The 244950-nt window shown below is 39.8% G+C and overlaps 3 protein-coding genes and 1 non-coding gene across 10 annotated transcripts; 2 read left to right on the forward strand and 2 right to left on the reverse strand.

Annotated features, from left to right (window-relative positions):
- The first annotated feature begins 9744 nt into the window (after positions 1-9744).
- Positions 9745-25550, forward strand: THBS1 (thrombospondin 1). 4 transcript variants are annotated; one of them, XM_069596012.1, is made up of 22 exons: positions 9745-9917; positions 10471-10566; positions 10824-11383; positions 12296-12371; positions 12664-12863; positions 12975-13097; positions 14120-14213; positions 15628-15804; positions 16114-16290; positions 16603-16776; positions 17008-17135; positions 17239-17391; positions 17813-18031; positions 18527-18634; positions 19171-19330; positions 19480-19598; positions 21225-21459; positions 21656-21883; positions 22052-22323; positions 22726-22823; positions 22927-23066; positions 23456-25550. In XM_069596012.1, the coding sequence occupies exons 2-22, from the start codon at positions 10500-10502 to the stop codon at positions 23461-23463; spliced, it is 3516 nt and encodes a 1171-aa protein (XP_069452113.1). In that variant the 5' UTR covers positions 9745-9917; positions 10471-10499; the 3' UTR covers positions 23464-25550. The 4 variants fall into 4 exon arrangements, with proteins under 4 accessions (XP_069452113.1, XP_069452111.1, XP_069452112.1 ...); XM_069596010.1 differs by having other exon boundaries at positions 9765-9917; positions 12661-12863; XM_069596011.1 differs by having other exon boundaries at positions 9765-9917; positions 12661-12863; positions 15631-15804.
- Positions 25551-27088: 1538 nt separating this feature from the next.
- Positions 27089-237131, reverse strand: FSIP1 (fibrous sheath interacting protein 1). 4 transcript variants are annotated; one of them, XM_069596017.1, is made up of 12 exons: positions 236963-237131; positions 229414-229546; positions 218847-219030; positions 213921-214075; positions 212545-212638; positions 191433-191531; positions 188692-188816; positions 187131-187241; positions 177920-178078; positions 167615-167755; positions 42836-43346; positions 27089-28198 (listed from the first exon to the last, which is right to left on the reverse strand). In XM_069596017.1, exons 2-12 carry the CDS (start codon positions 229537-229539, stop codon positions 28152-28154), a joined length of 1752 nt encoding a protein of 583 aa, XP_069452118.1. In that variant the 5' UTR covers positions 229540-229546; positions 236963-237131; the 3' UTR covers positions 27089-28151. The 4 variants fall into 4 exon arrangements, with proteins under 4 accessions (XP_069452118.1, XP_069452117.1, XP_069452120.1 ...); XM_069596016.1 differs by lacking the exon at positions 236963-237131 and adding an exon at positions 236570-236741; XM_069596019.1 differs by lacking the exons at positions 218847-219030; positions 236963-237131 and adding an exon at positions 236570-236741 and having other exon boundaries at positions 213921-214037.
- On the forward strand, positions 78461-80440 carry LOC138444358 (heterogeneous nuclear ribonucleoprotein K). Its single transcript, XM_069597790.1, has one exon. The coding sequence runs from the start codon at positions 78642-78644 to the stop codon at positions 80031-80033; it is 1392 nt and encodes a 463-aa protein (XP_069453891.1). The 5' UTR covers positions 78461-78641; the 3' UTR covers positions 80034-80440.
- On the reverse strand, positions 226180-226251 carry TRNAC-GCA (transfer RNA cysteine (anticodon GCA)). The gene has a single exon. It is a non-coding gene; the product is annotated as a tRNA-Cys (tRNA).
- Positions 237132-244950: the final 7819 nt, after the last annotated feature.

Below are 244950 nucleotides of genomic sequence, written 5' to 3' on the forward strand. Positions count from 1 at the left end.
TGGCTCTGTAGTATTATCTTACCACACAAGGCAAGAGAAGCCAAGAAAGAGTTGAAAGAACTGCTCTTCCAAAATACACCGGGGAGAATAAAAAACACAGATGTTCCTCTCCAGGGCCCTTGGTCAGAGCCTTCTGCCCAGATTCTAAAACAGTTTAGTGAAACCAAAAGTGGTGTCTGTGAATGTCAACACATCAATTGGTCTTTCCTCTTTATCCAAAGACCCAAGCCTTTCTGAACAGTCTTCCAAGACTAAGCTTAGATACCATTTCTTCATGAAAACCTTCTGTGACCTCTCTACCCCCTACCCCACTCACACAACAGGCCAGGAGAGGCCCCTTCTCACTCCCATGCATCCTTGCTTACCCCTCATAGCTCATCCCTCAATGTCAGGGTTGTGGGTCTGTGGGTCCCCTCCCTCACAGACCTGGTGGCTAAATAGACACAGGTCTTTGGCACAAAATAGACATTTAAAAATGACATATACTTACATAAATGATGAAATTTTCAGAGCATGCATTTACAGGAAAACATAAAAAGAAAATACTCATTGTGTACATTTAAATAATAAAGACTACACTAAGGCAGTTTACACTTATAAACAGAACAAAATCTGGCACATAGAGGATAAAAGAATGACCTGTCCTACAGGGTATATGTAACTCACACCATCTTCTAAAATACCTAAAGGGAGAAATCAGCCTAAAGGCAACTGTAATCACTGAAGACATAGGGTACATTATTTTTAATAGCGGGAAGCATTTCAGAACAGGATGTTGACACACAGGCACACTGAAGGCATCATGAGTTAAGCTACAGAAATCTTACACCAAGGAAAGCTTTAGCTGTTGTTCACTCATCAAACTTTGCAAGATTACTGCACGTAGAGAGTATGTGAGGTTACAATCAAATAAACAAGTTACATGGAAATGTGAATTGGTATACGTAATTATTATTCTGCTCCACAATAGTTAGGTATCAGTGGTAAGCAGTTCATGTAATTATTATAATAATTAGCACAGCTAAATTGTACTTTCCTCTCCCCCTCTGGCTTAATTCATTCTCCGCTATGTGGAGAAGCACCAGTGTCCGCAGTGTTCCTGAGTGTCTACAGCGGTCCACAGGGTCTACAGTGCCTACCACACCCGCACATGGGCACAGACACCAAAACACAGACACCTGTGCACCCAGCCCTGAGCGTCTTTCACAAAATGGCCTAATATTGTTCAGTGTGGTGCTCATTTTTCTCCCTATCTAGTCTCCTTCTTGGAGAAGGCAATGGCACCCCACTCCAGTACTCTTGCCTGGAAAATCCCATGGGCGGAGGAGCCTGGTGGGCTGCAGTCCATGGGGTGGCAAAGAGTCGGACACGACTGAGCGACTTCACGTTCACTTTTCACTTTCACGCATTGGAGAAGGAAATGGCAACCCACTCCAGTGTTCTTGACTGGAGAATCCCAGGGACAGGGGAGCCTGGTGGGCTGCCGCCTATGGGGTCGCACAGAGTCAGACATGACTGAAGCGACTTAGCAGCAGCAGCAGCAGTCTCCTTCTTATGCCCCTCAACCAGGGAGGACTCAACTTAGGTTGGGCCTGAAAAGTATACAGTTTAGAGGGTTTTACTTAGTTAAATAATATAAAATTTCAAATTCAAAGGTAAAAATGAGTAATTACTTAAAATGAGAAAAGTCACAACAAATTATAAAATACTTAAAGTGACAAAAGCCACAAACATCACAAAATCAGAAAACCTGTCTCATGCATTTCTCTAACACTTTCCATAGACTACTCTCTGACCCCATACATGTCAACACGTGTTTCTTCTTCACACACACACCCACACCCACATCAGACACTACATATGCCATGACACCACCTTTAACCCTACACCTTCCCGTTAGATAACAGCTGGGCACTAGGAATTCTCCCGGAAGCCATCAAAGGGCAGGGACAGCTAGTCATTACTTCACTGTATGTAGAAGGGACTGCAAACCATATAAATAGATCTCTCTTCTATGTCCCCCTTTATTAGATCCAGAAAATTCCTGTAGTCACTCTAACTCTTCAACATGAGAGGGAGAGTGACTGAAACAAGTTAGAATGGAAAATTCAGTGGACTTAACCAACTGCAGTTAAAATATCTTATTTTTATAAATGCTACCAAGCATATGACCACGTGAACATACCAGTAGGGCCCCTCTATGGCCTTGGAAGGAACCCAGGCACATGAGGAGCCCTAAAACTTAAGTTCCATCAACTTGTTGGTAAAAACACCTCTGCCCTCCTCCCATGCCCCATGCCCCATCCCCCATGGAATCCAATTCCCAACCTACCTACAAGGCCATGAGGCTCAAGACACCCAGCGCCATTCTTAGAGAAGGACAGACAGACACATAAGGGAATCAGGAAGGGTGAAGCCACATAGGTGCCCTCTGCCTTGAAGTCTTGGGACAATGAAGGACAGAAGGAGTGGTCATAGAGTTCTGAAATAAGCCAAACTTCTGAACTCAAAAAAGTAGACTCCAGGTCATTTAATAATGGTGAACTAAGTGCTTGCCTGGTGGCTCAGATGGTAAAGAATCCACCTGCAATGCAGGAGATCCGGGTCTGAACCCTGGGTCAGGAAGATCTGGAATGGCAACCTACTCCAGTATTCTTGCCTAGAGAAGTCCAAGGACAGAGCGCCTGGTGGGCTACAGTTCATGGGGTTGCAAAGAGCTGGACACAACTAAGCCACTAACACTTTCACTTGCAAGTGCCTTCCATGTGTTACTGCAGTTCATCCTCACTAAATCCCTAAGGAGAAGTGGAAGAAAAAAGGAAGAGGAGGAGGATGGAAATGAAGAGGAGGAGGAGAAAAGGAGAAGGGGATAAAATAGGAGAATGGAAAGGGAAGAAAAGAGAAGGAAGGAGGCTGGGGATGGGGGTGGAGAAAGAGAAAGATGTCCTCCCTGTACACCTCTTCCCTGGGAAGCCATAGTGCTTATCTTTGGTGTCATAATAAAATCAAAAGCTCTTCTCAGACTACACACTCATCCTCTTAAATTAGAAAGAGTGACAATTCCCTTGGCTCAGTTCTACAAAGTGCAAATTGTCATGATCTCACTATTAAGAAAGGGATCAGGGAAAAAAACAACCTCCCAAGAGATGGATATCACTTAAAACAAACGCCCGGGTAACCCAGCCATTTGGGTGCTGGCCACATTTCCCAGTGTCATGTGAGTCTTTCATCCAGAATGAAATTGGATGCCAATCTCCATGTCACATTTACTCTTCAAAATTCTTCACACAATAGTTGGGGTTTTATTTGTGCCTGTCTTACCCTTTTAACTGACACTCATAATGTTCTCCCAGAGGGAGAAAAAATAACGATAAAAAATTTGGAAATATCACTTAATCTGGACTGCACATGGGATAATTGTTCAGAAAATTTGAAAAATTATCATTAATAAATGGGTGGTGTGAAATAGAACCTCAGAAAAGCTAAATTCTTTAGGAGGAATGTGTTTCATTAGCGTCAGACGCCAACTCCCTCCAGTCCTGGAAACTCCATTGTGTCACAGCCTGGCAGACTCATAGACTTCCTTAGTGACAGGGACCTCTGGAGGTCATTCCATTCCAGACTAACTACCAAATCCATACTACTGGTGAAGACAACCAGAAAATATTTCACAATCTATCTCAGGAACATTCTGATGCATTATCATTCTCACATTTAGGAAATCCTTCATCATTTCCAAATATACTGGTCCTGCTCCACATTCTTTGTGAAAGTAACAGGATCAACACCTTTACAATTTCAATACCAAAAAAGGCACAGAATTCAAGCACATTCTACTCTTCTGCAAGCTAACTTGCCTATTTTATTTTTTTTAATCTTTAACCATCTCTATGGCTCTAGTACACAACCAAGGTACTCCCTGGGCCTTTCATTTGTGGTCAGAACGACTAAACATCTCACCCTACAAAAGATTAGGTTGGTACTGGGCAGAAGGATTATGTCACAATCCCTAGAAACCCTGGAAGACCAGATGCTTCAGCTTCCATAAAACTTGCTTGAGAATCAAAGTGATTCTTCATCGTGTCCTAGGCTGGGTAAATCTGAAGTGATATCATGTTTCTAAACACACGTTCTGTTTCTAAAGCAATTGACAATCCTGACTTCAAGCCAAAGTGTAACACTCTCCTGAGAGCAGCGGTAAGCATTTCAGTCACCTCGAGAGTGGGGTCCAAGAGGACTGGGACTCCAGTTGAAGGGAAGAGAAGGAAATACATAGTGCAGGTGGGCCTTTGGCTAACAAACTAACATCAGTTTCTTCTGCTGTCTTCCCTTCCTCTCTCTTGCCTAGCCCTCTTGCCTCCCTCCTCTCCCAATTGTGGGCACATACCTTGCTGTTAACTGGGAAATTGGGAAGGATTTCTGATTTACTATTAAAACATTTTTGAAATCATATGAAATGAATTTCAAAGAGTGAAACCCTATGAAAGCCAAGACTTTCAGCTGGAGGTACAAGCACTTGAATTGTTTTCTGGACTTCCCCCAATCAACACGCTCAAAAGTCACATCACCTCCTTGAACCAACCTCTTCATCTGTTAACTGAGAAGTTGGACCAGAAGGCTTTTTCTGGCTTAAAAAAGTTCCAAGGTTTTATTTTGGAGGAACTTGAAGTCCTGGTGGAAAGAGAAGAAACTGGGATGCAGGAGGTAGGCTTTGTATGCCTTAAATCAAGTCCCAAAGATGACTATGCTTTCCCAGCTCCCTTCCCTATTAGTAAGTGCCTATGGATGTGTGGTCTTCTTGCAGGGTGACAAACAATGAAAAAAAAAATTTCTACAATGAAACTCAAACCAGCCCATCCTTATTGATGCCCCAAGTGGCATCAAGATGATAAAACATAAAAAGTTGAATAGAGAATAAAGTTTGAGGAGCTAGTGGATAACACAGTGACTATAGTTGATAACATCATATTGTATCGTTGAAATCTGCTAAGAGTAGAATTAAACGTTCTCTCTCACCCACACAAAAATGGTAGCTATGTGAGGTGATAGACGTGTTAGTTAACCCATGGATGGAATACTTTCACAATGTATCGTATCATCACATTGTATGCTTTAAGTATTTTACAAGTTTATTGGTCAATTACACCTCAAGGAAGCTGGAAAAACGTTACATAGAAGAGTATGAAAGGGGAGTCAGAGAGACTGGTCTCAAACGCAGGGCTTTCCATCATCCACCCTGGCCAGCCCTACACCCCTAGGCTCAGGTCAAAAATCTCATCATTTCCTTTGTCCATCCTCTTGCCCCATATCCTCAATTTCCCAACAGATCAATTTCCCAACTGCTTCCCTCCGATAAGCTTATTCTGGATACTCTTTCCTGAACCCACTGGACTATACCTCCCAGTTCCCCAAAGAAGGGATGCAAAGACACAATAACTTCAGAAGTCATGCTCTGTCTCTCCAGTCAGCTGTGAGTCATGCTTGGGGCTAGCAGGGCCTGCTGGCAAAAGGACAGGGGGAGAGAGAACAGTGCAACTTTTCTGGAAAGCACCTTAATAATATACGTGAAGAGTCTTTGAAAACATTTTTATCCTATGACCTGTTCTTATTTCTCTTACCCTAAAAAATTCAGAAGAGGTTAAAGCAAAGTGTGTGAAAAGACAACCTAAGCAGAGGGAATTTAAAAGCTTCATGAGCTACAATATTTGTGGCTCTAAGTAACAGAAAAACAACAACTTGGCCTAACTAATAAGCTTCCCTAGCAGCTCTGACAGAAAAGCATCCACCTGCAATGCAGGAGACCCGGGTTCGATCCCTGGGTTAGGAAGATCCCCTGGAGAAGGGCACAGCAACCCACTCCAATATTCTTGCCAGGAGAACTCCATGGACAGAGGAGCCTGTCTGGCTACAGTCCATCGGGTCGCAAAGAGTTGGACATGACTGAGTCGGACACACACACACACAAAGTACATATCCAGAGAAATCTAGAGGTATCATGGCCTTTAAGGTTGGCAGCTCAAAAATGTGCTCTGACTTACAGTTCTGTTCATCTCCCTGCTCCACCTTCTCCAGCATCTGTCTCACATTAAGTCTGGCTCCCCTAAGAGCACCCAACGTGGCCTGCCAGCATTCACACTCAAGTGGAGATGGAGAGAACCTGACTTCACGTGGCTCTTTCTTCCAAGTAAGAATGTCTTCCCAGAAGCCTTCAGCAAAACTCTCATTGGCCAGAACTGGGTCTCATGCTAATCTCCAAATCAGTCTCTGGCTGGGAAGAGGGAGACGGAGGCAGGGAACATAATTACCATTAAAGTGATAGTCCTACCTCTTCCCACTGAGATCAATTCCCCAAGAGTATTGCTTCAATTCTGTGGGGAAGGGGTGCAATGTTTTGGGGGGTCTATCACTTCAGCTACCCCAGGAACTCAGGCATAACTGCAGGAAATGCTGGAGCTGGTCTGAGAGCTGGTGGGTTTCCAGTCTTTCTGGGCCATAAGCTGAGTATAGAGGGATTTGGAAATTCAAATATTGGAGCGCTTTCCAAGCCCATACCTTTGGATACTTACATTCTAGTCCTTATACATCTGGAAATAAAATCCATTTTGAAAAACTAAAGAATGGAGGGTGATGAGTAGTGTGTAGAGAGAATGCATGTTTCCAAAGAAGAAACAAGTCAATTTAAAGCTGCAGGAGAACATCTCCTGAAGGAGAGGGAAGCCTGAGTTGATGTTTGATTGAAAGATAAGAAACACCTGTTGGTAACTCCCCTCTGGTTCTGACCATCCAGGTGGCTGAACTAAAGCAACTCTGAACTGTGATCTAGGGAAAATACACAGAGGGAATGAATACCTGATGTCTTCATTTCAGAGATGCTAGGATTTTGGTCCATTCTAGAATACAATAGTTGGCTGCTGTTCACTTCTAGGAAATTACTAATAAAAAGGCTGAACATTTCTAGCATTTTTTAAAATTCCTACACAAAATACAGCACACCTTGCTTCTCTTTGCTAGGTAAGCAAATTTTTCCTCAATTATCCTCCTCTTTTTAATCACATGCAGTTTTTAAGATAGATAATACAGATAGTCCTGTTCCTCCTATTCATGGGCAATGGTTTTAGATTAATTCCATATCCAATTAGGGGGAACTTTAAAAATAAAATCTTCTAGAAAAATGTCATATACTTAACAACTTTATTTTAAATATGTAATCCTCAATGATGACAACTTAGCAAAGCAAGAACCAGATCCTGTCCCTGGAAGGCCCATCCCTTGAGTCCATGTCAGATTATTGGCCTGAAACTAATCCCAGAACTTGCAGGTCGAGGATACACACACACAAGAGGGAAATATCACCCATATTAAAGGTACAGTTTTTCTTTCCCCTTTTCCCATCCTGCTTCTCCAAGAAGTATTTAGGTTTCTGAGGAATATTTTCAGCACAGGTTGACTAGCAGAAATGTGGGAGCGCTCCTATCAGTGACCCAGCCACCCTTTCCCCTGTGATCCTTCCTACCAGAAAAACTGGAGTACCACAGCTTGGGCAAGGCCTCTATGTTGGAGGGCCTCCGTGAGCTTTCTCTGACATGAAAGCTCTTCCCTACTACCGTACAGATCATCTTCCTATTTCCAGGGTATATAGCAGGTTGTAGATGTCTTCTTTTGTTGGAAGAAGCCAAGTTCCAAGAAAAGTCCAGAGGAATGCAGGATACATTGTAGGCATTCCTTCAGTTCTGGAAGTGGCCCCCTGAAGGGTCATTCCAGTAAGCTTCTGCTCTGTCCCTTCAGCTAAGCCTATAGGAGGAGATGATCTAAAGCGGGCAATGTATCCTGCTTTTGTGCCCCTCTTGTGGCCCCTAAACCCTCCATTCATCTATATAAAATTAACAAGTAGGCCAGAGGAACAGGGGACCATTAGGCCATCTTCTGAAACTGTTCCTAAGTACCTGGTATTATCAGTAGCAAGTGAAAAAAAAAAGAAAGAAAAGAAAGAAAAGTCACCTTTCAAAGAGCTAACAGGGTGCTAGGAAGGAGAAGGAAGGGGAGGGGCATGTATGGCTGCTGACTCTGGAATTGTCAGATCTGTTTGATGAATCATTACCTATGACTTTCACGACAGGAATCCGATTTGACTAATCATCCAATAGAGGTTTTTATTTCTGTCTCCCAGCATGTGAAATCTGTCAGGTTTAGCAACTACTTAAGCAACAAACAAACAGCTGTCTTAAGAACATACTTGTCATCTTCTAGAGGTGTTTGCTGTGTACTGAGTAACTAGTAAACACTCCATCACCCACATGACCCTTGTCACACAACACTCCCACCCAAGAAAAGTGAAATTGCCAGTTGGATGAATGTTTACACACTTGTGGGTGTTGGGAATCCGGCCAGGTGTGAATGCTAAGGAGGGAAGTGAACCCTAGGGATTCCCCTGGCCGGTGACTGAGATCCTTATTTGGTGAAGCTACTACCTGCGCCCTGGGTCCCAGGGCCAGCCTGATAGCCTGGGATCACAGCAGGGGAAGTGCGGCTGCTGACGTCCCAGCCGAAGAGATGAATGGAATTCCAGGCAGCTGGAGTCATGCTGGCTTGGGACGGTGGCTTGGACACCAAACTTCCAATGACAGAAGCATTAAGCAAGCGGCAGCACTCACGGCAGTTGGTGCACCCACAGAAATGCAACCCACACCTCAGTTTCGGGAGCCTAAAAATGAAAAGAACGTTCAGGGAGGAGGGGGGAAGGAAATAAAATGATAGGAAGAAGGTAATTTATTACTCCATGAGTCTATTCTGTAAATAGTTCAAGACCCTGGAGCCAGATGGTGCTGCAAATCCTCCAACCAGGAGTCACGTTAAGCAGCACGAGTGGGCACAAAAAACTGTTTTTCAAGACACAATTTCCAATTTGGCTTTAGAACAGTGGGTAAGACTAAGTTTCCTTAACATTCCTGACTAGAAAGAAGCTGTCCGCTCACGTCCCCTTGATCAGAATTCGCACATCGCCCCCAAGCGGCCAGCGGTGGAAGCGCCGCAGCAATTGGGAGATGGCACTTTCCCGGGGACTCGGGCGGCAAGCCCCTGCGGAAAGGCTGCCCCGACGCACGTGGGAAGCCGAGCCCGGTACCCGCACTGCTGGCCAGTGCGACACCCACTCACGTCCATCGGGGGACAGGCGGAGGACAAGCGCGGGGCGAGGGCAGGGGCGCGGCGCTAAGCGGGTTCCGTGGTCCCCACCCCACCTGGATGGATGGACGAGGGTCAACAAGTACCCAAGAGGGAACTCCTTCAACTACTGATTCCCTCTTGGTCCCATTTACCCCGTTGGGCTTATTTTTTTCTGTACAAACGGGTTCGCTCCCCAAGTGTCCACCCTTCAGCCGTCGCGCAGGCATTCAAGGGGACGAGTTTGCCTGAAAGCCTCTCTAAGGGTCTTGGGCTGGGTGGCTAGGGCCCTGTCGGCTCGGGATGCGCGCACAGGGTTTGGGCAGCTCGGCGCCAGAGCCGAAGTGCTGAGCCCGTGAGCGCCAAGGCCGCGTGGGCGGGCACCTATTTTTCTGAGAAGTTCCAGTGCTCCTAGGCGCCGACCCCCGCCGCCCCCCTTCCACCTTCTAGCTGGAAAGTTGTGCGCCAGGCAGCGGGGGGCGGAGAGAGGAACCCAGACTGGCCCCCCTCCCGCTTCCTGCCCCGCGGCCTCCCATTGGTCAGAGGAAACCCCAGGAATGTGAGCGCCCCTTTAAAAGCGCGCGGCTCCTCCGCTCCGCCAGCCACTGCACTCGGGCCGGCCGCTGAGAGCCCACCCTGGCGAGCTCTCCCAGCCGCAGCCTCCGAATCCACGGCCTCCACCCCGCGCCTCTCCAGTTCTCTATCCCGTCGCTGCGCCCTTGTTGCTGGCCCCGGCCGCTACATCCGCGTCCGCACAGGTAGGACTCCCGGGCGGCCGCCGAGGACGAGTGCTGCCCTGGCCAGCCACCTGGAGCTCCCAGGCTTCAGCGCCTCCGGAACCCCGGATCTAATAACTTTCTGCCTTCCCCGTACTGTCGCTCCCAGCCTCTGGGGACTCTTGTGGAAGGGCGCCAGAGCCATCCTCTCCAGCCTTGGGGTTCACAGACTAACCCACCAGAACACCCCAAAATTTTCTTTTCCCCAAGTCCTATCAGTGCTCTAGAAAAGGACTGTGCCTCCCTGCGCCCCTAAACTGCATCTCCTGGTCTAGTGTTTACCCTTAACTTCTCAAGGAAAAACCCCTCTCCAGTGGTTGATCTTGCCCCCACCACCTCTTTAAAGCGGTAATCTCCCCTCAACTCTTACTTTCTTCCTGATGCTCTCTCCAAAGTAAATACGGTTGCCCCTCCTTCCAGCAAATGTGGGCCCAAAAGGGGATCCCCAGGGGCCCCAGCCCCAAGGCCAGCCAGGTTTTGCCCACACTCCCTGCTGGGCAGCCTCTGACCCTGGGCTCTGTGCTCCTTGCTGCAGGTTCCTTGCTGGGCACAAATAGCTCCACCATGGGGCTGGCCTGGGGACTCGGTGTCCTGCTCCTCGTGCATGCCTGCGGCTCCAACCGCATTCCAGGTGAGTCTGTATAATACCTTGTGTGGGGGGAGGGAAGAGGAGGAGGTCGGGTTACCCCAGGTGCACTTCCCTCCCTGTGTACTCCTCTCTCAGCTGCTTCTCCCCTGAGCCCTGACCAAACCTCAGGCTGCTGGTTTCCTCTGACTGCCCTTTATTTAGCTCTTCCAGTGGCTGTCAAGAGCTTTCATTCCAGCCCTCTGCCTCACCCCCTCCCCCAACCCAGGGCGCTCACCATGTGTCCTGCTCTTGTCTAACAGAGTCTGGGGGAGACAACAGTGTGTTTGACATCTTTGAACTCACCGGAGCTGCCCGCAAGGGCTCTGGGCGCCGACTGGTGAAGGGTCCTGACCCTTCTAGCCCAGCTTTCCGCATCGAGGATGCCAACCTGATCCCCCCTGTGCCTGACAAGAAGTTCCAAGACCTAGTGGATGCTGTGCGGGCGGAGAAAGGTTTCCTCCTCCTGGCTTCCCTGAGGCAAATGAAGAAGACCCGAGGTACCCTGCTGGCTGTGGAGCGGAAAGACCACTCTGGCCAGGTCTTCAGCGTGGTCTCCAATGGCAAAGCGGGCACCCTGGACCTGAGCCTGACCGTGCAGGGCAAGCAGCACGTGGTGTCGGTAGAGGAAGCACTCCTGGCGACTGGCCAGTGGAAGAGCATCACCCTATTTGTGCAGGAGGACAGGGCCCAGCTGTACATCGACTGTGAGAAGATGGAGAATGCGGAGCTGGATGTCCCCATCCAGAGCATCTTCACCAGGGACCTGGCCAGCATCGCCAGACTCCGCATTGCCAAAGGAGGCGTCAATGACAATTTCCAGGTGAGGCCGCTTTGATTCCTGATCCACGGGGTCAACTGCTAGGCAGCTTATGACCAGGAGCAGCAGGGGTTCCAGTATAGGAAATACTGCCTGTGCACTAAAGCAGTGGTTCTCACACAGTAGGGAGCATCACAATCACCTGGAGAGCTTCCTAAAATGTGTACCGCTACATCCCACCCCTAGAGTTTTGGATTCAGTAGGTCTGGGATGGGACCTGATAATTTACATCTCTAAACAGTTCCAAGATGAGGTTGGTGCTAGTGTTCTAGGGATCCGACACTGAAAACCTCTAAAGGAAACAAGAAATAGTTTCCCTGTAACTGCCTGTTCAAACCTTAAATACTCTTTTGCTCTTCTCAAGAAAATAATTTCAAATGCATTGCACCAATTATAATATTGCTTGAAGTGGATACTTTTTATGAGCAGGATAAATACCACTTGGCTATTTGCTTCCTCATGGGGATGTAACCGATCCCAAAGAAAAGATTAAAATAGTGGCTATTTGCTGCTATAGTGTCTTCCTTGCTTAAACCTCTAGATCTTTGGGTCTGTGGCTTTGAAACTCCCACATTTAACTGACACTGGAGAGTGTCATTGTATCATCCGGTCTCAATATCAGATTCCATTTCCTGTATCCCCAAGTAGGCCGATAACTGAATTCTTTGTAAAAGACCGCAGACTTGGCAGAAGATACAATTAAGATTTTTGAAGCTATTTTGCAATTCCCGTGAATTTGGCAATTCACCAACAGTTATTTGGTGTGTTATTTTGACACGGTGATCTTGAAAGGGAGTTCTTTTCAAATTTTAGAACATCTGTTGTGTGCTCCTTCTAGCATAAACAGTCCCCCCTCCCACTGACCCCCCGGCCCCTACCAACACTCTACAAACAGTGTGTATCCTCTGCTCACAGGGGGTGCTGCAGAATGTAAGGTTTGTCTTTGGAACCACACCAGAAGACATCCTCAGGAACAAAGGCTGCTCCAGCTGTAAGTATCCCTCTGTTTTTAGGGCATATGGGAAAGTGAGGGCATTCCACCCAAAATAAGCTGAGAAACTTCAGCAATGGTGATTGTGCATAAATTACCCCAGGTAACATAGTTACCTTTATATAAAGGTGACCTCAAACAGTTTTCCACACTCAACAGTCCCCTCCTTTTGCATCCCTCACCCAAAATGAAATGTCTGTTACAGTTAGGGTGCCTAGAGGCTGGCTGGTGGGAGCATCTACTTGAAGATATTCTCCTACTTTCCTCACTGTGTTCCTTTGTTCCTTAGCAGCTACCAGTGTCTTTCTCACCCTTGACAACAACGTGGTGAATGGGTCCAGCCCTGCCATCCGCACCGACTACATCGGCCACAAGACAAAGGACCTGCAAGCCATTTGTGGCATCTCATGTGACGAGCTGTCCAGCATGGTCCTGGAGCTCAGGGGTCTACGCACCATTGTGACCACGCTGCAGGACAGTATCCGCAAAGTGGTCAGTAGTCTCCACCCACCGCCTGTTAGCAGGAGCCCCTGCATGTGATGGTGATGATGCTGAGGGACTGAAAGTGAGGCTCGATGCTAATAACCTTTCTCCCCCTTTTAGACCGAAGAGAACAAAGAGCTGGCCAATGAGCTGAGGAGGCCCCCACTCTGCTACCACAACGGAGTCCAGTACAGGACTGGTGACGAGTGGACGGTGGACAGCTGCACTGAGTGTCGCTGCCAGGTAAGGCTCTCGACGGACTGAAACACAAATGGATGGCACACTCTCTGAAGAAAGAGCCAGATGGCTGCGGAGGCTCTTTTCATGTTCCATGGCTGGATACCCAAGTGGTGTCTTTTTCTTAAGATGCAGTTATGACATCTATAAAATCATTTAAATGCTCAGAGTTTTTCAAAGTCTTAATTATACCCCAGGCTAAGAATAATATCTAAAAGAGTATATCTATTTAAATATCTCGGTAACTTACCTGCTTTAGTTCAAGAGCTAAGTGTTGAATATCAGGTAAGTAAAATCAAGTTGGAACCCCCCCCCCCCACAACCTGATTCATATTTGGCTATGACATGGAGATTCTTTAATACAGTACTGATTGCTATTCAAATCACTTAGCCCAACATCATTAGAACTATCCACTTACCTCAGATGGTACTGCCTGCAGTGTATGTGTCCTTCTGGCTCACCCCCTACCCAACGCCAGGGGCAGAGGGGTTTGGGGGGTGTTGCTGGCTCATTGAGCAAAGTCAAGCTTAAATACAAATCATGGATTGCCGGATTTGGGAGCCACCTTTACTAAACTCCCATTTTTGTCCAATATTATATAAAGCCATATTTATATATGAGAAAGTAAGATGCTCATTGATCTTCTTTTCCCCATAAAGATGTAATTTAAAATTTTTAAAGTCCTGGCTGAGTTTCAGGAGTTTGATTTTAGACACAGAGTAACAGATCTGACTCATGATATTAGGTGGTTCCAACTGCATAAATTCATGTTGTTCTGTGCATGAAGAAGTGACTAAGTGGCAATTGAGACGAATTCTAGAGGGATGGAGTGACAAGTAAGCAGCCCTTGAACTGTCTCTACAGTACTGGTGGCTGCCAAAAGACAGGCAGAGCTTCTATTAAAATCATTCCACTAGAGCATTTATAGCCCAGACGACATTTCAGCTTGTAATTGAAATGGTTCAGTATGTAAGCTTCTGCTTGCAATATGCTTAGTACCCATTTCTCCTTCACTGTTGCCCTGCAGAACTCAGTTACCATCTGCAAAAAAGTGTCCTGTCCCATCATGCCCTGCTCCAACGCCACAGTTCCCGATGGAGAATGCTGCCCACGGTGCTGGCGTAAGTTCCTAAGATTGTTGGCCATGCTTCAGTGACTGGATTGATTGTACATAATGCTGGAATACCAGTCCCATCTCTGTCACATGTTTTCATTCAGTTTCTTGCTACAGCATCTGGTTAGCTAATGGCTTGTCTGCTGTATACAACCAAAAAAATGCCATTATGACTAAACTTAATTACCCCCCTAATTGTGGTGTAGACAATAACCTTAGTATAGTTTATTGAGTATGATTCTGTGCTTTGAGAAAAGATGAGATGAATTGGTAGCAGCAGTAGCTTCAAGTTAACTGGATTTAGAATCTGACCTTGTGGCCTAGAGTCAGTAAAAATCTGCTCACTGGAGAAATTGATGGACTTAACTGGGCCTGAAAGTTCTACCCATTTTATCTACAGGCGTAGGAGACCTAAGAAAAAATAGTACTTTGAGTCTCAGGGCTCTGTAAGAAATTGTATTGTTTCATGGTACCCAGTCCCTGGGTTTTGCTGCCAGTATAATTAATCACTTTGCTGAGACACTGTAGTAAGTACAAGTCATAAAGATGATTTATCACAACTAAGATGCATAAAACAGGAAAGTAGCACTCCCCCTTCACATCCACGCCCCCCACACTCCCTGTTTCCTACACACACGGATCACAGCTCAGAAGAGCCAGTTCCCTTCAGAGATGTCAGTGACATTGGAACTGTCATAATCATTTGTACATTGCTTTCTGTTCAGCATTCACTTCAGATGTGGGTTAAAGGGAACAAGGCTAGCTAGGGACTAGCAGAGTGCTGAATTTTGAGTCAGGGATTACTAGGAAAACTTCGAACTGATGGCAAGAGAAAACAAAGTTCTCTATCTCCTGTCAGATACAGGACGTGATTGTAGTCATGGCGCCTGGGCAGATGGTAAACAAACACACTTCCCTCTTATGAAAATATGTGCAGAAAAGGCCCCAAATGCTAGGGTGAGAGGAGCAACCCGCTGACTGACCTCATGACTGATCCAGGGCCAGAGCCAACAGCGGCTCCGCTGCCTTCAGATTCATCTGCCAAACATGTGGGTCTCTGACTCTCCTGAAAGTCAGAAGTGATTCCTATAAGTTGCCTAAAACCCAAGTATTCTTGGAAGCCTGGGGCTGGAAATGCCTACCAAGACATCTTAAGTCAAAAAAGGGAAACTCATTTAAAATGCAGACTTGGAAGAAGGGGGCGAGGATGACTAGAAACATATGTGGGGGAAAGGTTCAGCTATACCGACCCAGGCAAAGCATGCAATTACCCCAAAGCTGTGCACAGAATGACCGCTTGGCCATTGGCCTAACAAATATATTGCTTTTCACTCTCTGGCATGGGAAGAAAGTCCAGAGCAGAGCAGCCCAAAGAATAGCTTGTTTTCATGATAACACACTAAATGCACCCATTTGCTCAGCAGCCAGCGACTCTGCAGACGATGGCTGGTCCCCATGGTCTGAGTGGACCTCTTGCTCTGTGACCTGTGGCAATGGAATCCAGCAGCGTGGCCGCTCCTGCGACAGCCTCAACAACAGATGCGAGGGCTCCTCTGTGCAGACGCGGACCTGCCACATCCAGGAGTGTGACAAGAGATGTAAGTGTTGGGCCACTTGGGGATGTGGAGACCTGACTTGTCCTTGTTGTCACCAATAGCAACTTCAGAGCACAGAGGTTGAGGGCACAGGTTCTAGACTCTGATCTAATCCCAGTTCTCTGCCTTATCTGTGCACCCTTGAGCACAGCTATCCTCTCTGAGGCTCTTATCTGTAAATTGGGGGTAAAAATAGTGTAAAGATGTTTAGTTTGGCGAGTTTGAAGATGTGGTTTAGAGGATGCATTTAAAGTGTTAATGTAGAGCTTGGCTTGTGGGAAGCACCATATAACCATCAGGTTTGTCCTTTAGTTAAACAGGATGGAGGCTGGAGCCACTGGTCCCCGTGGTCATCTTGTTCCGTAACATGTGGAGATGGTGTGATCACAAGGATCCGGCTCTGCAACTCCCCCAGCCCCCAGATGAATGGGAAGCCATGTGAGGGCAAAGCCCGAGAGACCAAAGCCTGCCAGAAAGACGCCTGCCCCAGTAAGTGCATGCATCACCTGGCATGATGCTGGCAGCTCCACCCCGCTAGCTGCCTGGCATCCGTGGGTCATGGATGGGGGAAGATTGCTTCCTAGAGAAACAAACAGAAGCACAGCCCTGCAGGGCACAGCAGCTTCTTCTAACGACAAATAGAACCATTTCAGACTCACCCTCTTCCCAGACATCCTTACCATGTGTCAGGGTCATGGAGGTTTCTTGAAGGAGAAGTCTCAGGACTCAGGAGAGTCTCCTGTGAAGGTAAAGTGTTTGGAAATTGGTCTTAGCTTTGGCCTGTGGTTAATTTTCTTACAGTCAATGGAGGCTGGGGCCCCTGGTCACCATGGGACATCTGTTCTGTCACCTGCGGAGGAGGGGCACAGAAACGTAGCCGGCTCTGCAACAACCCCACGCCCCAGTTTGGAGGCAAGGACTGCGTTGGTGATGTAACAGAAACCCAGATCTGCAACAAGCAGGACTGTCCCATTGGTAAGCCACACAGCCCAGGCAGCCCAGGACAAAACCACCTAATGGCACACTCAGCTTTCATGGGGGTTCAGTTTCGATGGTCCTGAGTGGTTTGATTAAAATGCCAGATGGACAGCATAATCTCAAAAGTTAGTAGTTACACAGACCTTACAATATTACACCCCCATTTAAGTGACCAGAATGGCAGTAACAGCAGCTGAGACCCACGTTTGCCTGTCACTCCTATTTCAGATGGCTGCCTGTCCAATCCCTGCTTTGCTGGTGTCCAGTGTACCAGCTACCCTGATGGCAGCTGGAAGTGTGGTGCTTGTCCTCCAGGCTATAGCGGAGATGGCGTCAAGTGCGAAGATGTTGATGAGGTGAGGAGCTGGGAGCTACCAGACCTAGGAAAGCATCTCATCTGCCTTGGTCATTTCTTGTGGCAGTGTTCTCTAAACATGAACAAACCTGTTTCTTCCACAGTGCAAAGAAGTTCCTGATGCCTGCTTCAACCACAATGGAGAGCACAGGTGTGAGAACACAGACCCCGGCTACAACTGCCTGCCCTGCCCACCACGCTTCACTGGCTCGCAGCCCTTCGGCCGGGGCGTGGAACATGCCACCGCCAACAAACAGGTAGAGCAGAGGGGACTAGTAGATGGGAGTGAGGGGGGGTGTCCTTGACTGAGCTAGCCATCAAAGCGGGGAATGTCCTCTCACACCCTTCAAGGAAAACGGGGGAGGGGGTGAGTGTCAATCTAGCTTTTAGAAACAGGACTAGAAAATGAATTGTTCATCCAGCAGAGAAAATTGGTCCATCACATTTAACCATGCTGCTCTGGAGTGAGTTGTGAGTGGATGGACTTGTAAGTGCCAGGGTGATGTGCAAGTTCAAGGAAAACAAACATAAAGCCATGTCAGCCTATAACCTGGCATCAACATTCCCAGGGCAGGATGGGGGGTACTCATACTCTTCCCATGGATCTCTGTCCAGAGGCAATGGGGAGCTGGGGACCCTCCAAGGCTCTGCCTTAACGTCAGAATGTTGTACCCGCAGGTATGCAAGCCCCGAAACCCCTGCACGGACGGGACACATGACTGCAACAAGAACGCCAAGTGCAACTACCTGGGCCACTACAGTGACCCCATGTACCGCTGCGAGTGCAAGCCTGGCTACGCCGGCAACGGCATCATCTGCGGGGAGGACACAGACCTGGACGGCTGGCCCAACGAGGACCTGCTGTGCGTGGCCAATGCAACTTACCACTGCAGAAAGGTAGCCCCGCCCTCACCTGCCTCCAGAAATGCTTATCAAGGGGATGAGCTGAGGAATTGCTTAAACTTGGGGAATGGAACTGAAAGATCAAATCATCCGAAGGCAGAGGAACACTAATTCTTATTAAATCACTTGATGCCAAGAACATGAATGGGGCAGGCCCTTTGGGCAGTTGTGTCCCACAGTCGATTATGTTATCCAAAAAAAGTTCACTTCTCTACCAGATGCCAGCAGAGCATGACCCGTGTTCCCAGTATATATAAAGTTTAGAGCATTTATACAAAGTATTTATGTGTGTGTGTGTGTGTGTGTGTGTGTATGTATGTATGTGTGTATATATCCTCCAAGCAAACTTTTTTGTCTTCCCATTGAAAGTACCTGCTGTCACAGAGTAGCATTCAGTTCTGTCTGCAGTGTTTTTTCAATGCAGTCTCTAGTGCATGAGCTGAGCAAAAGGCTTGCAAACTACAGCTGTAACGTGTCTTCTCTTTCCAGGATAATTGCCCCAACCTTCCCAACTCAGGGCAGGAAGACTATGACAAGGATGGAATCGGCGATGCCTGTGATGATGACGATGACAATGATAAGATTCCAGATGACAGGGTAAAATTGTTTTCCATTCCTCTCTCAGCTTTTGTGTTCAGCAACAGCCTGTAACCCTTAAGATTCAACAAAATTACTGATATCTAGTCATCAGAAATTATTCATTGTGATCCTGTAGTTTTCAGACATAGATGTTGCCAAGAGAATTTTTAAATGAGGGTTTTGTTTTTCGTCACAGCCTGCCTTTCCCCTAGTTGGAGCAAAAAGTTACAATGTGTGAACAAATGACACTTTGCTCCCCATATTGGTTTCAAATGTCTTCTCTAGGTCACAGTAAGGTTATCTCTGCTTGCACTGAGAGTGGAGATATTGAGTTTCTATTTACATCTCACTGACTCATAACCAACAGAAATTCATTTTTCATTCATTATGTCCTGGCTTTTAACTTTTGCAGTGGTCATTTTACAGGGGACTTAGTATATCCACCAAGTAGAAAATGATGGCTGCAGATTTTCAGTTTTATATATATTATGCATGTGATCTGAGGCTAGTTTCGTCGACCAAGTTGTACAATGCTCCGCTTCTTCTCTTGGCAGGACAACTGTCCATTCCATTACAACCCAGCCCAGTATGACTATGACAGAGATGACGTGGGAGACCGCTGTGACAACTGCCCCTACAACCACAACCCAGACCAGGCTGACACAGATAACAATGGGGAAGGAGACGCCTGCGCAGCTGACATTGATGGGGACGGTAAGGTGCTCCCTGATCCAGCCAGCCCGTGGGCAGCTATGACGGCATTCAGCTCTCAGCCTTGGACAGCGCTGGCTGTTAGTGTGCAGTCTGGTTGAAACAGCTGAGGCTGAAGATTCCAGCTCTTATCTGTCCCGTGTTCTCTGCAGGTATCCTCAATGAACGGGACAACTGCCAGTATGTCTACAATGTGGACCAGAAAGACACTGACATGGACGGGGTTGGTGACCAGTGTGACAACTGCCCCCTGGAACACAATCCAGACCAGGTAGGTAGATTCCTTTCAGAATCTTTCAGGAAACTGTTAGCATATCCCTTGCTAAGCCTCTTTAAAAAACAGAAGAGTTTAAGTTCAAACACTTTCATTACCATGGCTATCAGTGATCTCATAGCCAATTACAGCATTTTCATGTGAACAGTTTGCCTGACCTAAGCTCTTTGAAGAGTTCCTCAGGTCTTTAGCATGAGTCTTGTAACTTCAATCTTATCCTCTATAAGAAGCCCACATGATTTGCTCAGTGGAATCTACCATTGTTAAGATAAATTATACAAAGCAGAAATCTGTGACTGACAACTGTACAGGAATATTAATCATGTTTGAAACTAAGAGATGGAAGAAAATATCCCTAAGCAAGATACACAGCCATTTTCATGGCTCATGATATAATCTGACCGCAGGAAAACCAAACTAAAAATATTTCCCCACACTGGAGAAATCCCTGTTTCTTTGTCATTCTTCAAGTGTTTTGGCATTGCAAACATAATTCTGTACCGGTGCTAGGGAGTGCTGCAAACAGACATAGCCAGAACAAGTTCCATGTCTGGAGGTGTTTATTTTCTAGTGTAATCACTCATCATCATTTTCTCGATGTGAAACTTAAGGCTTTTCTTTTCCCTAAAAGCAGTTATTCTGGAAATTTAGAAACCACCTTTTTATAAATGCAAATATTTTTAAAAGATTCAAGAAATGATAAATCCAGCTAATTTCTGGAGACATCCAGAAACTCTCCTAATATTTGCTCTTATGACTTTCTCTAAAACAAAAAGCACCAGGATGATTAGCTTTGGGGAAATAGGGGAAAGCATGAATGATTTGGGATAGCATTCTTGATCAAATGGCATTGAGGGTCATCTGTTTTGAATTTTAGTCTTACTATAAATTAAACCTCAGTGCCATTTAACCTCCCTGGATAAGGTGTTGGTTCTTCAGATAATAATAAAGTTTATAACAATTAATGAATCATGTAAAAATCTTAACAGCAAAGAGCATAAATACTGGCAAGCAAAATTGCAATTTGTATGTAAATAATCTGTAAGCATTCTGTAAGAATTCTGTACTGAATACTTTAAAAAAGGTACTCTGAGAAATATGGTTTTGAAAAAAATTAGAATTTTGAGTTTACCTGAGCCAACACTGGACAATCCTTATGGACTAGATGGGTAAAACCAAATACCTAAAAGAGAAGAAAATGATTTATCCCAACATACGGTTACCCAGGAGGTATGAAAAGCAGTGACATGTTGCCATGATTTAATGACCTGGAGTAGAAGTTGACGTGTCAACAATTTCCTAATTGAAAATTTGAATAGAACATATATTGTACCCAGAGCATTCAATTCATCATTAAGATATAAGTAGTTAATATGGCATTCTATCCTTAGTGATGAAATGATGCTTTCTATTTAATTTTATCTAGAATGTTTTCTATTTTAAAAGAACTTTCAAATATCCCTTTAAAAACTGTCTAATACAAACAAGGATCAAGAATAAAACACTTAAGACCAGTGAGGCTTCGCATCTATATTAACAAATCTGACCAGACACTGGAGCATCTCCGTAAGCTTTCTTTAGCATCAGTAATTCACATTCCAGCTTACCCTCTGCCTCTTTCAGCTCGACTCTGACTCGGACCGCATTGGAGACACCTGTGACAATAATCAGGATATTGATGAAGACGGCCACCAGAACAACCTGGACAACTGTCCCTACGTGCCCAATGCCAACCAGGCCGACCACGACAAGGATGGCAAAGGCGACGCCTGCGACCACGATGATGACAACGATGGCATTCCTGATGACCGGGACAACTGCAGGCTGGTGCCCAATCCTGACCAGAAGGACTCTGATGGTGAGTCACTGGAGCCACTTTTAAAGCGAGTGACTGAAACCATGGCTGTCTGGATTGCGGAAATTTAAAAAAAAAAAAAAAGCTGAATACATTTGAGGATGAAAAGACTAAATGTTAACTTTGACAAGACAGTGAATTTTTGGCACCAGTAATGGTATTTTGGAATTTCACTGAACTCTTGCCTTTTTGCCTTTAGGTGATGGTCGAGGTGATGCTTGCAAAGATGATTTTGACCAGGACAAGGTGCCAGACATTGATGACATCTGTCCCGAAAATGTTGATATCAGTGAGACTGATTTCCGCCGATTCCAGATGATTCCTCTAGATCCCAAAGGGACATCCCAGAATGACCCTAACTGGGTTGTACGCCATCAGGGTAAAGAACTCGTCCAGACTGTCAACTGTGACCCCGGACTTGCTGTAGGTGAGTAGAGAGTTCTTCAAATGAAAGGCCAGTGTGTACAGGGGAAAGAAGCCAGTGTAAAAGCAGGCAGTTGCACGTGTCCCCGTGAGTGCTAAAAAAGGCTGGGAATGTGACAGAGAACCTCCGGAAGGCTGCAGGTTTTAACCTGGGCATGGCCTTCTTTTCCAGGTTATGACGAATTTAATGCTGTGGACTTCAGCGGGACCTTCTTCATCAACACCGAGAGGGATGACGACTATGCCGGCTTTGTGTTTGGCTACCAGTCCAGCAGCCGCTTCTATGTTGTGATGTGGAAGCAAGTCACTCAATCCTATTGGGACACCAACCCCACGAGGGCTCAGGGATACTCTGGACTTTCTGTGAAAGTTGTGAACTCCACCACGGGGCCTGGCGAGCACCTGCGGAATGCCCTGTGGCACACAGGAAACACCCCTGGCCAGGTGAGAACAACATCCTGCAGGAGGGGAAGGGATGCTGTGTTTGGCCCAGCCTCCCACCAGGGAGTCTTAGACATCAAGTTCCCGGCATCACCAACTGTAGCATTAAGCTCTGCATTGTAAAAACCATCCTAGCGTCTGAGAGGGTAGCTCACTTGAGATCAAAAGGCTAAAGCTGTTTGTTTTAGCCTCTTCAAACAAACAAAAATGTCAATGTCCCTTCTCTTTGCTGATATGCACATTCAAGGTTACATAACCAATAAAGCCCTTGGGAAAAAAATCCTACAATGCAGCCCTCTAATTTAGGTCAACTCAGTACCTTTTCAAGTACCATTCCATTTCATGGAATCTAACATAAGTCTCATAATTAAGCTGTTTCAACCTTTGCTTTTGCTTTTCCTCCAGGTGCGCACACTGTGGCATGACCCTCGTCACATTGGCTGGAAAGATTTCACTGCCTACAGATGGCGTCTGAGCCACAGGCCAAAGACAGGTTTCATCAGGTAAGATTGCCCTGATTAAATATCCCTTAAGTCATACTGACAGGCAGGGAGGAGAGGACCAAAAGTAAGGGTGGCACTAATGTGATGTCCTTCTTTCCCACAGAGTGGTGATGTATGAAGGGAAGAAAATCATGGCTGACTCAGGACCCATCTATGACAAAACCTATGCTGGTGGTAGGCTAGGCTTGTTCGTCTTCTCTCAAGAAATGGTGTTCTTCTCCGACCTGAAATATGAATGCAGAGGTAGGAGCAAAATGACAGTGAATATATAGGTGAAATCCCTAGTTCCGACCAGTACCAAGAATGTCAGTCATGCAAGAGGCTGATTTAAAGGCTATGTAAGACACAGGGTTATTTCTATCTTGCTGTTGAAGACACAATGATAAAAATGAAATAATGAAAGCCTTAGAAAGCAGAGCATAAGTTCTGGAAGGTTATGCTATATCAAACACCTAGCAACAGTGTTCAAACACATTAATGTGTAATTTTATAAACTACCAATCTTAAAATATACTTTTGCCATTATAAAAGGAGAGCTGTGCCAAGATTGTTAATGTATTAGTGGATATTAAGATGACAGTGCCTCAGTGAATTAGTTTATGTATTTATGTGTTTATATATTTATTTCACAGATTCCTAATCATCAAACTGTTGATCAAAAGACTGATCATAACCAATGCTGGTATTGCACCTTCTGGAACCATGGGCTTGAGAAAACCCCCAGGATCGCTCCTCGCTGCCTGCCTTTGCTCTCTGCTTGCATGAGTGTGGACTCCTAGAACATGTGACTTGCCTCAAGAAAATGCAATTTTCCAAATCAGACCCTGCATTCAGCCTCTGACTGAGAAGAATCTTCCAAGGAGACAAACAATGACTTTGGTTGGCTTTTGCAAAAGCAAAAGCATCCACATGCTTTGGTTGGAAGGTGCCTGTCCCACTCTGCTTTTGTCAGAGCAGAATGCGACTGAGAGGCCAGCTCTGAGCAGTGGACTCCAAAGTGTTTTCAGGCATGTGAGAGAAGGGAGGACTCACTAGAATTAACAAACAAAACCAGCCCTGACCTACTCCCTCTGGAATGGGGCGGGGGCGGGGGGCCAAAGCCCAAAGGGGAGGACGCATACCCAAGAGACGATTGTATGAAGAAAATATGGAGGAACTGTTACATTTTTGGTACTAAATCATTTTCAGGGGATTGAAAGACTATTGCTGGATTTAATGATGCTGACCAGTGTTAGCTGATTAACCCACATAAATAGGCACTTAAATAGGAGCAGGGAAGGAAGGAAAAGACTGGCTTCTGGACTTCCTCCCAGATTTCCACCCCTTAACACATCACCTGTAGTGACCAGAATAGGGAGTCGGAGTTAAACCATCACAAGCCAGTGCTGGCTGCCGCAGCTTGGTTCTATTGAAATTGTCAGTTGTATTCCAGATGTAGCTTCTGCAGATGTAGCAGGAAAATAAGAAAACCCACCATCTCAGTGAGCACCAGGCTGTCTCCCAAGGGACGGCAGCCCGTGCTTGTATTTTTATGGTTAGAAAGGCACAAAATTATCAACTAAGACATTCCTTTTCTTCTTTTTTCCTGAATATCATGGAGTTTTCCAGTTGTCTCTTTTGGACTGTAGTTTTTGGTGTTTTAAACAAACACTTTACAATGTAAACTATTTATTTTTTACTTATTCTGGGGGATCTGTCTGAAAGACTATTCATGGAACAGGAAGAAGCGTAAGGACTATCCATATCATCTTTGCTACAAGTCATTATGACTGTAAGATTGTAAATACAGATTATTTATTAACTCTGTTCTACCTGGAATCTAGGTTTCATATGGAAAGTGTCTGAGAGCAGGTAGTTGAGATTGATCAGCAAATCTTTCACAGGAATGGCACAAGGAAACCAGCATAGCAAGCTGCTCTTCACTTTGTGCTTAGACTGAATGATTTGGAATTCCTTTTTCCTTTTTTTTTCCCAAGTGGAATTACTTGGTTGTCCATTTGCAAGTGTTTTTAGTTTGCAAAGAAACCCAAGAGGCCATTAATACTGTCTTATCCCATCCCTTGTGCCTATTTCCAGGGAGATGAAAAGCATCTACATTTATTATTTTTGCCTTTTTCCAAAAGAAAAAAATGACAAAGGTGAAACTTGTATACAAATATTACCTCATTTGTTGTGTGACTGAGTAAAGAATTTTGGGATCAAACAGAAAGAGTTTAAGTGTCTAACAAACTTAAAGCTACTGTAGTACCTAAAAAAAAAAATCAATGTTGTACATAGTATAAAAATTCTTTGCAGAAAAGTATTCCCAGTAAGGAAATAGCATTGAAATGTTAAATACGTTTTCTGAAAGTTGTTTTTTTCTATCATCTTGTATACCGTTGCTTTATTTTTATAAATTATTTTCTCATTGCCTTTGGAATAGATATCTCAGATTGTGTAGATATGCTATTTAAATAATTTATCAGGAAATACTGCCTGTAGAGTTAGTATTTCTATTTTTATAAAATGTTTGCACACTGAATTGAACAATTGTTCGTTTTTTGTTTTGTTGATTTGTTTTCTGCTTGTTACCCTCCTCCCTGTTTTTACTATTTGCCAATACTTTCCTAGGAATGTGCTTTTTTGTACACATTTTTATCCATTTTACATTCTAAAGCAGTGTAAGTTGTATATTACTGTTTCTTATGTACAAGGAACAACAATAAATCATATGGAAATTTATATTTATACTTACTGTATCCACGTGTATTTGTTTTCTGGCCTTATGTCATGAGGTATGGGTAAACTGTATCCGTAAACAATAGAGCATACATAAAAAGAAATCACAGTAACAGTGACGTTCACAGTTCCTATACAATTTAGGAAGACTGAACTGCTTAGATGACATTTTTGCTGGATTTGTGGAATAAAAGAACAAAACAAATTAGCCTGTCATACTAAAAACAAGCAATGAGAAATGACCACCCCCACAAGATGTGGGACTCAAAAGGATACAAGTTTATATTTTACTAATGTCACTAAATGTCATTTATTGAATCCTTTTCAAAGCCCAGTTCTGTTCCTGAAAACAAAAAGGAAAACAGGAGTGAAGCACATACTCACAGCTACATCTTCTGACCCATGAATGAGGACACCAGGCTGTGAAGAAACTTTAGAAACAGTGAAGGGCGAACTGTCCTTGAAAAGCTGGGTCAAATGCTATAGATACCACATTTTGGAGAGTGACTATGCCTTTGGTCAGAAAGATGACTTAAGAGGGGAGAATTGGGAATAAATCCTAATAAATCCTAATATATATGTACGTATATATTAGGAATAAATCCTAATATGTATATATACATATATATATACATACAACATATATATATGTACACACAACATATATATATGTACACACACATATAAAATATCAATAAGCAGAACCTGAGCTTCAGGTGCACTAACCATGAATGTAGAATACAGTCCAATTTTTAGTTGTAAAAAGAATTTTTTAAAATTATAGAATAAAAATTTTTATGAATAAAGATCTCACTTTGATGTCCATTAAACAAAAAGGACAGGCTGAGTGAGACAGAATGTTTTTTTCCCCTTATTGACTTTTCTCTCTCATTCTAGAAACATATATAAGTATAAATTGCATAGTCATATATAATTATAAAATGCCAAATCACGTTACGGTATCTAGGTGAAGAATCAGGAACTGGAAGGTGTTGGTTATAAACTCTGGAAAACTGATTTGAAAGAAATATTCTTTGAAACATGACATCATTCATTCTCAGAGCAGCTCAGCACATGAAGTCTTGGGAGAGAATTCTAATTCACTTTTAAGTAACAGAACAAAAGTAACTGATAGTATCAGGATGGGACAGAAGAAACTGGGACCTGGAGCTTTCTTACCAGGAATGCTCCATATGCACTCCAAGACTGACCTTCGAATCAGGTTGTACTGAAATAAAGGACTTGTTAAAAATTAAAACTACGCCATCAGGGTGATAGCTCTCTCCTTCTATAGGAGTTTATTGTCATGCATTTCAGAGTTGGATTGAAGGGCAATAAACTCTAGGTCCTATGGGAATTTACAATAAAGCTGGTGCCAATAGTTTTCTTGAGGAGTCATAAGTAAAAAAAAACCCTCAAATTTTAAGATCCCAAATGTATTCCCAAAATAAGTTAGCTCTTGCTCTTTCATACTTTTTCTCTACCTTTTCTGGGGGCAAACACTCAGGTCTAGAGGGAAACTTAAAAACACTGCTTTTTAAAGAACATTTTCTTTCTTATCAAGGTAATCTTTCATTTAATTTGGAGCCTTCATATTGAGTATATTATACAAATTCAGCTTGCCAGTTCTTTGTTAGAGGTAGGTACCTTCAGTTTACATGTTATGGAAGGGTCTCATTCCTTTCAAGGGTAAAATTAATTACTTAATCATTCTGCTTTCCTACCCTCTGTTAAACTTTTGTAACATAAAGGTCCACTATGCCCCAAATACCATTTGGAGAAATATACTATAAAGCCATAAACTATCTCCTCGCCATCTATCTCCCTCTCCTCTTCTCTCCCTCCCTCTCCCTCTCTCTTTCTCTCTCTCACACACACACATACATATCAATAAAACACCAGAAGCACATGGGTTTGGAAAAGACATAAAAGGTTCTCATAAATTCAGGTTACTGACTTGTAACTAACAAACCCTCCCTCTTAAAATAGTAATACAGCTTTTTAAAAACCAGCTGATCTTTATTTGCTGAATTCTAAAAGGGAAACTCTGAAAGAAGATAACAAACTAAATGTCATATATGAAATAATTCAGTCAAACTTCTGCTTATGAAAAGTACCACTACTAATAAGATAGTAAGGATAGCCTAACATTGTTTTGTTGGGAAAATTCATTTCTCTTCACAGCAAGCTATACTTACTTAACAGGCATAGAGAGAAGGAAAGAAGGGAAATCAGGGCAAAACTACAGGTCATGGTCAACAAACCTGTGTAAACCCCAATAATGCAGTAATGTGTAATATTAAATACAAAACAATCATAAAACTTCAATTAGTTTTACCATAGCACACATACATAAAATGTTGGTTTCTATAATGCAATAAAAAACAATCTTCCTGGGAATTTCAATGAGGAAAAACCAGTGAGCAATTTACCACAACAAGTTCCAAAAAATATCAAAAAAATATGATCCAGAAAGAGAGAATCTAAACATTAAAATCATCATTTGAGGAATGGCCTCTATAATGCATTCACTGAATTAAAAATTTGGAAAAAATGTGGTTTAACTTAATTTACCAACTCTCTTAAAAGCACAACCCAGCAAGTCACTGCTTAAGATTCTTTACATTCTTCTGTCACATCTTCAGTCTCCTGTTCATCTGCACATTAAAAAGAATAACCAAATTTGTCAGATATCTGTGCATAATTAAGAAAAATTATCAGCCTATGTTTTTCAAACATTAAATCCTTATACACATAAGATAAGCTGCATTCTTATTTAATATTTATCATACAATCATCACTCTGCCACAAATATTAAATTTATTTCAATATTTATTGAATATTAAAATCAATATTCAAAATATCCAAAATCACTGCAGACAGTGACTGCAGTCATGAAATTAAAAGACACTTGCCCCTTGAAAGAAAAGCTATGACCAACCTAGACAGCATATTAAAAAGCAGAGACGTTACTTTGCCAACAAAGGTCCATCTAGTCAAAGCTATAGTTTTTCCAGTAGTCATGTGTGGATGTGAGAGCTGGACTATAAAGAAGGCTGAGTGCCAATGAATTGATGCTTTTGAACTGTGGTGCTGAAGAAGACTCTTTAGAGTCCCTTGGACAGCAAGGAGATCAAACCAGTCAATCCTAAAGGAGATCAGCCCTGACTATTCATTGGAAGGACTGATGCAGAAGCTGAAGCTCTTTGGCCACCTGGTGCAAAGAGCTAACTCACTGGAAAAGACCCTGATGTTAGGAAAGATTGAAGGCAGGAGAAGGGGACAACAGAGGACGAGATGGTTGGATGGCATCACTGACTTGAAGAACATGATGGACCAGGAAGCCTGGTGTGCTGCAGTCCGCAGGGTCGCAAAGAGTCGGACACGACTGAGCGACTGAACTGAACTGCACAGCCACCACAAGCTGCACATAAAATTTACAAGAAGTGGTGGAACATAAGGGGCTTGCCTTCATTGAGCTTACAGCTATGGGATAGTTTTTTGGGTTCTGAATGAAAATGGTTATGAATTTGGAGACATAAATCAAAATCATTATTATCATTATTATTTGCTTTGTACTAAGATTCCAGGAAGCTGAGTGAAACAAAAAGTAAATGTGACAGTTACGGTAGATAAGAACTGATCGCCTTTCATTTCTTCAATGTTAGAAGCAAATGGTGACACTAACCGAAGTGGAATGTAAATATGCTTCCAATCTTAGCAAGAAGCCTTTCATATAAGGTAGAATGGACAATAGCACCAAATAAAAGAGAATCAGGAGAAACTGGGACCCCCAAACACTGCAAGTGGGACTGTAAATGAGGCAGCTGACTTGGGGAACATCTGACAGTTTCTCGAAAGGTTACCATAGACCCAGCCATCCTCCTCCTGGGCATATCCCCTAGAGAAATGAAAACATGTGGGAGCTCAATCCCTCAGTCACGTCTGACTCTTTGTGACCCCATGGACTATAACCCGCCAGGTTCCTCTGTCCATGGGATTTTTCAAGCAAGAATACTAGAGTGGGTTGCCATTTCCTCCTCCAGGGGATCTTCCTGACCCAGGGATTGAACCTACAACCTCCTGCATCTCCTGCACTGCAGGCAGACTTTTTTTTTTTTAACTGATGGCTGAGCCATCACAGAAGCCCCAAATGGAAATATGTATCTACCCAAAAACCTGCACACCAAGATTAATAGCAGAATTACAAATAACAGCCAAAAAGTAGAAACAACTCAAATGTCCATCAGCTAATGAATGGATAAGGAAAAAGTGGTAAATTCACACAAAAGAATATTATTCAATAATAAAAGAGTAAAGTACCGATACAAGCCACAACATGAATGAATCCTGAAAACATTATAATAAGTAAGGGGTCAGACACAAAAGACCACATATTATATGATCCCATTTATATCAAGTGTCCAGACTAGGCAAATCCATAGAGTCATAAAGTAGGTTAGTGATCACCTAGGGCTGGGGGTTGGGGTAAATGGGTAGTGACTGTGAGTGGGTACAGTATTTTTCTCTAAGATAAGGAAAATATTGTAAAATTTATAGTGGTGATGAATGCAAAATTCTGTGAACATTCTAAAACCCACTGAATTGTATGGTATTCTTAAAAGGTTACCCCAGAAAGGTTATATCCACATGCTAATCCCTGATGCTAAAGCTGAAACTCCAGTACTTTGGCCACCTCATGTGAAGAGTTGACTCATTGGAAAAGACTCTGATGCTGGGAGGGATTGGGGGCAGGAGGAGAAGGGGACAACAGAGGATGAGATGGCTGGATGGCATCACCGACTCGATGGACGTGAGTCTGAGTGAACTCCAGGAGTTGGTGATAGACAGGGAGGCCTGGTGTGCTGTGATTCATGGGGTCGCAAAGAGTCGGACATGACTGAGCGACTGAACTGAACTGAACTGAACTGAATCCCTGATACCTATGAAAGTCATCTCACTTGGGAAAAGCATCTTAGAGATATAATTAAGGATCCTGAGACAAGACCATCCTGGATTATACAGGTGGGACCTACATTAATGAACAAATGTCCTTATAAGAGACAAGCAGAGGGAGATTTGAGACACATGCAGAGAGAGAATGTGAAGACAGAGTCAGAGACTGGATGATATGGCCACAAAGCAAAGAAGCCAAAGAATGTCAACAGCCGGAGAAAGTGGAAGAAGCAAGGAAGCATCCTTCCATAGAGCCTCTAGGCAGAGTGTGGCCTTGCTGACATCTTGACTGCTGACTTCGGCCTCCAGAACTATGAGACGATAAATTTTTGTTGTGATCATGTGTTGTGGCAACTGTAGGAAACTAACACAGGTGTTCAGAGTAGATGTTGATAAAGCGGTTACTTTAAAAATCAATCTAATATTTAACAACAAATGATTTGGAGTTTCAGAGTACAATGGAAAATGTAGTGACATTGTCAATGCATGGAGAAGAAATATTAGCATGGAGAGGAAGGTGGGATGTATGAGAAGTGCACCTCAGTATCTCACATGTGAGATGAGGAATGGTAAGACCTCGGCACCACATCTTCATAAGTGCTAGTCCTTCTATCTGGAGTGCGCTCCTTCTCACCCACCCAGTAAGTGACCACTCATCCTCAGAAGCTCAATTCAAATGCCACCTCCCCATCTCTCCAATCGTCCGTCATTCCCTCTAGTGTCGACAAATACTTTGTCCAGAAGTTCTTATACTTGGCCCCATATGCTGAGATTGTCTGCTTAAGTGCCTGCCTTCATCAATATCCTATGAAATAATTCAGAGCAATGATCATTACTCACCTGATAACCTAGGAAGAGCATCCTTAATGAATGAACACAATGGAACCCTGGAGCAGTGGGTTTTAGTCATAACTAAACAACAGACTCACCCAGACCCCATTCTCAGAAACTGGCTTTAAAAAACACAGATGCCCAGAGCCAACTCCTAGAAATTGATTTAATTCTGGAATAGAAACAAGGTATTAACCTGTTGTTAAATATCACCTGATGATTCTAATGTGCAGAGATAAGAAGCATTGTCTAAGGGATGGACTCAGTATAGCTTTACATGCCAGGCAGACCCGAGGCAGATGCCAAAGAGGGAGAGATCTGAAAATCAAAAGTACACAAAGTACAGATGATCCCATACCAGCTAGGTATGTCTCCAAATAAAATACTAGCCATGAAAAAGTAGTAGAGAGCTAAAGAGTAGGACTAGCTTGCCCTCAAGGAGAAGGCAATGGCAGGCCACTCCAGTACTCTTGCCTGGAAAATCCCATGGACAGAGGAGCCTGGTAGGCTGCAGTCCATGGGGTCACTAAGAGTCGGACACGACTGAGCGACTTCACTTTCACTTTTCACTTTCATGCATTGCAGAAGGAAATGGCAACCCACTCCAGTGTTCTTGCCTGGAGAATCCCAGGGACAACAGAGCCTGGTGGGCTGCCGTCTATGGGGTCGCACAGAGTCGGACACGACTGAAGCGACGCAGCAGCAGCAGCAGCAGCAGCAGCAGCACACTTCAGTGTGCAGACAGCTACTGGAGGGCATCTTGTTAAAACACAGAGCCTAATACAGTAGGTCTGGGACTCTGCAGCTCTAACAAGCTCCCAAGGGATGCCAATACTGCTGGTTCATAAAGCTACTCTACAGTCATGATCTTCAGTAACTCTTTCATGTTTTCAATTTATTCAATTTGAATGACGCAGTGGAATCAGAAGTTCCCAATACTTGACAAAGTGATAAGTTCATTACAATTAAATATCAAAACTCTCCAACATGCCATTGTTCACTTTATACTACTAAATTAACCAGTAGAGAAAGTGTTATTTTATGGTAGAGAAAATAATCAGGGGGAAATATTTCTATGAAGTCTACCCCAAGAAGAACTGAATTAGGGAACTATAGTCAATGTTTTTTTAATTAACTATAATGAAAAATAATTTCAAAAATAATATATGTGTATATATATAAATGAATCACCTTGCTATGCACCTGAAACACTGTAAATCAACTATACTTCAACAAAATATATATTAAGAAAAAAAAAGAAAATTAGTTGAGAGTAACTTGAAAAAATAAAATCACCAAATATAAATTTACTATATACTAAGCTGGTTTTAGAAAAGGCAGAGGAACCAGAGATCAAATTGCCAACATCCACTGCATCATCAAAAAAGCAAGAGAGTTCCAGAAAAACATCTATTTCTGCTTTATTGACTATGCCAAAGCCTTTGACTGTGTGGATCACAATAAACTGTGGAAAATTCTGAAAGAGATGGGAATACCAGACCACCTGACCGGCCTCTTGAGAAACCTATATGCAGGTCAGGAAGCAACAGTTACAACTGGACATGGAACAACAGACTGGTTCCAAATAGGAAAAGGAGTACGTCAAGGCTGTATATTGTCACCCTGCTTATTTAACTTATATGCAGAGTACATCATGAGAAACGCTGGGCTGGAAGAAGCACAAGCTGGAATCAAGATTGCCGGGAGAAATATCAATCACCTCAGATATGCAGATGACACCACCCTTATGGCAGAAAGTGAAGAGGAACTAAAAAGCCTCTTGATGAAAGTGAAAGAGGAGAGCGAAAAAGTTGGCTTAAAGCTCAACATTCAGAAAACGAAGATCATGGCATCTGGTCCCATCACTTCATGGCAAATAGATGGGGAAACAGTGGAAACAGTGTCAGACTTTATTTTGGGGGGCTCCAAAATCACTGCAGATGGTGATTGCAGCCAGGAAATTAAAAGACGCTTACTCCTTGGAAGGAAAGTTATGACCAACCTAGACTGCATATTAAAAAGCAGAGACATTACTTTGCCCACAAAGGTCCATCTAGTCAAAGCTATCGTTTTTCCAGTGGTCATGTATGGATGAGAGAGTTGGACTATAATGAAAGCTGAGTGCCAAAGAATTGATGCTTTTGAACTGTGGTATTGGAGAAGACTCCTGAGTGTCACTTGGACTTCAAGGAGATCCAACCAGTCCATCCTAAATGAAATCAGTCCTGAATATTCACTGGAAGGACTGATGCTGAAGCTGAAACTCCAATACTTTGACCACCTGATGTGAAGAATTGACTCATTGGAAAAGACCCTGATGTTGGGAAAGATTGAAGGCAGAAGGAGAAGGGGATGACAGAGGATGAGATGGTTGGATGGCATCATTGACTCAATGGGCATGAGTTTGAATAAACTCCAGGAGTTGGTGATGGACAGGGAGGCCTGGCGTGCTGTAGTCCATGGGGTCACAAAGAGTTGGACACAACTGAATGATTGAACTGAACTGAACTGAGAACTTGTTCTGAGGACCCTAATAGGATAATGTAATTAGTTTTCTTATATATAAACTGAATGCCATATTTCTCAAATATACATAGCAAAATCTTGTGACTTGCATTAATTTGACAGATTGAGCACTCCACACCAGGGAGCCTGATTTTAATAAGTCTGGCTAGGGCCTTGGACATTATAACATGGGATGGATATCATATGGCCCCAAAGGGTCAAGCACATGAAGTAGAGAGGGCCAGATGGGGCCACGTTTTCCAGCAGAGTACATGCTCCTAAGGGAAATATCTACTATTCAGCTCTCCTCCCCAAGTGTAAGACCTGCTGATTTGCCAAAAAAGTCAGAAATCTAGGCTTTTATGAGAAATCTGATGAAATGTTAAGTACTATGTAGGCCTTCCAAGTCCAATCACTGCACTAATCATTTTATGTGAGTTTTCTCACTTGATTCTTATTACATTCCTAGAGGATAAGTACTAAAGCCATATTATCTTATAGATAAGGGAACCAAGGTAGAGAGGAGAGAGAGATTAAGTAATTTGCACAAGATCATCTGCTAAAAGTCAAGCAAAGATTCAAACCGAGGTCTGTCTCACTCACAGCCCACAGTCCTAACCCCTAAACCAATCACGCTGGTGGGTGGTTGAGCCAGGCATCTCTGCTCATCTACGTTCTAGCCTCGAATCCTGATACTTAGCTGGACTCTGTTAACTTTATCCTTTGGGTAATTAATTTTCTCCTTGATTTTATGTTCTCAGTTTCAATTTAGAGTGACCAACCTTCCCAGTTTGCCAGAGACAGAGGGTCACCCAAGACAAGGGACATTCAGTGTAAAGTCAGGAGACTCCTGAGCAAACCAAGACAGTTGGTCTCCTTAGTTTTCACTTAATGGTGTTATGTTAAAAATAACCCTATCTGATTCACTGTTACATTTGTTATAGAAATTTTAAAAAACATTATTCAATAAGTGGGTCCTATGGGAAATTTCACTGTTTTCCTCGAAAAATTAGTGTGGTCTTATCCCCCTTTTTTACTGTGTGATTGACTTTGTGTCCCTTTATGCCTTACTCTATCTTTGTTATTTGCCAATCATATTTTCCTCTTAGTTACATGAATTTGTTGATAAGCAGCTCAAGTGCTTGATTAGAAAAAAAAATACTGTACATGCATAGATGCCTTTTTGAGTATCTAGAAATCAATTCAGCATAAGAAGCTTTGATTAAGTACTGGACTAACCAGAGACCTGCAGCACTAGTATACCTGGCAGCGTCTCCATGGTTGATGTGATCAAGGACCACTTACTCCTCTCACACATCCATGCGGAGGAACTTTCAGTGGGGATGCATCCAGCTTTACCCCCACCATGGGAAAGAACAGTCAGTTATCTGATTGGTGAGCCTAGGGGAAGAAACAGCATGCTCAACTCATTCCTCTCTCCAAGGGGGTCACCATTCTCTGCCAGGGTGCCCTCTGCTCCTCGTACTACTGATCCACATGGACAGGTGTCCATGGGTGAGGCTTGATGATCTTCACCTCTGCCAGAGTGAGTAGTAGGTTTATCTTGAGGGCATAACATCAAGAAGACCATTTGGCTACCTACCCAGATGACATCAATCCCCTACTTTTCATCAGCAATAAAGCCAACCTTCTAATTTTCATTTGTCAGAATCTATACCTCTCTCAGTTGGTTTGATAGGAATCGGGAAGAGAAGACGCTATTTATCGGTCTTCTGAAACCCCAACAGTAGGTGAGTGTAACACTGAATTTACTGGATCTTGTATCCAAAAAGTCAAATAACAGTAGTTACCACTAAGCTTAAAACACAAAATGAAAAATGAAGTATTTCAGGAGGGGGCAATCAAGGTGGCAGAGTGAAAGGACATGAAGCTCACCTTCCCCCACAAACACATCAAAAACACATCTAATGGCAAACAGTTCTCTCTGAAAACAAACTGGCAGAAGGACTCATAGAGCCAAGGCTATGAGAAACATACACACAGAATTAGAAAGGGAAGGAAAGCAATCGGGACAGGACCTGGGCCCCTGGGAGAGGATTCAGATGAAAATGGAGATTACTCAAGCAGACACCTGCCCTGGGGAGTGAGCAGTTCAAGCAATAGGTTGGGTGCTCCAGTCTGGGGTCTTTTGGAGGAGAGAAAAGCCCCTTGGCTTGTTGGAGGACCTCTGGAACAATTAGAAGGGTTATGGGAAGCTTAGACTGTTCGTGTAAGGGGTGTATACACACTGGCTAGCCCTAAGGCAGGACAGAGAGACATTTGCTCTAGGAGCAGCTGGTTTTCCATGCCTGCCTTGCCATGTGCCCCAGCCAAAGCTCCAGCCTGCTCACCCCATGCCATACCATGGCACTGAATCTGAGGTGCCCATGACCAAGAAATGATTCAACTGCAGGACACAAAGGTAATCCAGTCCTGAGGTGGAGTCTGGGTGGGATGGCAGTTGCCATTGTTGGCATTTACTTAAATGGAATCTCAGAAACTGCTCAGATCTCTGACAACAATTGCTCCACCACAACTCACCTCCTGATACACATCAAGACCCCATATGAGCCCCAGTCAGCCCTATAGAATGGTTCCACCACAGGGCAGGGGTGGTAGAAGCTGGGGGCAGTGATCAGTTGTGAGGGACAAAGGTTACTAGCACTCAAGCCTGCATCTGAGCAAAGACACAGCTGCCTCCATAAGTAGCACATCAGACTTCTGTCTGTGCATGGACCTTACTTATTTCAGCAGCCCCCTTCTCTGGGGCAAGAGTTTTGAACAGGGAGAGGGAAAAACACACACTTAAAAGGAGCAGAGTCATCTCAGAAAGGAGGAGATAATAAAGATCAAAGAAGAAATAAATAGGGACAAAAAACTAGAAAAGATCAATGAAACCAAGAGCTGTTTTTTTATAAAGATAACAAAAGGGAAGGGAAGCAGTAAAAGTCATATTTGTAGATGACATGATACTTTATATAGAAAACTCTAAATTCTCTACCTAAAACCCATTAGAACTAATAAATAGATTCAACAAGGGAACAGGATATAAGATTAATACACAGAAGTCTACTGTTTTTCCATATACCAAAATACTATCAGAAAAAGAAAATTTTCCCTTTTAAAACCAATCTCTTTTTTTTTAATTTATTTATTTTTTTAATTTTAAAATCTTTAATTCTTACATGCGTTCCCAAACATGACCCCCCCCTCCCACCTCCCTCCCCACAACATCTCTCTGGGTCATCCCCATGCACCAGCCCCAAGCATGCTGCATCCTGCGTCAGACATGGACTGGCGATTCAATTCTTACATGATAGTATACATGTTAGAATTCCCATTCTCCCAAATCATCCCACCCTCTCCCTCTCCCTCTGAGTCCAAAAGTCCGTTATAAAATCACATCAGAAAGAATAAAATATGTAGGAATTAACTTAACCAAGGAGGCAGAAGACCTATACTCTGAAAACTATAAAACATTTATATAAGAAATTGAAGATGATACACAGAAATGGAAAAATATCCTGTGCTCTTGGATTGGAAGAATTAATATTGTTAAAATGGCCATACTACCCTAAGCAATCTACAGATTTAATGCAATACTTATCAAAATACCCATGACATTTTCCATTTTCCACAGAACTAGAACAAATAATCCTGAAATTCATATGGAACCACAAAAGACCCCAAACTGCCAAAGCAATCTTGAGAAAAAAACAAGAACAAAGCTGGATGTATAACCCTTTTAGACTTTAAACTATACCACAGAGCTACAGAAATCAAAACAGCATGGTACTGGCAGAAAAACAGGCATGTAGATCAGTGGAATGAACAGAGAGCCCAGAAATAAACCAATACACCTACGGTCGATCCATCTATGACAAAGAAGGCAAGAATATGCAATGGAGAGAAAAATTTCTCTTTAATAAGTGGTGCTGGGAAAACTGGGCAACTACATGTAAAAGAATGAGGTTACAACATTTCCTCACAACATATATAAAAATAAACTCAAAATAGATTAAAGACATAAATGTAACAACTGAAACCATAAAACTCTTATAAGACAAAATAGGCATAACGTTTTTGACATATGTTGTAGTAACTTTTTTTAGTCTGTAGCCTAAAGCAAAAGAAAAGCAAAAATAAACAAACAGAATCTAACTTAACCGCAAAGCTTTTGTGCAACAATAGAAGCCATCAATGAAACAAAAAGACAACCTGCAGAATAGGAGAAAATATTTGCAAATGATATGACTAACAAGGGTTTAATATCCAAAATATATAAACAGTTAATACAACTCAATATCAAAAAAACCACCCAATCAAAAAATGAACAGAAGATCTGAATAGACATTTTTCCAAAGAGGACATGCAGATGACTAACAGGCACATAAAAAAGTTATTCAACATTGTAATTATCAGAGAAATGCAAATCAAAATAAAATGCAATATCACCTCACAACTGTCAGAATGGCTATCATCCAAAAGTCTACAAATAATAAATGTTAGAGAGGATGTGGAATAAATGGACCCTTGTACACTGTCTGTGGGGATGTAAATTGGTACATTCACTGTGGAAAACCATATGTAGTTTCCTCAAAAAACTAAAAAGAGAACTACCATATGATCCAGCAATTCCACTCCTGGTTCTATACTCAGGGGAAAAAAAAAAAATGAAAAGACTAATTCAAAAAAACACATGTGTCCCAAAGTTCTTAACAGGACTATTTACAATAGTCAAAATATGGATACAATCCAAGTGACCACCAACAGAAAAATGCATAAGTGACATATCCATCTATCTACCTACCTATAAAGGAATATTGCTGCTGCTGCTGCTAAGTCACTTCAGTCGTGTCCAACCCTGTGCGACCCCATAGACGGCAGCCCACCAGGCTCCCCCGTCCCTGGGATTCTCAAGGCAAGAACACTGGAGTGGGTTTCCAGTTCCGTCTCCAATGCATGAAAGTGAAAAGTGAAAGTGAAGTCGCTCAGTCGTGTTCAACTCTTAGCAACCCCGTGGACTGCAGCGTACCAGGCTCCTCCGTCCATGGGATTTTCCAGGCAAAAGTACTAGAGTGGGTTGCCATTGCCTTCTCTGATAATAGAATATTACTCAGCCATAAAACGAATGAAATTCTACCATTTATAGCAATACAAATGAACCTAGAGTATATTATACTTAAATAAGTCAGACAAAGAAAGACAAATACTGTATAATATCAATTACATGTGGAATCTAAAAGATAACACAAATCAGTGTATACAGCAAAACAGAAACTGACTCACACATAGAGAAAACAAATTAATGGTTTTCCCAGAGGGGAGAAGGAAGGAGAAGGGGCAAGTTAGTGATATGTGATTAAGAGATACGAACTACTATGTGTAAAATAGATAAGCAACCAAAATATATTCTATAGCACAGGGAATTCTAGACATTATCTTGTAATAACCACTAATAGAGTATAATATGCAAAAATATTGAATCACTATGCTACACACCTGAAATCAATACTGTAAATCAACTACACTTCCCCCAAAATGAGGTACTTCACACCGGAAACTTCTAATACATCTGTGAAGCAAATCCTTATCTCCAATACCACAACTGAAATTGGTCCTCAGTGTCACTAGATTTGGACCCCAATGCTTTTGAACTGTGGTGTTGGAGAATACTCTTGAGAGTCCCTTGAACTGCAAGGAGATCCAACCAGTCCACCCTAAAGGAGATCAGTCCTGGGTGTTCATTGGAAGGACTGATGCTGAAGCCGAAACTCCAATACTTTGGCCACCTGATGCAAAGAGCTGACTCATTTGAAAAGACCATGATGCTGGGAAAGATTGAGGGCAGGAGAAGAAGGGGACAACAGAGGATGAAGTGGTTGGATGGCATCACCGACTCAATGGACATGGGTTTGGGTAAACTCTGGGAGTTGGTGATGGACAGGGAGGCCTGGTGTGCTGCAGATCATGGGGTCGTAAAGAGTCAGACACGACCGAGCGACTGAACTGAAGTTTTATCTGACTCTATCTTTTAGAAGCAGAATTTTAAAATTCATAACAGACCTCAGCTCATGTAGGAAAATAAAACAATATATTTGCTACTTAAAGAGAAAATGATGAATGATTCTTCTTATTTTCTTCCTGTCTGCTTACAGAAATCTCATCTGAACCATACATTCACACATATCTGTTTCCTGAGAAAGAGAGGGAATCTAACATAACAGCTGAATACACTGTAATTTCTGATTATAATTACATCTTTAAAAGGCTTTTTGCCAGGAAAACTGGTTTAGCATCTAGTTTGGGGGTTCACTTTTGCATAAATAACATAATGTCCAATTTGGTATTTTAGAATAAATTGATTAACAAGTTATTTTAATAATTATAAATGTTGAGGTTAGTAAAAGAAAACTCCCAGGTTCAGATAGGCTGACAAGCATCCAAAATAATAATGTAGGATTTATTCCTTAAAGTTTATCATGTAATAAACAGAAAGTAAAATATGGTTCATATATTCACATCTATTCTATCTTAAACCTCCATAACCACAGGGTTGTTTTAGTCAAATACTGGGAATATCTAGAGCCATCAGAGGCATGTTTTCAGAAGTTAAAGCTAAATCACCATAGCTTCTTTCCATTATGTCATATTAAATTCTAGTTCATTCCATGTTTTCATGTTCTACTTGGCGACAGATACACATCAGTGTGACTGACATTCACATGGAAGTAATGTCATATCCCAGTAAAATGCTCTTCTTAACCCCCACATACTGATTCCATGAGAATGAGACCCCATACACAATAAATCCTCATACCCACCTGAATAAGTTTTTATTACAATTGACAAAAACGAAATCCCAATACTTTCTTCCTAATAAAACCTTTTTGTCCAAAAAGAAAAATACACTGCAATTTTAGAGTAGAACAAAGTTTTTACAGTCTATTTGTTAAGTGAAGAAGGTTGGCAGGAGAAGACAGACCACACTCATTTAACTGAATCATCTGCTGTAAGTAAACTCTGCTGCTAGGTAAAAAGAGTATAGTTTGTGGAATTTCACTAAAAAAAAAGAAGAAAGTTCCAAATCTTTATGTAGAATATCAGGCTTGCATAATTCTTAAGCAATACCATGTGCTTTCATTCATAATGTGAATAATAAATGTGAACTGCATTTTCAGTGTATTATTCTAAAACTAGGGCTTCCCAGATGGTGCTAATGGTAAAGAACCTGCCTGTCAATGCAGGAGATATAAGAGAGGTGAGTTTGATCCCTGGGTTGGGAAGATCACCTGGAGGAGGATATAGCAACCTACTCCAGTATTCTTGCCTGGAGAATTCCTGGAGCCTGATGGGCTACAGTCCATAGGGTCTCAAAGAGTCGGACATGACTGAAGCAACTAGCATGCACTCACACATCTAAAACTGGATAATTTAAATTCCTTTATTTATTAAACAGGCACTTGATTTAAGGCAGCACTTTGGACATCAGAGAAGATCTAACAACGAATCAGAAGATAGGACCTCTGTCCTCAAAAAGGTTACATAGTTCTAAGGAAGAGTATATGGGTGTGTGTGCCTAACAATGCAAGACTGTGTAAATGATGTGATAGGGGACTAACACCCTTGGACATTCAGAAGAGAAGTAAAACTTTTAAAACAGAGGAGCAGGGAAGGTTACATAGACAGGATGGGGTTAGAATTCAACTACCATTGAAGGTATACCTGCACATTCCTGAGAAGAAATAGTCTTGAGCAACATAGAGAGCACTGTGCATCCTGAGCCCAAATAAGCTATATAACCTGAATAACATTTAAGGCACTACATAGAGACTGATTATGAAGACAACTTCAGGTCAGATTCTGAAGGTCTTGAACAGCAAGTGAAGGAATTCAAATTTCATTCAACAGACAGAGGAGAGCCGTGGAAGCTCTTTGAGCTGGAGAGTATGTTCATCAAAGTTGTACTTTGGGGGAATAAGTTTAGGTGGTTGACAATGGCTGGAGAAGAGACAGCAGAGCAGGCATGTCTGATCAGGCTACTGCACTGATCCAGCCGAGAGGGGAGGAACAGCAAGGGAGTGATGGACATGGCAGGCAGTGCAGAAGCAGAACGAACAAGATTTGAAGACTGGAAGTGGGAAGCGAGGCAAAGGGCAGAATCAATGATGACTCTCATTTTAAGCCTGGGGGACTGACGAAATGGAAGTCAAGAGGGAAATCTGAGTTGAGAGGGAAGGATGAGGAAATTAGTTTGAGTTCACATCCAGATGGCAGTTAGAAATACAGGGCTAAGGAGTTAGTTCAAAATTAATAGATGATAGATTTAATAGGTAATAGGTATAGATTTAATAGGAAATATATTTTAATCTACATGAGAGGAAAAGTTGAAGCTATTTAACTTCAAAGTTTGAGTTTATAAACTCAACAAATATAATACAGACTATGTTAAACCTCTAACATAAATAATTGAATATTTGTTTATATCAAAAATTGCCCATAGTATTGGTATTTTGTACCATTGGTAAGATACAAAAAAAAAAAAAAACCTGACAATATACAAGTAGCTGGGAGGGGAAGTTTGTACACCGAAACTAACAAAACCGCAATGATACACAGCATTCCACAAATTCACTCCTCGAAACAAATATTCATCACTGATATTTAGAAGTTAAAATACTAAGCAAATCTACTCAAATTATTTGTAGCCATTCAAACTAATTTCTCTTTTCTTCTGAAATCAACACTGCTTTCTGGATAACCATAACTACCATAACTAATAATGGCATTAGTTATTAAAAATAATGTATTTTATAAAAGTACTAATCCCAACAATGATCTGATAGAAACATTAATAAATATGTTCTTATGTTAGCATGCTCTTAACTGACCCATCTGTGACTTTCAAGGATATCTCCTTATCCTACTATATTTTGAACTGTATTACCTTTATATTGAAGTGTTTAGTAAAGATTATTTTCAGTGTATTCTCCAAGCCTCACCTGGTTTGAGTTTCTCTGGAGGGCTGAGTTTCACATGTTGGTCTTCAGATGAAAGGCTCACACTGACGCCATACAGTGGATCGTCCAAGAAAGAGGGCCTTTTCAGTCTCCCAATGCCCAGAGTCTTAGACATGAAGTAGTCTTCTGCATCACCAATAACCTTGTCCTCAGAAAACTGAAGGCACTTCACATTCTCTGCTTCAAGGAGAAGAGCTGGTGACATGTGATGCCCAGTCAAGGCTTTGGTGAGAAAGTAGCCTCTGGATGTTTCACATTCTCCATTCTTGGGCACATTTATGTCCTCCACTTCAGTGCTTCTAACCTTTGTTTTTGACCTGTTTAATGACTCAGAGAGAATAGATCCAGAAAGTTGGGGGAACTCAGGTGTTATATCCTCAATGTCTTTCTCTTCTCTTTCTGGAGACAGTCTAACTGTGGACTTTTGTTTGGACGAGCATTCATCCAGAAGACACCTTAACTGTTCCTCAGAGAGAAGTGATGTTGAATCTAACTGATGAGACAAACCAAAAGTTTTCAGTCAGTTGAATGAGTAAACACATTTATCTTTGGTAAGCTTTCAGTAATACAACATAAATGCAAGTAACAGAAAATCCTTTACACAAAACACCCAAACAGTACAACCATTCGTTTTAAATCATTCAGAAATGCAGGGGAAATGTACAACACACCTAGAGAAGAAGCTTAGACTCAATCACACATTCTAAAATTCAGGAAAAGTCCCATGACACCGATGGAAACAAATTATTGCACCAAACTAACCACTAACACTCTACATACAGTAATAACCTTGGGCTGAAATGAAGATATTAGAAAAACCCTTCAATTTTTAAGTCTTGGGGCATCAAGCAGGGTAGTAAGTAACCACTTCTTTGATAGAAAGAAAGAAATTCTGCCACAATATCTAGCTGGTGTTTCTCTGTTTCCTCCATTTCTGGGTATGAACCCTATCACCACCTAATTCCTTAACTCAGGCAAACAGGGTGGATTAACCTGCCCCTGGGGATTCACCACTCCTATGTCTGTCTACAGCTTTCAGTGCACAATACTACAGAAGACAGAAAAGGAAGGGAGAGGGGGTGATGCATCCTGAGATGTGCAGTGGCTTCCGTGCCACAGGTCCAGACAGAGGCCAGGGGCATTCCAACAGCAGTGCACTCTCGGAGGAGGATTTGATCATTTAATCTCTGTTTGTAAACATTATCAGGATTGATTGTTTCAAACAAGATATTAAGGATTTAAAAACTGTTTTTTCTCTTCCAGTAATGTTCTCAGGAAATAAAATTAATCAAACAAAATTAAAGAGCTATGTGTTGTACAAGAATTCAACTGAACAGCATGCCACTTGAACTGCAACAGTGATTGGAAAGGAACATGACTGAAATATATTGAAAGACACTGAAAAAAATTCTCCTTCTTTAAAGAATTAGCACTGTACCTGATTTATATAGTAGATTATCTAGGATAACATTAATCCTCCTTTACAGGGGAGTGAATTATTTGACAACAAGAAATCCAAATAAAAAAATTTAAAAAAAGAAATCCCAATAAGAAAACCTAATCATGACTTGTAATGACCTTAACTTTTACTTCAATAAAGTAAAACAATTTTATTGGTCTAATCTGTAGTACACAGTAAGAATTAACTGAATACTCTGCATTTACAAAGTATTGGTGGGGAGCTATCATGGAACTAGTACAGTTAATTCCCCATAATTGTGTAATGCCTCTAATGTAGCTAACAAAAAGTAGCATGTAAAAAGAATGTCATATCATGCTTTTAAAATATATCATATGTTTTAAAATTATATTAACTTCCATATACTAAAAACCAAGTTTCATACTGGCAAGTACCATTAGGAGTTTGAAAGTAACAAGAAATTATCCGGGAATATATTCTTAATAATCATCTGGGATTCAAAATTCAGGTAATTCACCTTAAGGTTAATGTGCATAACAACAAAAAAAGGAGTTATAGCTTTTCTAAAGAAAAAAAAAAGAGTTGTATCATATATTAGCAAATCCTACTTTTAATCACTAGACATTTCAGGTATCAGGATGTAGCACTTTATCCATTAGTAGCAGCATTTCCTTCACCCAACTATGTAAAGCTAGACAGCTAGAAAATGAGAACAATCCTTATATGGTACCAGGTAACTAAAATACACCTTCAAAAGCTGCTTATATAAAATTCCTTGCAATGCATAAACAATTCGCTAGGATCTAGAAACGGTCCACTGACTGTTATCCTCAGCAAACATCAAACCAAAGGCTTAACATAGGAAATTTCCAGACCTTAGGAAAAAAAAAATCAGTCCATCCTGGAGCAAGAGGGTGAAGGAATATGGAAGGAGGTATCTGGGAGGAAATAAAAGAGGGGGCAGTGGAAAATTGGCAGATTATCTGATACGTTTGATCACGTCCCCAAATAATATTGATAGGATAAATGCTTAGAAGTTCCAAAGATTTATTTAGCTAGATACACAGAAAATTAAGTCAAAGGAAAAATAATTGTGAACTCTGAAAAAACAAGAAGCTATATGAAAAGAAAGGAAAGGAAGTTTTTCAGAGAGATTACAGAAAAATAAGCAAAAGAATATAATTATTAACTCTACGACAAACAAAAACAGAAAGGATACTATAGAATACTACTTACAAGCACTGAAATTGGAGCTGTGATCAAAAATCTCCCAAAAAACAAAAGCCTAGGACCAGATGGCTTCACGGGAGAATTCTATCAAACATTTAGAGAAGAGCTAATGCCTCTCCTTCTAAAGCTGTTTCAAAAGACTGCAAAGGAAGGAACACTTCCAAACTCATTCTATGAGACCACCATTACCCTGATACCAAAACCAGACAAAGACAACACACAAAAAAAGGAAACTACAGCCCAATATCACTGATGAACATAGATGCAAAAATCCTCAACAAAATTTTAGCAAACAGAATTCAGCAACACATCAAAAAGCTCATACACCAGGATCAAGTTGGGTTTATTCCAGGAATGCAAGGATTCTTCAATCTACGCAAATCAATCAATGTGATACACTACCTTAACAAATCGAAAGATTAAAAAACATATATGATCATCTCAATAGATGTAGGAAAAGCCTCTGACAAAATTCAGCACCCATTTATGATTAAAACTCTTCAAAAAATGGGCATAGAAGGAACCTACCTCAACATAGTAAAGGCCATATTTGATAAGTTTACAGGAAACATTATTCTCAATGGTGAAAAAGTGAAAGTATTCCCCCTAAGATCAGGAACAAGACAAGGGTGTCCACTTTCACCACTATTATTCAACATAGTTCTGGAAGTCCTAGCTACAGCAATCAGAGAAGAAAAAGAAATAAAAGGAATCCAGATCAGAAAAGAAGAAGTAAAGCTCTCACTGTTTGCAGATGACATGATACTGTACATAGATAACCCTAAAGAAAGTATCAGAAAATTACTAGAGCTAATCAGTGAATTTAGCAAAGTTGCAGGATACAAAGTCAATAGACAGAAGTCACTTGCATTTCTATATAGTAACAATGAAAAATCAGAAAGAGAAATTAAAGAATCAATCCCATTCACCACTGCAACAAAAAGAATTAAACATCTAGGAATAAATTCACCTAAGGAGACAAAGGAACTATACACAGAAAATTATAAGACACTGATGAAAGAAATCAAAGATGACATAAACTGAGATATCCTGTGTTCCTGGGTAGGAAGAATCAATATTGTGAAAATGACTATACTACCAAATGTAATCTACAGATTCAATGAGATCCCTATCCAATTACCAATGACATTTTTCACAGAACTAGAACAAAAAATTTCACAATTCATATGGAAACACAAAAGACCCCAAATAGCCAAAGCAGTCTTGAGAATAAAGAATGGAGCTGGATGAATCAAGCTTCCTGACTTCATATTATACTACAAAGCTACAGTCATCAAGACACTATGGTACTGGCACAAAAACAGAAATATAGACCAATGGAATGAGATAGAAAGCCCAGAAATAAACCCATGCACCTATGGGTACCTTATATTTGACAAAGGAGGCAAGACTGTACAATAGGGCAAAGACAGCCTCGTAAATAAATGGTGCTGGAAAAACTGGACAACTACATGTAAAAGAATGAAATTAGAACACTTCCTAACACCATACACAAAGATAAACTCAAAATGGATTAAAACCTAAATGCAAGACCAGAAACTATAAAACTCTTAGAGGAAAACACAGGCAGAACACTTGATGACATAAATCAAAGCAAGATTCTCTATGACCCACCTCCTAGAGTAAAGGAAATAAAAACAAAAGTAAACAAGCGGGACCTGATTAACTTGAAAGCTTTTGCACAGCAAAGGAAACTATAAGCAAGGTGAAAAGACAACCCTCAGAATGGGAGAAAATAATAGCAAATGAAACATCTGACAAAGGATTAATATCCAAAATACACAAGCAGCTCATGCAACTCAATGCCAGAAAAACAACTAACCCAATCAAAGAGTGGGAAAAAGACCTAAACAGACATTTCTCCCAAGAAGACATATAGATGGCTAACACATGAAAAGATGCTCAACATCGCTCATTATTAGAAAAATGCAAATCAAAACCACAATGAGATATCACCTCACACCAGTCAGAATGGCCTTCATCAAAAAGCCTACAAACAATAAATGCTGGAGAGGGTGTGGAGAAATGGGAATGCTGTTGCACTGTTGGTGGGAATGTAAATTGATAGAGCCACTATGGAAGATGGTATGGAGATTCCTTAAAAAACTAGGAATAAAACCACCATATGACCCAGCAATCCCACTCCTAGGCATATACCCTGAGGAAACCAAAATTGAAAAAGACACATGTATCCCATTGTTCACTGCAGCACTATTTACAATAGCTAGAACATGGAAGCAACCTAGGTGTCCATTGACAGATGAATGGGTAAAGAAATTGTGGTGCATATACACAATGGAATATTACTCAGCCATGAAAAGGAATGCATTTGAGTCACTTCTGATGGGGTGGATGAACCTAGAACCTATTATACAGAGTGAAGTGAGTCAGAAAGAGAAATATCATATTCTAACGTACATATATGGAATCTAGAAAAATAATACTGAAGAATTTATTTACAGGGCAGCAGTAGAGAAACAGACATAGAGAACAGACTTATGGACATGGGGAGAGGGGAGGAGAGGGTGAGATGTATGCAAAGAGTAACACAGAAACTTACATTACTGTATGTAAAATAGATAGCCAATGGGAATTGGCTGTATGGCTCAGGAAACTCAAACAGGGGCTCTGTATCAACCGAGAGGGGTGGGATGGGGAGGGAGATGGGAGAGAGTTTCAAAAGGGAGGGAATATATGTATACCTGTGGCTGATTCATGTTGAGGTTTGACAGAAAACAGCAAAATTCTGTAAAGCAATTATCTTTTAATAAAATATTTAATATAAAATATTATACAAGGAAAAAAGAGCTGGTTGGAATTTCATTTTAATATTTCAAATTATTATTTTTAAATTAGTTTTATTTAAAATTTTGAATAGCACTTTTATTTTTATATTTTAAGTTACTTTAAATTTTCTCAAAGTAATAAAATGCCAAAGAAATAACTGTTTAAATGTTTAAGCAAATATGGTAGCTCCTTGTCCCATTTATCCCCACTCTTTAGTTTTGTTTTTCAGAGTCAACCCCTTTTAATTCCTTAGAAGTTTTCCCCTGCCATTGACTTTATATACTGTTTCTTAATAGTTTTCTTTCCTAATTGATCAGTTTTGTGTCAATACCTCATATTTCATATCAATCATACAATGCTAATGTATTATTACATCAATTATATGCTGACTTATTTTAACAGTAGCCAAAGATTAACTTTGTTACTTCAAATATCCCTTCTCTTTCCTACCATTTTTCCAAAATAGTCAAATCACAATTTTTGGTTACCCTGGTCATCACTATTTATATTAAGACTTGTGTTTCCTATTAATTTTCTGTTTTGATGATCTGTCTATTGGTGTGAGTGGGATGTTAAAGTCTCCTACTATTATTGTGTTACTGTTAATTTCTGCTTTTATGTCTGTTGGTGTTTGTCTTACGTCAACCAGCTATATCTTTGGGTATCAGAAGCCTATCCAGATTTCAAGGAGCCTGAAATTTATATAATCTTGTAGCAGGGGAAAGGTACTTCTTTAAGAAAAATAATACAAAAGTACAAATAGACAATAGGTACGAGAGTGAGTTTCTTTTTCTTTAGAATGTGAAAAGATCACAGCATCTTAATGGAGGCTTGGAAAATCAAGTTCATCTCTTATGTTATCTCTTTGGATCATTTACCAAAAATGCTTATATAGAAATGTTTCCTGATTACAACCTAGCTTCCTCTCCCCACTCAAGGTTCATACAAGAGAAGGGCCCTGGAGCTTAAGCCTCCCTGGGTCCATAGTACATCTACTCCTGAGTGCTCCAAGATAAAGCACAGAAATCTGGAGGAGGGCATGGCTACGCACTCCAGTATTCTTGCCTGGAGAATCCCATGGACAGAGAAGCTTGGCGGGCTACAGTCTACAGGGCTGCAAAGAGTTGGACATGACTGAAGTAACTAAGCACGTGTGCGTGCGCGCGCGCGCACACACACACACACACACACACACACACATACACACAGAGAAATAAGGTCAACTACAATCACCCTGATCCTCTGTGGGAAGCAGTTCAATGGGAAAGAAAACATAGAAGACTTGAACTTGGGCTTGAGTCCAAGCTTTCCCACCTTGTTCTTGTCACTTAAGGACCCATTTCATACAGCTATGAAACAGGGAACTGAAGAACTCTGCATTAACTTCCAGCTCCAAAATTTCTTTTTTGTGAATAACCACTCCAAAATTAAAAATAAATATAAGAATGAGATGTTCAATTGTACCTCAGAATGTGACCTGGATAGAATTTATGAAGACAAAACATCACAAAAAGGGAACTTTTATTTCTTGAATTTCTTCACAATACCAATCTTGAATCCAAAAAAATGAAAAATTCTCTAGTCTCAAAACATTATAAGTAAAAGTGAACCAAGTATATTAAGCCTGCAGATTAAATTAAATTCATCACAGTGTTTCTGAGTGGTAATATAACAGACACAACACAAGCCACCACAAGCCACCTTTCTCATCTTTCGATTCTCTGCAGAGCCTTGCCCATAATCTAAGCTCAGTAAATCAGTACTGTGGGAATCAAATGAATTAAGGTTGCTGAGTGTTTTGAAATGGCTAAGTACTACGTTACTATAAGTTATTTACAAGTGCTGAATGGGACTAAACTGGGTCTTATAACAAATATCCCTAATGACCCTTGATAGTGCAGGGGCCATAATCCATATCCTTCATCAGTTTGCTTTGAAACTCTGACCTAATGAGCTCCATTAGCTGAATGACTCACTGTGCAAGCACAGTCAAGTAACCATCTGTTCAAGTCCTCACCTCAAAGTATTCATCTTTCATGCCAGCTCTAATTTTCCAGTATTTCATAAACAAGTTATTTATTCATGCTATTCCTGTCCTTTATGAAATTCACCATAGAGCATTTCAGTCTTCATTTTTCCAGACCAGAGCCCAATCTATTTTCTCTCCTTCTATGAAAGCCCCTCTTTTCCCATCCTCATTTCAGTAGCCTTTTTATGGATCTTCTTTCTTGTTTTAGTCAAAACAGACACACTCCAGAGTCAAAGAGTAAATGTACTCAATTTTCTCATTAGAAAAAAAATACTATAGACCACTTGTGGTGTTAGTTCTCAAGCATCTTGCTGGTCTTGTTGGCACCCCAGGTGATGTCTTACAGAATAATAACCAGCATTCACTAAGCACCTACGTTGGGCCAATACTGCGCTATGCACCTTACATGTATCAATTCCTTAACTCTTCATAACAAATCTATGTAGATACTATTGCTATTCCCATTTTATAGATGAAGAGCTAAAGCAATAAGAAATTAAGAAAACTGTCCTTGGTCATACAACTAGTAAATGGTGGAACTTGAATCCAAGTAGTCTGGATCCGCCTGTATGTTTAACTACCAGGCTACACAGCCTCTCACCATAAATGAGTTCTCCCTCTACCATTCTCCACATGTCCTTTTCCAAACTGAGCTTCCTTCTTCAGTCCATTCCCTCAGATATTAAAAACTCTTCCTGTAGATTATTTCACTTAACTTTGGATTTTATTACCCACACTAGCTTAGTATCTTACCCAGATTTACACAGTGTCCTCTCCTTCAGTTCATTTCAGGGAGAAAAAAAAAAAGACAACTTCAGCTCCATTCCCAGGGTGCCCACTGTTTACACTTCTCCACCCATATAAACACCAGTTTGGTGTAGGAGCTAAATCTGATGGGGAGTGCAACTTGAAGTTGCTGGAGAGGGATCACAGACTGTGGATTACCTCACCCTCATCCCTGCCTCCCATGCTATGCTCTGTATCTGGAGTTTCCCCAGTCATAAAAATCTCTACTCATTTCACACTGGATTTATTGACAAGGCAATCAAGATAACGTCTCCGGTACAGATAGCCAGAAAGTCAAGCATTATAAACTAGCAAAGGCGATTTTGCCCTTTGATGTAAGCTCATGTCTGATGTGGATTTTCCCGCCCACAAATGTTAAGTTCCTGAAGACACACCCTATAAAGCCAATACAATTATCACAAATGAAAAAAGGGTGGAAAACTGGAACATCCTAAATGATTAACAGCAAGAATATGGATGTAAACAGCTTTCAATGACATCAAGTTCTACTTTATCAGAAGCAACTAGAAAACATTCCAATATACCAATATATAAGTTTACAACTCTTTGTTGCAGCCATTGCTGGCAACACCTAAGTACTGGTGTAATCAAAGGTTTTTAGCCACAAGGAACAGAAATCCTTATCTCAAAAAAACAAGGTAGGGAACTAATTCTTTAGCTTTTGCTTGTCTGGAAAACTCTTTATTCAGGCAGTAGAGGTGAGTACTGATGAAAGATCTAAGAAGTCATCTCATGGATGGTTTGCTGAAGTCATCAACAAGCAGGAAATGAACTATCAACAGGCCTCTTGGGGTCTGGAGCTGAGAAGCCCCCAGGAACCAAAGTCATCTGCTTCATCTTGTTCTCTTACTAAGTCCCTGTGGTCTCAACTGCTTGTTCGATCCATCCTCCTCTCTGCAAATCAGCTTTCTCTGTTTATTAATGGTTTCTGCTCTCTCACAACCTCAGCTTGACCAGGTAGCATGAATTAACTCTTGTCTGCACTCAACACGACGTTAAGAGTCTTAACACCCAACAATGACTGACCATGGTCTTTATGTCCATTAGCTCAAATTTTTAAGCAAGATAACTGAGTTGGTCATTGACCAGATGACAGACTGACCGTGTCAGTTTCAAGTGTTCACCCACTCGTCCAATCACCTGAGGTGAGGGTCACATGGTATGAACTTGGCCATTCAAGTCCATGTTTCAGGGTAAGGGGTATTTCCCAAAGAAGAAGGCATGAGCAGAGGGATCTATTGATCACTGTGCAACTTTTGAAATTGCCATTAAGTAAATAAACAATAGAAGGGGCCTGACATTTAATAAAGTATAAAGGATTAAGAATCAAGGTGTTGCTGAACTTCACCAATCTCATTCAGTCTGAGCATCCATTGAATAGCTCACTGAGATATAAAAGCAGAATTACTTGTCAGAAAATAATCACTTGGGATAGAATAGTAAGACTTATAGTTGGACTACAGAATAGCATTTGCAAGTTGACACACCACCCATCTGCTCATATAGGCTCAGCAGAGTCACACCACTAGTTGCGGCTCTTAAGAGTAAAGTCTAAAAAGATGATGAGGGTAAGTGATTAGTATTCCGTTTAATGTCTGCATCAACCAGGATGCAGTGCCAAGGATTCATAGACGGAATGAGCTTATTCATCCAGCCCCCCTTAGCTCCTTTCCGCTTTATCCTATTCCTCCCCTTTCTCTCTCACACCGAGACTGCCTCAACCGCATAGAGGCAAGTCTGGCAGGTACAACACTCTTTAGGAGGTCACAAAGGTCCTGGGGGCCAAGCAAGATCTGGTATATTTTCACTCAGAATACTCAGCTGTCCAGCCAGAGGAGAATCTGAACTCTAGCTAAAAGGAAAGCAAAGGTCATTGCCAGAGAAACTATGTAAAACATTCGGAATGAGGGCTGAGGCAAGGTTGTAAACAGGAAAATGAGTCAGCCCCCAGGTCAGAAGCCGGAGAATCTGTGCACAGAACAACACAGAGTGCGAAACAGGTCAAGACGAGTGGTTCGGAAGTGAGTTCATGAATGTTGCAGTGGTGCTGGAAGCCTGATTTGATGCAAGGCCTGCATGTCAAAGTAACTATGTAGCATAGGACACTGCCCTTGCCCGGGCCACCTATCTTCCCCAAATGGCTGGGCGAGGCAGGGCCTGGAAGGGTCTGCCTGATGCGTTTGCTCAATGAAAGGCGGCCGTGCCCCTGAGCACTCAGTGATGGTTTTCTCCCAGCCTCGGTACTAGAGCTGCTCTCCATGAAATCAGGCTTTCTGTTTCTAAGAGGACGAGAAGGGTGGGATGCCAGTAGAGTCCCAGTGTAAAGCGGAAGTGTGGGCATGGATGGGAGGAGCTAGAAGCAGGGTACGGGATTCTCCATTCCTCCACTTTGAAAAGGGGCCAGGAACTGAGCTTTAGTTGGGGACACAGTCAGAAGGGTGCAGCTGGAGAGCTAGATCGACTTCACAACGTTGGTTTATAAAACAATGATGGGGAAAGGGAGCTCTCATCTTTCCATTCTGGGGGAAAATTGTCATTTGAGGATTGCCAGCAGTTGCTATTTTCTAGGACAGAAACAGTAGATCCACTTCAATCAGATTCTCTTTGCACTGAGCAAGACATTGGAACGGCCCCTCTTTAACACATCTGCCACTTTCTTTGCAGAAACAAGGCTTGGGATCCAACTCCACAGCTGGAAAGAGCCTGGCACTCCTGCCCTACATTCTCAGCAAAACAAAGCTTAACCAGGACGTTGCTGGCAATGAGGTGGACAAGTCTGCACACAACGCATTTTTTTCTGGTCACAGGGGGCTGGACCACCCACCCACCCCCCACTCCCTAGAGAAATAAATCCTGCATGTCACTTTTAAAACAACCACGTCTCATTGTTAGGCAAGATTGATGATTTATTGCACAGTAACAGTTGTGAAAATCATTTGCATGGTTTTCTCTACTCAGTTTAAAGTTTATCTTTACTATGTAGAGATAAGTTGGGTCAGAGGAGGTCATGATGGTGTCAGAAGTCAAGAAGGCCACTAACTATTTAAATGCTTAAAAGTGGGCCAGAGTCCAGATCAAACCTCACCCTTTTGTCAGAGGTCAGCTGGGACTTGAGTCAAGTTAGAGAAATTTGGTATTATCAAAATAGATAACCAAAAAGGACCTACTATATAGCACAGGGTACTCTGCTCTGTAATAACCTAAATGGAAAAAGAATAGATGCATATATAACTGAATTACTTTGATGAAACCTGTACATGTGAAACTAACATTGTTAATCAACTCTACTCCAATAAAAATAAAAACCCAAAAAAACAAGAACCTAAAGAACCTCTGTATGCCCACATGGCTGCCTCTCTAAAACTTTAAATACTTCTCTTGATATCATCTAAACTTCCCATTAAGGAGAAGTGATCTCAGAACCCTGTCTCTGTCTGGGATCTTCAACATGTACTGTCTAGGCTAGCCTGCAGGCAGAGGTGCTGTGGTCAGTACAGGACCATCCCCAACAAGTGCTCCTCTAAGGTCAGGGGAGTATATCCAACAGGTGTTGAGGAGGATAACTGACCACCACTCACGCCCAGTCCACAAGAGCACAACGGAGGCTATCTCTCGGGGTGCTGAAACAAAGTGGAGATACAGCATGGCCCTAAATGTAGCACCTGGCCGCCTCACAAGGCCTGTCAATGGGTTGAACAAAGCCTACAGGCTCTGATCAAGAGGACTTTTGCTTTCCAGAGAGAGCAGCCTCAATGCCACATTCATCAGCTGCTCCGAGAACAGTTCTTCTGCCTTTTGCTGTGAAGGATCTCATTAAGGTAGTATTATCTAGACAGCCCCAAGCAAAGAGAACACTCAGTTGGACCCCACTGGTCACCAAGCAGGACCCTATGCAGCCTTCCCAGAACAGCCTTCCCTCCCCCATGTCCCCTGCAGGTCTTTTGTCTGTAAAAAAACTTCAGTCAAAGATTAAGTTTAATCAGAGAAGTGGGGGGAAAAAATGCAAAGGCAAAAGAAAACAGTCAAACAGGACCAAACAGTAATAGTTTAGCCATTAAACAAAGTCAAGGATCTTTAGTTCCTCCTCAAGGACTTCATATAATATTCTGAGCCACGTCCTTAGAGCGGTTTTGCAGGTACCGACGCCCCCACCAGGTAGAAGATGTGAACTGTACTTTGCCACAAGCAAAGATCTCAGACTGATTGTAATCAGAAGATTGATGATGGTGACTTCCTATTACCTCACCTCCAACCTATCAGAAGAAGGTCCATGAGCGGATCACATACCCCACAAACCCCCTCCCTCACTCTGTCTTTAAAAAGCCTTTCCCTGAAAGTCTGTGGGGAGTTCAGGTCTTCTAAGCACAAGCTGCCCCGGACTGTTTGCTTGGTGCCCTAGAGCGAACACTGCACTTTCCTTCACCACAGCCTGCCGTCAGTCAGTTGGCTTTACTGTGCCCCAGAGAGCAGACTCAAGTTCGGTTCCATAACACAACCCACACAAGTGACATCCCTCAGAGAGATGCCCCAACCCCGGGAACTGGAAAGGAAAACTATTTCCTTGAATGTACAAGAAGTTTCCTAGCAGCACAGACAAGCCCAGGGACCAAGTTGCACTGGCATTAAAATGCTCCAGTATGACTGTATTCAGTTTCTCCATCATGAGCTGTGCATCTGCCTGAAGCAGGGCAGAGCGGATCTAACAAGGCTGGTGCTGCCCCCACAGCTACAGATTCAGGCACGCTATTGAAGCCACACTCCTCCTGTCACCCTCAGGCACACTGCACCCCTCTAGCCACTCATCCATGGCTATCCTCCTGAGGCTGAGTTGTGACTTGCTAATAAGGTGGGAGATGCTCAGCTGGCCACTTCCACGCTTGTGCAAATTAGTTGGCTCTTAGAGCAGATTTTGACTAAGAGTGGAGAACCAGTGAATAAAATCCTTTCCCTTCCTCCCTCTGGGAGGACTGCCCTAATATGCAGCCCCCATATGGATCCCCTCTGAAGACATCCCTCAAGATGAAACAATCAGCTATACTTGCTGTGGCCAGCTTTACTGACCCTACCCACTTCTGCTTTTCTGGTGCTACTATAGTCCATTAAGTGACAGCTTGTAAGTTTCAGGCTCTGCTCCCCCAGACTGAGACAGGCACAATAAGCCACAGCTTCCAAGTCTGGGCAGGGCTCTGGAAGTGGCAGCTTGAGCTGTGCAGGATCAGCCTGGGAGCAGTGGGGCAGCAGCTCCGCCCCAGCCTCTACAAACTGGTCAGAGGCTGGCAAGGCAGAGCTGGCTGGGCACAGACATTGCCGAACTATGGCCAGCACTGTCAAGGTCACAGGAGGCAAAGTAATGCTTTGGGATCCTTGGGGATTATGGCTTAAAGCTGGTTCCTACTGCCACAGCAGAGCACTGCCTGAGGGATCAGCTCAAAGGAGAAAAGCCCTGGAGTCCTGGGAGGACATTTGCCCAGGGCAGTCAGAGAGAGCACAGCTGGAGGGAGAATATGAACTGGAGCCAAGGGGAGACAGCTGAGGTTTGAGTGTCAAGATAAACAAAATGACCAACAAGCTGTAAAAGTGGCCACGGTATGGTGTTCCGTACAAAGTCACATTCACTGCCAAGACAGGGGAGGTCTGCCTTCATTCTGGGTGGGCAGAATTCAAGGCCAGGCTCGAAAGAGAGTTAAGCAGGGCAGACCCCTCCTTGTCAGCAGTTACTGATGGATCAACACGAAGTGCTGGGCGAGTTGTGCGAATACGTGGCATCTGTCCTCTTCTTAAACGCATCTCCAGCATCCTTTCTCTGTGTTGTTTTCCCACAGCTGCTGACATTCCATTTGGTAACGTGCTCCCAAGTGAAGTGTTCTTAGGCTTCATGCTAGCTTTCTGGGGGGTGCGGGTGGGAAGCAACAGAAATCCCCAGGAGGAGAAAAAACACCTTTAACAGCAAGAGTAGGAGACTGAGGTTGCAGTTTCTGAGTTTAAACCCCAGATCTCTCATTCCCAGGTGTTCCATTTCATATTGGGCAGAGTACTCGATTTCTCAAAGCCTCACATGTCTAAACTAAAAGTGAAACACTAACAACTCACTGACTCCTAACAACTGGTCGTGAGGAGTACTAACAACCGATAATAGGCAATGAGAATGAGATACAGGTGTGAGGCTGCTGGCACGGCACCTGATGCAAAGGAGGACGGATTTCAGTCAATGTGGGAACACCAGGAGAACCACTAAACTTGATGATTTGAAGAGCAGGGGCTAGATGACCCACTTATGAAGTTGCCTACTGAAAACTGCACATCCCAACTTCCAGTGGCCCCTACCCACTGAGAGTCTGTCTGGAGTACCAGGGGTAAAGCTTTTCAGATTGTGTCACGGCGGTTTGCAAAGAGTGAACTGTCCTCTAATGTCTTCATATGGGGCTACAGCAACCATCAGATGCCAGGAGAGGACACACGCAAGCAAGAGGTTGAAAGTGAATCTCCATCACCCCTGCCAAAGCTGCCACTTCAAGCAGATGCTCTAAAGTCTTCAGTACCAGAAAGCACCGCAGCAACCAAAAAGGACCAGAGAGGGGATGGTTTCATGACACTTTTATCAGTGCTCAAAATAATCAATGTCAGGACTCAAGATGAATTTTGTGAAGTACAGGAATGTAGGTGAAATGGGCTTTTAACTGCAGAGGACATGTTTCCCTCTCACCAATGTCCCCTCCTTGCTCTGCTCCCTGCCCTCGGGCATCTGGAGACCCCACGGCTGTCTCCTCAGCCCTCTCACCTGAGCACATGCCTCTCTAAAAGTACATCAATTCCAAACCTTTTTAAATGTCTCACCGCCCTCCCATCACAACTTACCAGTGCTGAGATGTTTCCTCATTACTCCCCCTCAGACAAAGCAATCTAGGTTTATGGATAATCCTCGCAAGGAGCAAGCTCTTCAAATAGAATGATTTAGTCCGAAGGGGCAATTATAAGAATGGGAATCCAGGCCCCACAACTGGACAGTAGCAGATATTTGGGTGATCCCAGTTTTAGCAGCCTCAAAGAAGTCACACAGTAAGGCCTGGTCTAGCTATAAAGTGGTCAGTCTGTCTAATCTCATCAGATCTGATTTTCCTCTTATGTGTAAATCTAGGGCCAGAGAGTTAACTCCATGTTTAACTTGATAATCAAGGAGAGTTTTTTTCTGGTCACAAATGGGTGACCTGTAGCTTTTCCCAGGGTTTCAACAGTGCTCTTCAAGCTTTACCCTGTCTAGACATGTATCTGAAACGTCTAATTACCCCATACATTCTGCGTGGCACACAAAGCCCGACATCATTACATAAACATGAAGCTCCCTATTAATATTGCTGCTCAGTGAACTGTCCTTTTACATTTGCCAATTTGAAAGTGAAATCGTGCTATCACTGAGACTTAGGATAATGTGCTGGGAACAATAACTGCTAAGTTTTGTTATGACCCAAATTGTGGCAGCTAAATTCTCCAGAAAGTAAACAAGAAAAATCCATGTAGTAAACTGGACCCAAATTCCTATGAATCTAAATTGCTTGATGCATACTCTCTCTTAAATGATGAATTTAACTGTCCCTTCTACACAGAGCAAGAAGTCATACTAAAGGGATAATTCTTTCCACCTCTCTGGCCATTGAGTCCTACATTAGGCAGGTAACCATTCCAGCCCTGGTCATTAGTTAGTTGCACTAGGGTTGGGGTGTGGAGTTGGGGTATGGATAGAGTTTATATGAAGTCAAAGACTACTACTGGTATGTACCAAGAATGCTGACATAATTATTCCATTCCATTCTCCCAAATACCCAATGAGGGAACTGGGAAATCATTCTTCACATTGAACAGATAAAGGAATTAAGGCTCAGAGAAACTAAGTATCTTGGTCCAAGGTCCAGATGTAATATAAAATGAAGTCAGAATGTAAACCCAGAAATTTTCATAATCTTACTGGGCTTCCCTTGTGGCTCAGCTAGTAAAGAATCTGCCTGCAATGCAGGAGACCTGGGTTCAATCTCTGGGTTGGGAAGATCCCCTGGAGAAGGGAAAGGCTCCCCACTCCAGTATTCTGGCCTCGAGAATTCCATGGACTGTATAGTCCATGCGGTCGCAAAGAGTCTGACATTACTGAGCGACTTTCACTTTCACTGTCTTCACACAGATGCTCAGAAGAGTTGGCTAAGCTCCATTTTCCAGGGGAAGCACTCTGGCAGTAGTATGGTACATCTAAAAACATTATACAGCAAAAGAGCCTAGTAGAGCCCCTTCCCCTTCACAAACCTGAAACAGAAGTATGATCAAGAACCTCCTTCCAGTGTCTGACAGTTGCTCCCTTCTTCCCCCAAACCTGGAGTGCCAGGTTATTTCAGCCCAGCACCCCCTTCATCTGCCCTTCCTGATAGATGTTAAGTTTCTCAAGACTGGGACTAGATTCTTCCCATCTCTCTGTTCCCATGTCTGCGGCACAAAACAGGCACATGGCAGTTTTATAGGTTACATGAGACCTTCTCTGGGTGCTCCTTCACCTTCCACAGTAGCACTCACTCTAAACTAAACTCAGTGACGTAGCCTGTCCCCCCAGGCCTTTCTCACCCCTGTGTCCTGCTCCCTCTGGACCCTACTCACTCCATTTGACTTTGGAAGGTAAGGGTTTAATGGATTAATGAAATTTCACTTAACTATTTGAGAAGACCAGATAACAAAGCTTTAACTCCTAAAGAATCCCCAACATTTCAGATGCCACTAACAGCAGACAGGCAGACAAACTGGCTGAAGGGAGAAGACACTTCTGGTATTCTCTACATCACCCTTTACAGGCAATGACTCACCCCCTCTATGATGCCCCCTCATCCCCACCAACTCCATACCCACTAACCAAGGAAAAATGTTTCAGATTCACAAAAATTGTCAAGTGCAATAAAAAGCCTATATTCTGGGCCTATCACTGTGATATTCACTACATGTTTGACATAGAGGTTTAATTTGGTCTGCCATGAAAATAGAACTGAGTAATAATCACAGTCTTTGATTGTGGTTAGGTTTAATTATGGAAATCTGCTCATGTATTTATATAGAAAGCCGCACACGCACAGCAGAAAACCATTTCTTTTCATAAGTATTTATAGGAAAAGAGCCTTCTAAAAAGGTTGTTTATTAGGAAGTAAATACTTCAAATAAACAAGGCAAAATAGGGTCCCCACCTTTCATAGGATATATTTTCTAATCATGTCCTGTTAACATTCTCTCTTTTCATTTCCAATGGTGAGCAAGGATTAGCTACAGCCCCAGCTCCAAGTGGGGGTGCTTAGTCACTTATTTAGAATGAAATATGCAGGGTATCAAGACAAATAAGTACAATCCATGTTCAACATGGTGGTGTTGGAAACATCATCTAACTGAATGTGTTAAAATTATCTTCCTGAAAAAAATAGTGAAAAAAGGAATAAAAGCTTTATTCTTTTATTTATTTTTTTAATTTTTATTTTTACTTTATTTTGCTTTACAATACTGTATTGGTTTTGCCATACATTGACATGAATCAGCCACGGGTATACATGCGTTCCCAATCCTGAACCCCCCTCCCACCCCCCACCCCATATCATCTCTCTGGATCATCCCCGTGTACCAGCCCCAAGCATCCTGTATCCTGTATCAAACATAGACTGGTGATTCCTTTCTTACCTGACAGTATACATGTTTCAATGCCATTCTCCCAAATCATCCCCCCCTTGTCCCTCTCACACAGAGTCTAAAAGTCCATTCTATACCATAATGCATTAAGATTAGATCTCAATTACAGGAGAAAAACTATTAAAAATTCCAGCATATGCAGCCTGAACAACACGCTTCTGAATAACCAACAAATCACAGAAGAAATCAAAAAAGAAATCAAAATATGCATAGAAACGAATGAAAATGAAAACACAATAACCCAAAACCTGTGGGACACTATAAAAGCAGTGCTTAGAGGAAAGTTCATAGCAATACAGGCATGCCTCAAGAAACAAGAAAAAAAGTCAAACAAATAACCTAACTCTACACCTAAAGCAACTAGAAAAGGAAGAAATGGAGAACCCCAGAGTTAGTAGAAGGAAAGAAATTTTAAAAGCTTTAAATCTTTGTATTTTATGATACAGAAAATACTGTCAAATCAGACAAAAGAATGAACAGCCTTTATCTCCTTTTAATCAAATTTCAAATTAATGTTTTAACTTCAAGCATGCGTGGTGAAAACACAAGTTTCCCTAAAGCAGCTAATAATAATTTTAGGATGACAGGCTAAATACAAAATGCATTTGGAAAAAAATGGAAACAAGGGGAAGTTTCACTAGAAAAAGTACTGAAGAATTTATTTGCAGGGCAGCAATGGAGAAACAAACATAGAGAACAGACTTACGGCCATGGGGAGAGGGGAGGAGAGGGTGAGATGTATGCAGAGTACCATGGAAACTTACACTACCATATGTAAAACACATAGCCAACAGGAGTTTGCTGTATGGCTCAGGGAACTCAAACAGGGGCTCTGTATCAACCTAGAGAGATGGGATGGGGAGGAGATGGGAGGGAGGTTCAAAAGGGAGGAGATATATGTATACCTGTGGCTGATTCATGTTGAGGTTTGAAAGAAAACAACAAAATTCTGTAAAGCAATTATCCTTCAATTAAAAAACTTTTTTTTTATTTTTTAAGTAAAATTTTTTTAAAAAGGGAAGTAGATTCAAATAAGCACTTCTGTTTGTTGGATGTAAATTCTCTTACTATAATTATCATTTTTTAATGTCCAAAATTTTTCCCACATAGACTGTCCTTATAAAATGCCAAAACAATTAACTTAATAAGTCTAGTTTTTAATTATTAAAATGCTTTTTTATCTGAATTCACTAGTTAATTTTTCATGACTAACTTGTTAAAATTAATTTTGTATTTATAAATTATAAATCTATCAACCCATAGTATAATTACATGTCAGGAAGCAATAGTTACAACTGGACATGGAACAACAGACTGGTTCCAAATAGGAAAAGGAATACATCAAGGCTATATATTGTCACCCTGCTTATTTAATTTATATGCAGAGTACATCATGAGAAACGCTGGACTGGAAGAAACACAAGCTGGAATCAAGATTGCCAGGAGAAATATCAATAACCTCAGATATGCAGATGACACCACCCTTATGGCAGAAAGTGAAGAGGAACTAAAAAGCCTCTTGATGAAAGTGAAAGTAGAGAGTGAAAAAGTTGGCTTAAAGCTCAACATTCAGAAAACTAAGATCATGGCATCCGGTCCCATCACTTCATGGGAAATAGATGCAGAAACAGTGGAAACAGTGTCAGACTTTATTTTTGGGGGCTCCCAAATCACTGCAGATGGTGACTGCAGCCATGAAATTAAAAGACGCTTGCTCCTTGGAAGAAAAGTTATGACCAACCTAGACAGCATATTCAAAAGCAGAGACATTACTTTGCTGACTAAGGTCCATCTAGTCAAGGCTATGGTTTTTCCAGTAGTCATGTATGGATGTGAGAGTTGGACTGTGAAGAAAGCTGAGCGCTGAAGAATTGATGCTTTTGAACTGTGGTGTTGGAGAAGACTCTTGAGAGTCCCTTGGACTGCAAGGAGATACAACCAGTCCATTCTGAAGGCGATCAGTCCTGGGATTTCTTTGGAAGGAATGATGCTAAAGCTGAAACTCCAGTACTTTGGCCACCTCCTGCGAAGAGCTGACTCATTGGAAAAGACTCTGATGCTGGGAGGGATTGGGGGCAGGAGGAGAAGGGGACAACAGAGGATGAGATGGCTGGATGACATCCCCAACTCGATGGACATGAGTCTGAGTGAACTCCAGGAGTTGGTGATAGACAGGGAGGCCTGCTGTGCTACAATTCATGGGGTTGCAAAGAGTCGGACACGACTGAGCAACTGAACTGAACTGAACTAACATACCATATTAAAATTAATAATATATAACTATAAAGCCAGTGGAAATGAAAATCTTTAGATGTAGTTAATTATTTTAATAAATACATGATATTGAAGATTCATCTCGGATTTTAATGCTCTGTTTCTAAACTGGAATCACTGTACAGTATCAATCTAATTTATTTCAAATATATTTCATATTTAAGAGCTAGATATTAAAAGATTAGGTGCCAGCTGCATCATCTCCAACTACATGTAATCTGAAACACTACAGCTGGTTGCCATGTATGCTGTACAAAAAGTGAAAAAAAAAGTAACAGCAAAGTAGACTACTGTCATTCCTAAGTGATCTGAGACTCTCACGCGTGTATGCTCCGTCACCTCAGCTGTGTCCGGTGGTTTGCAATCCTATCAACTATAGCCCCCAGGTTCTTCTGTCTATGAATTCTCTTGGCAAGAATATTGGAGTGGGCTGCCATTTCCTCCTCCAAGGGATCTTCCCAACCCAGGGATCGAACTTGTGTCTCCTGCATTGCAGCCAGATTCTTTGCTGCTGAGTCACCAGAGAAGCCCCAACCTGAGACTCTCATGACCTCCAAATCTACAAATACATAAACACATGTATGAGTTCCTGGCTTTCCCCTCAGTTTATCCACAAGCTCCACCACCCCATCTACCAGAATCTCTACTTCATGCCCTGCTGGCCCTCATCATCACTGGATGAACTCTCCAAGCTTTTCTCTGTAGCTAACCCCTTCACTTGTACAAAGAGATGACCCCTTCTTGCCTACTCAAAGTCATTGTTTTGACAATTCTCCCCATCCTCTTCTGCATCACCATGTTCCCCTCTCCCTCCTGAATTATTCCTATGAGCATACAAAAAGTCTGTTGCTCTTCACCTTAAAAAAACACCCAACTTTGACCCCATATCTGTCTCCAGCCACCACTCCATTTCTCTCATTTTCTTTACAATGAATTTCTTTAAATGTTCTTACTGTCATTAAATCCCTCTCCCACTAATGTCTCTTAAGCCCATTCCAAATAGGATTTAGTCCACCACTCCATCTAAATTGCTCTTGCCCATGGACCAATGTCCTCCACCTTGGTTAAGGAGGACATAACCAATAGGTCTGTCCCTATCTAACCAGACCTCTCAGCAGTGTAAGACAGCTGATGACTCTTCACTTGGCTTCCAGGTCACTGCTCTCTCCCAATTTTCCACCTCCTTCACTGGTTGCTCCTCCTCATTAGCCCCTTGGCCAGTTTTTCCTGATTTCCTCAATCTCTTTACCCTGGCGAATGCCCCAGGACTCAGCCCTTGGATCAGTCCTCTTTTCTACTAATCTCACCACCTTGGTGATCCCATGCATCTGTACAAGGCTGACTCTCAAATCTATACCTCTTGCTTGGAGCACTCCTCGAACTTTAAATTCTTCTGTCCCACTTTCTATTGAACATCTCCACTTAGATATGCAATAGATCACAACAAACTGTGGAATATTCTTCAAGAGATGGGAATACCAGACCACCTTACCTGCCTCCTGAGAAATCTGTATGCAGGTCAAGAAGCAACAGTTAGAACCAGACATGGAAAAAGAGACTGGTTCCAAATTGGGAAAGAAGTACATCAAGGCTGTATATTGTCACCCTGCTTATTTAACTTATATGCAGAGTACATCATGAGAAACACTGGGCTGGAGGAAGCACAAGCTGGAATCAAGATTGCCAGGAGAAATATTAATAACCTCAGATATGCAGATGACACCACCCTTATGGAAGAAAATGACAAGGAACTGAAATGCCTCTTGATGAAAGTAAAAGAGGAGCATGAAAAGTCTGGCTTAAAACTCAACATTCAGATACTAAGATCATGGCATCCAGTCCCATCACTTCATGGGAAATAGATGGAAAAACAGTGGAAACAGTGTCAGACTTTATTTTTTGGGGCTCCCAAATCACTGCAGATGGTGATTGTAGCCATGAAATTAAAAGATGCTTACTCCTTGGAAGAAAAGTTATGACCAACCTAGATAGCATATTCAAAAGCAGAGACATTACTTTGCTGACAAAGGTCCATGTAGTCAAGGCTATGTTTTTTCCAGTAGTCACGTATGGGTGTGAGAATTGGACTATAAAGAAAGCTGAATGCTGAAGAATTGATGCTTTTGAACTGTGGTGTTGGAGAAGACTCTTGAGAGTCCCTTGGACTGCAAGGAGATCAAACCACTCAATCCTAAAGGAAATCAGTCCTGAATATTGATTGGAAGGACTGATGCTGAAGCTGTAACTCCAATACTTTGGCCACCTGATGCAAAGAACTGACTCCTTGGAAAGGACCCTGATGCTGGGAAAGAGTGAAGGAGAAGGGGACGACAGAGGATAAGATGGTTGGATGGCATCATCGACTCGATGGACATGTGTTTGAGTAAGCTCCAGGAGTTGGTGATGGACAGGGAAGCCTGGCGTGCTGCAGTCTGTGGGATTACAAAGAGTTGGACATGACTGAGAGACTGAACTGAACTGAGGCACCTGAAGTTTAACATGTCCAAAGCCAAATTCCTGATCTCCGCCTTAACCCTGCTCCTCCCACAGTCTTCATGTCAGTTAATAGCAACTCCAGCTTTCCAGCTGCTCAAGTGAGAAACCATGGAGCCATCCCTGGTTCCAATCCTTCTCTCACACCATGTCTACAATGTATTGGAAATCTTATTGGTTCTACCTCAAAATATATCCAGAATCTAGCTTATTCTTACTTTCTCCACACTACCACACTAACATATCATTTCCCACCAGACTGCTGCTTGTCCTCCAGACTGCTCTGCTTCCCTTGGCTGCCCTACTGAGCATTCTCAACCCTGAGTCCTATCAGAAATGTACGTTAAACCACTGGATGATTTTCTACTTAGAACCCTCCAATGGTCCACAGCTACCTCAACATAAATGTCTAACTCCTAGGAGTTCGGTTCCCTTATCACCGCTGTGTTTTTATCTCCTACTTTCCTCTCAGTTCAATTCCTCCAGTCACACTAACTACCCTTCTGTTGCTGGAACATGAAGGGCATACTCCTGTTGTAGGGATGTTGCTCTTGCTGTCCATCTTCCTGAAATGGCCACCTCCCAGATATCTTCACAACTTCTTCCCCCTTGTCTTTCAAGCATTTGTTCAAATGTCACCTTCTCATGGAACCCCTCCCTGACCACTCTATGTAAAAGTACAAGAGCTTCCTCTGTACTTGCACTCCTGGTGTCCTCTCCCTGCCTATTTCTCTCCATACATAGGACTTCCTCTTCTTATATTTTCTATAATTTTTTTATTGTTGTTGCCTGCCTCCTTCCACTGGAATGCAAGCTCAAAGGGGACAGAGATGTTGACTGATCATTTCATGACTCTATCCCCAGAAAAGTATTTTGACATAGTAGGAGCTTAACAAAACTTGGCTAATGAATGAAATACTTTTTCTTAGAAAGGTACGTGTTGCACCTGGATGTGCTCATATCATGACTTAAGCGTCCTTTTTTTATTCTCCAGTAAAATTTGACCTCCTGCTTAATGAGTGATCCTAGCATTATTTGGAATCTTTGCTCGAATAATTTGATAGATCACTTTTTCTTACTTCTGTAACCAGTATGTTTCTTTCGGACAGTCTAGTGTTTTTAATCTTCTTTTTTAGTTTAAATGTCTTCACGAAGAATATAAGAATGTGTATATTCTCTAGTCTGCCAGAACAACCCTTTCTCTCTACTGTGCTACCCTCATCTATACATTTACGAAAACTTCTTACTCTTGGAAGGAAGAACACTTAGCAGTACCTGCATAAAGCATACTATAGATTACATAAGCTAGTGCCATTTCTACTTTAATTTAACCAACAATTCCATTTTTTGGCCAAGAACCATAACTTTCTCAAACTACTTTTTCCTTTATTCATTTCCATCACCATACCAGTATATGATCCTTTCAGGATTATTTCTCACAGCAAAATAAAGTATCCATAACATGGTGAGAATTACTCTGTCAGTGGTAAGGGACAGAGAAAGGAGCTTCACTGCTGTATGGATGGCAGCAGGCTGCCTGGACTGTCTCCTTTATAGTACTACACACATATCTTATACCAAGATACCAGTGGTACCTGCTGTATCTTACTCTCCAGGTCCTATTAGCATGTCAAAATACACTGGATTAACATGATGTCCTGTGTGATGGTCAACAACTTTGTGGACAAAAAGGTGCCACAGTGCCAAAGGAGATATCACCACTCTGAGGCAAGGCAGTGAAATTACTCTGCTTTTCTCACTAGAGAAAAGCAAATGCTCTACTTATTTGCCTAGAGGAAAAAGCATTTGCCAGGTAAATAAATGCACAGCAAATATCAAGGAATGAGTTTGGTTGCTCCAATAAAGACATTCTAATAAATACGCTCAGGTCTCTTTTGGAAGAGAAGTTCTTGACCTTGCTTCCATTGAAAGGATGTTGAGCTTATGAACAGATATCTGTCTATGAATTAGGTGAGAGCCGAAACCATCCTCCTATAAAAAGAAAAGTTAAACAAGCCTCTGTTTGCCCAAGATGCTGAGATTTTGGTTGTAAGAACCAAGGAGCACAGCTAAGTATCTATTTCAGTCACAGGGATCCATCATTAATAGCTATTCCCAAAGATCCCTGATTGTCATTCCATTCAAAATGCCCATCCTGCTGCCTGTTATGGTAGCCATGTTTCCCATCTTGCCTTCTAATGGTAAAGTGCTGCTACTTAAGCCCCATTATGTGTGTGCATTAGTCGCTCAGTCGTATCCGACCATTTGCGACCCCATTGACTATAGTCCACCAGGCTCCTCTGTCCATAGAATTCTCCAGGCAAGAATACTGGAGTGGGTTGCCATTCCCTTCTCCAGAAGCTCCATTATATCAGGATCTTAATATCCCTAGTAACATCAGGGAGCCCCATTTCAGCTTGAGCATATTCCACTAGCACCACTGACCTACACAGAAGGACCACTAATTTTTCTCCAAAAGATGTGAGTGGGCCCTTCATCACTGTATCTCTCACGCTTTCACTGAAGAGTTTCATCAGGACACCCTCAAGGGATTCAATACCAATGACATATCCCCACTGTTAATCTTATCTCCCTAACTGTTTAGATTCCTTACTCCTACATTCTATAAAGGAATTTCTAGCAACTCGGTGGGGTCACATCCCAGTTTTGGTCAACCAATCAAGGAAACAATTAGAATCAATGCTGCCTATTCAGACTAACACATTGAATCCAGAACCTCTGATTAAGTGCTCCCACAGATTTTTCTTTCTTGGACATAGAACCTTCAAAATCCATTTTTACATTTCCTGTTTTTTTAAAATATTAACTGGCAAAATTTTACAATTTTTTAGCACCCTAACCTATTTCCTCCTAACATTGACTTTATTATTGGCACTCTGAGGTATGCTGGGATCCAGGTGTAGCTGTACATCTGTGAATTGGTCTTAGGCACACAGGGAGAACTGACTTGGTAATGCAACTCCTTCAGGTGTCAGAAAATTCAATCAAAAGAGGAACAGCCTCATCAAACAGGAAAACAGGTGGTACTTCAGCTGGGACGGGTAGGTTGACGACTCTAAGGATTCAAGGTACCCCAAGTTCACCAAATCCTGCCATATCCCCTGTGCTAATTCTCAGAGTCCCACCCTTTCTCTCTCAAAGCCTCAGCTTTAACATAAGAGACCTAGCTGTGAATTCAACTGACACTAATTCGGCAACCTGCATGATTGCATTTGGCTTTTGACCTTTGCCACCAAGAATTACAAAAGAAAAGAGATTCTTTTACCGTAGTCATGGAAAGTGCCTAGTTTTTAATCCATGCTTAGAGAAAAAAATTTTGGAATTTGAGCTCAAATTCTCTTTCTTTAAGCTGTCCAGCACTGTTAGAAGCAGCTACCATACCACCCCAGTCCTTCAAATCCTTATCCCATCACATTATTTTATGGAAGTTCCTGTTTGGTTCCCAGACATTTTCCTTCAATGACTACTTAATTTTAGAAGTTCACAAATGCTCTATCTGCTGACTTGCCCCTGAATGTTATTGTATGCCAGGGTTTCAATCCTAATGCAGCTGGACTTTATATTACCTTTAGCTCCAACTAAACCAGACAACCAATCCCAGAGCCACGACCACCATCCAATTTCTCTGCGGTTCCATTTTTTGCAACCATTTCTGTTACTAAATTTCATACCTCAGCGTTCTTAGTTGCAAATAACAGAAATAGCAAAACTGCGACTGGCTGTTTTAAGTAGAAACAATTGATGGAAACGATGTTGGATACTCTCACATAATCACTGAGAAGGTTTAAGAAGCGTTTTGGAAAACAATCAGGAACAAGAGGAGGCTAACAACCACCACCAGAATCATGCCAAAGAGTTCAAGGCTGCGGCTCCACTGGACCATTCAGCAAGTTAGCTGAGCTACTGACCCGTATCACACCACCAGTGTTGCACTTTGCTCAGGAAACTGACATTTCTATCCCCAGTGGTGACGTGGAGTGGGTTCTCCACTCTTTCTGCCCCAACTGTTAGTTCAGAGTTGGACTGATGGACAGGCTAGGTCTTATGTATGTCCTGTGGCAAAGGCCACTATGAAACTAAATAGTGAGACTTCCCAGATGCTACAGTAAGAGGGTCATATCTGAATCCTAAGATTCATAAAGTGGGGACTTTCTCAAACAAGGGAAGAGGAATCATATGCTGGGCAGTCAGAAAAAGAAAATGAAAGGAAAGGAGGGAAGGGAAGGACATCTCATACAGGTATCTCCTTTATATTATTGGGAAGCATCATTACAGCAGAAAAAGACAGGAAGATAAGATTTTTATGTGAGCCAAAGTTGGAAATTTTCAACACTAAGGGGAAAACAAAGTGTTGCAAAAGTTTCACTTCTCTGTGGGTATTTGGCATCTGTGAAGGAGAGGAATATCTTTTTTTAAAACTTTTTATTTTATATTGGAGCATAGCCAATTAACAATGTTGTGATAGTCTCAGGTGGGCAACAAAGGGACTCAGCCATACATAGACATACGTGTATCCATTCCTCCCCAAACTTGTATCTTATAATGAAAAAAAGGAAGCTGGTAAATAATAAAAGCTCCCTTGAGTTTTTCCATGTAAATTAGAGAATCTGGAAATAATACTCTTCCCTCAACCTTTTTTCAGTTCTCACTTAAGCCCAATTCACGAAAAGGTATTTAAAATATCTGCTAATATTTTCTCAAGAATGTTTTAAAATTCCACAAGGACCTACGGAAGAACATTTGCTATCAATTTGAATGGATACAAGCATCAAAGAAGAGAAAAAATTCTTCTAACTTTATTCCATTCTTTTCCTTAAGCGAGCTTAAAGCACATTATGGAACAGCATGTTAAAGACATCTGCTTTCCAGCAAGAACTAAGAGGAGAAACAACACAAGGCAACAGAGCAACAGTGGAGAACCAGAAGTCTAGCTGGATGGAGAAGGGTAGGTAACATGTGACCTGGCAAAGGAACTAGTGAGCACATGGCCATTTTAGACATTCTGCCATTGGCAAAGAGCAGGGCATTTTTTCTCCATATTAAGAAAACAGAAAATATCGAAGCTACAGAAGTACACATTAATCTCTCATCCTAAGCAAGGATTTGTCCCTCCCTCTAGCTGTAAATCACCTGAACATTATTTAAGCAATTTAGCCTCTTGTTAGCATGAGTGGTTACACAGATCGCACTATGTGTATTGTCATTATGGACATCAAGAAGACAAAATACTTCATAAAAATGTAGGTAGGTGGACCACAGGAAGAGTGAGAGAGAGAAAAGACGGAAAGGGAAACAGTAAGGAGGAGACAAAGATGAAAGTGGCTATTCTATTCTCCTGTTCCCTATGTGTGCTTATTTCTGTGTGTATGTGTGTGGCTTTGACTAGCAAATTTGCTCCATTTTAATAAAAACACTAAACTACACAATTCTGTTTTTATTATTTCTAAGTATAAGGGCTTCCCGTGTGGTTCAGCTGGTAAAGAATCCACCTTCAATGTGGGAGACCTGGGTTCCATCCCTGGGTTGGGAAGATCCCCCTCGAGAAGGGAAAGGTTACCCACACCAGTATTCTGGCCTGGAGAATTCAATGAACTGTATAGTCCATGGGGTTGCAAAGAGTTGGACACGACTGAGCGACTTTCACTTCACTTCACTTTTAAACTTCACAATTCTGTATTTATTATTTCTAAGTATAAAACTAGTGCCAGCTATTAACACAAGTCAAGACATGGAAAGGAAACTAAGTGTCATTGGATAGATCAGTGGATAAATATACACACACCACCACCACTACCACCAATGGAGTATTATTCAGCCTGAGAAAGAAATCCTGCAACTTGTTACAAGATGGATGGACCTTGAAGGCATTATGCTAAGTGAAATAAGTCAGACAGAAAAAATAAATACTCTATGACCGCACTTTCATGTGAAATCTAAAAGATCTAAACTCAGAAACAGAGGAGAATGGTGGCTGCCAAGGGTTGGGGAGGGTGGGGAAAATGGGGAGATGTTGGTCAATAGGTATAAACTTCCAGTTGTAAGATGAATAAGTTCTGGGGATCTAATGCACAGCCTGGTGATTATATTTAAAATACCATATTATATACCTGAAACTTGCTAAGAAAGAGGATCTTAAATTTCTCACCACCAAAAAAAGTAATTAAGTGAGGTGATGGAGATGTTAACTGACCTTATAAGTCATGGTAATCATCATACAATACAGACCTATATCAAATCTTCACATTGTACATCTTAAACTTATACATGTTATATGTCAATTACACTTCAATAAAGCTAGGGGGGAAAAGTTAATGTCAGGTCAAGACCCAATGAATGCTATACGCTGGGGAAAATTTTAAGGTGTATCCTCAGATTTTAAAAGTAGTTTATGAAGTCAGAGGGATATTGTGAAATCACAAGAAATACTGGGGAAAGAAAAAAAGAAGAAGAAGAAAAAGAGCAGATAGCTTCAAACTATGAGGTTAAAAATTTACCAAATTCTCTTAGTCCCCAAGAGACACCTAAGGCCAAAGTTCACCACTTTCCTTTCTTCTGAAGCTAAAGCCACAGCAGTCATGGCCAAAGCTGGAAGGTCTGCGGGGGATCCAGAGACATTTAAGAGGATGACTGAGCCCTGGAGGCGATGAGCAGGGAAAGTACTTTTTCTTATTTCTCTGGCCACATTTAAGTGTTTTTAACACAGCTCTCCTAGGTCTCCTTGAAAGTCCTTGTGAAAGTTTGTGAAAAGAAAGCTAGGAAACCACAAACCTGGTCTGTAATTAAACAAACAATCTCAGTTAAAGGCAATAAGAGCTGTAAAAACAAAAAGGAATTACAAGTTAGGATACAAGACTCTACAATTATGTTCTTGAAAAGGCTGTAGTCAGGAAATGGATAAACTCTATTTTATATTGGAACTTTGTGACACAACTGAGTATGTGAAGGTTTTTTCATGAGTCCTATGATTGTCAGATTTTTTTTTTTTTTTTTTACTCCAAGTAATCCTTTGACTCTCTATCCCCACAAAATACAGCAATGTATGGAGAGCACCTTTCCTGTTTGAATCACAAATGCAAATAAGAACACACTGTAAAAGTTCAGTGAATATTCAGTTGAATCCTCAGGATACCCAAGAGTGTGATATAGAAGAGATGACAGAATTATTATTTCATATAAATTCTCACTAATCCATGAAAGGAAAAGAAAGGGTAACAAATAAGTAACAAGCAATTTAATCTAGTTATAAAACAGTAGTTTCAAATTCCTCTCAAAATTGAAACAAGAAATCATATTTTACTTCCACGGGACTTTAAGTACCATTTGGCAAGGGTAAATTTCCTCTTTTCACTGTTGTAATGCTGGCATTTAACAGGGTACTTGACGAAGAGAAGATGCTCAAAACATACATCTGAATAAATAAAGGAATACTCAATATATAGAAGAATAATTCAATGAATATTTATGTTAACTTCACGTACCTACTAAAATATGCTTAGTCCTCAAATAATGCCAACTAAGAAATAAGCAAAGGAGGGTCTTCGCCGGCAGCCCAGCGTGCTCCCAGTGCTGGGGCCCAGGTTTGACCTTGGCCAGGGAGCTGCAACTAACAGTCCGCATGCTGCAATGAGGAGCCAGTGCAGACAAATAAATACATCATTTTTTTTTTTTAAGAAATAAGCAGAAGTAGAAAAGATGAGAAAATGAAAGAATGAGAAGCAAAAACAAACAGAGAAAAATATCACTTGCCTTTGTAAAATCCTATTGGCAGTCAACCCAATGATTATGGCACCTTGAAAACTCTCATCCTTCAACTAATGGAGCTCTTCAAATGGAATAGCTCAAGGAGCCACCAAAGAGATAATACTGTTCCGGGCATAATTAATGATCGCCCCACACCATTACACCTAATAACAAAATGAAGTCTCATCTGGCTGTACAATTATTTTGGGGATCTGCTGTCATGTCACAGAATCAAGGAAGCTTAGAGCTGGGAGGAAACACAAGAACCACCTAATTCAACCTCAGTAATTCGCAGATGAAGAACTTGCCAGGGATTCTGAGTTCCTCGGCCCAGGGCTCTGGCAGCAGTGTGAAAACCTGATCCTCCATCCTTCAGAGTCCTTAAGTCTGACACAATCAAGATATCTGTTAGCTTGTATTCACCCAAGTTTTACCCGTTCATCAAGAATTCAAGACCGTTCAAGCCACTTCTAGGTTTGAATTGCTTCTACGTCCATTCTAATAGCAATGTGACAGTCATCCTCTACAAAACTCACAGGCTGACTGAGTTCCACTGGGGCATCAGGATGCATACAGGATGGGCGAAAACAGCTCTAGAGCAAATATTTAGATTTCTAGGCTCTCATTTCCCACTCATGAGTTAGGCCTTTTCCCACCGTACCTCTGGCTTTTAATCTACAGTTAGGGAAAATGTAAATAGGCAAATGTCTCAATATTGACACCAGGACCTCTAAATCCAACTGGTAGTAACAGGACTCAAATGCTTCAAAAAAGGATAGGTGCTTAACTCCCTCACTGGATCCTCATGGGGAGTCTCAAAAGGCGGTCCAAATGAAGGCTCTGTGTGTGTGCTCCGTCACTTCAGCCGTGCCCAACTCTTTGTGACTGCGTGGACTGTAGCCTGCCTGGCTCCTCTGTCCACGGGATTCTCCAGTCAAGAATACTGGGGTGGGTTGCCATGCCCACCTCCAGGGGATCTTCCCAACCCATGGATCAAACCCATGTCTCCTAAGTCTCCTGCATTGGCAGGCGGTTCTGTGTCACCGAGCCACTAGGGGAGCCCCTCAAATGAAGGCTACACGAGAACAATAAAGGTGGGAGAGCCCATGTGTGAAACACAATTTCCCCACATTCCTCTTCTCACCTGGTACAACAGAGAACTACGAGGGATGGCATCCACCAAGGTACTGCAAAAAAAAGACTAAATGGTACAGATGTTTACTCAAACTTTTTAATCCCAAAAAGGCTCATGAACAGAATCGATTCATTACTACATACAGGATCTATTAGATGCTTGAAAAACTTTGGAGACAAAGATGTCTCATATAGCCACAGAAGGATATGAGTAAGGAAGATATACAAGTTATATATACAAATTTTTCCATTTCTAATTCAAACTGAAATTATTTTTTTTAATTCCCATTACTCTCAAGAGAGACGGAAGCAGGAGTTTCTACAGTGCACATCTCTTCAGTCTAAGAGATGTGATACCACCACATTACCTACCATTGGGGCATAAGAACAAATTCAGGCCCTCATTTTTATAATCAACATGGGTGGCTGGCAACTCTCAATTGCACCAATGGGTAAATAAATGCATACAACTCCCCTGGATGCCTGTCGTTTTTCCTCTTTTCACATCATACAGTTTTATAAGGAGGCAAAAAAAATCCTCAAAACTGTTTATTGACTATAATTAACAGGGTTATGGTATTTGAAATCAAATAAGCACTATGACTAATACTATAAAATATGACGTATAAAAATGATATTAAACCAATGTGGTGTTCTATTTGACTTTCCAGTGAATGTAATTTTTCTGGTTTCCCTGATGAAATGTTATTTTGGAGGTACAGTGGAAGAACTATGAGTCATGCCTCCAGTCTCTATTTGCCACTTTGCCATTTACATGATTTAAAGCCAAAATCTGCTCTCCTTCCTATAACAAAATTACACAGCATTAAAACAGAAGTCCACCACCATGTTCTAGGACATTTGCATTAACAATCAGATGTAAAATAGGAAAAAATCCAGAACTCTGAATAGATCACCTAGCTGCGAGTGTAAATGTATAGCAGCCTGTAAGCCTTAATAATGTTCACAAAATTACTGAGTAGTCCTTGATTAAAAGGTGCTATAAAAATGCAAATTACAGTCATAAGAATAGGATGTGGATTGGGACCCTTGAAATCAACCTTCATTTTTTTTACCTCACATGTAATATTCTGCTACAAAGCCTCCAATTTTAATGTTAGACTTGTCAGAGTTAGTGAAACTAAAATGAATCACAGACAATATCCATGATTCCATTATTACAGTTATTATTATATCATTCAATATTATAATATCATCATTATATAATACTATAAGTATTCATAGTACAGAAGCAGAATACTATAGGATAAAATACCGTATCCGCTGATCCTTTATTATAATGAATAAAGCGCTGAGCATTCTTGCTAATTTTGATAAGACAGAAAAGTTTCAAAGTAAGCTCCCTTCCCCCACCCTTATATTTTATTTATTTTTAACCTGCTTGGGGTCCAAGAAACCACTGGAGTGATAGACATTTACTAATGACCTTTTCAGCAGGGCTCACACATATGAGTAGCTTTCTCCAGCTCCCTCACAGACTCAGAGACTCAGGGTGGCTCTCAACAACCCACTTCTACCTGAGGGTCTTTGTATTTAACTGAATTCTTTAGTGACAGTGATCTATGGAAGAAAGAATGCTGCTTCGGGTAGGAATGCACACACGTGTTTTTAGCTATTTTATATTCAGGCCTGCTGTGACTCAGCTGGCAAGTTCAAAGTTATAAAGTCATTTTTCATTTCTTGGAGGAAACTGTCTCAGTAAAAATAAGAAAATTTAAGAAAATCCAAAGCTTTTCTTTTGAAGGGAGATGTAGGATAAACTTTCAAAATGATTTCAGTCTGTCTCAGCAATGGTACAGCTCATGAAATGACAACCATGAAGGTCCATTTAACGAAATCTAAGATAAAAAATAAATATGTTTAAATAAAGTTTAAAATAACATGCAAATTAATTCCTTTGGGAAAGTGAATACATTGGATATTTATTATCATCGTACTTGCCGACCTTCATGGAACGTATCTCTAAAATAACTTTGTACTATGATTTTCTCCCAGGAGCTGTAGTGAGAAAATAAAATTTCTCCAATGGAAAAATTCTTTACACAATTGATTTCATCCTTGAAAGCAGTTCATTTTTGGTCGTAACACTGAATCAACAAATTCATATTCAGACTTGGCCTTTGGAGAGAATCCTGTGGCAGTGTAATTAGTCCTTTGCACCTGAGGTCAGAAGTGTGGCAGAAAAATGGAACCATTTTAGGTATTGGTAGAGGAAAGTTTGATTATAAAGTGGGAAAGAGAAAAGAAGAAGAAAAAAAAAGAGGTCCAATACATGAAGTGACTGTTATTTTATTAGAACAGTAATTACAGGTATGAGAAAATATTTAAAAGACAAGTGGTAACAGTGAAATCACAAAATTTTTGTTTTCTTTTTATGGATTTCAAACTGAAGTCATTAGAGAAAGTTAAAACTGAATTCTTAAGTGTTGAGAGTAATTCTGGAAAATATTTGCCCATACAAATCCTAACTGGACCTGTTCTGGACAATGCTCCTATGTGGAACTGCCCAAGTAGGCTAATTTGGGTCTTATCAAATCCTGAGGCACCTGGAAGGAAAGATCTGAGAAACACTGATTAAAAAAAAAAAAAAGATGTGGAAAAAGATGAAAAGATGAACAACATAGGCTGTTTTCTGATCAGAAACAAGCTTGCCCACACCCATGAGAAAGTACTTAATGCTTGTGGGTCTCAAATTTGTTTGTATTTATTCTGGATATATCTGGAAAAATCTAGATAATGTGCTTCAACTTTAGTAATAAACAATGATTGTTACCTACAACAAGTGGGATCATTAATTCTGGTCCTTATTTCTGGATGTGCCTGCAATTTGGTGCATACTTTACAAACTGCCTTTGCAAATATTCTTTCACAAGCAAGTTCTTTAAACTGGATCTAGGCTTCAACAATCAATGTCATATTTGTCAACCTTCCAGTGGGGTATGATTGGAAAATTCTGCAAGTGTGCCAACCATAAATTGAAATAAGGTCTGAAGGGGTGGCCATGTGGCTACATGATTTACAAGCCTGCCATGCCATGCTAAGTTGCTTCAGTTGTGTCCAGCTCTTCGTGACCCTAAGGGGCTATAGCCCGCCAGGCTCCTCTGACCATGGAATTCTCCAGGCAAGAATACTGTGTGGGTTGCCATGCCCTCCTCCAGGGGATCAAACCCACGTCTCCTGTGGCTCCCGGGTTGTAGGCAGATTCTTTACTGCTGAGCCACGAGGGAAGCCCAGCTTACAAGCCTACAAAGGATCTAATGTCATGAAGTGTATGAATAACAAACCTTGGTGACAGTCATTTTCCTCAGCTGAAACTATTAGTCAAAATAATCTGGGAGACGTCCTTCTGCATCTTTAGATGTTTCATAAGGCTTTTGTTACTTTAAAAACTCAATTTCTGAAATTCCCTTCATACACTTGACCTCTCCAAGTGCACCTTCTACTGGAATTTCATGCCCATCACAGCTGACTGCCTGTGAGTATCCAAACACTTCCCCTCCCTACAGGAAAGTACATTAACCTCCAGCCGTCTGGCTGTGCCACGTTCCTATCAGTTAGGTTTGAACATTTAAAACAGCTGTTCCAGAGGTGATTAATGACTGGAAATTTGCAACCCTTTCGTGTCCCTGGGGACAGGTCACCTCAGACCCTCTGTCATTGCCACCCGTCAAGATGTCCTGACTGCACACCATGCATCCCCCACCAGTGCTCATTTATCAGTCAAATCTGCCAAAATGATTCTTTTCTGGTGTGCATCTGAGACACAAACAAGAGAGACCTCTGTTTAATTGCCCATGACTTGGCTTTATAGCCTCTAAGAACTCAAGAGAATTTTGCAAAGCAGTTTCAAATTCAGAAGCTGAGAGGAGTATTTCCACTAGAGCTGAAAAGCAGCATCTGGATGCATGATGTTCAAAACCTCTCTGGAGGGGGGCCTACGCTTGTTCTCTGTCTAGCTGTGACCGGCTGAGGAGGCGCGGCGGCATAGGGACGGTACCCTTGCCGGGCTACTACAGCACTAGGGTGTCAGTTGGTCCCGCCCAGAACACTTCAGTTCTGCCCTGGAAGGATATATTTAATAACTGATTGGTGTGTCCCTTGAATACAAGAAAATGGAAACTGAACAGCCAGAGGAAACCTTTCCCAACACCGAAACCAATGGCGAATTTGGTAAACGCCCTGCTGAAGATATGGAAGAGGAACAAGCTTTTAAAAGATCTAGAAACACTGATGAGATGGTTGAATTACGCATTCTGCTTCAGAGCAAGAATGCTGGGGCAGTGATTGGAAAAGGAGGCAAGAATATTAAGGCTCTCCGTACAGACTACAATGCCAGTGTTTCAGTCCCAGACAGCAGTGGCCCCGAGCGCATATTGAGTATCAGTGCTGATATTGAAACGATTGGAGAAATTCTGAAGAAAATCATCCCTACCTTGGAAGAGGGCCTGCAGTTGCCATCACCCACTGCAACCAGCCAGCTCCCGCTCGAATCTGATGCTGTGGAATGCTTAAATTACCAACACTATAAAGGAAGCGACTTTGACTGCGAGTTGAGACTGTTGATTCATCAGAGTCTGGCAGGAGGAATTATTGGAGTCAAAGGTGCTAAAATCAAAGAACTTCGAGAGAACACTCAGACAACAATCAAGCTTTTCCAGGAATGTTGTCCTCAATCTACTGACAGAGTCGTTCTTATCGGAGGAAAACCTGATAGGGTGGTAGAGTGCATAAAGATCATCCTTGATCTTATATCAGAGTCTCCCATCAAAGGACGCGCTCAGCCTTATGATCCCAATTTTTATGATGAAACCTATGATTATGGTGGTTTTACAATGATGTTTGATGACCGCCGTGGACGTCCTGTGGGATTTCCCATGCGGGGAAGAGGTGGTTTTGACAGAATGCCACCTGGTCGGGGTGGGCGTCCCATGCCTCCCTCCAGAAGAGATTATGATGATATGAGCCCTCGTCGAGGACCTCCTCCACCCCCTCCCGGACGAGGTGGCCGGGGAGGTAGTAGAGCTCGGAATCTTCCTCTTCCACCACCACCACCACCTAGAGGAGGAGATCTAATGGCCTATGACAGAAGAGGAAGACCTGGAGACCGTTATGATGGCATGGTTGGTTTCAGTGCTGATGAAACCTGGGATTCTGCAATAGATACATGGAGCCCATCAGAGTGGCAGATGGCTTATGAACCACAGGGTGGCTCTGGATATGATTATTCCTATGCAGGGGGTCGTGGCTCATATGGTGATCTTGGTGGACCTATTATTACTACACAAGTAACTATTCCCAAAGATTTGGCTGGATCTATTATTGGCAAAGGTGGTCAGCGGATTAAACAAATCCGTCATGAGTCAGGAGCTTCGATCAAAATTGATGAGCCTTTAGAAGGATCCGAAGATCGGATCATTACCATTACAGGAACACAGGACCAGATACAGAATGCACAGTATTTGCTGCAGAACAGTGTGAAGCAGTATTCTGGAAAGTTTTTCTAAGACTAGTGAAGAACTGAAGGAGTCCTGCATCTTTTTTTTTTTATCTGCTTCTGTTTAAAAAGCCAACATTCCTCTGCTTCATAGGTGTTCTGCATTTGAGGTGTAGTGAAATCTTTGCTGTTCACCAGATGTAATGTTTTAGTTCCTTACAAACAGGGTGGGGGTGGGGGAGGGTGTGCAAAAACTAACATTGAAATTTTGAAACAGCAGCAGAGTGAGTGAATTTTAATTTTTATTCATTGTTGGTGGTTTAAAGAAGTCCCCCCATGTAATTATTGTGAACACTTTGCTTTGTGGTCACTGTAACATTTGGGGTGGTGGGACAGGGAGGAAAAGTAACAGTAGTCCATATGTCCCTGGCATCTATTCAGAGCAGTGTGCAGAATGTAACGCTCTTTTGTAAGAAACGTTTTATGATTTTTAAAATAAATTTAGTGAACCTAAAAAAAAAAAAAAAAAAAAAAAAAAAAAAAAAAAAAAAAAACCTCTCTGGAATGCACTGTGATTTATAAGTACTGAAAAACTAAACTTAGCAGAGAGGATGATTTAAATACATAACTAAAGGTACAACTATTTTATAGTTAGTTTCTATTTGTTCAAGAAACTCCTTTCTTAAGATCTGCTGCTCTCAAAAACTGAGAAAAGTATTTAATTCACGCTTTCAAATTGCTTGTGTAAAACTGTATAATTCCATTTCTCATCCAGGCAGTGGTAAGATGAATAATCATCAGGCAGTTATATGAGAAAAGGTTTTCAGAACAAAGTGGCCAGGAAGAGGCGTGAGAAGAAAAGCCCTGAGGATGCATAATTTGGGGTTTATTCCCAAATGAATATGGGGCTTTGTCTACTGGTAAGTGGGGCTCAGGCATTGACCCCACCCCTTCCTGCCCTGGGCACACCACACCTTTGTTCTTTCCACACCTTCCTACCGCACCCCCAGGCCTCTCACAGGGTGCTGTTACACACTGGTTTGGGTGTTCTCTAACACACTTGGACCATGGGACGATAATTTATGGGTAAATTTTAAGAACAATCATTCCAAAAATTATTCCTCAAAGGCTGAAAACACACATACACCAAGAATGGGGGGGGGGGGCGGTGCTGGGAAGGACTGAAGGCAAAGGGAGGAGCGGGCAGCAGAGGATGATATGGGTAGATAGTATCACTGACTCAATGGACGTAAATTTTAGCAAACTCTGGGAGATAGTGGAGGACAGAAGAGCCTGGCATGCTGTAGTCCAGGGGTCACAGAGTCTGACATGACTTAGCAACTGAACAACTACAACAAAATATTTCTTAAAAGACTTGTTTTTTTAATTTCTAATTTCCAAAAGAAAATGCAAGTTTAAGTGTTCCAACAATATCTGCTAAATAGGACATACAGTATTTGCACTAGTATGTTGATTTTTTTAAAACCAGGATGATAAAGTTTGAATCCAAAAGTGAATTTATCATCACTAGATTTTACCCTCGAGTTAATTAAAAGATGGTCATCACTAGTGATCTTTAGAAAATTGTTACCAAAAAAATAAAAAAAGAAATTTGTCATGGTACTGGCAGCTTGAAATTTCCTAAACAATTTTCACTACCTTAATATAAAGCATTTACCATATGTTAATAGATTTTCCTACTACCTACTCACTACAATATAGTTTTATGATTTGGGTTTGATATAAACAGGGGGTTCTACAAATTATTCATGATCTTAGAGGGTAAGACCTAAGCATCAGAATGCTTAGAAAGCTCTCCAGGTGATTCTTATCTTTAGTAGTTGAGAACCACTGGGGCAGAGCAATGATCTCTAAGACCTGACTCCTTAGGAAAAGATAGATGCAATAATTAAGAACCTGGAAGAAATAAGCACACAAATAGAACATGCTAATTATGTAAATAAAATACTAGCTCTCTGCACAAAAGTAAAAGTAGATTGGAAAACATAGATGTAGGATGTGGTAGGTGGTTTAGAGTCAATGGTGCAGGCTTGGGGGTACTTCTTAGAAAAGGTACACTATAAATAAAAGTATAAAAGCCAATAGAGTCACTGAATATAGAATAAATGAGTAGGCATTTCAAGACCATCCCTTAAAACTATCTGAGCATTCAAGCCACCAAGCAATAATGGCTGTGATGTAACTTATCTTTATATCACTGTTTAGAAAGGAATGCTATTTAAGACCTGTGTGTGTGTGTAAAGTTTTTTATTTTGGTTAATTCTGGAAAATATTTCACCCTAAAAAGAACTGAACTCTTTGTCTAGCCTAAGAGCAAATGGAAGAGAATTAAGCAAAGCAAACAGAAAATAAACAATAACTCAACAGCAAAATGAAGACAAACAGGCACATAAGCATTTCACTGAACACTTTTAGTTTTCTTTAAGAAAGGGAAAAGGAATTACGTTAAAAGTCCTAAGAGTTTTCATAAGATGCATAAAAAGAAATTACTGGCCTCTTTATATATACAATTTTGCAAAATGAGGACACAAAAAACACTTGGAAAGCCAGTGTCTAACTAACTCACTTCAGGAACTCTGGCTGGTGACATTTCCTGACAGAATATTTTATCCTGAATTTCACACCTTCTTAGCATGCTGCTGCTGCTGCTGCTGCTAAGTCGCTTCAGTTGTGTCAGACTCTGCGACCCCATAGACGGCCTCCCACCAGGCTCCTCTGTCCCTGGGATTCTCCAGGCAAGAACACGGTAGTAGGTTGCCATTTCCTTCTCCAATGCATGAAAGAGAAAAATCAAAGTGAAGTCGCTCAGTCGTGTCGGACTATTAGCGACCTCATGGACTGCAGCCTGCCAGGCTCCTCCGTCCATGGGATTTTCCAGGCAAAAGTACTGGAGTGGGGTGCCATTGCCTTCTCCGCATTCCTAGCATAACGAAGGACAAATATGTGTTAGTAATAGATATATAGATATTATATCATATATACATACCAGGGACATTTTTCCTATCTATTATGATAATACTTCACTATCCCTGTGTTCTTCAAGATATCAAAGATGGTTGTGATGGAGTAGTCTAGCTTCAGTTCAGTTCAGTTCAGTCGCTCAGTCGTGTCCGACTCTTTGCGACCCCATGAGTTGCAGCACACCAGGCCTCCCTGTCCATCATCAACTCCCAGAGTTCACTCAAGCTCGAGTCGGTGATGCCATCCAGCCATCTCATCCTCTGTCGTTCCCTTCTCCTCCTGCCCTCAATCCCTCCCAGCATCAGAGTCTTTTCCAATGAGTCGACTCTTCACATGAGGTGGCCAAAGTATGCAGTTTCAGCTTTAGCATCATTCCTTCCAAAGAAATCCCAGGACTATCTCCTTCAGAATGGACTAGTTGGATCTCCTTGCAGTCCAAGGGACTCTCAAGAGTCTTCTCCAACACCACAGTTCAAAAGCATCAATTCTTCGGCGCTCAGTTTTCTTCATAGTCCAACTCTCACATCCATACATGACCACTGGAAAAACCATAGCCTTGACTAGATGGACCTTTGTTGGCAAAGTAATGTTTCTGCTTTTGAATATGCTATCTAGGTTGGTCATAACTTTCCTTCCAAGGAGTAAGCATCTTTTAATTTCATGGCTACAATCACCATCTGCAGTGATTTTGGAGCCCAAAATAATAAAGTCTGACACTGTTTCCACTGTTTCCCTATCTTGCCATGATCTTCGTTTTCTGAATGTTGAGTTTTAAGCCAACTTTTTCGCTCTCCTCTTTCACTTTCATCAAGAGGCTTTTTAGTTCCTCTTCACTTTCTGCCATAAGGGTGGTGCCATCTGCATATCTGAGGTGATTGATATTTCCTCCGGCAATCTTGATTCCAGCTTGTGCTTCTTCCAGCCCAGCGTTTCTCATGATGTACTCTGCATAGAAGTTAAATAAGCAGGGTGACCATATACAGCCTTAATGTACTCCTTTTCCTATTCGGGACCAGTCTGTTGTTCCATGTCCAGTTCTAACTGTTGCTTCCTGATCTGCATACAGGTTTCTCAAGAGGCAGGTCAGGTGGTCTGGTATTCCCATCTCTTTCAGAATTTTCCACAGTTTATTGTGATCCACATAGTCAAAGCCTTTGGCATAGTCAATAAAGCAGAAATAGATATTTTTCTGGAACTCTCTTCCTTTTTTGATGACCCAGCGGATGTTGGCAATTTGATCTCTGGTTCCTCTGCCTTTTCTAAAACCAGCTTGAACATCAGGAAGTTCACGGTTCACATATTGCTGAAGCCTGGCTTGGAGAATTTTGAGCATTACTTTACTAGCGTGTGAGATGAGTGCAATTGTGCGGTAGTTTGAGCATTCTTTGGCATTGCCTTTCTTTGGGATTGTAATGAAGACTGACCTTTTCCAGTCCTGTGGCCACTGCTGAGTTTTCCAAATATTTCTTATATTTAAAAAGGTCTCCTGTTTTTGCTATTACTTGGGTATGTATAAAAACCAGTATGTGACCTACTTTTTAACCACAGAGCTTAGATCACTCTCTAAGGCTCCTTGCCCTCACTGTGGCTTTGGTCTCTCCATCCCTACCTGGTTCCACACCACCCTGGGGGTATTCTTCCCAAACACTGCTTTACTGTTGTCACCCTCTGCCTAGGAACCAACAAGTGTTCCCTGTTGGATCAAGTCCTGAATATTCAGCCTGACCCTCAGGAATCTGATGATGCTGCCTCTTCAACTTTGGGTCCACCTCTCAATTTTTCATGCCAGTCCAGCTGATATTCAAACTGCCTTCCCTGGAAATCAGGTTTTCACTCATACACTCACTCAGTTAATGTTCACTGAGCACCAGCTGAGTGCTGTGTCAGGTGCTCATTCCTGGTCCCACACTTCTGCTTGTTCCTCTCTGTATATTCACACCTCACCCATTCTTTAAAGCCTGGCTCAAACACCCCACCCTCCACAAAGCTCTCAATTCTGCTCACCTGCCACCTGCCTCCCTTATCCTCAGGATCCCTAAGTCACACATTTCTCAATCTGGGTTTATAGAACACTGGCCTAGAACATTCTAAAAAATTCCATCCCTCGGGCTTCCCTAGTGGTCCAGTGGTTAAGAGTCTACCTGCCAATGCAAGGAACACAGTTTTGATCTCTGGCCCGGTAAGATCCCTCCACTAGTTTAAATGTCAGTTGGGGTTTCCTGATAGCTCAGTTGGTAAAGAATCCACCTGCAATGCAGGAAACCTGCTTTCAATCCCTGGGTTGGGAAGATCCCCTGGAGAAGGGAAAGGCAACCCACTCCAGTATTCTGGCCTGCAGAATAGTCCATGGAGTCGCAAAGTGTTGGACAGGACTGAGCGACTTTCACTTTTCGGGCAGATCCCACATGCTGCAAGGCAACCAGGCCCCTGTGCCTTAACTACTACTGAGCCAGAGCTCTGGAGCCCATGCTCTGCAATGGGAGAGGCCATCACAATGAGAGATCTGCATACTACAAGGAAAGGTAGCCCTCACTCTGCAACTAGAGAAAGCCCATATGCAGGAACAAAGACCCAACACAGCCAAAAATAAGTAAGAACACTCCAAACTACCAAAAGATGCCATTAAAAACTCCATTCCTCAAAGAAAATGCAAAATTCAGGTTTAAACAAGGTTGAATATGTTTCTCTATTATAGGAATTCTCAGAGCCTTTAAAAAGTTAACATCAGTTGTGAATTCCTAAGAAGGTATAAAGGAGTCAGCATTTCACAAACTTACTTGGACAAGGAGGATAACTTTTTTTTATATTTCTACCGATATTCCAGGGAAATCCTGCTTGGGAAATGTTGTTCACTGGTATTTAAAATTGGTACCAATTTAAAACTGGTACATGATTTACCACTTAGTTGTTCTGGCTTTCTGGTATTATCCTATTATTCCTCTGTCCTTTCTATGCATCTTAACATTTTTCCAGTATCCAAACTATTAAGTCCTTCCACCCTTATGACTAAAAGCAAACAATTAAAACAGGAAATACTGTTTATCTCAATCCTTGGTAAAAGTTTTTTAAGACACATTAATCTATATCTATGCCTTAGTAAGCAGCATAATGAACAAATCTCTGATGGCCAAGGCAGGATGAAATAATAAAATAGCACCACTCTTAAAAGTGACCTCTTGTAGACCACCTCCCTGGGCCTCAGTGTCCTCATATAAATAATAACAGGAACCTCCCAGTTCTGATGGTCTGTCTTCCAGCATCTCAGTATTATTATCCCTTAAATGAGTATTCACTGTATGGCCCCATAAAGGAAAGGACAAAACAATCATACAGTAGACTGAACTCATCATTCCCAGAACATTCTTAAGAAGTCTTTGTGCTTTGTGCTCTGCTTTCTCATTATTCTAATGTTATTTTATTTTCTTATTATTTGCCTCCTTTAAATAAAAAACATCCCTGTTAACTGAGGCTTCTTGTGATTTGAATTTGAGTTAACCAAGGCTTCACGAGACAGAGAATGGGATGCCTCTCAGCTATAATAGTGACAGTAAACATTCCAAATGCTCTTTAATTCACAATATACATCTCTGGTCAGAGGTCAGATGGAGTCCCAGAGGGCACTGTCTATGGTAAGGAAAACTTGTTTAAAGAGGAGGGTGGACATAAACCTCTGAAAAACAACTGAAGCAAGTTCCCATGTCTAGTGATAGCCCTAGTTCTATGCTTTAACAACTAAACAAACAATGCATTTCAAAATTTAGGGATTTCTAAGTTAACAAATATAAAATTTCTTATGCTTCAAGAATCCACTTGAAAAAGAAGCAATCTTATCATAAATCCAAGATTCCAGAAATGGTGACTGTTAATCTCTATTCCATTCTTCTAATGAATTTTGCTACATTAATTGGTTTTCTCCTAATATACTGTAAAATGATAAATTTTGCAACTCAAATCTTCATATTTTTCCTTCTAACCATCTTTTAAAAAGGATGTTTAGTTCAAGCTATGGAAACTGCATTATTTTTTTCAAGAAGCTTTAAAGTGTGTGACTTGGGGCAAGTTAACTTCTCATGCCTCCTCATTTCTTCATTCGTCCCTCCTCAAAGTAAAGATTACATTATCATAATATCTACTTCTAGGGTTGGCATGAGTGTTCAAGAAAATAACATATTAAAACACTTGACACGTCATTGTTGCTATTGTTATTACTGTTGTTTTACTACGGTTGTTGTCATTGTTTGTTATTATTAGTAGTGTTCTTTCTTAAATGACAGAAAGGATTCTATGAAGCCTCTTGAGGAGATTACATCACTTTGATCTGAAAGCCAAAAATTTTTTGCACTCCTCTAAATCAACCTGTAAAAATAGCCAGATCCCAAGTGGGAAAAACCCAGAAAATCTTTTTCATGTGATTTATTTTGCCTTTAACAGGTCCCCCATCTCAACCACTAAGCATCTGTCTCCCCCAATTCATGTCATCCAAGAAGCTTAAAGCAATTAACTGGAGGAAAGAAGTAAAATGAAATTGGATGAAATTAGATTGAAACAGCTCAATGCTTGATGCACAGATTGGAGGATGAATTAAGGAGCAAAAAGAAGAGATTTTTCCTCCCCAGGCAGAAGGCACAACTTGTACCCCCATAACCAACTTATGTCAATAAACAGCTATGTCACTGTGATTAGGTGGAGAAACCACTAGATTAGATGACCTCGGTGATTCCCTTCCAACTCAAAGTCAGCCTCAAAGGCCACACTGTTGCTTTTTGGAAAGTCAGGTCTGAAGGGGAGGATCAGTCTAAATATTATCATTTTAAAAAGAAGCTCAGCGCTATTCAAGAATGAAGCATAACTCCATTTTGAGGAGTACAACCTCAACTCATTTACTTAAATTCTTGCAGTGCAGATTAAGACAACATGAAGTGATGTTTGGGTTAAAAGTTAATTTCTAAATATTTGCTACATTCAGAATTAGTATCAATACATACTTAGTCATATATGAGTTTAACAGAAGCAATTGCTACTTGTATAGGACTAAGCGATGCTGAAAAAAATAAATTGTTGTTGATTTTCCACATGCAGATTAGCAACGAAAAGATTTCATTTACTTAAACCTTTCCTTCTACTTTTCCCCTCTTAATCTTGGATCCTACTTATCTGAGAAAGGTTCCTTTCTGCTCGAAGAAACCAAAGGAAAAGTAAACTTACTCTATGATATTGCTCAAACATTTTTTTTCTAAGACTTCAGCACATTTCATTTGTGATAACATTTAATAATTATTAACTAATGGAAGCTCATCAAGCAGACACTACCTTCCTTTGGACTGAGTCAAACACAACTAACTAAGAATGTATTAATCATTAACTATATGTTGTGCTAGCTATTTTGGGGAGAACAAGGCTACTTAGAGTTCCCACCCACAGCAATTTACAATAATTAACCTTGATGATGTAGATGAGAAACGCAGTGAAGTTCACAGTATTCCATTCTCTTTAACGTGACATGAAAAGAAGCATCCTAGAGGTTACTAAGGACATTACAGAATCAAAAGTACAGTCTCTGGAAGCTCACCAAATAGAGGGTTATAAATGTCAGATTCTAGATACGAAGACTTGTGCTTTTTTAATAGTATATTTTTATTTCTCTGTGTATAGTGTGTGGGCTTCCCTTCTGGCTCAGATGGTAAAGGATCTGCCTGCAATGGAGGAGACCTGGGTTCAATCCTTGGGTTGGGAAGATCCCCTGGAGAAGAGAATGGCTACCTACTCCAGTATTCTGGCCTGGAGAATTCCATAGATAAGAGGAGCCTGGAGGGCTATATAATCCATGGGATCACACATGAAGAGTGAACACAGACCAGAGACTAACACTTTTCCTTTCATAGTGGGTAACAATTTCCATTTTCCCAATTGTTCTGCTCTAATTCCAAATCGAGTTTGGATATATAGATTAGCAAAATCTCATGTGTAAAACACGTCAAGTTTCTTGAAAAAGTCTGTAGAAGTCCAAGTATACCTTTGGGAATGTGAAAAATGAATGTGCCTAATGACCAATAAATAATTTAAGGTATGTGTTTCTCATTGCTTTTTCCTCTCTTTCCTCTGGGTTCCACAAACTACATTCATATTCATAAGAGGTTGAAAGTGTTAATCGCTCAGTCACGTCCAACTCTTTGCCACCCCATGGACCGTAGCCTGCTAGGCTCCTCTGCCCATGGAATTCTCCAGGCAAGAGAACTAGAGTGGGTAGCCAGTCCCTTCTCCAGGGAATCTTCCTGACCCAGGGATCAAACCCAGGTCTCCTGCATTGCAGGCAGATCCTTTGCCACTTGAACCACCAGGGAAGCCCAGAGATTGTCTTGCTAATTACAAAGATTTCTATCACTAGAGGAGAGATTGTATAAATCACTAAATTAAATAGTGCAATAGATAACAAGACCATCCGTTCTACACCAGTCATTTAAGCAAACCTTCTAGGGTGCCTAATAATGGAGGAGAAGCTGTCCTCTCATGTGTCCATGTGTCTAGGAAATGTTCTCAAAGTCACATAAATTGCATGAAAGGCGTGTTTCTTAAAGGTAATCAGAAGAACTGGTCTTGTCATTTATTAGATTAGAAAATTATGACCTCATATTTATCACCATAAAGGTAGAAAATTTCAAAAGAACAATAGATGAGAATACTGGATGCCTGAAATACTACAACTGAAGAGAAATTTTAAATAGAGCATCTACAGAGAAAAACTGCTAGAGCCCTTTGAGAGAAAATACATCTAATTCAGTCTGCCCAGTAGAAAAAGACAGCCCTTTGGAAGTTTTAAAAGAGGAGGCAAGAGTGAATGTTCTCTCAGACATAGCAAGTGTATCCATTTTTCACCAGTCTCAAGGCCTGCAGGCTCACAAGGGCTAGTTTACAAAGACACATCAGTCAGGATGACCTGTGTGACCAATGGCTCTCATGACTAATGGACTAAACAGGGAACAAAATTCCATAGCCCCCAAGTATGGTAAATGATGAATGACAATGAAAATAGTTGCCTATTCTGACCATGTAAATTCCTTTCCTTTACAGGGAGGCTGTTTGCCTGAAGGCTTAAAGGTGAATCATGGAACTGCACATGTTCTGGAAAAAGACGCACTAGCTGATAAAAAGATGGCTTCTCCAGTAATACACACACAAAAAAATCAAAACCTTTATAATCACGTGCTATTGCTTAAGCTGGCATTCTCTCTGTCTTACCAGTTTCACCAATCAAAATATATCAGGGTACGAGAGTTTATATAACAAGTACAGAAAGATCCCAAGGAAATTCCCTGTCATCTGGGTTCCTCAAACTACAGTTTTCCCAGCACCTGTTTTCTCCTTGTTAGCAATGTGAGAAGGTATACTGTCTATAAAGAGATTTAAGACATGTCATGAACTAAGTTATACGAGAACTTGTCCTTATGGAAAAGAAATTTAAACACATAGGAAATCTTTTTCTAAGGGTCTTCATGGATATAGATGATCCCCCTATCCACCGCCCCACCAACAGTTGCCATTTAGGCTCAAAAATATTGAACTAGAGACCTGTTATATTAAAAGAATGTCTCCATTCTAGAATTTTTTTCAGAGAAACAAGCCTAAGAATGGATATCTTCTGTTCAGTTGCAATCTCAACCAATTCTTCTGCTGATCTGACATTTCAGCTGACATTAACAGACTGACCATCCATTAATTCATCCATTCATTTAACAAACATTTATTGAATGCCTATCACAAAACCCATGTTGTAATGTGTGTCTGTGTGTGTGTGTGTGTGTGCGCGCGCGCGTGTGTGTGCTTAGTCACTCAGTCATCTCTGGCTCTTTGCAACCCCTTGGACTGTAGCCCACCAGGCTCCACTATCCACGGGATTCCCTGGGCAAGAATACTGGAGTGTGCTGCTATTTCATTTTCCAGGGGATCTTTCTGACCCAGGAAGTAAACCCACATCTCTTGCAACTCCTGCATTGGCAGGTGGACTCTACCATGGCACCAGCTGGGAAGCCTGCATGTTGTAATAATGCTCTAGAAATCTTGGCTCTGAAACTCAAAATCTGTGTAATCTTGAGTAAATTTCTTGAACTCTCAGTGTCAGTGTCTTTGTCTCTAAAATACTGGTTGCTAGTGTGTAACTACTTTTTAAAAGCCAAGCTAGAGAAACACCATCCTCCTTACTCAGATGCCATCCAATTCCCCAGGAGGGGAAGTACATGGACCAACCTAAAGGGAGACTACGATATATTTTGTTTGGGGATTCAACTCACAATCTTGGGCAGGTTGCTCTGGATCCTTCCACCAGTCGAAGAACAAGATCACTCACTGAGACACTGAGTGTCCCATTCCCATTGCATATGGATATATGTAGGTCTACACAGCAGCTGAGATGTAGAGACGCTGAAGGCGTCAATCACAGCCGGTGTTCGGATGAACCCTCACTTTGTCTCTGGAAGTTAGTCAAGAAGGCAATAAGATGCAGAAATTGAGTATAATATGACAGGATTGCCCCTAAATCCCAGAAACCTCTGAAAACAGTAGCTGATTGTGGGAGTGAATGGAAGGCAGGGTTATGTCACCCTTGGCCTGTTGCTACCAGCATACTCCAAACTGGAAATGCCTTGTGCAAGGACTTCTGTGATTTTAAAGACAGAACTGCTCTTATTGGCTTGGAAAAACCAGTTGATTCAAAACTTTCCTGATAGTCTTGAAGTATGTCATTTCAAATCTTCTTTTGTGCTGCTACAATGACAGCATACAAATGACTAATAAGCACATGAGAAGATGCACAGCATCACTAACCACCGGGAAATGCAAATCAAATCCACAATGATACACCAATTTGCATAGCCATTAGGATGATTATTAAGAAAGAAAAGAAAAGAAGTTTTGGTGAGGATGCAGAGATTGCAACCTTTGGGTACTCGTTGTGGAAATGTAAAATACTGCAACCACTGCAGCAAACATCAGTTCCTCAAAAAACTAAACATACAATCTGATAATTCCACTTCTAAGGTATATATCCAAAAGAATTGAAAGCAGTTGAACAGACATTTATATACCCATATTGATAGCAGTATTATTTATAATAGCTGAAAAGTGGAAGTAAACCAAGTGTCCTGCAAAGGATGGATGGATGAACAAAATGTGGTATATTTATACACACACACACACACACACACACACACACACACACACACAATGGAATGTGATTTAGGCTTAAAAAGAAAGAAAATTCTGACACATGCTACAACATGGATCACCTTGAGCACATGATGGTAAGTGAAACAAGTTAGACACAAAAGAACAAGCAAGAACAAACACTGTATGTTTCCACTTACATGGGGTACCTAGAGTAGTCATATTTATAGAGACAGAAAGTAGAATGGTAGCTTCCAGGGTCTGGGAGGAAGGAGAATTGGGGAGTCATTGTTTAAGCAGTACACAAGTGTCAATTTGGGAAAACGAAAAAGTCTTGAAGATAGACAGAGATGATGGTTATAAGAAAACATGAATGTGCTTAACACCACCAAACTGTGCACTTAAAATGGTTAAAATGTAAGATATTGAAAGGGTACACCATGGTGATTTGATATATGGATAAATCTTGAAAAGATTCCCACCATCTAGCAAATCACTATATCCATCACCTCATATATCTTAAAATTTTGTCAATCGTATCTCATCAAAGCTGAAAAAAATGGTTAAAATGATCAATTTTATGTTACATGTATTTCATCACCATTAAAAAAGAAATAGGGGGAAAAGATTGCTTCTGCTTGGAGTCTTATGGGAAGGCTTGACATTGGGGTGCACTGACCTTAGACTACAAGGAGATCCAACCAGTCCATCCTAAAGGAGATCAGTCCTGGGTGTTCATTGGAGGGACTGATGTTGAAGCTGAAACTCCAATACTTTGGCCACCTGATGTGAAGAGCTGACTCATTTGAAAAGACCCTGATGCTGGGAAACATTGAGGGCAAGAGGAGAAGGAGACGACAGAAGATGAGATGGTTGCATGGTATCACTGACTCAATGGACATGGGTTTGGGTGGACTCTGGGAGTTGGTGATGGACAGGGAGGCCTGGTGTGCAGCAGTTCATGGGATTGCAAAGAGTTGGACACGACTGAGCGACTAAACTGAACTGAACTGAATAAACAGAAGTAGGAAATGGGAGATAGGGGATGTCACCAAAAGCACTGAGTAATTAATTATCTAGGGATATTGGGAGAAATTCAGTAGAGAACTCCATGTCTAGAATAAAACTTAAGAGATCAGATGAGGCTGAAAGGACAGCTGTGTGTAGTTGAAGGACTTTACTTTGAATGTCAGGCAAGAACATCTGTTCATAGAGGAAGGCAGGATATGAATAAGTTTGAACTCTTAAAAAGATGCCTTTGTATCATAAAAGACTACTATCAGCAATTATATGCCAAAATGGACAACATGGAAGAAATGGACAAATTCTTAGAAAAGTACAACTTTCCAAAACTGAACCAGGAAGAAATAGAAAATCTTAACAGACCCATGACAAGCACGGAAATTGAAACTGTAATCAGAAATCTGCCAGCAAACAAAAGACCAGGTCCAGATGGCTTCACAGCTGAATTCTACCAAAAATTTAGCAAAGAGCTAACACTGATCCTACTCAAACTCTTCCAGAAAATTGCAGAGGAAGGTAAACTTCCAAACTCATTCTATGAGGCCACCATCACCCTAATACCAAAACCTGGCAAAAACGCCACAAAAAAAGAAAACTACAGGCCAATATCACTGATGAATATAGATGCAAAAATCCTTAACAAAATCCTAGTGATCAGAATCCAACAACACATTAAAAAGATCATACACCATGACCAAGTGGGCTTTATCCCAGGGATGCAAGGATTCTTCAATATCTGCAAATCAATCAATGTAATTCACATTAACAACTTGAAAAATAAAAGCCATATGATTATCTCAATAGATGCAGAGAAAGCCTTTGACAAAATTCAACATCCATTTATGATAAAAACAGAAAGCAGGAATAGAAGGAACATACTTCAACATAATAAAAGCTATATATGACAAACCCACAGCAAACATTATCCTCAATGGTGAAAAATTGAAAGCATTTCCCCTAAAGTCAGGAACAAGACAAGGGTGCCCATTTTCACCGCTATCATTCAACATAGTTCTGGAAGTTTTGGCCACAGCAATCAGAGCAGAAAAAGAAATAAAAGGAATCCAAATTGGAAAAGAAGAAGTAAAACTCTCACTGTTTGCAGATGACATGATCCTCTACACAGAAAACCCTAAAGACTCCACCAGAAGATTACTAGAGCTAATCAATGAATATAGTAAAGTTGCAGGATATAAAATCAACACAGAGAAATCCCTTGCATTCCTATACACTAATAATGAGAAAGTAGAAAAAGAAATTAAGGAAACAATTCCATTCACCATTGCAACGAAAAGAATAAAATACTTAGGAATGTATCTTCCTAAAGAAACTAAAGACCTATATATAGAAAACTATAAAACACTGGTGAAAGAAATCAAAGGGGATACTAATAGATGGAGAAATATACCATGTTCATGGATTGGAATACTCAATATAGTGAAAATGAGTATATGACCCAAAGCAATCTACAGATTCAATGCAATCCCTATCAAGCTGCCAGTGGTATTTTTCACAGAGCTAGACCAAATAATTTCACAATTTGTATGGAAATACAAAAAAACCTCAAATAGCCAAAGCAATCTTGAGAAATAAGAATGGAACTGGAGGAATCAACCTGCCTGACTTCAGGCTCTACTACAAAGCCACAGTCATCAAGACAGTATGGTACTGGTACAAAGACAGAAATATAGATCAATGGAACAAAAGAGAAAGCCCAGAGATAAATCCACACACCTATGGACACCTTATCTTCGACAAAGGAGGCAAGAATATACAATGGATTAAAGACAGTCTCTTTAACAAGTGGTGCTGGGAACACTGGTCAACCACTTGTAAAAGAATGAAACTAGAACACTCTCTAACACCATATACAAAAATAAACTCAAAATGGATTAAAGATCTAAACATAAGACCAGAAACTATAAAACTCCTAGAGGAGAACATAGGCAAAACACTCTCCGACATAAATCACAGTAGGATCCTCTATGACCCACCTCCCAGAATATTGGAAATAAAAGCAAAAATAAACAAATGGGAACTAATTAAAATTAAAAGCTTCTGCACAACAAAGTGAAAGTTGTTGTTGAATTACGGCGCCGGGATTCTTGGCCCCTGGAGGAGAAGAATTCAATCCGGGGCCAGAGACAAGGCTTGATCACTCAGCTTTTGTGTAGCAAAGTTTTATTAAAGTATAAAGGAGATAGAGAAAGCTTCTAACATAGGCATCAGAAGGGGGCAGAGAGAGTACCCCCCTGCTAGTCTTTAGCTGGATATTATATAGTTATCAGCAGCCTGTTAATGAAAGAAAGGAATGTCTCAAAACTTAGGATGGCACCAGGCCCCTCACCCATAGGATGTATTTTGGGATAATCTTGGCTCCAAATGGTTCATCTTGGGCCATAAAAGGATTAACTTGAATCTTGAAGAAGGGCAGAGCACCATACAAATAGTGTTATTTACATAGATTAGAGGAACAATATCGGAGTATAACATACTGGTTTATCAAGTAGGTTCTGAGCCAAAAGGCAGAACCGACTTGAAGACAGAGTTTGGGGTAAATGCATAGTACATTAGCATAGCTTAAGATAAACATTTCCATAAGAAAAAGGCATTTCTTAGCTTCAGGTGAAACCAGGTGTCATGGCAACACAGAATTTTAAGAGAAACCTCCTTTTAAATTTGTATAGAGAAGGAAAAATGTCGCTACTTTGTTTCCTCCTGCCGCTTAAGAGAGATAAAAATGTCTGACACTTGCAGGCTATTTCCTCTATTTGGAGACCCCTGGCCTTCCTGCCTGTTACCCTCTCAAAAGGAAACTATAAGCAAGGTGAAAAGACAGCCTTCAGAATGGGAGAAAATAATAGCAAATGAAGCAACTGACAAACAACTAATCTCAAAAATATACAAGCAACTCATACAGCTCAATTCCAGAAAAATAAACGACCCAATCAAAAAATGGGCCAAAGAACTAAATAGACATTTCTCCAAAGAAGACATACAGATGGCTAACAAACACATGAAAAGATGCTCAACATCACTCATTATCAGAGAAATGCAAATCAAGACCACAATGAGGTACCATTTCACACCAGTCAGAATGGCTGCTATCCAAAAGTCTACAAGCAATAAATGCTGGAGAGGGTGTGGAGAAAAGGGAACCCTCTTACACTGTAGGTGGGAATGCAAACTAGTACAGCCACTATGGAGAACAGTGCGGAGATTCCTTAAAAAACTGGAAATAGAACTGCCATATGACCCAGCAATCCCACTGCTGGGCATACACACCAAGGAAACTAGAATTGAAAGAGACATGTGTACCCCAATGTTCATCGCAGCACTGTTTACAATAGCCAGGACATGGAAGCAACCTAGATGTCCATCAGCAGACAAATGGATAAGAAAGCTGTGGTACATATACACGATGGAGTATTACTCAGCCATCAAAAAGAATACATTTGAATCAGTTCTAATGAGGTGGATGAAACTGGAGCCTATTATTCAGACTGAAGTAAGCCAGAAAGAAAAACACCAATACAGTATACTAACACATATATATGGAATTTAGAAAGATGGTAACGATAACCCTGTATGCGAGACAGCAAAAGAGACACAGAGGTACAGAACAGACCTTTTGATTCTGTGGGAGAGGGAGAGGGCGAGACGACTTGGGAGAATGGATTGAAACATGTATAATATCATATAAGAAACAAATCACCAGTCTAGGTTTGATGCAGGATACAGGATGCTTGGGGTTGGTGCACTGGGATAACCCAGAGAGATGGTACGGGGAGGGAGGTGAGAGGGGGGTTCAGGAGCGGGAACTTATGTATACCCGTGGCAGATTCATGTTGATGTATGGCAAAACCAATACAATATTGTAAAGTAAAAAAAAATTAAAAAAATCTAATATGACAAAAAAATAAAATAAAATCCAATGCAAAAAAAAACTGCGTTTGTTAGACCAGACTGGAGCAAGAAGTGTGTGGAGGCTGGGGAGCCAGTGAAGAGTCTGCTGTAACAGCTCAGAAGAGAATGTAAAAATGCAAGAGGCTTCAAAAGCACAGTGCCTTACCACAACACTTCTCATGCCTGAGTATAGTACACAGCCTGCTTGTAATGATTTTTCAAATTAAATTATCATTATTATAATGTTACTTCAATGCATACAACACAGAATAAGATATAAATTCCTTATACCTATAGCTCCATGGACTGTGAAGAAAGCTGAGCACCGAAGAATTGATGCTTTTGAACTGTGGTATTGGAGAAGACTCTTGAGAGTCCCTTGGACTGCAAGGAGATACGACCAGTCCATTCTGAAGGAGATCAGTCCTGGGATTTCTTTGGAAGGACTGATGCTAAAGCTGAAACTCCAGTACTTTGGCCACCTCATGCAAAGAGCTGACACACTGGGAGGGATTGGGGGCAGGAGGAGAAGGGGATGACAGAGGATGAGATGGCTGGATGGCATCGCCAACTAGATGGACATGAGTTTGAGTGAACTCTGGGAGTTGGTGATGGACAGGGAGGTCTGGCGTGCTGCAATTCATGGGGTCGCAGGGAGTCAGACACGACTGAGCGACTGAACTGAACTGAACTGATAGCTCCTATGAAATTAAAAACCAAAACAAAGTTACCAATAGACAGTATTGTTCTAAAGCTCATCCTTTCCTGCTACTGGACACATATCAAGGAGGTCCAGCATCCTTCCTGGGGAATGAACAATTGTCTGAGGGTGTGAGCCTGAAGCAGAAGACCTGAGTTCAAGTCCTGACTCTGCCACCTGCTGGAGACTTGGGCAAATTCTTAATCAATGTGAACATCAATTTTTATATCTATCAAGGGAGCAAAATAACCTACCTCACATGGTTTTTTGAAAATCGAGAGACAAGTGGAATACCCTATCTATAATGTATTTTCTAAGAAGTTCTCACTGTCACAATCTTGTGGATTTGTATTAATATGCAATAGATGACTGAAATTTGCTGAATTAGGTGACATTTTTGGAAATTCTGAACCATTTTGAGAGAATCATCAAAGCTTACATTTTTCTGAGAAAGAGATAATCACTTATATTTTATTAATTATACTCAGGAGATCGTGTGTTCCTCCATCTAGTACCCTCATTTACAGAGGAGAAAAGGCAGAGAGGTTGAGGGCCCTCTTGTGTTGGTGACAAAGGCAAATGAGCTCAGGCTTCTTGGATCCCAGATCCTTTCCCCAATTATAAGCCAGAAGGCTCATCATTAATGCCAAGAAAAAGTAAAAAGTAACACCTTCTGTGGAAAGCATACCTGGGCACCCTTCCATGATGGCCCCTTCCATACATGGGCTAAAGTGGGTCTCAGAGAAGATTCAACAGTTCCTAAGGAGGATGGAGGGTCATCACTCCTCAGGACCCTCACTAGTGCTCAGCGTAAGAGCTAATTCTTCACCCCACACATCATGCAGAAGAAGGGCACTATGCTAACTACCAATAGGTCTAAATGTCAACCCATGTCTTTTCCATTCTGATCCGACAGGCAGTATGACACTATACGTGCCCCTGTGCATGCGTGCTAAGTCACTTCAGTCATGCCCGACTCTTTGCACCCCACCGATGGTCTGTAGCCTGCTAGGTTCCTCTGTCCATGGAATTCTCCAGGCAAGAGTACTAGAGTGGGTTGCCATGCCCTCCTCCAAGGGATCTTCCCGACCCAGGGATCAAACCTGTGTCTCATGTCTCTTGCACTGGCAGGTGGATTCTTTACTACCAGTGCCACCTGGGAAGCCCAGACATGCCCCCAAGTCCCCATAATTCTCTTTTCTAGAACAATTTCTCTGAGTCATATTTATGACTCCTTAAACACAGGCTTTATCCTACTCTTTTTCAAAGAGAAGTCCTTTAAGAGCAGAGTTATTAGCAGCAATGAAACTGTGTACTTTCCAGAATCATATGAATTATTAGATTCTATAGGTTTTATTTGTTTTTCAAAATACTGACCTTTTTTAACTTTTGCACTTGTAAGTCAACTTTGAAGAACTCTGGTTTTTGTTTTTCTAAAAAAGGCTAAACACAAATATTGCTGCTTTTTTTTTTTTTTTCATTTTTAATGACTCCCTAAGAGAAGTCAGCAGAGCCAAATCTGCTTTCTGAGGTTTGGGCTTTGCGCTTTGCTGGCTGCGCTCCGGCAGACCACACAGATGCAGGACCAAATGTATCTGGCACTCCCTGAAGAAAGCCATCAGCACCGATCCTCAGAATACTGGTTGTGCACCTAAAAACATGCACTACAGCTCTCACATCCTGGATCTCAGTACTTTGAGCCAAGATGGCTTGAGTTTTGAACAGTAACAGTTAGGATTGGTCACGCTGTTCCTGTTCACCAGTGACTCCACTCTCTTCTTCAACAAGCAGTGTGGCTGTTATAGTAATTTCTCAGATCTACTCAGGGGAAGATCATGTAACAAACTCTAGCAACTCAGTGAACCTCAATAACTGACAAAATTGCCAAAATCCAAGAATGGTTTCTCTGCAGTCCTGTATGAAGAAGAGCATAGGGGGCATCTGCTAAACAAAAAATGTAGTTTCTGTGACTGCTGAAATCAGACAAGTGGGAAATTGGAGGAGCTTAACACAAAATGCATTTTCTTGACTTCCTTAGCACAAGGAAAAAGTAGAATAAGTGGAAAGCTATCAAGCACAAACAGCAAATATCAGAAAAATCAGTGTCCTTTAGAAAGGATGAATGTTGTGCATGAACATAATTCTATAAACCTCTAGTAGCCCTCATTATATATTTAAAGAATTCTTTTACTCTGTTTGTGTGTGTGTGTATATATACTCAGTTGCTTGGTCACTTTGCAACCCCATGACCTGTAGCCCCCCAGGCTCCTCTGTCTGTGGAATATTGTTAGAAATAACTGGGAGAACAAAATCATTACTGTAGGTCCCCCTGTGATGAAAAGTAACAAAAGAGAACTTTAGTAATGAAATCATCAAGAAGTAAGAAATTTGGATTTTCAAATGCAGATTTGGTCCAAAAGTTCACAATATGTTTATGATATGCAAAACCTCCTCTTAACTGGAGAGAAGGGGAGCAGTAACCTGAATCAGGATCAATGAAAAGAATTATCAAAAAGAATCAACGAACAGGTACTTCCTTGGTGGTCCAGTGGCTAAGACTACATGCTCCCAATGCAGGGGGCCTGGGTTCGATCCCTTGTCAGGGAACTAGATCCCACATGCCCCAACTAAGGTCCTGCAAAGATCCTGCATGCCACAGTGAAGATCAAGATCCCATATACTGCAACTAAGATCTGGCATGGCCAAATAAATAAATCAGTTTCATACTCAGAATTTTATGTCTTCAATGTGGAGAAGAGTTTATACATAAAAGCAGGGACAAAGTTGCACAACTTATAAAAGTGGATCATAACTGATCCTCATCACCACTATGTTCAACTGATATAATGAGAAAAAAGTACTGGCAAACAAAAAATGGCATGTTTATTTCTACTGTATTAACCTTAAACAAAAAAGCTTTATCCTGTCTTTTATGTTCTTGGAGAAAAACTGGCACACCTTTAATTTACTAGTGAACTTCCTGTGTTTTGGGAGGCTCAAATTATGCTTATAAATAGAGCAAATAAGATAGTGACATATCCAAGATGGCAGAGTAGAAGGACATGCGCTCATCTTCTCCTGCAGAACTCCAAAATTACAACTCACTGCTGAACAACCATCGACAGGAGAATGTTGGATCCCACCAAAAAAAGATACCCCACACGCAAGGGCAAAGGAGAAGCCCCAACAAGATGGTAGGAGGGGCAAAACAGCATTTAGAATCAAACCCCATACCCACCAGAGACTCTCAGAGGGCTCAAACAAAACATTGTGCACACCAGGAAAACCCACAGAGACTGAGTTAGACCTGCCTTTGAGTGTTTGAGTGTCTCCTACAGAGGTACGGGTCAGCAGTGGCCTGCTGCAGGGCTGGGGGCACTGAGAGCGGCAGTGCGTACACAGGACCTTTTGAAGGAGGTCCCCATTATCTTCATAGTTTGGCCTCAGGCCAAAGAACAGGGAGGGAACACAGCTGCATGCATAACAGAAAAGATTTACTGAGCATCAGAACAAAACCCAGTTTCCCCCTCAGTCAGTCTCTCTCATCAGGAAGCTTCCATAAGCCTCTTATCCTTATAAATCAGAGGGAAGACAAAATGAAAACCACAATCACAGAAAAATAACCAAACTGATCAGATGGACCACAGCCTTGTCTAACTCAATGAAACTATGAGCCATGCCTTGTAGGGCCACCCAAGACGGATCATGGTGGAGAATTCTGACAAAACGTGGTCCACTGGAGAAGGGAATGGCAAACCACTTCAGTATTCTTGCCTTGAGAACTCCAAGAACAACAGTGTGAAAAAGCAAAAACATATGACACTGAAGAAGAACTCCCCAGGTCGGCAGGTGTCCAATATGCTACTGGAGATCAGTGGAGAAATAACTCCAGAAAGAATGAAGAGACAGAGCCAAAGCAAAAACAATACCCAGTTGTGGATGTGACTGCTGATGGAAGTTAAGTCTGATGCTGTAAAGAACAATATTGCATAGGAACCTGGAATATTAGGTTCATGAATCAAGGCAAATTAGAAGTGGTCAAAGAGTGAACATTGACACTTTAGGAATCAGCGAACTAAAATTGACTGGAATGGGTGAACTTAACTCAGATGACCATTATATCTACTACTGTGGGCAAGAATCCCTTAGAAGAAATGAAGTACCCCCTCAGAGTCAACAAAAGATTCGGAAATGCAGTACTTGGACACAATCTCAAAAATGACAGAATGATCTCTGTTCAATTCCAGGGCAAACCATTCAATATCACAGTAATCCAAGCCTATGCTCTGACAAGTAATGCTTAAGAAGCTGAAGTTGAAAGATGCTATGAAAACCTACAAGTGTTAGGACCAAACTGGAGCCAGGACAGGCTCTAAGGGGCAGGCCAGGCCTGAGGTTTAGTCTCGAGGAAGGCTGAGACACTGGAAACTCCCGCAGGCAGTGTAGCTCGACCAATCAGAAAAATCACCGTAGCCCCCCGCCCGCGCCAGACCCGAGCCAATCCGGATAGAGATGCGAGATTTAAAAGTCCTGCACATGTGTATGGTTTAGCCAAACAGCTATGCTGTTACAGGAACAAAAAACCGTCTGTACAAAAGTAGATGTGATTCAGAGTTCAGGGCTCTTGTAGGATTCCACTGTGCTGGATGAGACCTGGGCCCTAACTCGAGCTAGCAATAAACCCCTTTATGCTTTTGCATTGCTGTGGATGTCTTATTCTCTCAGTTTTGGGGACTCAGACTTCGGGCATAACAACAAGACTTTCTAGAACTAACACCCCAAAAAAAGATGTCCTTTTCATTATATGGGACTGGAATGCAAAAGTAGGAAGTCAAGAAATACAGGGAGTAACAGGCAAATTTGGACTTAGAGTACAGTCCAAGGGCAAAGACTAAATAGAGTTCTGTCCAGAGAACACACTGGTCATAGCAAACACCCTCTTCCAACAATACAAGAGAAGACTCTACACACGGACATCACCAGATGGTCAATATCTGAAACCAGACTGATTATATTCTTTGCAGCCAAAGATGGAGAAGCTCTATACAGTCAGCAAAAACAAGACTAGGAGTTGACTGTGGCTCAGATCACAAATTCCTTATTGCAAAATTCAGACTTAAATTGAAGAAAATAGGGAAAACCACTAGACCATTCAAGTATGACCTAAATCAAATCCCTTAAAATTATACAGTAGAAATGACAAATAGATTCAAGGGATTAGATCTGATAGACAGACTGCTTGAAGAACTATGGACAGAGGTTCCTGCCATTGTACAGAAGGCAGTGATCAAGACCATCCCCAAGAAAAAGAAATGCAAAAGGGCAAAATGGTTGTCCGAAGAGGCCTTACAAATAGCTGAGAAAAGAAGACAAGTTAAAGGCAAAGGAGAAAAAGAAAGATATATCCATCCAAATGCAGATGGATCCCAAGAATAGCAAGGAGAGATAAGAAAGCCTTCCTCAGTGATCAATGCAAAGAAATAGAGGAAAACATTAGAATGGGAAAGACGAGAAATCTCTTCAAAATTTAGAGATACCAAGGGAACATTTCAGCAAAGATGGGCACAATAAAGGACAGAAATGGTATGGACGTAACAGAAGAAGAAGATATTATGACGAAGTGGCAAAAATACACAAAACTATACAAAAAAAAAATCTTCATGACCAAATAACCACAATGGTGTGATCACTCACCTAGAGCCAGACATTCTGGAATGCAAAGTCAAGTGGGCCTTAGGAAGCATCACTATGAACAAAGCTAGAAGAGGTGTTAGAATTCCAGTTAAGCTATTTCAAATCCTAAAAGATGATGCTGTGAAAGTGCTGCATTCAATATGCCAACAAACTTGGAAAACTCAGCAGTGGCCACAGGACTGGGAAAGGTCAGTTTTTATTCCAATTTCAAAGAAAGGCAATGGCAAATAATGTTCAAACTACCACACAATTGCACTTGCCTCACACACTAGTAAAGTAATGATCAAAATTCTCCAAGCCAGGCTCCAATAGTATGTGAACTGTGAATTTATAGATGTTCAAGCTGGATTTAGAAAAGGCGGAGTAACCAAATTGCAACATCCGTTGGATCATCGAAAAAGCAAGAGAGTTCCAGAAAAACAGCTGCTTTATTGACTATGCCAAGCCTTTGACTGTGTGGTTCACAAAAAACTGTGGAAAATTCTTCAAGAGATGGGAATATGAGATCACCTTACCTGCCTCCTGAGAAATCTGTGTGCAGGTCAGGAAGCAACAGTTAGAACTGAACATGGAAAAATGGACTAGTTCAAATCTGGAAAGGAGTACGCTAAGGCTATATGTTGACACCCTGCTTATTTAACTTTTATGCAGAGTACATCATGCAAAATGCTGGGCTGGAAGAAGCACAAACTGGAATCAAGATTGCTGGGAGAAATCTCAATAACCCCAGATATGCAGAAGGCACTACCCTTATGGCAGAAAGTGAAGAGGAACTAAAGAGCCTTTTGATGAAAGTGAAAGAGGAGAGTGACAAAGTTGGCTTAAAACTCAACATTCAGAAAACTAAGATCATGGCATCCAGTCTCTTCACTTCATGGCAAACAGATGGGGAAACAATGGAAACAGTGACAGACTTTATTTTGGGGGGCTCCAAAATCAAGGCTATGGTTTTTCCAGTGGTCATGTATGGATGTGAGAGTTGGACTGTGAAGAAAGCTGAGTGCCGAAGAATTGATGCTTTTGAACTGTGGTGTTGGAGAAGACTCTTGAGAGTCCCTTGGACTGCAAGGAGATCCAACCAGTCCATCCAAAAGGAGATCAGTCCTGGGTGTTCATTGGGAGGACTGATGCTGAAGCTGAAACCCCAATACTTTGGCCACCTGATGTGAAGAGTTGACTCATTGGCAAAGACCCTGATGCTGGGAGGTATTGGGGGCAGGAGGAGAAGGGGATGACAGAAGATGAGATGGCTAGATGGCATTACCAACTCGATGGACATGAGATTGGGTGAACCCCAGGAGTTGGTGATGGACAGGGAGGCCTGGTATGCTGTGATTCATGGGGTAGCAAACAGTCGGACACGAGTGAGTGACTGAACTGAACTGACTGAAAACCAATGCTGATGGTGACTGCAGCCATGAAATTAAAAGATGCTTGCTCCTTGGAAGAAAAGCTATGACCATGCTAAACATCATATTAAAAACCTGAGACATTACTTTACCAACAAAGGTCCAGCTAGTCAAAGCTATGGTTTTTCCAGCAGTCACATATGGATGTGAGAGTTGGACTATAAGGAAAGCTGAGCACCAAAGAATTGATGCTTTTGAACTGTGGTGGCAGTGAAGACTTGTGAGAGTCCCTTGGACTGCAAGGAAATCCAACCAGTTAATCCTAAAAGATATCAGTCCTGAATATTCATTGGAAGGACTGATGCTAATGCTGAAACTCCAATACTCTGGCCACCTGATGCAAAGAGCTGACTCACTGGGAAATACCCTGATGCTGGGAAAGAGTGAAGGCAGGAGGAGAAGGGTACAACAGAGGATAAGATGGTTGGATGGCATCACCGACTTTTGGACAAGAGTTTGAGTAAGTTCCAGGAGTTGGTGATGGACAGGGAAGCCTGAGATGCTGCAGTCCATTGGTTCGCAAAGAAGTCAAACATGACTGATCAACTGAACTGAACTGAACTGAACTGAAGCTCTTACTTTGCTATTCCTCCTTCTTGAAAATAAAAAATTCAGTGTCAAATTCTACTCATTCTTTCTTTTACTGATAAAACAAACACTTTGGGGTCACCCACAATGTGCCAGTACTATGTCAATCCTAGGGGACATAAAAATGAAGACAACCAAAGTCTCTACCTTCTGACCATGAGATTAATATTAATACAAAATCGTAGCCAGCAGACATTCAGTGAAGTGATTTCATCCAAGAGTAAAAGAAGATACAAAAAATTACTATTTGTGGGCAAAAAGGAAGTTATCATAAAAAGAGATGACTGTAAAAGTTCATAGGAAAGATTTCAGTTCAGCTGCTCAGTCATGTCCGACTCTTTGTGACCCCATGAATCGCAGCACACCAGGCCTCCCTGTCCATCACCAACTCCTGGAGTTCACTCAGACTCATGTCCATTGAGTCCGTGATGCCATCCAGCCATCTCATCCTCGGTCGTCCCCTTCTCCTGCCCTCAATCCCTCTCAGCATCAGAGTCTTTGCCAATGAGTCAACTCTGTGCATGAGGTGGCCAAAGTACTGGAGTTTCAGTTTTAGCATCATTCCCTCCAAAGAAATCCCAGGGCTGATCTCCTTCAGAATGGACTGGTTGTATCTCCTTGCAGTCCAAGGGACTCTCAAGAGTCTTCTCCAACACCATAGTTCAAAAGCATCAATTCTTCAGTGCTCAGCCTTCTTTACAGTCCAACTCTCACATCCATACATGACTACTGGAAAAACCACAGCCTTAACTAGACGGACCTTAGCCAGCAAAGTAATGTCTCTGCTTTTGAATATGCTATCTAGGTTGGTCATAACTTTTCTTCCAAGGAGTCTTTTAATTTCATGGTTGCAATCACCATCTGCAGCGATTTTGGAGCCCCCCAAAATAAAGTCTGACACTGTTTCCACTGTTTCTCCATCTATTTCCCATGAAGTGATGGGACCAGATGCCATGATCTTCATTTTCTGAATGTTGAGCTTTAAGCCAACTTTTTCACTCTCCTCTTTCACTTTCATCAAGAGGCTTTTTAGTTCCTCTTCACTTTCTGCCATAAGGGTGGTGTCATCTGCATATCTGAGGTTATTGATATTCTCCTGGCAATCTTGATTCCAGCTTGTGTTTCTTCCAGTCCAGCGTTTCTCATGATGTACTCTGCATAGAAGTTAAATAAGCAGGATGACAATATACAGTCTTGACAATATATAGCCTCCTTTCCCTATTTGGAACCAGTCTGTTGTTCCATGTCCAGTTCTAACTTTTGCTTCCTGACCTGCATCCAGATTTCTCAAGAGGCAGGTTAGGTGGTCTGGTATTCCCATCTCTCTCAGAATTTTCCACAGTTTATTGTGATCCACACAGTCAAAGGCTTTGGCATAGTCAATAAAGCAGAAATAGATGTTTTTCTGGAACTCTCTTGCTTTTTCCATGATCCAGTGGATGTTGGTAATTTGATCTCTGGTTCCTCTGCCTTTTCTAAAACCAGCTTGAACATCAGGAAGTTCACGGTTCACGTATTGCTGAAGCCTGGCTTGGAGAATTTTGAGCATTACTTTACTAGTGTGTGAGATGAGTGCAATTTTGCGGTAGTTTGAGCATTCTTTTGCATTGCCTTTCTTTGGAATCGGAATGAAAACTGACCTTTTCCAGTCCTGTGGCCACTGCTGAGTTTTCCAAATTTGCTGGCATATTGAGTGCAGCACTTTCACAGCATCATCTTTCAGGATTTGAAAGAGCTCAACTGGAATTCCATCACCTCCACTAGCTTTGTTCATAGTGATGCTTTCTAAGGCCCACTTGACTTCACATTCCAAGATGTCTGGCACTAGATTAGTGATCACATCATCATGATTATCTGGGTTGTGAAGATCTTTTTTGTACAGTTCTTCTGTGTATTCTTGCCACGTCTTCTTAATATCTTCTGCTTCTGTTAGGTCCAGTGTCCTTGGTTTCCCTCCCCCTTGCTAAGCATGGAATACAGGAAAGGCAATCTGCTTCCATACAGAAGGAAAAGCTTATAAATGTCAACAATTTTTATATTTTCTTCACCCCAGACACTATGCAAATGGAGCTTATTGTGGTCTTTTTAATAACTTTCAAGAAATGTTAGTTGAACTCATTGAAAAAGTTTAAACTAATCAGAAAAAAAAGAGTGAGAGAAGAGATCATTGCATATGTATGACATTCTTAATATAATAGTTTAGATGGAATATAAACCAGTGGATTGATTCCTCAATTCTAAATCCTACAGTTAGATTTCTTCCATCAGAAAGTAACTTCGGGTATATTTTAACAAAATAAATAACTAATCTAAATGAAAAACGGCTAAGAAAAGTCTTTAAGACATACAATATGTAACAACTTACTGGTTTAAAACAAAAGATTATTTGCTTAACTTAGAGAAGAACTTTATTCATAAGAAAGTTGAAATTAATCTTATATAAATTTTTCACATCTGCATTCTAAATCTTAGTGAATTTTCCTGTGTGAAATAGAAAGCTTAATCCAAAAGCAATCACTGAGAAAATGAAGACTTCTCTGGTGAAAAACATTCAAGACTGTTGGTATGCAAACTAAGAACTTCAAAATACTAAGGAATAAGTATCCCCCGTGGAATTTTTTCTCCCTTTTATTTTCAAAACCAACTCTCTTTCAACATATAGAACAAGGATAAACTTCTAGTTAGGTTACATCCAAGTCATGAGGTGGCTAAATAATGGGGAAGCTGAGCTGCTGCTACTAATTTTGACACTCCTGAGCCTGTTTTTGCAAATGTAAAAGTTTCACACTTAAATCAATCCCAGATTATTTTGTACAATCTAACTACTCAGATATTTTTCATACTCAAGTCTAATTACATGATTACCCTGAGAAAAATTTGAATAATATGTAGATGAGAAGACAATTTCAAATAGATTTTGTTTACTCACCATAAGCTTCAAGATGGTATATATTTTTTCTAAGCTGGTATATATTTTTTTACTGCTGGTAAAAATTCACTGGGCCCAAACTGCTTCAAATGTGACAATCTAGACTCAGTGCTATGGATTTGGTTACAGATGTCAGAACTAATTAACTTATTACCTTATTCCTTCCCTCAAGTCACACACCAGAGAAAATTTGACTCTGTAAGCAATATAACTTTCTAAACTCAAATATTAATTTTTGGATCATATCTAGTAGAGTTCTGCCCAGCTGGAAATCACTCTTTTTTTCCTGGTTTTAACATTACTTTGGGATATAAAAATATTACTTAATCAGGCATTCAGAAGCCTGCTCTCCTTCATTCCATTAACACCTTCTAATACAGTGTAAGCACTGTCAAGGTTATATTCTTAAGACAGGCCAGGATGTCTTTGAAAAATTATTAGATCACCCCCTGAAGGATACTGTAACCCGAATGAATGAGTCATAGGACTAACTGGAAGAAGGGCTGGTATCCAGTTTTCAGAAATACAGTTAATGATAACATTAAAAGACTGTCTTTGATTTCATGTGCAACTGCTCATCTCTCTTTCTAGCTGGAGTGGGGATTGGTGGGAAAAATGGTTGTGAGGAGGGGTGAAGGTCATTATTCAAATACATTCAAGCAAATACTTAGGAAAGTTGCCTTATTTTTTTATTTTAATAAAGTTATGTTGGTTAGCAAGAGTCTAGATGTGCTATGCCTAGAAGAGACTTAACTGCCTTAAAATATCAGCTATAAATATAAAAGTCAATCAACTCTACTTCAATTTTTTTTTTAATTTAGAAAAATTGAAAACCCATGTCCTAAAAGGCCCTTTAGAAGATGAATTATCGTGAGGGTCCCAGCACCTACCCAAAAAGGAAATATTTAGCAGGTAAGATGTTCTGAAATAACAGATGTTGTATAGATTAAAGGTGTATAGTCATATACTCTGTGAATCTTTCTCAATTAACTTGCATAATATTACTGAAAGAAGAATAATGAAGAGGATATATTAATAGGCAGTGAAGTGTTCTCCAGTCTTTCATACTGAATAGTACAGGGAAATTAAATTGACTTCCTCAGTTAGATGGGGATAATTATCTTAACATTCAGCACTAGGCTGTAAGGTTAAGGAAAATCTATTATGTTGCAGGAAAAATATAATACAATCAATGCTTTGTATTAATTGATTTTCTTAAAAAGCCTATTAATTGATAATATAATGCAACTGCTACTAAATAGTGCTGAGGAAAGCTAAGCAATTCCCTGCTAATTGCAAATCTGGTTAATGGGACAAAAGAAGAGACCATAATTCAAAACACAGCCAAAGGATTACTGTTTTGTGTGCTTTATACATTTCTCACTGGAAAAAACTTTATCCAGCAAAAATACAAAATGATATATTTAAAACATAATCTTAGATAACATCCTTGCTAAACTCAACAAGTTCTTTTGTTAAAATTTGCTTTGATAAAATTAATTCTGCCGAAAACTTGAAACATTCATGATATGTAAAGATTCCTTACAAGTTTACACCAGTGTTCTCAAATCCCCTAGATGCCATATAATGGTGACTAAATTTAACACAACTCCTTACCACTTGAAAATAAGTAGATCACACTACTATACCCATATGTGCAGAGTTTTTCAACAAAACCTATATATATACACACTACACAATGAATTTCTAAATACACCACAAATAATTGCTATTATAACAGAAGTAATGTACTCCCCAGGGTATAAGTAAATATACATATACATTTGATTTTGTATCTCAATAGATACTAGTAGTTTTTATATTTATCTGTTTATTTGTGCTAAAATCTAATATTACTATATCCAACTTAATATTCAGTCCAAATTACATTCTAATATAAAGTAAGGAGAGGATAATGAAAATTCCCTCTTAGGTCTCTATAGTAGCAGTAGTTATATTCAAATTAAAAATAGGAACTGCACTTGGCACACTCATAATACATCCTTATAAGATTAGGAATGAAAATGGACTAAACCATTTTCATTGAAGGTAACTTGAGCAGAAGTAACAATGTGCAATGTATTGAGAGAAACAAGGTATGAAACAAAAGGGGTTGCAGAATTAATTTCCACCATAAAACATTGTTCAGGGGCACAGAAAAAGGAAACAGACAGAAGTCTTAAAGGGATAACTAGGTTTTAAGAATGTTTCTTAAGGCTTTATTCAGTGATCCTACACTCTATTTAAACTCTACTTCACTGGCAAGAAAAGAATTTGATGGAGATAGATATTGTGCAATGGAATGTAACAAAGCATTGTTCAAAGGCATTGTCTATTAATTTCTGTCACTGATTTTGGATCCATTCCTAATGGTAACTAAAAGCTTTTTGAATTGAAAACATTAAAGGGCTGTTAGAAACAAAGGCAGAGAAGTGCAGCCATGAAATAACCTGCAAGGTTTGAGGCAGGGAAAAGGTCTTCACAATTAGAGAGCACTGAGGGAAGGCAACGGTTTCTGTGTTACTAAAATTATGTTATTCTTCAGAAATTAAAAAGCATTCCATAATAGCAGTTTCGCCCGATAAATTTACTCCCTCTAAAAAATCAAGCTAATGAACTGACATGGCAATTGAAAAGGGCGGAGCATATTTAAATGTCAATCTGTAAAAGTCTTTATGCTCAAAAAGAATTAGAATTAAGAAATCTGTTGGAATTTTGGCTAAATGAGCCCATTTTAAAGAATTTTTAAAATATGAAAATTGGTCAAGAATCCACCTAGTCATCAGACTTTTTGCAGTCAGTCAACACCTCAACCCTAGATGAACTCAGACATCAAGCTGTAGCAAGGAGCTGAATATTAGTAGACTATTAAAAGAAGAAAATCAAGCCAATGGATTTTGTTTTATATTTATGATTGCTCTCCTCAGTGCTGCCCAGAAGTGCTGCTGCATTTCTCTTAAGTGCCTCAGACAACTGTGTCACGCCTGCTCCTCTCCTTTGACCACCTCAAAATGACACCTAACACCAACTTCACCTGATGATCTCACTCAACTCTGCTGGCAAAACAAAAGCCTGTACCAGAGTTCTTAAAAATACCGCCATCAGGGTACAAACCTCTGCCTCAATGCCCATTTTCCCTTTCTCCTTCCTATTACCAAGGAGAGGTGCCCCTCCTCCAACCAAGGCTAAGCCCCCAGCATGCACTCTCGACCTTCCACAAAGCATCTATGACCCATTCAAGGGGAGAAAATGCAGAAATAACTTCCCTCCTCTCTACCTTTGAGAATACTATTTGTCAGAAATAGCTACTGATATGTCTTCCCACTAGAAGTTCCTAAAAGCAGGTGTCTTGTTCACAATGGCTCTCTAACATGTACAACAGTGCCCATATATAGTAGGTGTGCAAAAAGGATTCCTTGAATATTTTTGGAAAATCACAACCTCTTCTACCACACTCTCAATCAAGGAGTGTACCCCCAACGACTGCAGGTTTCCCAGGTGGCCCTGGTAGTAAAGAATCCGCCTGCCAATGCAGGAGACACAAGAGACCGGGTTTGATCCCTGGGTCAGAAAGACCCCCTGGAGGAGGAAATGGCAACCCACTCCAGTGTTCTTGCCTGGGAAATCCCATGGAGAGAGGAGCCTAACAGGCTACAAGTCCATGGGGCTGCAGAGAGTTGGATACGACTGAGTGACTAAGCATAAGCACACACAAACACAGCTACATCCAGGGAAAATTAACTGCTCCCATACATTTGTATCCCTCCTATACTGCCGTCTATGGGGTCACACAGAGTCGGACAGGACTGAAGCGACTTAGCAGCAGCAGCAGCAGAACAAAGGAGAACATTTTTTTTTAATCCTGTACTTTCCAGGAAGGACTAGCTGAATTGGTGGAAAAGCCCAAATTTGCTTTATTAATTAATTTCCAAGTTCCAGCTCATAGTTTTTCACAGAAAAAACATGTACCATAAAGTATATGGATAACCAAAAAATTTCTTTATTTGCAACTCATTTAGACATAAAGTTGACACACACAGAATCACTTTGATGAAAAGATAGTCTAAGTCTGTAATGAGAAAACTAAAAACTGATCATGTTTTTCCCCCCAAAGATTAACTCCATTGCAAAGTCAATTAACTTCACTTTATCTCACCAACACTAAAAAGATCTTTCATTTTCCATCAATTCACATCCTCAGACTTCAATATTTCTATTCTCATGGAGGTAGTGAATAATTTTATCTTGCCTATGAACAAAGGCAAAGTAAAGTTTTAATTAATTAATTGTACTAAATAAACCACATAATGGGAAGTGACTAATAAGAACAAACCAGAGTTTTTTCTGGGCCATTCCACACAGAGCTAAACAGAAGCCACTTTTAAAAAACTCCCTGAGAGCACAATAGCTATTTTTCTGTGTGGATTCCTACAAGATAATGATTATGCAAGAAAAACACCTAATTTCCTTTTTTCTTGAATTCTTGTGTTTCCCAAGAGAGTTTACATTCACAGTGTAGAAACTGATGCTCGTCGAAGAATCTCATATACTTATTAACTTCATTAAACTTAAAAATCAAATAATATATCAGCAGTTTGGAGCTTCTGGCTAATCATGAAAGGAATAAACGGTGAAACAAGAAACTCCATGCTAATCAACTCTATTGATCTATCAATTCCTGTTTCCTCAAAGTGAAAATGGCAGACTGCACAGAAGAATAAAATAAGATAAAACTATATCTCTGCAACTAAAAAACTCAGCCAGCCCTGTTCCTGGTACAAGTAATGTGTATGATAGAATGACATGGCCAAGACTTAAAGAGACTAACATTAACTAACTATAAATCTGTAAGCTTACAATTTACAAGAAGTCGTTTTAACAGTAATTTTAAAAAGACAAGAAAAAGTTCCAAATAGTTATTCTTGTTATGATTTCAATATTGCTATTTGCATGAATGATTCTGAACTATTTTTTAGTCGATTAGTTCTGGCATTCATATGTAGGGACTACTGGAATGTCAAAGAGGCAACAATTAAAATACCAATTGCTTTCATTTATTCAAAGTGAAAATAAATAGCCATATGAAAGGCTTTATAAAGAAAACGGCTTCAAAATAAAACATTAAGGCAAAATGGCCCGTTAAACTATACTATCAAAGTGAATGAAACCCAGATTTTCAAATTTTTCAAACTAAATATATGTAGTCTCTCATTTTCAGTTGAAGACACAGTATTGGATGTGAGTCAATCATGTGCGATTTTTAGGATGCCTTTAGAATTGAAGTCTGGGACCACAACTAACAAAAAGCAAGCACTTGGCAGCTTCACAGCAGGATGCAGATTCCTTTTTCTCAGCAGAATTCCAGACATTCCATGTGTTTCCTATGAAAATAGAAAATGTCCATCTTAAAGTAGGCCAGCCTGAACTCAGACCAGCATAAAATGGCCAAGAAATGCACTTATTAAGAGAAGGTTTACATTCCCTCTTGTAAGCAAACTACAGATTTCCACTCTTCACTTCCATCCTACTCTTCCTCCAGCTCTTCCTACAAAATACTTGATGCTGTAAAGAGATAAATTTCGGGTCCAAGGAAACACATTAGATTGGGAGGGCTTTTAGGAGAAAAAGTGAGTAAAGTGCTTGATATTCTTCCCCCTCCAAAAAAAGAGTCCTTTTAAAAAACCTGATTTTAATAATAATATTTGAAGATTATTATTTCTCATAATTCAGTGACTTGATTAAGAAAAATAATTTTTAAAATCAAAGTAGCATATCTTTTCACCTGCCGTAACAAGCATACACTAAAACACGAAGAGTACCAGGTTTAAGCAAAGATCAGAAATTTTTTTAACTGCAGACATCACAGTAAAGGTTTGGCTCCTAGTGTTTGTGGTAGCAAATATACAACTTCATATGAGTGGGATTTACACTGGCACATGTCCATCCTTAGATGGCCCCAGCCGTGAAGTGTGAAGCACAGCTGGTTTGAAGAAGATTATGTGAGCCTTCTAAGTCCTTCATTCAAAAACACTCAATGAGTCCCTACTCTATGCCAGGACTATGCTTGCCAAATGTGGGCCAAAACAGACCTGGTTTCTCATGGGGTTGTACTCCGAGGAGAAAAACAGACTGTCTCACACACCTAAATAAATGTAACACAGCAGGACCCTATACAACCTCCCCAGTACACGCCCCTCCCCAATGCCTGCTTTAGCTCTTCTCTGAAGTACCTAGATAATAATATCGGAATCACATTTCCTGAGTTGTTTTACAGATGCTCAGTTCAGTTCAGTTCAGTTCAATCACTCAGTCCTGTCCAGCTCTTTGCGACCCCATGGACTGCAGTATGCCAGGCTTTCCTGTCCACCAACTCCCAGAGCTTGCTCAAACTTTTTAAATGGATTAAAAAGCATCAGTTCTTCAGTGCTCAACTTTCTTTATGGCCCAACTCTCACATCCATACATGACTACTGGAGAAACCAAAGCTTTGACTAGAAGGACCTAAGTCAGCTAAACAATATCTCGGGTTTTTAATATGCTGTCTAGGTTGATTATAGTGTTTTTTTTATTCCAAGGGGCAAGCATCTTTTAATTTCGCTGCACCATCTGCAGTGATTTTGGAGTTCCAAAAAATAAAGTCTGTCACTGTTTCCCCATCTATTTGCCATGAAGTGAAGAAATGCCATGATCATCATTTTCTGAATGCTGAGTTTTAAGCCAACTTTTTCACTCTCCTCTTTCACTTTCATCAGCAGGCTCTTTAGTTCTTCACTTTCTGCCATAAAGGTAGAGTCATCTGAATATCTGAGGTTATTGATATTTCTCCCGGCAATCTTGATTGCAACTCGTGCTTCATCCAGCCTGGTATTTCGCATATAAGTTAAATAAGCAGGGTGACAATACACAGCTTGACATACTCCTTTTCCTATTTGGAACCAGTCTATTGTTCCATGTCCAGTTCTAACTGTTGCTTCCTGACCTGCATACAGATTTCTCAAGAGGCAGGTCAGGTGGTCTGGTATTCCCATCTCTTTCAGAATTTTCCACAGTTTGTTGTGATCCACACAGCCAAAGGACTTGGCATAGTCAATAAAGCAGAAGTAGATGTTTTTCTGGAACTCTCTTGCTTTTTTGATGATCCTACAGATGTGTGCAATTTGACCTCTGGTTCCTCTGCCTTTTCTAAATCCAGCTTGAACATCTATAAGTTCACAGTTCACATACTATCGGAGCCTGGCTTGGAGAATTTTGATCATTACTTTGCTAGTGCGTGAGATGAGTACAATTGCACGGTAGTTTGAACATTCTTTGGCATTGTCTTTCTTTGGGATTGGAATGAAAACTGATCTTTTCAGTCTTGTGGCCACTGCTGAGTTTTCCAAATTTGCTGGCATATTGAGTGCAGCACTTTCACAGCACCATCTTTCAGGATTTGAAATAGCTCAACTGGAGTTCCATCACCTCCACTAGCTTTGTTTGTACTGATACTTCCTAAGGCCCACTTGACTTCGCATTCCAGGATGTCTGGCTCTAGGTAAGTGATCACACCATTGTGGTTATTTGGTCGTGAAGATTTTTTTTTTTTTTGCATAGTTCTTCTGTGTATTCTTACCACCTCTTCTTAATATCTTCTGCTTCTCTTAGGTCCATACCATTTCTGTCCTTTATTGCGCCCATCTTTGCTGAAATGTTCCCTTGGTATCTCTAATTTTCTTGAAGAGATCTCTAGACTTTCCCCTTCTATTGTTTTCCTCTATTTCTTTGCATTGATCACTGAGGAAGGCTTTCTTATCTCTCCTTGCCATTCTTTGGAACTCTGCATTCAGATCGGTCTATCTTTTTTTATCTCCTTTGCCTTTAGCTTCTCTTCTTTGTTACTGATGCTAAAACCATCACCAAATGGAAGAAATAAACTACCTGATGACCATCAGCAGGTAGCCCCCAGACCTACTGGCGCCTGAGGATTGATGATGTTCACCCAGTGACACCACCCTGTTACTTCACCATCAACCAGTCAGAGAATTGTGCATGAGCTCATCACACACTCTACAACACCCCACCACTACCACCTTGCTTGGCCTTTAAAAATGCTTTGCCAAAACCCTTCAAGGACTTCGAGTTGAGTTCAGGCTTTGTGAGCACTAGCTGTCCTGAGCTCCTTACTTGATGCCCTGCAATAAATGCTATACCCTCCTTCATCACAGCCTGGTTTCAGTAAATTGGCTTTACTGTGCTTGGGTGAGCAGACCCAAGTTTGATTTGGTAACAAACATGTAACTATCTGCTATGATCAGTGTTAACAGGGAGTCACAGAGGAGTGGGGAGAGCCCAATCTAGCCCCAGTATTAGCAAGTATTCCCAAAGGAAGTAATGGGTACATGAGAAGTTAACCAGGTGGAGAGGAAAAGGGAAAAGAGCAGTCCAAGATTAGGAACCAGCACGGGCAAAAGGGGCAAAGCCCGCTGGAGGAGTTAGTGAGGGAAGAGGGGTAGGCAGAGGGGAGGGCACAGGTTGTGGATTTGGGTTTGGAAATGTAAATAGTGAGAGGTGAGGTTGATGAGCTCCAGGCAACAGTCAGTGCCAAGTGTTTTTGGCTTTATGAAAGTAGGAAATACTGATCAGAGTTTCTGTAGAGTGAAGAATGGGTTGTACGGGGGCCTACAGTAGATAGGTGGACAACAGCTGCCAGCCTACTTTAGTAAACCAAGGATAATAATGGGAGACTAAACCCAGAGTGCGGCAGTGGGAAAGGGAGATGCAGGCAGTTTTTAATGCTCTCAGATTTGTTACTCTTATTACTATCCTAATGAACGATGTTATTCAAATTTTAAGAAGGCCTGGTACCCAGTAAGTGTCTCCATGAATATCTGCTGATTCAGTCAATCTTTTCATTCCCTGTTTCTTCTCTTTTTCAAAAAAGTGCCCTCTCGTATCTGTCTAGAATGACCCCACAGAGCAGCAGCAAATTCTCCAGAAAAATAAATCTGTTAATTTATTTCCTGATTCATCAACACTGAAGGTACAAGAGAGATACAAAAGAAAAAGTTAGGGAGAAAAAGTTTCCCCTGCCTTCAGGATCAAATCTTCATTTCTTTAACAACATTTTACATCTTAACTTGTTTTGGGTATTTAAGAACATAAGAGAGTACTGTATGTATTACCTCCCATAAGCATCAATACTATGTACTTTCATCTAGGCTATTTAGTCGATACATCAACTACATTCCTTTTATTAACCGACCAAAACCCAAAGGTGAGAGTGACTAGGGATGTGACTTTCACGGAGCCAGAGAGAGCATGAACCAGGACAACAAGTCAGCTGGAATCTAAACCTGGGCCCTTCCTTGGTTACCACACCAGCTCTTGAATAGCTATACTTTCTTCCCCTCACTTTTTCCTCACTTACAGTGACCACCCATTTAAAAACAATATGTCCATTGCAGCAGGAGGTCAGTTTGCTGAAGGCTAAGAGAGTAGATACACACAAGTTATTCTTTCTAGCTTTGTCTAGAATTATCCACAAGATCTTAAGCAAACTCTTTGGATTTTTTTTTCCCACTGGTCAGATGAAGACGATGACATAGGTGTACAACAGAAAAGTATTAATGCTAATAATAATGAGACCCCCACATGGTAGAGCTAAGTCCTCCCTTAAGAAGGACCTTCTGCCCGGCTGTGGGGAGTGTGGTCAGCAGACAGCCTCTAGCAAGCAGCTCTCTGAGTGGCCTCGGCTGCTGAAAGACTCCTGCCTGAGGTCATATATTTTCCTGGATGGCCTTCGTTCACTGATGGAGTGAGGCGATAGGAAGGCCAGGCACTTCAGTCAACATAGGACACTGTGGATTGGCAACCCTCAGTGGGTGGAGGCTCTCCAGGTCTGTGGGCAGCTCAGCTTCTCCCTCTGCCCAAATATGCTTCTTCCTTCTCCCTTTTACAGGTGAGGCTCCCAGTAAACATCTTGCACCTCAAACTCCATTGACACACCTTGGCTAGAGAATCCAAACGGCCACATGCTACTGACTGGAGACACTTTCTAGGTCAAGGTAAAACTTAACTATCAATACATATTTGAAATGCCAAGAACAGGCCTGTTGAGTAATTTGACTTGAAACTGTTCTATTCATTAACAGAGGATATTTTTATTTCTGTTTTAAGTTTCTGTTTTAAGTAAATTGAATCCTAGCTGATACTTAAAAAAAAAAAAACCCTCAAGTTAACTTAATCATAGGCCAAGTCTGAACATCTGATTTTTTATTTCAAATAACCTTGGAAAAGAGTGATGAAGCTAAAAATGAAAGTGTAAAACTTAAGTAGCATGTCTAATGGAATGACAGCATCACTGCACTGAGACTGCCATAGCCCCGCTATACAGCAGAGATCTACTACATTAGAACTAGATGATATTCCTCCTGTGATAAGTATGGAAGAGAACTTTTGGCCTCTCTGCATATTTAATTAATATAATCAGGGGCTTCAGATTTCCCTTCAGACCATATGTGACATCAAAAAAGTGTGTACTTCAAAAAAAGCATTAAAACATGCATTCTCATTATAATACATTATTTCAGGTTCTCATTCAAAGGACTTGTCGTTTTACCCTTACTGAACACAAACTTTCAACTATATCTCAGCAAGTAAATTCTGAAATATAAGAAGTGAATTAGTAATGTCAATAGGGTTATTTTTACATGTGCACATGCAATTCCATGATGCAATAGAGAACAGAAACAAAGATAATAACCCAGACATGTGACACCCTTCAGTCTAGTTTTCAATGTGTTACAAAAAGCTGGTTCTGTAACTGCTTGGCATCAGTAAATTAACAATCAGCATTTTTGTCAGCAAAACATGTATATAAAACCAACAAGGGAGAGAAGATCCACTCACGAATTACTGCCAAGGCTTAATGCAACTAGAGCCATTTAATTTTAGTTTTCACTTACAGTGGAACCATGATTAGTCTACGAAAGTCTTTTTTCCAACACTCTTGAAAACCAGAATTTAATATATTTCCTTGCTTAATTATAGTCAATGCCTCAATTTTACTTTTATCTAAATTTGAAGGTGATGTTTAAAGACTGGGATTTTAAACTATTCAGGTAAGGATAATTTATATTACATAGATAGCAGTGATATAGAAAGAAATGTTCACCTAAACCGTTAAATATATGACCACTGAATTAGACATGCAGAGAGGCCCAAAGGTCCCTGCATTCAGCATCCACCATTTATTCATTCAAACATTCCTTACTGAGTACCTACAATGTGTCAATCAATATTTGGAAGGGCAAATCTATTCCAGTAGTGATCACTTCTTTTGATGAACAGAAATAGGAATTCAGGAAACAAATTTGGCCCCCAAACACATCAAAATGGCAGAAAATGTACTTCCACGTTAAATTAAAGAGCCATGTATTAGATGTAAACTAAAGAGTATTGATTATTACACTTTATTTTTTTTAAGGAAGGATATTTTAGAAGCCCAGAGAGTTGTTTTTATTTATTACTGTGTGGCATACAGGATCTTAGTTTCCCAACCAAGAATGGAACCCACGCCCCCTGCAGTGGAAGCATGTATTTTCAACCACTGGACTGCCAGGGAAATCCAGCTCTCTTAATGATATACAAAAGAATACTGAAGAAAGGTCAATTGATCAATTGGTTGTATGTTGCACCTAACTTCTGTCATAGGCAGAAATAGCCACTATCTTAGTAAGGCTATTTAAACAAAAATCCTAATAGGATTGACACGTTATACTGCCTGCTAATCAGTGTTACCAGTAACTTAAATAGACTAAAAATGCTGAATATTGAGGGATGCCATAGAAATTCTTTAGAGTCACAAACTTCTAAATGTACTGTAAGAATGTTTGCAACATTTTTACAAACAGAATCTGAGCGTTGTGATATTTTTCATTTTAGAATTCAATCCTATTCTTTGAATTCAAAAACCAAGCCAAATATACACTACTTAAGCAAAAGGGAGGCTGCAAAAATAGCACTCTGACAAACTGACAGAAAAATGTCACCTCCTGCAGAGAAACAGAGGTGTTGAAACAAATCAGGTTGATTCTAGTCTTTATTAATGTTTAATTATTTACAGAACATACTTCATTTGCAATGAAAATACTTGTTCATCAAGTTGAAAGATGAATGATGACTGCTTTTTGAGCATTTTAATATTAACTGGGTCAAGGCAGAGAACTAGCAAAAGAGCAAAAAATAAAAATTTAACAATTCTTCCTAAAACTTGTGTTAGTTTTTTGGTGTGCTGGAGAAGGAAAGACTTTTAAATGAAATTTTTTATTCTTTTATGCTTTGGTTAATTACAATTAATTAAATACTTGGTAAAAGTAGAAGAGCAAACTAATGTTTTAAGTTGAATTTCTTTTTCAAAAAATCAGCTGTCTGATGGAATGAAGGAATCAGGAATGCATTCTGTAAAGACGATGTTAATGTTTAACTTGGTTAGGTTTTAAAGAACTCCAAGGCTCCTGCAGACTGTTTTCCCTCTATGCCCCTACCTCGTGCTGGACACAACCACCAAATTTTAGTGCTACCGCCATAAAAGCCAAGGGAGTAAGTTTATTTTTCCCAAGGTTCAACAGAGATCTCTTGTGCTTAGCGTGAGGGCAGTGGATTCCTGCATTAATGCATATTTTTATTAAACTCTCACTTTATTTCAGCATGCTACAGATATTTTCCAAAGACGTTTATAAACCCTCTAGTTTTCTGACTTAAAAATTCAAAATATAGCCATGAAGGTCACATATCTAAATATTTCTACCCAAAGTGAATAATGCAAAGTCTCTCAAACCCACCAGCCTCAGCACTGAACATTTTAGATTGAATTTCTAGTAGAAAATGGCCAGCTAGCCTCCAAAGATTCCAAAGCTTCTTTTGCCTCAGGTAGGGGCTGGCTTCCCCAAACGGCACAGAGAATCCAACTATCACCTACTCAGCAAATCCCACTGAGTTCTGGGCTCCACATACTTGCAAGTCAGTATCCAAAAAAATGGGATATAAAAATTCTCCAGGAAATACCATCTGGATAAGCAGTGGTTATGAGTGTAGGCTTCGGAGTCAGGAAGACCAGGGGTGCCTCCTGGTTTTGAAAATTACTAATTGCATGACACTGGGCTAGTTACTGAATCTCTCCAAGCCCAACTGCCTCATGTTTAAAATGAAGTGAAAAATCTGCTTTGGGGAATTGGGTAAGAATCTAGTGAGATGCTAAGGGTAAGGCATTCAGTACAGGGGCTGTTGAAGAGATGCTCCCAGGAGCATTAATTGCTGTTACTATTGTTCCTGGCATTGAGATCAGCCCAAACACCTCCATACATGAGCTGAGCTTAGAAAGGGCCTGTCTCTACAGACACAATAGGAAACAATCACTGGTTGAAAAGTAAAGATGAGGATATTTTGGCACTACGGTTCTTTTCAGAATTTAGGGAATAAAAAAACAGGCACTTTTTGCACACTTGAGGGAATAAACCAGACCAATAATTTGAATCTGCATCCCGTATACTTGGAGATACAAAAATTTAGTTATGGTGATATGACAATAATAATAATAGATGTAGTTTAACACTTACAAAGACCTTGGAGAAGATGTCATACAAAATTTTCAGATAACTGATGCTCAGAGTGGTTATTAAATTTTCTAAAGACCACACAGCTAGTAAAAGAAGAGCCAAGGTTCAAATTTAAACCTGTCTGATTCCAAATGCTCATAATCACTATAATACATCCCAAGTATCCACCCCATGGCCTTTAAAATCAAGAACAAGAAAAAGAATGCCCATCATCATGACTTCTATACAACACTGTCTTGGAACTCCTAAACAGTATAAGGAAAAAAGGCAAAAAGAATGGAAAAGAGGAGATAACAATGTCAACTATGACTGTATACATATAAATGCCCAAAAAATCTACAAATAACATTATTTTTTTAAGAAGCAAGTTTAGAAAGATGACTGGATATAAGATCAACATACAAAAGCTAACTACATTTTTATAAACCACCAATAAACTGCTAAAATACAAAATTTTTAAAACATGATTTACAATTAGGATTAAAAATAGCAATTCAGTTCAGTTCAGTTCAGTCAGCCACTCATATCCAACTCTTTGTGACCCCATGAATCACAACATGCCAGGCCTCCCTGTCCATCACCAACTCCCGGAGTTCCCTCAGACTCACGTCCATTGAGACGGCGATGCCATCCAGCCATCTCATCCTCTGTCATCCCCTTTTACTCCTGCCCCTTATACCTCCCAGCATCAGAGTCTTTTCCAGTGAGTCAACTCTTCGCATCAAGTGGCCAAAGTATTGGAGTTTCAGCTTCAGCATCAGTCCTTCCAAAGAAATCCCAGGGCTGATCTCCTTTAGGATGAACTGGTTGGATCTTCTTGCAGTCCAAGGACTCTCAAGAGTCTTTTCCAACACCATAGTTCAGAAACATCAATTCTTCGGCGCTCAGCTTTCTTCACAGTCCACCTCTCACATCCATACATGACCACTGGAAAAACCATAGCCTTGACTAGACAGACTTTGGTGGCAAAGTAATACCTCTGCTTTTTAATATGCTATCTAGGTTGGTCGTAACTTTTCTTCCAAGGAGTAAGCATCTTTTAATTTCATGGCTGCAATCACCGTCTGCAGTGATTTTGGAGCCCCCCAAAATAAAGTCTGACACTGTTTCCACTGTTTCCCCATCTATTTCCCATGAAGTGATGGAACCAGATGCCATGATCTTCGTTTTCTGAATGTTGAGCTTTAGGCCAACTTTTTCACTCTCCTCTTTCACTTTCATCAAGAGGTTTTTTAGCTCCTCTTCACTTTCTGCCATAAGGGTGGTGTCATCTGCATATCTGAGGTTGTTGATATTTCTCCCGGCAATCTTGATTCCAGCTTGTGTTTCTTCCAGTCCAGGGTTTCTCATGATGTACTCTACATATAAGTTAAATAAGCAGGGTGACAATACACAGCCTTGATGTATTCCTTTCCCTATTTGGAACCAGTCTGTTGTTCCATCCAGTTTAACTAGGAATAAATATATTTTAAAATAGATGCCAGATTCAAACAGGGGAATGTTTTAAACTTTATTGGGAGGCATTAAAGGATACCTAAATAGACTGACAGATATATCAGGTTCATAATTAGGAAGACCTAATATTCAACATCCGCTGGATCATGGAAAAAGCAAGAGAGTTCCAGAAAAACATCTATTTCTGCTTTATTGACTATGCCAAAGCCTTTGACTGTGTGGATCACAATAAACTGTGGAAAATTCTGAAAGAGATGGGAATGCCAGACCACCTGACCTGCCTCTTGAGAAACCTATATGCAGGTCAGGAAGCAACAGTTACAACTGGACATGGAACAACAGACTGGTTCTAAATAGGGAAAGGAGTACGTCAAGGCTGTGTATTGTCACCCTGCTTATTTAACTTATATGCAGAGTACATCATGAGAAATGCTGGGCTGGAAGAAACACAAGCCAGAATCAAGATTGCCAGGAGAAATATCAATAGCCTCAGATATGCAGATGACACCACCCTTATGGCAGAAAGTGAAGAGGAGCTAAAAAGCCTCTTGATGAAAGTGAAAGAGGAGAGTGAAAAAGTTGGCCTAAAGCTCAACATTCAGAAAACGAAGATCATGGCATCTGGTCCCATCACTTCATGGGAAATAGATGGGGAAACAGTGGAAACAGTGTCAGACTTTATTTTGGGGGGCTCCAAAATCACTGCAGATGGTGATTGCAGCCATGAAATTAAAAGATGCTTACTCCTTGGAAGAAAAGTTACGACCAACCTAGACAGCATGTTGAAAAACAGAGACATTATTTTGCCAACAAAGGTCCATCTAGTCAAGGCTATGGTTTTTCCAGTGGTCATGTACGGATGTGAGAGTTGGACTGTGAAGAAGGCTGAGCGCCAAAGAATTGATGCTTTTGAAGTGTGATGTTGGAGAAGACTCTTGAGAGTCCTTGGACTGCAAGAAGATCCAACCAGTCCATTCTGAAGGAGATCAGTCCTGGGATTTCTTTGGAAGGAATGATGCTAAAGCTGAAACTCCAGTACTTTGGCCACTTGATGCGAAGAGTTGACTCATTGGAAAAGACTCTGATGCTGGGAGGGATTGGGGGCAGGAGGAGAAAGGGAAGACCAAGGATGAGATGGCTGGATGGCATCACGGACTCGATGGACGTGAGTCTGAGTGAACTCCGAGAGTTGGTGATGGACAGGGAGGCCTGGTGTGCTGCAATTCATGGGGTCGCAAAGAGTCAGACATGACTGAGCGACTGAACTAAACTGAACATCATAAAGATGACATTCTTTCCAAATTAACTTAAAAATCCAATACTATGCTAATTAAAATCCTAAGAAGGTTCTTCATGAATCTTTAGAAGCTGATTTAAAGATTCATGTGGAACACTCAAGAGCCTAGAACAGCCAAGACACTTTGGAAACAGAAGAGCACAGAGGGGAGATGTGCCCAATCCAACATAAGAACTTCTTAAGAACCAATTAAGAGACCATGACTCCAGGCAAGGATAAACATACTGACCTACGGACTAGAAGAGAGCTCAGAAGAAAAGTCCCAAACACATCTATAACTTTAATATATGACCAAGATGGTGAATTATGCAATAAAAATGAAAGCTGAACCTCTGTTTCACATCATATGAAAACTAATTCCAGATGGATCTGGACAAAACATATCAGATGCAAAAAATTTTTAATTTTAGTGGAAAATATTTTTCAGTTCTTTCTGACCTTGAAAGGAAAGTCTTTCTTTAAAAGACAGACGGTGACACATGTCTACCAGTGGCTGATTCACGTCGATCTAAGGCAAAAACCACCACAATATTGTAATTAGTCTCCAATTAAAATAAATAAATTAATTTTTTTTAATGAGAAGTATTCCTTATAACACATTAATAAGTTTGACTGTTAAAAATAAGGATGTCTCACCATTAAAAGTCACCTTAGGAAAGTGAAAAAAACAAGTTACAAACTGGGAGAAGATATCTCCCACCTACAAAATCATCAAAGAATTAGTATTAAGAATATATTAAAAATTCATATAATAATAAGAAAAAAATGAATCAATCCAATTTTTAAAACTAGGTGGAAGACATGAAAAAAAAAGGCATTTTTCAAATAAAGGAATACATAGGACAATAAGTATTTGAATAAATATTTAACCTTAATAGTGATCAAAGATTGCAAATGACCTTTATAAACTCACATACTGACCACAAATTTTAAAGTCTTATAATACCAAGTGTTCAGAGAGAATATGAATAAATATTTCCTAGGTATTGCTGGTAGGAATGTAAACTGGTACAACTACTTTGGAAGGCATTTGGATTATCTTGGAAAGTTGAATATTCAGATACCCTAAAATAGGAATTCCACTCCAAAGTAGTAAAAACTAGAGGAACTTTTATTTACTGTGTTATGTAAAGCAGATAACACAGACAAGAATGTTCATGACAAGAGATTTCATAATTTTAAAAAAAAAGGTCTGGAAATAACCCAAATGTCTACTTAAAAGTCATTGTTGTTATCCAGTCACTAAGTCATGTCTGACTCTGAGACCTCATGGACTGCAGCACGCCAGGCTCCCCTGCCCTTCACTATCTCTCGGGGTTTGCTAAAATTCATGTCCATTGAGTCCACGATGCTATCTAACCATCTCATCCTCTGCCATCCCCTTCACCTGCCCTCAATCTTTCCCAGCATCAGGGTCTTTTCCAATGAGTTGGCCCTTCGCATCAGGTGGCCAAAGTACTGAAGTTTCAGCTTCAGTCAGTTCTTCCAATGAATATTCAAGGCTGATTTCCTTTACGGTTCAGTGGTTTGATCTTGAAGTCCAAGAAACTCTCAAGAGTCTTCTCCAGCACCATAATTTGAAAGCTTTTAAGAATATGTATAAAAAAATTTAAGTATGTTCCCACCATGGAATGTTACACAGCCCTCAGAAGGAGTGCATTACTGATGCATACAAAATACAGATAGATCTGGGCAACATAGTAATGCCTGGAAATTTAAGTCCCCAAAGATTACCAGATGCCTTTTATCAAATCTAAACCCAAATATAAACTTAAGGGTATATTAAACCAGGAATCCAAATAATAATCAAACTGAAATACCTACCTCTCTAAAAATGTATCCTAAAAGTACAAATCTTCAGAAGTTTCATGGTGTAATATGCAATTTACTTCACTTACTTCATTTGCTAAATAAAAATATGTACTTCATCAAGATCAAATGAAATACAAATGGATGAAACTAAAAGTGTACAGTGATAGATGTTATGCCATCCCTCATTATTTATTAAAAACAGTATATTTAATAAATTTAAGGATGGAGATCATCCACGCAGTCATAAAGACAGCCTCAAAGAATTCCAGTGCACCAGAAAAATATTTTTATAGTTAAAGCTATGGTTTTTCAAACCCACCTTCAATCGTCTAGTCAAAGCTATGGTTTTTCCAGTTGTCATGTATGGATGTGAGAGTTGGACCATAAAGAAAGCTGAGCACCAAAGAACTGATGCTTTTGAACTGTGGTGTTGGAGAAGACTCATGAGAGTCCCTTGGACTGCCAGGAGATCCAAACAGTACATCCTAAAGGAAATCAGTCCTGAATATTCATTGAAAGGACTGATGCTGAAGCTGAAACTCCAATACTTTGGCCACCTGACTCATTTGAAAAGACCCTGGTGGTAGGAAAGACTGAAGGCAGAAGGAGAAGGGGACGATAGAGGATAAAATGGTTGGATGGCATCACTGACTCGATGAACATGAGTTTGAGTAAGCTCTGGGAGTTGGTGATGGACAGGGAAGCCTGGGGTGAAGGCAATGGCATCCCACTCCAGCACTCTTGCCTGGAAGATCCCATGGATGGAGCCTGGTAGGCTGCAGTCCATGGGGTTGCGAAGAGTCAGACGGGACTGAGCAACTTCACTTTCACTTTTCACTTTCATGCATTGGAGAAGGAAATGGCAACCTACTCCAGTGTTCTTGCCTGGAGAAACCCAGGGATGGGGGAGCCTGGTGGGCTGCCGTCTCTGGGATTGCACAGAGTCAGACACAACTGAAGCGACTTGGCGGCTGCAGCAGCAGGGAAGCCTGGTGTGCTGCAGCCCATGGGGTTGCAAAGAGTCAGGCAAGACTGAGCCACTGAACTGAACTGAGAAAAACATTTTTAGGTTTATTATTATGAAAAGATATGTTTTGGAAAATGGCTCAGTCATGTAATTTTTCTTGCCACACTTGGTTTAGTATCCATCTGCAGCCATTTTTGAGTGAATGGGGAAAGCCATACATTTGCTCAAAGATCAGTCTTGAGCCCAGTAAGGAAATCTCTTTAGCTCCTAAATTAGAAGCCAGAGGAGCTTGGCAGCCTTCACATGTGGGAAACCTATCGAGCGGTGAATAGGATCATTATTCCCAAGGACTGCGTGTTCTGGGCATGGGACTGCAGCCCAGTGCTCCACGAAAACCACACTTGGACTCCCAACTCTCAGATAACATTAAAACCATGTGACTTTTCCCTCCTTAATGTCACTAGTCTATTCTGATGACAAATAATTGCCTTTGACTGCCAGATATTTAACATACTAGTTATATGAATACAACCAGTAAACCTACTATCCTGAAAACTGGAAAATCTGCCATTTTTGTCCTGAATTATTTAGGCAGTGCTTAATAGGTATCAGAGAACCTAAGGTTAAATACAATAGCATTATCATGAGTTTTCACTACTAGAGTCATTTAGATTTCACTCTTACATGCTTTGTCCATATTTATAAAGAATACATATAAAACAAGGGTCTTTCTTCCTTGAAAAGGAGAACAAAATTGTGGTAAGATAGTTTTAAAGCAAATGGGTTCATTACCAACCATTTCAAGTGTCAGAGTAGTGTTCTACTCCTCCGTGGCAGTGGCAGAAAGTTGCCAGGACACTGGGAGAAGGTAGGAAAGCCCTCATAAAGCTATGAAAATGAGAACACAGCACAAATGCAGGCAAACACCTTGCTACAGAAATGAGGATATGGAAGTGGATTAGGTTTTCTAACTTACTAATGTCAAAAATTATTAGGTATGTGATTCATGATATGTACTAATCAAAACACAAATATTTCCTACAATGTATTCCATGATGCCCTAATTTCAACAGAACACATCAACACATTCCAAAACTACTTGCATATATCAGTATGTAAACTTCTGGAGAGCATGGACCTAAGCTTAATCATACACATGTCTGACCCCCACCTAGACTGTGAACTGATAGTTGGGATTGCCTTATTCATTGTTGTATCCTAATAACACAACATATTATTGGTGCTCAGGAAATATTTTTTGATTGAATGAGGGAACTCAGAATTATGTATAAAGAGTTTAAATTTTTTTCCATACTTCATTAAGCCTATTAAATTCTTAAATCTAATAAAACTAACTTCTTTTTTTTTTTTTTAATTTTTAGTTTTTTATTTTTTAAATTTTAAAATCTTTAATTCTTACATGCATTCCCAAACATGAACCCCCCTCCCACCTCCCTCCCCAGAACATCTTTCTGGGTCATCCCCATGCACCAGCCCCAAGCATGCTGCATCCTGCGTCAGACATAGACTGGCGATTCAATTCACATGATAGTATACATGTTAGAATGTCATTCTCCCAAATCATCCCACCCTCTCCCTCTCCCTCTGAGTCCAAAAGTCCGTTATACACATCTGTGTCTCTTTCCCTGTCTTGCATACAGGGTCGTCATTGCCATCTTCCTAAATTCCATATATATGTGTTAGTATACTGTATTGGTGTTTTTCTTTCTGGCTTACTTCACTCTGTATAATTGGCTCTAGGAATTTATCCTAAGGAAATCATCAGAGCTACAAAGATAAATATATGGGGCTGTTGGTTGCAGCATTTTCTCTAATAGCACAAAATCTAAATGTTCAACAAGAAATTGGTAAAATGTGGTATATCACACAATGTAATGTGGTACTAGGCGGTTATTTAAAAGTGATTCACAAAGTATAATTATTAAAAGGGTAATTTTTACTATATAACATTATTTATATACTGTATATTTATATATATTATATATATATACACACACACATATACATATACACTTAGATTCTAATTTGCTATATGGGTATGGATGAGTAATTTGTATACACAGAAAAAAGACTTGTAGAAAGGAAATACACTGAAATGTTAAAAGTAGTTAACACATTTTACTACTAAAATTTAGTAATTAATATATTTAAAAACATAAAAATAACAAAAATAATCCTTTATAAATGAAATATAAATATATTTAGTTAACAATAACCATTCTTTTTGTGTGTGTGTTCTATCTGTGAGCTACCCAACAACCACACAAAAAAAGCAGTTGGTATTTAGTCTTATAAGTCAGAAATGAGACATTCATAAGAAAGAGGAAAATATGTAAATACAGTTTAAACACCACAAGAGCAACTCCACCAAAATGAGCACATGCTTTAAAAATAGTTGTGCAAATAAAATATCTCATTGGAAAGGTAAATATCAGACAATATTTTATTTAAAATATAGACACATTCGTATGTAGAGTAATGATAACACTGAAACACACCTTACAAAAATACTCTAAAAACTTCTAAAATAATAAATAGTTATTTCCAATTTTGCTTTCTAAAAATAAAATCCTGCTACCAATTATTATCAAGGGTATGATTTTATATTGAACATATGATTTAATATCAAGGGTATTATCAAGGGTATGATTTTCTTTCTTTAATGTCCTTTTATGTCATCACTACATAAAATCAATGACGATAATAGATTTCTGGTTTCATCCACTGGAAACACTGCATCCCTACAGGAAGGCAACATGGAGTCACAGAGCCTGAGTCTGCTTCTCAGTAAAAACTTCCCACAGCAAGCCCCCAAAGCGGCAAAAATTTAACACTAGAAACTAGATTCACTGTTGACTGATCAAAAGATTGTTAGGTTTTTCAGTTCTTTGGGTATTCTGTTGTTGTTGTCTTTTTTTTTTTTCAATCCAAGAGAAGTCCTCTCTGTAAAAATCTCAAAACAGAATTCAAACGCAAAGGTGGATCTTATCTGAGTGTTGGGCTATTCATACACAGTTTCCTTCTTCAGCCAAGTTTACTAAGCTATTTAATGTCTCTGAATTGGTTTTTCTCATTGTTAATTAAAACAAGCTAAATTGATTTTCATGAAATTTTAGGAAGTTCTACACTCAAATAACTGACATTAGGTTTTTAAGAAAGATGGAGAATAGTTCACTATAATCACTGCAGTAGCCCAAAAGTCCAAAGTAGGGTAAAAGCTAAGCAACTAAAAACCCTGAATATCTTAAATCTAGTTTTAGGAATCAAACAGATCTGAACAAATAGTGCAAGTTCGTGTACATTTTTCTGAACTGTGGCCCTGGAAAATTGTCTGGGAAAAGAGGGTCTGCCCCAAGTAACACCCAAATTTTGGTCATAGTCTCAGCTACTATTCTGCTCAGACAAGGCTGAAGTCTGATTTAAAAGTAAGAGTTCTGCTATATCTGAAATGACAGATGGAAGTTACGAGGGCCCTCCATATTTGTAGGTTCTACATCCATGGATTCAACCCTTGCAGAACCCATGGATATGGAGGGTTGACTGTACTATTGCCATTTCATATAAGGGACATGAGTTCCATGAGATCCTGGAACCAATCCCCCATGGATACCAAGGACTAGGAGCAACAGAGAACAAAGAACCTGGATCTTTGATAACTGTGGAACCTGGACCTTCTATCCAGACATAAATATGGGAGAGGAAAAAAAGTTCTCACTGCTACTCCAGTATAATACAACTTAAAGTCATACCACAGTCACACCAGTCGGCAGTTTGCGGTCTTGGTTTTTGAGTTTTGCTTTTGTTTTAGAAGAAGATTATAGAGGACTTTTATTTGTTACTTTTGAAGATTTTATAACCAGTTAGCATTACTTTTATTATCTGATAAAGAGAGTAAAAATTTCCCTTAAAATATGTCCTGGGAATTTTTCTGTTTGGAATGTTTTCATTTAAGAATATGTAATTGTCTAAATTACCAAAAGAAAAAGCAAAACAAAAAGGCAAAGTGCTAGGAAAATCCAAAGATATAGATAAAGTCATCAAAGAGATCAGATTTATGAAAGTCTATTTCTAACTATATTTTTCCAATATGGATATACAGCAACTTATAACACTACAGTTTATCAAGGGAAGAGAGTTAAGTGAAAAAATTTCAGCAAAACTAAAGATGAAAGAAATAAGATGAAAATGATAGTGTGCCAAATGCATAGGCTAAAGTCTCACAGCCTTGTTAGAATGGGCTGAAAAATCTTTTTCTGAGCTTCCTAGCAGACAGGGCCAAAGGAGCTCAATGCGTTGATCAGATGATAGAAATGAACATACGAGAAGGAAACACAACTAATTTGGGGACCAGAACCTACTGAGATGCCTTCTCTGGTGAGACCATGGAAGGAAGGTACTTTTTCACATTAATGATATGTCTCCAAACACAGATGGGATTTTTGAAACTTTGGGGCCCAGTTTCAAGCACAAAACTTTAATAATTTTAAGGTCAAAATTTAAATAACTTAAAGCTGTGAAAGACATCCATATTGTATAGAAGCTGAAACAAAATGGTCTCAATATGGTTGCTGAGCTAGTTTCTAACCACCTTCTCCTTTGTATAAATGATACACTGTCATTCACTTTCCATAATTTACTTTCTTTGCAGATACTAATATCTTAAGTATTAATGACACATTTTTCAAATATGCAGCACTAAAATCATTATGGTCTGACATTTTTATATACTTATAAAACATATTTTGTTCCAACTGTTTTTATTAGAAGAAATGTGGCTTGCTGAAAACCAAAACCTACATATTTTACTTTGGAAAAAAAAAAAAAATAGGCAGCTGGAAATATAAAACCCCACACATTTGCTTTTAACACTGCTTGGGAACTAAAACCTATAATGTGAACTTGACATCTATTAATGGTTTGCTCAAAGAAACTGAGACTATGTTTTAACAGAAAGCAGAATTCTGAGCTCACGCCACAATCCACGGCATCCTCACCTCTCCCCAGGAAGGGGCAGGCGGGAGGCCCTGTGCTCCAAGCCTCTGTGGATGAGGGCTTGCTTTCACAGGGATCTCTGCATTGCTGTACTGTCTCCAGACTCGAGAATACAGAAACAAATTCTTTGGAATTTAGCCCCTGGGAGGCAAGCAAATTATGTTAACCACATGCAAACATTTATATTACTCTCTGGTTTGTTTCCAGGACCTTCCAAAATAAACTGCAATTTAAAATCAAATCTTAGAGGACTATATATGACAAGACATCCATATTGTTTTCTTGTCTCATGAAAGGATGCTAAATAATTGTGAAAGCAATTCTTTAATATCATGTAAATTTTAATGCTTTAATCATAGATGTGTTTAAAGTAGATTTTTGTTTCTTAAAATATCATTTATCTCCAAACTTTTCTGCTATAAATTAATTATGCCAAGCACAGATGGAGGAAGTAGGTGCCTAGAAGTGGTCAATAGATAAAAGATCCTGGTCTACTAAAGGCAAAGAAAGAGAACAAAACCAAATATATGTACATAGAAGCGGGTAGAGGCAAAGTATATAAGCAGCAGAGTCATGGATGCTTTCTGGGTGGGTTCTTGGCAAACAGGTCAGCAGAATAGCAGCAGAATAACAACACAAATAGCCAACTGATTTCCAATGTATCAGCCCAAACGCAAGTCTACGTGTTCTCTGCTAGTTGATCCCTTATCAAACATCTTCAGCTGGAACTTCAAAACTTGACATGAACCTCAACCAAGTAGGTTTATCACAGGAATGCAAGACTAGCTTAATATGCAAAAACCAACCAACGTAATCTACCAGAGTAGCAGTCTACCAGAAAGAAATTATAATAATAATCACATCAATTGATGCTGAAAAGCATTTGACAAAACTTCATATCCATTCTTGACTTTAACATTTGCAGAAAAGTAGGAATAGAAGAGAACTTCAATTGAACAAAACCTGCAACTAAAACCATACTAAACAGTAAAAGATTGAATGCTTTCATCCCAAAATTTAAAACAAAGCAGAAAAGTTCACTTTCACCATCCCTATTTAAAATTGTACTGGAAAATCTCACCAGTAAGACAAAAAGGCAAGGAAAAAAAATAAAAGGTGTGTAAGACTGGAAATTAAAAAATAAAACTATTTCTATCCCAGACAAGATGATTGGCTATGGAGAAAACCCCACAGTATTAGGAAGGAAAAAAAAAAACCCTCTTGGAACTAATAAGTGATTTTAGCAAGTTCACCAGATACAAGTCAACACACAAAAATTCATCATATTTTTATATAGACTAGCATGGTATAAGTAGAACTCAAAAACCATATCATTTAGAATAGCTCTAAAACATAAAATACAATACTTTGATGTGAATCTAAAAATGCATGTATAGGATCTATATTGGAGAAGGGAATGGCTACCCACTTCAGTATTCTTGCCTGGAGAATTCCATGGACAGGGTGTCTGACAGTCCACTGGGTCTCAAAGAGTTGGACATGTTGTATTATACTGGGGTGGCAGTGAGAACTTTTTCCTCTCCTTTCACTTCCACTTCCAGGATCTATACACTGAAACTACAAAATGCTACTGAAAGAAATCAAAGAGCTAAATCAATAGAACTGTGTACCATGTTGATGGATGGGAAGATTCAACATAATAAAGATGATGAATAAGTCATAATAATAAGGTCATTCCCTTCTCCAGGGGATCTTCTCAACCCAGGGATCAAATCTGGGTCTCCTGCATTGAAGACAGATTCTGTACCATCTGAGCCACCAGGGAAGGCCCCACAAAAATTGTATGTATAGGATCTATATACTGAAACTACAAAATACTACTGCAAGAAATCGAAGACCTAAATAAACAGAAAGGTGTACCATGTTGATGGATTAGAAGATTCAGCTTAATAAAGATATCAGTTCTCACCAAACTTACCTACAGATTTGTACAACTTCAATCAAAATCCCAGCATGACTGTCTATGCATATAGACAAGTTCATTCTAAAATTTATGTGAAAAGACAAAAGAACTAGGATAGCCAAAATAATTCTGATAAAAGAAAAATAAAGTTGGAGAAACAACATGACCCGACTTGAAGACTTATTGTAAAACTACAGTAATTAAGACAGTGCAGCACTGCCAAGGGGACAGACGCAATACATCAATGGAACAGAATAAGACTCTGGTAATAGATCCACACATACATGGCCAGGTTATTTTTGAAAAGGGTGTAAAAACAATTCAATGGAAAAAAATTGTCCTCACCAAATGGTGTTGGGACAAATAGACATTCCTGGCTCAGACAGTAAAAATCTGCCTGCATTGCAGGAGACCTGGGTTTGATCTCTGGGTTGGGAAGATCCCCTAGAGAAGAGTATGGCTACCCACTCCAGTATTCTTGGCTGGAGAATTCCAAGGACAGAGAAGCCTGGTGGGCTACAGTCCATGGGGACTCAAAGAGTTGATATGACAGAGAAACTAACACTATGCAGAAACAAAAGGACCTTGACCTAAACCTCATACCTTTTATAAAAATTAACTCAAAAGGGATCATATACCTAGTGATAAAATGTAAAGCTATAAAACTTTTCAAAGAAAACATAAAAGAAAATCTTTGTTACCTGGGGTTAGACAAAGATTTCTAGACATGACACCAAAAAAAGAAAATGATAAACTGTCTCAAAATTAAAATTTCCTGCTCTGCAAAAGATACTGTTAAAAAAATGAAAAGACAAGCCAACAAAGTAGAAGAAAATACTTTGCAAAAAAGATACATCAGTCCTTTATCTGATAAAGGACTTGTAAACAGAATATTTGAACTCTCAAACTTCAACAGTAAGAAAATAAACAGCCCAACTCTAAAACAGGGCAAAAGACAGGCACTTCACCAAACACGATATATACATGGGGAACAGGCTTACAAAAATACATTCAACATCGTTAGCCACAGGAAGCTCAGGTTCCATTCCAATCCCGAAGAAAGGCAATGCCAAAGAATGTTCAAACTATTGCACAATTACACTCATTTCACATGCTGCTGCTGCTAAGTCACTCCAGTCGTGTCCAACTCTGTGTAACCCCATAGACAGCAGCCTACCAGGCACCCCTGTCCCTGGGATTCTCCAGGCAAGAACACTGGAGTGAGGTGCCATTTCCTTCTCCAATGCATGAAAGTGAAAAGTGAAAATGAAGTTGCTCAGTCGTGTCCGACTCTTCATGACCCCATGGACTGCAGCCCACCAGGCTCCACCGCCCATGGGATTTTCCAGGCAAGAGTACTGGAGTGGGGTGCCATTGCCTTCTGCGTTTCACATGCTAGCAAAGTAATACTCAAAACTGTCCAAGTTAGGCTTCAGCAATACGTGAACCGAGAACTTCCAGATGTTCAAGCTGGATTTAGAAAGGCAGAGGAACCAGAGATCAAATTGCCAACATCTGTTGGATAACAGAAAAAGCAAGAGAATTCCAGAAAAATATATACTTTTGCTTCATTGACTGTGATTGTATGGATCACAACAAACTGTGGAAAATTCTTAAAGAGATGGGAATACCAGACCACCTTACCTATCTCCTGAGAAACTTGTCAGCAGGTCAAGAAGCAATAGTTTGAATCAGACAAGGAACAACAAACTGGTTCAAAATTGGGAAAGGAGTAGATCAAGGCTGTATATTGTCACCCTGCTTCAGAGTATATCGTACGAAATGCTGGGCTGGATGAAGCACAAGCTGGAATCAAGGCTGCTGGGAGAAATATCAATAGCCTCAGCTATGCTGATGACACCACCCTTTTGGCAGAAAGCAAAGAGAAACTAAACAGCCTTTTGATGAGGGTGGAAGAGGAGAGTGAAAAAGCTGGCTTAAAACTCAGCATTCAAACAACGAAGATCATGGCATCCAGTCCCATCACTAAATAGCAAATAGATGGGGAAACAACGGAAACAGTGACAGACTTTATTTTCTTGGGCTCCAACATCACTGCAGATGGTGACTGCAGCCATGAAATTAAAAGATCCTTGCTCCTTGGGAGAAAGGCTATGAGAAACCTAGACAGAATATTAAAAAGCAGAGACGTTACTTTGCCAACAAAGATCTCTGTAATTAAAGCTATGGTTTTTCTAGTAGTCATGTATAGATGTGAGAGTTGAACCATAAAGAAGGCTGAGCACTGAAGAATTGATGCTTTTGAACTGTGGTGTTGCAGAAGACTCTCCAGAGTCCCATGGCCTGCAAGGAGATCAAATCAGTCAATCCTAAAGGAAATCAATCCTGAATATTCATTAGAGGGACTTATACTGAAGCTGAAGCTCCAATACTTTGGCCACCTGATGCGAAGAGCATTAGAAAAGACCCTGATGCTGGGAAAGACTGAAGGTAGGAGGAGAAGGGGACGACAGAGGATGAGATGGTTGGATGGCATCACCAACTCAACAGACATGAGTTTGAGCAAGCTCCAGGAGATGGTGAAGGACAGGGAAGCGTGGTGTGCTGCAGTCCGTGGGGTCGCAAAGAGTCAGACACAACTGAGTGACTGAATGATGACAAGCCACAGGAAAACACCAATTAAAACAACAATGATATACCACTACACACTAAAAAGGCTAAAATTTTAAATTCTAACAGTGCCAAGTGTTGGCAAGACTATGGAACACTTCCAACTCTTATATGTGGCTGGACAGGAATACAAAATGTACAGCCACTATGAAAAATGGAGGTTTGCAATTTCTTCTAAAGGTAAACATATATTTACCAAACAACTCAGCAATTTACTTTTGATCATTTATCTCAGAGAAATGAAAATTGATATTCACACAAAAACTTGGATACAAAGTTTATAATAGTTCTACTTATAACTGCCAAAGATTGGAAATAGCCCAAATATCCTTCAGTGGATAAAAGGATAAACTATGGCACATCCATACAATGAAAAACTACTCACTGTATTTCATAATTCACAATGGAATATGCAAAAAAGGGAGAGAACTATAGATATATGCAACTTGAATGGACTGCAAAGGCATTATGCTGAGTGAAAGAAACCAGACACAAGACTGCATGCTGTGTTACTCCATTTATGTGCTGTTCTCTTGCAGATGTGGGAAGAGGGTAACTATCAAGGGGCAGCATGCAGAGTTTGGAGAAGCAATGGAGTTGTTCTGTGTTCTTATAGATGTTAAAATTCATAGGAGCTTACACATAAAAAAGTCCATTTTCTGCATGTTAAACCAACTTTCTGTATGTTAACTTAATTTTTTTTTATTTTAAATATCCTTGAGATTATTTAATATTAAGTAATTATTATTAATTTTGTTAGGTGAGTAATGACATGATGGCTATACTTTTTAAAAACACTCTATCAATTAGAGACTCATACTGAGTATTTATGGATGAAATGACACAATGTATTGGATATTTCTGAAAATAACTCCAGTGGGCATAGAGTCAGGGTGGGGGTCATAGATCTGATAAATGTTGAAGCTGAGGATGGGTACCTGAATTTTCATTAGACTCCTCTGAATACATTGTATGTGTTTGCAATTTCTCACATCAATGGCTTTTTAACTTAAAAAAACTTTTAAAGTTGAACATGGGGAATCCAGAGAGGACACTGAGGCACATGGGGAACGTCACTGAAAAAGTTGGAGAACAAAAACGACAGTGATGATTCTTATCTGCCTCACTCCCCGTTGGAGCCCCAGCACCAACCACAGTGCCTGGCACAGGGGACACAATCCATAAATTGTTGCTGAATGAATGAAAAACAAATGGTGAACAGACATGGGGAGAGCGTGATTTTGTCCTTAGCACTATAGAAGGAAACAGCGTCAAGAATCATAATTCTCCTCATTTGAAATGGGAATGGAGAAGATGGCTTAAGATCATTTTTTAATGTTCAAACCTCAGTTCTTTTATTATCCCTTCCCTTCCAAAATATCCTAGCCAATACTGGTATTTCTTTTGTGAATCATTCTAATAAGTGGTCCTAACAATTTCCTACCTGATAAAACACAAGTTTGAAGTGTCCTCCTGCCTATGGTGCCTACGCTTTGGCTTCCTCACCAGATGATAAGAGGACCTAATGTTTGAGTTTCCCCAGCATACCCCCAGGCACTGTCCTAGGCACTTTCCTTTCACTCCTGCAAGGTCAGTTCCTACTATCTCCACTCACAGAGGAAGGAGTGGAGGCAAAGAGAGGTCAAGTAACTTTTCAAAAGTCACACTACTAGCAGATTAGTAGTGGTCACACTACTAGCAAGGGTAGAGCAGGGACCCAAACACAGGCAATCTGGCTCCACACTTGTCTCAACAGTGCCTCTCATTAGAACCTTGAGAACACACTCCATCATACATACTTCCACAGTCTTCTCAGACATGACCCCTTCACTGTGTTGCGCAGGCAGTAGACACTTTACAACCTAAGTAACTGGTATATTATCTGAGTTGTCTTTGCAAATTCAAAGGTCATCTTTACGAGAAGTGTTTAGCTAAAGTCTATGTTGTTTTGAAATGCTCTCCTGTTTATCTTATTTAATTCCACCATGAGAATTTCTTTGACAAAAAAAAATTATTCAATGTGCTAATAATAAAGACAAAATGTTAGTACCTAATCAGATGTTAAGATTCTTTGTGCAAATACTGCCCAAAATGGATACCAAAACAATACTAATAAAGTAAAAATCATTCTAAGGAAATTTATTTTATATCCCAATGAAAGTCAGTTATGATACATGCATCCCCTCCTCCCATCTGTCCAGCCTGTAACTCCCTCCCACATCAAACACACACATAGTGGAAACTTCAGAGAACATTTGTCACTGAGAAGAGAAGATATGCTTCTGGGAATCTAACCACTCTTAAGATCTCTATCACCAACAGTTTGTTTTGAAGAACTTCAATATTTGACACTTCTGGAATACACAGATTTAAGGGTAAAGAAGAGAAATTAGTATAGTCAGCTGTCCCTGGCTATCTTTCTAATGAGGTATGTACTTGCTGAATGAACATAGCTAATCTGAAAAAGCATTCTAAAAGGTGAGTTTTCCCATTGATCTTTTTCTTCTATGGCATTCTTCTAAAGAGAGATTAATCCTAAAAGAACAAGAAAGACTTTTAACGAAATCTCACTGCACCTGGCCATCATCCAGAAGTCAGTTTGGTCTCGCAATGCACTCCAGACACTCTACATGCCTTCTGCATATTCAAATACGAGATCATTTCAATGAAATGGTAAGCAATCATGAGCTGTGATTTTCAAGTATAACTCAAATCTTGCTGATATAATTAGCTAACATTAGCAAAAAGAATAACAAAAGCCATCCAGCTAATAAGACTAATTTTAAATAATGAATTTGGAGCAGAACAACTTTAGTGACTGTAACACAGAGGTAAAAACATTATCCTGCCAAGGACAACAGTATGCTAGTAGATTCACCACTTACATCTTAAAATGACTCTCCAGGAAACACCTCTACCAGGCAACCCAGCAATGACACCCAATCAGCACTGGCCAGAGAGAGAATCAGATGTGATGAAGTGACCACTAGGTGGCACCTCCATACCGTTTCTCATCTCAGAACATTGTTTCCTCCTTTACTATGGCCCGAAATGCCAGCAAAGCAGAATACACAGGTGCCTCCTTTCAACAAAGGAAACAGACCAAGACAAATTTAGAAAACATAACTTTCTACATATAATGCTTTGGTTTATAGTCATCAAAGACTATCTCACCAAACCATAATTATGAATTAGTATTCTGTATCCTTCTCCCTTTGGTAATGTATCATTCCAATATCACAGCATAGAACTGGAACATATTTCTTTCCTTTTTTTTTTGTCACAAATATCATCTAAATACACATAACAGGAATCTTTTCTGCTCCTCCCTGTATATGATGGTTAACATTAACCATTATGTCTAACTGGGGGAGAGGGTAAAGAGTGGTTTCTAATACTTCTTGAATCTCAGTTATAAGATAAAGAAGCCCTAGAGATGTAAAAATGTGATAAATACAATTAACACTGCTGTATATTATCTCTGGAGGAGGGCATGGCAACCCACTCCAGTATTACTGCATGGAAAATCCCCATGGACAGGGGAGCCTGGCAGGCTGCAGTCCACAGGGTTGCAAAGAGTCCGATACAACTGAGCAACTAAGCACACAGCTATATATTATACATGAAAGTTTTTAAGTGGGTAAATCCTAAGAGTTCTCATCACAAGGAAAAAGTACTTTTCATTTTGCATCTATATAATATGATGGATGTTCACTAAACTTATTATGGCAATCGTTTCTTGATGTATGTAAACCAAGTCCTGTCAATGGACAGGATTTACCAAATGGAGGCCAAGGGAATAGCCGGTGACCTCTGGGCAGCACCAAGTGACTAAGAACCTCTGCTTCAGATTACCATCACTGAACGCTCTTCTTTAAGAAGTTCCAGATGAGTCTCTAACCTTGACAAGTCAAGGTTCTTTCTACCCAGTCTCATCTATTAAAATCTAAATATTAAAGAGGAGAAATCCCAATGAGGTAAGTTAAGACAGCAGAGAGGATTAATGGGTATACAGTTTTTTTCATGGCAGAAAGGGGACACTGGACAGGAAACTGATATATCTCTCAACTGATATGGTTCTTACCCAGCCCTTTTCTGAAAAGAGAAAGTCTCTGTAGTTCTCTTACCCACTCTGACTAGACAGTTCTCAAGGGAAAAATCATCAGACTACCTGTCGGACTCTTTGCAGCCCCATGGACACCAGGCTCCTCCCCGTCCATGGGATTTTCTAGGCAAGAGCACTGGAGTGAGTTGCCTTTTCCTTCTCCAGGGAACTTCCCGACCCAGGGATCGAAGCCAGGTCTCCCGCATTGTAGACAGATGCTTTACCATCTGAGCCATCAGGGAAGTCTCTATAATTTTCTAAAGATGCTTAAAACCGGTTACACATATTTTTAAAGCATAATTGTTTAAAGAAACCAGAATTAAAAAAAAAAAAAAAGAAACCAGAATAGCTAAAGAGTAAAAAATTTGGTTTCTTATTTTATGTGAAAAGTGTGTTAGTCACTCACTCATTTCTGACTCTTTGCAACCCTTTGGACTGTAACCTTCCAGGCTCCTCGGTCCATGGAATTCTTCAGGCAAGAATACTGGAGTGTGTAGCCATTCCTTTCTCCAGGGGATCTTCCTAACCCAGGGATCGAACCAAGGTCTCCTGAGTTGCAGGTAAATTCTTTACCATCTGAGCCACCAGAGAAACCCTTCTTATTTTATGGTATGAGTAAAATGTAAAATTTTGTACAATACTCACAAGCGGTTCTCTTGAAACTACAAATTGTGATGATTTTCCACCAAGCCTAATAAAAAAACAACCTAGATGTCCATCAGCAGATGAATGGATAAGAAAGCTGTGGTACATATACACAATGGAGTATTACTCAGCCGTTAAAAAGAATTCATTTGAATCAGTTCTGATGAGATGGATGAAACTGGAGCCGATTATACAGAGTGAAGTAAGCCAGAAAGAAAAACACCAATACAGTATACTAACACATATATATGGAATTTAGGAAGATGGCAATGACGACCCTGTATGCAAGACAGGAAAAAAGACACAGATGGGTATAATGGACTTTTGGACTCAGAGGGAGAGGGAGAGGGTGGGATGATTTGGGAGAATGGCATTCTAACATGTATACTATCATGTAAGAATTGAATCGCCAGTCTATGTCTGACGCAGGATACAGCATGCTTGGGGCTGGTGCATGGGGATGACCCAGAGAGATGTTATGGGGAGGGAGGTGGGAGGGGGGTTCATGTTTGGGAATGCATGTAAGAATTAAAGATTTTAAAATTTAAAAAATAAAAAACTAAAAAAAAAAAAAACAAATAAATAATGCTGGTAGGAAAGATCATTTCATCAGGAATTTTATAAATCTGTAAGCTTAACACTGGGGGAATCTTCCAGTAAATAAGCAGCATAAGGTGAGAGGAAAGAGCCCCCCAAAGCCAAATAAGTCTTCTAACACCAGCTATGCTACCAATTAACTATGTGGCCTGCAGCAGTCACCTCATACAAATTCCTAAATTACCCATGTTGAGGGTTGTTACATACCAACAAGATAATTTACATGGGAAATACTTTGCAACTATAAACCGTTATTCATCTGTTATAATTATGTCCCAGCAAATTGTGGTTATTAGTTCACATGCCAAATGTACCTAAGCATCAAATACCATTTTACAAATTGTAAAAGGACATTGCAAAGTTTGAATTACACTCTGGCTAGAAGAAAACATAGAGTTCTTCAGGAAAAAAAATAATAATAATGCATCATCCGCATCTTCAACTCCAAGTCCTAAAGGATTTAATCCCATCACATAACACAGCAAAGCCTGTTATCCCATAAAAGGAAAGTACTAAACCCTCAATTTAAGGACTAGTTACAACTGATTATAGTAAGGATACTTATAATTTAGTGTCTAAGAATGTACGCTGAAATATAATTAGTGCCTCTGAATTAAAGCAGGATGGATTAGGCTAATTCATGGAATGCTGTTGGAGAGAAGACACTGGGTTAAAAAAAGAGAGAGAGAGAGAGAGAGTGGGAAAGAATGATCCTTGTGTTTGCACAGCAGCTAAGCAGCTTAATGTCCTTCTAATCAATCTGAATGGAAAGAAAGGGGAGGTGGAACGCTCTCCATCGCCGGGGCCCCCATTCTGCCTGCTTGGCACAGCAGCCCTCTCAGTGTGGGTATGAGCAGAAGGGGCCAGGCTTTGTGCCCTCCGCTCATTTCCCAGCTTAATTTATATGGTAATTAGAGCTCTGCTGCCAGAAGGGAGAGCATCTGCCAAAAGTAAAGTCCTCACAATCACAAAACTGACATCTGCTGTGATATGGCCAAAGTGCTGAATAAGAAATTCTTTTATCTCCTTTTGAAGCCATAAAGTACTCTTCGTGTTATTATTAGCTGGGAATTTTTAACAGTCTTGCATTGACAGCAATTATTTAACACATGCACAAAACAATAGAGTTTCACACCACTTAATAAACCTTTGAGCTCTGGGACTTCCAATGCTCTCACTGGCTGGATTTTATGGTCTAGTGGCTCCTGAACAGTCAAGTATACGAGCCACAAAAAACAGTATGAAAATTATTTGAAAAAACCTCTCTTTGTGCCCCTCCAGATCTAGCGAATGAATGAGGTAAGCTCCATGATCACGGGCTAATTAAAAGATTTGTCTGGCCACTTGATTCTCCACTCTTAACTGCTGCAATAAATCTTTGCGAAGGAATCAAGCTGAGTGCGTGGCTATTGACCTATTCCTATATCTAATTTTTTCAAAACATCTGCCAGAGTGGAGCAGGTTTTAACAATCTATTTAAGGTAGAGCTGTATTATTACCTTCCTTGGGAAAAAGAATTCATTCAAATATTTGAATACCAAATCCACTAAACCTGAAACAGTATGGCCCCTACAAAGAAGAAGAAAATTAAAAGCACTGCTTTCTGATACCATCTAATTAGGGAGTTATGATCAAGTAACGATGACAGAGGCTATGTATGTTTAAAGAACTCTTCCAGAAGTCAGGAGATACGGGTTACAAGCAGGTCACCTAAACCCCATGTCTTGATGTCTCACCTGTGACAATAGAGGTGATGACTATACCTACCTCCAAGGTTGTCATGAAGATCAAGTCATACTGCAGGGACAAGTACTTTCCAAACTATAATGCACTATAAAAACAAAGGCAATGATGATGCTCTGCAAATGACACTGAGTAGTCTTTATGTTTTTCATGCTAATTCAAAGATTTTAGTATGTAGCCATCTTGGCCTCTGAGGCCTTGTGATCTCACTCTATTTACTATGCGTTATCACTGGGACTTCTGAACCCAGAATCAAGAATACGGAAGTCGGAATATCAAAGTTTTAAGAATTATGAAATTTGTGGAAATGGAATATTCCCTCATAGCTCAGTTGGTAAAGAATCAGCCTTCAACGCAGGAGACCCCGGTTCGATTACCGGGTCGGGAAGATCCGCTGGAGAAGAGAGAGGCTACCCACTCCAGTATACTTGGGCTTCCCTTGTGGCTCAGCTGGTAAAGAATCTGCCTGCAATGTGGGAGACCTGGTTCAATCCCTGGGTTGGGAAGACCCCCTGGAGAAGGGAAGGGCTACCCACTCCAGTACTCTGGCCTGACGAATTCCATGGATTATACAGTCACAACTGAACGACCTTCATTTTCACACTTTCTTTCACAAGATGGATGGCTAAAGCCCAGAAAGCATTATAAAACAAAGTCAACTTTTAAAAGATCCAAATTATATACACAAAATTCTTTAAAACTGTATCAGTTCACATCTTTATATATATTATATATATATATTATAAACAAGGTGCGAATTACACTGATGCAGTTTTCAAAGGTATTTTTAGTCAACTAACTAAATAATGTAAAATGTACATAATGTGAGTTAGGTACCATTGAAAAATCATAATGAATTACACAGTCTCTCTTTCTTAGTCCATTTATTCTCCCATAAATTTGTAGGAGAGATGCATTGTCAGTGAGGTTTACATTTTCCCAGGATACAGACTCACACCGCAGGGTTTTAGAGCGCTCTGTCTTGCTTTCGCATACACTGTGCTTCTCTCGTATGTACATATCTCATTTTACCCGTTTTCTTAGATTGCCTGCAATAGTCATGTCAAGACCACTATTTCGACAAACTTCTAGCTGACTACCTGGGGATAGTCCTTGACCCCTACTTCAGGATGCACTGTTAGTCACTGCCCTGGGTATTCCCTGCCACCCTGCCCTCCACAGTTGCCACTCCCATCCATATCCCTGTGGCATCCAGCCACTACTCCCCTGCTTGTCCCATTCCCCTCCTTCTCTATGAATAACTCAAACTCTGCAGAGGTTTCTGTCACATTTGCCAAAGCATCAAATACCACCTTCTATACTTTATCCTTCAAAATCTTTATTGTTTACATTCTCCCACTAGTTATGTATTTATTTGTCTCATGTCCTCTATTTAATCTTAAATTCTTAGAGACAAATTTAATACATATTATTAGCTTTCATCATCAAATTTAATATTACCATGTTACTTTCACACTCAACAGTGTAACAGTGGCTAAAAACATCAATTAGTGGGTAAACTTTCCAAACCATGAAAAGCCCTGTGCTTTCATAAGTATTTCAAAACTTTTTGGTTCTCTAGCTTTACTGAGATATAATTAACATATATTAACAACATTGTATATGTTTAAGGCATACAAACATATTGATAGATATATGTTGCAAAAAATGGTTCCAACCATAGCATTTATCTCCATTCTGTTCCTAATTATTATTTCATTTTTGCATGCGACTATTCAACATTCAAGTATAAAATACAGTATCAGTTAACAGATATTTCAAATCTTAATACATGTTTTAAAAATTTCCTACTGCTGCATGTTGCTTGAATAATCAACTCACAAAATATTCTGAAGGGTAATATCAGATCATTGATGTTGACTGTGTATTTTCATGTAATGTAGAGGTAGAATAAAAATAAAAACCGTGTTGGCTAATTCTGTTTTCAACGTTAAACTAAAATATTAAAGGCAGACTCCCTGAAGAAAAGAAATTACATTCTTCCATGTTTTACTTGCCACTGCTTATCTAAAACTTAGATCCAAAGAACTGTAGCTAAGAAAAGATTAGCAGCAGACTTCAAAGTCAGTAACAGACTCTTTAGCAGGAACATCATTCAGATGGTGATTCCCTGGCACAATTTACTCAAAACATATTCCAGAAAAGATGTAGGGCTTAGACATGAAAGGATATAAATATTTTTGATATACCATTTCAAGAAATATAAAGCAAGTTGCAACAACCCACATATACTTCTCACAAATGACACCACATGATAATAAGCTAGAAAAACAGCCCCTTGTAAACTTCTGTAATACCGGAAAATAGTCAGTATAATTTAACACTCTGGAAACAGTTGGGTCTATAATATGTAACAAAGAGTATGTACCCTAAATATATAAAGATAGCTATATATTAAAAAGAAAAACAGCTTAATTTTTAATATATATAAATAGAAAATTTACCAAATAAAAGATACAAACTGCCAAAAAACATTTGTAAACATGTCCAAATTCACTAGCAACCAAAAGATGCAAACTAAAGTAATAATATCATTTTAAACTATCAGAGTGGCAACAAACTTTTTAATAACACAACTGGCATAGGTCTAGCACTCTGGAACACTGTTGGTACATATAAAAATTAAACATCATCTTTGGAAGGTACATTGACAACATACAGCCAAACTCTTTCTACATACACTCTGACTCAACAATTTCACTTAGGAACTTATCCTAAGAAAATAACTCAACAAATACATAGCAGATGCTCACTCCATCATGGTTTATAACAACAAAAATACTGACCATAACTAGAGATGAACAATTACAGGACTCACACAACAGAAACACTCATACACTCGTCATAATAGCATATTACTTAAAGTGATGAGGTTGGTATATAATTTATTAACATAGGAATGTGCCTATTAATGGATGTTAAAGGAAAAGAGCAGGCTATGAAATATCTGTAGAATATGAATCCACTTTTGTACAAAGACAAAGAAACCCAGAAGGAAAGCAAGGAGAGAAGAGGGGAGGGGGTTGTGTGTGGTGGAGAGCAGCAAGTGAATAGGAAAAAAGTCTGGTAGGGTAATAGCCATGGGTTAACTATGGTTGTGTTATTGGTCATCTTTTCAGGAAGGTGACATTGTAGGTGATTTTTCCTTTCTTCTATATATCTTCTGGATTGCTTGAATTCTCTAAAAAGCCATTTTTGCTAACCAGGTTTACATAATTACTTTATTATTAGAGAAATCTTTCCACAAAATCGCCTTCATCATCTTTAGAAGCAATTCTCTCTCGCAGACATAGAGAACATCCTATGGTTGCCAAGCAGGTTGCGGATGAAGGAGGGGTGGATTGGGAGTTTGGGACTAGCAGATGTAATGTTACATATAGAATAGATAAACAACAAAGTCCTACTGTATACCATAGGGAACTACATTCAATATCCTGTGATAAACCATAATGAAAAAAAATTTTAAAAGAATGTATAGATGTGTATAACTGAATCTCTTTGCTGTAGAGCAAAAACTAACACAATATTATAAGTCAACTATATGCCAATTTAAAAAAGAAAGATAATAGAAACAAAACAGAAACAGCCATCTATTATTTCTAGTTGGGCACAAAAGAATCCCTTGTCTCTAGTCATATCAAAACAAAACAAACTAAAAAAACTTCCTGTATGTCTGCAGAAACCTTTTTAAATGTTCTCTAGTACTTCCAGCAGGAGGAACTTTATTGGAGCTGGGCCCTGCTGAGACATCAGACTCTTTGCTACTGGTAAACAGAGTATCTGATGCTGGTTGACCAAAAAGAGAGTAAAGAGTTAAATACTCTTCGGAATACTTGATTCATAAATGAACTGAGATAAATAACAATTACATTAGCAAATATTATGCCCAAATAAAGATTGTTGAGATATTCTAACTTTAGGAATCAAATTGAGTTGATATGAAGTTCAATGACTATAATAATGAAGTAATAAAGCCTTCCCTGTGTTCCCCAAATTCATCTTCTCTCATCCCTTCCAATTTAAGAAGGAAAAGGCTGTAAAACAGGCTAAATAAATTCCCAACATTTTAGCTAGACATTGTGAATAATTGCAAAAAGACACAAATAAGTTTCCTATTTCTTAATATATCCTAGAGGTGAAACTGAGAGTATTTTTCCTACTTCCAAGATTACACACGTGGTTTCAATAAATCTTTTAATTTTCATTTCTTGGTCATCTTCTTTTTAGATCATATCTAACAACCCAGGTCAGACTCACTTTAAAAAGATGGTTGGACAATTTCAATAGGACTTTTTCCTCACTATTGTTAGGTTCTCCTAGAAATTAATTTATGCACATTTCTTCTACTGCCCTAGACAATTAGAATTTTGGTGAAAAAATTTTTTAGAATAAACCAATGTATTTCTATAGCATATAAATCACTTTGTTCTTCTCTAAAACTGCCATGTCCAGTACAGTAGTCACTAGCCATATGTGGATACTGAGTTCCTAAAATGTGACAGGTTCAGATCAAGACATGAAATGTTTAACATTCTGTATCTAACTGGAAGTAGGATACCATATCAGTCAGTATTGCCTTCATTAAAAAAGAAAAAAAAGACCTGCCCAAAGTAGCCAAGGCTGGCTATGATTGCAATTCTTCCAGAGACATAGAAAAACTACCTAAAGAGATGGAGATTACAGAAAAACCCAACATAACCTACAATCTTAATGTAGGGTACAAAATTAGGAGACTAGAAGCCTTAAGAGTATAACAAATATTATGTGAAATTTGCCTGTTACTCCATGTATTTCCTGACTTCCTACATTTGATTTCCAATCCCCTAAGATGAAAAGGACATAGAACTGTTCAACTTCAGCTTCTTCAGCATTAATGGTTGGGGCACAGACTTGCATTACTGTGATGTTGAATGGTTTGCCTTGAACCATTGGTTTGCCAGTTCAATGGTTTGCCAATGAACTGAAATCATTCTGTTGTTTCTGAGACTGTACCCAAGTACTGCTTTTTGGACTCTTTAATCGACTATGATGGCTACTCCTTTTCTTCTAAGGGATTCTTGCCCACAGTAGTAGATACAAAGGTCATCCAAACTAAATTCACCTATTTGCATCCATTTTAGTTGATTCCTAAAATGTTGATGTTCACTTTTGCCATCTCCTGCTTGACTACATCCATTTACCTTGATTCATGGACCTAACATTCCAGCTTCTTATGCCATACTTTTCTTTACAGCATCAAACCTTACTTTCACTACAAGACACACCCACAACTGAACGGCATTTCTGCTTTGGCCCAGCCTCTGCATTCTTTCTGGAGGTATTTCTCCACTCTTCTCCAGGAGCACACTGGGTACCTACCAACCTGGGGGGCTCATCTTCTGCTGTCATGCCTTTTTGCCTTTTCGTACTGTTCATGGGGTTCTTGAGGAAAGAATACTGGAGTGGTTTGCCATTCCCTTGTCCAGTGGACCACATTTGTCAGAACTCTCCATAGGAAGTCAGGAGATACCTGGAGTAACAGGCAAATTCGGACTTGGAGTAAAAAATGAAGAAGGGCAAAGACTAACAGAGTTTTGTCAGAGTTTTGACCAGTGGTATGACACTGGTCATAGCAAACACTCTCTTCCAACAACACAAGAGATGACTCTACACATGGACATCACCAGATGGTCAACACCAAAATCAGATTGATTATATTCTTTGCAGCCAAAGATGGAGAAGCTCTATACAGTCAGCAAAAACAAGACCGGGAGCTGACTGTGGTTCAGATCATGAGCTCCTTATTGCAAAATTGAGACTTAAATTGAAGAAAGTAGGAAAAACCACTAGGCCATTCAGATATGCCCTAAGTCAGATCCCTTGTGACTATACAGCAGAGGCGATGAATAGATTCAAGGGATTAGATCTGGTAGACTATGAAGAACTATGAACGGAGGTTCGTAACACTGCACAGGATGAATTGACCAAACCATCCCAGAGAAAAAGAAATGCAAGAAGGCAAAGTGATTATCTGAGGAGGCTTTACAAATGACTGAGAAAAGAAGCAAAAAGCAAAGAAGAAAGGGAAAAATATACCCATCCGAATGCACAGTTCCAGAGAACAGCAAGGAGAGATAAGAAAGCCTTCTTAACAATGCAAAGAAATAAAGGAAAACAAAACTGGAAAGACTAGAGATTTCTTTAAGAAAACTGGAGACACCAACGGAACATTTCACGCAAAGATGGGCACAATAAAGGACAGAAATGGCAAGGACCTAATAGAAGCAGAAGATATTAAGAAAAGGTGGCAAGAATACACAGAAGAACTATGCAAAACAGATATTAATGATCCAGATAACCATGATGGTGTAGTCACTCACCTAAAGCCAGACACCCTGGAGTGTGAGTCAAATGCACCTTAGGAAGCATTACTATGAACAAAGATACTGGAGGTGATGGAATTCTAGCTGAGCTACTTCAAATCCTTAAAGATGGTTCTGTTCTGTTAAAGTGTTGCATTCAATATGCCAGCAAATCTGGAAAACTCAGCAGCACTCACAGGACTGGAAAAGGTCAGTTTTCATCCCAATCCCAAAGAAGGGCAATGCCTAACAAAGTTCAAACTACCATACAACTGTGCTTATTTCACATGCTAGCAAGATTATGCTCAAATCCTTCAAGCTAGGCCTCAGCAGAACATAAACCAAAAACTTCTAGATGTCAAGCTGGATTTAGAAAAGGCAGAGGAACCAGAGGTCAAATTGCCAACATCTATTGGATCACAGAAAAACCACAGGAATTTAGAAAAACATCTACTTTTGCTTCATTTACTACGTTAATGCCTTTGACTGTGTGGATCACAGAAAACTGTGGAAAATTCTTAAAGAGACAGAAATACCAGACCACCTTACCTATCTTCTGAGAAATTTGTACTAAGGTCACTAAGCAACAGTTAGAACCAGGCATGGAACAACAAGCTGGTTCAAAATTGGGAAAGGAGTATGTCAATGCTGTATATTGTCACCATGCTTATTTAACTTACATGCAGAGTACATCACAAGAAATGCCAGACTGCATGAAGCACAAGCTGAAATCAAGATTGCTGGGAGAAATATCAACAACCTCAGATATGCAGATGATACCAGCCAAATGGCAGAAAGCAGAAAGGAAATAAAGAGCCTCTCGATGAAGGTGAAAGAGGAGAGTGAAAGAGCTGGATTAAAACTCAACATTCAAAAAATGAATATCAGGGCATCCAGTCCCATCACTTCATAGCAAATAGATGGGGAAACAATGGAAACAGTCACAGACTTTATTTTCTTGGGCTCCAAAATCAATGCAGATGGTGACTGCAGCTATGAAATTAAACGATGCTTGCCGCTTGGAAGAAAAGCTATAACAAACCTAGACAGCATATTAAAAAGCAGAGACATCTCTTGGCCAACAAAGGTCTGTATAGTTAAAGCTGTGGCTTTTCCAACAGTCATGTATGGATGTGAGTTGGACCATAAAGAAGGTTGCGTGTCAAAGAATTGATGCTTTTGAGTTGGGTGCTGGGAGACTCTTGCAAGTCCCCTGGACAGCAAGGAAATCAAACCAGTCAATCCTAAAGGAAATCAACCCTGAACATTCACTGGAAGAACTAATGCTGAAGCTGAAGCTCCAGTACTTTGCCACCTAAATGCCAAGAGTTGATTCACTGGAAAAGACCCTGTTGCTGGAAAAGATTGAAGGCAGAAAGAGAAGGGGGTGACAGAGGATGGGATGGTTGGATGGCATCACCAACTCAATGGACATGAGCTTGAAAACACTCTGGGAGATAGCAAAGGTTAGGAAAGCCTGGAGTGCTGCAGTCCATGGAGTCACAAAGAGTCAGACAAACTTAATGACTGAACAACAACAAATGTAAAAGGTTTCATTTTACTGAACTTCTTGTTTCAATAGTCCTTATAGTTACTTTCAGCATCAACCTTGTTGATCATGAAAGTTCAATTACACACCAATAAAAACTTTCCTATAAGTTCAATTCAGGTCATATGAAAGAGCTGCTCATACAACTTTATCATAGCCTGCCATTAAATATGGCCCTATTCTATTTTTATAATTTTCCTCTGTTCCCTTCCAGTTAATCTAGAGACAAGTAGTAGACCCTTGATCACAGAAAGGGTTTTGTCCCGAGTCATTTGCAAAATTTCAAGCTCCTGTCCCAATCCAATCCAACAGCAAACTCAGAATTCCACCTCCACATTTATCTGAAGCAACCAGTGTCTTTGCCCTCTTTGCAAATCTCAATAACCACCACTAGAAGAGCTTTTTAAATTACAGAAAACATAGAAACATTACTTTTAATATCCACAAGCTTTAAGGTCCATGTGATGCCAAGCTGAGACTAGGAGAACTATCCTGGTGGTCGGTGCTGGGCTGGCAACTAGGGATGCTCACTCTCTAAGTGACCCCTCCCAAACAAGAATATTGCAGAAAGCTTGGTTCACATTCTTGCTTCAGCAAAGTTCAAGTTTCCAAACTGTCATGTGTCTTTGTGTCACCAGCATGAAGTCAAAACTTTGTATTAATCTATAAATGCCACTGATCTTGCCTACTATTCCCTAAAAAGGCCCAAGCTTTCACACATCTAGCCCTTTTCTACAAAGTATCTTCTTTCTATAACACCTACCCATATCTCCATAAAGGAAAGCCCTACTCATTTCCCAAGACTCAACAGAGATTTCACATTTTCCACATAGCCTTTCCAGATCCCTCTGCTATAATCCCTACCTATTTTGAACAAAGTGCAGCCCTTTCTTTGTACTTCTCTCATGTCCCTTGTTTTTTTCTGCTTAATATTATCATATTTGTTTTGTAGTCCTTTCCCACTAGATCAAAGCTTGACTCTATGGGATTCCCTGATGGCTCAGATGGTAAAGAATCTGCCTGCAATGAAGGAGACCCAGGTTCAATCCCTGGGTCGGAAAGATGCCCTGGAGAAGGAAACAGCAACCCACTCCAGTATTCTTGCCTGGGAAATCCCATGGCAAATTTACTCAGAAATTTGTTTGCATTTAATTAAATCTGGACTTGTTTTTTTCTAATTGACAGAAGAGTTAACATTAATCTTCCAACATCACTGACCAACATGGCTTTTAAAATCTGGTCAGGAATTATAAGCATCAAAATAATAATTAGCTCACTGCTTTCCACTTAGTATCCAAATAGAGAAAACTAATTTCAACTATATGAATGGATGTATGTCTCTGGCTTTTTGAGCAGAGAAGAAATATTGCCTATGAGTGTCTACACAAGATTGCCCATAAGTGTTCCATTAGAAAGGCAGATAAGCGTTGGGGGAAAAATCCATTTTACTAGGAAAAAAATAACAGTGGTGTATTCGTTTGAGTGAACTCCAGGAGATGATGGACAGGGAGGCCTGGTATGCTGCGATTCATGGGGTCGCAAAGAGTCAGACAGGACTGAGCAACTGAACTGAACTGAACTGATTCTTACAAATGTAGGTTGTGTGTAATTATACCTTTTTCTTTCTTCTGCCCTAGAGTTCAGAAACTGATGTGCTGTTCTAGAAAAGTTACATAATAACTTTTCTTTGGCTGGTTGGAAAACACTGGTGGTGTTCTCACTAGAGGGATGATGCAAAACTTTAGAGAAGTTACAGAAAAATGAGGGGGAAAATAAGTGTAAGTGCCAGAATTCTGAGAAAAGATCAAGGAAGGTCTCATTTCAAGAATTTCCACTTTCACTATTTTTTCATTTCTATGAGTTCTTACTGGTTCCATTTCAAATCTTCCTTTGCCATACTCTCAAAAGTCTCTTTGATTTCTTTAAATATATTAAGCAGACTTATTTTACACTCTGAAATAGACTATTCCAAATTGCAGTTTATGTGGAACTGATTCTGCAGTATGTTTTTTCTATTAATTCATGCTTATGGTGGCTTATTTCCTTATGGTTTTTTGAGGGGAGAAGGGGATCTTTATTGTGAATTCATGGGAATTCTGCAAGGATTTAAATTGTATTCTTCTAGACGAGATTTCCCTTTCCTTCTATCAGGACTCAGGAGTACCACCAACCTAAGACCACTTGCAACTGAACATTCAGCTTGGACTTTCTCAGGCCCTACAAGTAGTGTGAACTCAAACCCAAAACCTACCTTCATGCAGGCTAGTAGTTAGAAATTCTCACGGAAGACTTCTTTTCCATTCCACCCACAACCAAAGCAGAGATAGATACAGACAGATAGACAGAGAAAGGCAGATACATACACACACACATATACATACATACATGAGAATGCAAGGTCTCTACCACTCCCCCTCCACAGCAAGTTTTTCCTCCTTCACTGAGGTTTTAATCAATGGTTGCCAGTTCCTCAGCCTCAGGCTCTATGTCCTGAGCCCCCTATACATGGCTTGCTAAAACCCAGGCTTTGGGCCATTGGAGATCATTAGATACCTCAAGGATAAAAGTTGGCTCCAGCGGCTGCTTCCCCCTCCTGATTCATACCGCCCTTTCATCTCTGTCCTCCAAGACAGTTCCTTATGTTTCTGCCAGCTCAGCAATGCTTTTAAAATTACTTTTCAAACAACACATCTTATCCAGCATACTTAGGTTTTCCCTACTGAGAGGATATTCTCTAAACTCTAGTCTGCCCTATAACTAGAAGTCAAATCCACCTACTTAGAGACCTGGCACAGAAAACAAGGCTATTGTCTTCCCCTATTTCTAAGTATAAAACTTTATATGATTCCAGTCAGTATTTTTCACCTTGCCTCAGCTTTTTCAGCATCCTTCCGTGGCTGTCTTCCACATGGCCCAGCTGGTTCTGCTCTGCCCCCAGCTGCCCAGAATGAATGTGGTTCTGGTCCCCAACCTCACATGGGTCCCTCTGGCCTCACCAGAAGAGGTCAAGAATGGACCTGCAGTCAGTGTTCCTCCGAGAATGGCCTGCTAGCAATGCCAGGCCTCAAACTCATTGTTAACGTCCTGCTATGAGAGAAAGAGATATGCCAGAATTTCAATCAGCCATGTCACTAAGCAAGCTTTTCTTGATGAAGTAAAAAGTATACAGATTTATGTTTTGGTCACATTTCCTTATCCCACCAGTAACAAATAGTTCTCTGACCATCTACACTGAGATCACTGCTTTAGATAATCCCTGCTTTGGCCAGAGGGAGTCTGAGATGGTAACCAGAAGCAGAGCTAGGATCTGAAGGTCTAGTGAAAAACTGTACCAGCTGTAGCTGCTTGAAGAAATAACAAAAGGACAAAAGACTATCTATGAATACTACTAGGGGCTACCCTGCTGACTCGATGGTAAAGAATCAGCCTGCTAATGCAGGAGACCCAAGAGATGAGGATTTGATCCCTAGGTCAGGAAGATGCCCTGGAGAAGGAAACGGCAACCTACTCCAGTATCCTTGCCTGGAAAATCCCATGGACAGAGGAGCCTGGCAGGCTACAGTCCATGGGGTCGCAAAGAATTGGACACAACTTAGCAACTAAACAACAACAACAATGAATACTAATAACATTTCATTAGGAAAGAATCATTCAATCGTTCACTTAGAATTTAATATACTAAAAGAATGATACTAAAAATGAAATTTGGTGTTGAAAATAAACAGTATTCCTACTCCAAGTTAACATTCAAGTAACAGGCTTAGTTTTAACGTCTAAAATTGTCATAATTTTTATCTATGCATTCTAATTTTATATTGACAAATGCTATACTGGTTAACTATATTTTGTGAGTATATATTACAACTTTAATAATATTTATTTTACTTTATCTCTCTCTCTTTAGTTGCTAAATCATGTCCAACTCTTGCAACCCATGGACTCTAGCCTGTCAGGCTCCTCTGTCCATGGGATTCTCCAGGCAAGAATACTGGAGTGGGTTGCCATTTCCTTCTACATTTACTTTTAATAATTATATTTAATTATATCCTTCAATGTGTTATTGTTTGCTTATTTCTTGAAGTATGCCCATGCATTGGTCCCATCCATGACACATGGCCTCAACAAGTGAATTCTGAAAATCAATTCAGAAAGCTAAATGTGTTATGCTAAAATCTAACTAACTTTATTATCTATTCCTAGAGCCTCTCTCAATAGTAAAGCTTTAAGGAAAAACAAAGTTTTTCAGTATTAGGAAACAAAGCTGCCATCAAAATTTTCATTTTGAAAATGACTTTCAAGATATGGCACATTATCATTCACAAAAGGCACCATACCACACCCAATCATAATATCAAGTCCACATTATCATAATACATGTGAACAGTCAAAAACCAGAAGAAAATATCCTTCATACTTATAAAAATATTTGTTATATAAACAGAATACAAGATACATTTACAACTCTTCTTGTTCCAAAATGGATTTAAAACTGAAATTGACTGATGTATTTTATAAATGGATTTAAAATGATAACTGAGATGTATGGGAAAACCAGTGCAATATTGTAAAGTAATTTGCCTCCAATGAAAATAAATACATTTAAATTAAAAAAAAAAGACAGAAAAAAAAATAATAAAATAAAATGATAACTGAAACAAAGGAAGTCAATGAAAAAACATTTAATTATCGTTAACATTCTATTTCCAAAGCACTACCACTAACTGTTTTCAATTCATCCTACACTGTACTCAAATATCACATGTAATCAATATCTTTTCAAAGGTTACTGGCTCATTTATTCACTCCACAATAATTTCTGAATATCAGCCGTGTACTTATAATTGGTACATGCTATTTCTCAACCATTAGATGATACTATTCAGTTGCAAGAAGTTTTGTCAAATTTCTTCATTGTTTTATATATATATATATGTTCATGCACACACATAAATATATGTGTAAAAATTTTATGTTCTACTTATTTGTTTCAAAATACGTTTCTCTGTCTATGATTATGAGAGCAAACTTTTTATGTTCCACTTGTTTCAAAATGTGTTTCTTGGCCTATGATTAAGAGAAGAAAAATTTTAAGATTTGTTTAACTATCAATGTGTAAATCTCACTCTCAAAATTTCTCAACTAAATATTTCGTATCATCATTGCACATACCTGCCATCACCTACAGAAGAAAAACAAAGTTTACATGAGCTATAAAAAAAATACCAATTTTAATGTGTCAATGTTATTTTATTCATCTTCCTAAAAGCTGTGACAAATGAAAATATAAAGATTAAATGAACCCTACAGTTCTGAACAATGACACCAAAGAAAAAGTGTAATTACTTTTCCAACTCAGGCCTTAATTAGTTAATGTATAAATACTAAAGCTTACTAGTTAGTCTTCTAGTTTAACCACAAACATGTCAGGTTTGTTTGGAGTTCTTTTGAATTCAGAAAAGATGTATAAACAATGACTGCTTAACAGTTTAAGAATAAAGCCCACATTTGTGAGTAGCCCCAAACCTGAGCTGAAAATTGACTGAACTATACAGGTGTGACCTACAGAGGTTGGGTTTAATGAAATGTCCACAGGTTTAAGTGTCAAAAGAATTGGGGATTGGCCCAAGTCTATCAATAACTAATTGTGAGTCTTTGAAAAATCCTTTAGCTGTTCAAGGCATTGGTTTCTGATCCATGGAACTGGCCCACGTGACCTCTAAGGCCCCTTCAGCTCTCACATTCTGTAATTCTGATTCTATGGTATGTTTATAGCAATTGAAGGTAGACCCTCCATCCATTCACTGAGCAGAAGAAACCCTCCAGTCTTCTGATTGGGGTCTGTGTATTCTTGTACTAGGTTAAGTGGCAAGAGCATGTCGAAATAAGAATCAGAACACAAGGATTTATCACCCTTTGTGAACTGCATTCTTATCTTCAATGCTCAGCAACAAGACTTCAAGTACTAAACATTTTGATACGATCATGACAATGCAGTTCACCAGACAAGGTCAGGCTCAGCGGTTTCCAGGAAACCAAACAGCAAAAGAATGTAGAAAGAAATAGTAGAGACTTCCAAATGATGAAAAAAATGAATTAAGTTCAAACTGAGATTCGAAAAGAGACACAATAAAGACGTAAAAAGTACGGTTGGCATATTTAGAATGAATGGAACCATGGAAAGCAGTTCCTGACAATAGTAACAAAACATCTTTGAGAAAATTTTATCATTAAAGGAGTAAATGAGATAGATTACATTGACTACTACTCTTTCTTAGAAAATGCAAAAACTAAAATTGAATTCTTTCATGAAAGCTAGAATTATTATGCAACTTCATTAAAGGAATTTTTATCTAATCCTAGAAATTAAAGATGTTCTTTATTTTTTAAAACATCATCTTAGTTTTATTATCACAATGGAACACTTGATACTTCAGAAAAATAAAACCAAACATGAATTATTTCTTTAAATTACCCAAAAAGTTCATCATTACATTAAAGGATTAAAATGTATATAAATAAAACAAGAAAATTAGAAATTGCCTCAATTATGATTCTTTCTTTAGGAGTAAAGAAATTTTAATACAAAGTGGAAAAATAAACCTAAGCTATTAACACATGTGTTTCCCTTCAGACAATTGTCAGTATATATACATATCTACATTACATAGTTATAGCTGATACTTAGAATCCATCTAGAATTTTTTTTAATAAATTCATTTTCTCCATTTATTTATTTAATTTTTGACTGTGTTATGCAGCATATGGGATCTTAGTTTCTTGATTAAGGAACTAAAACTCTGCACATTGGAAGTGCAGACTCTTAACCACTGGACCATCAGGGGAAGTCCCTAGAATTTTTATGTTTTATAAAACTCATTTCCAATCAAAAGTCCTTTACCGACAAAATCCACATACTTGTTATTTTATTAGTCCCATGATAGTATTAAATGGGTTAAGGTTGTATAAATGCTTTAACATTCTATTTGAGAGCATTTAAGTTATTTCTTGTTTGGTTTGGTTTGGGTGTTATTTCTTCAGAAATATTTCTAAAACATTCTTTAGAATTATGTAGATCAAAAATATAAAAAGTATAATAGTTGTTGCTATAACAATTGAACAATTGCATTCCAAAAGGAAAGCAACCAATTTTAAAAACTGGGCTTCCCAGAAAAATCTGCCTGCCTATGCAGGAGACATAAGAGACAAGAGATGTGGGTTCAATCCCTGGGCAGGGAAAATACCCTCGAGTAGGAAATGGCAACCCACTCCAGTACTCTTGCCTGGAAAATTCCATGGACAGAGGAAACTGGTGGGCTACAATCCATGGGGTGCCAAAGGGTTGGACACAACTGAGTGACTGAGAGATGGCGTTCAGCAATGACGTTCACACCAATGACGTTCAAATATTACTGTACCCACCTCCACAGCTCTCTATAGTAACATGATCATATCACATTTACCATTGGTTTTTCTGGTCTGATAAATGTAAATAGTGCCTAATGGTTGCTTAAACATGAACTTTAATCACTAGAAAGCTGAACATTATTACTTGTGATGACCCATTTTATTTTTCTAAATGTATAAATACCACCTATTGAAGGACAGTAAGTAGCAATCTTTCATATGCATCAATGTATTCCATATTTTTAAACATTAATTCTGTTTACAATTGCAATAAGCATATGTTAGAACATAAAAGTATGAGAAATACTATAAAAATCACTCAAAAACCCAACAAACTTATCCCTTTCAATAGCTTATGCTATAGAAAGTGAATTTCCTTTTTCACCTCCCCATCTATCCCATCCACACTAAAAGAAAAAACACTCTTAAACATTTGATATATATCATCCTAGGATTTTTCCATGGCTTTGTTTATAAAAATGGAATAATATTATTGTCTTATGCAACAGGCTCTTTTTCCTTCGTATGGTATCACAGACATCTTTCCAAGATATATAGATGTGCCTCATTCTTTTGATGGCAGTATAGGATTCTCTTACAGTAAACATAACTTATTGAAACCAGGTTGAAGAAGGCTAAGGGGTGCCAGCTGCTATCCATGGTGGGTGGGGTGTGTGTGTGTGTGTGTGTGTGTGTGTGTGTGTGTGTGTATTTGTTCCTTTATTTATTTTTAAAGTTGCTATTGAATGTGTTACAATATTGCTTGTGTTCCATGTTTTGGTTTGGGGCCTTGAGGCATATGGGAGCTTAGCTCCCCAACCGGGGTCTGAACCTGTACCCGCTGCATTGGAAGGTGAAGTCCTAACCACTAGACTGCCAAGAAGTCCCATGTTTCCTTTTTTTTAATTTTAGTTATGGTCTCACAGGTACCTCCAATTCCCTTTGCCTCCTTGATCTTCCAATGCAATCACCCAACCTCTCCTCAACCCTGCTCAATTCACAACCCATTTTCTCCATTTCTGGTGGACTACAGAGGGCCTTCAGAGAAGATTCCAAGTCTTACTAGCAGGCATCATTTCATAGCTAGGGTTTCCAATCTCAGCTGGGCGGTCATCATTATTCACTACTGCTTCCTTCTCAACCTCATAAGGTCTATTCCCATCCTTTCCTACCCTACTTCAAGGCCCTATAACCACTCTACCTCTTATCCTGACCATATGGCTTGAACTCTAATTTACAGAGAACATTCAGGCACGACCACTCTCACCTTCTCTTCATCTCTGAACCTCCCCTTCTAGGCCATCCTTCCCTGGTTTCCATCCTAAGTCGGGAAAAGGGTATCTTGATTCTTCTGCAAGGCTTATCTCTCCATCTTCAGTTTCATCCTCTGTACTATATCTGCCTCATCCTTATCATAGAAACAAACTTATGTAAATACCGTATTAATAATGTTAATAATAACAATAATAATAACAACATTTACATAGCACTTGAAATGTATCGGACCCTGTTTGAAGCGTTTGATGTGTGTTAACTAATTTAATCTTCATATCAGCCTATGAGGTAAGTATTAATTACAACTATCCCCATCTCACACATCTAGGAACTGAAGCACTGAGAGGTCAAGAGACCTGTCCAGGGTCACAAGATACTAAGTACCGAGTTGAGATTCAAACCCAAGTAGTCTGGCTTTTAACCACTATGTCCCACGTATAGAAGCTTACGTAACGTGACTATGACCCAGGTGGGTAATGTAAAGCAAAGTGGGATTAGAAGGCAGCGTGGGCAGAGAAGCCTACCGAGCACCAAAACAAGGGAAAGGGACTCTCAGAGCTAGACGGGAAAGTCAGGGACAAAAGGTACCAGAGGGCACCACATGAAAAATGATGGACAGGGTACTTCTGGCATTTGTTGCCTATTCTGTGAATATGGCTAGTTCCATTTCCTCCTGATTCCATCATCTCAGATTATCTCCACACAAGTAGTTTGCCTGACAGATCATGGCCAAAGCCAATGGGAATCAACTAGATGAGAGGTGAATGGCTCAGCACAAATCTTCCCCTACATGTGAAAAAGAGCCCAAAGCACAGCACCTTCACATACTCACCATACACAAGCCGCTTACTTGTGCTGGAGAAACTGACCTACACCATCCACATCCAGCCATCTTTTTATTTCACTGAAGTATAGTTGATTTACAATGTTGTGTTAGTTTCAGATGTACAGCAAAGTGATTCAGATAAGATATATACTCTTTTGCAGATTCTTTTCCATCACATACTATCACACAATATTGAATATAGCTCCTTGTGCTATACAATATGTCTTTGTTGTTTATATATTTTATATATAGTAGCATGTTCCTATTAATCCCAAACTCTTAACTCATACCTCCCTTCCCGCCCTTCTCCTTCGATAACCATAATTTCATTTTCTTTGTCTGTGAGTCTATTTCTGTTTTGTAAATGAGTTCATCTGTATCACGGCTTACCATTCCACACGTAAGTGGTATTCTATGATATTTTTCTTCCTCTAACTTCCTTCATTTAGTATGATAACCCTCAGGTTCATCCATGCTGTTGCAAATGGCAGTGCTGCATTCTTCTTAGTGGATGAGTACTAGCCCAGCGTACCTCATCTCCTTTATCCATTCATCTGTCAGGGGCCATTTAGGTGGTCTCCAAGTGGGGCGTGCGTATCTCTTCAAATTAGGGCTTTCAGCTTTTCCAAATATATACCCAGGTGCTGTGCTCAGTTGTGTCTGACTCTGCAAATCCATGGTGTGTAGCCCGCCAAGCTCCTCTGTGCATGGGGATTCTCCAGGCAAGAATACTGGAGTGGGCTACCATGCCCTCCTCCAGGGGATCTTACCAACCTGGGGGTCAAACCCAGGTCTCCCTCATTGCAGGCGAATTCTTTACTGTCTGAGCCACCAGGGAAGCCCCATATGCCCAGGAGGGGGACTTAATACTAAACCCTCAGTACAGCCACCCAGCAAGTGTCACTCAAGCCTCATTTGAAAACCCTGCCCCAGACAGAGCACGCCCACTGAGATCACTCTGGCTTTCTTCCCTAGTATCTACCAGGAATCTGTGGCATTACGGCTTCCCAACCACCGTGTTTCCTTTTTCCTACACTACAAAGAAGAAAACTAATACTTCTAATGTCAGTCCTTCAAATCTCTTTAGGAAGTTAACATGTGTGACTTTTCTACCAAACCACTCCTCCCCTCCTTCCCACAACACACACACACATGAATACACACACACACACACACGCATATCTTTGCTTCACCAGGCTAAATAAATACACCCAGCTTCTTCAACAATCCTTCTTATGACCTGGTTTTAATATCTTCCTTATCTTTGTCACTCTACTATCCAAGTGTGATCCATTTTGCTTACCTCTTCTTTGATGTGTAGCACAGAAGCAACATTATACTGCTAACCTATACTGCTGCTGCTAAGTCGCTTTAGTTGTGTCTGATGGCAGCCCATCAGGCTCCCCCGTCCCTGGGATTCTCCAGGCAAGAACACTGAAGTGGGTTGCCATTTCCTTCTCCAATGCATTAAAGTGAAAAGTGAAAGTGAAGTCTCTTAGTTGTGTCCAACTCTTCACGACCCCATGGACTGCAGCCTACCAGGTTCCTCCATCCATGGGATTTTCCAGGCAAGAGTACTGGAGTGGGCTGCCATTGCCTTCTCCCATACTGAGTAAACCCTAAAGATTTGTTTTATCTATGCTGCTTCTAGCAGCCATGGCTTATTCTTCCTCTATTTACAGAGCTGGTGCTCAGGCCCTTGTATGTCCACTGAATTTCATATTACATTTGTGAGCCTCACCCTCATTTCATAGTATCTTCTTCCCCTAGCTCTTAAGAGCTAGATCCACTGCTACCAATATCACCACCACCTCCAGATTAAATCAAATCCTACTGCCTCCAATAATCTTAACCAATATGGCAAATGTGCATCTCCAGCCTCAGGCTACCATCAGACACGTTGGATTAAATCACTTTTCCAGCCTCACTGATAATTGGTCCTGGGATCCAGATGGCTCCAGGAGTGCCCCTTCAGGGCTCCAACATTGCCCGTTAGCTCACTCTTTCCTCCTTCTATCTCTAAGAGTGGTGTAGATTTGATCCTTTAATCACCAATTCAATGGCCACAGATTACTTCTTTTACATAAATCACTGATCTTGTAACAATGTTCCATTGCAACAGAGACAATAAAACAAACTACAAAATTAACCATTTACAGAAACTATCATTTAGAAAACAAGAGTCTCTTGTCTTTAGGTAAGACGCTAACATATTGTGGCTCAGACGGTAAAGAATCTGCCTGGGTGTGGGAGACCTGGATTCGATTCCTGGATTGGAAAGATCCCCTGGAGAAGGGCATGGCAACATACTCCAATATTCTTACCTGGAGAATCCCAATGGACAGAGGAGCCTGGTGGGCTACAGTCCATGAGGCCACAAAGAGTGGGACGTGACTGAGTGACTAAGCACAGCACAGCATAGCATATACACAAATGACAATGGCACATTCTCCTAAAAAGAGTTACTTAATTTCCAAAAGAATTTTCAATAGAAGATTTAAACCCATTAATACCAACTAGTTAGGAAGCACATAAACTGAGCTTTAGACACTATAAGTAACACCATCTCTCATTAAAAATAAATATGCAAAAGGGCAAAGGCCAGCTAGCCCCACTCCCTCAACTTTAAAGTAATAAAACTAAGTCTCTAAGAGACTACGTGACTTATTCAAAGCAAAAGATCAGGCTACTGACAACACAAAGACTCCAGTTTCCAGCTTCCCAAACCACAAAGTAGCCAGAAGTCTATGAGGTACAACAGGCTTCACAGAGTTTGAAACAGACACAAGATCATCCCTCAGAAGTACACACAAAGTACACAGTATGCTTCACAGGACATTATGAGACACTAAGCAATTAAAACATAAAGACAATACAGATCAATACTCATGGGCCTTTATCTGCCAGACACCAATTCTGAACGTGTTGACCATAAACAGAAAATCATGAAATTATCATTTACATAAGAGCTTCTAAATATTTTGCCCATGAATGCTAATAAATATAATAAATTTGCACATTTTACTTAACAAAAAATAATGCTAATCAGAAAAGAAAATCAAGTAAGTGCCATAAAGGCAGTACAGCACGGTTGTTAGAAGCTAACCACTTAATCCCTTTCTCTTCCTTTTAACAGCTGTATAACCCTGAGGAAGGTACTCAACCTCTCCATGCCTACATCTCCTCATCTATAAAATGAGGATAGTAGTGTTACCTCACTCTGTGGTTGTAAAGATAAGTCAATAAATTGTAAACTATATGGAACAGTCCCTGGCATGTAGTAGGAACACAATAATTGTTTTTCACTATTCATTTTTTTTGCCCCTCTCTATTTACATATTATTCTTTTCCACTTAGATAATCAAGCAACTCTTGGTATTTACAGTATTTCTTTAAGTCTAGCCAACCACCAATATGACATTGGAATGAAATGAAAGATTTTCTAAAGGAGCCAGGTTTTCAGTCAAAAACTAAATAATGATAAGAGACATGGCATAAGACAAATGGTCAGAAATCAGGAGAACTGAATCATGGATAATCACAGGCTTTGCCTGCCTTGGATTGGCATGTGTAGGGTGAGAAGTGCCAACTGTTCTTAAAACCAGTCAAATCACAAACATTTTATTCACCACATCAAAGTTTGCAATGCCAATCACCACCACCACAACTACTAGCCAAAAACACTTTTGTACTTCCTAAACATTCCTGCTTCTTTTACCCATATCAACAGACTCAAGGAGAAAAAAACATCCCTCAGAAACAAGAATAGAGGTTTCCCTAAAACATAATTCCATTAAACTTCCCATGAAAAGTAAACAAATAATGAACAACAAAGAGAAGCACATGCAGTTGCCTGACTCTAATTGACGTCGCTGCTGCTGCTGCTGAGTCGCTTCAGTCGTGTCCGACTCTGTGCGACACCATAGACGGCAGCCCACCAGGCTCCCCCGTCCCTGGGATTCTCCAGGCAAGCACACTGGAGTGGGTTGCCATTTCCTTCTCCAATGCATGAAAGTGAAAAGTGAAAGTGAATCGCTCAGTCATGTCGGACTCTTAGCGACCCCACGGACTGCAGCCCACCAGGCTCCTCCGTCCATGGGATTTTCCAGGCTAGAGTACTGGAGTGGGGTGCCATTGCCTTCTCCCTGATTCTTATTAGGTAGACCTGGATACCCTTTAAGTCTGAGCCAGCGCTGCTGCCCACGGCGGCAAATAGGAAGAGCAGTTCAGCTGGACATGACCGTCAGGGGTGAAGAACCTTGGTCAGGACTGGTGGACAGTCTTCAAGGGCTCTGAGGAGACCAGAATCTAATCAAAGTCACTTACCTGATACTTACTCTCATGGAACAGCTTATGAAATGCAATACGAGAGAAGAAAGTGACAAGATTATAAGAGATTAGTCAGGAGGTAATGATGCTGAGAGAAGAATTATACAAGTAGGGACAAAAAAGAAAAGATTTTCAAAAACTCAAGGAAATGGCAATCCACTCCAGTGTTCTTGCCTGGAGAATCCCAGGGGATCCTGGGACGACAGGTGGGCTGTCGTCTCTGGGGTCGCACAGAGTCGGACACAACTGAAGCAACTTAGCAGCAGCAGCAGCAGCAGCAAAAGGAACAGTGGTAAGACAGAGCTACAAATAGAAGTACTAGTTAACACTTAAAGAGTCCTGAAGTTCACTCAAGATAGTAGGATTTAGTAGGAAACAGCAAGTAAATACTGCTGACGATTATGACTGACCAGCACTGGGAGACGATGTAGGTAGAATCATAAGTTCAGCCTTGCCATGATTCATTTTAGGTTAAAAACCAAAATTAAACATGCTGCCAAAATTCAGAAACATCCAATGGGTAGCTGGAAAAATCACAATATTACACAGCATTTCTAACAGTCTTTAAGTTGATTTAAGAGTTTTCTCTCATCAGCAAAAATGCATCTTTAAAAGGCAAGCAATTAAAACATGAAATAGGCTCAAGATGGATTTAGGATGTATTAATATTAATGAGTATTAACATTAACTAAGATCATGCATCCGGTCCCATCACTTCATGGCAAATAAATGGTAAAAACAATGGAAACAGTGACAGACTTTATTTTGGGGGGCTCCAAAATTACTGCAGATGGTGACTACAGCCATGAAATTAAAAGACGCTTGCTCCTTGGAAGAAAAGTGATGACAAACCTAGACAGCATATTCAAAAGCAGAGACATTACTTTGCCAACAAAGGTCCATCTAGTCAAAAGTATGGTTTTTCCAGTGGTCATGTATGGATGTGAGAGCTGGACTATAAAGAAAGTTGAGCACTGAAGAACTGATGGTTTTGAACTGTCATGTTGGAAAAGACTCTTGAGAGTCCCTTGGAGGAGATCCAGCCAGTCCATCCTAAAGGAGATCAGTCCCGAATATTCATTGGAAGGACTGATCCTGAAGCTGAAACTCCAATACTTTGGCCACCTGATGTGAAGAACTGACTCACTGGAAAAGACCCTGATGCTGGGAAAGACTGAAGGCAGGAGGAGAAGAGCACGACAAAGGATATCAAGATGGTTGAATGGCATCACCAACTCAATGGACATGAGTTTGAGTAAACTCTGGGAGTTGGTGATGGACAGCAAAGCCTGGTGTGCTGCAGTCCATGGGGTCACAAAGAGTCAGACATGACTGAGCGATTGAACTTAACTGAATATTAATGATTAATAATATATTTTTATCAACCAAAAATGGGAGTATTTGAGCTTTAAGTACAATATGTAAAGATGATCTTATACAGAATAACTACCAAATTTTTCCACACAAAGAAAGAATAGTTATGTCTCTTAAGACACAGAATATAGGCATATGGATCATTATTCTGACTTCAGATATTTCACAGGTTTATTTTGTCATATTAATTATAACATTACTTTATGTTCTATGAATTACACTTTTAGCTTTAATTCAAATCCTTACTGACAAATCCCCATGTTTTCCTGATGTAACACATGAAAACAGTCATAAATTAGTCAAAGGAAATTGAGACCTTTTCATACAATCAAATGGTTACTCTAAATAAAAAAAGACTTACCACATTTTCCTTCATCTTTCTTAGTTTTTCATCTATCTCTCTCAACCGATTCTGCTGATCCCGTTGTTCTTTGGTGTTTTGAAGAACCTTTTCTCCTGGAGTTACTTCTGTATTTCTACCATCACCATTAAGGTCAGGTTTCTAATTTAAAAAAAAAAAATCATACACAGGCTGAAACTGTGCCATCACACATTTTTCCAGAGTAACTGAGCCCTGAAGGTTGGCTTTGCTTCTCAGACAATATTCCTTCTATTCAAAATAATCCTCGGAAATAATTCTCTAACGTCTTCCTATTTGGGGGGGGGAAAGGTCCGATTGTACATAAAACAAGAGGTAGTTGTACAACAATGAGAAGAGAATTGGGCTTCTCAAAGTCAGGAGTTTTGAACTCTGGCTTTTCCTGGTTCCTGACTGAGATGGCCTTAGGGGAATCAAAAAACCTCTCTGAGCTTTAATTTCATCATCTGCAAAATGATAATAACTTTAAGATCTAGCCCCAAAGTCATCACAGTACATCACACGCATGCATAAATCTTAGTAACTAACAAATACAGGCTGAAGATGTCCTTTGAAAAGAATAAACATTACGTAATGGAAGTATCTCATTAGGCTTCAGTACTATCAGTAATATTTGAATTGACAGAACGATATTCTCCCAAAGTTAGTATTATTTGTAGATAATTAAAAACGGATATTTCTTGACAGAAATCTGGTCTTGTGTCTATAACTGAACTTCCTACATTTCCGCCACAGATTTCCTACTGTGTACTTTCATGAGGTAACAGGCAAAAATGACATTTTTTAAGTTGCCTTAGGCAGAATCTGCCCACATTCTCGTTTTTTAAACAGAGTTGGTCACCATTCCCTTTTAATGCCTTTTTCAGTGCCTTTTTCATCCATGCCTTTCTCTCGTCCTCACTGCCTCCTCGTCATTCACTTGAACTAGCAGTTTTCAGACTCCGGTGTGCTTCCGTGTCACCTCCAGAGCCCGAGAAAACATTCAAAGGCTCAGGCTCCACCCTGGAGACTCTGACTCAATAGATAAGAACTAGGGACACCTGAAGAAACAACTGCTCGAAAATTTGAGAACTACTGACTTAAAGCACAAAGTCCTCACTCCTTCATGGCTCTTTACGCTCATCTCTTGCTGCTTGGGTCTCAGACTCAAAACTCCAGGGATACTGCCCACTGCTAGTTCTCCACTCTCCATGCCTCTTCCTTCCAACTCCTCATGGAGACTCCTACTTTTCTGAGCTCAGCACAAACATATTTCCCGAAAAACATATCTCCTGACACACCCAGTAAAGGCAATTTCTTTCCCAGTCATGCCACATGTTCCCTCCCTGCACTCACTAAACGGTCCCTGCCCAGACAGGGATTGTGACTGGTCCCACCCTGTGTCCCTGTACCCAACACGAACGAGAAGCTGGATCAGCACTGCCAACAGACTGTAATTTCAGTTCTCAGAACTCTGATCACACCAATATTTTAATGAAATTCATATTGCATAAAGCCCTAATGAAGAGACTATTAAAAGAGTATCTCAGTTTCAAGAAGTGACTCTCTCACATCTTATTTCCCCCAAAGGGAACTCGCTTCTGGTAGCTCTAGAAGCACCCACTGAGTAAATTACAAGTGACAAGATCTTTAAGAAGGAAACCTAATGTTAAGGAGGAGTTTGTAATAGCTGGTACCAAGGTCTCCCTGCAGCTCTAAGCATCCAACATTTTATGGCCCACTTTGAAGTTAAGATACACAATGTCTCCATCTGTTTGAGCTGCTATTACAGAATACCACAGATGGGGTGGCTTATAAACCACAGACATGTATTTCTGACAGTCCTGGAGGTGTGGAAGTCTAAGATCAAGGTGCTGGCAGATTTCATATCTGGAGAAGGCCTGCTTCCTGCTTCCTAAATGGCCATCTTCTGGCTATGTCCTCACACAATAAAAGGGACACAGGAGCTCTTTGGGTCTCTTTTACAAGGGCACTAACCCTATTCATGGGGGCTCCATCCCATGACCAAATTACTCCCAAAGGCCTCCCCTCAAAATACAATCACACTGGGGATTAGATTTCAACATATGGATTTGGTGTGTACACAGTCTATAGAATATAATGACCTGAAAAACACCCAAACTGGATTTCATTTTTAAATTAAAAAAATATCTTTTAAAGGACATTATTTTTTAAAAATCTACAACTGTGATTTTCTAAAAATCACCGGATAGGCTAAAAAAGAAAAACAGAAAAGAAAATTGTTAAGCAGACTTCATCAATATTTTTAAACTTTAGTTATCCAAGCCACCACTAAGAAAATAGACAAGCCACAGGCTGAGAGAAAAGTATGACACATAAATATGACACAGGATTTGCATCCAATATATACAAGGAATTCACACAATTCAATAAAAACAAGAATCAATTTTTTAGAATCTAGTTTTAAAATGACTTGAACAGATACTTCATAAAAAAAGATAACATAAATGACAAATAAGCACATGAAAAAGTCCTCAACATCATTAAGTCATCAGAGAAATGCAAATTAAAGTCCCAATGAGGTCACTACATAGCCACTAGAAAAGGACAAAAGAAAAAGTTTGTTAAAATTAAACACTGGAGAGGTATGGAACAAGCGAACTCTTGCACGTTGTTGGTAACAGTATATAATGACACAAACATTTTAAGAACTGCTTGACAGTTTCTTAAAAAATTAAATGCTTGTCTAATCCTATGACTCAACAATTCCACTCCTGTGTCTCCATCTAAGAGAAATGAAAATGATGACTCAAACTTTGAACATGAATATTCTGAGCAGCTTCATGCACCTAGCCAAATGCCTACTAATAAGACCAGAATGATAAACTATAATGAATATTTGATGCCAGCTGGGACACTCACTCTTTCTCCCTGACCTCTGTCTTGTGGTTAGGTTTAGTCAGTGTTGGGAAGGAGTGTTAGAAGGTTGGAGGGCAGCAAGAAAAAGAGTTTTGGGTACTCTCCCCTTCCACTCTCTGCTTTGCCACTATGATTTGGGCAGCAATATATCCCTGACTTGCCCATTAAGGGGATTTTCTTAGATTCAACTGAATATTCATGTTCAAAAGCAAACAGAGGCCACACTTGGAGCCAGTCAATTCAGAAAGATGAGTGCATGCATGCTCAGCTGCTTAGTCACGTCCAACTCTTTTCAACCCTATGGACTATAGCCCACCAGGCTCCTCTGTCCATGAGATTCTCCAGGCAAGAATACTGGAGTAGGTTGCCATTTGTCCCTCCACGGAATCTTTCCAACCCAGGAATTGAATCCATGTCTCCAGCGTCTCCTGCACTGGCAGCCAGATTCTTTATACTGAGCCACCTGGGAAGCCCCAACTCAGAAGGCTATAGGACAGGAAACACAGTGTCAGGTATCCCTGGTCAATGGGAGTTTTTGCTGCAGTCCACATCATAACAATACAGGTACAAGCGGCAAGGAAGCCACCCTGGCTTAAATATTTCATATCCAATAGAAGCCTCATCTGTTGAAATGACTCCATAAGTACATTATCTGGGTCTCAGCAAAGGACATTCCCAGCCACAAGAATCACTGCATTTATGGCTTCCCCTTCAGGTCTCTATAATTCTTCCAATCCAGAAGTCATTTTTAGCATAAGCAAAGTTGCCTCCTCTCATTGTTGACATTTCAACTTTCAGCAGATTGCCACAGAAACAGCTCAAATTGTCATGCTAAAGAGGGAGGAGTTGGTTAATCCTCTGCTAATCCCAATATGATTACAATTTTGGATGGCAGATTCTTCTACCGCAACTCTAGCCTCCCCAAGTTCCAGTACAATTTTTCTTTTCCCTAACCCCTGGTGCTAGTCCCTAAGTATCCCAGCATCCCTCATTGGCTCCTTTCTTTAAATCTATAAATAGTTCCTTCATTTCATTATCTTCAAAATCCAACCTGGGTCAATTTCTGTTCCTTGCCCAGAACTCTAACTGTGTATGTATGTGTCTATGTGCACACACTTGTAGAGAAATAGACTGGAAGGAAATTTAGCTTGATGGTAAATGGTAAGGTAAGGTAAAAATCTTGATTTTACCTTGTTTTTCTTAGACACTTCTGCATTTCCTGAATTTTCTACAGTAAACCTATACTGATTTCATATGCATAAAAAATTATTTTTTATCTTCAAGAAAACAAAACATTACCAAGCCTATCTTCACTCTGTTTTGACAATGTGACTCTCTGTACCAAAAGATACCTGTCTCAAGGTTAGACTTTAGCTGAGTTCTGCAAGTCACTTTTTCTTTCTTGGTCTCAGCTTCTTCTGAGAAAGCTTCTTCCCGTTCTGAAAGCTGAGTCTGCAATTCACCACAATCAAAGCCAAGGATATATAAGATCTTTCCTCAGTCTTTGTCTCTGACAGCATAACCACATAGTACAAATATCTGAAAGACAGCATGTGATGAAAGCAGAGGCCAAGAAAAGGCAATCATCTGTTCTGGCAAAGATCGCACACTGGTATATTCAAGAAGCTCTGCGGAGCCAGAAGAGGTTCTGCTGTCACATCCAAGTGCCGATCAGTACCGTCTGTTTTCCTGATCATCAGAAAGATCTTGATTTCCTCTGGGTGAAAGTTTTTAGCAGATTTTCTGACCGTGCATATTGTTTCTCTATTTCTTGAGTCATACAGAAATGCCTTTATTCAGTTAAAGTAAAATTCAGTTCCATAAAAGCTCTCTATAATATGCACAGAACATCTAAGGAGGCACAAGAATAGAACAGATCATGAGGTCAAGATATTTGCTGATTTGACTAATTGATTGCCAAGGGATTCTAAGTTCATTCTTAGAAAAATATCTGTGATGTTGACTGAGCCAACAGGGGTCTTTGAAGCTAAGTAAACCCATTTCTAAAAGCCAAATACAGAGGAAATTATTCACGCCTTCATAAGTTATCTGATATGAAAATAAGGCATTGAGTTAAGGGCCAGAAAAATACAAACCTGCCTAAACAAAGCCATCTTGCCCTGTGTTTTCAAGCTAATGGTATGCTTTTCCACAGGCTACTGCTATTTCCTGTCATCAGATGGCTCTTTTGCCTGGCAGTACTAAAACTAAAGAAAAAAATCTTTTAGCCAGATTGTTTTTATCATTTTGAAATACTTCCATGAAATGAAAGAAATCTTGACTACACAAGAGGCTTAGCATAGAAAAAACAAGAAATATAAATATAAACTTCAAAGTAATCTGTGAAACACAGGTAGCAAGAATTCCACAGATATAACTGGGAGTGTTTGCCAGGTGGCGCAGTGGTAAAGCATCTGCCTGCCAAAACAGGAGGCACAAGAGATGCAGGTTCGATCCCTGGGCCGGGAAGATCCCCTGGAGGAGGGACCAAGAGGAGCCTGGCAGGCTATGGTCCATGGGGTCACAAAGAGTCTGAATGGCTCAGCTTGCACATGCACACGTTTGCCAGGTTAGCATCAGAGGCAAGGATGTCTGAATTAACTTCCTGTTTATTCCTCAATCCAGACACCCATACTCTCATGGCATACTTCTATGTTTTTTTTTTTTAATGAACAGATGGTTAATAAGATTTCTGTGCTTGTGACTAACATACATAGAAAACTCCTCAGTTCCTGACCTTGATCAGCATGTTAAGCAATTTGAGGTCAAGCAAACAGCATGGCCATTATTGGAACTCTGCAAATTCCTGGCCTCAATAATAAAACATCTTTTAAGATTCACATCAAACCATGTTTTATATTCCCTCAAGGTTAGCTAACATTGAAACAGAAAGAGATCAAAAAAATAGTTAAATGCTGGTCAAAATTTTCTTGGCAATAGAAGAGGTAAATACAGCTACAATTTTCCTCAATCAAATGTTTGTTAATATTTGTTGGTCTTATCAAAATCATATACAACTGAACCAACAGTTTAAGAACAAGAAAATAAATTGAGTTGAGGAAAACCTTTATATAGTCAATTAAACTAGCTGACTGAAGAACAAAGAAATTCCTCATATGTCAATGAGAGCCATTTCTGAACACTCTCTCCCAACCAGGAAAACAAAATCTAATGATGAACTGGACTGCTAGATTTAGTAAGACTGATTGCATGAGAGATGAATAAATTACACTTTTTTACAAGAGCCAAACTGAATAGAATTTATTATTGAATCCAGTTGCTAAGGACTTGAACTGAGTGCTTCCATAACGCCTATATCTTGGATATTTCTGGAGAAAGCTGGAATGTAACACAGCTGCAAGCAAGAAATACAGTAACTAAATTATAGAACATCACTCAGTTTTATGGTGGGATTTACAGTACGTGGAAAGAAATAACTGATTTGTTGGAGGTTAGAGGATGGATACAAAAAGGTATGCACAGTTAAACCGCAGATCCTAAGGAAAAAAATTGCTTCAATTAGTTCTCTTTTGCTATGATGAATGAAAATAAAAACCAGATGTAAAACTGCAACCACATGATATTACTCACATTACAGCAACAGCAGCCATTCTTTCTTCTGAAAGTGACCACAAGCTTTGTTTTACACTAAAGAAATCAGACATGTGAAAGCCAAATGCTGCTTTTAAAACATCTCCATGAAGCTAACAGCAAGGGCACCTACATGAGAACATTGTAATCAGCAAACTCTCAAGGAAGAGATTCCTCATCTGCCCCTTTCACAACAACCAATACTTCCTTAATCTCAGAGTCACCTCTCTGGAGCCCCTCAAATTATTGATTCATCCAGGGCTTATGTGCCTACCAGTTTAACATCTTATTGTTGCCACAGTCAGGTAAGTCAGAAACCCAGTGTGTTTCAACTTGTTTGGGAAACTATTTTCTTGATCAAAATTTTAAAACTTTCAAATGAATTTTTTAAAAATATCACTCCTTATTAAAATACCACTCCTTCATCAAAATTTCCTTTCCCTGTGCTCCCCCAACATAAGTTTTCCAGACTTCTCATAAGATAAGTTCCCGTATTATGGTACTTCTTTCACTGAATGGTCGGCCCACTGCACAAATTGGTCTATGTTTATACATCCTATCCTCTAGAATCCTACAAGCTGCTTTAAGGTCGGAGGTAAAGCCACATACTAATCTGGATACTCAACTTCCACCACCACGTCATCTCTCATGAAATAACAGGCATCCAAAGACGTTTTGATGGCCTGGGTAGGGGCTGGGCAAGTTACTTAAATGCAAGAAGCAGGCCCATGTTTTGTAGGCAACACAATATGGCGTGATGGATGGTGTAGCAAACTGGAGAACTTGTGCTTCATGGAAAGCAGCAGTTGCCACTCAGCTCAGTCCTATACTTTGTCAATCAGGGCTTCAAGCCTAATGTTGCCAGATTTTCTAATTTTTCAAAAGAAACTAGAAATCTGAACTTTTTATATGAATATGAGTTCACCCATTTTCACCAGTTTTCAACCTCATACGATGTGATGGTGGCCTTCTCCAGGGACTCTGACCTCCTCTACCTCACTCACTGGTTTCTCTTCCTCCTCCTATCCCTCACTTGAAATAAACTTTCTTGATATTCCTTATGGATGTGCTTTCTCTCTCTCCTCTGAACCAGCAAAGCACTTTGCTCATAGCCTTCTATTGTTCTTACCTATGATGTCTTGTACCACAGTTATCTATATATATTCTGTGCCTCCCACAAGGCAATAAGTTCCTTAAGTCACTTATTATATTAATAATAACATCTTTGGTTGAGTTTCAGGTCAGACACTGTGCTAAGTACTTTACACATAGTAACTTGTAACTCGCCTACATTTCAAAAGAACCCTCAGGAATAATATTATCATTACTATGTTACAGATGAAGAAACTGAGGTTTAAAGCGCTTCTAATTAACACCCAAGACCTCAGAGCCAGTAAGTGGAAGAGCCAGAACCTTAAACAAGGCTTTCTCACTCCACAGTTCTATATGTTCCTGACTGATCTTTAAATGCTCTGCAATTCCTTGCATGCAGTGAGCACTTGATTAACATTTGTTAATTGATTGTTGAAAATAGAAATTTATATTCCACTTGAAAGACATTTTTTTCTTAAGGAACATGGAGAAAAATTACTGATGAGTTAATGGTTTGCAGAAAGCTTAAAAACACCATGACTATGCATTATGAATATTTGTGGTTCAGCAATAGATTGGAGGCCATTCATCAACTGAATAGATATGCAGGGTTTATCCTGAGATACTTTTCAGTGTATTATTCAAAAAGAATTCCAATCCAAAAATAATATCCATAAAGTCATCTGCCATGCTAGCATTTCTAGCTTGAAAATTCAATGTGCAATACTGGTTTTAGTTAGAAATGAGGAAATGCCAACAGGAGATTTAATAAAAGCTCAAAAGAGGTTTGTTTTGTTTTGTTTTTTTGCATACAAGGAGCATTAATTACCTCCTTTCAATAACTAGGATGTCCATTTCTGTTTCTGCATCCAATGGGAGTCCCAAAATGCAGTTTTCTCTTTTCTCTAAATATAATTTGTTTCACATAAAAATATATAATATCAGTATATAACAACTAAGTAATGTACTGGTTTTCCCTTTTATTATTTTTTAAATATTTTGTTTAAATCATAAATGCTAACTTTGAAATGTGATTTAGATGACAATGACAGCATCTGATCATTTTCATGCTTTATCAGAAGTTCTAATGGCTGAACAAATCTCTAAATTCTAAGTCTCTCTTTCAAGAATAACATTTGATGATTGTGAAAAAGACATTTTCTGTATATAGGACCATTATCCAGCTTTGAGATCTCAGCAACCTTTGAAATCTAACAACAATAATAACAACAAAAATCAGCTATAATAGAGAAAGAACAAAGAATATCCCTGAACAATTTTATTCCCCTGTCCTGGCTTTCTCCTTTTGGGAATGGGTACCCAGTAAACATAAATAAACTAGCAGAAAAAGTGCTGATGTGTCAAAGTCCTAGGGTATATTTGGGTCAGGACAGAGATTCTATAGTTCTCTCTTAGAACTCTGCCCCCAATTGAGAAAACAGTGGTTCCCACTACCACCACTGAGCTGTGTAAAGGGCTCAGAGGCAGCTATGCCTGGCCCTTAGTAATTTAAGGAAGCTGTGATGACTCCATAAAGGTTCCCTCACAACCAAACTTTCTTGGGAGTATATTAACACTGCTCCTTTCTCTTAAGGTAGTTCAACTGACCCAAATCCAGATCCCTAATCTTCAACTGACAGCTTGAAGAAAAGATTCACTATAAAGCAGAATTATTACCTATAGACTACTGATAGTAGTCTATAAATATATAGAAGTATATAAAAATATTTAAATTTAAGTATATAAAAATATTTAAATTTTTTAAAAAACAAGTACAAGCATCTAATATTGTACAGAAAATGATCTGGTGATGTGTTTACAAAATTGATGGAGGCTTAGTAGACTAACGAAAGACCAGCCATTTTCCCTTCAGGCAAAATTACCACCCAACTGCAAACTAGATCCCACAAAATACTGACACCTAGGGCAGGAAAAGAATTTACTTTTCCAAAGATGCTGTCATTCTTCTATTTTTCTCCACCTTCTACTAGCTACATAAAAGAATATCTGGGAACTATCAAGTGAAGAATCCTCACAGAATAGAAGCCATCAGCATGGTGAGCTTCGTTGTTTAGTCACTCATTGTGTCTGACTCTTTGAGACCCCATGGACTGTAGCCCACCAGGCTCCTCTGTCCATAGGATCTTCCAGGCAAGAATACTGGAGTGGGTTGTCATTTCCTTCTCCAGGGGATCTTCCTGACCCAAGGATTGAACCCACACCTCCTACATGTCTCCTGTACTGCAGCCAGATTCTTTACCACTGAGCCAGAGGGAAACCCATTTGGTGAGCTTCACTGCTTGTTAAATTAAAGGAGCTAGAAGAATGTGGCAGAGTAAGGGACAGGTGACTATCATTGCTAACTCCTAGAACCAAGGAACAGAGAGAAATAAAGCTCTCAAAGGAATGAGTGCTGTGCTGATTCTCTTCCCTCTCCTCTTCTCTGTTCATGATCAAGAATTAGCTTAAGTCATAAAGATATTAAAATAAATATTTCCTCAGTAACCCCATCCTAGCAAATTATCAACTGAAAGAATAATGAACAGAAAGTCAGCCAGGGAAAATACACACTGTTTTGAAAATCACTATCACTACAATTATAGTCATGGGAAAAGCAATTGGGAAGAAATCTCTTTAGTTAACAAGAAGATTGCCAAATGATGTGAACTAGCATAGGTACATATAAACCTGAAATCTAGATTCAGGCTCTTGAATCAAATATACCTTATCATTCTGATGTTCTGGTCTTGGAGAAGAGCTGAAAATTGTTGGGTAGATGGCAGAAAGTTCTTGGAGTTTTGTATCAATTTCAGCAAGCTGCTGATGCTGGGTGACTGCAAGCGTGTATCCTTCTCCCGGGACCAGCCAGCCATACTGACCTCCCTAAAAGGAAACAAAGGTCATTCTCACACTACGTCTTTCCCAAAATATACCTTTCAAATAGCCACATCAATGCTCCTCACAAAAACAAATAAAAATTTAAAATTAAAAAAACAGAATTAACTTGGAATAGTATAAGAAAAGAATTAAATAGTTTAAGGTTTCATTATCTGCCAAGTCTGCGTAAAGTATATTCTTATATTTTGCAGGGCTTTCCCACTATGGAATAAATCTCTTAGCCTCAAAGTCTGAGTTTCATAACATCCATATTTCTCCACTCTGGAAAAGTGGTTTGTTGAATAGGAAGAAATCATGTTTACACTATAGTGGACATGTTGTTTTCAAATTCTGTCCCTGAAAAGCAATTGAGTCTATAAACTCGGTTGTTTGGGTTTCAAGATCACAACTGGTCATTCACCCAACATTAGTTTCTCTTTTTTATTTTTAGTTTTGCAAATTAATTTTTATCAGAGTATGGTTGCTTTACAATGTTGTTTTGGTTTCTACTATACAGCAAAATGAATATATGTATATGTATACCTATATCCCCTCCTTTGGATTTCCTTCCCATTCAGGCCACAACCGAGCATTTAGAGTTCTTTGTGCTATATGGTATGTTCTCATTAGTTATCTATTTTATACATAGTATCAACAATGTATATGTGTCAATCTCAATGTTAGTTTCTTCACAGGTTAAAAGCCATTCATAATATTTCATTCAAAAATCCCCTGCTGGACATATGTATACCTGTGGCTGATTCATGTTGATGTTTGGCAGAAAATAACAAAATTCTTTAAAGCAATTATCCTTCAATTTAAAAATAGATTAAAAAAATTTTTAAATCCCCTACTGTGGGGAGGCCTTATACTGGGCAGTAGTGATTCAATATGAATCTCACACATTCCTGCCTTTAGGAGTTCTCAGTCCCTTGACAGCAAAGATTTTAACAAGGTGTGAAAAGTATTGGTAAATCCAGGGCTCCACGGGGATCAGGGAGGGTCAACTAGCCTCTCTGAACAGAAAAGAGCAAGGAGAAAAAGTGTTTGGAGAAGGCTTCCTAAAGGAAATAATCAATCTTAGTAACATCTTAGAGAAACAACACAATTAGCTGTGCACTTTAAAACTGGAGCTGGTGAGGGTGAGATGAGAGACAGAAAATCCAGTTAAGAAGCAAAAGCCACAATCTAAAAGAAAAGTGATGAGTGTCTGAATTTGGAATGTTTCCTAGGAATGCAGAACACAGACCCAATTCCAGGAATTCTACTTAGGAAGCAGAATGTATAGAATCTGGAGATAATTTGATGGAAGAATGAGAGAGGAGTATGAATCAAGCATAAAAACCAAATTTCTGATTTTTATCAACTAGGGGGATAGTGGTCATATGGATCAAAATAAGAAATACCCAGACACACTGTAGGTTTGAGGAGGCAAATGATAATGAATTCTGTTTGGGGCCTTTCAATATTCACAGATACCCCTAGGATATCCACCGATTATGTCAGGTAGTTAAATATGTTTGTCTGAAGTCCAAGATAGAGACTTAGAAATAAGTATTTTGGACTCACCCATAATTCTATAGTGGTTCAAACCCTCAGGGAATGGGTGAGGTCACAAAGAGAAGCAAGAAGGCAGAAGAACCATGAAGAACACTAAGAATAAAGGGGCAGATGGAGGGCAAGGAAGCCTAAGAATTTCATGTCCTTTGGTTTCATGACTCTAAAACCAGGGATCAATCCCTAAGTGGTAACCAGAAAAAGCACATGCAAAAACTTAAGCAGAAAGACTTAACATGTGTCTTTCCCTGGCCCCAGCATCCTATCTCCCTTCCTGCTTCAGTGACACGAATACTGCATAAGCCTCTCTAGGGAACAGGTCCCCACCAGACACTCCTTCTCCCTACCCACTGGCATCAAGACCAGCAAATGAACTAGATGCAGTCAGTTGGAAGTAAACACCCTGCCTGGACTTAGACTCTTGAGGGAGACAGAGATTCAAAGATGCCAGGAAGGTGAGGAAGAGGTTAATGGTGACAGCAACAGCAGTGAGGAGCCAGTGTTGGAGCAGGGAAGGCAGCGGCAGTGATCGCTAGCGTGGGTGTCTGGCATCTGGCCGCTGCAGTGCAACCCTGAACTAGCCTGCTTCTGAGGAGTTTCTAGGGCCATTTTCTGGCTATTTTTTCTGGCCATTTTCTTGATTTCTGCCTGGTTTAAAACCTGATCCTTCCAACTTTACACTGTGCCTTTGAGCTACCCACGTCTCCCGAAAAATTCATTTTCTCCCTTTTTTAATCAAAATTTGCCTCCATTTCTTGCAACCCAGAACACTGAAATTTTTTTGCCATGTTACTTATAATAAAGGATAATTGCATAAAGTCTAAAAGTAGGGAGAAAGTGAGATTATACTATATCCACAGAAGACATACTATAGCAATAAACATTTAAAATTTACTTGCAAGTTGGCATATGAAAACTATACATAATTATAAAAAAAAATCAAACTAGTCACAAATAAATTCTGATCTGCTTTCCTAAGTAAAAGTGACATAAATACTGTATGACCTAAAAGAGAAATAAGAATCTCACAGGAAAAAAAAAACAACTATGGAATCAATGATTAAATATTGGTTAATAAATTTTAAATTCTTGTTTGAATGGAATTCTTTTTAAATGACACTGGAGGGAAAAGAAACTGTTCAACTAAGTACAGCAGAAATTGAAATGTTTCATGTTTTATAGGAAGGAAATTGTGTGTTGTTGTTCAGTTGTTCAGTCATGTCTGACTCTTTGCAACCCCATGGACTGCAGCACACCAGGCTTCCTTGTCCTTCACCATTTCCCAGAGTTTGATCAAAGCTATGTCCATTGAGTTGGTGATACCCTCCAACCATCTCATCCTCTGTTCTCCCCTTCTCCTCCTGCCTTCAATCTTTCCCAGCATCAGGGTCTTTTCTAATGAGTCGGCTCCTCTCATTAGCTGGCCAAAGTATTGCAGCTTCAGCTTCAGCATCAGTCCTTCCAATGAATATTCAGCGTTGATTTCCTTCAAGATTGACTGGTTTGATCTCTGTGCTGTCCAAGGGGCCCTCAAGAGTCTTCTCCAGCACCACAATTCAAAAGCATCAATTCTTCAGTGCTCAGCCTTTTTTATCGTCCAGCACTCACGCTGTACATGCCTACTGGAAAAACCATAACTTTGACTATACAGATCTTTGTCAGCAAAGTAATGTCTCTGCTTTTCTAATTCACTGTCTAGGTTGGTCATAGCTTTTCTTCCAAGGAGCAAGCATCTTTTAATTTGATGGCTGCAGTCACCGTCCACAGTGATTTTAAAGCCCAAGAAAATAAAGTTTGTCACTGTTTCCATTGTTTCCCCATCTATTTGCCATGAAGTAATGGGACTGGATGCCATGATCTTCATTTTTTGAATATTGAGTTTTAAGCCAGCTTTTTCACTTGCCTCTTTCACCTTCATCAAGAGACTCTTTAGTTCCTCTTTGCTTTCTGCCTTAAGGGTGGTATCATCTGGGTATCTGTGGTTATTGATATTTCTCCTGGCAATCTTGATTCCAGCTGGTGCTTCATCCAGCCCAGCATTTCGAATTATGTACTCTGCAAATAAGTCAAATAAGGAGGGTGACAATATACAGCCCTGACGTACTCCTTTCCCAATTTGGAACCAGTCCGTTGTTCCACATCCGGTTCTACCTGTTGCTTCTTGACCTGCATACAGCTGTGTAACATGTAGTAGATGATGTACGTGGTTCCTGCCTACACTTGCAATGTGTGGGAGTCTCGCCTCCCTAAGACAGAACCCAGAAAATGCTCTTCACCACCTGCTTTACAGCTAGGATTCAGGCCAGTAATGAGGGTCTACAATCAGATTCACCCATAAAATATTGATTTAGATGTGAGGAATTTAAGATCTGATGCAAAACCCATTTTGCTGGGAAGGGTGACAGCAGAGGCTTCCGGCTTTGGGGAAAGTCATTAGTAGTTGTGAGTTCCCAACATAGGGAAAAATCTTTAACAAATTCAAAGTATCCTAGACAAATTGAAGAGAACATTACATCCATGCAATGAAGCATGCCACTATAAGAAACAACTGGCAGGCATGAGTTCTGAGGAATTCAAACATAATTATCATGTTAGTCATCCTCTTTATGTTGGATTTGTCAGAGGTGAAGCGGCAGAGCACTGCAAAAGGACATACAGACACTTGAAAGAATACAGCAAATCTGAGGCATGGCAAGCAGTCTGGTACAGTTTCACGAAACAATAGATAGATCAGTCCCTTCCTTAAGGTGGCAGTCCCTTCCTGCCACTTTCACATCCTCCTCCTCTGATCTCTATTCCATCATGTGTCACCACCCATCTGGCTTCACAGAATCTCCACATAAAATGTCTCCCACATCAGATAATAAAAAAGGACACCTTTTCCTCGGAGGACTTGCAGAAAGAACTTTCAGCAAGTATTAGTTTAAAAAACAATAATATTTGTGTGCGGTGTTAGAAAGTGATCTAGTTTCATTCTTTTACAAGTGGTTGACCAGTTTTCCCAGCACCACTTGTTAAAGAGATTGTCTTTACTCCATTGTATATTCTTGCCTCCTTTGTCAAAGATAAGGTGTCCATATGTGTGTGGATTTATCTCTGGGCTTTCTATTTTGTTCCATTGATCTATATGTCTGTCTTTGTGCCAGTACCATACTGTCTTGATGACTGTGGCTTTGTGCCATCAGTCATCAACTTGAAGTCAGGCAAGTTGATTCCTCCAGTTCCATTCTTCTTTCTCAAGATTGCTTTGGCTATTCGAGGTTTTTTGTATTTCCATACAAATCTTGAAATTATTTGTTCTAGTTCTGTGAAAAATGTGGCTGGTAGCTTGATAGGGATTGCATTGAATTTGTAAATTGCTTTGGGTAGTATACTCATTTTCACTATATTGATTCTTCCAATCCATGAACATGGTATATTTCTCCATCTATTAGTGTCCTCTTTGATTTCTTTCATCAGTGTTTTATAGTTTTCTATATACAGGTCTTTAGTTTCTTTAGGTAGATATATTCCTAAGTATTTTATTCTTTTCGTTGCAATGGTGAATGGAATTGTTTCCTTAATTTCTTTTTCTACTTTCTCATTATTCGTGTATAGGAATGCAAGGGATTTTACCTTATGACCCAGCAATCCCACTGCTGGGCATACACACCGAGGAAACCAGAATTGAAAGAGACACATGTACCCCAATGTTCATTGCAGCACTGTTTATAATAGCCAGGACATGGAAACAACCTAGATGTCCATCAGCAGATGAATGGATAAGAAAGCTGTGGTACATATACACAATGGAGTATTACTCAGCCGTTAAAAAGAATTCATTTGAATCAGTTCTGATGAGATGGATGAAACTGGAGCCGATTATACAGAGTGAAGTAAGCCAGAAAGAAAAACACCAATACAGTATACTAACACATATATATGGAATTTAGGAAGATGGCAATGACGACCCTGTATGCAAGACAGGGAAAGAGACACAGATGTGTATAACGGACTTTTGGACTCAGAGGGAGAGGGAGAGGGTGGGATGATTTGGGAGAATGACATTCTAACATGTATACTATCATGTGAATTGAATCGCCAGTCTATGTCTGACGCAGGATGCAGCATGCTTGGGGCTGGTGCATGGGGATGACCCAGAAAGTTGTTATGGGGAGGGAGGTGGGAGGGGGGTTCATGTTTGGGAATGCATGTAAGAATTAAAGATTTTAAAATTTAAAAAATAAAAAACTAAAATTAAAAAAAATAATAAAAAAAATAAATAAATAAATAAAAAACAATAATAACTGTAAAATAGCAACAACCTCAAAAGGGGGGGGGGGGTTGCACAAGCAAAGTAAGCAGAATAGAGATGTTTGAAACTCCACTCGGAAAACTGTAAAATGAATGTAGATAAGCAAAATGACACAAAGAATAAAGATTATGAGAAAAATGCTTGAAGGCCTGGAGGAGAGATCCAGGAGGGGATTCTATACCCATGTATGGGCTTGGTACATAGACTGACCTGGTCCCCTCTTCCCATCTCCTCCTTCTTTGCCTTCTTCTGCTTAAAAAAAAAAAAAAGTGAAATCCTTGAATCCCCAGTCTTGACTGCACAGCTGTATGAAACGAATGACTATGTGCAGTCTTAGCTAGGCCAGTGAGGTGCAGGTGGAAGTCATGGGGAAACCACAGCTTTCCAAATGAAAAGGCAAAGTTTCAGAGGTATCTCTTTTACCCTTTCCTTTCCCCCTTTCTTTCTGCCTGGAAAATTTACACATTATCTACAGATATAGCAGTCATCTTGCATGTGGAAAAACAAAAACACATTAAGACCATGAGTCAAGAAGATCAAAAGACACTAGCTACTTACACTTGGATTTCTTGTTACAGAAAAAATAAATAAATTTCTTATTTAAGTCATGGTTTTTAAAGTTTTCTGTGACTTGCAGTTAATCCCTTTCCCAATTGATATCCTACTTTATAGGAAGCCCAAAAGGAAAGAAAAAGAGATGACAGAAGAGAAGAAATAACAGAAGAAAATTCTCTGAACAGATGAGAAAATTGAAACTTCAGGTAAAAAGTACCTGCCTAAAAGGTGCCATGCAAGAACAAAAATGTATTTTTAAAGATGCACACAAATAAGTTCTGATAAAATTGGTGAATTCAAAAATAAAGAGAAAAATCCTACAAGCTTCCAGAAAGGATTTTACATCTAGAATTTAGTTAACACCATTTAAAGCTACCATTTGAAGCCATCATTCAAGTGGGAGAAGAATTAATTTTTGAATATGCAAACACTCAAAAATTATCTATACACCATCATATTTAGGGGAATTCTTTTAATTCCAGAAAAATAACTCAGGAAAAATGATTTTGACCCCATGGACTGTAGCCCACTAGGCTCCTCTGTCCATGGGATTTTCCAGGCAAGAATATTGCAGTGGGTTGCCATTTCCTCCTCCAGGGGATCTTCCTGACCCAGGGATCAAACTCACAACTCCTGCATCTCCTGCACTGCAGCCAATTCTTTACCACTGAGCCATCAGAGAAGCCCCAATAAACAGTTAGTTGAGTTTAAATACACAGGTAATAAGGTGGTTTTAAAATTTGGCTACTGTTGAGAAAGATTCCTGAAATATAAGCAGCATACTATTTTTAAAAGGAAAACGTATAACATCCTGGAACTAAAATTCCAAGTGATTTCAATGCATTCTAGAGGAGAAGAAATGGGAGAAGAGGGAAATCAAGGCATACCAAAGATCCTGCCCTGTTAAGATGTAAGATTTTAGAAATTAATTATTGAAGAACCTCTAGAAAGGAAAGCAGCCCACTGCCAACACTCTGATCCTAGTCCAGTGAGACCATTTTAGATTTCTATCCAGGAGAAACCGAGCTGAGAAGAACTAACTTCCTAAGCTGACAGAACTGGCAAGTGGCAGATCCTGCTTCTAGCCAGTCTGCCAAAGCCGGCACTCAACCACTCTCCTAAACCACCTCCAGTCAAAGCTAGGACACTCAACCACTCTCCTAAACCACCTCCAGTCAAAGCTAGGACACTCAACCACTCTCCTAAACCACCTCCAGTCAAAGCTAGGACACTCAACCACTCTCCTAAACCACCTCCAGTCAAAGCTAGGACACTCAACCACTCTCCTAAACCACCTCCAGTCAAAGCTAGGACACTCAACCACTCTCCTAAACCACCTCCAGTGTCTGTAGATTCCATTTTCCATTTCGCCATAACACAGTGTCAGTTGTGAATACAGAACCTGGAGGAATGTACACCAGCCTTTCTTAGAGTGGGAATTATAGAGAATTGTTTTTTTTTTTTTAATCTGAATTTCTAGCTTCTCTTGACAAATTGGAGGATCCAGGCAGACCTGGGCGGGGATTTCTATGCAGCAGCAGCCACTGACTGGCATACTGGCCCAGATATTGCTGCACATGCACTGCTTTTTAGCCAGAGCTAAAACTGCCCTCTGAACCCACATGTCTTAGGCTGGGCTCCCTAGACCCAGAAACTGAGGCAGAGATTCCTGTTTAAGTGACTTAGTGGAAGAGTGCTGTCAGGATTAGGGATGTGAGGAAAGCAGGCCAGGAACAAGGGAACAAAGCCAGACAAGGATGTTGCCTCAGCTGAAGACCGACTGACCCCTGGGGAAGCTCTGGAGGACAAACCGCAGCACACAGCTCATCCTGTTTCAAGGTGAGGAAACAAAGGGGCTGGGCGGGGTGGGGGCGGGTGTCGTCCTGTCCTGGACTGGTCAGCTCCCATTTGGCCCAGGACAATTCTCCCGAGAAGGAGTCACGGCAGGGGATGGATGCACAGATGTGCTAGGTAAAAGGCTGCTGCAGGGTGTCAGCAGCAGTCGCCATATCATCTCTACTAAACACAGGGGGACAGAAATTAGATGACAGAGCTAAGAGTTTCAAGGAACACAGGACAATGTATTTCTTTGTGGAAGTAAGAATAGGGCTAGAAGTGCAAACTCTGAGCCTGCATTACTTATGTGACCTGCCAGGCCCTATAAATACTCACAATCACAGCCTGGACTCACTCCTCAGACTCAGCCTGTGCTTGCCCCAGACTCTTCAGGGAACTGAATGCCCAACGTTACCTGGACAGGAGCAGGATGATGGTCTTAAGGGTTACTAAAGATTACACTGAAATTATGTGGAATCAGTTTAGGGATAATAAGAAATATCCAAAATAAAAGGATCCAGAGAAACATATTTCTATGTCATCAATGAGCAAGCCTCTCACATCACAGGCAGAGGGTATTATTGTGAAAGCCAACATGTAGGTCACTCATAATGATATAAGAGAGTCAATGATGAATCAACAAGAATAAATTGGAAATTTTCAATAAAAATACATTTGTAAAGCAGGATTTTTAAGTTAAAAACATTGCCTCATAATTTGAAAAATTACTGCAATTTTTGCTATTTGATCAACAACATGATTTTAAAAATAAAAATTAAGACGTGTGGAGCCTGTAGAATATCAGAGTTTACTTACCTCAGAACTGGACAGCCCTGAATCACTATCGTCTAAGTCCTTCAAAAGTTCAACCAGCTTTTCCTTTTCTCTGTCAATCATCATCACTGGTTTTCCCGAATTCTTGGCCAACTATAGAATGTATCAAAAGAAAATATTAAATACTCAAGGCAACTCATAGTTCAGGAAAAATTAAAATGGAATCTGAGGCTTCTATAATACAGATTCACTAAGGTAAAATTTGTTATATTAGGTATTTTCATTTGCTTGTTAATTTTATTTTATTCTAAATTTTGGTAGAGCTCCATTCTCCAAGCAAAGATATTCAACCATCTCAACAAACATTTCATATAAAAAATAAAACATGGGCAGTTTGCAAACCTCTCTTTATATTAAATGTATCAAATGCAACATAGTTGCTGAGACATTTGGGAGGAATCTTACCACTTTCTATGTGGTATATATCCACTAAATGAAAATGCTTTTAAGTTTCAAGACTATCACATCAGGAGTTTAAATAGGATTCAGTTACTATTGATAAAAGGAAAAAAGGAAAATCTATGGCAGAGCTGCTGTGTCAGCAAGAACTTAGATATGGGGAAAACCCTACTGCTCTTGGAAAATTATATATTATGTCAACCAACAATGAGCCAGTGCAAAAAGAACAAGTTGGAGAAGGTTTCTTTCAGATCATAGGAACATGCAGCACCTAAAAGTCAAGAGTCCCAGAGGCCAGTCCTGGCAGTGGCAGGCTGACCCATGAATCCAGTCTTCCTGGAAAAGACGTGCTAATTGTGGAAAACATCAGGCTTGAACTATGAATTACTTAACTCTCTCCTCTTAAAACGTCACACTTATCAATGTAGCTTTCTAGTGATTTAACTGCCTGAGTGGCTCGCCGTGAACCTTCTGTTCACCATACTTTTATTTCTTGCTGTAAATTATTTCGCATTCTGGTCGAATACAGGAGTCCTTGTGCCCTTGGTTAGTCTAAGTCTGCCTTGAGGACAAACCAAGTCAGACTGCACGGCCTTTAAAACCAAGTTAAGCCTCTATATCAGTGAGCTAATCCAAGCAAATAACAGGCTGCTCCAGGAGCCGGGAGAGGAGAGGCAGGGCCAGTAGGCAGACAACCAGCTGACCTCTCCACCTCTGCCAAGAGCATTTTCCACTCAAATTTCTAAATGCACCAACTATAAAATCAATCTCATTACTTAAATAAAACCAATTTTACTAATATGCAATTTAAAATCTGGGAAACAGTATATAAAACTATTATTTAAATAAATGTTTTTCAAATTGAAGGAACCAGATTCATTTCTGGGCAATGAAACAAATGTATTAAGTTGCAGCTAGCATTTTTTAAGAGGGTAGGATGAGATAGAATAGGCTAGGATGGAGTAGAAAATAGTGAAATTAAGCATTGGTTCATAAAACTTCTCTTTCAGTTATATAAACTGCTTCAATTACATATACATGTATCATGGTCAAAAAAAAAATTTTAAGACAATGAACACAGCTATCTCCATTTTTGCAACTCATTTAGTCCCACATTCTGGCTTCTAAATTTCTAAGTACATACCTCAATGTTTCGCTTAATAAAATCCTGGCTGTGTTTACCCCTGAGCTCAATCTTTTCTGTATTTGAGAAAGGTTTATTTTCTTCTTTGATCATTGACTCATTTCTTTCCACATCATAGGTAAAATCTAATAATAAAAAAGTTCAAAATTTTTTCAGAATTATAATTGTCCATTATGCCAGAATTTACCTTAAGCATATATTGAAACATATAAGAAATAAACACACATAGAAAAGGTCCTAAATTTTAGATCAGAAACTTAAGACACACAAACATTTATTCTTAAAAATATAAATGTGCTACAATAATTTGCAATGAAGTTCTCATAAAACTTTTGTTACTCATTATCATGTATCAAACTTTCTGCTGTTGATTCCTTTGGAATCATGGGAGATAATGAAAAGAACTTCAAGTGATATACACGAAGGAGAAATCACTGACGTCATGAGAACTTTAACATATATTTTATTTTAGTATTTATATGACAAAACTTACTCTAAAGACTAGAATCATTACCTACTACTCATTGATTCGATGTTATCTTCTCAGAACAATAAACTTCTCATTCAAACCTGTTTTTTAAGCCAAGTCGGGGCATAAGTGTTCTAGATGTCCCACATCCTATCTGCACAAACCCCTAAAGCCCATCTCAGTTTGTCAGTTTTTCTGAACCTTTGAAGAGCTTTGCATCAACGTCAGTTGTTCAGACCCTGAGTGCTCAAGACAAGAGCAAGAAAAATACTTGTGGCCTCTTATCCCCTTTATAAAATATCTTGTTTTCACTGTAGCCACATTTAAAGCATTTTTTAAAAAGACCATGTAAATCCTTCATTAAAGCTCTAACAATATGCATAAAAAGAGTCTTCCTAAATGACAAATAAGAGTCCACCTTACAAAACAGGATAAACTGCCATATTAAAGTTCTACAGAAAAAAAATAAAAGACACTAGCCAATTCAATTCTTACATGATAGTATACATGTTAGAATGCCATTCTCCCAAATTGAATTGCCAGTCTATGTCTGACGCAGGATACAGCATGTTTGGGGCTGGTGCATGGGGATGACCCCAGAGATGTTATGGGGAGGGAGGTGGGAGGGGGGTTCATGTTTGGGAACACATGTAAGAATTAAAGATTTTAAAATTTAAAAAAAAATTAAATTTAATTTAAAAAAAAAAAAACACTAGCCAGTAACTCAATGCAGACAGGCTTACTTAAAAGTTATCTTTGTTTTATAAGAGAGGTCACCACAATAAAAAGGATTAAGGGAGCTAGTCAACTGGTGTTTTTGTGGTTCATTAGCAAAGATTCAGTACAAGTTTAATGATTAAAGAATAAATTTTGATAACACTAGTTGGAAAGACCAAGAAAAAGCGTGAGATCTCTGGATTTAATTTCTTTTCAGACTAAAATAAATTTGAGTAAAAAAAAACAACAACAACAAAGTTTTACTTAAATTTAAGTTACACATTTCTAGGCAAAAAAAAAAAAAAAATCTATGCTTTATAACTGAGATTTGATTCTTTAATCAATCCGGTGTCTCAGATGGTAAAGAATCTGCCTGCAATGTGGGAGACCTGGGTTCGATCCCTGGGTCAGGAAAATCCGCTGGAGAAGGAAATGGCAACCCACTCCAGCGTTCTTGCCTAGAAAACCCCAGTGACAGAGGAGCCTGGAGGCAGTCCATGGGGTCATATAGAGTTGGACGTGACTGAGCGACTTACAAACACCAATAGTTAAAGCAGGAGTTATTTTTTTGGTGAGTGGCCTTCTTAGATATAAAACATATAACTCTTTCCCATAATCCAAGTTGTATATAGTCTTTTTAACTGAAATCTGAAGTTTATTCATTCAGCTGAAGTTTCATATTCTCTTAACACATTAAAATAAATCAAATTAAATGCATCTTTGTCTACATTTATAATAGTTTCTTTAAAATACACTTTTAATACATTGTAGGAAAAAATCTTAGATAGTCTGGTAGAAACTATTTGCCTAGAAATGTCCTCTTCTCCTCCCCATCTTGGGAGTGATCCAGGGTAGAAGTTACCATGTCCCATTAGTGACCCCAACTCTTGCTGGGTTGGATGAATTGGTTGGACAAAGGGTGGGCACCTAACCCAAGACAGATCATGGTCTCTTCTCTAGGATTATGGAATTGAATCACCCTCCCAATGACTCCAGACTTCCCTGGTGGCTCAGACGGTAAAGTGTCTGTCTACAATGCGGGAGACTCGGGTTCAATCCCTGGGTTGGGAAGATCCCCTGGAGAAGGAAATGGCAATCCACTCCAGTACTATTGCTTGGAAAATCCCATGGACAGAGGAGCCTGGTAGGCTACAGTCCGTGGGGTCACAAAGAGTCGGACACAACTGAGCGACTTCACTTTCACTTTCACTTTCACCCAATGACTAGCAAAAGGATACGATCTTAGGAATCAAAGAAGCTATCTACCAGGAAGATTCTTTCCATAAATTTTCTTTTTCACTTAAACTAGATTTCCATTACTAGCAGCCAGATTTAACTGTTTATTACACAAAATTTCAAATGTCCGAAAGACGACTATTATAATGAACCCTCAACAACTAACTTCAATAATGATTAACTTGTGACCAATTCTGTTTCATCTAGAACCTCACCTACTTCCCCTCACCACTGAATTAAATCACATCAAATCATTTCATCTGTGAATATTTGTATATATAGCTAGTATCTTCTTGTGACAGTATATAAAATCACATACCTTGTTTGACATTCTGCATATGATTTTCATAGTTTTCTGGTGGAACTTGAGTGTGAAACACAGAGAAAAAGGTATCTTCATGCTTGTTACAAGAAGGATCTAGTGATTTAAAAATCATTTGTTCAATATCATATGTTAACATATATATGGAATCTAGAAAGACGGTACTGATGAATCTATTTGTAGGGTAGCAATGGAGACGCAGATATAGAGAACAGACTTATGGACATGGGGAAGCGGTGGTGGGAGAAGAAGGTGGGACAAATGGAGAGAGTAACATGGAAGTATACACACTGCTATAAGTAAGATAGATAGCCAGTGAGAATTTACTGTATGACTCAGGGAACTCAAACTGGGGCTCTGTAACAACCTAGAGGAGTGGGATGGGGTGGGAGGTCAGACGGAGGTTCAAGAGGAAGGGAACCTATGGCTGGTTCATGCTATTATATGGCAGAAACCAACATAATATTGTAAAGCAATTACCTTTCAATTAAAAATAAATGAATTTTTTAAAAATCATTTGTTCAATACATACAAAATAAATAAGGAATCGTTTATGTGGACAGTTGTTTTAAAAAACAGATTAAGATCTAATAATGTTCTCTGCAATATTCCTCAATTTCCTCTACACGTTTCTTAAGACAATGTCACTTTCAGATAGAAATGATAATCATCTTTGTACACATGAGCCACTGAAAGCGAGAAATCAAAGCCAGTCAACAGTTTCCCTAGAACTTCTGTGCAAGAAGTATGCACCAGGGTGTGCTAAAATATCACATTAATTACCTGGATATAATATACCCAAATTCTAACATTCTTAAAACAGAGAATATACACATTGAATAACTTTGTGTTTCTAGTCCTTATTTTAGATCCACAAGGTGAGATTTCAGATATATGATCCGTCATTAAAATAACAGAATGTGTTTGAGAGAAAACTGGAGAGATACTTGGCAGTTAGCTTTCTTTTTTGGATTCTCTTGGGATACTACACATAAAAAATTAAGAAACTGTGTTTAACCCTTTTTGTTTAATTTAATTTGTCTTATGTTCTATTAAGCTAATTTAGACACCATATGTTTATAAGAAACAGCTAACATAAATAAATACCACTTTGCCTTAACATGAAAGCATCTGCCAGGCTGTGGCACAGAAATGTTTTTGCTTTAGAAAACATGACATATCTTGAAGATATTAGAGGATTCACCCCCTACCTCTGAAATAAACCTGATTTGAGCACCTGCTTGGAGATGATATGGGCAAGATATATTCACCATGACACAAATACCAACAAATTCAAAACATACAACTTCTGATAGTAAAAACAAATTCATCAGTTCAAATTCCCTAATTTGGAATTCATAATAATGTAGTGTCGCACCACCAGGATTAACAGTGCAACCATAATCCTTGTCCAGTGTTTGATGAGTTCATCTAGCAAATTAGTGGTATAAGCCTTACAAGAAGACAGGTAAGCTACTTAGCAGGCGAAAAGTTTTGAAGTTCTTTTCAAACTTTAATTTTTTTGCAACCATTGTTATTAGGGCTCTTAAATATTCATTGACGCATACAGCAAGTCAGCAATTTGGCAACATTCTGTTATTGGTTTAAGTTGTATCATATATATTTCCAAAATGGTAACATATTTTTGATCACATAATTCCTCTTTAATAGCAGTTTCACTTAATTTTATTCTAAAGTACCTATAGAGACTTAAACATATGAAAACCTGCCAAACAAAAAACTATTATAGCAAGGTGACACTGAAGGTTTTAAACCAAGGAGTTCTTCTTAGCTGAAATCATTTATGTGACCCTATGGCATAGTCTCAGGATATCATTGCCTCAGACAGAATGGGTACAGCTAGGGTACAGCCCTAACACAAAGGTCTCAGTTTAGCCTTGAGTTTAAAAGACAACAGTTGTAAAAGGAAGACATTCAACTGTAGAAACTCAACTTGAGAGGAAAAAAGCATTTTCTAAATTACAAAAGCCTTCATTAGAAAGCTCTTCCTTATAGTAAAAAGCAAACCAAGAATTCTAATTCATGTAGAAAAATGATGGGATTAGAAAATAATGATTTGATAAACACCATAATAATAACTGATTCAAGTAGAAATTAATGAATAACAAGATAACAGCCCCAAAATATCCTCCCACAAGATAATTTATCCAGTGCAAAAAGAAAAATAGTAACTTTACAGTGGAGAAATCTAGCAGACACCAGCTTAACCAAATAATCAAAGTTAACATCACCAGCAATGGAACAATCGACGTCACACACTTTCTGTTATGATTCACTGAGAATACAGTACCACTTCTATGGGATTTCTGCCAAAAATACATAACCTGAACCCAATATGTGGAAACATAAACAAACCCAAACTGAGCAACTGTCTACAAAATAACAGACCTATAGTCTTCAAAAATGCCAATGTCATAAAATACAAAGAATGACTAAAGAGACATAACAATTAAATGCAATGAAAGAGCTTGAATTTTTTTTTTTTTTGGTAGAAAGGATTTAAGTGGGATAACTGGTGAACCATGAATAAAGCCTTGATGGATCATAGTATTGTATCAATACTAATTTCCTGATTTGTGTGTGTGTGTGTCCGTCTGTAGAGAAGACGACAGAAGATGTGGTAAGATGCTAGTACATGGGAAATCTGAGTAAAGGGTATTTGTGAATTCTTCATACTTTTGAGACTTTCAGTCTGAAATTATATCAAAATTAAAAGTTAATAGGCAGTTTTTCAAATGTCCTCACTAAAAACATTTAGCTAAAGGGAAAAAAGAAATCTCCCTTCAGATATCAAGGGCTGAGCACAATTTTTTTATTAATTTTTTTATTGAATGAAAGATTCATTAAATTCTATAGTGTTTTACAATTTTCAAAAGTTTTGAGCACAATTTTTAATATGAGTCTTGAAAGAGGAAGATTGGAGGGTTGATTTAAGTTGCTTCCGGTCACCTAGGGAAGAAAGCCCATCCCAGACAACGGGAAAGACCTGGAAGAGCATCACTGGCATGAGTTTAGAGTAGACACAAGTGACTCACAAGTGAGACTGCTCCCTGGAACTCACCCTTTTGGAGGCGAAATCCTGGAGTTAGATTGAGATCATCAAAGAAAATGGGGAAACCAGAGCACAGGGGGCTCTGCCTCACTGAACACCTGGAATTCTAGGAGACTCTGCTCACAGTGCTCCACACATACTCCTGAGGCTCCAAAGCACCGATGGCAGTATGGCATGTTTTGAGGGAGACAGGGCATGATATATTCACCCTTTCTTTCTCCCTGTCTCTTTTTCACTCACTCCCCTGCTCCTAATACACACACAGAAACATATGACATACAATTGCACGGCTGGCCTGGAGCATGGACGAGAACCAGGAGTGCTTGCTTTCCCCTAAGAATTAGAAACAGACCCCTTCCCAGCGCACATCATGACACCAGCCAAAAATGCACACAGCCAGGGACTTCCCTGGTGGCCCAGGGGCTGGGGCTGCATGCCCCCAATGCAGGGGGCCTGGGTTCAGTCCCCAGTCGGGGAGCTGGATCCCACATGCTGCAACTAAGACTTGGCACAGTCAAATAAATAAAAACAAATTTTTTTTAATGCATACATCCAAATGTCCCATGCAATTAAGAACCACCCCCATTAGACTACAGAGAAAAGTTCAATAAACTCAAAATATCAAAAAAATGCCCACAGTATTACAGATTTCTATATTGGCTTTTAAAGCAGACGGCTTATGAAAGATTCTGGAGAACAAAGGAAAAGCACCATTTTCTAATTAACTATAAGGTCAATGAGGATATAAGAGTACAGTAACAACATGTAGAGAATAATGATAATAACACATAAGAAAGAATGCAGTATAGAGCTAAGTCTATATTTAGAAACAAATTCATACCAATGATGCCTTTATCACATTGTTATGGACTGAACTGTATGCCCCCAAAATTCATGTTGAAGCCCTAACCCCTAGTGTGGCTGTACTTTAAGGAGATAATTAAAGTTAAATGAGATTATTAGGTAGGGTTCTAATCCAGTAGAACCAGTGTCCTTACAAGAAGAGGAAGAGGCACCAGAGGTATCTTCACCCCCCACCTCTTCTACCCCTGGGCCTAGAGAAAAGGCCATGTGAGGACGCAGTGAGAAGGTAGCCGTCTGTAAGCCAGGAAGAGAGCTCACCCAAAATGAATTTTCCAGTACCTTGATCTTAAACGTATAGTCTCCAAAACTGTAAGAAAATAAACTTCTGCTCTTTAAGCCACTCAGTCTGTGGTATTTTTTTAATGGCAGCCCTAGTAGACACAGATTTTAAGAGAAAATAAAAAGAACTTAACTAATTTAAATGAAGAAACTAATTTAACTGAAAACAACCAAACAAGTTCAAGAAAAGAAATAATCAAGATAATTGCTAGAATTAACAAAGAAATTCAAAATTGATTTACAGAAGTATAAAAAGACAAACCCTCGAGTATAATTTTAAAAACAGAAAACACTCACTGCTATCAAAGTAACATGGTACTGGTAAAAGAACAGCCACAAAGACCACTGCAACAGAACAGAGGGTTGAGAAACAGACCCAGAAAAACATACTCAACTTATCTTTATTTATTTATTTAGTGAATGTCTCATTTACACCCATCATTTCACTGAACATTCATAGCCTTACCACAACACAGAGTAGCATTACTTCCACTTGCAGATGAGGTAAATCAGGCTCAGAGAGGCAGAGTAATTTACCCAGAGTCATACAGATAAATGGAGCTTGATTTTTCTGGCTTAATAGTCCTCCTTGAGAACTATTCTGAGCCTAGCATTATTCTGAGCCTATAACTGTGATTTGTTGTTCAGTTGCTCAGTCTTGCCTGACTCTTTGCTACCCCGTGGACTGCAGCACGCTAGGCTTCCCTGTCCATCACCAACTCCTGGAGCTTGCGTAAACTCATGTCCATTGGTCAGTGATGCCATCCAACCATTTCGTCCTCTGTTGTACCATTCTCCTTCTGCCTTCAATCTTTCCCAGCATCTGGGTCTTTTCTAATGAGTAGGCTCTTCACATCAGGTGGCCAAAGTATTGGAGCTTCAGCCTCAGCATCAGTCCTTCCAATGACTATTCCGAGTAGATTTCTTTTAGGATTGACTGGTTGGATCTCTTTGTAGTCCAAGAGACTCTCAAGAGTCTTCTCCAACAACACAGTTTGAAAACATCAGTTCTTCAGCACTGAGTTTTCTTTACAGTCCAGCTCTCACAGCCACATATGACTACTGGAAAAACCATAGCCTTGACTAGACAGACCTTTGTTGGCAAAGTAATTCCTGCTTTTTATTTTTTTAATTTATTTATTTTAATTGGAGGCTAATTACTTCATGATATCATTTTGCCATACATGGACATGAATCAGCCATGGGTGTACATGTGTTCCCCATCCTGAACCCCTCTCCCACCTCCCTCCCCATCCCATCCCTCTCGGTCATCCAGTGCACCAGCCCTGAGCACCCTGTCTCATGCATCAAACCTGGACTGGTGATCTGTTTCACATATGATAATACACATGTTTCAATGCTATTCTCTCAGATCATCCCACCCTTGCCTTCTCCCACAAGTCCAAAAGACTGTTACATCTGTGTCTCTTTTGCTGTCTCACAAATAGGGTCATCCTTTCAACTTATCTTTAATAAAAGAGCAAGACTTCTGAATAGAGAGAGGATAATCTCTTTAACAAATGGTGCTGGAACAACTGGATGTTCACATGCAAAAAAAAAAAAAAAAAAGCCAGACACAGACCTTACATTTTTCACAAAAATGAAATCAAACTGGACTATAACCCAAATGTAAAATGCAAAACTATAAAAATAGGATAAAAATCTATGTGAATTTCAGTTTAGTGATGAGTTTTTATAAACACCACCACAAGTATGATCCATGAAAGTAAAAGTTGATAATTTAAACTTTATTTTTTTTTTTAATTTTTAGTTTTTTATTTTTTAAATTTTAAAATCTTTAATTCTTACATGCATTCCCAAACATGAACCCCCCTCCCACCTCCCTCCCCAGAACATCTTTCTGGGTCATCCCCATGCACCAGCCCCAAGCATGCTGCATCCTGCGTCAGACATAGACTGGCGATTCAATTCACATGATAGTATACATGTTAGAATGTCATTCTCCCAAATCATCCCACCCTCTCCCTCTCCCTCTGAGTCCAAAAGTCCATTATACACATCTGTGTCTCTTTCCCTGTCTTGCATACAGGGTCATCATTGCCATCTTCCTAAATTCCATATATATGTGTTAGTATACTGTATTGGTGTTTTTCTTTCTGGCTTACTTCACTCTGTATAATCGGCTCCAGTTTCATCCATCTCATCAGAACTGATTCAAATGAATTCTTTTTATTAATATTAAAAACTTCTGCCCTGCAGAAAAGACAAGCCACAGGCTGAAAGAAAATACTTGCAAAACACATATCACATAAAGGACCTGCATCCAAAATAGACAAAGAACTCTGAAAACTCAACCATAAGAAAACAGACAACTCACTAAAGAAAATATAGACATGGCAAATAAGCACCTGAAAAGATGCTGAACATCGTTTGCCATTACAGAAATATAAATGCAAATTAAAACAACGAGATACCAATAAACACCTATTAGAATGGATAAAATCCAAAAACCTGACAATACCATTTGCTGGCAAGGAGGCAAAACAACAGGAACTTTCATTTTTGCTGGTGGGAATGCAAAATGGTACAGTCAATATGGAAGACAGGCAGTTTCTTTCAAAGCTAGACATTTATCATATGATTTAACAGTCCTGCTCCTAGATATTTAACCCACAAAATGGAAATTTTATGTCCACACAAAAACCTGCACACGAATGTTTAAGAAGCTTTATTTATAATCATCAAAAACTGGACACAATCAAGATATCATTCAATAGATGAAGAGAAAAACAGTGATATTGTCCATAGAATGAAAGGTTACTTAGTGACAAAAAGAAGCTAGCTATCAAATCACAAAAAGACATGGATGAATCTTAACTGTATACTGCTAAATTAAAGAACCCAATCTGAAAAGGCTACTTACAGAATGGTTCCAACTTTACAATATTTGGAAAAGGTAAAACTAGAAAGATAGTAAAAAGATCAGGTGGCCAGGGTTTGGTGGAAGATGGGAGTGTTGAATGGGGATTCACCCAGGGGATCTTTAAGGGTGGTAAACCTATTCTGTATGATACCATAACAGTGATTACATGACACTACGCATTCTTGGAAACCTGTAGCTTCACCGCACAGAGAGTGAAACTTAATGTACGCTAACTATCAAAAGATTATTTAAGATGTAATAAAATCCCAGGACAAAGTACAGAATTTGGAAAAAAAAAAAAACAATCTGTGTTACTGATGTACAAATTAATTTCACTGAAGAGGATGGAGGGAAGAATGCTCATTTTAGGTGAACAGGAAATGAATACAGTCTGCAAGACTAGAGGCAATAGAAATTGCATGTGAGCTTTTTACTCCAGTTGATTAGGTTATGTCCTCAAAAATTCTGATATCACTACACATGTACAGTAGAATTGAACAATTAACTAAATAGGTGGCCAATGGTGAGAACCAGGTTTTTCACTGTTGGAATGTAGGTTACACATGAGCAAGAGGAAAAGTCAAGAAGGATCCATGTGGTAATAAAGCCAGAGACATCCGTATGAACCTATATTTAGCTTAACAGAGAGAGAGATGGTTATACATAGAAATATTTACAGATATGTGTATAACAGGTTAGCATACACACAAATACTTTCTTTCTCAGAAGCAACAACTCCCTAATACCAACAAATTGATCAAGCATCCAGATCTGGTTTCTAGTATCATTCTCCAATAGGAGGAACCAGGGCTTCTTGGAGAAACAGCTGACTTTCTAGGACTTATGCAGGAAATATGGAAGACGAATCTGAAGCATCTTATAGTGGCAGAAAGTAAGGGAGTGCACACAACAACAACAAAACTCACAATGGAGGAAATATGACCAAGGGGCCCAAAGTCAACTGAACGAGCTCCCAATGGCCAACGGTGGGAAACATCTGAGCAATAAAACAAAGTGGTATTGGATTATAATCCAAAGTTTAAAACAAATATCCACGTCTATGGTGATATAAATAAATAGGGAGACTAGATGAATGGGAGAATGAACCTGTAATCCCACACTGAATAATTCACAATAATCTATGTAAATTCTCCGCCATCAAAGAAGTGACACATAACATCCGCACTCCTTAGGTATGAGTTGTGCATAGTAACTTTCTTCCAAAGAAGATAGTATGGAAAAGGGGAAATATTGGGAAATTTTACATTAAAGAAATCTGACAAACATCAATACTTCTTTAGCCAGGTGACCAAAGTTAATATCAGTCGTGATGTTATACTGGTAATATAATGTGATGTGATGAAAATGGCACTTTAACTCTGTGGTCTTCCTCCCAAGAACATACAACACAAATATAATCATGTGAAAACCATGACATAATTGCTAGAAATGCTACAAAATACCTGACCAGTATTCTTCAAAACTGCCAACGTCAACAAAAACAAGAAAGCTTGAGAAAGTGAATAGCCCAGAGTAGCTTAAGGAGACATGAGGACTAAATGTAATGTGGTATCCTGAAGAGGATCTTGGAATAGGACAAGGACATTAGGTAAAAACTAAACATCTGAATAAAGCACGGACTTTAGTTAATAATACCCAGAGATCAAATTGCCAACATCCGCTGGATCACTGAAAAAGCAAGAGAGTTCCAGAAAAACATCTATTTCTGCTTTATTGACTATGCCAAAGCCTTTGACTGTGTGGATCACAATAAACTGTGGAAAATTCTGAAAGAGATGGGAATACCAGACCACCTGACCTGCCTCTTGAGAAACCTGTATGCAGGTCAGGAAGCAACAGTTAGAACTAGACATGGAACAACAGATTGGGTCCAAATAGGAAAAGGAGTATGTCAAGGCTATATATTGTCACCCTGCTTATTTAACTTCTATGCAGAGTACATCATGAGAAACATTGGGCTGGAAGAAGTACAAGCTGGAATCAAGACCGTCGGGAGAAATATCAATAACCTCAGATATGCAGATGACACCACCCTTATGGCAGAAAGTGAAGAGGAACTAAAAAGTCTCTTGATAAAAGTGAAAAAGGAGAGTGAAAATGTTGGCTTAAAGATCAACATTCAGAAAACGAAGATCATGGCATCTGGTCCCATCACTTCATGGCAAATAGATGTGGAAACAGTGTCAGACTTTATTTTTCTGGGCTCCAAAATCACTGCAGATGGTGACTGCAGCCATGAAATTAAAAGATGCTTACTCCTTGGAAGGAAAGTTATGACCAACCTAGATAGCATATTCAAAAGCAGAAACATTACTTTGCCAACAAAGGTCCACCTAGTCAAGGCTATGGTTTTTCCAGTGGTCATGTATGGATATGAGAGTTGGACTGTGAAGAAAGCTGAGCGCCAAAGAATTGATGCTTTGGACTGCAAGGAGATCCAACCAGTCCGTTCTAAAGGAGATCAGCCCTTGGTGTTCTTTGGAAGGAATGATGCTAAAGCTGAAACTCAAGTACTTTGGCCACCTCATGTGAACAGTTCACTCACTGGAAAAGACTCTGATGCTAGGAGGGATTGGGGGCAGGAGGAGAAGGGGATGACAGAGGTTGAGATGGCTGGATGGCATCACTGACTCGATGGACGTGAGTTTGAGTGAACTCCGGGAGTTGTGGCGATGGACAGGGAGGCCTGGCGTGCTGCGATTCATGGGGTCGCAAAGAGTCGGACACTACTGAGTGAGTGAACTGAACTGAACTGAATGTATCAATATCAGCTCATTAATTTTAACAAAGGTACCATACTAATCTTAATAAAAAGGGAAACTGGTTGTGGGTATATGGAAAATCTCTGTACTTTCTTCATATTTTTTCTATAAATCCAAAACTGCTAAAATTAAAAATTAACTTTATGAAGACTCTATATTAAAAAGAGAAACAAACACTTAACAAAATTAGAAGTAAGAAATGGGGCATATACACAATAAGAAGGAGAATTATCATTTTTAAACACTAATGGAAACTTTAAAATCTCAGTGACATGCACATATTGCCAAAATTGACTCCAGAAGACTGGTAAACTGAAATACAATAGTAAATATGAAAGACACTGAAAAGAGTCGGAGAATCGCCTCCAAGAAATTATTTGAACCAGATGGGTTTTTTCCAGTGAAATCTTTCAAATTTTAGGGAACAGAAAATCCCCATGTTATATCAACTGTTTCAAAGCATGGAAATAAACAGACAGCTAGCTCCATTCATTTTATGAAGTTAACATAGCCTGAAAAAGCATACACACAACCACTACTAACCCCACCACTACCTGCTACCCCATGACATACATACACATGGGCACACCCACATATATACACATACACACACACACAGCTAATCTCACTTATCAATATAGTTGTGAAAATTCTGAATAAATTCAACCATTCATATCTGGTACTAAACTAAAAGAATAATCCTCCATAACCAAGAAATTCATTGATCTAGTAACAAAAGAGTAATTTAGTAATTAAACCTATTAATTTTGAAACAGTTTGTCAAGAAGAAAAAACTTTACAATAATTTAAGTAGATATTGAAATACATTGCATAAATCTCAACACTTAAGTCTTTACAAAGTTCTCAGAATAGGAACAATTATTGAAAGGACAAAAAAAATTTGTATTATTTCCAGGTGATTATAAGCTAACAAAACTCAAAGCAAACAACTAAAGCTAATTAGGGTAAATAAAATAATTATCACTGAGGACCTGAGAAAATCAAACAGTAAGGCAGAGAGGGCAAATCTTCCTTTCCTCTACATTTTAGTTCCACTCAAGCCTTCAACCAACTGGATGAGGACCACCCACAATCTGGAGAGTAATCCACTCCACTCAGTCTACTAATTCAAAGGCTAGTCTCTTCCAGAAACACCCTCGCTGACACACCCAGAAATAATGTTTAAACAGACATCTGGGCATCTTGTGATCCAGTCAAGTTGACGCATACAATTAGCCATCACAGACACTGGGGGGCGATGAAATCATCCGCCAAGATAGAGAAAATATACAAAAGAAGGAATGGGATGTAAGGAGAGGGAGAGGAGAGCCAGCGGGGAATGATGAATCCAGTAAAAATGCTACTATCTGATGAGTGGTCAACTGTGTCAGATGCTACAGAGATATCAAATAGGATAAAAATCAGGAGTAAGTCACTAGATTTAGAAGTTAGGAGGACCACTGATAAAGTAGTTTCTGTAGTGTGATAAAAGAAAATACAGTTGGGAAGTAAATGGAAGTTGACCAGGGAGCACCAGTAGGTGTAGACTATTTGCTCAAGAAATCTGACCCTAAGAGAGGAGGGAAACAGAGGGGTACCTGTTTGGGAGCAGCATGAAGAACGGAGGAGGTTTTCTGTACATGTTTAGTTGATTTGGTTTTATACGTATGTTTGGTTGATTTGGGGCTTCCCTCATGGCTCAGCTGGTAAAAGAATCCGCTTGCAATGCAGGAGACTTGGGTTCAGTCCCTCAGTTGGGAAGATCCCCTGGAGAAGGGAAAGGCTACCCACTCCCGTATTCTGGCCTGGAGAATTCCATGGACTATATGATCCATGGGGTCGCAAAGAGTCAGACATGACTGAGTGACTTTCACTTAGTTGATTTGAGGGCTCTTTGATTCTGTTTTACAGTCAAAAGATTTAAATGTGGTTAACTGAAGGGAAGGACCCAGAGGAGATGAAAGAGGTGAAGGTGGTAAGAGAGAAAAACTGATGGGTCAGGAGCCAGGGGCAGAGTGAAAGGCACAGGATATTACTGACTTTGGCCTTAGAAAAAAAAGAGCACACATCCTCATTTAAGGGAAGAGGGAAGAGGGTGGAGAAGCACAGTCAGAGTGCAGTTTAAAGGCAGAAAGTAAGAATGGACCCACCCAGTTGATCAGTTTTCTCTGAACACTAAGACTGCCTGGGCTAAGGACTTGCAGAAGAGGACTGGAGGTTAAAAGTGAAAGTGAAGTCGCTCAGTCGTGTCCAACTCTTTGCGACCCGTGGACTGTAGCCCACCAAGCTCCTCCGTCCATGGGATTCTCCAGGCAAGAATACTGGAGTGGGTTGCCATTTCCTTCTCCAGGGGATCTTCCGACCCAGGGATCGAACCCAAGTCTCCCACGTTGCAGGCAGACGTTTTAACCTCTGCACCACCAGGGAAGCCCTTAAATACAAGAATCCAAGTACTAACATCAAAGATTTCAAGAGAGGAAAGGAAGCCAGGAGGGAGGAAAAAGGGGGAGGAGGTGGGAGAGGCAGGGCGAAAGGGGTGGCCTTACAGACATCTCCTGCCACCTACAGATACCCAGGCGTTATGGGACTTTTCCCTGGGCCTCCAGAGAAGGGAGGACTGGAACTCGGACCTACCACAAATCAGACTAGAGCAGAACCAGAATTCAAGTTCTCTGCCAAGAGGAGGTGATCAGTCTCCAATCCTCAGCTCAGGCTGACGGCCCTTTGACCAGATTCCTGCATCCAGGACCGGTGGACTAGAAAAACAGGGAATGATAGGAAGGGTTAAGGAGAGGAAAGAGAGAGGCAACGGGAGAGAGGTCAATAAAGTCTCTTGTTCCTTACCGGTCAGGGTACTCTGGCCAGTCGTCCGAGTCAGGAGGAGACCAGGGACAAAAGGGACCCAGTTGCGGCCACTGGGTCTGGTCCATTGGCAGGCAAGCTGGCTCCTGAGTACCCTGAGCGGTCAGGATGTCAGTCTCAGCAAAGAAGTCTCTCGCCAGAGTCGCCATTTGTTGTAGGAAGGGGGACCCCTTCCAGGGCCCGAAACTGGGCTCTTGTCTAACACTCGGAAATGAATTGTCTGAGGAGACACATGTGCTGACAAAGCAAGAGATTTTATTGGGAAACGGCACCCGGATGGAGAGCAGTAGGGTAAGGGACCCCTTAAGCACACAGTAATAATTCAGAAGAGCCATATTGGAGAATATAAGAGAAACTGCTAAGCTATACTGAGAATCCAGCAGAGGTTAAAAAACAAGACTCCTTAGCTATACCATTCAGCACAGGTATGTGATTTTCTCCCCCAGTCCTCTGCAAATCAGAGCAGAAAGAAAATACCAAATTTTCTTGGAATAATTTCATCTTAACATCCGAGAGTAGAAGCAACAATTTCCTGAATTTCACAGAAAAGCACTTTAAAAGAGGTATTTGCAAATTTTGAGAAACCTAATTGATTAAAATGTCACTGTTTTGTGCTTACCCAAACTTGAACATTTGGAGCTGGAAACACAAGTCACAAATGTGACAGAGGCAAAAAAGAACCTTTGTCCAAAACACCGGTAACACCCAATCCCACCACTAGACATATCTGTCTCAGAGAGTAGTGAATTTTATTTCTATCCGTCAGATAAATGCTACAAACTAAGGGAAAACTCCTAGTTCGGTAATTTCATATTTCTCTAGAAAAACTTTAAAGTGATCCTTCACAAATGTGGTGAGACAGACTTTTAAAATATTTCTGAGACGTCTAGAAAGTACAATACTGTCCCTTTCAAAACCTCAGTGTGGGTTATTAGCTCATTTATAAAGCTAAAATATGGTTTTAAAAAATTAATTTAATGTGGCCTTTATCTATCTGTTAGAGCCAAGTCCTCATTTGTGTTTAGCACCTATAAAAAATACACAAGTAACTTTTCTTTTTACTGTTGGTTATTTGTGATGTTAGAAAGGGACTACAATGCATTTTATGTTTGGGGGGCTGGAAAACAGGTTGGAAATTGCCATTCTGCCACTAGCCTGAAGTCCTTTGAATTACTCTTAAGTAAGAAGTAAAGGAAATAACCTGGGAAAATAAAGAATACTCATTCTAAGATTTTTCCTTTAGTTTAAAGGGGAAAAATTAAAAGAATGGTAAATAGTAGGTCTGGATAATTGTAAATATGTGTTTAAAGTTCAAGTCTAAATAAGCCTGGCTCTAAATTCTTCAAGAGGTACTCTTAAAGCACTATTTTAACTAGATGCCGCCACCTACTGGACAGTTTACAAGGGGTTGAGCTTTCCCTTGTAACAAAGAAAAAAATGACCGTGGAGGAAAACAGAGCAAAAGGTTTCTTGTTTTCATAATAAGCTTTACAGGAACACTTTACTTTAAATTTTATGGCTATTATTGGTCTGATCAAAATAATTGCTAAAGTTTTAAATTTTTTACATTTTTAATTAAGAGGGGATAGTTGAAGTTCAGAGAATTATCTGGGAAAGAAACTACCCTCAGGATGGAACAGATATAAGCAGTGTCACGCCATTTCATGATATGAGGCTATGTTGTAATAGTAGAAATATGAGACTGTCAAAATTAGTGTCATGCAGTCAAATCGGACTCTTGCTTTTCTGTTCATTTCTTTCATATGCGCTAATAATACATTTCATAAACTGAAGATTCCAGAAGTTACCTCTTTTGGAATAAGCTAATAATTATGTAAAATGTTTCAAAATGTATAATTAGGCTAATAAAATAATCTATAGTAAATGCTGGTTTCCCAGGTGGTGCTAGTGGTAAAGAATTCGACTGCTAATGCGGGAGATGTAAGAGACCTGGGTTCAATCCCCAGGTCAGGAAGATCCTCGGAGAAGGGAATGGGAACCCACTCCAGTATTCTGGCCTGGAGAATTCCATGGACAGAGGAGCCTGGTAGGCTATAGTCCATGCGGTCACAAAGAGTCGGACACTTAGCACATACTAAAATCCATCTCTTTTGTGTTTTAAGATTTTTAAAAATCAGATATGTGTGACTAATGAATACATGTCTATGATGTAAAAAGACAGAAATATAGATCAATGCAACAAAATAGAAAGCCCAGAGATAAATCCACACACCTATGGACACCTTATCTTTGACAAAGGAGGCAAGAATATACAATGCAGAAAAGACAATCTCTTTAACAAGTGGTGCTGGGAACACTGGTCAACCACTTGTAAAAGAATGAAACTAGAACACTCTCTAACACCATACACAAAAATAAACTCAAAATGGATTCAAGATCTAAACATAAGACCAGAAACTGTTAAACTCCTAGAGGAGAACATAGGCAAAACACTCTCTGACATAAATCACAGCAGGATCCTCTATGACCCACCTCCTAGAATACTGGAAATAAAAGCAAAAATAAACAAATGGGACCTAATTAAAATTAAAAGCTTCTGCACAACAAAGGAAACTATAAGCAAGGTGAAAAGACAGCCTTCAGAATGGGAGAAAATAATAGCAAATGAAATAACTGACAAAGAATTAATCTCAAAAATATACAAGCAACCCCTGCAGCTCAATTCCAGAAAAATAAATGACCCGATCAAAAAGTGGGCCAAAGAACTAAACCGACATTTATCCAAAGAAGACATACAGATGGCTAACAAACACATGAAAAGATCCTCAGCATCACTCATTATCAGAGAAATGCAAATCAAGACCACAATGAGGTACCATTTCACGTCAGTCAGAATGGCTGCTATCCAAAAGTCTACAAGCAATAAATGCTGGAGAGGGTGTGGAGAGAAGGGAACCCTCTTACACTACTGGTGGGAATGCAAACTAGTACAGCCACTATGGAGAACAATGTGGAGATTCCTTAAAAAACTGGAAATAGAACTGCCTTATGACTCAGCAATCCCACTGTTGGGCATACACACCAAGGAAACCAGAACTGAAAGAGACACATGTACGCCAATGTTCATCACAGCACTGTTTATAATAGCCAGGACATGGGAGCAACCTAGATGTCCATCAGCAGACGAATAGATAAGAAAGCTGTGGTACATATACACAATGGAGTATTACTCAGCCATTAAAAAGAATACATTTGAATCAGTTCTAATGAGGTGGATGAAACTGGAGCCTATTATACAGAGTGAAGTAAGCCAGAAAGAAAAACACCAATACAGTATACGAACTCATACATATGGAATTTAGAATGATGGTAATGATAATCCTGTATGTGAGACAGCAAAAGAGACACAGATGTATAGAACAGTCTTCTGGACTCTGTGGGAAAGGGCAAGGGTGGGATGATTTGGGAGAATGGCATTGAATCATGTATATGTGAAACGAATCGCCTGTCCTGCATGATACAGGATGCTCGGGGCTGGTGCACTGGGATGACCAGGGATGGGGAGGGAGGTGGGAGGTGGGTTTCAGGATGGGGACATGTGTACGCCTGTGGCAGATTCATGTCAATGTATGGCAAAACCAATACAATATTGTAAAGTAAAAAAAAAAACAAAACAGAAATTCGCCTCCTATAAAAGGCTAGTCATCAAAAACATCTAATTAAATCTGAAGAACAAGGAATACAATAATAACATCTCTTCGTTCTGGTGAATTGGTCAAGTGTGAACTAATCCAGACAGACAACAGCAAGAATGAAAAACAATAGACACTTGGCTTACCCAAAAGTGTCTTTGATCCCATTTCCTTTTATACTGACCCTACTTTTACATCTTATCTGCTCTGCACACAACAAACACTGCCAATACATGATAATCACCTAAGAATTCAAAATCTAAAAACTGAAACTTTGAAATAATAATATTTAAAGCAATGACTGTCTCTGGCTGTAGCTTCTAAGCCTCTAGTAACTCCAGCTTTCAGCTCATGAAGGCTATGAAGATTCCATGTTAGAATATCAGTATTCATGTAAATGTCTCAGGGTCTAAAGTAGTCACGTGACTCCAGAGATACAACTGTGAACCCCATGTTGTTGTTGCTGTTCAGTCGCTCAGTCACGTCTGACTCTCTGCAAACCACACGGACTGCAGCACACCAGGCCTCCCTGTACCTCACCATTTCCTGGAGCTTGCTCAAACTCATGTCCATTGAGTCTGTGATGCCATCCAACCATCTCTTCTTCTGTCATCCCCTTCTCCCCCTGCCTTCAATCTTTCCCAGCATCAGGGTCTTGTCTGAGTCAGGTCTTCACATCAGGTGACCAAAGTATTGGAGCTTCAGCTTCAGCAGCAGTCCTTCCAATGAATATTCAGGGTTGATTTCCTTTAGGATTGACTTAACCATATAGACCTTCCATAGGCTTTAAAAATTAAATATATTTGATAGCTCAAATTTGTGAAGAAAGGCCAGATGAAAACAAACGTCTTACCCTCCAGGGCCAAAAGCTCCCTCAGTAGTGAACCCTGTGACCAAAAAGGCTGATGTTAAAAGGCTACTACCATGGATTCCCTTACAGAGAGGCCTGACTTAAAGTCCTTGCTCCAGAGTCAAGCACAGCAAGTGTGGCCTCTTACAAATGCCTCAGTGGAGAAATCAGCATTTAACTCCTGCATTCTAGAATACAGATTTTGATCATTGTTGTTCAGTCGCTAAGTCGTGTCCAACTCTTTGCAACCCCACTGACTGCAGCACACCAGGCTCCTCTGTTCTCCACTATCTCCTGGAGTTTGCTCAAATTCATGTCCATCGAGTCAGCAATGCTATTTAACCATCTCATCTTCTGCTGCCCCCTCCTCCTTTTGCCTTCAATCTTTCCCTACTGAACATCAAAGGAAACCATCAACAAAATGAAAGGACAACCTACAGACTGGGGGAACATATTTGCCAACAATGTGACCAACAAGGGCTTAATTTCCAAAATGTACAAACAGCTCATACAATCCAATAGCAAAAAACCAAACAACCCAAAGAAAAAATTAACAGAAGACCTAAACAGACATGTCTCCGAAAAAGACATACAGATGGCCAATAGGCATATGAATAGATGCTCCATTACATCACTAATTACTAGAGAAATGCAATCGAAAACCATAATGAGGTATCACCTCACACCATTCAGAATGGCAATCATCAGAAAGTCTACAAATAATGAACGCAGGAGAAGGTGTGGAGAAAAAGGCACTCTCCTACACTGTTGGTGGGGATGCAAATTGGGGCAGCCACTATGGGGAACAATAGGGAGCTTCCTTTAAAACTAAAAATAGAACTAACACATGACCCCACAATCCCACTTCTGGAAGCCCTACTCAGAGCCAGTCTAATGCCCAAGCAACACTATTTGACCAATTTAGATGATGTACTTAAAGGATTTAAAATGTGTTCTGCCAAAACACACCAACTCTTCCCAATCACTAAAACATTCATCACTAAGAAGGTTAAAATAAGTTATATGATTCACAGTACTTCTTCAGAAAAAGAAAAAGAAAAGAAGGAAGCAGAGGAGGCAGATCACAATATACAGTTGATCCCTGAACAATGTAAGTTTAAATTGCACAGGTTCACTTATACACAAATTTTTCTCAATAAATGTGTACTACAGTACCACACAATCCTTGATTGGTTGAATCCACAGACTTAAATTGAAGAAACTAGGGAAACCACTAGACCATTCAGATATGACCTAAATCAAATCCCTTATGATTATATAGTGGAAGTGAGAAATAGATTTAAGGGACTAGATCTGATAGAGTGCCTGATGAACTATGGATGGAGGTTCGCAACATTGTACAGGAGACAGGGATCAAGACCATCCCCAAGAAAAAGAAAAAAAGAAAAAAGGCAAAATGGCTGTCTGAGGGGCCTTAAAAATAGCTGTGAAGAGAAGAAAAGTGAAAAAGCAAAGGAGAAAAGGAAAGATATAAGCATCTGAAAATTCCAAAAATAGATAAGGAGAGATAAGAAAGCCTTCCTCAGTGATCAGTGCAAAGAAATAGAGGGAAACAACAGAATGGGAAATACTAAAGATCTCTTCAAGAAAATTAGAGATACCAAGGGAACATTTCATGCAAAGATGGGCTCAGTAAAGGACAGAAATTGTATGGACCTAACAGAAGAAGAAGATATGAAGAAGAGGTGGCAAGAATACACAGAAGAACTGTACAAAAAAGATCTTTGCAACCCAGATAATCACGATGGTGTGATTACTCATCTAGAGCCAGACATCCTGGAATGTGAAGTCAAGCGGGCCTTAGGAAGCATCACTACGAACAAAGCTAGTGGAGGTGATGGAATTCCAGTTGAGCTATTTCAAATCCTAAAAGATGATGCTGTCAAAGTGCTGCATTCAATATGCCAGCAAATTTGGAAAACTCAGCAGTGGCCACAGGACTGGAAAAGGTCAGTTTTCATTCCAATCCCAAAGAATGCTCAAACTACGCAATTGCACTCGTCTCACACGCTAGTAAAGTAATGCTCAAAATTCTCCAAGCCAGGCTTCAGCATACGTGAACCGTGAACTTCCAGATGTTCAAGCTGGTTTTAGAAAAGGCAGATGAACCAGAAATCAAATTGCCAACATCCGCTGGATCATCAAAATAGCAAGAGAATTCCAGAAAAACATCTATTTCTGCTTTATTGACTATGCCAAAACCTTTGACTGTGTGGATCACAAGAAACTGTACAAAATTCTGAAAGAGATGGGAATACCAGACCACCTGACCTGCCTCTTGAGAAACCTGTATGCAGGTCAGGAAGCAGAACTGGACATGGAACAACAGACTGGTTCCAAATAGGAAAAGGAGTACGTCAAGGCTGTATATTGTCACCCTGCTTATTTAACTTCTATGCAGAGTACATCATGAGAAACGCTGGGCTGGAAGAAGCACAAGCTGGAATCAAGATTGCCGGGAGAAATATCAATCACCTCAGATATGCAGATGGCACCACCCTTATGGCAGAAAGTGAAGAACTAAAAAGCCTCTTGATGAAAGTGAAAGAGGAGGGTGAAAAAGTTGGCTTAAAGCTCAACATTCAGAAAACAAAGATCATGGCATCTGGTCCCATCACTTCATGGGAAATAGAAGAGGAAACAGTGGAAACAGTGACTGACTTTACTTTGGGGGGCTCTAAAATCACTGCAGATGGTGATTGCAGCCATGAAATTAAAAGACGCTTACTCCTTAGAAGGAAAGTTAAGGCCAACCTAGACAGCATATTAAAAAGCAGAGACATTATTTTGCCAACAAAGGTCTGTCTAGTCAAGGCTATGGTTTTTCCAGTGGTCACATATGGATGTGAGAGTTGGACTGTGAAGAAAGCTGAGTGCTGAAGAATTGATGCTTTTGAACTGTGGTGTTGGAGAAGACTCTTGAGAGTCCCTTGGACTGCAAGGAGATCCAACCAGTCCATTCGAAAAGAGATCAGCCCTCGGTGTTCTTTGGAAGGACTGATGTTGAAGCTGAAACTCCAATACTTTGGCCACCTGATGCGAAGAGCTGACTCATTTGAAAAGACCCTGATGCTGGGAAAGATTGAGGGCAGGAGAAGGGGACAACAGAGGATGAAATGATTGGATGGCATCACCGACTCAATGGACATGAGTTTGAGTGAACTCTGGGAGTTGGTGATGGACAGGGAGGCCTGGCATGCTGCGGTTCATGGGGTCGCAAAGAGTTGGACACAACTGAGTGACTGAACTGACTCATGGATGTAGAACCACAGAGACAGCAGGCCAACAATACACTTATACTTGGATTTTCAACTGCACGGGAGCCAGTGCTCCTAAACACCACATGTTCAAGGATCAACTGCTACATACACACAAGGGGAGTAGAAACGCATGCACAGAATTAACTAGCTGGTCTCATAAAGCAGGATTGTGAGAGAATAGGAAAAGGACAAATCAGTAACAGATTTTTACAAAAGGTTGCAGAGGCCTGAGTGAGACACCTCACGGGACATTCTCACACAACTAGGGGACTGTGAGCATAAACTGGGTGTCTAGAGACATCCAAGAGGCTCAGCCATTAAAGGCAAAGACATGCTTTGTCTACTTCCTGATTTTTCACTCCCCTGTCTCCTCCTCTTTGAGCAGACACAAACCCTAGAAGACTCTGAAACATACTCAAATTCACCATAGTTTCATATTGTCCTACCTTACATGATGGTTTCTCCTAAAGAACAATTAAACTCACAAAGAAAAAGAAAAGATAACTGAATTGGGAATTTTATTTAATCCAAATATTCTATGACTCTTAGATTTAAAAAAAGATGAATCAGTTTTACTCACCAACAGTTTCTTCTGATGCAGCAGTCAAAGCTAGAAACTTTTTTGTATTTTCCATCTCCTCATTACTTTGCAAAACTTCACCATTTTTTGCAGACTAATAAAAGAGAATAAAAGCTTAAACATGGGGAAAGAAAGCAACTGTATTCATTGATATTTTTTAATTCTAAGATGGTTTCCAATTCTGTTCATAAATACAGGTCATTTTTACTCCTTTAATTAGGAAATCTGTTCATGTTTCCCATTCCCTCAAAATTCTGTCAATGAGTATTCCCAGTTAAGAGTTGGAATATGTTTATCTCTATATGATAATTACCTTGCTTTAAGTTTCTGTTTAATAATAAGCAAGTTTCATACATTTCAAAATTGGTATTATTATAATTCTAGTTATAATTCATATTTCCAAGCAAGTAAAAATTTGCTTTGAGATTCAACAGAGGTAAGTGATAGACTAACTTTTCCTGCTAAAATTTATTTCTCTAGCTTAAAGCACCGCATTTTATATACTTACTTTTCCATCCCATTGGTCTTCCTGGGAACCTTGTAAAAATGTATTCTTAACTACTTTACTGTTAATTCACATCATTTCCTGGGAAATTTCCTTGGAAGTTAGTCAACTAATCAAGGAAGAATTTATCAAAAACAATTCATCTGTTGTTATAATGTTCCTTATCTTAAAAGTGCAATGGCTGTACACAAGTCAGTGCCAACATCTGGTCAACTTCCACCCCTCAATACTACAGAGAATAAAAAGTCCAAGAAGGCCAAGGAGAGTTAATCAAGCATTAGAAATGCACTAAGACAGAAGTATATAGAGCATGGTCACAGACCACAAGCATCTTACAGCTTCCCAAAGAGATCTTGACCAGCATGTGAAACAGTCAACTCCTCACTTGTCTGTCACAAAAGTTTACTCAAATAATAATGGTAACCAGGGGGTTAGATTTTTTTGTTTTGTGTACTTATCTCCAAACTGTAAGCTTGCTGAAGAAAAAGCTGACATATATAGCTGATGAACGTAGGCACCAAATTCCTTTCTATTCCAGATATGGAGGAACCCAGGCACCCAGGCCAGACACTGGAGAGAGAAATCTATTGTGCTGTCTGTCCACTGGTGAGAGAAGCCTATTTTGTTGTCTGGGGAATGAAGACGCTCAGGGCAGTGCCCGAAATCTGGAATCCGGCAAAATCACCTTCTCCAGTTCCAGAAAACTCTCTCTCACTGCTCCCTCACCCCATACACACATGTAAACACTACTGCCCTACCTGCACAAAATAAATTAAGGAAGACCACTCTAACACTACCAGAGGCCATGCTCTTCCTACTTATTAGAGGAAGTTGCTTCTCACATGTCAGCATAAGATTATACAATTCTTACCTTAAGTTCCTCCCACAGCTTTATTCTCATTTCTAGACCTTGCTTCTTAATTTCTTTTTCTCTGTATTGTCTCTTCACCAATATCTTGTCAAGCCTCTTCATCTTCCGAATAGCATCCTGAAGTTGAAAATCTAATTCTTTTAATTCAAATTCATCTGCATTATGTTGAAAGTAGGAACGAGCATGAAGTTTATTAAAATCATAAGGCTTTTTTTTCTTGTTTTATTTTTACTATTTGTTCTTTCATTCAACAGATGTTTATGGTTGGTGTAATAACTAACATTGGTGTCGTGAATCTTGGTTTGGAAAAAAGTGAAAGTGTTAGTCACTCAGTCGTGTTCAACACTTTGCCACCCTATGGACTGTGGCCTTCCAGGCTCCTCTGTGCATGACATTTTCCAGGTCAGAATACTGGAATTAGTAGCCATTCCATTCTCCAGGGGTTCTTCCCAACCCAGGGATCAAATCTGGGCCTTCTGCTTTGCAGGTGGATTCTTTACCATCTGAGCCATCAGGGAAGCCTGCTTTCGCTTTTTTTTTTTTTTTTTTCATATAATTATCTAACAATCCTGTGAAATAGACATTTAGTTCTCTTTTACAGCTGAGATAACTTAATCCTTTCAAATAGCTAATAAATTATAGCACTGAATTCAGAAGTGGGTCTCATATGATTTTTAACCCCAAATTCTTTCTCCTTCATTCTGCTATACTTTCTATATTCATAGTTAACAAAGAAAAAGACAAAGACCCTATCCTGAAATTGCTTCAGACTAACTGAAAGAGAAGTCACTTACACAAAATAGCTATAGTAAAGTATAGCATGTCAGAGACACAGAGTAATTCCACCATGTTAGAAACAAATTCAGAAAAGTAGTACACCATGTAACTAAACACCTTTTATCTACACCCCTTCCTGTTATCTTATTTTCCTGAAACACCTTAAAGTAAAAGTGAAAGTTGCTCCGTCATGTCTGACTCTTTGCAAACCCATGGACTATACAGTCCATGGAATTCTCCAGGCCAGAATACTGAAGTTGGTAGCCTTTCCCTTCTCCAGGGGATCTTCCCAACCCAGGGACCAAACCCAGATCTCCCGCATTGCAGGCCGATTCTTTACCAGGGAAGCCCAAAACACTCTAAAATGTTCTTGAATTATGGATAATTGATAGTTAGGAACTATTTAGAACTTCTGTTATTTAAGTTTTCACTTATGACTATGATCAATAATATTAATAATTATTATTATGATTAATGGTCATATTAATAATAGCAGCTAATGCCTCAGACAGTAAAGAATCCATCTGCAAAGCAGGAGACCCTGGTTCAATCCCTGGGTCAGGAAGATCCCCTGGAGAAAGGAATGCCTATCCACTTAGTATTCTTGCCTGGAAAATCCCATGGACAGAGGAGCCTAGCGCGCTACAGTCCATGGGGTCACAAAGAGTCAGACATGACTGAGAGACTAATACTATCACTACTACTAACATTTATACATTTACCTGATAGGCACAGTGTTAAATGCTTAATTTACATTCATTATTTTGTGTAATCCTCACCATAAACCAGCAAGACGGAATAATCATTGCCCCTATTTTACAAATTAGTAAACTGAGGCTAATTTGTAACTGAGTTAAATATATGTCCAAGATCTATCATCTTATAACTAGTAAAAGGCAGAGTCAGTCTCTGCCCAGATCTGTGTTGACTTCAGAGCTAAAGCTCTTTACCATCAGGAGATAATTCCTCTGTAAAGTCTGATGAAAGATGATAACCTGGCAATGAGCATAGGTGTTCAAGTCCTGAAGTCTCAGCTACCCCAGCTTAGATCATCAGAGATGTCATATTATGCAAAAGCCAAGTTTTGCAACTTTTGAAAATACAAAGAGTCCAATGGTGTTTCCCTATAATGTATATCACTTTCTCTTAAAGGAAAAGGAGATATGTTTAGAGGGAAGAAGCTTACCCAAAAAGAATATTGATCTTACTAATAAGGAGGCTCTACAAATTGTATTGCTCATGTACATCAAACGCAAAAGCCTCTAGTTCTAATTCCAACTGGCAGCCCTAGCATTCTCAAGCTCCATGTATACAGGTGGTTTATCCAGCAGGCATTTTGAAGTTAACTCTTGCTACACAGAAACAATATAATATTATGTAATATAAACATTACAATGTAAATGGGGCCACTAGCTAGTCTCAACTCTAATACCTCGTTTCCTAATAACTCTAATCCTGAGTCACCTGGTCTGAGAGCGGATCTCACGCCAAACACAATTTAAATCAGTTCTCAAAGTTTATGAGCTTGTTACTGAACCTAAACTCATTCTGCTCACCGCATGACAGGCCAATAAATCAGAAAACGAGCTGTTGGGACAAGAAATGACAACTTGAGTCAAAAAACTAGCAGACTGAGATGTCAGATTAGCATCTCAAAAAAACATCTCCCCGTCAGTCCAAACCTGGGCTCTTTTTAGTATACAGCAGGGGGAGGAGGAGGGACCCACTGTGGCACCAACCAATGGCTGAGCAGGGCTACTAATGGTTGCTGATTGACGGTTGCTCACTAACAGTCACTTGCTTGGGGGAGGGGCCCACTGTGGCACCAACCAATGACTGAGTGGGGCCACTATGGCTGGTGTCTGCCTCGCTGCTACTGCACCTCAAGCAGAAAGGTACAACTGCAGAAAGCAGCCAGGTCTGAACTAGCACCCAGCTGGTCAGCAACATCATTCTTCAACCCACAGTGCAAGGTGTGCCAGTGGCAGAGACCATTAGTGGCCATGTGGAGATGGCTGACACGCCCATCAACCAGAACCACTGTCTGAGGCAGTGGGCACTGTGAGCACAGCCCTTTGCTGGCCATACCAGCCAGCCGGTGACCCCCAAGACAGCCTCAGAGCTGGTACCCCCGGAGTGGAGCTCCCACCTGGCTGTTTGTGCAGCGGGAGCCAGCCAGCCTGGTGGGCTTAGTCAAGGCCTGAGTGGAGACGGGCAGCTGAGCAGCCCCTGCCTCGAAGGAGCCCACAGGCCGGTGCCAGAGAGGGAAGAGCCCATCACGCCTCAGGTTCAGGCTGGGGAGGCCACCACTACAAGCTCAGCTTTCCTTTATAGTTTATAAATTAGGGAGAACCCAAAGTAACTTTTGTTTATGGGTTATGTCTATGGATAATTACCATATTAGAAATCAAAATTGAAGAATATTATAAATATATATTTATTCATTTTGAAATAATAAACATGGCATTACTTATTACATTTTAACACAAATATAACACTTTTATGATAAATAGCTATATTTTCCCAAAAAATTGTTAAGAATAGTGATATTTTCAATCTTTAGTATCTGGATTAATAGAAGACAGCCGTATTCGCATACCTGCTTCAAAGTCAATCTACTGTAATCTGTTGCTTCAGTTAAAAGTATATGAAGAAAATTTGGCCTTACACAGTAGTTGGAAAGGGGAGGAGAATTACCCTTTTCAAATAATGGTGGATATTCTTCTTTAATACTAATATCAAAACTGGACAAGAGGTAGTTTCTTAACGGTTAGTTATAATGTGAAATCTGTAACCCTAGTTATTCCATAAATCCATGGATCTATTTTTCATGTTAAATGGATCTTTTATCCTGCATTGGTTATTTGGAAAACAGTGGTTCACTGAATTACGCAAACCTTCAAAATATTAACACATTTCAATATACAATATCAACAAATCACATTTGTTAATATTGCCACTGATTTTTACCAGAAAAGTCTAAGTACTAGGAAGTTGTAAAGCTCATACTGACATACACAAATTTTCTAAGATTCTAAGTTTTTACTTGAAAGCTCAAATTTTATCATTGACAAAAAATACTGTCCATTGTTTTCCTGAATCAACAGGTCCATTTCAATTTTTACAAAAACGTCTGCCAAATACTTAAGCCTGAACGATAGTGGTTTGTCTGCCACTTATTCTTTCAAGTGAAAATGGAGTCCCATTAAAAAATGACCAGTTCAACTCTCCAATTACCACACAAACACTTTTCCTCAACAAACACTTTTCCTCAACACAAGCTTTACACTTTGGCATACAGCCAAATTGCTTTATATGTACCTCCCAATTTACTACATAGGATATAAAAAAGATGTGTACTCAAAGGTCAAGATTAATTAGAATTTTAAAATTTTACTGCTCCATCAAGAACATTCTTGAGTGACATCGGCTATTTCTTTCTTCTGCCTATGCGAGGCCTTAAAGAACACAATGACTATTAGTACAGTTTGATGCCATTCATTGTCCTGATTCACGTCAAAGCACCAGCAATTTTACCCACTATTGCTTTTGTACCATCAGTGAAACCATTCAGCGGGCAAAAAAGCAAAGAGAATAATTTCAGTATTATAATGAATTATATTACTGACATATCAGTATTACAATGAAACTAGTTTTTACTTTGCAGAGTTCCTAAAAGGGCCTCAGAGCCCAGGGCTCTGCAGCCCATGTTTTGAGAACTGCTGTTCTAATTCACTTTGACCAGTATTAATAACCATGAGAAAAAGGAGTTTTTGAAATCCAGAAGTTATAAAAATCAAATGAGATTATCCCTTAAAAGGCATTTATATATTACAGGATACATTTTATCATACAATTTTCAAAAAGATCAATTAAAAGATCATGTCATAAAATACAAAAATACTCCCTACTTGATTAAAACGATTATAGTAACAATTTTATTATATGACATATTTTATTATATTTCTACACGTACTTAAGAACTCTTAATATTCTTGTAAATAAAAACTTGGTGATTTGCTTGCTCACAAAAAAATGTATATTATTTCTACATAATAAAAAATAAATAATAAAAAATATATGTAATTCTAATATTTTAACTATAACATCTGTAATTATCATTAGCCAATTACCAAGTAATTATCCTACCTGAACATTCAGGGACTATCTGATGTTGACCCAAATTTGAATCTTCATCTGACCCCTCTTCAGGCAATTTTATTTTCTCAGAATAGCTTTCCCCTTTATTATCATTACTGTTTCTACTTTTCTCTGCATTATTGCTTTCTGAGTGGGCTTCTTTATCAGAGTTCAAATTGACTGCAGTATCAACCTAAAAATTATTTCCAAAGAAATAGTTTTCAAAAGTAATGTTTTTTATTTTAAATTTCTAGACTATTTTAACTCAAATATAAGCATTTATGTAAGGACATGCATCATACAGAAGTGTTAAATTATTCTATAACACTTGATAAAATACAATTTACATACACAATTGAATTTAATAACATTTGCACCAAAGTAATATTCACCACTCTTCAGCAATTTCTACCAATAATAGAGAAGAATCAGTCCCAAAGAGAATCTCTCTCTGTCAAGCTCTGAGGACGGGGCACGATGGTCCCTGCTGCCTGAGCTTACTCTCAGATGGAGAATCAAGGGTCTAGAGCAGGACTAATCAACATAGTAGTCACTGGAGTCACTGGTCACATGTGGCTATTGAACAGCTGCAAAGTGAATAGTCTGAATCACAGTGTGCTTCTAATGGAGTTCTTCAAATCAGAACCATGTGCTTTGGTTAATCATTTACTCTTTTACTAGTCACAGCTTTTCTATTTCATTTTGGTATCTCTCCATTTTAGCAAAGTTCATTTGCTAAAAACTGGTGAAGACACCAGTTTGGTGCAGCTGTGTTTTCCTGAGAGAGGACAGGAAAAGACATCCATGGCTGCACGAACCAAAAACAGGGATCACAGGGCTTGAAGGCTGTGCTTGGCAGTAAAAGTCACCTTGGAAATTAACACAGCCCACAAGAGAGGCAAAACCTCAGGGAGAGTGGAGACATACCTTTCCCCTCCAACGGAGGGAATCTCTGCTCCAGCCCTGAAGGACTCAGCCCTTGGAGGCTTTTATGCTCATGGTCTACACTCCATCACTGCAATCTGGGTCCCCTTGTGAATCTCCAGGACAGAAGGCAGGTGGTGCTGAGAATGAAACTGCCAGGGTTTAACTGCTTACATGACTGCACAAGCATCTCTCTTCACCTGAACTAGGACATAAGCCCCAGGAGAACTGAGCTGAGTCCGTACTATACAAATCATAACTGACATTTACTGAGGAAATACTACTGGCCAGGTCCTGTGCTGACTGCTTTACACACACTGCCTCAGTCACGTCTCACAATGACCCTCTGGGATAGGTTTTACTGCCCCAATTTAACAGAGAAGAAAACAGGTACATTATGGACTGAAACTAGTAGAGACCTAATTTATAATAAGCAAAACAATGCTTACTTTATGTGATGTGGGAAGTGTTAAAGAGGGTTCCCTGTTCAAAACTATTCTTCTGTGAAAGGCCAGGTAAAGCTTAAAATTCCATAATATCTAGTTAATTCCTAAAGCTGCATAGTTTTCTGAAAATGCTGAAATTGCTAGAAGTCACACAAGCCCTGTCAGTAATTTATATCTTGGCATAAATGAATCAAGCTGATCTTTCCCTGAGAATGGGTTTTTATACAGGGGTAACTGGAAAACTCAGCAGTGGCCACAGGACTGGAAAAGGTCAGTCTTCATTCCAATCCCAAAGAAAGGCAATGCCAAAGAATGCTCAAACTACCGCACAATTGCACTCATCTCACACACTAGGAAAGTAATGCTCAAAATTCTCCAAGCCAGGCTTCAGCAATACGTGAACCATGAACTTCCTGATGTTCAAGCTGGTTTTAGAAAAGGCAGAGGAACCAGAGATCAAATTGCCAACATCTACTTGATCATCGAAAAAGCAAGAGAGTTCCAGAAAAACATTTATTTCTGCTTTATTGACTATGCCAAAGCCTTTGACTGTGTGGATCACAAGAAACTGTGGAAAATTCTGAAAGAGATGGGAATACCAGACCACCTGACCTGCCTCTTGAGAAACCTATATGCAGGTCAGGAAGCAACAGTTAGAACTGGACATGGAACAACAGACTGGTTCCAAACAGGAAAAGGAATATGTCAAGGCTGTATATTGTCACCCTGCTTATTTAACTTCTATGCAGAGTACATCATGAGAAACGCTGGGCTGGAAGAAGCACAAGCTGGAATCAAGATTGCCGGGGGAAATATCAATAACCTCAGATATGCAGATGACACCACCCTTATGGCAGAAAGTGAAGAGGAACTAAAAAGCCACTTGATGAAAGTGAAAGAGGAGAGTGAAAATGTTGGCTTAAAGCTCAACATTCAGAAAATGAAGATCATGGCATCTGGTCCTATCACTTCACGGGAAATAGATGGGAAAACAGTAGAAACAGTGTCAGATTTAATTTTTTGGGCTCCAAAAGGTGACTGCAGCCATGAAATTAAAAGACGCTTACTCCTTAGAAGAAAAGTTATGACCAAACTAGATAGCATATTAAAAAGCAGAGACATTACTTTGCCAACAAAGGTCCACCTAGTCAAAACTATGGTTTTTCCAGCGGTCATGTATGGATGTGAGAGTTGGACTGTGAAGAAGGCTGAGCGCCAAAGAATTGATGCTTTTGAACTGTGTTGTTGGAGAAGACTCTTGAGAGTCTCTTGAACTGCAAGGAGATCCAATAGTCCATTTTAAAGGAGATCAGCCCTGGGTGTTCTCTGGAAGAAATGATGCTAAAGATGAAACTCCAGTACTTTGGCCACCTCATGCGAAGAGATGACTCATTGGAAAAGACTCTGATGCTGGGAGGGATTCGGGGCAGGAGGAGAAGGGGACGACAGAGGATGAGATGGCTGGATGGCATCACTGACTCAATGGACATGAGTTTGAGTGAACTCTGGGAGTTGGTGATGGACAGGGAGGGCTGGCGTGCTGCGATTCATGGGGTTGCAAAGAGTCGGACACGACTGAGCGACTGAACTGAACTGAACTGAACTGAACATAACTAGATATTAGCAACTACTCAGATACCACATTTCAGGATACACAAAGATCTTTCACACATGTTATCCCATATGATCTTGACGCTTAGAATGAGCAGGAAAAATGAGACAAAAAACATGAAACAGAACAAAAGGCAAATAGTGCCCATTTCACAATTTTACCCACAGTTTCCCACCCCGCTAGCACCAACCATCTCCCCATCCCACTGCCCATGGGCCTCTCTATTCCCAACCCCTCTGACTGTCTACCCTGTAGCCTGTTTGCTTTTTCTTACTTCTTCATTCTCAAAGCCACATTCAGTCTCCACTTTTCATTACTCCATGTCCCCTACTTCATCTCCATGTTAGTCCCAGGAAAGTTAGACAGTCTATGAAAACACTTCCAAACAATTAGATACCTACCTGAAAGCCATGAGATTTTTACACCAGTTGCAACAATTGGCTCTTTCAAGAAAAATATTCAGAAGCAACAATAAACCAAAATTCTAAGAATGAGAACTATACCATTACTACAGAAATTTCGTTAAAATTCTAGCATTTTAGGGACTTTCTGGCAGTCCAGTGGTTAAGAATCCATGCTTCCACTGCAGGAGACATGGCGTCAATCCCTGATCGGGAAACCAGATCCCACAAGCTATACACCATGTGGCCAAAAAAAAAAAAAAAAAAAAACCCTCTAGCATTTTAAATTCATTTTCTGCCACTCAGAAATTTTGGCAAGAAATTAATAAAAGACAAATGAGCAATAAAACTAATCAAAATACTAGGATTTATTATTCTGACAATGTAAAAGGTCTTACAGACACTAACTCATTTGCAGTCAGCAGTCAACATGCAGCATACCTGTGAATTTTCTACCCCAAGCCCAGATGAACCTTACTGATTTTCCATGAACTTTTTAAGACAAATCACAACTTTTACAACGTTTTGCCTTTGATATAAGTATCAAAGTCCTCTTTGGTTAATAAATATGCTAGAGTTTGTTTTGACCTATAGCTTAATGGGTTCAAATAAAATATGCCTGGAATTGCTGATATATTTCTTTTAAATAAATTTTGAATGAGGTAATATCAAACTATGTTTTAAAACATGTGCATCAATATTGTGAAGCTGCTGCTTTAAAAAAAATTCATCACCTAGGAATACGTAAGCAGAAATACTAATCCTTTGCTACTCTAAAATTCGTCAGGTCTTTGTAAATATATTATCCTACCTACATAAAATGGTAAAAATTTCATTCTAAATTTGTTAAACACAGTTATGTGACTAGCTACTGTGTGTCTGACTTTACACTGAATCCCATGAAAAATAACATAGGAAGGACTGACCAATTAGGTTAAAGAATTAAGGCCAATTAGCTAAGACGTATTGAGTACTTACTACGTGCTGCTGCTAAGTTGCTTCAGTCATGTATAACTCTGTGCGACCCCGGAGACAGCAGCCCACCAGACTCCGCCATCCCTGGGATTCTCCAGGCAAGAACACTGGAGTGGGTTGCCATTTCCTTCTCCAACGCATGAAAGTGAAAAGTGAAAGTGAAGTCGCTCAGTCATGTCCGACTCTTCGCAACCCCATGGACTGTGGCCTACCAGGCTCCTCCATCCATGGGATTTTCCAGGCAAGAGTACTGGAGTGGGGTGCCATTGCCTTTTCCATACTAGGTGTTAGTCACTTCTAAAAATTGTAGATATTTCACTCATTTTGTCCCCAAAACATGCCTAAGAGGTGGACAGTAATATTACACATTTGAACAGATTAGGAAACTGACACAGAGTTGAAGTATTAATAATTTTCCCAAAATTACATAAAATATGGTCAGCAGAGCCTATTTTGAACCCATAATCCAGAGTTTAGGTTTATAATCAGTAAGCTTGAGACTAAGGAGTCTAAAATTGTTTTGGGCTACTAGAATCCAAAATTGTTTTAGATTCCAGTTTAGGCTATATGGAAAACTGAATAAACTGAAACCTTCCATCTACTTAGAAATGAACAGTTCTAAGTTCACAAGAATACTGGGGAAATTGCCAGTCAACAGAAATTAAAAGGAAACTAAAAGCTGAGAAACCTGTATGCAGGTCAAGAAGCAACAGTTAGAACCAGATATGGGACAATGGACTGGTTCAAAATTGGGAAAGGATTACGTCAAGGCTGTATATTGTCACCCTGATTATTTAACTTATAGGCAGAGTACATCATGCAAAATGCCAGGCTAGATGAATCACAAGCTGGAATCAAGACTGCCAGGAAAGAATATCAGCAACCCCAGATATGAAGATGACACCACCCTAATGGCAGAAAGCAGAGAGGAACTAATGAGACTTTTGATGAAGGTGAAAGAAGAGAGTGAAAAATCTGGCTTGAAACTCAACTCAACTCAAAAAGATAAGTTCATGGCATCAGGTCTTATCACTTCATGGCAAATAAATGGGGAAAAGATGGAAACAGTGACAGACTTTTATCTTCTTGGGCTCCAAAATCAGTGATCCAATGCAGACAGTGACTGCAGCCATGAAATTAAAAGACAACTGCTCCTTGGGAAAAAAGCTATGACAAACTTAGCGTATTAAAAAGCAGAGACATCACTTCACCAGCAAAGGTCCATATAGGCAAAGCTACACTTTTCTCAGTAATCATGTACAGATGTGAGAGTTAGACCATAGAGAAGGCTAAGCACCAAATAATTAATGCTTTCGAACTGTGGTGCTGGAGAAGACTCTTGAGGGTCCCTTGGACAGCAAAAAGATTAAACAGTCAATCCTAAAAGATATCAACCCTGAATATTCATTGGAAGGACTGGTGCTGAAGCTGAAGCTCCAACACTTTAACCACCTAATGCAGAGCTGACACATCGGAAAAGGCGATGATGCTGGGCAAGATTGAAGGCAGGAGGAGAAGGGGATGACAGAGGATGAGATAGTTGGATGGCATCACCAACTCAATGGACGTGAGTTTGCGCAAACTCAGAAATGGTGAAGGACAGGGAAGCCTAGCGTAGTGCAGTCTATGGGGTTCCAAAGAGTCAGACACAACGTAGAGACGGAATAAGAAAAACAACAAAAACTGAAATAGGAACCTTGTAAATCCTTAAAGCAGATGCCCTGGTGGGGGTTGGGTGGAAGCGGAGTGCGTGTGTGTTAAGTTGCTTCAGTCATGTCTGACTCTTTGTGACCCTATGGACTGCAGCCCACCAGGCTCCTCTGTCCATGGGATTCTCCAGGCAAGAATACTGGAGTGCACTGCCATGCCCTCCTCCAGGGGATCTTCCCAACTCAGGGACTGAACCTGCATCTCTTATGTCTCCTGCATTGGCAGGCAGGACCCTTTACCACTAGTACCAGGACAGGTAAAAGAAAAATTTGCTGGCCTCAGAAAGCCATGGACTTCGGCTTTACCACCTACACAGAGCTAGGAGACTAGGACTTGGGCTCATGCAAGACAGGATGGAGAAGACCCTTCCCTCTCCTGCTTCGTGAAGCTAGATCCCTTAAAACCGTGCCTCCTCTGTGACAGTGCAGATTAGAAAACTGTATCTATCCAAAAGCACAGGATACAAACAAGAAACATGTCTGTGTTCCGAGTGGGAAACAGTCTTCCCTGAGAATGTGCAACCATGGGGTCATGCTTTATGGGGGTTTGAATTCTCATTAATATTATTCATGTGCTCTGGAATGCTTCAAGATGAAAAATTAGCCCAAAAAAAAGATTCATGCCAGTGGTATCTCTGAGCCATTTGGTAGAAGCAAACAGAAACTTGCTCTGGAAGGTACAGCTTCAAATCAGGCTCCATAAATTTTCCAAAATTAAAACTTATAATCCCAAAGTTCAAAAGCCATGAACACATGACCAACAGTAAGCAAGAGTCAGAATAAACAAAAGAACCTAAGATATTACTATAAAAATCTGATAAAGATAAATATACTTTGGTCACCTCATGCGAAGAGTTGACTCATTGGAAAAGACTCTGATGCTGGGAGGGATTGGGGGCAGGAGGAGAAGGGGACGACCGAGGATGAGATGGCTGGATGGCATCACTGACTCAATGGACATGAACCTGGGTGAACTCCGGGAGTTGGTGATGGACAGGGAGGCTTGGCGTGCTGTGATTCATGGGGTCGCAAAGAGTCGGTCACGACTGAGCGACTGAACTGAACTGAACTGAAGAAAGAATCCAAATAACACAAAAAGAATAAGATATTCTTTTTAAGAATTCTCCAGGCCAGAAAACTGAAGTGGGTAGCCTTTTCCTTCAGGGGATCTTCCCAACCCAGGTCTCCCACATTGCAGGTAGATTCTTTATCAGCTGAGCCACAAGAGAAACCCAGAAATATTGGCGTGGGTAGCCTAGCCCGCTCCAGTGGATCTTCCCAACCCAGGAATCGAACCAGGGTCTCCTGCATTGCAGGCAGATACTTTACCAACTGAGCTACCAGGGAAGCCCTATCAGAATAAACAAAAGAACTTAAGATGTTATTATAAAAAGCTGATAAAGATGAATAGTTCCAATGAGTCTGAAGAAAGAATCCAAATAACACAAAAAGATTAAGATACATCTGAAAATAAATAACAAAGAACTTCAAGAAATTAAAAATATATCATTAAGATTAAAAATTCAATGGATAGATTAAAGAACAGATTTGACATAGTATTAGAAAGAATTCCAAGAAATATATATTAAAAATTCCCCAGCATGATGCACAGAGAAATAAATGAAATTTTTTTTTAAAAATTTTAAGAGATCTAAAGAATAGAAGAGAAAGGTTCAACAGAAATTTTATTGGACTTCCAGGATTTCAAAATAGAAAAAAATAATGCAAGCAATATTCAAAACATATGAAAATACAGTGGCTAAGAATTTTTTTTAAAAAATAAATAAAAAACACATATTCTTACATTGAAGTGGTACTAGTTAGTCTTCAGAAAGACAAGTTAAATAAGTCCATACCTAGGGGAGTAATAATAGATATCAAAGACAAAGGGAAAAAAATAAAGTGGCCAGAGAAAAATATCTAAACTAGACAACCCACACTGGAATGAATATTGGGCTTAGAAAAGCCTTCTCACTGGCAACAAAAGAGGCAAGAATCTAAATGCAAAATATAAAACTATAAAACTTTCAGAAGAAAAAACAGGAAAAAAAATCTTTGGGAACTTGGGTTAGACAAAGGATTCTTAGATACAACCAAAAAACACAATTCTCAAAAGAAAAAAGCATGATGAATTGCACTTAAAATGTTAAATGCTCTTTAAAAGACACAGTTAAAAGAAAGAAAAACCAAGCTACAGACTAGGAGAAAATATTTGCAAATCATATATCTGACAAAAGACTATTTACTTACTGTTGATTTTTCAGAGTTCTTTATGTATTCTAGATGGAGTCTTTTGAACATAAACTTTCCAAAAAAGATATGTGAATTGTAAATAAGCACATAAAAACACAACATTATTAGTCATCGGGAAAATTCCAGTTACACCCTCAATGAGATACTACTTTATACTTATTGTATGTATGCAAATATTTACAGCAGCTTTATTCATAATCACCAAAATCTGCAAACTACTCAAATGTTCCTCACCTGGGGAATGAATAAGCAAACAGTGGTTTACCCACACAATGGAACACTACTAAGCAATTAAAAGATGTGAGTGAACAAGCATCAACATGGATGAGTCTCAAACACATTGTGCCAGCAAACAAAAGCCAAACTCAAAAGCTACAATTTTTTTTAACTTCATTCATATGACCTTCTGGAAAAGGAAAAACTATAGAGACAGAAAACAGATCCAGAGTTTCCAGGGATTAAGAGTAGGAGAGACTGTTTTTGACAGGCTAGCATTTTTGAGAGGTAATGATGGAACTGTTCTATATTGTGACTGTGATAATATCACTCCACACACGTGCCAAACTCAGAATTAAACACCAAAAAAGAGTGAATTTCACAGTTTGTAAAATGTTTAAATTAGAAGCAAAGAAGTCAATGAGATGCTATGTAAATAGATAGGAAGATTACTATCATAAAGTTAGAAATTCTCTCCAAATTAATCTATAAATTCAAAGCAATTTCAATCAAAACCTCAACAGTATTTTTCATAGAACTTGAAAACTGTTCTAAAATATAAAAACAACAAAAAGCCAAGTACAGCTAGGACAGTCCTAGAGAAAAATATGATGGGGAGACCGATCTCATCAGATATCAAGAATTATTACAATGCTGTAAGAGTTAACACACAGTGACGACGCAGGATTAGGTGAAACAAAACATAAGAGTTAAACTAGAAACTGTATTTTACAAAGCTGCTTGCAGGCTGGATTCTGGATATGTGTTAATTTCATCCAATTAGGTGCATCTGCACAGAATTTATACCAGAGGAATAAGGCAGAAGCCATCTTGCTAGGCTCCTGATATGCAGCTGGTCTCTTTACTGACTGATCCACCAAGGAACCCCTATAATATGGACAAGAAATAGCAAAGGCAGTCACCTCTGCATGTCTAGTCACCAGTTTTCTGGTTCTGAGAGATGTGTAGAATATCAGAGGCAGCAACAGCAGCAGCTTTCAGATCTCTGGATTTTGGATAAGGTGGTGTGACTGGGCTTCCCTGGTGGCTCAGCAGTATGGAATCTGCCTGCAATGCAGAAGACACAGGAGACCTGGGTTTGATCCTTGAGTAGGGCAGACCCCCTGGAGGAGGAAATGGAAAATCCCACGGACAGAGGAGCCTGACAGGCTACAGGCCATGGGGTCACAAAACAGTTGCACGTGACTGAGCATGCATGCACAGCGTGACCTGAGAACCAATGATCCAAGAAAAGTCCCTCCTGTGATCTCCTCTTCAGCTGGCCCTCAACTGATTTAGGAGCTGAATTTCTTGTATTGGATCTGGAAAACATTCTGGGCTGGAAATGCCTAGAATGCTTTCTATTTCCAGCGTTAAATCATTATAGACAATCCTCTAAGAGTCTCGTAATGCAGTCTAACCCATAAGTCAAAAGAATAAGCGAGAAAGGAGTCATAAAACTGCAAAGCAAATTTTCACCATAAGCTTCAAAATTTTTGTTTCCCACAACCTTGACAAATAAACTGCCCCACATCACAGAGAGAAAAACAGATTCTTTAAAACACACACACACACATCAAATTAGATATTTTGAGAAAAGATAGAAAGACTAATAAAGATAATAAAGGGAGTCACAGCCAGGTAATGTACCTACTAAATATATACCATGTGGTCTTGATCCAAACTCTGTTTTTTAAATTAATGAATCTTTTTCATAGTAAGAGTCAATGGTGGCATAGTAGATATTAGAATACAAAGCTCTCTTATGAAAGAAGAAAAGTTAACAAATGAGCATTATCAAAGTACAACTATGAAAAAATAAGCCATACTCTATCCCCCCCACCAAAAAATGGGAAAGTAAAGAAGGAAAGAGTATTTTCACATTAAAAGATCTAAAGTAACAAACAAGAAATCTATGAGTGCTCCCAGAACACACCTTTTAAAGAGGAACATTAGAAGGGGATGTTAGCAACAGCTCTGGTTTACAAATTGCTAGAGATTGAAAGAAGTCATTTATATCATTTCTAAACAGCAAAGTACCTTGAAGGATGCTGGTTCTGGTGAGAGCACCTCCAAAGAAGCATTTGAACTTTGGCTCCCAGGACGTGTCCTTGAATTTGAGGCTGGTTTTGAAATTCCATCTAAGTTTCCCTTTATAATATCCATTGATATCCTAAAACAAAATTTTAAGCAAGCTGTGACTTGTATGTTTAAATGTTTCATCACTGTTAACATTCAGTTAACTCAGAGCCTTTATTATAAGGATTATGTTGCTACCAAACTCACAGGACCCTAACTTCATCAAAAGATGTCTATGTCCACGGATCATTACATTTTACATCACTGTAAGTGGAAAAAAGCATGCTGCCCAGGATGTTAGATTCTCAAAGTGGCTAAAAAAGTGCAGAAGTGAATGCCATTCAGCGGCTTTCTGCATCTCCAACAGAAACACTTACTATGTCCTAGGCCTTAGAAGACCCTTTCAGAGAACCACACCTCTCAGCCAAGACTCATGCTTCATAGTAATAATTTCCCAAGGCCTCTACTTGCTTTTGGTTTTGCTTTCCTTATTCTAGCTCAGCCTTCAGCCTGGGCTCCCTCTCAGCTCTGATTTCTCCTCTCTTCCTTGGTACGGAATCTTCATGGAGTACCTGCTGCTGCTGCTGCTGCTGGTAATCACTCTTCTTTCAACCCTGCCCTTCTGAGACACACAATTCCACTTCTGCCCTGAAGCAAGAGAGAACTGAACCTACTCTATCTACTAGAGGACAGACTTTCATTATCTGGATACACATTGCCAATCTCCTTAACTATTTTTTGGGTAACACAGTCCAAAGGCCTTATACCAGTCTGGCTGCTCTGTTCCCAGGACTGTTTCCTAAAGCAGGAGATATTAGGCAGGGTGGTTTAATCTAATGAGAAAACTTGAGTATTGCCAGCACCTCAATCCTGCCAAACTGTGCCCTTGATTAGGACCATCCCAGATTTGTTCAGTAATGCTGGGGTGGCATACATGTCAAATAAAATGGAAGACAGAGAGAATTTCAGAGTTTGCCTTCTCAATACTTAGCTTTACATATGTGTGACTGGATATCTTCCAACAAATCCTTTCCTAAATTCCTACTGGTTATGAATCAAACCATTTCTCTCATAAGAGAATAAAGGCAACTGCCTTTGGCCCAGCAAGTGAAACAATGTCCTTTTCTTACCCTACAAAATGACTCATCTATCTTTCTCTTTTTGAACAGGGAAGGCAGAGTCCAAGGAAGTTCCGGACACAGGAGGAAGCCCAAACATGAACAACCCCATGCTCCTCCAAGGCACACAGAGGGATAATATGATTTAGCTCCCAACCATTCAATGTACCAAGGCGTCAAGGACCAGTAGGTCAACTCTTTCCATCTCAGCAAATGAAAAAGGCATTGATCCCAACATTATTCAACTCTGTAAAAGGGTTTCTGGCTCACTCAGGAAGGCACTGACATTATTATTGTGGGATGACGGATCACTCTGGCCCATCACATCACAATCAAAAAGCGTAAGTCACTGAAAGGCCAAATGTCTTGTAATGCACTAAGCAGCCTGTCAAGGGAGACTTATTGCAGTGCACAGAGGGAGCAATGAGATGGAAGCCTGTGCAGAGCCCATATAATACACATCAATAATGGGAGGGGCACAGCAAACCACCAATGGCACGGATCAGCTAAGAGGCTCCAGAAATCTCTCAATTTGCTTTAGAAATAGGTCTGTTCTTTCATGTTTGCTCCTGAAAATCATAAATAAAACACACTTCCCAGGATGGGTAGGGATATAACTAACAATCTTATGATTTGGCCATCTAGAAAAAAGTATGGATAAAGGGCAGTGAATTAGGAACTTAGAGATGTATCTGAGCGTATTAGAAAACAATCTCAGTAGCCATAGAGAAATTCCACAAGAAAAATAAAGCACTATACTAGAAAGCAAACAATCAAATGACAATTAAATACTTTTAATTATATAAGCACTGAATATTGATTTAACCAAATACTGTGCCTTAATTATATTGAGTGTATGTGAGAAGGTGTATGTAAAAGGAAATGTATAAAAAATCTAATCTGTCATAATAGGAAATCAAAGAGAATATCCAAAACTTGATAAATCTAAACAATAGTTAAACAAGCATAATGTTTACAAGTTCAAGATATTTGTCCCTGAAGGACGTGACTTTTTCCATTGTAAATATTATAATGTAGTTTGACATATTTTACCACATTACTTTATTAAAAGTTTTTTAAATTGCTTAATAAATACAAAATGTGAAATCTCCAAGGGGCTGGAAGGAAACATACATCTAATTTACATAATAATGAGGTTTTTTTGTTGTTTAGTTGCTAAGTCCTGTTCAGACTCTTTTGAAACCCCATGGACTACAGCTGCCAGGTTCCTCTGTCCATGGGATTTCCCAGGCAAGAATCATGGGGTGGGTTGCTATTTTCTTCTCCAGGGGATCTTCCCCACCCAGGGATCAAACCCACATCTCCTACTTGGCAGGCAAATTCTTTACCACTGAGCCACCTGGGAAGCCACTTTACAAGTTCAGTGGTAAAGAATCCACCTGCCAATGCAGGAGACACAGGTTCCATCCCTGGGTTGGGAAGATCCTCTGGAGGAGGAAACAGCAACCCACTCCAGTATTCTTGGCTGGAGAATCCCATGGACAGAGGAGACCGGTGGGCTACAAATTCATAGTGTTACTAAGAATCAGACTCAACTGAGCATGCACAAATACACCTGGGAAGCCCAAAAATGAGGTTAGTGACTTACCAAGCAGGACATCAAGAGCATAAGTCAAAAAATAAGAGACTAATAGACGTGATCACATAACATTGACTGCTCTTGAGTATCAAACCAAAAAGAAAAAAAAAACTCTAAATTAAAAGATAGATGAGAAACTGGAGGAAATATATGCAATACAGATAATATACAAAAGATGAATACATTTACATATTTAAAGAGCTCTTATCAACAAGGAAAAGAAGCATTCCAATAGAAAACTGGCAAAGGGCATAGACAAGGAAGGAAGGCAGGAAGCAGGAAGGAAGGAAGTCGACATTCTGTTTAAAAAACAAGACCAATTTCTCTAATTAAAAACATATACAGAGAGGGACCTGAAAGATGATCACAAATCAAAGAAGTGACAGTGGTGGGTTCTGGACCAGTAGGTTCACGGATGTTCTTGTGTCTTCTTTTACCTTTTGCTTACCTCTACTTGCTGGTTTTCTAGTATCTTAAATTCATAATTAAAGAATTTTATTTATTGTAGTAAATTTTCTGGAATACATTAAAGTATATTCAAAAATAAATAAAAATCACCCAGTATTCATCACCCTGAGCTAAACACTGCTGGCACATTTCTTTTCCATTTTTGCCTTGTATATTTTTTCAAAAAAATTGAATCCATGTATTTCTCACTTAACATTAAGTGATCAGCATTTTCTTATTACATTAAAGATAGTTCTAAAATAGCATATTATTCAGTTCTTGATATTCCATTAAACAGAAGGATACATGACCAGATTCTAACTTGCAACAAATCACTATTCTTTAAGAGGTACAAAGTTTTCATAACATTCGTTTCAAGTGAGATTAATTTAAACTTTTTCATATAGGCTTGTGAGAAATGCAACCACCATGAATGATTTAAAACCAAAATGGGGACACTGGGCCAATGTAATTTGATGTTTTGGGATGAATGAAAGAATCAAAAGAAAATTAATCCTCCTCTGTTTAGTTATAATGAATAGCCAGCCTTTTTAAAGAGGAGAATTACATTTATTTTCATGATTTTAATGTCTAAAACTATTTGTGGTGTTTTCTTTTTACTTTCTATATTTATTATGTAAGAAATATTTGCCTATGAGAGGGGAAAAAAAGCACATAATATAGAACAATGTAAAAGTTTTTCAAGTTCAACTTACCCTCATCCCAAGAAACACAGTTAATAGATTTTTGTAGGTCTTACTTATTTAGGCATATGCAAACTTTCTATCCTTTAACTACCTATTCCTACTCAACACAAACACACACAAATGGCATGGTGCTTCACAACTTGCTTTTTCACACTTGATGCATTTCAGAGACTTTTCTGTACCACCACACACAAATACATTTCATGCTTTCAAATCATGGCATAATACTCTATTGCATAGATGTAGCATTTTAAAAATCAGTTTCATTTAGCTTTTATATGGAAGATTTGCTATAAAAAGCAAAACAAAAATTTACTCAAAATTGATCACAGGCCTAAAAGAAAAACTCAAAACTATAAACTTTCTATAAAATATGTGTGATCGTGGGCTAGGCAAAGATGTCTTAGATACATCAGAAAGTGAAAAGAAAGTGAAGTTGCTCAGTCGTGTCCAACTCTGCAACCCCATGGACTGTAGCCCACCAGGCTTCTCCATCCGTGGAATTTTCCAGGCATGAGTACTACAGTGGGTTGCCATTTCCTTCTCCAGAGGATCTTCCCAACCCAGGGATTGAACCTGGGTCTCCCACATTGCAGGCAGACGCTTTACCATCTGAGCCACCAGGGAATCCCTTGGCGGACAACATCAGAAGTATGATTCATAAAAGAAAATACTGATAAATTGAAATGTATCAAAGTTTAAAAGTACCACTCTTCAAGTGACACTACTGAAAAGGAAAACAAAAGTCAAATATTGGAAGAAAATATTTGCAAAACACATAGCTGACAAAGGACTTACATCTTGAATATATGAAGAAGTATCAAGACTCAATAATAAGAAAGATTTGAGCAGACACATCACCAAAGATGTATAGATAGCAAGCTAGCACAGAAGACGGTCAACATCATTAAGCTATGGAAAAAATTCAAATTAAAACCATAATAAGATACTGCTACACATTCAAATGGTGAAAATTACTTTTTTAGAAACTAACAATACCAAGTGCCGACAAAATTGAAGCAACTGGAACTTTCATATATTGCTGATGAGAATACAAAATGGGATAGCAGTGTTGCAGAAACCACTTGCCACTTTCTTACAGTGTTCAACATACGCTTACCTTATGACTCCACAATCTCACACTTGGATATTCACCCAAGGAATGAACATTTATAATCACACAAAAATCTGCATATAAAGGTTTATAGCAACTCCATTAACAACTTCCCCAAACTAGGAACAATCCAAATGTCCCTCAACTAGACAATGAGTAAGCAACTGTGGTACATCCATACAATGGAACACTGCTCGACAGCATAAGGAAACAAACTACTGATAGAAAACTTAGGCAAATCTCAACTATATGTTGCTAAGTTGAAAGAGGCCAGATTCAAAAGTCTCCATAGTATTTGTCTCCAATTATATGACTTCTAGAATAGAGAAAACTATAGGGACAGAAAATGGATGACTGTTACCAGGGCTGGGTATAGGGAAGGGTTAACTACATAAACTGGTATCAGGGGATTTCTGGGAGAATGATGCAAGTGTTTTGTATCTTGACTGTGATGGGTAATAACATAAACACAAACTGTATGCGTCTGCCAAAGCTCACAGAACTGCAATATTAAAAGGGTAAATTTTACGGTATGTAAAGAATACCTCAATTTTAAGTTAACCTCTTTGTACAAATTTTTGCTTAGTTATGTTTATATGTCCAGAATATGAAATTGAATTGCTAAGTCAAAAAAAATTGCAATATGACCCAGAAATCCCACTCCTGGGCATACACCCAGACAAAATTATAATTCAAAAGGATACATGCACCCCTATGCTCATAGCAGCACTATTTACAATAGCGAAGACAGGGAAACAACCTAAATCTGTCCATCTACAGATGAATGGATAGAGAAGAGGCAGGGAAAAAGTGAAAGTGAAGTCGCTCAGTCCTGTCTGACTCTTTGTGACCCCATGGACTGTAGCCTATCAGGCTTTTCCATCCTTGGGGTTTTCCAGGCAAGAGTACTGGAGTAGGTTACCATTTCCTTCTTCAAGGGATATTCCCAACCCAGGGATTGAACCCAGGTCTCCCGCACTGCAGGCAGATGCTTTACCCTCTGAGCCACCAGGGAAGCCCAAAGACATGGTACATATATACAATTATTTAGCCATTAAATATATTATTCAGTCATTAAAAAGGATGAAATGGCGCCATTTGCAGCAACACAGATAGACCTAGAGATTATCATACTAAGCAAAGTCAGTCAGAAAGAGAAAGACAAATACCATATCACTTATTGAGGAATTTAGTACAACACGAACATACATAAAACAGAAACAGACTCACAGACACGGAGAACAGACTTGTGGTTGCCAAGGGGGAGGGGAAAGAGGAGAGGGGAGGAACAGGAGTTCGGGATTAGCAGAGGCAACCTATTAAAAATAGGATCAATAAACAACAATGTCCTACTGTATAGCCAGAGAACTATATTCAATATCCTGTGACAAACCATAATGGAAAAGAATATGAAAAAGAATATACATATATATGCATGTATAACTGAGTCACTGCTATACAGAAGAAATTAACATTGTATATCAACTACACTTCAATAAATTTTTTTAAATTGTTGAGCAAACACTTGAATTTCAAATTTTGGTAAACTACCAAATTGTCCTACAACAGAACTGTACCAGATTACATTACTACCAACAGGATATGCTGAGATGAAAGCGTCTGTTTCGCCAGCAGGGCCAATCTGATTATGTCAAAGATTTTCACCTTTGTCAAGCTGGTACATGTCAAAAAGTATCTATGAGTTACATTTCTTTAATTACCAAAGAAGTTGTCGCTAGTCAAATGTTTACTGCCCACCTTTTTTTTTTTTTTCCCCTGTGAAATATCTATTGGCATCCTTTGTCACTTATAGACTATTTAAAATGACTGGTGATTAATTTGTAACATAAGTTCTAGATCTTATGGGCTAGGACAGTGGGAGTCCTTGGTACTAGGTCTTAAGGTCAGGAACGTTTGCTACAGTGTCCAGGAAATCCTGGCCCAGCCTTCGAAGAGACTGAAGCTTCTCCGAGGTCAGACCCACCGCCCCCTCCCAGGACTCCGGGCCGGCCCCCTGCTGACACCCTCCCGCCCATCCCCAGCCCAGCAGCCAGATGGGACTACGCTCCACTCCTTCACTGGCTTGTAGTCCGGCGACAGAGCTCCGCTGCTAATCTGTGCGGTCCCTCACCTTCTGGGTGAAAACTAGTGTCCAGTCGTCAGAGCATTGACACAGCGTCACGCACTGTCCCCCGAAAGGGAGGAGTCTTTTCCCGCCACCGCAGTTTCTCTTTCTCTACAAGTGGAAGTAGCGGCGGGTCCTAAGCTCTCTGGCCTCTCGGAACGCCGTTCCCTTGGCAACCAGAAGCGGACGCTTCCAGTCTCGCGATAGGAGAAAAGTCCAGCGCTTCCCATAATCATGGGTTGGAAATTGCTCATTTAAGAACTTATTTTGAATAAAAACTTGTTCCTTGGACTATCACTCATAGAATTTGTGTAAAGTATACAATAAGTATCAACTTATCAACATTTATTTTACTTGCAAGAATGACTATTAGAAGACTGTGCAGAAACACACACTTACCACACTCAGTTCAGTTCAGTTCAGTTCAGTCGCTCAGTCGTGTCTGACTCTTTGCGAACTCATGAATCGCAGCATGCCAGGCCTCCCAGTCCATCACCAACTCCCGGAGCTCACTCAAACTCACATCCATCGAGTCGGTGATGCCATCCAGCCATCTCATCCTCTGCTGTGTATTAGTACACAATAAATTGTGTCTTTGTTTTTAATTTCCTGAAATACTTCTATGCCAACTATTGCAATTATACCCTCAAAACAATTCACATTCAGATATGTTAGAGCACCATATTTTTCTCTGCTGTGTTTATACCCCACCCCCAAAATATTCTAGAAAGAATTATGCCTTTCAAAATAATTCATAAAGATTTCATCTACAGTCAAGATATTTTAAGCTAAAATTTCCCTGGTCTCCTTCCAGGTTGGTGACATATGGCAGCGTTGGTTTCAAAGCTGGTTTTTGTTTTTGTTTTCAGTCTCTCTGTTCCTGAAATTCTCCTTCTGAGTGGAGTCAGATTTGAATGAATGAATGAGCCCACGTTGTATTCCATCTGGGCTCCAACTCTCATACCAGCCTTGTTGTCCCAATTTCCTTTTTCTCACCATGAGCTTCAGCCAAATGTAACACGATACTAGGAGAGAAACCTCACTAAGAATTGTATCATAGATTCCACAAACTAGATTTAACAGTCATTTCTTTGACGGGAAATTAAAAATGTGTGCTACCGGACAGTTCCCATGACGTGTGAATCTATGGCTTAGTTATTAAAAAGTAACATTTACTGAGGGTTTAGGACATACTTCAGATACGTCATTCCATGTCACTTCATAACACCTGTGCAACAGGACTGCTATTACCCAGATCGGTACTTGAGAAGCAGAGCATGGGGGTTAAGTGATTTTGCCAAGTTCATTTGGTAACTAAATGGTACTTGGATTCCAACCCAGTTCCAAAGCCTGTTTATTCTCTTCACCTTCTCACTGGACTGAATTCAAGAAGAAAGTTTACTTGTGTCCACTAGATGGTGCTGATTGCCTTCTGTTAAAAACAAAACTCCAAATCCGCTTTCAGAAATTCACTTTCCTTGGATTTTAGGTGTGATCCAAGAGGCGACTGAACTGAAATGTTCTGTTGTTTGAACTGTGCTTGGGTACGTCTTTAAGTGGGGCTTCTCAGGTGGCTCAGTGGTAAAGAACCTGCCTGCAGTGCAAGAGACATGGGTTCTATCCCTGGGTTGGGAAGATCCCCTGCAGAAGGAAATGGCAACCCACTCCAGTATTCTTGCCTGGGAAATCCCATGGACAGAGGAGCCTGGGCTATAGTCCATGGGGTCGCAAAGAGTTGGACATGACTTAGTGACTGAGCATGCACATCTATAATAGCCATCCAAAGAAGAGTGAATTAGATACCAAAAAATCAGAGCAGACTTTTTTTTCAATCTGAGTACATATTATAAATATATGTATGTGCTCAGTTGTGTCCACTCTTTGCAACCCCATGGACTGGAGCCTGATGAGAGCCTTAATGGATTTCCCAGGCAAGAATACTGGAGCGGGCTGCAACTTCTGCCTCCAGGGGATCTTCCCCACCCAATGATGGAACCAGCATCTCCTGCATCTCCTAAATTGCAGGCAGATTTATTTACTACTGAGTTACCTGGGAAGCTCTCCATATTATAAAATTGTTATTGGTCAGTCACCAAGTCGTGTCACCAAGTCGTGTCTGACTCTTTGGGACCTTCATGGACTGCAGCATGCCAGGCTCCTATTATTTGATACCTAATATCAAATAACCATTGATAATTTTGAGAGACTAAAGTTCTCACCTATTTGTATTCCTATAAAACCTGCAGACTTTCTATAAAAGTCCATGTTTTATTTCATATACCCTTTTACCCAAACTCCACTCTCTCCTGTTCCTCCTGGTCCTGCTTGGCCACAACACTACCCACGTAATCAAGAGGCAAGACCAGGGGAGTAAATCAAGGCTTAAACAGCAAAAATCAAGTTCTGGAACAAGTAATCCTATTTTTATTCACAGTAAAAATGCACTTAGTATGTGTTTAGTTCTTTTTTCAGTACTTAAAAGCTATGAAATAAATCTGCTAAAAATGGGTTCTCAGATTTTGTTGTTCATAAGGATCATTTCAGATGTTATTTAAAATGTTGATTTTTGCCATTTGCGGCAACATGAATGAAACTAGAGAGTGTCATACTGAGTGAAGTAAGTCAGACACAGACGGAAAAATATCATATGTAATCCCTTATATGTGAAATCTAAAAAGAAATTATACAAATGAACTTACTTACAAAACAGAGACTCACAGAAAATGAACTTGCCGGTAGGCAAAGGGATGTTTAAAGAGTTTGGGAAGGTCATTTACACACTGCTATATTCAAAACGGATAACCAACAAAGACCTGCTATATAGCACATAGAATTCAACTCAAAGTTATGTGCCAGCCTGGATGGGAGAGGAGTGTGGGGGAAAATGGATAAATGTATAGGTATGGCTTAGTCCCTTCACTGTTCACCTGAAACTACCATAACATTGGTAGTTTAATGTTAATTGGCTATACCCCAATGCAAAATAAAAAGTTTAAAGTTTGAAAACTAAATAAATAAATACAATGTTGATTTTAGTCCCTATTCTCTGAATTAGTAGGTCCAGGAATCTTCATTTTAACAAACACTAGTGATTTTGGTGCAGTATGACGATGAGCATGCTTTGAAAAACACTGACTCAAGTTTGTATTTTAAAGAATAAATAGTGATAAGGCTGCTGCTCTGAAAGGAACCAGAGAGACCCCTGGATCTGGGCAATCCAGGGGCTCTGAACACAGACATTCAGTACTCCCTTTGTAAAGAGTAAGCTAGAAATGAGAATGTTCTCACCTCCAGCTTCCTTGATTCTGAACCCTCTCCTTACTCTGTCTATTATGCAATGCAATAGAGAATCAGGGGTTTCCCCAGTGGCTCAGCGGTAAAGACTGGGTTCTATCCCTGGATCAAGAAGATCCCCTGGAGCAGAAAATGGCAACCCTGGAGAAGCCCATGGACAGAGGAGCCTGGCAGACTACAGTCCATGGGGCCGCAAAGAGTCAGACACGACTGAGCAACTGAGCGCACACACATACAGAATCAAGTGCCAGTCAGAGGATGTCCCCATTTTAAAAGTCCCTGTGAGTTCGAGAGAAGCTTGCTACTACTGCACAATATCTGGTAGCCCAAATACATAATGATACCCTTTGATTTTTTAAGTGAAAAGAGTTAACCCATGCACTGTCATGGGATCATGTTTAACTTGTTCAAGCGATATGAGTGTCAGTGTGGGGGGGGGGGGCGGCGAGGGGCGGGGAACTGTGCCAGGATGCTGTGGAGATACATAAAAATCAACACACAAACACACACACTGCAGCTATACATTTATGGCCCAGAAAGCCAATTTGATGTCGTGTCCTCAAGTCCTCCTCTGTCCATGGAAATTCTCAGGCAAAAATACTGCAGTGGGTTGCCAGTTCCTTCTCCAAGGGATCCTCCTGCCCCAGGGACCGAATTCTCATCTCCTGAATTGCAGACGGATTCTTTACCACTGAGCCTCCTGGGAAGCCCCCAGAGAGCTAACAGGTGTTTGTATAGTAAAATAGGGACTTCCCCAGCGACCCAGTGGTTAAGATCCTGACTTTCAAGGCAGAAAGTGCAGGTCCAATGCAGGATATGTGGCTTTGATCCCTGGTCAGGGAACTAAGATCCCACAATGCCACAAAGAGTGACCAAAACTTTTTAAAAATTAATTATTTAAAAAGTAGTAAAATAAAGAGAATAAAGATACATTCTAAAATCCAGAAAAAAAAATTTTTGGCCCGTGGGGTTGGGCCATCCCAGTTCTGCCCTCAAGAAATCAGCTCCACTAAGTGAGTCATTCTCACCAGAAAGGGAAAATTTCTCTTCTTGAAATTTCTCACAGTAACAGACTATTTTATTCTCTGATTTATCCTGCTGGCTCCACAGTTTGGTCACCTGAAGCAATTCTGTACCTGTAAAGATTTAAAGAGTTGCCAGAAGTTTCCCAAGGCTAGCTGCAGTCTCCATTGCTGGATGACAGTTGAGATTACACGGTTCTGCTTCTGGCATTTGGCCCCTGCCAGGAATATGGATGTGAGACTCTGCCGGTGGATAATGAAATTTAGTAATTTCAATGTAACAATTAATCCTGAGCAGAAACTCATAATTTCAGAACACAGTCCAAGGACCGGGTGTCATGCTTCATGCTTGTCTGATTCCAAATCACTTCTGAACTGAGCTAGGTCTCTGACCCCCTGACCCCATAGGGTATTTTGTTTGTTCATTTTTTGTTTTAAATTGGGTCTCTGTATAGTAAAATGTATTCTAGAATTAAAATCTTATAAACTTTATTATTATAAAAGCCTTTTGATTTAACATAAAGAAAGTTAAATTTATATCGCACATTTGAAATATATTCAGATCAAACTTCAAAGGTCTTCAGTAACAACAAAGAAAAATTTTTCTTCTCTGAGCTAACATCTCAGAGATAAAGAAGTCAAAGGTGAACAATCACAAGGGGTGTTCATTGCAGCTCTCAGGCTGCCATCCTGATGTTCTTGGGGTCTCACTCACTCCTCACACATATTTTCTCGCAGTTCAAATTCAAAATAATGTTTCTATCTGAACAGACAAAAGTTTGTTAGACTAGGAACCAGTCATTATTTTGATGACTATTGGCTTTCTTGTTTAAATCCTTTTTCTTATTTGATCATTCATTACTTATTTAACTGCATTTATTTTCTCTTCATTTTATCATCATAGACAAACTGGAATTAATATACTAATTTGGATCAAAATGTATTACATAACTCCAACACTGGCACACAAAACCATTTTAAATTACACATCTCTGCTTTCTCAGCCAGAATCTGCAACGAGCTGACCTGGTCTCTTAATTTCTCTCAATCTGTTTCTCCATCTAGTAAAATAAGAGGCAGGATAACGATTTCTAAGCTTACTTTCATCTCCAAGAGTCTGTGAATATCTGACATTAGCAGACTTGGCTGTCTTTGGAAACCACCTGCTCATGTGTTCCAGTCTGAATTTCCACAGTATTCATACTGGTATAAGAAAAAACTATGTTCATCAAGCAGATAAGCAAGAATTGCCTGTTTAGAAACATCTGGACAGTGGTAACAGCCACCAGTCTTCTCCTCTGTGATCTACAAAGAATTAAACAGAGCGAAACCACAATCAGCGTGCCCTATTTTTACAGCACAATGCAATAGAATGAGTTGAAAATGGCTTAGGTTTTATGAGATTTGGGTTTACATCTCCCTCTATTGTTGATTCTAGGACAAGCCTCTTCACTTTTCCAGGCTCCAATTTACACCCATCTATTAAATAATGGGAAGGCAACTTCTGAATACTTTTCCTTACATTGTAGAAATAGAGAAATTAAAATGTTCTTGAGATTCTGTATTGAATGTTTTCTTGCAACTGTTAATGAGTACTTTTGCTTCAAAAAAAAGCAAACTTCTAATCTATGCAGAAGAATGAAAAAGGTAAATTATCAGGTTCACTTCATACCTGTCATCCATTAAATGCTCACTTATCTTGTATGTTTTGATGCAGATAACTTGGTATTTTTGTGGAAACTGTGAACTATTTTTGTTATGTATCTAGTTCAGTTCAGCTCGGTTCAGTAGCTCAGTCTTGTCCAACTCTTTGCGACCCCATGAGTTGCAGCATGCCAGGCCTCCCTGTCCATCACCAACTCCCGGAGTTCACTCAAACTCATGTCCATCAAGTCAGTGATGCCATCCAGCCATCTCATCCTCTGTTGTCCCCTTCTCCTCCTGCCCCCAATCCCTCCCAGCATCAGAGTCTTTTCCAATGAGTCAACTCTTCGCATGAGATGGCCAAAGTACTGGAGTTTCATCTTTAGCATCAGTCCTTCCAATGAACACCCAGGACTGATCTCCTTTAGAATGGACTGGTTGGATCTCCTTGCACTCCAAGGGACTCTCAAGAGTCTTCTCCAACACCACAGTTCAAAAGCATCAATTCTTTGGCACTCAGTAACTTGGCCCAAATTTATGGGAATTTTGTATTCAGGTGGCACACTTGCATTCCTGCATTCATCTACTTTTATGTTGGTCACCTACCCTGAGTCAAATCCTCTAGCAAGCTATTTCTGAGCAAGTGAGCTTTTCAGCCTTTCTCTAGTCATACCTAGTTGCTTGGAGAGCCTGTCAGAGGCAGGCACTAGATGGTCATAGTAATCCCCTCCAACTCCTCACCACCGCTCATTCTAGACAGTAAGCATCAGAAGTTAAGGGGAATTTCTGAGTGCTAATATGTAGTAGTTACCTATCTATTCATGATAAAAGCAGGAAGAAATGGAAGGCATTAGTTAGAGAAATATTTCATCTTCTCAGTGTCATGGAAAAGACACTTTAAAGCACTGGTTTCCCCTCCACACATCTTGCTTATGGATTAGGCATTTATGAAACTCATGAGTTCTGGTCCATGGCCTTGAAAAAAATTGCTTAATCTCCTGGGCATCCATCTCTTCATATTAAATTACAGAGGTGGTATATAACTAGGCTAAGATCTTCCAAATTCTAAGTGCTATGAATATATGAAGTAAATGGGCATTTTATGGAGGAAGAAATTTCCTGGATTTAAAGAAAAATTTGCCATCCATGAAAACAAGATCCCTGGGGAAGATGCACACTCTTGGTGAAGGATAATTTTTATTGTCCCTCCCTCAGCACTTTTGTCAGCATTTGATCATTTATTGCTCTCTGTCTCTTGTGGGTTTTTTCCTCCCTTAAACTGTCCAGAGGGCAGGCACCATGTCTCAAACACATATTCCATCACAATAATGCGTGTTAAATGCAATAATACTTACTGTTATGAATGAAAGAATCTTGTTAACATTTTGTATGCCTGCATGGAAGAATATGGTTAAGCACTGGGTGAGAGTGATGTGAAGGCAATGACTCTCAAATTAAACTAAGGGTAGAGACTAAGGGTAGACTCAGAGCTTCCCTGATAGCTCAGTTGGTAAAGAATCCGCCTGCAATGCAGAAGACCCCTGTTCAGTCCCTGGGTTGGGAAGAGCCCCTGGAGAAGGGAACGGCTACCCACTCCAGTATTCTGGCCTGCAGGATTCCGTGGACTGTATAGCCCACGGAGCCTCAAAGAGTCAGACACGGCTGAGTGACTTTCACTTTCACTTCTTTCAGACTCAGAATTAACAAGGAGGACCTGAGGCAGAAGATGACGACTCTGAGTACTCTCAGCTGAGTGATCTCAGTTTTGGCATTCCAGTAAGTTTCTTAACATTTATTCGAACTGAATGACTCTATCACGAAACAGGAAATCATGAAGCAGAAGGAACTTTGGGAAATAACATTGAGAAAAACAGCTGTCAGGCATTAAGACTTTTAATACAGTCTCCAGCATAGTTTAATAATATGTGCCAAGTGGGTATTCAAAAAATAGTCATAATAATGAGAGATGATAACGATCATCTGTGCTTTGGAGGATGCAGTGGAAGAGCTGGTTCTTAATACCTTCTGTACTGTTTTTAGCTCTGTCTCTAATTTGCTTCATCTCTTAGGGCCATCTGTGCGTCTAGTTTTCCCATCTGCAAAATAGAGATCATATCATTTCCTACAGAAGTCTGTGGACTGTGCTTTAATATCCTACAGTGAATCATATATAAATACAAAGCAGGCAAAGAGAAGCCAAATGCTACCACAGGAATAAACTTTGAGGCAGAGAAAATTATAAGTTAAAATTAATTAAGATCTTCTAATATTCTAATGATCTGAAGTAGTTATTGCAAAGAAATTTATATTACCTTCACTTTAGCTTTTTAAAGTATATGGTTAATGATAAATACAATTCTAGAATAGTTTAATCTATTACATTCTATATTTTATACATATTTATCTATAATATCATGGGGGTTTTAA

This window comes from Ovis canadensis, chromosome 7 (genome assembly GCF_042477335.2).
Source record: "Ovis canadensis isolate MfBH-ARS-UI-01 breed Bighorn chromosome 7, ARS-UI_OviCan_v2, whole genome shotgun sequence".
In the NCBI taxonomy this organism is placed as follows: Eukaryota; Metazoa; Chordata; class Mammalia; order Artiodactyla; family Bovidae; genus Ovis; species Ovis canadensis.

Bases quoted from the DNA above. Each gene is read 5' to 3' on its own strand.
- THBS1 (XM_069596010.1), top strand. From the start codon at position 10,500: ATGGGGCTGGCCTGGGGACTCGGTGTCCTGCTCCTCGTGCATGCCTGC. The intron at 18,032-18,526 runs GTAGCCCCGCCC...TTCTCTTTCCAG, and splicing joins CAACTTACCACTGCAGAAAG to GATAATTGCCCCAACCTTCC. The intron at 19,599-21,224 runs GTAGGTAGATTC...TGCCTCTTTCAG, and splicing joins TGGAACACAATCCAGACCAG to CTCGACTCTGACTCGGACCG.
- LOC138444358 (XM_069597790.1), top strand. From the start codon at position 78,642: ATGGAAACTGAACAGCCAGAGGAAACCTTTCCCAACACCGAAACCAAT.
- FSIP1 (XM_069596017.1), bottom strand. From the start codon at position 229,539: ATGGATATTATAAAGGGAAACTTAGATGGAATTTCAAAACCAGCCTCA. The intron at 191,532-212,544 runs GTGAGTAAAACT...TTAAATCACTAG, and splicing joins TGCATCAGAAGAAACTGTTG to ATCCTTCTTGTAACAAGCAT. The intron at 178,079-187,130 runs GTAAGTAAACTC...GTTTCCTTTTAG, and splicing joins CAGGGCTGTCCAGTTCTGAG to GGAGGTCAGTATGGCTGGCT.